The sequence below is a fragment of the Vulpes vulpes genome, chromosome 4, assembly GCF_048418805.1.
Source record: "Vulpes vulpes isolate BD-2025 chromosome 4, VulVul3, whole genome shotgun sequence".
Classification (NCBI taxonomy): domain Eukaryota; kingdom Metazoa; phylum Chordata; class Mammalia; order Carnivora; family Canidae; genus Vulpes; species Vulpes vulpes.
Window position 1 is genome coordinate 67,981,045 of NC_132783.1, and position 286,216 is coordinate 68,267,260.

The 286,216-nt window shown below is 44.4% G+C and overlaps 3 protein-coding genes, 3 long non-coding RNA genes, 1 other non-coding gene and 2 pseudogenes across 9 annotated transcripts; 4 read left to right on the top strand and 5 right to left on the bottom strand.

Moving 5' to 3' along the window:
* Positions 1 to 812: 812 nt before the first annotated feature.
* CAPN9 (calpain 9) lies at positions 813 to 40,784 on the bottom strand. The gene is made up of 20 exons (XM_026008784.2): positions 40,252 to 40,784; positions 34,993 to 35,062; positions 32,459 to 32,577; positions 30,438 to 30,571; positions 25,447 to 25,615; positions 24,402 to 24,485; positions 21,877 to 21,962; positions 19,793 to 19,870; positions 18,329 to 18,489; positions 17,194 to 17,351; positions 16,843 to 17,051; positions 13,801 to 13,837; positions 12,704 to 12,784; positions 10,760 to 10,817; positions 9,233 to 9,297; positions 8,665 to 8,733; positions 8,290 to 8,368; positions 6,486 to 6,602; positions 3,364 to 3,428; positions 813 to 1,298 (listed from the first exon to the last, which is right to left on the bottom strand). Exons 1-20 carry the CDS (start codon positions 40,744 to 40,746, stop codon positions 1,272 to 1,274), a joined length of 2,361 nt encoding a protein of 786 aa, XP_025864569.2. The 5' UTR covers positions 40,747 to 40,784; the 3' UTR covers positions 813 to 1,271.
* A 13,504-nt stretch (positions 40,785 to 54,288) lies between these two features.
* Positions 54,289 to 69,552, bottom strand: LOC112927332 (uncharacterized). Its single transcript, XR_003236502.2, has 5 exons — positions 69,275 to 69,552; positions 67,539 to 67,665; positions 59,115 to 59,203; positions 58,601 to 58,810; positions 54,289 to 57,518 (listed from the first exon to the last, which is right to left on the bottom strand). It is a non-coding gene; the product is annotated as an uncharacterized lncRNA (long non-coding RNA).
* On the top strand, positions 68,830 to 81,754 carry AGT (angiotensinogen). Of its 2 annotated transcripts, XM_072756005.1 has the most exons (6): positions 68,965 to 69,080; positions 73,036 to 73,229; positions 73,932 to 74,790; positions 78,229 to 78,496; positions 80,091 to 80,235; positions 81,006 to 81,754. In XM_072756005.1, the coding sequence occupies exons 3-6, from the start codon at positions 73,962 to 73,964 to the stop codon at positions 81,195 to 81,197; spliced, it is 1,434 nt and encodes a 477-aa protein (XP_072612106.1). In that variant the 5' UTR covers positions 68,965 to 69,080; positions 73,036 to 73,229; positions 73,932 to 73,961; the 3' UTR covers positions 81,198 to 81,754. The 2 variants fall into 2 exon arrangements, with proteins under 2 accessions (XP_025864464.1, XP_072612106.1); XM_026008679.2 differs by lacking the exon at positions 73,036 to 73,229 and having other exon boundaries at positions 68,830 to 69,080.
* A 7,249-nt stretch (positions 81,755 to 89,003) lies between these two features.
* LOC140598612 (uncharacterized) lies at positions 89,004 to 94,114 on the top strand. Its single transcript, XR_012001081.1, has 2 exons — positions 89,004 to 89,388; positions 89,784 to 94,114. It is a non-coding gene; the product is annotated as an uncharacterized lncRNA (long non-coding RNA).
* Positions 90,099 to 140,619, bottom strand: COG2 (component of oligomeric golgi complex 2). Of its 2 annotated transcripts, none has more exons than XM_026008675.2 (18): positions 140,385 to 140,619; positions 123,069 to 123,230; positions 121,270 to 121,335; positions 118,672 to 118,752; positions 116,691 to 116,794; positions 113,893 to 114,001; positions 113,150 to 113,329; positions 111,316 to 111,440; positions 107,193 to 107,319; positions 105,113 to 105,252; positions 100,573 to 100,634; positions 98,722 to 98,873; positions 96,858 to 97,055; positions 95,906 to 95,978; positions 95,473 to 95,615; positions 93,783 to 93,922; positions 92,319 to 92,502; positions 90,099 to 90,791 (listed from the first exon to the last, which is right to left on the bottom strand). In XM_026008675.2, the coding sequence occupies exons 1-18, from the start codon at positions 140,454 to 140,456 to the stop codon at positions 90,696 to 90,698; spliced, it is 2,214 nt and encodes a 737-aa protein (XP_025864460.2). In that variant the 5' UTR covers positions 140,457 to 140,619; the 3' UTR covers positions 90,099 to 90,695. The 2 variants fall into 2 exon arrangements, with proteins under 2 accessions (XP_025864460.2, XP_025864463.2); XM_026008678.2 differs by having other exon boundaries at positions 95,473 to 95,612; positions 140,385 to 140,609.
* LOC112927320 (rRNA-processing protein FCF1 homolog pseudogene) lies at positions 132,827 to 134,786 on the top strand (annotated as a pseudogene).
* Positions 140,620 to 142,582: 1,963 nt separating the features above from the next.
* On the top strand, positions 142,583 to 143,715 carry LOC112927419 (glyceraldehyde-3-phosphate dehydrogenase pseudogene; annotated as a pseudogene).
* A 3,198-nt stretch (positions 143,716 to 146,913) lies between these two features.
* On the bottom strand, positions 146,914 to 183,317 carry LOC112927418 (uncharacterized). Its single transcript, XR_003236528.2, has 4 exons — positions 183,188 to 183,317; positions 164,705 to 164,830; positions 149,563 to 153,674; positions 146,914 to 149,415 (listed from the first exon to the last, which is right to left on the bottom strand). It is a non-coding gene; the product is annotated as an uncharacterized lncRNA (long non-coding RNA).
* A 59,637-nt stretch (positions 183,318 to 242,954) lies between these two features.
* LOC112927422 (U6 spliceosomal RNA) lies at positions 242,955 to 243,061 on the bottom strand. Its single transcript, XR_003236529.1, has one exon. It is a non-coding gene; the product is annotated as a U6 spliceosomal RNA (small nuclear RNA).
* Between the last annotated feature and the right edge of the window lie 43,155 nt (positions 243,062 to 286,216).

Below are 286,216 nucleotides of genomic sequence, written 5' to 3' on the forward strand. Positions count from 1 at the left end.
TGGGCGATTAGAGAAGGTAGGTAGTGGACTGTGGCCCTGTGGCGATTAGAGAAGGTAGATAGTGGACTGGAGTGTGAAAGTCCCATAGAGGAGGTGATTGGGTGTTGGCTCTGGATTGGTTGGTTTGTATATGAAAGGCACACTTGCAGGCAAGTTGTTTGCTATCTCTGGGAATTGATTAGCCCTGGGAGGGGGAATCCCTCCAAGATCAGCAAGGCCTCAACATGTCAAATATCAAATACAGAAACTAGAAAAAACTGTTATTTCATATTGCTCCTATCACATGCCTCCATTGCTGGATGAGCTCAAGGAAGGGTTGAGAAGTGAGAGGAGACCATATTGCCTTGGCATGTTTAGCAAGGAGACAGGAATCTGATGAAGCATCACTTCTAACTTGATCTTCATCCCAACTATTGTCCCCTCTTCCCTCTCTGTACATCCCTCCATTCCACCTCCCCTGCCACAAGTATATAAATAAGAAAATGAGACCTAGCATTTACTGAGGCAATATTGTGTTATTTCCCATTATTCCAATTTGGTGGGCTAAATAAGGCTTCTTTCCTGCTCTGTTCTTCTTCATCATGGTAGAAATGAATGCAATCCAGACTGATCCAAATCTGGACTCCTGAAAAGAAATAACATTGCCCCTGGATCTTCTGACTCAAAAGCTTTAGACACAAAGAATGGATTGGACAGAGACTGACTACTTAGTTACCACCTCTTGGAAGAGGAAATAGGGATTTTCATATTGTTCCACTCTTACAAGTAATCATCCAGAATTCCCTGAGGTTTTCCCCCAATAAGGAAACATCTAGGATGAGGAAAGTGTTTAATTATGATGTCATACCTTTACATTTCATCTCAGGCTCCAATACATTAATAAAAACATTGTCCTGTATAGGATGTTTGAGTATAATGACTGACACTCCACACCCCAAGCCATAGTTCTGTGCACTGATTTACACTTTTGACAATTGGTATTGGAAAGAGATGGTGAAGGCAGGGGGAGAAATTGCTAGAAATGCCTAAATCTGAAGGTAAGGCAATGGTGGTGGCATCAGCCCATATTAGGACAGTGCTTGTACAAAGAAGTAGAATAAAATCAGAGATCCTAGCTGAGTCCATTTCACTCTTCCAAGATTAAAGTGATGGGGCAGGGGGATGAGAAGGTTGGATAATGGGAGGAGAGCTCTACACCAAGAAACATTCTGAAGTTCATGGCCCAAGAGCCAAGACTCAGCTGGACAGACTGTATCCTTGCCAGGGGAGCCTCAGATGTTCATTGTCAAGTTGATGAACTAGAAACAAAAAGAAAAAAAAAAGAGAGAAAGTGAAGAGTTGGTTATTCCTCTACTCCCCTACCAGCCCTGGTTTGTTTATGTCACAGCAGTTCTGCATCCAATCATATTGCCTATAAATATGGACTTCTCCTTCAACATGAAATATTTTAAAAAATGATTCCAAGCATTTTCAGTTTTCCGGAGGCCCTGAGCTCTTTCTGAGTTAGCTCAAATCAAGTGCAGATGGTGAGAAAGAGAGTGAGAGAGAGAGAAATGTGCTTTCTTCCTGGCAAAGCAGACAGCATTCCTGAGGCACCTCAGGCAGGACAGTACTGGACTCATGGGGGAATTTAAAAAATATCAATGCTTGGGCCCCACCCTGAGAGATTTGGACTTAATTGGTCTGGCTTATAGCCAGGCCATTGGGGTTTTTCTTTTTTTTCCATTGGGGTTTTTAAATCTCCTGAGGTGATCCTAATGTTCAGCCAGAGTTGAGGATGATGGGCTTGAAGGGAGAGAGAGGGAGAAGACTCAAAGTTTTGTCCAGTTTTGTAACTCACAGTTCTCCATGTTTTAGAGATGGACAACTGTGAGTTACAGTGTATCCAGGGATCTGAGATACACATATGAGAACATTGGTGATGAGCCCACACAGTAAATGGCCAAATTACATGATATTTTTAGAAACCAAACTTTTGGTATAAGATTAAGGCCTTGAACTCTCTGCAGATGGGGAAACTGAGGCACCGAGCAGGTGAATTGACCAAAACCAAGGCACAGAGGGGAGGTTCCATCCCATTTACTGCACACCTATCAGCCTCTTTATCTTGATGGTCAATAAAGTGGAACCCAAATCCCAAGTTGTTACTGAATTTGGAAATGAGCCAGGGTTTGCAGTGTGAAAGTAGAAGACAGTGGGGTGGGGGAAGAGCTCAGAGATGACAGGAAGGAGACATGGGCTGCCAGCTTTGCAACCCTTCTGTCTGAGGAAAAGCAGAGCTGGACAGGAAGTCATGGAGCAAGAATGGGAAAAAAATGGGCAATAGAAATTCTGGGAACCAGCAAAGGGAGGTGTTCCGTAGTTTCCTCCCTGCCTTTGGTCAGGAGAATGTCTAGCCAGCAATCTCAGACTTTAGTATGTGTAGGAATCATTGGGGATCCTCCTAAAACAAGATGGGATTTAGCAGGTCTGGATGGGGCCTGGTACTCTGCATTTTGTTCTTTTGCATGATTTTTTATTGTATTTATTTTATTGACTTAACTGCCATATAACACTGTACAAGTGTGAGGTGTACAATGTGCTGATTTGATACATTTATATATTTCAACGTGATTGACTAACACCTCTTTCAGGTCACATGATTATCATTTCTTTTTGTGGCAAGAATAATTAAGATGTAGTTTTTTAGCAACTCTGAAGTTTATAACAGTATTGTGGACAGAGTGCACTATGTGGCACTCTGCATTTCTAACAGTTCCCCTAGGTGACACCCAGGCCACTAGTCCACACACCACACTCTGGGCAATGAGGAGAGGACGGTCCACACCTGGGACGCCTCTTCTAAGCCTCTGAAACTCGGATCCTTGTGCTCCCCTTCATCACATTTGCTGTGGTTAGCCTTGTAACTGGCAAAAGTTGTATCTTTCTCACGATTTTTGAGGTGTTTGCACACGTGCGCATACACACATGTACGTGCATGTGCAGGCCCCCCTCCCCCGAGGATCACAAGACCCACATGATAACATGAGCAAGGGGGGTGCACAAATAGGGAGCGAGAAGACAGGCAGGCTAAGGAACCCATATGGCAAAAGAAAGAGAAGAAGAAGGCAGGTTTTGCTTGCTCACTCTGTTCCAGGTGATTAAGCGCCTTATGCCTCAGTTTCCACTTCTGCCAAATGGGGACTCTGTTAACCCTAAGCTCATAGGAGTATCGTAATGATTGCATTGGCTGCTGACTGACTAGTACCTAAAAAATATTAGCAGTTTCATTGTTGTTACTACGCCCATGGCTAAGGGTGACCTTCACGTGCATTCAGCAAGTATTCACAGAGCAGGGCTCTGCATAGCCTGGCTGGATCGTACCTCATTTATGTTCAGATGAATGAGCTCCTCATTCTTGTCCTTCGTACTGAGAGCCTGGAACACCCCTAATAGGAGAGACACAAGAAAGGCATCATTGTGGGGACGGTTCCTTCAACAGGTTTCTTTCTTTCCCAGTGACCTCGGGGCCTGCTGGGCAGCCCATGGAGGAGCTGCTCCATCTGGTGGTAAGCAAGGATCTTCTAGAATGGCCGGCCTAGACTCAGGCTGACTACACGGGATTTTCTGTCGCTTGGTGGAGGTTCTTGAATTCCTGGGATGGCAGACCTGGTGGCCTTAGCATTGGGTGGCACGTGCTGTCATCTACAATACGCCAGTCAGCCAGCCAGATCCTAGACCCCAAACATTCCCTCTATGTTAACTTTTCAGGGAACTACAGAGCCCTTCTTTTCCACAGGGCTTCTCCCCAGAGAAAAAGCACATGTGCATAAAATTTTTCATGAGTCTTGAAAGCTGTTCAATCTCTACGAGTCCCTGATGAGCACTGTAGGTGCCCATACACGTAGGTGGAGCTGGGGGAGGACAGGAGCTGGCTGGACACCACAGCTGACGCACTGAATAACCTGAAAGTTACTTTCCTCTCTGGACCTCGGTCTCCCCATTTAGTTAAAGTGGCCAAGCCAGGCAATCCTGACTTCCCCTAAGAGTTACACAGGAGTTTTTTTTGTTTGTTTGTTTTTGTTTTGTTTTGTTTTCTTTTTAGGATTTTTAATTTATTTATTTGATGGAGAGAGAGCACACGTAAGAGAGCACAAGTAGATGGAGCGACAGGCAGAGGGGGAAGGAGAAGCAGAGCCCAGCTTGGGGCTCGATCCCAGAGGACCCGGGGTCATGACCTGAGCCAAAGGCAGATGCTTAACCCACTGAGCCACCCAGGCACCCCAGGAGCTTTAAAAATATAACGAAAAAGAGGAAGTGGCTGCCATAGAGCAAAAGAGACAGAACCCAACAGCCAAGTGCAGCAACTAGATCCCAAGACGAGCAAGCAAACGTGGAGAGATGGCCTGGGGATGTTCAGCGTGGACCAGGTCTTAGATGATGTTGAGGGCTTACGAGAATGTTGTTGGGGGTGCAGACGGCATGAGGGCTGGGTTGGATAACAAGCTTGCCTGTTAGAGATATTTGCAAAGGAAAAGACTGGATTTCTGAGCTTTGTTACCAAATAATTCAGAAAAAAGTACTTGTTAGAAGAACATACAAAAGATTAGCAGGATGATAATTGTTGAGCCCGATGTAAGGTGCTGGAACTATTGGGGGGACTTTTATAAACATCAGTGCTGCTTGCCACCCCCTACCCTCTAACGGACTGGCCTCCTGTCCAGCCTGGTCATCACAAAACATCTTTGACTCCCCTTCCCCTATTTTGCCCACCCCCCACCCAAGGTCATCGAAATTTTTTTAAGCTACCCTAAGGGGTTGTAATAAGTGGCAAGGTTTGGGAACACTGGTGTGGGGCACACGGGGACTAATTGTTATTCCTTATACTTAGTTGTATGATTAAAAATTTCAAGAATCGGGACACCTGGGTGGCTCAGCAGTTGAGTGTCAGCCTTTGGCTCAGGGCATGATTCCAGGATCTGGGATCGAGTCCCACATCGGGTTCCTACACAGAACCTGCTTCTCCCTCTGCCTGTGTCTCTGCTTCTCTCTCTGTATGTCTCTCATGGATAAATGAATAAAATATTTTTAAAAAATCAAGAATCAAAAGTTTAGATAATCCTGGGATAAAGCCCTAGCCTTGGTATTTTAAAATGTTCTCCAGGTGGTGAATGGAACATGAAGATCCTGGAGTAGGATGGTGTTAAGACTAAAGTGACTTTTCCTTTATATTCCTTGAATATAAGAACTAGTTTGTAAGAACTAGCTGAGAGCCCCCTGCCTGGAAGGATCAGGCTGAGGGGAATTAGAAAGGACAGGGACAGTTGAGAGCAGAGAAGCCAGCAAATCTCATTATTTCTAGGTCAGTTTTGACCACTGTGTCAAACTTAGAAAGTCCCTACCTTTCACGAGGGCCTTTCTAAAATGCACCTATTACTAGCTCATGGTGACCACCTAGAGAAAGCCCAGCCTCCTGGCTTGGCTGTATAAGGCCTTTTGCACCACTTGCCTCTCTCAAATCATCATGATTACCCAATACATATGCCTCACATGTCCACGAAGTGTGACCCTCCTGGTGATTACAGGCTCAACAGGTAATCACACATGTTCTAAGTGTCACAAAAGTAGAGGGAGCTCTGGCACCAGAGATCCAAGGAGCATGGACTCTGCCTTGGCTTAGCAAGTGCCTTGGGGTCACTTTGCAAACATCCTTTAGAAGATCCCAGACAGGATGAGTCCATCATTTGTGAGGCCCCGTGCAAGATGGAAATGTGGGATCCCTTCTTAAAAAGTGATTAAAATTCAAGATGGTGACACCAAAGTGTTAAACCAAGCATGGGCCTCCTCAGGGGTGCAGGGCCTGGGCATTGACATATTTTGCTCCCCGCCCCCCACACCCAACCATGGCAGCCATCCTGGATGGTGCTGGGTTCCAGGCCCCTAGATGTGCTTCACTGAGCTTCCACTCTGTGACAGTGTGACAACAAACTACAAATTCTAAGGACCCCCCTACACATAATGTGTCTTTTCTTGATAACTGGGTCAGCCCCTAGGGCTTACAGAACACAAAGGTAGGGTGGAGGGAGGGGGAGAGAGAGGGAGGGAGAAGTTGGGGGGAAAGAGGCTTTTTGGATTCTATGTGCTATGATGGATTTGACCCCAAATGGGACCTTTCCTCAGATGTGAGGTGGGAGTACCCCCTCCACCTGGTCCTCCTGCAAGGACCCTGGAATGTGCCCGCAGAGAATGACTCTTAGCAAGCGGAGTGGCCAGCGGAAGTGTGCTGGGCTCTAACCCAGAGTGGTGGATGAGAAGACTCCTAAGGACTGCAGGCAAAGACTCCCCCCGCCCCAACCACACACACAGCACAGAGGTCACAGGGCGGCTCCCTGGCCTATTCTCCCAGGATTTCTGGCCGGCTGTCTCTCACCCGCTCCTGGGAGGGAACTGAGAGGACAGGGACCCTCCCCCAGGGCCCAGGAGACACAGCCCCACCAGATACTCACGGCTGGCATTCTCCAGCCGGACCAGGCAGTTGAGGAAGTCATCGAAGGTCAGCTGGAGACCCTCGTCCGCGTACCTGAGGACAATCAGCTGCAGGAGGTGACAGCCCAGCTGGAAGCCTGTGGGGAAGGGATATGAGACACGGCCTGTCCAGGCCAGGCCCCACGGGGCACACCCGGTCAGTGCTCTGTCAGCAGAGTGTGGGTTCCCGGGCACAGTGGGGGCCACTGTCCCCAGCATGGATGCAGCATGGCAGCGTGTGTCGATGTTAGGGGGGCTGCTGGTGGACTCGTGATGTCATGCTCTTGGTTTTGACATTCACTTACCCATGGTATCTTGCTGACTTTTCAGGAAGCCTCACTTGGGAAGAACTTAACACTGAAGGGTGTCTGAGCTCCATCCCCCCCTTCCCCTGCCTCCATTTCTGGAGAGCATTTTAACCCAAAGATGTTGAGGGTTCTAGAAATCGTGTTTCTAGAATGGATGCTGCTGCCTACAGTGGGTGACACATGGTGCAGGGTCCCCTTCACACACCCAGGCTGAGCCAGGGGTGGTTTGCTTCTCTTCTTTGGGATTTGAGTCCTGTGGGTTGGTTGAGGGCTTTAGACAGGTAAAGTCACTTTAGATCCAATATTTAAGGCTTCGATGTCTAACTACATCCCAGGGAATGGCCTCCCTTTGGCTTCAGTCTACGTGCTCACATTCCAGGGAATGTTCAGCATACTGCATAGAAGTCTCCTGGGTCTGTCCTGTTCCTCAGTTCCATCCCAGACAGAGAGGAGGCCAGTCAGGCACAGAGGGCAGTGTCTGGAGCCAGCCAGTAGCCAGTTGCGGCCAATGTCCCAAATCCTGGCATCTGCTCTCCATGGGGCTGGAGGAGGGGAGAATGGGGCACCCCTACTGCCCATGTCAGGCTAGTGAAGACCCAAACACACCCTCCTCTCTGCAGGGCTCCCTTTGCTCTCTGCTCCGTCCTCCTCTCCTGGATATAGGACCCAAGATGGTCCGGATTTTAGACATTCTTTATCAGACCATGAAGCTGACAATGTATCCTGATGTTTGGCTCACCTGGGAGGGAAGCAGATTATAAACTCTGGCAGGGTCCGGGGGGCCCGAGGTGTTTTGTGAGACACACCATACAGCTTGGCAGGGGCTGGGGCAGTGGCCTCAAAACCACGACTGTGTGCAAAAGACCGCAGAGCCCCAGAGACTCAGGTGGCCAAGGTAGTGACTGCCAGGGGGTTAGAGACACCACCTGGATCCCATCCTTCGTGTACAGAGCTGATAGGAACCATGACTGAATCATCTGGTTTGGATTCAGTCTGATGGTGACAAAGCCAGGGACAGAGCTGCAGGTGGCAGAGGAGCTCAAATCAAGGGATTTGAACCCAAATCATAGGATCAGGCTGCCCTTCCTCATCCATGATAATCATCACCTGAAAGCAGCAATTAGAGGTTTGGACACACTGGGCCTGCCACCAAAGGGTCACATGTGCTTCTGCTTGGCCAGAAAACGTGGCCAGAGGCTGGAGAGGGGGTTGGGCTACATTCACCCTTAGTGGATACATTTTAAAGCTTCCTGCCAATATTGCACAGTGGGTTAAAACATGGGCCTTGGTGTGAGTGGGTCCCGAGCCTGAGGCCTGGCTCTGGCACCCACAGGGCTGTGTCCTTAAGAAGCATGAACTGCATGGTTCACCGAGGTCAAGGACTGGCCAGCTTCCAGGGCCTGAGAAGCAAGTGGCTGCCCACAGACAGTACCTGGCTTGTAAGCAGCCCACGCCGGACATTCAGGCTGTGCTTTACCTGCGGCTTTCAGGGCAGTCCGCAGCTCGTAGGAGGACATGGTGCCAGACTTGTCCATATCAAACTGATGGAAAAGGTTCTGTGGGAAGGAGAGGGCGTTGAGAACAGGGGGAGGGCAGCCGAAGGCGTCATCCGTGGCAGTAACTGCACGGCGCCAGCACAGGACGAGAGGCCTCATAGGGCCTGGCTGCATTAGGCCTTTTGCTTTCCTTCTCATTTTGGAGGCAAGCATTGTGGCACTTTCATAAGCATGAGAAGGGAACCAGGGAATTCCATCATGAATCCTTCCCTCCTGCCCTTTCCCTCGGCCACTTAGTATCCCCTCCTGCTCTCGGCTTGTGCGATCCCCAGAGGCCATGGTGCTGGGTCTCGTACTGTCCACTTCTTCAGCTTGTCCCAGAACACTTTGAACTCCTTGAACTCCAGCTTCCCATTGCCACTGGTCTATGCCGAGCGCGTCAAGGAAGGAAGGAAGGAAGGAAGGAAGGAAGGAAGGAAGGAAAGAAGATGAGCAGGGTTTCAAACCAAGGTGCCTCACTTTAGGCTTGGGAGGGTAACAGGCTGGCCTTGGGGACTTGTAACATGGATTCAAGGCTTCTAGGGAGGGCGGCTTAATCATCAAACCACGCACCTCTGAAGAGGGGAAAAGGCAAGAGTGAGGTGGGGATGGCACCAGAAGGTTGCAGAAAGCGCATGATAAAAACACACTTTATTCCCTTAGCTGGGACCCCAAAGTGGCAACAAGACCCCCAAGTCCCTTCAAAAGTATTCCCCCCCACTGGACAGTCTGTGCCTCTTGATTCTGTTCCAGTTCTAGGGGCTCCTTGGTCTTTGGATATTCTCTGGGAAAAAGGCTATCCTGCCAGTTAAGGGTGTCACATCCTAGGAGGGTCTGCACAACAGGAGAACACAGCTCTTTCTGCCCACGGATTTGGAAGGATACATCCATTAGAGAAATGATGTTTTTACAGGAAATCAGGCTTAGCTTCTTGAATTTGAGGTCCTTTTCTGAAATCACACAGGAAAGCAGAATTCATCTGGATACGTGATAAGATAAACCTATTCCCGGCTGCTGAGAGTCCAAGGGTATGGTCAGATCTGGAGCTGGTGAGGGGGAGACAGGCTCACTCTCAGGATGCTGGTGAGACAAGAAACTGACATGGCCTTTTGGGAGGAAAATTTGCAAAATATAAAAAAATGCCTTAAAAAATGGGAATATCTCTCCATTAATTTATCCTAGTTTTAAGAATCCCAAGCAAAGAATTACAAATTAATTAAGATCTTTATCATTTGATTATTTATAATGGCAGAAATTCAGAAATGACATAAATGACCAATGGAAGGGTAGGAGCAGCAAAGGTTATATGTATGGGATAGACTGTGACACAGTCCTTAAGAACCATGTTTTTGAAGCACATTTAATGACCTGGGGAAATGATCATAAAACATCAGTTTAAAAGGCAGGATTTGAAATTACTGAAGAAATTTGAGCATTCACAAATGCTCATAAAAGAGTCACTTTGGAAAAGAGTCGGACAGTTCCTTGAAACAGAAAGTATAGAGTTACCATGTAATGCAGCAAATGTCTTAGGACACCCAAGAGAGGTGTCCACACAAATAACTCGTTCACGAACATTCACAGCAGCATTATTCATAACAGCCAGAAAGTGGCAATAAATTGTATGTCATCTGTGAGGAATGGAGAAACAAAAGCTAGTATATTCCTACAGTGCAGTATTATCAAGCCAATAAAAGGATTAAATTAGTCCTGGCAAATACTACACCGTGGATAAAGCTTGAAGAGGTCCTGCTCAGTCAAAGAAACCAGTGGAAAAAGACCACCTACTACATGGGTCTTTCTATGGGAAAAGTCCAGGATAGGCAAGTCTGTAGGGACAGGAAGTAGATTAGCGGGTGTCAGGGGCTGGGGGAGGTGGGGTCTGACTGCTCCTGGGTACAGTTTTTGGAGTGACAGATTCTAAAATTGGTTGTGGTGATGGTTATACAATGTTACGAACACACTAAAACCCGTGATGAGTGAATTGTATAGTATGTGAATTATATCTCAAAGCTGTTAGGTTAACAAATAAAATTGTATCTATAATTTAAGGACCATTATTAGGTGTGTGTTCATATATACACACTGAGAGACACACATACATGAAGTCACACACGCACATCTTAACAGTGGTTATTTCTGAGTGGTTAGATTATTGGTTTTTGTCTTTGTCTTCGGGCTTCTCTGCATTTTTGTGGACTTTTCTACCATTATTGGCATCAGATTTGTAATCAGGAAATAAGCAATGAAAGCTATTTTTAAAGTCTACCTAAAGTCAGCCCTGGAGAGCAGGAGCCTTGGGATGCTGGAGGAGACCCAGTGGCGTGAAGTCACAGGTCACACGGCCCCTCCATTGGAACCCTGGGGTCTCCCATGGGTGAGTGGGTGGGTGGGGGTGGTAAGAGCACTTACTCTTTTGCAGCACAGCATTTAAAATATATTCTAGTTCCTCCGCTGTCACCTCCATATCCTGTTGAAGGGGAGACAATTGCTTTTTACAGCCCTTAGAGCCTTCTTTGTTACTTGCTTCCAGTTCTGAGCTTGATTTGACTCAAGTCACAAGCCCGGCCCTCGAGGACCCGGCTGCCAGGCCCAGGTGCCCATCTCCTGTGACTTCAGTCTGCTTAACTTCTCAAGGACTCACATGCCCAGCCCAGAAAGGATGGAAAAACTGGGCCAGGCGAGGCAAGCTTCCCCACTCCCTGAGCTAAGCTCCCTACATGGCGCTTATGTTAGAGGGCCTTCATGTCTGGGTCTCCAGGCCCCTCCATGCAGAACAGCCCAGAGAGTATTAAAAATATCCCCACTGGGGACTCACTCCAGGGACCATTTCAATCAAGAGATTGGGAGGATGTCCCATGGATTATTTTCAAAACCTCTAGGGTGAATTCAGAACCACTGATCTGAGGCCATCCACCAAGTCCACTAGATCTCAGCACCCACGGCCCTTAGAAGCTTATCAGAAATGTGGCGCTCCCCGCCCTGCCCCAGACCTCCTGGAGAGGAAATATGCATTTTTCCAGGATGCTCAGGAAAGTTTTATGTGCATGACTATTTGAGCAGCACGGACCGAGGGCTCCTTTGCATCCAGGGTTTTGATCTACTGGTGCGAAACAGTCTCCTGTGAAGTTATTTCCACATGTGCCCACCCAGGTGCCACCCCTGAAGCTTCTGAGGCTTGGGGGATGGGGTTGGGGTGTTCATCCCTAGAGGAGAAATTACAGATGCAGCCCCAGCCCCCATGGACCAGAGCAGGCCTGACAGAGGCAGAGCCACTTGCCCAAGTCATGGGGCCAATCCGAAGAAGAGCAGGACTGGAACCAGTGAGCTCACTCTACAGGTCATTAATAATGTTTGAAAGAATCTCCTGCAATATTCCTTCGCCTCTTTTCCAAACCCGGATCTTCATGTCGGGGAACTTCTGTCACTCTTCAGCTGTGAGGAGGCCCTCACCCTGGCCTGGCCTCTAGCCGGCGCCCAAAGCTGGAAGTTCACCATTCCTGCCCCACCTGCCCGCTCTGTCCTGCTGTCTGCCCTGCAAAGAGCAGATGGCCACCTTGCCTGCTGTGGCTTATACAAAGTCACACAAATCCCCATTTTTTTGCACCCGGACTGCTGTGCCCAAGTCTCCCTCCCCTCCTGTTTCTTACACCACCTGAAATCCCACCACCTTCTGCCCCCAGGTGCAGGCAGCACACCTCTTTTACAATTCAGGAGCCCTGAATGGAGTCATCAGCACCTGCCACTAAAGGATTAATCAGGCTGCGAGGGAGCATGGGTAGGGCAGTTTCTCCTGGGGCAAGAGATACCCAGGGCTCCCAAGAGTGACCAGGGCCCCCAACAAACAAGCTGACAACCGAGCAGGCAAGAACGGGGTGGGGGCGAAGGGCAGGAGGTGAGAGACAGATTCTCTCCTTCCCCTGTGGCTGGCTCTGGCCACAGCGGCCAAACCTGGCCCAAAATCACATTTGCAATTTCATGGTGATGTCCTCCAACAATGCCACCTTCCACCAGAGCAGAGAGAACATTCTAAAGGCAATGGTTTGTGGGCAGAGTTCAATGAGCCATCTCTGCACAGCTCTCTCTAGCTGTCTGCAGAAAGCCCCCAGGGCCTGGCTTTGGGTGCCCCTGCCCCACCGATGGTGGCAAACTGGCATGCGGGGGCGGTGGACGAGGCAGTCTGCAGAGCCTCCCAAATGGCCGGGCCTGGTCTCCCATCGGATTTAGCTTCACCAGCTCCACCAGGCCTCTGGGAAGTGTGGCCCACAAACACCCTACTGCATCCCCGGGGCAGAGGAAACCCGCGCCCCAGCACTGCAGGGGTCAAGGCCAAGCGCAGCTTGCGGCCATCCCTACCTCCCCAGCGATTTGGTCAAACAGGGCCCGGAACTGCAGTTCCTCCTCCGTCTCCTGGCCGGCTGGAGTGGGCTTCGGAAGCTGAAAAGCAACCAGAGGAACTTGCATTGGACCCACAGAAGAGAAACTTGGCATTTGCTTTCCCCAAGAAATAGCAAGAAAAAAGAGGCCTGCAGCGGAGATGGCGCATCCTGCGGGAGAGGCTGGGACCTCACTCCGCCAGGAGGGCCCTGCTCTGGCCGCTGCCTGGAGCGTTAGGCTCACTTGGGCAGGCTCTTTAGATGGAGTATTTGGAAGGACCAAGTAGGGGCTTCTGCAGATCACAGCGCTAAGGGAGGCAGAGTCCTGACTTAGCAGGGGCCCAGCCAGGGTGCTCGGCGCTGCCGGCACCTCCTCTGTCTGACCCTCGCCACTCTCAACTGTAATTCCTTGCTGAACCATGTGTCTTGACAGATGGTGAAATCTTTGAGGGCAGGAGTCTGTCTCTGGCAGGCAGCCCTGGGTCTAGCACATGGAGAGAGCTCAGCAAACGCTTGGGGTGTTGTGGTTTCATCTTGTGCAGATTGGTGCTGCCTTTGGAAGTGTCAGACTGTCCCAGTTACACCTCCGCACCTCTTGAAAGTCTTCCAGCCCTTGGACGAGTGTAAGACCCGCCCCACTGCTCCCTTATCAGCACACATATTGTAGGGAAGAAGTCGGTGCTCCGCCAAGTCCAGTGCAAGAGAACCTACTAGCCACTCTCATTTTCTTCCTGCTGATTTTTCTTAGACTACATGCATTTTAAAGACACCCCATCCCCTTCAGATGCAGCAGCCACCTCTCTGGGAACAGAGCCAGTTGGTGGCACAGAAGAAAACAAAAGCTCTAAACAAAGCTTTCCTCAGAGCACCTCGCTCTCCCCTACACTGGGTCCTGGTGGGATGTGAGAGACTTAGAGGTACGAGACTTGGCCTCCAGGAGGCTGGAATCAAGACCTACCTGATTGCAGATAAGCCATTCCCTGAACCTCAAAGTTCTGTAGGACGCTGTGACTGAGGAGGCTTTCAGGACAGTCACAGAATCCCACCCTCCAGGGTAACATGTGAAGGAAGGCTCACCTCTGGAAGGTCAATGTCCACATCTCCATCCATGTCCCTGGAGGGCAGAAAACAGGCTGGCTCTCTTGGGGATTAACTTCCTCCTCGGATCTGCAGTCCTCACGGGACCAGAGGTATTGGAAGTTTCTGGCCCATTGAAGCCCTTCTTTTTCCGTGATGTTTACATTCCACCGGGCCTTGCAGACCCCTGCACTGACCTCCCTCCATCTCCCCTATCCTCAGACCCCGCCCAGCATGAAAAGAAGACGGAGGAAGTGTAGCCGCCAGCCAAGGAGAACTCGTAAGTTCTGGACTTCCAGAAGTAAAAGAAACTGAACCAGCTGCCACCCACTGTTTCCTGGATGCCCTTTACAAGGGATATATATGAAGTGTGACGTAGGATAGCAGAGCCCCAGAGGGCCCACCAGCCCAGCAGATTCACCACATACTCCCCATGAGCTCTACATCCCCGAAGGAAATTCAGTTCCTTGGATACGGTCATCCTGTCTACTGAGGGTGTATTATTTCTGGGGGAATTGAAAAAGATTATAGAGCAAGTTAAGTCAGAACTTAAAATTCTCCCCAAAGCTCCAGCCTTTTTCCCTGGTGCCTCCCTGAAGGTGTGTGTCCCTGTTCCCACTGTGGGTGTTGGGAGTCGTGGCAGGCTCTGTGTGTGCTCATGTCTGGGGTAAAGAGCACAAACAATGGAAATGTTCATTTTCCTGTTCATATATTTAGGGGAACCTACAGTGTTCAGGAAGTGGTAATTTATTGAGAGGAGAAACAGGCTTCTGCTTTTGGTAATGCTAAAACATTTGGAAGACTCCAATCTTACAGAGTAAACATGAAGCACTCCCTGAGAAAAAAACACTAAAAATTCAAAGGGAATACCAACAAGCAAACGTTAAGATGGAATGGGGCTAGTTCGCCCCTTCTTCCTCATCCCCTGGGCATGCACAGCAGAACACTTCCAGAGGTTTTTTTTCTATCATTGTTTAGGATCTTCTCATGAGGATGAAGCTGATGGAAATAGAGCTTCGTGTGGTTCTTCAGTCACTGAGCTACAGAGTTGGTGCTTATGCTCCAGATCACAGCAGATTAAAGGACCGTGTGTGTATGGACTTAGCTTTGCCAAGTGTAAGCATCAACGGAGCCCCAGGACTCTGACTGCACCCCGATACTGGGACGGGGAACACGAACTGTGTGAGAGCCTCAGCCTGGCTTCCTCCTCTTGTCCTTGCCACCCACAGGAGCTGCCAATCTGTGTGCCTCTCGTATGGGTGCTTTTGTGTGAACAGATCCTGGGAAATTCATCCTCAGCTTGTACCAGTGTCTCAGAGAAGATCAGAGAAAAAGCCTCCAGCAGAGTTTTTAACAATTAAAGATCATAGTGCTTCTATTTAGCTGAGGAGAAGGAACTATGCTTTTTGTCATGAGCTTGGGAAACCCAGCCAGACTGGACAAATGGGAGCATCCTCAGTGTCTACCACCAATCCAATCCTATCCCACTAGACCAAAGATAAAACCGGAGGCCACGAAGTCACAACTGGCTCCTTCTTTTATGGAAGGCTGGTCCTCAGTTGGGGATGGATCCAGCTCAAATGCAGAATGAGCTGGTTTTGCCATTCTCTGTGCTCTCTAGAATGTCTCTACTGGGAAAACAAGTGAATGCGTGTATCTTCAACCATTTTTTTTCCTCTGCCCCAGAGAACGGATGGCAAAAAGGCAGTAGTGGGAAGTTTTTCATAGAAGTATCTAACACAAAATAATTCTGCTAAGGCACTGCAAAGGGAAAGTGGTAGAATGTGGGGCAGATAAAACAGAAGGCAGCCTGTGTAGTGTAAGCACCCAACAGTCTGCTTTTTGGATTGTATGTAAGTGCCTGACATTAGGTTTCTGACTGTCAAGGCATCCAGTTCAAAGACATCCATCTCAAATAAACACTGCCAGCTATATAGCTAGATACAAAGCGCAGCCACCCTACCATCAAGTTCCCTCTTTTTTTTTTTTTTAGAAAGCTCTAGTAGAGCATTTGATCCACTGCTTACTTTTCCTTCAAATACTTTGGTTCCTGCTTTTATGTTTGAAGTTCACCAATAGTGAACCTGTGAAACCCTAGGCCCCTGCCCTCGACCCCAATAAAAGCAGAACTCTAGGCCTGTGAGCACACACACTCTCTTTCTCAGAATCTCATCAGGATTTCTGTGTGGCCTTAGGTATGCTGTGTACTCTCCAGAACCTGTAAGTAATAAACCTTGTCTTTCCAAAGTTCCTTGAGTTGGGCACCTGGGTGGCGCAGCAGTTGAGCATCTGCCTTTGGCTCAGGGTGTGATCCAAGGTCGTGGGACTGAGTCCCGTATCGAGCTCCCTGAAGGGAGCCTACTTCTCCCTCTGCCTGTGTCTTTGCCTCTCTCTGTCTCTCATGAATAAATAAATAAATTTTTTTAAAAAGTTCCTTGGATTATTGCTGAGATGCATCTTGTAATCCTAAAAAGATCCACAAGGGTCAGTCTGGCTTCAGCATTGGCTCCAGTTGGGGAAATGTCTCTGGAGGCTCACCACAGGCAGTACAGGCGCAGGTGAGTGCCCTTAGGCATTCCTAGCCGGTGGCATTGCTGTCCATAAGCTGAGGCCAACCCCAAACAACCTGGCAACATTTATTTAAACTAAAGCTAAAGAACAGGTCATTCTGGAAACTTGAAACAGTCCCCCCTTCACTGTGCTCAAAAATAAGTCTCACACTTCTAAATGTGGGTCCCACTCCAGAGGTTTCTTGAGAATAGGGTCTGGAAAATGAAGGGCTCCACCCAAGAGGGTCTGGTGAGACTGATTCTGGGAGTGGTTGGAGAGAGTAATTTTTCAATGGCTTTTTCCGGGGAGGGAATGAGCAGAACCAAAATGGAAACATATCCCGCTTTGCAAATGGGTTAAGAAACTCTCCTGCCTGATTTCTTAGGTGGATCATAGAGAAGGGAAGAGAGGGGTCATAGCTCCAATGGTCCCCTGTGACTTCCCAGGGACTGAGCCTCTAAATGAAGAGGAATTCTTGAACCTGTTACTCACCGGGTGATGGCTTTCTTCTCTGAAAAGATCCTCAGGCAGAAATCAGCTTCCTGATGGGGCTCAAAAGTGCTGGGAATCAGGATGTACTCCCCGGGCGGCAGCTTGAAGCGGTCGGAGACTTCTCTCAGGTTGATGAACGTTTTGCTTCTGGCCTGGGAAGCATGGTACCTGAAGAAGTCTTTGTTCAGGTGCTCGTCTTTGCTGGGGCTCTGCAATGGGAATGTTCTATAAGGAGGGCCGTTGGTCTTGGGTATTTGGACACAGGTGGGGAACTGGCCATTGAGTCTTGGGCATGTGGACGCTCACCACTGGAGGTGGCAGGCTCCAAAGAGCGGCTTGGGTTCTACCCACCTGGTAAATGGCATAACCAATGGTCAGCATGTCAGCTCCAAACCTCTTGAGTTTCCTTCGATCTTTCTGCATCAGGGCCACGAGGAAAGTGCAGTCCTCTTGCCCCTCATCTTTCTCAGTCAGGGACAATTTTATTTGTGGATTGGTCCAGAAGGTGTCTGCCATTTGAAAGAAGTGAATTATTTCATCTTTCTTTGAAAAACAAAACAAAACACAAAGGACATGCATATGCATCACACACACACACACACACACGCACACACACACACACACACACACTCTATCCACCTCCACCACATCCTCCCAAACCCAAGAAAGTCAATCATTTCTTCTCTCCCTGTTCTGATGACCCTTGTGCCCTACTTCTTGTAACCCCAGTGAGAAGGCCAAGTGTTCCCCTTTAATCTCCCCCTTCTCTTGAGCCATTTCCCACTCAGCTTTTTAAAGACAATCTTCCAGATCTGTGGTTTGTTCCATATTATTTTTCCCACGTGGTATTTCAGAGCAGAGTATGGTGCCCTCATGGCTGGGCAAATTGAACAGAACCACTCCACACTCAGCTCCAAGGGTAAATGCTGACTGGTTCACCCTAGCTCCTCTTGCTGTGGACAGTTGGAACAAGGCCAACCAGCCCGCAGCAGACACTAGGCTATATGGGTTTAAGGAATTCTCAGGGAGAGGGAAGTTGAGGACTTCCATTGGGTGACCCCAGGACATCTCGCTATGCACACAAATGAGGACTTACGAAGCCCTGGGTGCTGCTGGCAGCCCAACCGTGACTATAAGAGGACAGAGGAGAGAATTACAGACAAATGGGCTGACCACACTATGCCTGAAGCGCACCCTACTTCTCTTCTGAGCTTTCCAGTCATGCAAGGAAAAAATCCTTTTTATTGCTAAACTCATGTGAGTTATGTTTTCTATTACTTGTCATGGAAAATAGCCTGAATGGCTAAACAAGAGTTTCCCTGAGCAATTCTTATCCGACTTGCTGCAACATCTCTGTAGCCCTCACCAGCCATCCTGGAAATCCTACTCATTCCATACTTCTAGCGTCCTGGCCTTGACCCCCTGATGTACCCCAGGCTGGACTGGACACTTGGCAATGACAGAGAGTGACAGGCAGTCTACCAACCCAGGAAATTGCGGCAGCCCCCGGCTGTGGAGCCCCGCACCCAGCTTCCTTGATGGACGGTCACCTCCCACTTGTGGAGGGCATCCTCCTCCAGGGCATCAGGAGTGAGGTTGCAGATTTCTACTTTGTCAAAGTGGGCCTTGAAGTCCCTAAATGCCATCCTGCAACAAAGTGGGGAGACACCAGACATGGGAGGTGATAGTGATGCCATAATCCGTTTGTTCGCTTAATCATCTAACCAGCCAGTGGTGAGTGCCTGTGCCCGCTCCCAAGGAGGGGGAGAACTCAATAGAAAACACACTGACAAAACTAAGGAGAACCCACGTTCAGGGACTGCAGCCCACCCTTTGCATCTAGAGTGGGATGTAAGCAAGGGTGTGCAGGTCAAGGCTCTCCGGAAGTGGGAGTATCTCCTCTGATTTGTCCTGTCTTTCCTCTTCTGCTGGTTTCCCACACATGGCTGTGTGACCCCAGTGGTTGGTGGAGCCACACAGAGGAAGGGGCTTGGGTCCCAGAATTACTGCATGGAGAGAGCCGTCCATGGAATAGGGATGTTCTCTTGGACTGTCACAATGAATGAGAAATAAACTTTATTGCATTTGAGTCTTTATCCGTGTTAAGTCTGTTTGTTACAGCAGCTGGTGTTACCCTAAGTCATTGGTGTATGGAGCCACCATGACCGAATTCTAAAACATGTGCTATCAGCTTAGCACTGGGGCAGGTTTCAAGGAAATCCTGGAGCTGGAAAATAGGTATCCATGTTACACATGGCAATATATTTGTTAAAATTGTAAAAATATGGAGGACAGAGGCTGTGCTCCAGGGGAAGAGGATGGAAAAAGCTAGAATATTAGTGAGTGCTGGTTTTTGCTTGTTGTGTTTAATAAGGCATAGAAGAAAAAAGTGAGCTCAGATGAGAACTGACTGGTTTGCTCAGCAGGGAAGAAAGCCGGACATCAGAAATGTGTGGTCTTGCAGAATTGGAAGAGCCAACTGTCTTCTGGACCGCACAGGAAGAAAAAAGATCAAAAAAAGCTTCCAGAGACGAAGGCTCATTAAAAGCTTACAGTTAAGCAAAGAGATTCCGCCCTGTAGAGATTTTAGAAATTCTATTAGGAATGTTTCCTAATAAACTTAGTTCTATATTTTTGGATGATTTCAAGGTCGCTGCCTTCAGGGGTCCTTGTCATGAAGTTGGACTTCAAATTCACCATGCAAACTGGGAGGATGGGTCTTCAGAGGAGGGCTGCTGGGCTGCAGACCCAGGCTCAGCCCCATGTTCATTACACATTCTCTGCCAACCTGGGTGCCCCCTATGGGGCTTGAGACAAATGTATTTGGTTTACCAAAGAAATCAAACAAATATAGACAGACAGGAAGCAAGCAAGCAAGCTAAGGGCTACAGGGCACGCTCACACCTGTTATGTAGTTAATACAGAAAGGAAAATGAGATGAGCACCGTACCAGAACTCCCCGTCATCCAGAGCCGTGTGACACAGGCGCTTCTGCTCAGCTGGGCCAACGGAACGCCACTCGGAGGAGCTAGGAGTGAGCAGAGTCAGCTCAGATGACACTGGCCTTGGCCAACAGGGGTGTCCCCTCCTGAGGAGCCAGGGTAGCGGCCAGGTGGGGAATGATCCCGGCCATGCCCACTCCCCGGGCCCCAGAAACTTCCCAAGGGACCTAGAGGCTGGTTGGAAAGGCCACATCCAAGGGCAGCTGATGTAAAAGGTCCTCGGGGTCATTTGATGCCCCTCCCTAGTAGGACCATCACAGGATGTTGAACACCAGCAAGGCAGCAGACCCTTCCAACTGGAAGCCAGAAGTGGACTGAAATGTGTGCCCTGGAGCATCTCCTGATCCTCTTCACTTGTTCTGAAAACTGATAATAATATCTTATGTTTGCTTGGGCTTGACACTTGACCCCCAGGTGAACTCGTTAGGAAGCCACAAGGGTACCGTGTCTCTGTGACCCCTGTAGCCACCTCCACACAGTTTACGCTGAGTCACCACCGACGTGGCCACCTCATCCACACCCTGCGGATCTTGACCCAGGAAGGACCAGGGGAAGCCCCTCTCCATGCCCCGCGCCAGGGTCAGAGCAGCAGAACCGAAAGCTGTCACCTTCCAAGTGGCTCACAGTCAGTCCATAACAGGCCTGCAGAGCCAAGAGCACTTTCAGCACTTCCCTCGTAATGGGCGGGGGTGGGGGGGTGGAGGTGGTGTGAGGATGGGGATCAGGATAGGGACACGCCCTCCGGCACCCCTGAGGCTGAGTGGGAGCCCGAGGCAAGCTCGCTTCCAGCCTTGACCCCAGGAAATGCACTTTCCTTATTTCTCCCTCTTGTCTTTTTTCCCAGGAGAAGGAAACAGTGGCCCTCACCCGTCTGCACGCTGTATTCTCTAAATTGAAGGACACTACAAGTCTGTATGATACAAAGCAATCTCAGTAATTCTGATTTCAACATTTCTGTTCTTCCCATTGCTGCCAGGAGAGGGAGGCCGATCTCTTCCCTCCTGCGATGTTGTCTGGAGTGAATCCATCTCTGCCAAAGCCCCTGGGCTCTGAGAAGGCGAAGTCAAATGGGGGTGGAAGGTGGCAGGTCAAGAGCAGTGAGGGGACGACGAGCACCCCCAGGGGTGTGTGGTGCCCCCTCAGACTAGAGTAAGGTTAACAGAGACACAGACACACTGATGATGGGTGACATGGTGGCTTTGTTGTGATCTGAGGACAAACACACCTCAAGTTCCTTTACTCAGGCTCTAGACTGGCTCTAGGTACCCCAGAGTCCTGCAAGCTGTGAGCAGGCAGGGGTGGGACAGCAGGACCCCAAAATCCCAGAGTCCTGGCTGAGGGAGGAGGCAGCGTGGGGGCAGGTCCTGCCCAGTGCATCTGAACATCCCCTGATCCTAGCCACCTGGGATACGTCCCAAGGGATGAGGAGTGGACACACAGCTGCAAGGGGGACCTTTCTTTACAACTGGGAGGCCAAATAAATAACCCTGGTTGACTGTTCTGTAATGGATGGATTTCCTGTTCCATTTCCTGTCTCTCCACCCAGCCACCGAGCCTCTGGACAGTGTGACCAGGGACTTACCAGAAAGAATCCTATAGTGACCTGCTTGGCAATATTTCAGGGATTCTCACACCTCAAATACTCATGGCCACTTCCACCTACCCCCAACACACACACACCCGTGCGCGCGCGCGCACACACACACACACACACACACTGCACTGGAGCTACTCATCACTGGAAAGAAAGCCTTTCACCAATCACAGGGATCTGAGAGTTCCCCATAGGAGGAGATACATCCCCGGACATAAATATAATAATTGGAAAGGTTAAAAGCTGTTATAAGGGTGTTCAATGTTGACTGCACGGTGGGCCCGAGGGCTGCAGAGGGAGGAAGGCCACCCAGCAGCAGGACCATCCCCTGAACGAGAGCGAGGAGGGAACTACAGACAATGTGTTCCTTCTTCACATGCCCCCAGAAGCCAGCCTCTGTCCCCTGTGCCCCAGGAAGGCAAGGAGGCGGGGACGCACCTGTCACTCCAGGACCCGTTCCACTCAACCTGGCCCCAAGGGTTCCGGACTCGGATGAGCTCCATTTTCTGGCCTCGGAAGTTTACCTAGAGGGAAAAAACAGGAGGGCAACGTGGAAAGATGCATTCATGCGTGAGCTCCAGGACACTTCATCTTTAGCCCTGACTGGCTTTACTAAAAGCCTCTTGATGACAACACGCTAAAGGCATGTCAAAACTCATCAATTCTTTTTTTTAAAGATTTTTAAAATTTTTTATTTATTCATGAGGGACACACAGAGAGAGGCAGAGACATAGGCAGAGGGAGAAGCAGTCTCCCTGTCGGGAGCCCAATATGGGACTCGATCCCAGGACCCTGAGATCACGACCTGAGCCAAAGGCAGACACTAAACCACGGAGTCACCCAGGAGTCCCAAAACTCATCAGTTTTTAACTAGCCCTTGGAATTTTCTAATTCCTGGTGAGCACAGTGGCTAACATTAACAATGATGTTATATTGTTAATCACCCCAGAATGGATATGCTGAATCTGAGAAATAAAGTAGAATTATAAATAATAAGAAATTGTTCCATGTGAATCTTCAGATGAGTGAATTTTCTTCCTGGACTGGAATCTCCCTAGAGGCAGGGGCCAAGTCTATTTTATCATTGTATACTCAACACTGAGCACAGTGAGAGGTAAAGAATAGTTTGTCCCAAGTGCCCATAAGTGAGTTTTCTTCCTCCTTAATATATTACTCACAAATGAATGAAAAGTATACAGGCACATGCTGGAAATTTAAACAACAATAAACAAAAACCACTTCCAAGTCATCTGAATCAGTCTTTCCTCCTTTCCAGGTGTCAGGTAAGGATTTCTGCTGTCCATATGGAGAACCCTTGAGCCAGTACAGAAGGATGATTCAGTCATGCCCCTCATGCTCTGCCCCAGACCAGAAGGGGCCAGTACATTTCAGAAAGATTTTGGAGGAAAGTGAGTGGAAGTAAAAGACTTTTATTCATCAACTAAGCAGAAATTTTAGCTCAAAACACTTTATCCTCATGCATTGGGCTCAAATTATATTTTTGATGTGTAAAAATTTAGTTAGTATAACTAACCTCTCCAGAGTCCAGGATGCAGCTTGCAGCTCATCATTTAAGATGTTCATTAAGTGAAATGTACAGATGGAGAGAAAGGAAAAGCAATTGAACAGATGTGAAGGAAGTTTCTATTACTGGAAATAATATTTGAAAGATGTAACATTAAAAAATCCCATGCCTACTAGGGCGCCTGGGTGGCTCAGCCGGTGAAGCATCTGCCTTCAGCTCAGGTCATGATCCTGGGGTCCTGGGATGGAGCCCTGCATCATTGCGGGGGGTCCCTGTTTGATGGGGAATCTGCTTCTCCCTCTCCCTCTGCCTACCCCCCTGCCCCCACTCATGTTTTCTTCTTGCTCACTCACTCTCTCTCAAATAAATAAATAAATAAATAAATAAATAAATATTTTTTAAAAAGTCACATGCCTACTCAAGTGGGTGACTGACAAGGCATTATGGGCAAGGAAGGAGGTGGAAAGAGTCTATGCAAATAGTTCAGTTCTAAAGAATCCCATTGCATCAGCCACCCTAAATGCTCTGCTCACAATTCCCTGGTGAGGAGGCACAACAGGCTTCCTTCTAGCACCCGTTACTCCCCACTCCTCTGGACTGTGTTACTCAAAATGTGAGCAGCCACAAGACAGACCAGATGTACCTATGTCCTCTACAAACTGTGTTTGAGACTTGTGTCAACTTGGCTTGGCCACTGGCACCCAGATACTTGGTTATACACTATTTTGAGTGTGTCTGTGAGGGTGTTTCTGGATGAGATTAGCATTTGGATCGGGAGACCAAATAAAGCTAAAGCAGATGGCCCTCCCCCGTGTGGCTGGGCCTCATCCGATCAGCTGAAGGTCTGAATAGAACTCGAAAAGGTAGAGAAAGAATTCACTCTCTGTGTCTGGCTACCGAGCTGGGACTTTGGTCCTCTTCTGCTCTTAGACTGGGACTTGTACCATTGGTTCTCCTGGTTCTCAGGCTTTTGGCCTAGAACACCACCGCCAGATTTCCTGGGCTTACAGTTTACAGATGGCAGATCATAGGACTTCTCAGCCTCCATAATCATGTGAGCCAATTCCTCATTATCCATCCATCTACCAGTCATCTATTTATCTACCATCTATTGATAGCTCATTGGTTCTGTTTTTTAGAGAACTCTGATTACCCCAGGACTGTTGAAGAATTAGGGGGGAAAAAAAAGGAAAGAAAAGAAAAAAACAAAGCCTAGGCTCTCACAGCAGCTAAACAAGGTTGGTACTGTGGTGGAATCACATGTTTCTCTCTCTGTCTCCCGTTTTGCTCTTTTGGATTCCAGCCTGCCTCCTTTAGATGAGACCTTCTCTAACATGTCTGAAGATATGGTTTAAATTATGATGCACTAAATAAGTATAAGAGACTAGAGATGCTGAGTCTACTCCTGTACCCCATCCACGGGGTTCACATCGCCTACCTGGTCAATTCCTGTCACACTGTAGGCATGGCCCTTAATGAGACCGAAAGGCGTCCGGGCTTCAGATTCTGCTGCATTTCTGGCCTAAAATGTGAAAAAAAAAGGAGCGATGGACTCACTAGGTAAGTCAAGTCTTCCCTACCTGCCCAGACCCAGCTCTGTGCCTGGCCAGGCCCCTTCTGCTCCCCCAGGTGAGAATCATGTGCTTGAAGCATCTAAAGACACCCTTAAGCTGATTAGTGACATACAGCAATTCCCAGTCTCTTCCAGGGTGAGGAGACCCTCATTCCCAGCTCAGACTCCAACGAAAAGTTTACCTTTTTGCCCCCAAACAGGGTAAGTTGACCCCACTCCCCATCATGTAGGACAGCACAAGAGAGAAGTATGATCCCGTACACCAAAGAGAGCATAGGAAGCATTTAACGGTATCACATACAACTCTACGTCACAGATTTGAATGGATAATTTAGTAGCAAAGAATATATTCCCAAAATTAATCCAAGAGAAAACAGAACTCTCAAATAGGTTCTAAGAACTAAGTGAGGTAAGATTATATATATGTGTATGTTTCTATGCATAAAAACGTTAGAGAAATACTGTTAGATTCCTATCTACCGATATGAATGTTTTTAACAATATACGAAATAGAAAAAAAAAAAAAACCCAAAGTTTTGGAAAGGTACAGAGTAAGACTCCATGTAGGAAAATCAAACCCGTCTTCTCCCAGGTGGTGTGTATATGTGTATGCCTGTTTGCACGAGTAAGGAGGGGGTGTGAAGGATGCACGCTGGGTGTCACAGGGCTGGGACCTGGGGAGGGATACCAAAATATGCCTTTATAGATCCAAGGATTGTACTGTCTGATTCAGTGAGTATGCCCTAACTTTATAATTTAAAAAACATTAAATTAAAAATTTTGTTCTAATGAAAATAAATAAACATCGACACCACCGCAGTCACCTGAAAGTCATGCTCCTCCTGGAGCCGGGCCAGGACACCTGCTGAGGACAGCAAGAGGCATGTGAACAGGCAAGTGAACGACTTACATCAATGGAGCAGCCCACCAGAGAGCCCCTCTTCAAGGCCTTCTCTAGAATCTCGTAGAAGTTCTCTGGAGCCTCTTTAGTTGCGAAGGTCTCTGCTACACCCCCCGTGAAGTCTTCCATGGCCTCGATGGTGCTGCCCCCCTTCAGAGCTTCATAGCTACCGTTCAGCCTGTCGGGGCGGCAAGGAAGCACGGACGCCGCTGCAGGGAACAAGGAGGGCCACCAGGTGGCGCCCCTTGGCCAGAGATTTTCTAACTTTTTATTATTATTATTATTATTATTATTATTATTATTATTATTAGAGTACCAACATATATATAGCATAACACCCAGCGCTCATCAACTCTAAGCAGCGTCTCTCCTGGAGGTGCCCTGGGTTGGGTGGTGTGGAAGATGGGGAGCAGGGAGACGCCTGGCTTGGAGCTCCCAGGACCCTGGGCTCTCTCTGGGATAGCCAGTGCCGCGTGGTGGAAACAGCCTGGACCCTGGTCCCTGACTGGCCACAGCTCCAAGTGCCAGATCCACAACTTATAAACTGAGGGCTCTGAGGACAACTCACTTACCCAGTGCTTCAGTTTCTGAATTTGCAAGATGAGGGTGATGGGTGTATGCTCCCTCCCAGGATTACTGTGAGGTGTTTTTTGTTTGTTTGTTTGCTTGTTTGTTTGTTTGTTTTAAGATTTTATTGATTGATTGATAAGAAACACAGACAGAGGCAGAGACACAGGAAGAGGGAGAAGCAGGCTCCCTATAGGGATCCCGATATGGGACTCGATCCCAGGACCCCAGGATCACACCCTGAGCCAAAGGCAGACACTCAAACTCTGAGCCACCCAGATGCCCCTGCTGTGGTTCTGTCTCTGTTTCTCTTTTTCCCTTTCTCCCTCTTTCTCGCACGGAATAGGGAACAGGGCTTGACCGTGAGGGTGTTAGTTATCCATAGACTGAGACAAGGTTGAGTATCTTTCTCTTCCTTTCTGGACAACTCCCAACCATTTTTTCCCTCATCGTTGTCTTTTTTCTTAATATGAGTTGTTTATACATATATAAGCGGTATGCTTGAATTTCAAAATAAACTTTTCTGTTTAGAACAGTTTATAGGATTTATAGAAAAGTTTGTAAATAGTACAGGTTCCCATATACCCCTCACCCAATTCCCCCAGTGTTAACATCTTTCATCCATGTGGTACACTAGTTATAGTGACGGAGCCCAACCATTGTTATTATTAAAGTCCCTACTTTCTTCTTATTTCCTTAGCTTTTACCTAAGATGCTCTGTTCCAAGAACCCACCCAGCAAATCACATCACATTGAGTCCTCGTGTTTCCTTAGCCCCCTCTTGGCTATGGCAGTGTCTCAGATTTCCCTTGTTTTCCATAATCTTGGTGATTTTGAGGACTACTGTCGGGTGTTTTGTAGAATGGCACTCAACTGGGATCTGTCTGCTGTTTTTCTACTGATTAGACTGGGGTTATGGCTGTAGGGAAGGAAGACCGCAGAAGTAAAGTGTCCTTCTCATGATGTCGCATCCAGGGTCCATGCTGTCATCATGACTTATCGCTGTCAATGGTGCCTTGAGCACCAGGTCATGTCCGATAGGTTTCTCCCTTATAAAGTTACTCTCCCTCCCCCTGTCCACACTGTCCTCTTTGGCAGGACATCATTAGTGCAGCCCTCCCTTAAGGAGCAGGGGGTTTTCTCCACCTTAAATTACTTGCAGTTCTTCTATATGGAAGATTTACTCTTTTCCCCAATTTATGTATTCAGTCATTTATTTATATCAGTATGGACTCATGGATATTTACTTTGTACTTTGGTTTGTAAGCCAATGCCACTTTATTTATTTTATTGCTCAAACTGTTCCAGCTCTGGTTACTTTCAACCTCTTCAGCTGGCTCCTGTGTACCTTTGACATAACCCCATCAGTGTGTGTGTGTGTGTGTGTGTGTGTGTGTGTGTGTGTGTAAAACATTCTCTCGGGATCCCTGGGTGGCGCAGCGGTTTGGCGCCTGTCTTTGGCCCAGGGCGCGATCCTGGAGACCTGGGATCGAATCCCACATTGGGCTCCCGGTGCATGGAGCCTGCTTCTCCCTCTGCCTGTGTCTCTGCCTCTCTCTCTCTCTCTCTCTCTGTGTGTGTGTGTGTGACTATCATAAATAAATAAAATTAAAAAAAAATAAATAAAACATTCTCTCTCATGGTACATCTTGGTACTGCAAGATGTTCTAGGCTCATCTTGTGAACTTCCCACCCCAGTCCTAGAATCAACCTTAACTCCAAGGATCCCTGGTTCCTTTTATTGGAAAAATAGTATTAGAGACCAAGACCCGTGAAGTAGGGGTGCTCGTTGCTGTGGGGTTGCCATTCTTTCTAGGCCCTCTCTGTGGACACAGTGAGGAAATGATATGTGTACATTGACCTAGTACAAATACCTGTATCTCTATTAAACAAAACATGAATTCTGAAGTCTCCTACCCTAAGTAATGACCATAGGCATCATTCTAGCCTCCTTCACTTGCTTCTCTGTAACCTCCTTCCCAACAGTGAGAAACCTAGCTCCACCACCTGCCATCGATTCTCCTTAATTGTTCAACTCAGTATATACATATAATGGTATCAGAATTTTTGTCCTTGCCCCTGTGAGAAGCAACTTAATCAGCCTGAGTAGAATACTTGCATATGATTCCTTTTGATTTTAATCTTACAGACCCCATTCATGCCCACAGCTACTCAAGTCAGCTCCCCTTTCTCCTGCCCCTGCAGTGAGTTTGTTGCATAAATTTGCAATGCAGTTAGATGAAATGCATGATCAGAATTTCATCCTGGAATTCCTCATCCTTCTCGATGATTTTTAAATCTTCATGTATTGAGCTTCATTCTTTGTGCTGTAAGGTTTTATGGGTTTGATAGATGAGTGGTGTCATGTATTCACTATTACAGTGTCATATAGAATAGTTTCACTACCCTAAAAAAAGATTCCTTGTGTTCCACATATTCATCCTTAACTCTGTCCTTCCCTCCCCAAGAGCCTCTGGCAACCACTGATCTTTTTACTGTCTCCATAGTTTTGCCTTTTCCAGAATGTCATATAATTGGAATCATATAGTATGTAGGTAGCCTTTTCAGATTGGCTTCTTTCACCTAGCAATATGCATTTAAGATTCATCCGTTTCTTTTCATGACTTGATAGCTCATTTTTTAAATCACGAAATAGTTTTCCATTGCCTGGATGTACCACCATTTGTTTATCCATTCGTTTTGAAGGACATCCTGGTTACTTCCAGTTTTTGGCAATTATAAATAATGGCACAATACACATTTGTATGTGGGTCTCTGTGTAGACATAGTTTTTATCCAACTCATTTGAGTAAAAGTGACTTTTTACCAGACTCATTTACCAAGGAGTGGGATTGCTGAACTATTAGGTAAGACTATGTTTTGTAAGAAACTGCCAAAAGGGCTTTCAAAATGGCTGAACCATTTTGCATTCCTACCACGAATGAATGAGAGTTCCTGGTCATTGGAGCAAAGATGCTCTCCATCTTTGTCAGCAATTGATGCTATGTGCGGTGGTATTTTGCTATTGTTTTGATTTGTAATTTCCCAATGACAAATAATGCTGAGCATCTTTCCATGTGCTTATTTGCTATCTGTAGAACATTTTTGGTGAGGTGTATCCCAATCGTTTTTGGCCTCTTCTAATGACTAAAAATAAAGATCTTCTTTTTAGGAAACTTATTCTTCACTCTTTGGGTGAATACCCTTCATGTTCCACTGGATCCCACTGGCTGGGATCCCTGACCCAAGCCATTTCCACTGCTGCAGCGGGAGGATGTCCCTGGGCTGGGACATCCAACCGACAATGGAGCCATGGCCACCCAGCCCTGGAAAGGACAGGTGCTGGCCCTGGAGAGGATCTTGCTGAGGTCTCCTGGTGGGGGACTCACCATGAGGCAGAGCTGGGGCTGGGTTCCCTGGCTGTGCCTATGCCCCTTTGCCCACCTGGAACCTCTCAAGTGGCTCTGAGAGGGTGGACACAGATGAGCATGGCGGGGGGGGGGGGTTTGCACTGTACACCTTTGGTTCTTCTTTGATGGCTTTAATTCTGTCCTGCTGATTAGAAGATTAATTAAACCTCTGTTTACCTTCTCTTAATTTTGCCACTTGCCAGAGTTAGAAGCACAACTGTTCTTCTCAGCTCCCATCTCTGAAGACAGGGTTCCCATGGCTTAAAGATCCAGGATGGGAGCCCAAAAGGGACTCCCAGGGTAGCTCTAATGTCAGGTGAGTACAGAGCTCAGGCTACTGTGGCCTTTTGCTGACAAGCTGAGGGCCTACAAATCAAGAGTGCTGGATGGAACTAAGGTCATGTGATAGGTGATTAAAAATCACTGTCTGGATTCCGCATACCCTGAGCTTCCTCAGCTCATTAAATCCACAGAGACAGAAGTCAGCATGGTGGTTGCCAGGGACTGGGCACGGGGGGGATGGGGAGTGGGAGGTTAGTGGGTGCAGAGTTTCAGTTTTCCAAGTTCTAGAGGTAGATGCTGGTAAGGGTTGCACAGCAATGTGAATGCATGCAATGCCACTGAGCTATACACTTAAAAGTGATTAAAGTGGTAAAATTTACCAAACAGACCAGATGTTGGAGTCATGACAGTGCTTAGTGGGAAGTTGGGAGACCAAGTTCTCTTAACACATCTAGATTTTCCTCCATCTACCCTCCTACCTCTTTGGAAGGCCAGACACAGGAAGGACATGTGTTGCCACTACAACCAAGGATTGGCACAGCAAGGCCAGGCCAGTAAAACTGTCCAGGCTGCTCCTGACCACCCTCCAACCCTGGCCAAGCCCCAGGCCTATTGGCCCCATTGGGCTACACCTGTGAATCCGGAACTTCCAGGTCCCTACTCATTGAAGCTCTCTGAAAAGGCCCCAGGGGTGGAGACCTGCTTCGTGGACAGAGCCTGCCCATGCAAGGGGGCACTCACTTGGCGTAGGCTTTTTCCAGCAAGGCACTCCAGAACTCACTGTGGTCAGCGGAGTGGAGGAAAATCAAGCGGTCCCTGAAGGTGGGCAGCCGGTCATCGATGACCACATCCAACCATTCACTGTGCTGCCAGAACTGTAGGCCAGGATAGAGACGGAAATCATGGGGGTGAGTCACAGGGGAGGGCCAGCCCCATCTGTACATGTTTATCACTTGGCTCTTTCTCCCTTGGATCAAACTGCCCTTATGGTCCTGCAGAAACTCACACGTGGCTTCCGTGATAGGGCCACGTAGACTGTGTCCACTGAGCCACTGACTGAGCATCCATCCCACCAATGACATCCACTTGAAGACCCAGTGTAGACCCACCAAAGCCAGGGGCCAGTGGGACAGGGTGACATGTGGACACTGCCGGATGGGCAGAGTTAGTTCTTCTTTCTCACCAGGAGTGGGTGTAGTGTGGGGTTTGCTCTGCTGTTGCACAGCGCAGTTCTCTAGGTCCCCCTGTCAACCAGTTTCAGGGTGTCTCAGGTGTTCCTTCATCTTGAGTTGCCTCCTTGCCTGGGGGTGGAAACTCTAAGACTGATTTTTTTTTTTTTTTTGGTCACACATTTTTTTTTCCACACACAGAGAGAGGCTGTAATGAGGCAGGTGGTCACTGGTGCAGGTGTGCAGACCTGAGGTGTGTGTGCATATGTTCTTATGTGCTTACACACGTGTCCATGTACATGTGTGCATGCGTTCACATGCATGTAGGCATGTATTTGTGTATTGCGTGCCTACATGTATGAGTGTGCGCATGTATGTGCTTGTGTGTGTGTGTGTGTGTGTGTGTTCCTTCTGTTCCTTCTCATCCAGTTGGCCCAAGAGAGATGCTAAGGTAAGAAGAAAGAGGGAAGCAGAAGGGCCTTGGGAGCTGCTTATTTCCAACGTGGCTCGGGCACCCTGAGCGGCTCTATGTCAGTGATTCCACCCCAGTCAGACCAGGCCGCCCAGTGTCTGGCCCAGATTGTGTGTGTTTGAAGGAATACTCCCCTGGGCTCCCAGTGATGGGCCCTTAGGGGTGTGTTGGGAGGCAGCACAGTGTAGGACCTTACTACCACCTGCCCTAGCTGGATTCCCACTTGGGAGTTTCACCCTTCCAGCACAAGTCACTTCAGGCTTTCTTGGGGGCATTTGTGACTTCATGTTCCATGGAGGCACTGCCCGGGCCTCAGAGGTTCCTGAAGCAGGTGCAGATTTGGGGAGGGTGGCGGTACAGGGGACAGAAGTGCATGTCTGCCTCATGCTGCCTCCTTCATAGAACCCCTTTTAGTTCTGCGAACCCCACAAGATTGATGTCAGTCGTTTTTCCAGGCAGCATGTGAAGGCTGGGCGTGCAAGGAAATCTGCCCAAGGTCACCCGCATAGGTATGGGGCAGGGCGGGTGTCAGTGTGTGCTTGGACCCCGGGCAGGGACTGCGGAGGGAGGAGAGGACCGAGGCTGGGGCCGTGAGAAAACCATAAACCAACTCCCAGGCAGGCTGTGCCCGGAGTGTGGCTCTGCGGGGGGGCCCACCGGGGTGACGTGTGTCCTCCCGGGGCCCCCAGCGGGTGATGTCTCAGTGCTTCTGTCCGTTTCTACTTCTTACGCTTACTCATATCTCCAAATCTGTATTTCTTCAATAGAGAGGATGTCCCAGTTTATGAGAAATAATCCAGTTCCTGGGAGATAGAATCTTTCTGGGCCATTTCCTCTAAAAGCACCACCTATTCCAAAGACGAAAACCCATTAACGTGGACCTCCAGACTTGCCGAAGTAGTGCTTGAAGCCTTACCGCGTACTTTCCGAGAGGGCTCACCACGGGATGCCTGTGCTGTCCTAATGCACTCAGAGGCCATCCCTTGACACAACCTGGTTTGGGGTGCAGTTTTCACACATATAGAGTCAGATCTCTTCCAGGATTACCAAGCAGTTGAAGAGGCGCATGACGTCGTGCTGGGCCCCAAAGAGCTAACTCCACTGGCCGGGCTCCCTCTTACCTGGAAGTGGAATATCCCAGCATAACCAGGTCCAAAGCTTTGGTCCTGGGGAACGACTCTAGCCAGAGCTTTTTCATTAAGTGTGAGGGAGGCAATGGCAGCTAATAGCCAGCAGTCGCCTGCAAAACGAAAGCCATAAATCACCGTCTTCATCGCCAATTTACAGTGAATGGGAAAACGCTATGCCAGAAGGAGAGGTGGGGCGTTCCAGATGTGGCCACATCTTTTCTGCATTTCAGAAAATGGACAGAATGCCAACAAATGCCTCTGTCCTCCCCTTCTGCCTCCGTTCCTGGCTCTTCTATTGCCTGGTTTATCATGCACAGCTGTTGCCGTCCGGGCAATGTTATAGGATATGCTTACTTGGGTTTCAGACATATGCTCCATTATGCATCAGCTCTGTGCAGTTCCAGAGGCTTCCCTTCCAGAGGCCAAGGCTGCATACATTAGTACAGCAGGGCTGGGCAAGTAGGCATTTCATAGCTGCAGCCCAAGACATTGGGGGTCTTCAGAAATGGGGCACATGCCACTGATTCCTAACATATCAGCTGCTCTTGGGCAGCCTGGGGTCCGGCTATGGGGAGACGCTAATGAGAAGGGACACAGAATCTTTCAGAATCGTTTGTTCATCAAACTTCACTGAGTGCCTCCCCGGTGGAGGTCCCTGCTCTCAGCTCTGGGGTGGTCAGGGTGGGCCAGAGTCTGGTGGAGGGGCCCCTTGATGTGTGCCGACCTCCTCCCCATTCTTCTCCAAGTTATGGCTTTGCTCAATGTAGGAAAGTGTGTTTCTTTTCCTAGAGTGAAGCAGCTTATGTCTATTCAGCCAGGAATGCCCTGAAGGGGTGGGGGCATTTAGAAGCCAGTGCCATTCATACCATTTAAACCAAAGGAAAAAAACTCAACAACAAAGTGATATTGCTTTCTCTTTCTGCTGGGCCTGTGTGGATGCATGGTATTGGTCATATCAGCGCTATGCCCAGAGAGGGTACCTCTGAAGGTCAGTTCATCAGGCAGCTGGGCAGATAATAGCATACAGCGGCCCACTAGCAGGAAGGGCAGGTGATGGTGTTGGTGGTGTTCTAGCTCTTATTTTGGGAGGCAGGTTCACAGTTGTTCATTTCATGGTTATCCTCCATAGCCTATACATACAATACGTACAATTATGTACAATATTTAGAAGTAATAAAAGTACTACTAAGTGGAGCACCCGGGTGGATCAGTTGGTTAAGCAAGTCATAATCCTGGGGTCCTGGGATTGAGCCCCACATCGAGCTCCCTGCTCAGCGGGGAGTCTACCTCTCCCTCTCCATCTCCCTCTGCCTCTCCCCACTGCTTGTGCTCTCTCTTTCTCAAATAAATAAATAAAATCTTTTTTTAAAAAGTGTTACAAAATAATAGTTACAATCAACACCAACCAAGGTTAAATATGCAGTTGTAGTTCCAAATAGATGTTTGCACTTATGCTACAAACCAAAATTTTGAGACACACAGGAGCCTGTCCTATGCCTTTCTATTGAATAGCAAGGTAGGGTTAAGGAGGGGGCGGTGAGGGGAGGCAGAGAAAGAGTTTGGGGGGAGAGATGAGAGAGGAGATGAGGAAGGGGCAGGCAGAGTGTCCCAGAGAAGGCTTACCCCCAGCAAATGAAGACCAATCTGAAGGCAATTTTTTTTCAAAAGGTCAAAGGATGTGTAATTCTATCGTCTCTGCACAGTTGACCCTCTGTGTTTGGAGTAGCTGGTTGGTGAGCACTGAGGCTACAGCATGACCCACAGCAACCATTAGACCCTAATGGTAACTCAGCTATAGGCCAGGCCTCATAAGCTTGTGGCTCTACTGGTGATTTTTTTTCTTTTGATGTCTTTTTGTTTTCATAGATAGAATAAAGGTAACCCGGTTCAATTTTGGACTAAATCCTGAAATGCAAGACCCAATTTAATGGACTTGGGGGCACACTCAGGCAAATTTTAGGAAGGAGATTGTGAAGCTCCTGGGGGGATTCCCCAAAGTCTGAGCCCCTGGGGGGCATTATGGCCTAATGGTTAAGAGCAAGTTCAGATCCTGACTGCCTAGCTATCACTCCTGTGACTTAGGTTACTCAGCCTCACTCAACTTTCATTTCTCATCTGTAAAATCAGAAGGGTGACTGGGAAGATGACCCAGTGACCAAGTTAATGCATGAAAGTTATTAGCTGTGTCATGGTACAGGGAGCCAGACCAGCACCACTGGGTATCTCTATTCTCTGTGAACTTCTGAGCCTCACATAGCAGGCACATCCACCCCCAGGAGATCAAGAGTGTAAAGAGCCTGGGGTCCACTGGGATCCATCTGGGAGAGCAGACTGGCAGACTGGGAGAGGGGAGAGGAGGAAGTAGCGGGTGATAGCAGCAATATTCCCCCAAACCCTGTCATTGTGGGCTTCCAGAGGTCCCATCCTGCTCTTGCCATGGTGGCAGCTCAGAGGCCATATCCCGCTGGCCCCTAGGGGTGCCTTTCCAACCCCCCTCTCTCCATGCTCCATCCCCTCACACTTACCAAGCTCCCCCTGGCAGATATCTGTCCTGGTGGCCCCTCCAAGAATGAATTCTGGGTTTTTCACTATTTCCTGGAAGAACAAAGGCGTTACTGGCCAGTGTGATTGGAGCGGGCTCACAGTCTCTCTCCTTTCTGGGAGCAGAAGGCTTTCTTCTTGTATTTGATTCTGTTTCTGTGAAGCGATGCCACACACTCAGGCCATTCTCTGGCAGATGGCACCACCACCCCCTAGGGAGATCTTGCCTTCCGGGCAGCCCCTCAGTGCAGTCCTCTGGCCAAACAACTCCTGCCTGGCTGCAAAGGAGAACCATGAACTGAAAATTCTCATTGCCACCCAGGCCCTTGGGCTAGCAGTCAGGGCTGGGGGCAGGGGGACGGGGGCATAAGTTCTCTGTTTATGGGCATTTTTCCTTCTATGGGCTTCAAATTTCTCATCTTAAAATGAGGTAATACACACACCACAGACCAGTGCTTAGGATTAAATACAAACTTACCCTTACCCACCCAACTTCTTTTTTAAAATAAACATTGTGCATATATATACACATACATATATACCTATATATAGACACTATATCGTGAGATATAAGTGCACATATCTCTCATGTAACTTTACCTCAATGCATTACATATATTTTATTCTGTATTACACATAATTATATTATTATAGACCATAAACAAGTGAACGGACATATAAGTTCAGGAGTGGTAAGTACCAGGGTGGATAGTGATAGGGTGAGATGGAGGCTATTTTAGCTGGAGCAGTCAAGGAGGGCCTCTCAGGGAAGCACATAGTTGAGTAGAGAGTCATTTCCAGAGAGAAAAAACAACAAATCGTGAGACATAGAGGAAAGTTCTGGCACACGGTATCAATGCTCGGTCATTTTAATAGGATCTGGACTCAGGCTGAGTCAGGGATTCTTCTCAAATATTTCTCAAAACAGGACTGGAGGCAGAAGTCCTCACCAGTACCTGGGTGGATGCCACAAGCTCTGCCTTGAATGGTCTCCCTCAAGCTCCCCAGGACCCTACTTCTCTTCTGGTCTGTGTCAGCAGGGGGATGGGAGCCAATCTCCTGGCTGGCCCATGCAGACCCTCTCACACTGCTCTCCCCATCCTGTGAGTCCGGCTCCTCGGGGTGTTTGCAGGTGGCTCCGAGCCATGCCCCTGGGAAGGTGCAAACCGGGAAAATATGCTCTCCACAGGAGTCCTCCCTGATCAACAGAGGGGCTCTGGGCAGACCATCCAGCTTCTGAACCAGGCTTTGTTTCCATGTGTCATATGAAACATAGACCACCTTTCTCCATCTTGGACATTTAGGGATAGGTGCACAATGTGCATTGGAGCCCCTTCCCCGAAGAACACCCCAGTAGTTCCCACAATGCTCCCTACACAGCCAGCCCCTATCAGGGGAGCACTGTAGGGCTCTAGCCAGCAAAACTCCAACCCCAGGGCCCTCATCCCTATATGGACATAAAATGGACTCTGAAGGCTGGCAGATCCTGCTCGGTGGGCTATGACAGACGCTGGGCCTCCCAGGGGTCAGATGGGCTGTAGGCGAGGAGGCCCCTGGCTCCCCCTCACAGTCCTTCCCTCCCCCGCCTTCAGCTGGCCCATCCTGCCAACTGTGCCGGCAGATGCCACTGCCTCTCAGCTACATCTTGCAGTTAGTTGTTTCTGTCCAAGAGAGTTTTATCAAATTGCATCAAACTGGATGGATGGAGAAAAATACAAAAGGAGAAAACTCAGAAGCTCTCATGAAGTGAACAGGAATAAGCCATCCAGGTGAATTGGTGAGATCTGCGATGCATGGCTGATGCATGGGCCCATCCAGTGTTCCTGGGTGTCGGTGAATCCACGAGCCATCCCGGGGTTTCTGTGAATGTGCGAGCAGGAGGGGTGGCTGTGCTGCCCCGGGCCATGTGGCCTCATATGCTGACAGATGCAGGTCTCACATGTGGGGAGCCTGTGACTTGTGTAGGTGTGCATGTGTATGGTCCATGCATATGTCTCCCAGGTATACTGGTGAGAGCATTGCATTTGTGCCTGGGCATCTGTTGGGGGGGGCAGGGGGGCAGAGGTATGTGTGTTCTTGTGAAATGCTGTCTGGGGCCTTGAGGAAGAGGGTTACCCATTACAGTCATATGACAGGAAGACCAGAAGAGTCTGGACAAACCCGAAATGAACCCAGACTGAGACTGGGGTGGCTGGGGATGGAGGCAGGAGGTCCGAGGCCAGGCATCCTGGCATGCTAGCTCCTGGGTCTATTCTGTTCACTTTGTACAGCATCAGGGGCTCAGCCATGCTTGTAGACTTTTCTTTACCTAGTAATTACACTGAGGGGAGAAGAATCACATTTCTAACAGGTTTGAAGAGGCTGGGCCCTATAATTGACAGCTGTGTGCTACTCGAGGCCTTGAAGGCACGTGCCACTGTGGTCACTTGCCACTATGTACACAGGATACCAGAGGGCTGTCGGCCTTGACATCTGCAGCAAAGAGGTATCCCGGGTGAGAAATTAGGGAAGGAATTGCACAGAAGAAAGTGGATGGATGCAGGCAGACGGGGAGTGGGGGAGAAAAAGGTCGAAGGAAGCCCTTCTGAGCTGAAGAAGTCAGGCTTCGGGCCCAGGAAATCAGGCCCTTGGCTGGACTGCACCCCGGCTACTGTACCCCAGACCTGCTCCTCCCCACTCTGACACACGGCCCTTTCCAAGAGGCCCACTGCAGGTGATTTCACCTCTCCAGGCAGAGCCTTTCGCCCCACCCTGCTGCAGACCCCCAGGTGATCCCTCTCAATGCCCACCTTGCCCTGGGCTCCCTGGAGGGCCAGCCTGGCTGCCCGAGGCCCTCTGATGTCCCCCTGACTTTTCAGAGAACGGCTGCTCAGGTGCTCACTTCACACCCCGCCCCGCCCACAAGCACAGCTGTGTTTGACAAGAAGGTGGTGCTGGGGAGGGCACCCTGCCCCACGGTCCGGCCCCACTGGGCAGCTCTGCACTTGCTGTCTGAACACGCACCACCTAGGTGCCCAACACCAGTGCAAGCAGCACCCAAGCCACAAAGGCCTTCTGGAGGGACGCTGGCAACTCTTACCATCATCCCTCCCACCAGCCCACCCCCATACCAGGGACCCTGGACCTCGGTCCTCAAAGCTCCCCCCTCCCGACCCAGCCCCATGCTCCCGATTTCACAGAAGTCTGTAAGAGGTCTGCAAAACCCCCAGGCCCCGGACAGCAAACAGCTCGGTGTGTTCCTGGGGGGAGGACAGAAAGGACAGTGTCAGTTGCAGGCAAAGCGAGAGGCAGAGCAAATTCAGAGAATGAATCCCTAGGAAGGAGAGCAACAGTGGGCCCGAGTTAGGTAATAAAGAAATCGTTCTGCCCTTGGCTGAGGGTAGGGGACCCGAGTGGGTGGCAGCCCCACCCATCATTTGGGGCAACCCCGAGAGATCAGTGGTGACGAGGAGCACCTCCTAGAGCCGAGATGGGGAACTCTGGCATCCCTCGGAGGTCCCGGGGCCCCTGTTACCCTCCACCGGTGCCAACAAGGCATTCTCCACCCTGGCCTGTGTGCCTCGAGCTTTTATGTTGCAGAAATTCCAATTTTGGCAAAGAAGGTGACTTGTATGCAGCAGAGTTACATGTTAGGTCAGGAGGTGGCAGTGCAGACCCCAAGGGCAGGGCGCCTTCCTACCCCCGGGGATGCTGATGCGTCGGGTTACAATTCCAGTGGCGGCAACCGCAGTCACGGAGGCATATTTAAGGCTCTTTTCTGCATGCTCTACACATCCACGCAGTCATCCCTGCAACAGCCCTGCAAGGGGGGTGGCATTATGACCCCCTTTTGGGATGCGCAGCTCAGGCCCCCCAGCAGCGGGGATGGGCTGTTCCCTCTGGAGAGGGTGCGAGAAAGCTACCTCTTCTAAGATCCTGGCTTTCAGGGGTACCGTGTCTGGCAACTCAGCGGTGAGGGGCACAGACACGGGTGACCTGGTCTCCCCGACACAAGGCAACTGAGGGCCCCTTCTGGCTCCGGAGTGCCCCCTGTAACTGGAGGAGGCTTTCATGGGGCCACATCATAGCCCGGAGGCTCCTGCTCCCACTCCTGCTCCCTGTTTGTCCACAGGTATTGATCCTGAGAGCACCTGTGATCACCTGCTAAACATCCTGCAGGCACTATTTGTGTGGGGTCTGAAGAGGACATGTAGCCACCGTTGGTGGTGTCACTCGGAGGTGACACCCATAAGGGTAATCATGACAGCAGCTGCCATTTACTGCAGCCTCTTGCTGGATGTTGGATCTACATTGGTCATTACTGTTCCCACCTCACAGGTGAGAGGACTGAGGTTTGGAGAAGTTAAGTGGCAGGACCACAGTCTTGGGACAAGTCAGCAGTAGGGCGGGACCGGCACTCATGGCCTCCCCTTTGGTCCAGCCCTCTTTGCACTCTCCTTGTCCATAGCAACCTGTCCCCAGAGGAACCGCCCCCCAGGGCCAGTCCCCACCTAGAAGGAATGACAGCCCGCAGCCCTCGGGCGAAGGTCAAGGCCTGGCTAACCCAGCACAGCAAATATTGACTCCTTGTGTGAGGCACCAGCTGGCACCCCTGGAGCCCATCACCTGCAGACTGTTGGGGGTGGGGCAGTGGGGACCTTGGCCTCCCTCTGGGAAATGAGACGAGTGGTTTGGGCAGAGGAGCCCTGCTTCCTGAGGGTTCCATCCATCACATGCGCACTGAGCACTTGCTGCATGAATGTCCATCCACGGTGAGCATCCTGGGCTGCAGCCAGAAGCAAAGGGACAGTCCACATGCATCCCAGCGGCATCCACACTTGGACGAGACTGCCTCCCACCCAGCTCTGCATGTTTGCCTTGGGTTCCCGTAGAATGTGTCACCAGACACTTGTCTTGGATAAGCTTTGACTCCCACTCACCACTTACTGACAAGCCCCTCTCTAGCTCTGGGTCCCAGTCCCAGGCTCACCTTGGTGGGAGTCAGACAGCTGAGGGTGGGGTGTAGCCAGGCACCCTGAGCCCGGCCCCGGAGCATCCCTGGCCTGCTGGTGTTTGCCCCCTGTGGGGCATTCTCTGTGCAAACTGCACAGCATCTCAGATGCAGCATCTGCAAGCATCGGCTTGGCCGATGTGCCCGGCAGATGCGTCTGTGTACAACACCCCCCCCAGACCCTCCTCTCCTTGCTACCCCCTGCGGGGCTGCTGGGTCCACACCCCTGCCCACCACTTTCTCTTGCACTCACCCCTGGCCGTTTCCACATGAAGGGGATCTGGGGTCTCTCGCTATAGAAGAGAGAGGAGCTGTTGGCTGGGAAGTCTGGATCCTCAAACAGGATGCCCTTCTGCACACACTCCTGCCTCAGTTGCTCGAAGCTCTGGCCTGAGGAGTGGGTGATGCGAGAGTCCTTGGGAACCGGGTGCTTCTGGGGCCCTGGGGCCCGATAGAGGTAAGGCATGGCTGGTCCCCTGGTGGTAGCCCCTGGTCGGCAATAGGTGGGAAAAAGCAAGACGAGTGTGCTAGTCAGCTCAGAAAAACCTGGGCTCAGTGGCCCTTGGCCTCTTCCTGTTTGCCTGGGAACCTCCCTGTTAAGCCTGGAGTGAGGCACGCCCTGATGGCAAACTGTAGAGAGAGCTCTCTGCCCTCCCAGGGGCTCCTGCAGACCCAGGGGGAACACTGAGCCTGGGCCGATTCTGGGCAGAGGCAGCAAACTCTGCTTAATGCACTGGGGAGACCCCATGAGAGAGGATTGCTTTACAGGGAAAGAGAACAAGAAACCAAGTTGGCCCTGGAGGCGGCAGGCAGTGTTCGCTTTGCAGGAGGAGATGCACTGTGTGTTCTTGAATCACGTCTGAAGGCAGAGAGCTGCAGGGTTTTGTAGTTGGAAGGGAGCCTAGTGAGCCGTCGTGGCCCCTACGACATGACCAGAGCTTACCCCGCTCTCTGTCGGACTCCCTCATTCTGATTTAGAGCAGGGTCAGCAAACTTTTCCTGTAAAGAGCCAGCTAGTCAATCTTTTGGTTCTGTGGGCCATATGGTCTGTGTTGCAAATACTCAGTTTGGGGGGTTGAGCATGAAAGTAACTGTGGATACTATGTGATGAATCAGCATGGCTGTGTGCCAATAAAACTTTATTTACAAAAGCAGATGGGGGCCGGATGTCGTCCAGCCGGAATTTGGTGACTGACTCGATACAGGTGTGCTCACAGAGGGCATCAGCTCCTCCTCCCCGTACAGGTGCCTCCGTTCTCCAACCTTCCTGGCAGCAGGTGTCAGGAAAACATTTGCAAAAACAGATATCATATTAATACAATTCCATGTCCTGTAGACTCTACAAACAGCATTTCACATCTGAGCAGAAAGGAAGTTCAGGGGTTGGAGGCAGTTTAATAAAAATATTAGCCGCCGTGTGAAGCCCCTGGTCTTCTAAGGACTTTGCAACGATTTCTCTGCGCTTCTCCAACTGGTCGCAGTGGCTGCTGGAGTCGCAGGGCCTCGAGTTAGTGGGTGTAGTGAAAAGCCTATGACGTGAGTTTTTTGAGGACCTCTCAGTTTCCAGGAATGTCCACTTAATTCTACGCACTTTCCGTCGAGTGGGTCCTGCATATTGTTTTGCAGGGAATGTGTAGACATCATAGTTGGTGACATCTGGGCTGAGCTCCCAGTTTTGCCAGGAGTGACCTTGGGCAAACAGTCTGTGCCTATTTCCTCGCGTGAGTCAGGACAACAGGGTCTCCCAGGGCTGCGGGGGGATTATGGGATCAAAGCAGCTTGCGGATCCTGGCATATATGTAGGATCAGGAGCTGCAGGTTCATCCCAACCGTCCTGTCCTCTCTGTCTCCTGCCCCATCCCACAGACACAGGCTCTCACGAGCCTCCTTTGTTGTGTCTCTTTATCCGCACAATACGGGGTCAGGAATGATTCTGTGCTAGAAACGGTGTTGTTGCCCGAGTCCTGGGTCCCGCTGCCCTGCAGACAGCTCTATTTAGAAGTGATTAAGGACAAGAGCCAGGGAGACAGATGTGACAGCATGAGGGCCATCCATTTCTGGATCATTTCAAGGCAATGATCACCAGCCCAGGTTTCTGAGAGTTTCCCCTTCAGATGCCCCAGCAAGGGGGGAAAGGAAGCCTGAGGTGAGATTCAATGCTGTGGAGAGTCGTGAAGGGTCCCCTTCCTATTGGACCCTTCCCAAGCGCCATGAGGCTGTGTCCTTATTCCGTTCCCATAACAAACCCCTCTCTGGGCAGGAGTCTCTCCACCTGGTCTCTCCTAAATGGAATGGAAGAAGCAGTCCTTTCTTCTGGAAGCCTATTTTAGTGACTGGGAAATCATAGACAGCATTGCCATTAGTGACTCCTGCAAAACGCCTCCGAGTGAGAAACACACTGTCGGGGCTCACCTTGCACCCTGCTCCCCACGACCATGGTGCCAGCGTGGGAAACAGGACAGCAGCCAGTACCATGTCTGGGTGCTCCCGCCACCTGCTCGACCCTCCCAGCCCTGTCCCAAGGGACGTGTCATGCAGGCCTCAGTGCCCCAGACTTAGGGCTGCATTAGAGCCCCCCGAGCCCGCACCCAGCTCAACCTGACCCTGAGGACAAGGTACAGGCCCCCTGGCTGGGTGATCTTCCAACCAATGTGCCAAGAAATCAGATATTGTTCTTGAGCCTCTTGGTTTAATTTTCTAAATCTTCACTTCTTCTCAGGGTAGAAACTGGCTGGAGGAATGTCATCCACATCTGGAGCTCTGGAGGCCCTGCACACCTCCTCCATGCAGCCCCTCACTCACCCTAGGAAATGCTCCGGACACCTCGGAAGGGAAGGTCTGTGGGTTTGCTCATGGGAATGGGGGTGCATTTCTTGTAATAAAGTCTGCTTGTCACCAGCCTAGAGAGAGACCTGGGTGGCTTCGAGTTCTGTGAGCCTCAGGGGGCCCATTTATCATTTGAGCTGTATTTCCTTCCTCTTGACAGAACAATCTGCTGAAGTGAATTCTAAATTAATTGGTCCTTACCAGGGCCTCGAAGGGCCTACTAGTCCTTTCCCTCCACACCCTTGGTCTGTGCTGAACATGCTTTTTTTTTTTCCTTTCTCCATGGGAAGCCCAGGTGTGTTTGTGTGCGGGGCAGAGGGATGCAAGGATCATGCCTGGGACGGCCTGTGATGCGTGGGGGCAAAACTCAGGAACCCACGGTCTGACCCCTTCCCTAGCTGCAGCCACTTTGTCCTAGGACTCGAGTGGACTTGGACGCTATAGCGGGGCAGACTGACTCATCCATCACCAGGTCTTGCCAAGCACGCAAAACAGAGCTGATCCCGGGAAAGGGATGGTTCTGTTTTCCGTGCCCCGCTCAGCGGTGGTGGATGCTGTTTGTGGAGAATGGGTGGAGGAAGATCCCAGAGGGCAGGGGAGCCAGGGCGCCTGCCCAGGTGTCCAGGTGCACGGGACCACGGCTTAGGCCAGGTGTGGTAGGAGAGCAGACGAGAAGGGACAGAGTCTCTTCGCAGATTACTGTCAGAGCCTCCTCGTGGGGTGCTAGGATGGGGCTGTCTGGTACAAGGACGGTTGAAGGACAGACCTGGAAGTTCAAAACTTTGCTAGGTTGGGATGAAAATGCTCTTCTTGCTGCTGCTGGGAGGATAGAGTGTTAACTATTACAGCTTTTTTGGAGAGCAGTTTATTATAAATCTATCAAAATTACAAACTCTCAGATGCTCAGACCACCCCACCCCCACCCCAGAGCCAGCTGTTTCCTCCTAGCAGCTTCTCCTATAGATAAACCTGCACCCCTGAAAAGTGAAAGATGTGCAGGCTTATTCATTTCACTGCAGCATTATTCACTTTAGAAAAAGGTTGAGAAGCACTCAGGGCCCACTATTAGAGGCCAGGATCAAAAATGAGGGCCCAGCCAACCATGCAACAGGACACGGTGCAGCTGCAGACTGGAACGGGGAGACTCCGCCGTGACACCGATGTTTGAGTGAAAGGTCCACGTGCAGCGTGGCGTGCTGCACCACGGCGTGGAGTCCGCCACCATTTGTGGAGAAAGGGGGAAGAGGGTATGTATTTCTAGCTGCATAAGAAGCTCTTGGAAAATGCATGAGGCATTAACAAGAGGGTCCCCTCTCCTGGGGATAGACTGAAAAAGCAGAGGCTAAGATGTCAGGGAGACTTGTCTAGCTGCCTTTTTATAGCTCTTTAATACTTGTAGCCTTTTGCACGTAGTTGGTTGAATTTTTAAGTTTGAGATGCCCAGGAGATGGCCAAAGTGGATTGGCTGTCAAGTGGGCAGCTGGACAGCGAGCAGGGATGCAGAAGTGGAGGCCCTGGCCCGTGAATGCCCCCATCCCCCTCCCTGGTAGCTCCCTGCAGCTACCAGTCCCTCTGGCTGCAGGAGCCTGGGGTGCTCCCTCCCCTCAGCATAGAGTACTCTCCACTTCCCCCTCTCAGCTCTCCTCACAACTCCCCTCATCCTTGAGTCCTGTGCCCCAGCATGTGACACCCACAGTGAGTGTGAAGGGGCTTCTGCAGTCAGTGCTGGAGGGGGGTGAGGGGGTCCCACATGTGCAGAAATGGAATTCCCTCTCTTCTGGTGCCTTCACTCCCCCCCGCCCCCAGGCCTCAGGACATCAAACTGCATGAGCACACAGTTATCCTGCTCCTTTGCAGGGCTTTCTAGCACAGGGAGCTTGCAGCCAGTCACTGGCTTAGTGACTCTTTCAGGCCAAAGCAGAGTCCTCTTGAGGTAAGCACTGTCTCCAGTGTCTCTGCCCCTGTCTCCTTTTCGGGGACAGGGAGATGGGCCTCCATGGTGCCAGAACCAAGCCAGATGTCCCCAAGTCTTCTGGCCTCCGGTGGATCTGTCCTCCTCCCCTGACCTCAGAGGGCTTTCTTTCTAAGGTGGGAGTGACCCTTGTGCCACCAGAGACTCTTAAAAGTCTAGCTTGAAGTTCAAAGCCCAGCAGTGATGTCTTTGTTCTAGAGGGGCTCTGTCCTCTGTCCCTGCATCTCACCCCCCAAGAAGTCCATGTGCTTGCAAAGGAGGTTCAAGAGTGGTGCTCATGAGTGCCACCCCATTTCCTGGAAGGCAGGAGCTAGTGTTATTGAGCTAGTCTTTGAACGCTGTGGGCTCTGCTTTGCATCGAGCCCCCCTGCACAGCTCTTGGAATTGTGAATCTCTGGGCCATCGATCGACAATGTTTCCAAACCATCATGATGAGGACGGGACTCATCAAGCATACCGAGTATATGGAATTTTTAAAAAGGTAAAAGCAACCACACCGACCACCATTGACTTGAATACAACTCAACCTCTACCTAGTTTCCACAACTTCTAGAAGGTCCTTAAGCTGTTGATCTCTGATGGGCACAGATGGGGAAATTAAATTGATAACCTTGTTACAAAGTTGGCGTAATAGAGGAAATTGGCACGGAAATAAGCACCCAAGAAACGATAGTTGTCGTGATCGCCGCCTACATGGTGCTTACTGTTGTCTGTTCCCGTGTGTTCCTTCTGGAACACCAGAACGTCAATTTGAGAACGTGAAAGGTGCTTTGCTGTGTAATCTCTTTTCTTGTAATAAGATTGATCCCCAACCCGCCCCCCAAAAAAAGCCCAGGTCCCCGGTGAGACTCTCACTTCCTCCCCAAAGATGAGTCCTCCCCAGAACAGCCCCCATTCCACACCCCTCTTCCCCAGTGGGGCGTCGGCCTCCCATTGGTAGGGATGAGCCTCCCGTCAGCATCACATCACGGGGCAGGAGGTCATCCTCAGGCACTCATTCCCAGACACCCTGCCCAGTTTCTGACTGCGGAGAGGTTCCAGCTTGGAGACACACACTCATCAGCGACCTAATGGATTCTCCGTTTCCCAGAACTGCTCAAGCTGCCTTAGGCTTCCTTCAGCTGCAGGCTTGCTTTCTGGCTCAACTGTGGAATATAGTTTCCTCCAAGGCCTTGTTACCCCATAAGCACTAGGCTTCCTGCTATGGCCCTAGGTGACACTGTTAAAATTGCCTTTCCATCTCTGAGAGGTTTCACTCTAAAATTTCAGTGTGGGGGCACCTGGGTGACTCAGGCAATTAAGCATCCAACTCTTGGTTTTGGTTCAGGTTGTGATCTCCGGGTCATGAGATCAAGCCCCATGTAGGGCTCCATGCTCAGCATGGAGTCTGCCTAGGACTCTCTTTCCCTCTCTCTCTGCCCCTCCTCCCTGCTCTCTCTCTCTCTCTCAAATAAATAAATAAATAAATAAATATCTTAAAAGAAAAATAAAATAGGGGCAACTGGGTGGTTCAGATGGTTGAGCATCTGCCTTCAGCTTGGGTCATGATCTGCGATCCTGGAATCAGGCCCCCAAGCTCCCTGCTCTGCTTCTCCCTCTCCCTCTGACTCCTCCCTCTTCTAGTGCTCTCTCCCCCTCCTCCACACTGTCAATAAATAAATAAATAAAATCTTAAAATAAAATAAATAAAATAAAATAAAATGTCAGTGTGAAAGAAAGACTAATGTCCCTGGCTTCCTTCTGCTGACCCTGTGGCACCTCTTCTGTCCCTACAGTCTGAGCTCATTCCAAGAGGACAGCTTTCAAGGCCTCCCATAGGGGCTGCAAGTTGATGCCATGCACAGATCTTGGGATGCCTTGAACCCCAGGCACAGCAGAATGGAAATTTACTCTCTGTGGTTTAGTGTGCAAACATTCTAACTTGACTTTTTAAAAACTATACATCTTGTCTCCTCTTGCTCTGGAGCCCCCATTCCCAACCAGTAGTAAAAATGCAATTTAAATTTTGCTGTATGACACCCTCTTTCATTTTAAATAGTCTTTTGCTCTATAAAGGAAAAGTCACTTCAGAATTCAAACACCCTCAGAGTTTCTTCCCACTCGATGGTCTTCCTCTCCCTTCTCTCCAAAAGTGAGTAACAGCTGGAACAGAGGGATCTGACTTATCCAGGGCATCGGGGCAGGAGCCTCTGGGGGCCTCCGGGACTTCACCTCTTTTCTGACTGTTTGCTGCTGGAGGCTCACAACTAGTATAGCCTGTGTTTCCATTTCTTATCATGGACGATGCTTTGCAATTCCCTGGGGACCGAGCATGGCTCCAACATTTCCCCCTGTCAGGAGCCCCTCCGCCTGGGTCTCTATGAGCCCCTCCATCTCTGGCCTCGGTTCCCTTCCCTGGCCGGGCTCTCGGCACTGCAGCCTCCACTGTGCACCTCCTGCCCGCTCAGGGCAATGCCTTGATGGCAAAAGTGACTCTTGATTCTCAGCCATTGCCTCCCCGACAGAGGGGATTGTCACGTTCGCACTGTACGGCATCATTTGAACACCCTTCTTCCAACCAGAGTTTCCATTTCATAAATCCCATTTCCCAGGGGTGGGAGCGGACCCGATTCCCAGGTCTTCCTGGCTTCCTGGGCTGCGTGACTCAGGCTCTGCTCCTCAGATGCCCCTGTGCGAGACTGATTCAGAGCGAGAGGTGGAAAAGCAGGAGAGAAGGAATTTGTTTGGTTGTGGGTGCAAGGCGGTGATGGGGACAGTCGGGTCTTTGTGGCCTGTGTGGCAAGCTTTTGTTTTTTTTTGTTTTTTTTTTATTTTATTTTATTTATTTTTTTTTAAATTAATTTTTATTGGTGTTCAATTTACCAACATACAGAAAAACACCCAGTGCTCATCCCGTCAAGTGTCCACCTCAGTGCCCGTCACCCATTCCCCTCCAACACCCGCCCTCCTCCCCCCTTCCACCACCCCTAGTTCGTTTCCCAGAGTTAGGAGTCTTTATGTTCTGTCTCCCTTCCTGATATTTCCCAACATTTCTTCTCCCTTCCTTTATATTCCCTTTCACTATTATTTATATTCCCCAAATGAATGAGAACATACACTGCTGTCCACTCGTCAGCATCTTGTGTGAGACTCCAACATGTGGGCTCAAGGAACAAATTCTCCAGCAGCCAGCGACTGTGAAGATGGCATTTCCCCAAAGCAGCCTCAGGATGGCGATGAGCATCACTGCTGGCTGTTCTTCATGAGCCTGGGTCTCTGGCTCCCTAGAAACTGTTACCTCCCTATACCCTTTAGTAAATGTTCTGCCCTAAGTAGGAACTGTTGCTTGGGACTAAGAATCCTGGGCCCTGTGGGCACCCTTGGCTTATTTCCATGTGACAGTCAGGTCCTGGAACCTGGGTGGGCTCACGTGCTTCCCTCTATCTGCTCTTTCAGATGCACGCAGAACCGGGTGCACGGCACACTGTTCTCAGAGTCTCCCATAAACATCTGGAGGTTTTCCACTGCTCTCTCTCTACAGGTTTAACCAAGAGGAGTGTTGGGGTGGGGCAGGCAATGACTTCAGACGTGAGAGCTCCAGTCTCACCTTCAGCTTCTCCCACCCCCGCTTCCCCGGCCTGGGCCTCTGAACACTTGGGGACTTCTGCTCTCGTCCTGAGAACCCCTCTGGCAACGCACCCACGAGCCCTGGCCAGTGTTCTGCTGAGAGAGGGTCCAGTCATCCCAGCAGTCCAGAGCATCCCAGCTCTGTGGTCTCCTTCCGAGCCAGCTCAGGTGCAAACATCAGAGCCCACCCAGAACCGGACACCCCAGCTGAGCCTCATGTAAAATGCCAAGTACAGACTCCTGAAAAACACATATTCTTTAAAATCCTTAAGTTGGAGGTGGTTTGTTTACGTAGCAAAAGCTAACTGATACACCTCCCATGAAACAATAACTATCATGGAATTAATGGGACAACCATTATGAGGCAGCTAGGAATTGAGTATGACTGGGAGTAAAAATATACTGGTTTGGGATTTAGTGTCAAAAAAAAATCATCAAAATCAAATTAAATTTGGTCTGAACTCCCAGTCTTCAGAACTGATAGAAAAAGATCACTTCAGTTAGCTTAGGGGGAGGTTCTGCTTAGGCTTGTAAAACCCCTGCACAGGGAGACCCAGGAGGGCAAGGAGGTTCTTATAAGTCAGTCACTGCCTTTCTGGGGCCTCCTGGCTTGGATGAAAAGCAGCGTGCAAGAGCTAGAGATGCTCCCCACTGCCCCGGCATTAGTCCCATTGGCTCTGTGAGGGTGCACATTGTCCTGCCCTTCTTTCCCCTGCGTACGATCGCCTCTCCCAGCTATTAATCCACCCCCGATCCTCCTTTGGATCACCCAGAGGAAATACTGATTGGGGTGAGTCTGGGAGACTCCCTCTCTCCTTTCCAGAGATGCTATGGGGGTTCTACTCTAGGTCTGAAGGTTCCTTCCAGCCTAAGTCTAACCACCATGTCTGGTACCTTCTGAAATACCAGAGGAATTACCCCGAAGGTCCAGGCAAAACACTTAACTGTCCTGGACCATCCCAAATCCAGAAGGCTTCACAATTACACAGCCTGTCCCAGGGTCCCGGGGGGAGTCCAGCCTAGCTTTGAGGTGAGCCAGTGGAGACACTATGACATCAAGCAAGCCCCCTGGACCTTGATTTTGTTTTGAGCCCACACCTAGGGAGACTGGAGTAAGGGAGGCCCGAAGCTCCAAGGATGGGACTTTGCCAACAAGTCATGGGGCTCTGGGCGTGAATACTGCAGAGCAGGGTTTGTCCTGAAGCATCTTCCATCACGTAGGAGGAAGGACAGTCACCAATAGTTTGTGAAGTTTTTCCATAGTGGAAAGAGATGAAATAAAAACAAAACCTTTCATTGTAGAGATTTTTATATTCTCCACCATGCTGCTGGGTTTATTGAACTAATTAATATAATTTAAAATATCTCATTTGAGCTCTCTCCTACATCAGATGTCCAACTGCATATTTAATCATTGATATAGATTTTATTTCATTCCCATCTTTTTGGTGGTAAAGGTTTATCTTCAGCATCTCTTCATGTGTCTCATCTTTTGTCACTTCTCATTTCATCTTTTTGACACATCAGATTCTCATAAATTGTGTTCTCCCACGATGGGGAGCAAACACATGCTATGTTCGCTCTGATGAATGGCTCAGGAAAAGAACTATTTGTCTCCTTTGAGCTAATGGCTTTCATAAAATCTCATAGAAATCCTTATGCTCCAACTTTCAAAGGGATTTATTAGCTTAGGCTCCCATGAAAAGATAATTTATAAAGTCACCGTCAGTCCTAGCTGTGAGGACATAAAGGAACATAATAATCGCTTATTTTGGGTAAGACTTTTTTCATTCGAGTACTATGATATGAACTATTACAGTCACAAGTTCGACTACTATGACTGATATATAAATATAATTTCCTGTTTAATTTAGGTAATTAAAAACTGTGTGAGCTGATGGGGATGTAGCCACTTTGGAAAATAGTCTAGTAGTTCCTCAAATGATTAAACATAGTTATCATATGACCCAGCAATCCCATTCCTAGGCATATTCCCTCTCCCCCCCAAAAATGAAAATATATGTCCACACAAAACCTTGTTCATGAGTGTGTATAGCAACATTATTCATAACACCCAAAGGTAGAAATAATGCCTATCAAATAATGAATGGATAAACAAAAAAATGGTATCTCCATGCTGTGGAATGTGAGCGCGTCATAACAAGGAATGAAGCATGCACGCTACAACACGGAAGAACCGTGAAAACATTATGCCAAGTGAAAGAAGCCAGTCACAGAAATCCATGTATTATATGCTATAGACTGAATGTCTGTCCCTGTCGCCCCAATTCATATGTTGAAACCTAACCCCCAGTGAGATGTCATTTAGTGGAGAAGCCCTGGGAGGTAGAGCACTCATGAGTGGGATTGTTGCCCTAGTCAAGGGGTTCAAGAAAGCTTCCTTGTCCCCTTCACCACTGGGGACACAGGGAAAAGACAGCCATCCATGAACCAGGAAATGGGTTCTTACCAGACACCAGATCTGGCAGTGCTTTGGTCGTGGGACTTCCCAGCTTCCAGAACTGTGAAAAATAAATGTTTGTTGTTTAAGCCCCCCAATCCTTTTTTGTATATTTTTTATTGGAGTTCAATTTGCCAACATATAGCATAACACCCAGTGCTCATCCCATCAAGCGCCCCCCTCAGTGCCCATCACCCAGTCACCCCACTCCCCACCCACTTCCCCTTCCACTACCCCTTGTTCGTTTCCCAGAGTTAGGAGTCTCTCATGTTCTGTCTCCCTCTCTGATATTTTCACTCATTTTCTCTCCTTTCCCCTTTATTCCCTTTCACTATTTTTTATATTCCCTGAATGAATGAGATCATATAATATTTGTCCTTCTCCGATCGACTTACTTCACTCAGCTTAATACCCTCCAGCTCCATCCAAGTCGAAGCAAATGGTGGGTATTTGTCGTTTCTAATGGCTGAGGAATATTCCATTGTATACATAAACCACATCTTTATCCATTCATCTGTCGATGGACACCGAGGTTCCTTCCACAGTTTGGCTATTGTGGACATTGCTGCTATAAACATTGGGGTGCAGTTTCCTGCTGTTTCACTGCATCTGTATCTTTGGGGTAAATCCCCAGCAGTGCAATTGCTGGGTCGTAGGGCAGGTCTATTTTTAACTCTTTGAGGAACCTCCACACAGTTTTCCAGAGTGGCTGCACCAGTTCACATTCCCACCAACAGTGCAAGCGGGTTCCCCTTTCTTCACATCCTCGCCAACATTTGTTGTTTCCCATCTTGTTAATTTTCCCCATTCTCACTGCTGTGAGGAGGTATCTCATCGTGGTTTTGATTTGTATCTCCCTGATGGCCAGTGATGCGGAGCATTTTCTCATGTTAAGACCCCCAATCTGTGGCATTTTGTTATAGCAACCCAAAAGGACTAAGATATTCTACGATTCCATTCACGTGAGAGTCCAGAATAGGAAAATCTGCAGAGACAGCAAATAGATTAATGGTTGCCAGGGGCTCGGGGAGTGTGGGGGGATGGAGTAGAAGTGGGGTGATAGTTACAGGATCCAGGGTTTCTCTGATGTGATGAAAACATGCTGAAACTGACGGTGGTGATGGTTGCACATACCTGTGAAGATACTAAGTATTATTGACTCATATACTTCAAACAGCTGAATTGTGTACTATGTGAATTATATCTCAATAGATTGCTTATTAAAGAAGACGTGTGTGAGTGCTGTGCTTAATTATGCCCCTGACAAGATTTCATAAAGTTATGTGCTGCAAATGTGATTTAGGTTTTAATACTAGTAATAGTACTAATAATAATCGCCGCGTATGGCTCTTGGCCATGCCCTGCATGCGGTGTTCTGTGCAGATGGCCCCTTATGTGTCAGTGCTCTCTTCAACTTGTGCAGATCAATCTGTATAAATTGGCTAGAAGGCATTTATCAAAATTGCTGGGGAAACCCAGAAAAGGGACCATGGACAGGAAAGCTAAGAACCAGGCATGGAGATAAGCAGGAACTGGGGGAGATCCATGAGCTGCAAACAAGGGAGCGCCTGGGTGGCTCAATCAATTGAATGTCTGCCTTTGGCTTGGGTTGTGATCCCGTGGTCCTGGGATCGAGCCCCAAATTGGGCTTCCTGCTTAGCAAGGAGCCTACTTCTCCCTCCCCTCTGTTGCTCTCCTCTGCTCATGCTCTCTCTCTGTATCTATATCTCTCTCAAATAAATAAAATCTTAAAAAAAAAAAAAAAGAGCTGTGAACAGGAACATTCTGGAAGCAGGGTCAGAAGCTGGGGTGACCGGAGCCAACTGTCCCCATTGTCTGCACCTCTGTGCTCCAGACTCCACCCCAGCCGGCTGCCCCTGAGCCCAAGTTGGGCAGAGCTTCCAACTGACCCCTTCCAGATTCTACCCCAGAATCACAGGGGTCCAGGTGCCAAAAACTGACCGATGCCCACTGCAGTCTCCAGGGACACTTCCGGTTTGTCCAGGGTGAACCTCGTGGCCCCATCAGGAAACAGAGTTTCCTGATTTTACAATTTGGCCCCTAAGTGCTGCTCGAAAAATTATATTAGGCAGTATAGCAGCATGTGGCTGAGTCAGGAAAAATAAATGTGGAGTGGAGAAAATATTTAATTAAACCCCAAACACCCGAGTAACATATTTCTTCCTTGCCCAGCCCCCATTTGCAATTCAGATCAGTGTTCGTGCTCCAGATGTTGTGAAGATCCTGGGGAAATGAAAATGTTTGAAATAATTTTTCTGATCAAGACCAAAATGAGAAGAAGTCAATCAAGTTAGAAACAACAACAACCACTGTGCATTAAACCTTTATATGTAAAGAATGAATCTGTTTCAGGAGCTTGGAAGCAGAGCTGCGTATTACTGCTACTGAGTATTACTGAACAACACATTTTCTCAGCCACACCAACAGGTGAGAGATACGCCCAATCTTTGGGTTTAGGGTATCATCTTTGAGTTTTGATACTCTTTTCCAAACTCCCCTAAATGTACATGAGACATTTTTCTTTTAAATAGTAAAGTCAGGGATCCCTGGGTGGCGCAGCGGTTTGGCGCCTGCCTTTGGCCCAGGGCGCAATCCTGGAGACCCGGGATCGAATCCCACGTCAGGCTCCCGGTGCATGGAGCCTGCTTCTCCCTCTGCCTGTGTCTCTGGCTCTCTCTCTCTCACTGTGTGCCTATCATAAATAAAAAAATAAAATTAAAAAAAAAATAGTAAAGTCAGCATCCTGGGAAGAAATAGGCTGTGCACCCACCGAGGCAACTGAGAAGACTTTCATCAATGAACTGTTTACTGGGATGTGGGCAGGAGAACACAAGAGCCTGAGCAGTTTCCTGGGGCTTAGAGAGACAGGACATCTTTAGAACCTCCACGTTGGGGAGGGTGCAGGTAGGGGGCAGTTCCAGGATGGGGGCGTGTAGTCCCTGGTGAGGCTCCTATTTGAAGCAGGAGCTGCAGGAGTGGTGGGCAGATAAATAATGGTCACCCCCCACACCCACCCCCACTCGCAGGAACCAGCTGGAAGCCCCACCAAGGCTGCTCTGTGAACCATTCATGTCAAAGAGCCTCCGTGGAACAGGGCAGGGAGGTGAGGGCAGGAGGGAGCCTTCAGCGACTCTTTGCAGGGGTCCTGGCGGCCAGCAGTGCTGTTGGCATTGCTCTCCCACAAGAGGGCAGGAGGCTCCCAAACACCAAGGACAGCCCTGACAGCAGCTTCCTGAGCCAAGGAGCCATCTGATTATTTATCCACCTTTTCCTCCAGACTGCCTCTGGCTCTGGTCTTTTGTTAAGAAGATGGGCACAGCCAATGACTTATGGAATTTACTAGTTAAATTCTTCCCTAGAGACTTCTTGTGGTAAAATAAAATGTAACATAAAAGTTACAACCGTTTTTAAAAAAAGATTTTATTTATTTATTCATGAGAGACAGAGAGAGAGAGACAGAGAGGCAGAGACACAGGCAGAGGGAGAAGCAGGCTCCATGCAGGGAGTCCGATGTGAGACTCGATCCTGGGACTCCAGGATCATGCCCTGGGCCGAAGGCAGATGCTTAACTGCTGAGCCACCTGGGCTGCCCAAAAGTTACAATCTTAACCATTTCTAAGTGACCTATTTCACTCAGCATGTCTTCAGGGTCATCCATGTTGCAGCGTAGGCCAGAATTCCCTTCCTTTTTAAAACAGAGTAGTATTCTATTGTACACACATACGGCTTTGCTTGGCTTATCTGTTCACCCATCAGTGGGTTCCTGGATTGCCCCACCTTCTGGTTATTGTGAACAAAGCACAGGGGATTTAAGTGAAACATAATGCAAACTCACTCTGCAAATTCCAGTTTGTGCCTATGACCCCACTTGGGAGAGGATCGTCTACTCAAGAGGAATAGAAAATGCAGGTGCTGCATGCAAAAGAATGCACGAGAAGCTTCAACAGGCCTGGGTTCTGCTCCTTTTGGTATCAGAGAAGTGAAATCCAAGCTGCTGCCTGAGCTCTCCCTCTCACCTTACAGATGGGGGTGGTGGTTCCTGGATGACAGCAGCACATGTCTCCAGAACATGGTGTCCCAGTAGAAGAGATAAAAGAAAAGGCCTAGGGGTGGCCCAGTGATCGGCCAGCCGAGATGAAGACTCCAGCCCTCATCACAGTGGCTGTCAGTTGAACCAGATGCACCAGCAGGCAGAATCTGGGGAGAAGCCATTGTGGAAATACAATCAGATGAGTTCACCCCACCCCAACTGCACTGGCAAGTTTTCCAGAGGAAAAGTCAATCCTTCAAATGCTTCCTACTTTTACCGGATAAGCAAAGATGCCATTATGGCATGCATGGGTTTATTACATTGTAGCACATGAAACAGCTTTTCGGGTGTTGGTGAAGACAAACAATCTAGTAAGAAAAACTGTCTTATGACCAAAGGTCCTGGCTAGGCGTCCTGATGGTATTTGTCACAGGTACTTGCTTTCGCAAGCTTTAGCCTTTAGTTTTTTTGTTTGTTGGGGCACCTGGATGACTCAGTCTGTCAAGTGTTAAGACTCTTGATCTCAGCTCAGACAATGATCTCAGGATCCTGAGTTCAACCCCACTTTGGGCTCCATGCTGGGCTTGAAGCCTACTTTAAAAAAATGGTAGATTTTTGTTTGTTTGTTTATTTGTTCAAAACCTGGTGAACATGTAAAAGTGTGCTTGGAAACATCTAGTGAAGAGCTGAGTTTAATAGCTGATAGAAATATTCTATCATTTCAATTGGAAGGAATTTTCACAAAAAGGGGGCTGAATTCAAGCTCATAATACAGAATTCAATACATACACCATGTAGTTTCATATGATGAGCACTGGCAAAAGGAAGGTAAAGAGGAGTCATGGGATAAAGGGTGGGGCAGGGTGATTCTCTAAGGTGCTCACAGCGTCCTCTGAAAGGCAAAGTTTCAACTGATCAATGAGAAATGAGCCACTGCTCACAGATCAAGGAAGAAATCATGCTGGGTAGTGGTTTCTGCATTTGGGAACAGGAATGAGGTCAGAGTGGCCAGAGCCCAGAGGATAAGGAGGACCATGTACTAGCGCTTACAGAGGAAGGCTGTGGTCAATTGTGCAAATGGCTACATGTGGCAAGGGTTTGGATTTGTCACTAAATACAATGGGCCACCTTTGGAGAGTCTTGCTCTTAGAGGGAATGTGATATGATTTACTCTGAAGAAAGACCACAACAGATGGAAGGGAGCAGAGGGGGTGGGAAGCAGGGAGTCTAGTAAGACTGACTGTGGGACATCTGGGGGAGCCATGCATGCAGGAGACAAGCAGTTATGGGGCCCTGTTGGGAACATTTAATTAAAAACAGAGTCTTCTCCCAACCCAGCAATTCTCTCCACAACACAGTAGGGAAAGAACACACTTTTATGAGTGAATAAGCATTAAACTGAATCCACAAAAAGATGGCAAGCAGATACCACCATTACACACAGATTCTCAAGACAGATGACAACTAGTTCTCAAGTCAGAGGACATGATGGCACTCCTGGTCACACAGAGTTCATCTAACTTTATCTAGTGATTGGAGTGATAATCTGTGTTAGTCAATTGGTCTTATCCAAAGGAAAGACACACTTTTCACATCTTTAGGACAGGTGGTAGTTTTGCAACATGGAGCCAGACCCCAATGCAGCTTACGCTCCTACTTATGGCACACAGGGATGGGAGTATAAGGGAGCTGTGGCCCTTCCTGTTTATATTTCAAAAAGAAGAGAATTGTATTGACAATGCCAAGTTTTCTAATGGTAAGTGCTCTGAGAAAATGAATGGGGGAAGGAAGAGCCCCTCCCCCATTCTAAACAAGGAGGATGGAGTCTCTTATTTAATTTGAGTTTGTCCTTACAGGGCCCTCTGTGTGTAGGAAATACTGCCCAGGAGCACAGGGGAGCTGTGCTGAAGACTAGTTGGGCACCATCAGGCTCTTGCTGGCTGTGGATGAAAGTCCAGGGAGAGATGGAAAGCAGAGGCCAAAGGGCAGTGTGGGAAACTGGCGAGGTAGAGGGTGGCCATAGCACAGAGGATAGAAACCTTAGGCTCTGGGTCAGGTGGAGGGTCAGGTTACCTCTACATTTGTGTTTGCTGTCAGCCCAGCAAAGTTAGCTCTTTCCCCAACCACCTGGCTGGAAACCACATTCCCAGCAGTTCTTTCATGATTGACCGCGCACTGCATGCCAAACACTCATATACGTTAACTCATGAAATGCTCATCACAACCCTTGAGACAGGAATTTTTCTCCAAGGCTTGCAGAGAATATAAAAATGCGCCCGCTATGTCCCTGACCTTAATTAAAAAGTATATGACACAAGAACAAGAATAATGGCTCTGCCCAAAGAGCTATGTTGCATATGATATGTTCTACCTATTTACCACATGCCCTGTTATGGAGACGGGAAGTGAAGTAGCAGGTGTGAAGTCTTAGAAAGGAGACCTGTACATCATAAGTGCTTTGGTGGCGGCAGCATCTTCTAACTGTTGCTGTGATCTCACTGGTGACATCTTCATGTGCATGAATAGTACCTCTTCAGGATGGCAGAAGGCCCTGGAAGGCTGGAGAACTTCCTGTGTTGTGCCTCCAAGTGCTAGGTCAGGACCCTATACAGAATACGTGCTCAGGAATTATTCACAAAAGATGAGGATTATCAGTCCCTCAGAAGTGGATACAACTTGCCATTTTCCCCTTGAGCATGGTGTCTTTCCGGAGGATAGAACCTTAGCAGAATTTTGTTACACCCTCCTGAACTATTTACTTAAGTTTTCTATTACTTCCTGAGCCTATATTGAATATTTGAATTTTGCTAGAGAATTGCCATTGTCACGTAGATTTTCATACTTCATGGCATAAAGCTGTATATATTATTCTCTCTCAATTTCCTGATCTCCATTGTAATTGTAGCCTGTTTCTATCTCCTTAGCACAAGGGATCACTAATGTCTGAAAAAAAAAAAGGGGGGGGATAACTAATGTCTGGAGCAGGGAGTTGAAGACAGTTGTATTTTTCCTCTTCCTGGAATCTTTAGGAGGAGAGATCACCCTCTTTGGGCATCAGGGTCATACGTGAGCACCACTGGTGTGATTTTAGGGCTCTCTAACACCTACCAGGGTGCCAGTTTCACGGGACCTTGTCAGAAGGTCCCACCATTCATCATCTGCAATGCAACCTTGACTCCAGAAAGTCAAGGGAGGACTTCCAGATCCCTTCCCCAAATTCCTTACTCCTCACTTGGATAGCCAAGGAAACATTTTGAGATCTAAGGGAATGGCATGAGATGGAAAAACAAGGATTGGAGAGACACAGTAGCTGGGTTCCCTCAGTAAGGCTCTGTCGAAGAACATACACAGACTGAATTCTTCGCTGAATTATGGAGGAGGGGTATTTGGACAGGACATTAGAAGAGATTCACACACCCATCAGATTCCCTACTGTTGACAAAGTAATGTAAGTGGTCCATCCAGCCCAATGTTTCTGTTTGTTTTTAAATATTGTAAGTGCAAACCAAATAGAGCCCTCTTCCACCATTGTTCATAGTGTAACATCTTAGGCCAAGCCCTTATGTCCACAAGTGTGACCACTTGCCATGGAACCATTTATAAGGCAGCTGGTCCCTCTGTCAGTAAGATGGGCAAAGCAATGGTTGTGGTGCTTCTCTTTACACCAAAGTTCAGACAGGACGTACCTTTTAGCTTTCTCCACAACAGTTGAAGGAAGCCCCAGCGGTGACCCAGGAATCCTGGCCTCTGCACAGGGCTGGCTTGACTGGCATTTTGCTGACACTCCTACCGTGCCTGGCCTCCCCACGTCACTCTGACTTCTCCACTCCTTCCTGTTTGTGGCAGGAAGGCACTTACTCATATTTCTCTTCCCAAATTTCTTTGCAATATTTTCCCTGGAAGAAAACCCGATCATTACATAAATACTATCTCTGGAATTTTGTTTTTGCAAGAAATACATCTCAGGCCCAGAAGGACAGTATCACAAGTATGGTGCTTCAGTGGGAAAAGGCTGACAACATTTTCCCATTGGATAGTCATTCCTTATCTAAACTTATTAAATGGTGAGCAGTACTGTCCTCTGTAGACTTTTCCCAACTACACGAGTGCCAAAGCAAACACCTGGAGTCCAGCCACCTTGCTGTAGTAGTATAAGTGCAAGATGGTCTGAGGAGAGAAAATAGATTTGGAAAATAGTACCTTTCGTATCTGCTTTCATGATGTCTCCCTCTACTGACACAGAAACAGCACCGGGCCTGTCCATGGCCATCTCCCAACCAGGGAGACACCTACAAAACAAATTAAGGACCTCTGAGAAGGTGCTGTCTTAAACAAGAATACTGAATTCAAATTTGTGTGACTACTGATGAATTTTCATTGGAAATGTATTTTCTGGAATAAAATCCATCCAGCCAATCTAATTCACTAATCAATTTATATTATACAGAGTAGTGAAATCATTTTTATTTTTCTAAAGTTAATAAAACATTTTCCATTCTTATTTCTCAAAAGTGATTTTCATCAGGATAAAGCCTTTTCCATTTAAAATTTACTGTGAAGTGCTGATTAATTAATTAGCTTTTGTCCTCATCAAATTTTCTTGATTATATCGTCTGCCGCCAAGAGTTTTCTTTTACAGCCAGACCCAAAGTTTCCTTTTGTTTTTCTCCCCGTTCCCTTTGGTTAAGTCCAATGTCTCATGCTTAAAGTTTGCAGATCTGAATTTTTCCAGCAATATATTTTTTTAAATCAATTTTCTGTTGGTGACAAAGTTTGTAATGTGCAATACTAGCTATCATCTAGATAGGTTATATAAGTTATATCTACCTGTCCTTTTCATTGTGAAGAGGATAAAATGTTATCTAACTTTTTTTGGCATCAGTTTGTTCAGAATTTTCTGGATAGTCATCTCTTTATGCAGGATAAAAATAATAAAGTTATACATGAAATAGGCACTATAAACAGATGTTTCCAAAGCTAACTTTTATTCATTACAGTTTTTAAAAAGATTTTATTTATTTATTTAAGAGATACACAGAGAGAAGCAGAGACACAGAACAAGGGAGAAGCAGGCTCTCTGCGGGGAGCCTGATGCGGGACTCAATCCCAGGACCTCAAGATCATGACCTGAGCCAAAGACAGATGCTCAACTACTGAGCCACCCAGGTGTTCCTTTATTTATTATGTTTTAAAGAACTAGAGAGGGAGAGAAAGAGAATCTCAAAAAGACTCCCTGCTGAGCGAGGAGCCCAAGACAGGACTCGATTTCACAACCCTGAGATCATGATCGAGCCAACATCAAGAGTCAACCACTTAACTGACTGAGCCACCCAGGTGGCCCTCAAAGCTAAATTTTTAATAGACGGATGCCATACAAAAGATCTATTACCTTTGTCAGTGGCAATCTGAATTAACAGAATAGATTAGGGTTCAGCAAGCTTTTTGTGCAAAGGGCCAGGTAATAGATATTTTAGGATCATATCTTCTCTGTTGCACTCAACTCTGCTGTTATAGCCTGAAAGTAGCCAAAGACTGTATGTAAGCTAATGAGCACGATTGTGTTCAATTAAAACTTTATTGTATATATATTTATTGAAATATAATTAAGATATAATGTTACATTAGTTTCAGGGGTACAACACATTTATTTAGCAATTCTGTACACTACTCGATCCTCCCCACAGCAAGTGGGGGCCACCATCTGTCACCATACAATGTTATTACAATATGATTGATTGCATTCCCTATGCTATACTTTTGATCTCCATGACTTATTTGATTTATAACTGGAAGGTTGTACCTCTTAATCTCCTTTATCTATTTCTCCACTCCCCCACCCATCTTCCCTCTGGCAACCGCCAGTTTGTTCTCTGTATTTAAGAGCCTGTTTTTTATTTTTTATTTTTTTACAATCCACATATGAGTGAAATCACATGGTATTTGTCTTTATCTGACTTATTTCACTTAGCATAACACCCTGTAGGGCCATCCATGTTGGCTCAAATGGCACGATCTCATTTCTTGTTTATGACTGTGTAATATTCCATGGTGTGTGTGTTCCACATCTATATCTATTCATCTATTAATGAACACTTGAGTTCCTTCCATATCTGGGCTATTGGAAACTATGTTGTGGTAAACAGGGATGAATATATCTTTTTGAAAGAATGTTTTCCTTATCTCCTATTAAATACCCACTAGTGGAATTGCTACGTCATATGGTAGCTCTATTTTTAATTTTTTGAGGAATATCCATACTGCTTTCCAGTATGGATGGCTGCACGAATTGACATTCCCACCAACAGTGCACGAGGCATCTCTTTTCTCCGCATGCTGGCCAACACTTTTTATTTTTTGTCTTTTTGATTCTAGCCATTCTGACTGGCGTGAGGTGATACCTCATTGTCCTCCAATAAACCTTTATTTATAGAGTTATGGTCCAGATTTGACCTGTGTGCCATAGCTTGCCAATTCCTGGAATAGATGAATGCTATTCTATTATTTGTTTACTTGCCAAGGTTAACCATCGACTACTCTGGATAGAGAGGTCTTGGAATGCACATTACAAATGGTTTCTCTTCACCCAGCCTCTCAGGATCATAGCTGTTATTAAAAGTCCTGCACGTTGGCCATGTGTGTGTCAGCAGGGTGGTACCCAGTATTCTTAGAGGAGCTCATCACCCGTGGACTTATATCGAGAACCATAAAAGGTTCTGTGGAGGGACAAAGGGAAGGTATTCACATTCCCATCTTATTGAAAATGGAGGCAGAATGATCCTTCAGACCCTAGACACAGGGTTAATTATGGATGGAGCATATTATATGATAAAATATGAACTAATCACAAAGGCATGACACTAACATTGCTATTCATTCAAGGTTTAGAGTTTTCATGAACCTCATCTGGGCATAGTAGATTAAGTTCTGAATTTTACTGAGGAATTGTTACACTTTATACTTAGATTATTTCCTTGAATACAGAAACAATGATGCAAAAAAAAAAAAAACAATGATGCTTGTGAGTGTAGCATTACATACAGAATTGTCTAATCACTATGTTGTACACCTGAAACTAATGTAATACTGTGTGTCAACTGTACTTAGAAAAGAAAAGCCAAAGATCCAACTAAAACAAATGTAAAAGGGAAATCTATTACAAAGAGGCTAAAATTTGATAGGAAATTTACTGTACTCAATGGAATTGAATTTTTTAAGGATTATATTTATTTATTTTGGGGGAGGAGGGACAGAGGGAGAAGGAGAGAGAGTCCTAAGCAGACTCTGCACTGAGCACAGAGCCTAACGAGACTGAGATCAGGACCTGAGCCGAAACCAAGAGTCGGATGGTCTTTTGGTCTCTCGGTGGGAATAAACGTTATGGTATTAGGGATGTTTTCAGCTGTGCATAACTACCTACAAATGCTACTAATTGTGCTCAAATGAGCAGAGGTCCAGAGACAGGCAGTTGTTGATGCTAGCTGGGCAGCTCTATGTGCCAATCAAAATCACAGATTTTCTCTATCACTCCACTCTATCATTCTTAGTTTGTTGGCCTTTGGTCCTTATGTTTGTTGTCTCATGGTTGCAAGATGGCTGCTCTGTCTGCAGGCATTACATGTTCGAGGGAGGAGGAAGGAGCAGAAGAGTCTAAGCCACTTACTCTGCTAATACAAGGAAAGCAAAGACTCCCAATGGCCCTCAAATTTATGTTTATGTCTCACTGGCCAGAATCATCTTACTTGACCATTAATGGTTACAGAGGAGGCTAAGAAAGTGAATATTTACTTTTCTCAATTTCTATGTGGATGTGGACAAAGGAAAAAGATATAAGGGGAGAGGAGAAGTCAGCATCTATCAGCATTTGATATAAAGTTTATTACTACCTTTTACAATAACCTGGAACTGGATTAGCTAATTGTATCACCTAATATTGAAATTGATAGAAACAAATAATCCACGTTTATTTATATAACTATAATTTGGTGACCAAGAAGAACCGTCTGTATGGCTATAATTTCTGAAATATGCTCCAACCACAAAATTTCCCAGAACAGTGTTATCACAAATCACCATCCCCTCCAACCCATGTTAAATCAGCAGCCACACCCCTATCAGGCAAAGACTGCACACAGAAGTGCGATGTCTTAGAGGGCTCATGGAGGGGAGGCAGATACCTCCTGCTGAGATGTGGGTGCTGGGACTACTTTGTTTTATTTACCAGTAGCCTAGGGATCCCTGGGTGGCGCAGCGGTTTGGCGCCTGCCTTTGGCCCAGGGCGCGATCCTGGAGACCCGGGATCGAATCCCACGTGGGGCTCCTGGTGCATGGAGCCTGCTTCTCCCTCTGCCTGTGTCTCTGCCTCTCTCTCTCTCTCTCTCTGTGACTATCATAAAAAAAAAAAATTTACCAGTAGTCTAAAGCCCTTGTGAGCTAAGAACACTGACTTTGTATTTGAGCACTCTTTATTGGAAGGAGACGTACTTCTCCCTAATGAATGCATTTTACAAACAGAGCCCCAAGAGCTGTTCCGGGTTTCCTGGCACTGATGAGCAGGGATGAGGACTCAAGTGGTGAGCGTGTCCTGGTCGTAAAAAGAAAAACTCAGATTCAGGACAGGGAGCTCCTCCCTGCTCCCTGGTTCCAGTAAATGATGTGTTTTGTAGTCATGTGTCCTGGACCAGGCATGTTCATGGGACAATAGCTCTGATGCAGACAGCAACAAGCCAGTCCCCTGTGAAATAATTAGTTTTGTCCTGGAAGTAAAAATAGAAACCCAGTTCCTGTGTTTATCCCTCATTCATTCTACCTGGTTGAGAGTCTGATTGCATCACACACAACAAATAAAGCATCTCCCAATTTTCCAGTCTGGCTGTGTTTTGCTTTAGAGTAGGAGTTTGTGTGTGTTTGTCCCATGGCTGGCTGGTTGGTCAGGAGAAGGGAAAGCAAGTGCTTTAGATTAGACCAAGCCTCATCTCAGTGACCGCAGAGTGGATTTGACCTCCTGAGAGCATCAGCCTGTGGAGCACCCTCAACCAATACGTCACTGTGGTCCAGCGCTGCCTACTATCCATGGCTGGGTTCTCGGACCCAATTCTGAGGGATGGCTTACTCAATTTCCACGGCCAGTAGTTGCTGTTCATTCAACAGCCTTCATTTAGCTGCAGATATACTGTCCCCAGCTTCCACTGATGAAGCGAACACAAGAAATGGTAGCTATTGGAAAGAAAATTGTCCTAAATCTGAACCGGGTCAAAAGTCTGTGGCCTGTTTGAGTGGCTGCTTCTTCTGGGAATAATTTACGGTCTCGATCAAACGCTCTAGCAATTTTCTGATTTATTTTAATGAGCTTAAAAGCCTGGCGTTGAAAACCCACCCAGCTGATAGTCAGCCTTGGGAGCTGATTAACGGCCTTTAACCAATATCGCAAAAAAAAAGTCGAAGCAGACATCCTTTACTGTGTCCGACTTAATGATTGCTTCCTTATTTTGTCCCCAATAACATGTCATTACCGAGACAGAAATGTCTGCTTAGAAACCTCTCCCTACATTGTAATGAGTTTGAAATGAACTTTGACATGTGTTGTAATCCCTGAGAAGCTGCTTTCAAATATACTAAAAGCTGTAATTGTGTCATAGGGACTCTCGGGGCTGAAAAAATTGAGAGAGGGAGGGAATCGTTCAAGGGCATTCACGGGCATGGTCTGCAGAATCTAAGGGACCCATGTGAGATTCAGTGATTTTTTTAAATGAAGATTTAGAACAGTGGTTAGAGAAGACGTACTTATGTCCCTGCTGTCTAATCACTGAAGGTAAGACTCTTTCTGTTCTTTATTGTCAAATGTGCCATTCCTGGGTAATTTCCTATCTGCCACAGCAAATAAATATACTGTGGCTCCTCTGGCCTGTTCATGTAGAGGGTACACACCTTCCTGTCTCTGCAGCTCCCTAACACAGTGTCATCACTCCCGAAGCTGTGTCCTCCTCAGAGGTGCCATTTGGGAATGCTGGCTTCCAAGGACTCACCAAGGTTGCCCTGTCCTTTGTGGACGACAGCCACAGATGCGAGTCTTACTGTCAGAGGTCTAAATCAGAATTCTTTTTCTGGTCATATTAAATTTACTGTTTGGAATTTTTAGGGCATAAACAGAGTAAAACATCTTGCCATCATACCTTCCCCTGAACTCCATAGGCTGTGCAGGCTGGGTGCACTCCTAGAGTATAATCTCTTCCAATGTTATCCTGCCTTCGGCACCCAACACAAGCTGGGACGACAGGTTGATGAGCCATGATTCAAGGGAAAGCAGGGGGTGGGGTATTCACTGTCAAAGAATGCCCCTCCTTCATCTGGCATGGCCGAAGACCACCCCAGAGAGCACAATGTCACTGCATTGATTTGAGGCAGGAGAGAGCTTCCATCAGAAGGACCAGTTAGCAAATGCAATACGGATTTTGAAAGTCCTTGGGAGGGACAGGACACTACCCCTGGAGGACTGCCTGGCACAGAGCCCGTGGAGGGTGTGGGGTGAGCGTTCTGGGGGCCAGAGGCAGGGGGTCCACTGGAAGAAGGATGCCTGCTGTCATCCACACCCTGAGGTACTGGAGAGCAGAAAAGATACATGGGACACAGGTGGATGAGACAGATGCACAGGCCCACACATGGCTCGAGCCCAAGGGTTTGGCAGTGGCTCTTGGTAGCTCAGAGCTCTGAAGCCCCCCAAAGAGGACATCAGTACCATTCTGGCAGCCCAAGCTCAGGCGATCCTGCTATTTATTATCAGAGAGAGAAACCTTGTGCCAGCCAGCAAGAGTGATCTGATAGGTGGACTGCCTCCTAAAACTACGATGCCCCACAGGCAAGAGTCCTAGAGCTACTCAGACATCTGGTCACCCCCTGATACAACATGGGGAATGTGTAGAAGGTGAGGAAGTGTCTTAGTGGGGAGAAACAGGAACCAGGGACCACACAGGTCATGGTCCTGCCACTCTACCTGTCCCAAGCACCAGATAACTTAAAAAATTTAAAAGAAGGTGCTCCAGGGCATAGTTTGCAGGATCTAAGGATGGTACCATTGGGAAGCTCCTTCCAGTTCTGTGGTCCCATGATTCATCTCTTCAGGCCTTGGTTTACCCACTGTTTGGGGCCGTTTTGAGATAATACAGTAAAATCTAGTTTTATACATATTTGGGGTTCAGGACCCCTCCCCCAAACTTCACTAGTTTAAGAAAAATGTTCACTAGTTTAAGAAAATGCAGTACAGTTTGTCTAGATAGCAGATGTCCTCCTGCCCCTTAATACTGTCATTTTTGTGAAATATTTGCTGCCCTTTGGACAGTGGAACTAATACTCATGACCAGAAATTGACCTTCAATTTTTGGTGCACAGAAGGCTTTTGATAACTGTCGGACAAATGCGTAAATGTGGTAGGAAAAGAAGAGGTGTTGGTATTAACACTTTCTTTCTGGGTGACATTTAGCAAATCACTGGATGTCTTGGGGCATCAGTTTTCTCTCCCTGGATGGTGGCAGGTGTGCTAAAATTTGTACTGTGGACATCTAAGAAGATTTACACACCTGGCATGTAGCAGCATGTCATAAAGAAAACTACAGGCCCAAAATGGTGTCACTTAGGCTAAATCAGCAAACCAAGACTTAATATCTAACCAACTGCAGTTTCAACCTCCCAAGAATGTGACCTTTCACCAGACGACATAGAATCTTCCGGTCAATACTAGGAAATCTACTGATAGACCTTTCTGCTCCCTTTAGGAGGCAACACTGCTTGACCAATGCACTCTTTGTCTTGCAATTTTTTTTTTTTAATTTTTTGTCTTGCAATTAAATTCCTTTACTCATTGTTTACATGCCCTCTCTCTCTGCCTTTATTTAGTTATTTTTATTTTTTTATTTTTTGATCTCTCTGCCTTTAAAAACTTTTGTTTTGCTCAGTGGAACTCCTCTGTACTTGCTAGATGGAGTACTGCCCAATTCATGCGTTTAATAAAGCCAATCAGATCTTCACATTTACTTGGTAGAATTTTTATTTTTAACAAGCTGCTTAATAAATATGAAGTCTTTCATCCTTCAACTTAGGAGTGGAGAATATAGTTTTCCAGCTGCCCCAAACTCCCACCCCTTCCTGACCACATTTCATGAAAGAGGAGTTCATTGTTCAACCTTCCATTGGCTTCTCAAACCATTTCAGTCAGACCCCCTCCCTCATCCTTCCCCAAGGCCACTCTCCAACTACCTTGGAACTTCTACTGGCCTCCTCTTGGTCTTTGATGAGCAATAAAGAGTTGGTAAATGATTCATCAAAATGCTCTGGGTGGAGATATCTCAGCACCTATGATCTGAAGCCATTCTGACATGCTATCCAAAGGACCTCCTTCAGGCCCTAGCTCCTCACTTCTCAGACCTCTTCCCCTGACTTCTGGAACATGAACCCCTATGTCTTGCAGAGGGTGGTGTTCCAGGAAAAAATATCTCCACCTATAGGCCTTGAAATCCACCATGATGCTTGGCCCCTCACATCTGTGTTTCCAGCCTAGACTTCTGTCCTGAGGGTGGGAATGTTCTCCCCAAGTATTCCCTGCTGGGATCCAATAAACTCTCAAAAGAAACCTACCTGAGATCAAACTCTTCCTGTTGCTTCCCCAAAGCTCTTGTGCTTCCACGGTCCCTCTCTTGGCTATTGGTTTCAGCCTTCTCTCAGGGGCCAGAGCTTGGAAATTTGATGCCCGGCATACTGACACCTGTCACAATTAGAGGACATTTGCAAAAGCAGAAGTCAGACTTCATGGCATTCCCTCCCTCTAACATCTTCGATCCCTCCCTCCTGTGGCATCGACTTTGACCCCGAGCTGGTGTTCAGGTTCTAACCAGTGTCCCTTATTTCCACATCACATGTCCCATGCCCCAGATCTGGGGTGGCAAGTGGGTTTTGTCTTGTGCATTGGCTCAGATCCTGGAGGATTTGGCCTAAAGCCCTGTGTCCAGGGAACACTCAGGAAAGATGAGATGCCCTCATCGTCCACAGAGGCAAGCAAGGGAACGGTGGCAATTTCCTGTTGTCCCTGCTTTTCCTTGTGGTACTTTAGGTGTGCTGGTGTCCCCTACATAAGCTCCACACTTTCCCACTCCTTTGTTACTATCCTATAAACCCTTTAAGGTTCCTTTTTCAGGGATGCTTGGGTGGCTCAGTGGTTAAGCGTCTGTCTTCGGCTCAGGGCATTGATCCTGGAGACCTGGGATCGAGTCCCAGGTCAGGTCCCTGCATGGAGCCTGCTTCTCCCTCTTCCTGTGTCTGTGCTTCTCTCTGTGTGTCTCTCACGAATAAATAAATAAAATCTTAAAAAAAATATTCCTTCTTTAGCTTCTAAATCCAAATTATTTACCATTCAGGGTTTGACTAAAGTGAGAGTTCTTCCTGAAACCTTCCCCAGGTTTAACGGACTGTTCCTTCCCATGATCCGAAAGCATCTTGCCAGTGCCTTTCCATCCATCGGTACCGCTGCTGGGGTACCCCCACGTGGGGGCTACAGTTCCCCAGCTAAATCACAAGTCCCCAGAAGGTGCTTCTGCTTGGTAGCGTGTTTCTCGCCTGTCAGAGGGCCTCCCAGGGAGCAGGTGCCTAAAAGTTGTTTGGACAACCACTGAGCTGCTCAACTGTGGGGTCAGAAGTCACCCCGGCTGCCCCCGTGGCTCCTTCCCTGCCCCGTGGGGCCTCACGCACATTCTTGGGGACTCTCAGAAGCACACCTCGAGAGGGCTCTGTCAGAAGGCTTGGTGGCTGGCCTCGGCTTGTCACAGCTCAGGGCAGAGATGCGCCTACACACACTTACGGGGCGCTCCGGCTCGGAGACCTGGCCGGGGCAGGGGAGCTGCGGTCAATGTGTAACTCGATGGCCCAGCAGCTCATTCTGCTCAGCACAGAAAGTGTGCATCGATCACCCTGACTTCCTGGAAGGAGTCCCAGCCTGAGAGTAGCTCTGGCGCCTGTACCCCCCACCCCCATGGTCGGGCCAAGTGATGTCACCTCCCGCCTCCCCAGCTTGGGCACAGAACGGTCTGGGAACGGCTCCACCCCCACCCCTCTGATATAAATAGGGCCTCAGTGGCTAGCCGGCCAGGGAAGAGGCTACTCTTGTTTGGGGGACTCAAGCAGCAGGTAAGCTGGGAGCCCCTCACCATGCACACCCCTCCCCCTCTCTCAGGGCAACGGAGCTACCTGCTGGAAGCCAGAAGCTGGGGGTCAGTGGTGACCTGCGCTGCAGGGGGATCATGCGGAAGCTGCCTCTCCCTGCCTCACACTGGCTGCCCTCCCACGGGCTGTCCTCCCCCTCCGCCCACCCCAGGTCTTACCAGGAGAACTGCCTCTCCCCGGCAGCCGGGCAGGGTAGCCGGTCCTCCTGCTGCCTCCGAGCAGGGCTGGGGCCTGGGGGGCTGGCCAGGGAGCAGAGCCACGGCGGCCTAGAGTCCACTGGGTCTCTTCTAGCCAGAAGGACCTGCCAGGCTTGTGGTGCAGGTGCTGGGAGGGGGCTGGGGGAGCAGGCTCAGGTAGCCCGGGGTTGCATCCGGTCCCCATAGGCTCCGGGGAGGAGTGGTCTGCCTCTGCCTCCCTGCACCTCCCCTGAGGCAGTGCTGCCTCTGGTCCTGGGCTCATGGTTTGGGTCTGTGCCCTTGACTCATCGCTTTGTATCCCAGCCTTGGTTTGCTCCTCCGTAACATGGGACAAGTAGCCGTGCCTGGCCTCCCTTGCTCCTGAACTATGGTGTAAATTAATATAATGTGTAAGTGCTTTCTAAACTTTAGGAGAAACTAAAAAGACAGGTTCTTATTATTTTGTTCAAGAGTCACCATAGATTGGTGAAGTGTGTGGACTATGGCATCAGGAGGTCTGATTCGAGTCCTAGTTCTGTCTCTCACTTAGCTATGTGACCTTAAGTAAGTCATGGAACCTCTCTGTTCCTCTGCAAAACAGCATTAATTAATCAATTTAAAGATTTTTCTTTCTTTATTTATTTGAGAGAGAGAGGGAGAGAAAATGAGAGAGAGAGAGCAGCTGGGAAGGGGGTGAAGGAGAAGCAGACTCCCCACTGAGCAGGGAGCCTGATGTGGGGCTCAATCCCAGGACCCTGGGATCATGACCTGAGCCAAAGGCAGACTCTTAACCGACTGAGCTATCCAGGCATCCCTAATTAATCCACTTGACAATTATTTATCAAATACCTACTATGTTCTAGGAACACTTTTAGAAATGTGGTATATATATCAGCAAACAAAACAGAGCAAGGACTCCACTCTCATGGGGTTTGCATTCACGTGGGAAGAGACAGGCAATAAACACTAAACATAAATAAATAATTAAGAATTAATTATTTATAAGGTCATAGGGTGGTCAGTGCTGTGGTGAAAAGACATAAAGTAGGACAAGTGAGGGACACCTGGGTGGCTCAACAGTTGAGTGTCTGCCTTCAGTTCAGGCTGTGATCCTGGGGTGCTGGGATCAAGTCCCACATCAGGCTCCCTGCAGGAAGCCTGCTTCTCCCTCTGCCTGTGTCTCTGCCTCTCTCTCTGTGTGTCTCTCATGAATAAATAAATAAAATATATTTTTTTAAATGTGGGACAAGTGGGTTCAGGGTGTCAGGCGTGGTGGGGGGGTTCAGTTGTTGTGTGAAATGTGATGTCATGGAAGCTTTAGCAGGGTGTGTTGAGTGGTCTATGGAAAGCACTAGAACACTTCTGGCAATGACAGGCATTATTACAAGTGTCGGCTGCCAATCTCACAATATCATTAAACTACAAACCATGAACCATGAGGACTAGGGTTACCTAGAATTGGGGAGTTGGAGAGGGAGACTGAGGAGGGGTTATGGAGGAGGGCAGATGCATGGGTGCCCGGAGCCACCCTTTATTCCTAGCCACCAGCTGGGTGCTGACTCAGGACCAGCCGGGGCAGCAGCCAGTGATCCCAGTTGACAGCCTCTGCCCCGACAATGGTCCCTGAAACTGCTTCACCCAAGTTGGAGCCTGTGCTGTGTGGCAGTGGCAAAGTGGGGGTGGGAGAGCCGTCCTTACCTGCATGGCCCAAACCTGGGACTGGGTACTGTTACTGCAAGATTTCTCCAGCCCTCAGCTTCCACGAGTTTCCCCCTGATAACTCAGCGTGCTTTGGCTTTTTACATGAGGCACGAGCTGTCAACTGAGGCCTGTCTAGGATAGGATGGAGACTTTTCTGTCCCACTTCTGTATGTTATGTGGCTTCTCATGAGAACAGTGGATTGAGTCAAAAGCATGGGGAGGAGGGTAAAGCAGTGGCTGAGGTCAGAAGTCCAAGGTCCATTTGATGACCAGAGCAGAACAAATCACACAATGCTTTTAAGTTGAGAGCAGGTGCAGGTTGCCAGACCGAGGAGAGGAGTGCAAAGTGCCAGTATAAGGGGCTAACTGGGTATGCATAGGCGTGCAGGAAGGACGTGAGTGTCAGGGTGACCTTGAGTTAGTGGAGACACACTTCAGTTCCAGGGATGCCTGGCCCTCCCTGGGAGGGCAGAGGGATAAGTGAGGATGAGGCTGGGAGCTCTAAGAAGTTAAGTTGGTAATACAGTCCACCTCTTCACCAGAAATGAGATATCATAGAAACAATCAGAACCGTATGGACCCATACAATGGACATGGATCCTCCTCAAATGCAAAGAGCCAGACAGTAGAAGAAGTTAGCAGAGCCAGCCAAGAACCTTGTCTTCCAGGATCTCAGGCTACTCTGTGTGCTGTTGGTGAAGGTGAGGCTGGAGCAGAATCACAGGGCTCTAGAGGAGAGTGCTGGAGATCCTCCTGCCAACCCGGGAAACCCAGTCAAGGGCAGAGGATTATTCTACCCCATGGCTGCGCATCAGAGTCACCCAGGAAGTTTTTTTTTTTTTTTAATCTATACCTGGCCCCAGTGCAGACCAACGCCGTCAGGCTATTGGTGAGAGGTGCTGGCAGGGCTGGTGTCGACCTGCATGAGGGGGTCCACCTTGCAGGAATAGTTGTTGGCTGGTTTGGGGTGCTGAGACAGGTAGAAACACTGGGGCTTCAGGCTGAGCCTCTGGTGCTCAACACCAGCTGCCTGTTAGGGCCACCGGGAGGCTGAAAAACCCATTCCCAGGCCACACCCCAGGGCCATTTGAACTGGCATCTCTGGGGGGAGAGACAGACTTCCACAGTCTCTAAGTGAGAGTCCAGTGGGAACCAGGGCTGGGGCTGACCCGTGAGAATAAACAACTCAACTGCATCTCCGTTACACACTTGCTGCGGAAGCTGGGGACTTTACGTCACGCCTTAGCACTCCCCTTTCCGTGTCTGCAAAGAGGTGAAACACTCCCTCCCTTGCATGAATAGCTTGAGGACTAGATTGGGTCATCTCTGCACAGGGGCTTCTGCGAACTGGCACATACTACACAATTATAATATCTCTATTCTTAAGTTATGCACCTTGTCTGGGAAACGAGGTGTACGTGTCCTCGGTTGATACTACATGGTTCGATCTTTCTTGCCAGGCCAATTTATGACATAGGAAAAACCTCTGTGTGCATTAGTTCTGTATTCCACGCTGGTTTACCACCTACCCCGGGGCTAGGAGGCCTCCTGAAGACTCGGAGTCTGGTCCACATTTGGCTTTCTAGGGGAAAACTTACAGCCAGAGGCAGACGAATGCATGAGTTTGCTCAGGCTGCCATGTCAAAGTCCCACAGACTGGTCACTGCAGCCGCAGGAATCTGTTATCTCATGATTCAGGAGGCGGCAAATACTAATGTGCTCATTTTGGGATAACTCTCATATCACACATAGGAAACAAGTCCAACAGGGCGCCTGGATGGCTCCGTGGTTGAGCGTCTGCCTTTGGCTCAGGTCGTGATTCCAGTGTCCTGGGATCGAGTCCCACATCAGGCTCCTCGTGGGGAGCCTGCTTCTCCCTCTGCCTGTGTCTCTGCCTCTCTCTCTGTGTCTCTCATGAATAAATAAATAAAATCTTAAAAAAAAATGGATACAAATCCAAGATTAATGTGTTGGCAGGGTTGGCTTCTTCTGAGGTCTCTCTCCTTGGCTAATAGATGGCCTTCTTCTCCCTGTCTTTCCAGGATCTTCTATCTGTGTGTGTCTGTATCCTAATCTCCTGTCTCAGATGGACATCAATCAGATTGGATTAGGGCCCACCCCAATGACCTCATTTAACCTAACTGACCTCTTTAAAGACTATCTCCCAGTATAATACATTTTGAGGTAGTGGGATTGGGACGTCAACATATGAAGTTAAAAACTTTAAGGCAACAAGGTAAACATTTTTTTATTTTAAAATTAAACTTCCTTTAAAAATAACTTTAAATGTTTCCATATTACTCTCTTTTTAAAGATTTTATTTATTTATTTGGGAGAGATAATGTGAACACAAGAGCCGGGGAGAGGCAGAGGGAGGGGAAGAAGCAGACTCCTCACTGAGCAGGGAGCCCGACATGGGGCTTGATCCCAGGACCCTGGGGTCACAACCTGACCCAAAAGCAGGCTGCTCCCCATATTCCTCTTTATTAAACATATAATATCACTGATTAACATAATGTAAAAATAATGTCAGCCACTCATATTCTTGACGAGATGTGCTTATAATATTTTATGAAAACATTTATGTACGTTTTTACTTGACTTAATGAACAACTTCATATTTCTGTGTAAAATCTACAAATGTCTTAATATCAAGACATTCCCACCATTATAAAAATTAGACAAGTCAAAACCAACCCCAAAAGTAGCCCTATGACGGCACAGCTGGGTCATGACAGCATGACAGCGTGTTGTGCACCTGGATCATAGAGTTAGTTTCTCAGAGCTTCGAATCTATTGCTTCTCTTCACAGTGTGTAGACTTGGATAGATTCCTCCTGGAATAAAGGATCACAGGGAATATTGGAACAATTAAAAGTCTGACCAGAGGGCACTTACTCACTTAGTAATCTGTCACCCTTCACACAATGATATTTCAGGGCACACGGAAGCGAGCGCCCCTGTCAGAGATGGCTCCTGCTGGGGTGAGCCTGGCGGTCACCGTCCTCTGTCTCCTGGCCGGGGCTGGCCTGGCCGCTGGTGACCGGGTGTATATACACCCCTTCCACCTCCTCGTCTATAGCAAGAGCAGCTGTGAGCAGCTGGAGAAATCCAACACGGAGATGCCCAAGGACCTGACCTTCCTGCCAGTCCCGATTCAGGCCAAGACATCCCCTGTGGATGAGGAGGCCCTTCGAGAAGAGCTGGTGCTGGTCTCTGAGAGGCTGGAGGGGGAAGACAAGATGAGGGCCACGAAGGTGGCGATGATGCTGAACTTCTTGGGCTTCCACATGTATAGGATGCTGAGCGAGTCTCAGAACGCAGCCAGTGGGACCATCCTGTCCCCAACGACGCTCTTTGGCACCCTGGCCTCTTTCTACTTGGGCGCACTGGACCCCACGGCCAGCAGACTGCAGGCGTTCCTAGGCGTCCCCGGGGAGGATCAGGGCTGCACCTCCCGGCTGGATGGCCACAAGGTCCTCTCTGCCCTGCAGACTATCCAGAGCCTTCTGGTGGCCCAGGGTGGGGCTAGTGGCCAGTCCACGCCGCTCCTGTCCACGGTGGTGGGCCTGTTCACAGCCCCTGGCCTGCGCCTGAAGCAGCCGTTTGTGCGGGCCCTGGCTCCCTTTGCCCCCATCACCTTCCCGCGCTCTCTGGACTTGTCCATGGACCCAGATCTTGCTGCTGAGAAGATCAACAGGTTCATGCAGGCAGTGACAGGGTGGAGAATGGACAGACCCATGTCAGGAATCAGCCCAGACAGCACCCTACTTTTCAACACCTACGTCCACTTCCAAGGTAAGGCAAACCTTGTGGGTGGGCTCTGCCCCTGGGCTGGCGCCAGAGGGTGACAGCTCTCTGTGTCTGTGGACTTCATGTCCAGGATTCAGCTCAGCAGGGCCGGGCCTTGGAGATGGGCAGGGTGACGAACGTGAGGAGGCACCTGGGAGCCACTCTCAGGGAGCTGGGAGTAGCTGCCCAGTGGGCTCCTTGGTTGAGTAGCTGCCTATCTACCTGCTGCCCCACTATGGGCAACTATTACAGCACATCCTTGTACTTTTATCATTTAATCCCCTTGCGATGTGATGAAGAGATGTCACTGCCTCTAGAGAAAAGAACACAGTGACTTCCTCCAGATGGCACAGCCACAGAGGGGCCCTGGGACCCAAACCCACATTTTCGGCCCTGTGGCCCAGTACCATGCTCAGGAGGGAGGGGTTCTTGTCTGTGCAAAAACAACTAGTTTGTTGGTTTACACCACTTTCATGTGGGGAGGGGTTGTTACCACCACCACCCCTAAATCCCTACAAAGATAGTTTGCTCATTCAACAAATAATTGTTGAAGATTTATTAAGTGCAAGCCCCTGAGCTCGGTGTCTAGGAGGGGAGATAGATCCCACAGGCAAATGTCCCCCGCTACAGAGCTGCAGATTAAGGCACCTACGAAGTGCCTAGGAAGGTCCTCCGAGGCTCCGAGCACTTGGAGGAGGGAGAGTCACTGGGGAGAGGACAGAGGCCCAGGGGAGGTCAGGGGAGCAGAAGAAGAAATGTGTGAGCAAAGGCTGGTGAGTTCAGGGCCAGGAACCAGAGCAAGGGCAGCTCTGTTTGGCCAGAGCTCAGAGTGAACGTGGAAGGCAGAGCCTGGAAAGATGGGTTCGGGCCAGATTTTGGAATGTGATTTTAGGAAGGTTGGCGGGTGTTGGAGCAGGCAAAGTGTTCTGTTCAGAGGTCATCCGGGCGGCCGGGGCTGTGTGCATTGGAGGCAGGGAGGGTCTCGGGAAGGTTACGCAACGGGCAAACTGTCCTGGGAACACGTGCTGAGGTAGTGGCTCTGCAAACTGATGGGTGGGCTGGGGAGGGTGCATTTGAGAGCCAAGTGAGCAAGCAGCTCAAGGATGAAACCAGAGACAGAGCATAACTATTTTCTTACTCCGGAAACATCCTGGACGTCTGTAAACCGCAAAGGGAAGGACTTCAGGCCCGTTTAGGGGGCAGGAGGAAGATGATAGACCAGGACTGCTCAGGTCCCAGGGCTGACGGGTCATAGGAGCAGAGTCCAGCACAGGGACCATCCAGCTGAGGGGAGCCCCACCCCACGGAGGGCAGAAGGGACTCGTGGGCTCAGCCTGCCATTCCTAAGAAGCCCCAGGCGCAGAGCTCATTGAGAAAGTCGTGCCCCCAAAAGGCAAAGCTAGAGAGCCACGGGTGTCAGAGATGGGGTCTCATTCCGGAAGAGCTCCTGTCCACGAGTTCTCATGATGCAGCTGGACAAGAGACTTAGAGACAAGGAAACCACGCTCAGGACTCAGATGCTCGCCCAGCCCCACCAGGTCCCACCCTCTGATCTTGCTCCCTGACCTTCCTATGCCTGTTTCCATCAAACAGGGATGCACAGCCCCTCCCTGCCCACCACAGTGTGCCCACAGAGGAAGCAGCAGGATGTTTTGGGGGATCTAGGCCCCCCTTTGGTGATGATGTTCTATTGCCATGACCTCAGCAGACAGCTGGATGCTCCTGACCTGTGAAGACGCGGGGACTGGGAGCCCCTGAGCTGTAGGGTGCCCTTTGCCCAGGCCTTGCTGTCATCCGGAGCTGCTGCTGGCCCTGGCAGGTTCCACACCAGTTGACTTAACCTTGAGAGATTTACTTAACCTCTGGATGAGGATGGTGCAGCTGAGCAGACAGGACAGGGCAGCCACCTCTGTTTCAGATTCTCACATCTTTCTGTTTAGTCCTCCCTTCCCCTAAATTGACAAGTCCTCGACCAGGCCTGGTGGGCCAGCACAGAGGGCCCCTCGGGGAGTCTGGGAGGAGGGATGCTGCAGCTCCTTACTCCCCGCGGCCTCTGAGTATCAAGGAGCAAGAGGACGCTGGGTTCCCCAGTTCCTTCTCAGGGGAGCCAGGCCCTGGGAAGGCAGCCCAATCAGCCACCTCCCCCAGGCACCCGTCCTTCCAGCCTCCACACCCCCAACCACCTTGGAGACGTCTGCTCCAGGAAAACGAAGCCCTCGCTCTTTCACCTGCCTCTACTCAGACTCCCAACTGGCCGGCACCCAGGGGCTGCTCTGTGACAGACTCACCATCACCTCATTCACCCAGAAAGAGCCCCAACATGGGTGATGAGGCTCCTAAGACAACTGAGAAGAACGCAGGGAAGGGGCTGTGCTAGTGGCTGCAGTCATGGAGAGATCCCCGGGGACAGGGTCTTCAGCAGGTGTCCACCCCTCATCCTGTGACAGTTGAACCAGGTGGCCACTCTGCTCCGCCACTGCCAGGCACCAGACAGGCTGGCCCCGCACTCCCCTGCAAGGCCCAGTGTGAGCTGGCATAGAGCACTGTGCTCAGAGCCACTGGTCGCACCAGGTCGAGCGTCTATCCCTGGCAGCACGGGGGCCTGAGACATGGAGCCTGGACGTGTGTGCCCAGGTCTGCATCCTACGACTTGAGAAAGGGAGACTCACAGCTGGCAGTGTTTGCAGATTGAAAAGAGAATGTGCTCCGAGCACACGTAGGGCCGAGGAGCTACTCTGGATTATACTGTGATGGTGGACATGTCATTGCACATTTGTCCAGACCCACAGGACGTACAGCACCGAGAGTGAGCTCTAACGTCACCCATGGACTCTGGGTGACAATGACGTGTCTGCACAGGTTCGTCAGTGTAACAGGTGCCCCACTCCTTGGGAGTGTCGACAGTGTGGGAGGCTGTGCGTGTGTGGGGGTGCTGGGTACATGGGAAAGCTCTAATACCTTCCTCTCAATTTTGCTGTGAATCTAACTTCTTTAAAAAAATTAAGTCTATTTAAAAAAGAAGAAAGTGAGCACGCAGACCACGGCTTTGGGCCAGGCCAGATCTGGGGTGCGTTTACAGGGATAGTTCATCATGGCCTAAGTTCCCTATGCTCTCTGGTTTCCCTTGCGGGCCTTTCGGTGACAGGTGTAAAGTCCCAGTGTGGCACCTGCTGTGTGAAATGGCTTCGACACTGGCAGCTGGTGTCTCCGTAGTGAACTCAAGTGGTTGGATTTTGCAGGAGGAAGACGTGGCTGGCCCTCAGGGGTCCTGGAGCTGCTGAAGCGCTGGGGCGGCAGACTGTCCAGCGGCCTGGGGGTGTGCTAGGAGGGCGGGGGGCACAGGCTAGGCCTCCGGGGTCTGGGGGGCGTCCCCAGCCCTGAGGCCAACCCGCCTGCCCCTGCCTCAGCCAACTCTTCCTTCTTGTCTCCTCTCTGGCTCTCTAGGAAAGCTAAAGGGGCTCTCCCCACTGGCGGGGCTGCGGGAGTTCTGGGTGGACAACACCACCTCGGTGTCTGTCCCCATGCTCTCGGGTACAGGCACCTTCCAACACTGGAGCGACCCCCAGAGCAACCTCTCCATGACCCGGGTGCCCCTCGGCAAGAGCACCTGCCTGCTGCTGGTGCGGCCCCTCAGCACCTGGGGCCTGCAGACGGTGGAGGCCCTCACCTTCCAGCACAACTTCCCGACTTGGGTGAAGAACCTGTCTCCCCGGTATGGCTCCCTGGAAACATCCTGGCACCCCCCTTGGCTGGTGCCCTCCTGGAGAGTGGGGGCCTGGGCCCAACCTTCTGCCCAGGGTGGGAAGGGGTGTGGGGTGAGCCCGGGCCCGGGACAGGTTGGGGCCAGGGGGGTCCCTGTTGTTCTGGAGCAGAAGGCCTGTGTGACCCCGGTCCTGCAGCATCCCTCCCTCCATCCATTGACCTAGCTCTCGATCTATTGTCTCCTCCTGGGAGTAGAAGAGGTAAAGGGGGGGGGGGCGTGCTCTCCTCAGGCTTGGACTCACCCACTGGTTTTGGAGGCCTGCATTTCTGTCCACCCTGAGAGGGGGACTTTTTCAATGCCATCATCCCCTGTACCCCCCACCCAATCAGCTGCATTCCAAGAGCTACTTTGGGGCCTGGCTTCCCAGAAGGGTTTGGACCCCCCTGAGAGCTGAGGGCGGGGCTTTCTCTAGGAGCTGTCCTGGACCCCAGAATTCCTCGGCTTGCTCCTCTTTCCTACCGTGGCAGGAAGAAAGCCATCCCCCTCCACTGGGGCACTACACTTGACCTGCACCCCTGGCCCAGAGCAGTGGGGTCCAGAAATCTGCTCTGAGACAGGCACTTAGGAGTACATTGGCCTCCTGAGGGCAACTCTCCTTTTTAAATCATTTTTTGTTGTGGTGGTGAACACGGAACATAACATTTACCATGTGAACCATCTGTAAGTGCACAGTTCAGTGGCATGAAGCACATCCACACTGCTGTGCGTCCCTCACCACCATCCATCTCCAGAATGTTTTCATCATCCCAAATAGAAACTGTGTCCCCATGAAACACTGATGTCCCATTCCCTCGCCCTCAGTCCCTGGCTGCCACCATTCTACTTCTAGTCTCTACAAATTTGTCTATTCCAGGACCTCAGATGAATGAACTCATAGAGTATTTGTCCTTTTGTGATGGGCTTATTTCATTCAGCATGATATCCTCAGGGTTCATCCGTGCGGTAGCACGTGTCAGGATCTCCTTCCCCTTATGGCTAATATTCCATTACGTGGACAGACCATGTTTTGCTTATCTATTCATCTGTCAGTGGACACTGGGGTCACTTCCACCTTCTATTGGTGAATGATGCTACTATGGACATGGCTACACTGTCAACTCTTGTAAGGCTTGGTCTTACGGGACCAACTGGGAAGGTCAACTGAGTTGATATAAGCAACATGCTGGGCACTAAGGTTGACAGGACATTCCTCCCATTGCTCGCCCCCTCCACGGGGATTTCTATGTCAAGAACACCACTGAAAGGTGGCTAGTAAGACATGATGCATTATTTCAGAGAATAGCATTTTTAAATTATCCAGGTCATACAGCTCAATGCAGCCAACTTAAAACCAGAATAGAATGAAGAACAGCCAGTTGGAACACCCAGAGAGCACTGCTTTAAATATACATCCTTCTCACAGTACTTCCAAGGCCATGAAAGTTTATTTGTTGTATTTGTTACCGGACAAACCTTTTCTGAGACAGCCTAGCTGGGTGAGGGGGCCCCAGGGCCTCACAGCAGAAGCTACCGGGACCTTCCTAAGTGTGTCTCATCCCTGCAGGGCCATTCGCCTGACCATGCCCCAGCTGACACTGCGAGGCTCCTACGACCTTCAGGACCTGCTTGCTCAAGCCAAGCTGCCCACTCTGCTGGGTGCTGAAGCGAACCTGGGAAAAATCAGTGATGACAATGTCAGAGTTGGAAAGGTACCATGCGGGCAGTGATGTGTGGGCCTGCGTGGATTCCGTGTGTTCCGAGCGTGGGAGGTGTAGGCGGGAGGGGCACAAAGGGAGCTTCTAGGAGGCAGGCAGGAGAAGAGGGGAGGAGAGCATGCTAGGTCAGTGTGCACCCAGGGTGGGAAAGAACTGACTGGAACCTTCCAGACCTTTCCAGGGACAGATGGAGAGCAATATACCCCTCCCCGCAGTGTGTTCTATGGCTCTGCCCAGCCTGGCCTAGCCTCAGGGTCCTTTCCAGATACTACAGCAGGGTCATGACTTGTGCCAAGAGAGTAAGTGCCCCTAGACCCAGTGCCAGCCCTGCCAGAGAGCTGCCCACTCAGAAAGCCTCAGCAGTAGGCAGACTGTCCCTGGGACACGTGGACTGATGCACCTCTGCACCCGGGCAGCCTGGATGCCCTGGGCAGAGGAGTGGCCACACACAGTTCTGGCCTGGAGATCACTGTTGGGGGCATGAGGCCTCTTGCCAAATTAGCGGGATGACCCAAGCACTGGCAGATGCAGCTGAGGCGCTGGGAGTTCTTCCCTGGACAGTGAGGTGGAAGGTGGAGACCGGTGGGTTTGAGGGACTCTCTGGGGAGGAGCTGTCATGTGAGTTGTGCCAAGGGAGAGTCGTCTACACCAAGCGGCATGCACGTCGTGGGCAGGCTGCAGAAACAGCCTCCAGCTGTCCTGTGCCCTCCCTCCCTGGGCCCCGAGGGCCTTCGGGAGCCATCCCAGTGCTTGCTGCTTTGCAGGTGCTGAACAGCATCCTTCTGGAACTACAAGCAGACCAGGAGGAGCAGCCCACGGAGTCTGCCCCGCAGCCGGATGGGCCCGAGGTCTTGGAGGTGACCCTGAACCACCCGTTCCTGTTTGCCATTTATGAGCAAGAGTCCACCGCCCTCCACCTGCTGGGCCGTGTGGCCAACCCGCTGAGCGGGGTGTGAGGCCTGGCCTGCCCCCGGGACGCAGCTGTCACCGTGAGCAAGGGCAGCAGCCCACAGCAACGCTGATTCGTCACCAGTCGTCTACTTTGCCTTCCAGTGAGTCAGCGTGGAGCGGGAAAGAAGCCGTTTCTCCTTAGCAAGTGTGGCGCTGTGTATAATGAGCAGCAGAACCTGCAGGCAGAAAGACCTCCCGGGTTCTCACGGTTATCTTGGGCCACGTGGGGGAGCCAAGAACCGGAGGTCAGCACAGGGAAAAGTCTGAACAGACCAACTGGTTCGTGAAACCAAAAATTGTTTTTTATCAGAGAACAGAAACTGAGTTTTACCATTTCACGGTTTTCATGGCCTTGGGTGTATATCCGGCGAGGGCCTGTGAGCGGACGGCCCGCTGTCCCCACCACGCCTTAGCTTTGGTTGCTTTCCCGGTCTTCTTTCCCAGGATACTGTCATCTTTGAAAAACACATTGTGTCTGAATTTATGTTAGAATGTAATACCATGGCTGATTATCCTTTGTGTTATTAATAAATGTCTTGCAACAATAAACAAAAACGAAAAATTCTTGGGGCACCTGGGTGGCTCAGTCGGTTGAGAGTCGGCCTGAGGCTCAGGTCATGATCCTGGGGTCCTGGGATCAAACCCAGAGTCTGGCTCCCTGCTCAGCGGGAAGTCTGCTTCTTCCTCTCCCTCTACCCCTCCCCATTGCTCATGCTTATTCTAATAAATAAAATCTTAAAAAAAGGAAAGAAAAGAATCCTTTCACTTAGCAGCAAAATAAAAACATACACATGCAGGTCCATTCTAGGGCTTTGAGCCATATATTGGGTGAAATTCCCATGTGGGCTGGTACTTAGCCATCATTTGGAGAAGCTTTATGTGATGCTTTCTCCTGGACACTTCTATCTCTAAATGGCAGGTGGGTGCGTGGTGGAGGCCCCATCCTCCCCACCCCCCCATACACACACACACACACACTTGCAGCTGGCAAGGATCCAGGAGGACAGGCACTTCCTCCTTTCCAGGGACACAGGGTCAGACCACTGCTTCCATTGCGCCCAGGTAGTGGAAGATAAAGAAATCCTCTCTGTCGAGTGCCTCTGCCTGCTGTCCTCTGGGGGGATTAGACCCCCACCATCTAAACTCAGGCAGAGAGTGAGGAGGAGGTGGACGCCCGGCAGCCTCACACCGTTGACAGTGAAGATGTTTCCTGATGTACACACAGCACTTTCTCTCACTCCCTCCGGAGATGCTGAGATAACCAGGCAGGCCCACTGGCGAGGAGGCGCACAGCAGCCAGAGAAGCATCCAGGGGTGAGAGTGGGGATGACCGTTCCAAAGTTGAACCAGTTCTTTGCTATGCGGTCTCAGTGGTGTGAGCAAAAGCATCTGTGTCCTGTTTGCATGACGACTGTGCTGCCCACTTGTGCCCAGGCCTTGCCTGTCCGTCTGCTGGGCACTGTCCAGAGGGGACTGAGAGTGCTGTGAGGACGAGAGGCAGGCCTGCTCCTCAGTGTCCCCCTCATGTTCCCAAGCACCTGGCTAGTGTGGAACACACCTCCCTGCTCTCATGTCAGGGGGATAGCTGGGCCAGGCACAGGAGAGGCAGCATGGCGGTGTTCAGGAGTTGGGTTCCCAACACTGACAAGCAGAGCAGGAAGCCCACATCCAACACTTACTGCGACCTGGGGCAGGTGACTTCCCCTGCCTGGGCTTCCCCGCACTTCTGCGTAAAGTGAGAAATACCTGAACAAACAAATGAATAAAACCACCGCCATGTCAATGGCAGTCAGTCCACAAAAAAGTCATGACCTCTACCTTGTCTGGAGTCCTGTTCCATAAACACACAGCAGGAGAAGGATCCCTCCCAGAGCCTCCAGAGGGAGCGCTGCCTGGCCAACACTTTGATTTTGGCTGGTGAGATCCATCTTTGACTTCTGGCCTCAGAACTGAAAGAGAATCAATTTGTGTTGTTGTAAGCCACTACACTTATGGTAACACATTACAGCAGCAGAAGGAAACACAAGCCAGCCTTGGCGTGCACTCAAGCGTGTGTCCTAAGGGCACCACTGGGGGACCTTCAAGGCTGCTCCCTCCACATTCCAGGCTCCCCTTTGGGATGGTCTTCAAGGAGGAGTGCTCCCCCTATCCATTAAAGAGGACCACTGACCATACAGGGACCGGCTGGCACCTGGGGAGCAGAGGTGAAATGTCCCAGGGAAAGCTCTGGGAAGGGCCTCAGGTTTGCAAACCCTTTGGGGTCCAGGCAGCACCCATCCCTGTCTTTAAAGCTGCAGGTGAAGCATTTTGCTGGGAATCATTTCAGTTCCTGGCAACCTCTACCCTCTTTCCTCAGATCAGGCTCTGCTTGGTCTGGCCGCAGGGGGAGGCCCCAGATACATGTCACACAGATATGGATGGATGCTTGGAAGTTCTAATGTATTCAGCTGGCTGCCTCCCTCCAGCCAGTGAATGAGCTGGAGCAAGGGGTGCATATTCCCCACAAACCCCTACACCTCGCAGGATGTCGGCCTGAGTGGTGTCAAATCCCGGGAAGATAAGTACAACACAGCACCTGTGCTTTACTTGGTCACTTTGAAGAGACAGCAATCCAGATGTCCTGAGCCCTCCCCGCCACGTGGTAATGAACTGTGGGTGCTGATGAGGGTCCCCCTCTTCGGGGATGGCAGGGAGTCTGTTCCCCCAGCAGCCCCGACCCTGCTGGCCTGGCCCTGGTTTCACTTGGGTAGTTTACCTTCTACCACGCTCTGCACCCCTGGATCCCTTTTCCCTCAGAGGCCCAGTGTGGGGCAGAAGCTGGCTCCCAAACCCTGTCTGGTTTGGGCTTTTGGGAACGGCTACTAGATGCCAAGTCTCTGGGGAGAAGTGGAAGTTTAGGAAGCAGCGTGTTAGAGATGCAGAGCCTTGGGCCCCACCCAGGCCCCACAGTCAGCATCTGCCTTTTCCCAGGGGGCCCGAAAATGCACACTGGACTTTAGGGTTAGGGCCAGCACGGAAGCCCCCCTCCCAGCACAGGCTTCTGGAAGAGCCAGGGGGCCACGACCAGCAGCGCCACCTCTTGGATTCCCATCCTTGGGTGGAGGACACATCTTCGATCAGAACTCTGTGACAGCTTCTGTAATTCCTAAATCAACTGCAGACGAGAAGTGGTCCATATATATGTGCACAATGGGTTCAGAGCTATTCCTGAGACCCTCCGGCTCGTCCTTCCCCACATAGGACAGATGTTTGGGAGGTGCTGACCGAGTGCCAGCAGGGAGCCTGAGGCACCACCACTGACGTCATCCTGACTTGTGAACCGTGGTCTTGAGGTCTCCCACAGTGATGTGAGACAGCCTTGCAACCAGGGGATGAGAACTTTGGTGTCCTTCGCCAGTTGTCCAGAAAGCAACTGGCAGCGGACTAGTGCACGTCTCCCACTGAGCAGGCTGCTGGGCCTCAGCGGGCAGTTGCTAGGAGTACGATGTTGCTAACCGACCCGCTGCTGCTCTGTGTCCTCCAGCTCTTTCATAAATGGCAAGTGGGTCAGGATGTTACCAGGATACAAAATACGAACATTTCCCAGATTACTCAACACAAATATATTAATTCTGGAGGTCTGTTCCTCTTAAACCATTCTTCACTAACTTCTAAGTCTTCTTGGAGTTGCCAAGTGCTTCTCCCATAGACAAGGGCATGACTCAGCAGCTCAGATCACCTCCAGCCTGGGCATGTGTGGGACCCACAGTGATTCAGGTGCTGGGGGTACTTCCCGTGGCCCACTGAGGAAACACCGCAGATCCCAAGTCTTTACTGAGTTTAGAAAACTCAATGATTTTTGTTTGCTATTCACTTGGCAGCCAGCCCCAACCTGAACAGACATGAGGCCACGTTACATGATCCTATGTTACACAAGTTTGTGGAAGTGTGAAGAGTCCTCCATTTGCTGCAGAAAGATGTTTGATTACGAGGTGCTGTTCCGGAACCCCCAGGTGACCACATGGTACCCAGGACAGAAACCATGTTACCTTTCTAAAGTCTGAAAAATTCTGGTCTCTGAAACATGTCCTGAAGGTTTTGGACAGATTTTGGATTTGAATATTACCCCATGTGATTTTTTTTTCTAGCAGAATTTATTTTTTTTACAGCAGTTTTAGGCTTACAGCAAAATTGAGCAGAAAGTACAGTTTCCATAATACTAATAGATGAGAGTTTTGATGCCATAAAAGTCCTGTGCCCCACCTATTCATCCCCCACAACTCTTGGCACCACTGATCCTTTTACTATCTCCATAGTTTTGCCTTTTCCAGAATGTTGTACAGTTAGGATCCTTCAGTATGCTGTCTTTTCAGATTGGCTTCTTTCTCTTAGCATAGCAATATGCATTTAAGACTCCGTATCTTTTCATCACTCGATAGCTCATTTCTCTTCAGCACCCAATGACATTCCATTGTCTGGATGGGCCACCATTTCATATATCCATTCACATACTGAAGGCCAATTTGGTTGCTTCCAATTTCTTTTTTTTTTTTTTTTTTTTGTAATTATGAAATAAAAGCTTCTGTAAACATCTATGTGCAGGCTTTTGTGTGGACACTGGTTTGGCATGTGATTTTGTTAACGACTTTATTTATTTGAAAGAGACACAGAGAGAGCACCAGCAGGGGGAGGGGCAGAGGCAGAGGCAGAGGGAAAGAGAGAAGACAATTCCATGCTGAGCAGGGAGCCCGACGTGGAACTCATTCTCAGGACCCGGGGATCACAACCTGAGTCAGGCAGATGCTCAACCACTGAGCCACCCAGGCGCCCCCATGTGATTTTTAAAGCTGCAGAATGAGCAGATGTTCAGGGCACCTGTGAGAGATCTCAAGCACAATGAGCTGAACGGCAGTGGCCCATCACTTCGGTGGGGCGGGGCCCATAGCCTACCCCCGAGCATGCAGGTTACTCCACACTTCTGTTGAGTTACCTTACAAGCTACCCTCTGAGGCTTGTTTTTAATTAAGCTTTGCTAAGTGGGTGGGACCAGTCTGTGGTTTAGGCTAACCTGGTGCCCCTCCCGAGGCCACTTCCTTCTGAGGATCTCCCCTGTGGCCCATGAGGGCCCTTCCGTTCTGGCCGGTGGGAACACACACCATTCCCAGCCCCTCGAGCTCTGAGGATCGTTCTACTTACTCCTCTCTGGGGACCCACACCAGCGGCTCCTCAGCACCCTGCTCCTCTCCACTCGCTGCCCCCCAAGGTCTGGCCTCCTCAGCACCCTCAACGCCAATCTCTCTCCAGCCAGTCACCAGGCTCTGGGTGTTCCTATGCGGGGGCCTGAGGGCCACCCACACGGGGCTGTTTCCCTTCTCTCCGGGATCCTCCACTACTGTGGTCCTGTGTCCACACCCCGGCCTTGTTCAGCTGTTCATGGTGGGAGAGTGACTCAGGTCCTTGTTATGGCCTCCAGCTGGGTCGTTCACCCATCGAAACACCACCTCAGCGATGACTAACACCCTCTAGTTCCATGGTAATGAGAGCTGAGACAAGATGAGAATCCCGAATGTTCTGAGACTTGGCGGGAGAGTGAGTGCTAAGGCTCAGCGGGACACGGCCGTGCCCGGAGCTGCGGGAAGGGAGCCTGTGACCAACACGACGCCCGGCCACCAGTTCAGGGAGGCGCCTAGCGCCTGGAACGTTGGCACAGGTCAGTGCTGGCGTCTCCTTCGGAGCTGCTGACCCAGGGTGAGGGAAGGGGGAGGAGTGGGCAGACAGGGAGAGGCCTGCTCTCTCCCACAGCGAGGAGCCCTGGTCCAGGATGGCTAGCAGCCGGCGGGAGGAGGGGGGGAGGTCTCTCTTGGGTATTAGGATCCCAGTACCTAGAAAATAAATGGGGCCTTCAGAGAAGAAACCACCCACGGACCTGGCTTAAGAAGCTACCATTCGGGGATCCCTGGGTGGCACAGCGGTTTAGCACCTTTGGCCCAGGGCGCGATCCTGGAGACCCGGGATCGAGTCCCACGTCGGGCTCCCGGTGCATGGAGCCTGCTTCTCCCTCTGCCTATGTCTCTGCCTCTCTCTCTCTCTCTGACTATCATAAATAAATAAAAATTAAAAAAAAAAAAAAAGAAGCTACCATTCACTCAACGTCTGCCATGCACCACATCTTGAGTCCAGGAACATGAACCTGAGCGGGAAGGTCTCCACAATCTCAGTGGTAGGGTCACAATCTGCCCACTATTGTACCACCAGGGCTGCTGCTGGCCTGAAGGCACCTGAGGTCCTGAGGTCCTGGAGTCCTGCCTGCTGTAGCTCACCAGGAGAGGCCTGAGGACATGGGGGCAGCATTTTCCACAGGCACCTTTGTGGCTGAGCGGTTCTCATACGGCAACTCCACATAGTAGGTCCAGGGAGCTGCAGAGAATTACTAGTAAAGACTCCCAGCAGATCAAGGTGTATATCTAAAGCAGCTGCAAAATCTACTTTCCTCTCTTCTTCCTGGACACAAAGCTAGACCAATTTCCAGTCCCTGTGTGGCTGAGCTCCAGACACTGGAGTGTGTGAAGTGTGGTGTCCTCTTCCCGGCAGGGCCACAACCACTCCCCGGCGTGGCTCTTCATGTGCTTTTCCTTTGGCTGCAGCAGAGGGCGAGGAGACTGAATGGTGGCCCCCAAAATGATATGCCCACATCCGAACCCCCCAGAACCTGTGCATGGAGACCTTACTTGGCTAAAGGACCTTTGCAAACACAACAAAGTTAGGGATCTCATGATGAGATCCTCCGGGATTGAGCAGGTCCTAAATCCAATGACAGTGTTCTTGTAAAAGACTAGAGAGCAGACACAGAAGACAGACGGCCACATGAAGGTGGAGGCAGAGATGGACTCGTGCCAATGTGAGCCAAGGGACATCTGGAAACATGTGAGGTGGCAAAGAGCCCTCAGAGGACGCATGGCCCCATCGACACGCTCATTTGGACATCTACCTCCAGAATTCTGAGCAAACAGAATTCTGTCGTTTTGAGCCACCACATTTGTGGTAACGTGTTACAACAGCCATAGGGAACCCACACAGGAAGGCACCCTCTGAACGCGGAAGTCGTAGGATGGAGATGGCAGCTTGCAGGCAGCCTGGGTCCCCAAGTGACTGTGTGGAGCACCCACTCGCGCACTGCCTCCTGGCGCCACATTACTCTTGGGCTGAGATGGCTTTTGATTCTTATATTCTAAAGTAAAAAATCATTATAGTTTTACTATAAAAATGTATTGCTTCATCTCTAACTTTGTTCAATTATGATTCTTCAAGGCAAAGCTAACAAAACACACATTAAATGAAGGAGATGGCCTGGGGAAGCCAGGATTAAGTGTTGTAGAACCTTTTGTTTTTTTTATTAAAGATTGTTTCTTCAGTCTAGAAATAGGGTTCAGGGCCCCACGTGTGTAGCTTTGCGGAAACAAGCCCAGAACACAGTGTTACTGAGCCCAGGCCAAGCCTGGGGCCCCGACCCTGGACTATCAGCCTCCCTGTACCGATGTTCTTACTACGGAGGGAGAACTACCTGTTGGCAAGCAAACTGGACTTGGAACAATCTTGCCTGGATTTAAATTTGGCTTGTTAGTTATCTAACTTTTTAATTTCTATTTCCTCATCTGCATAATGGGGATAACGTGGAGTTGGAAGGACTAATACACTGTATCCCTGCCAACCTCCTTTGTGGGGACAAAGGAGAAAGGCAAAGCAGTCCGGGACCAGGCTGGAGGGAGGTGCTCAGCCACGTGGCTATCCAGCAGACCGTCAGCCTGGTAGGGCTGTGTCTCCGCTCCCGCAACACCCCACTGGGCATGGTGGGAGGTCAGCACTGCCCACAAGGGCCTGTTGACACTCGGAGGCTAGTGTAGGGGAGGCCACCGTGGCGGCTCACAGATTCCGCTGAGCTGCAGGCTCACCTGCTGGATCTCTTTGGCTCCCTTGGGTGCGAGCAGCTTCAAGGAAGCACAACTTCCACAGGCGCCCCCGTCCTGAACTTGGCATCTAGAGGAAGCAAGAGACAAAGGTGGGTGCCAGTTTATCTCCCCTGGTTCCAGGTCGGCCTTGCTCTCTCTCACTTCACACCTGGCTTTCCTTCCCGACCGCTCCTTGCTGCCTCAAGGCCCAGCACCATGCAGAGGCAACAGCCCACAAAGACAAGACAGCTGAGCCGGCTCCCGTGGCCAGGTGAGTTCCGACCCTGATGTTGAGTCCTTTCTGCTCTCTCACCCATGGGGCTGGGTCTGACCAGGCTGCCAACATGGTCTGCTTAGAGACCAATCCAGTCGGGGCAGGGCGCTCCCTGCTGAGGCCAGGCACGCGCGCTCTCCACAGGGCGCAGGCACAGGCCCTGAACAGAGGGGAAGCCACACTGCCCATGGGCTGGAAGACATGTGGCCAGGAGCTCCTGCTGCTGTTCTTGTCGCTTCTACTGGGGTTCCTCCTGTGCTCCCTATTTCTGCAGCTCTGCTTCATCACTGCACTTAAAAAAAAAAAATTGCTGCTAGCTCCCAGATCTTCTTAATTGTCTATTGCTTAATTCTTAATTGTCTATTGCTTATCCCATTCCTTTCTCTCTCCAGAGCTGATCTTTGAACAGAGGAGACGCTGAGCTGTAACGAAACACAAGCAGAGGAAGCGCGCCTGCCTCTGTGGGGTCGGTCAGCAGCAGTCCACCTCGTTCTCCTACCTCTTCCCAAAATTCCTGCAGTTGTTACCTCCTGACACACATGGGTCTGTGGCCTTGTCACCTCCCACACCTGCAGGAGGTTTTCCCAGGCAGGCCCCACCACAAGCGGTGCAGGAGGCAGGTGCCCTCAAGGAGACACACCTCACAGGGCACCTGGGAGGAGCACCATTTAACCTGCACTGGATCCACAAATAAAAATTGCACACACTTTTGGCAGACACTTTTTTTATTCAGGAAATACATCTTCCCTACTGGTTCCAGCCGCTGCCAGGAATGATGATGTGATGGGAAGCACTCTCACTGAACACCCAGTAGGAGAACAGAGGAGCAGCATTGCTTCCTGCCTTTTAGAGTGTCACCTCACACAGCAGGGCCCAGCAGAGGAGGGGCTGAGGGGAGCGAGCCACCTGTTGTGGTCACCCCTGCAGGCAGGTGCTTCCCATGGCAGGGCCAGTGGGCCAACTTTCCATAGTCAGACATCTTATTTCCTCTAATCGTATTTTAGAAATCGGCTCTTCCACGCTAAGATTTACAATAAAAATAAAATAATTTGCTCTGTAAACTATAGTAGAAAGTTAAGTGTCTTAAAAACTATCTTCCATACAACGGAAAAAGGCTTCTGTGTTCTGTTCTGGGTGAAAGGAGACCCAGGTGTGCGGAGAGAAGCCGCATTGGCATGTTGCTGGAGACATGTGGAAGCACTTCTTGGCCTCAGAGGCTTGGAAAGAGGACGGAGCCACCTTCTTCCCTTCGGGCTTGCCGTCCAGCTTTCCTCTCCCTGTGGGCTCTTCCAAGATGCTCACGGCTATTCTGCAGTTGCCTGGTCCTTGGCGGCGGTGACCAGCTCTGCCAGGGCTGGGAAGCTCTTTATGTCCTTTGTTGCCAGGCCCATCTTTTGTATCTGCAAAGGCCACGAAAGTGAATAAAAGCACTGTGGTCTCAGCTGAATACGAACAAAAGGCCCTTACGAAGGACACAAGAATAACTACCACCCCCACCCTCCAAGAAATCAGAAAAAGGCAGCTCCCCAAAGAATGGCAGAGTATTTTTTCCCTTCACAGCAAAGGATTTACTCATTATAAAGCTTCACTTTTTTGGGTTAAAGTTAGCATTCTATGAAGCCAGCATGTTCATTTATCTAAGTCCATCAAATCAGGCTTACCCAGGGTAAGAGCCTCTTTTGTGGACTGGAAAAGAAAATTCACACAAAAAGAATAATAAAGTAAACTATTTGTTAAGCAGAGAGTTTTTCCAAAAAGCAATGGCCTGAGCTTTTACTTTCTTCACTTGCCATCAACAACCTTTTCTCAGAATCTGATGAATTGCGGACGCTGTGGCAGAGAACCAGAGTGAATTACTGAGGCAACCGAGTTGTGGCATATCATGTTCCCACTGTTGTTAACAACGGCAACAAACCACACACACACACACAGGAAAATCTACACCAAGTACTTCACATCTGTGGGCATGTTGCTGCTCATCTGGGGACCAGGACCACAGGGTACCATTTCTTTTCATCCCCCTGCTTCCACCCACCCCACCTATGTCTGGTTTCTTTGTTTCTCATTTTGCTGTAGCAAGCTGTCTTGTTTGTAAAAGACTGTAAGTTTCCCTTGTGAAATAAAGAAATGGAGCAATGGATTCCTGCCGGGATGTATCTGTAAATTCACCTCAAAGCAGCAAATGTGGATCTCCCGTGACAACCCTGATATGCAAGTCCTCAGTGAGCTAGAAAACCAAGCATCTCCTGAGGGAGCTTTTAGGATCTCACTTCTTTTCCTCTAGCAAAGGAATTTCCTGGAGGACCCATGCCATACAACGAATGTGAACAGCTTAGAAAGCCAGCTTCTCAAGAGCAACAAGTTTCACAGTCCTTAAGCAAGTCACCTCTGTATGAGCAGAGACCCTGTCCAGAACCTATACTTGCCTCCTAAGTGGCACTATATTCAGGAACGTTCATCTACCTGCCATGACTCTAAAACCTGAGAAAACCCAGCCAGGGAAGCAAAGAAGTCAGGCTCAGACAACTCCTTAAGGGCTGCAGTGAGAAACCCATGAGCTAATGCATTTCTAGTTATTCTAACCGCCTGATTATGTCTCAGACACTTTCCGGTCAGTGGACAAAAAAGACACCATCTTCTGTGAGCCCATACTCCAGCGGGCTTTGTGAACATGAGGGCCCGTGAGCCAAGCAGATGTCAGCTGCACCAAAGACCAGTTCATCAGACCTCAACTGTCAATTTACAGTGTTGGGTACACACCCATATCTCTTTCAAGTCTGGGGCTCTGAACCTTCTTCCAGCTCTGGGAGTGGACGCCCCCCCACCCCGCTCAGCAGCACGTGTGGGCTCAGAACAGCCACCAGGAGACGGCTGGGCCCGCAGAACTTGCGTCAGACACACGGGGCTGATGATGGCTCAGGGCTTACCTGCTCTCCCAAGTACTCCACATCTAAGGCCAACTGCAGCCTGATTTTGTCATCATCACTCATGCCACCACCACTAGGACCGACGGGATTGGTGGGAGTGCTTTTTCTGGCTTGTTTCAGCCTTTTCAGGCTCTCCTCCATTTTCCTCACCGAGCTCAAAACGTCTGACACAGTTTCGTAGTACCTGGAGCATAAGACACACCCACTGGTAAGACGGAGGCATCTGTGTGCATCCCCAAACAGATGAACTGGCTTTGTGGACCAAAGCAAGAGATTTTTAAGACAAAAATTCATTTCCAATTAAAAAATCAGCCATGGTACATTTATCAATGTTTCTTAAGACTGAAAAAAACCCAGAGTCTTGACTCTCTACCACTGCATTCCCTCAGAACTGAAGAAATATGTATATGGATTCTCTGTACAATTTTACTCCCAAACACTAAGAGGAAATCATGGGCCAAACTGTCTTTCCTACTTGAAGGGTGAGCAGCTGGAGCTCATTCCCCAAGTGCAAGCAACAGATTCATTTAGAGTCAGTCCTAGGAATGGCTCATCTTTTAAAGAATGGAAGCATTTCAAAATTTTAAATAAAACTAATTTCCTTCACAATAATCTTAATAAAATTTGCAAATTATAAATGAGTTGCATTTCAAAACTTAGTTTACAAGCTGGTTACTTGGCACTTTGAATATATTTGCCTGCAAAAACAACACTATAACTCATGGTTATGTTCTAAATTAACCCACAAATGTCACTTAATTCAGAAACAATTGAAATAAATCAAATACTATTGCAAAATAATTATACAAAATTCCATAATAAAACTGAATAATATACTCGGACATAACTCAATGCTGGCATTTGGAGAAGAGTTGATTAAATGAGAAATAAGGAGACATTCAAACACGGAGATGCTGAAGACCTCCTTATGTTTTCAAGGGTTGCAGGGTTTTAGGCACTGAACATTTATCCATTGTAATGATACTTCAGAAAATATGTTTTCTTTTCCTAGACTGCAGTGGCCTCACCAGTAGGAGTCTTTCATTATCTGGAGTGATCCGACCCATTTTAGACTGACACAGCTGAGGAGAGAAAGAATCCTCAAGGAAAAACGATGCCTGGACTTGCAGTAAGAGGCCTGCATGAAGTGTATAATGGACAGCAAAACCCAGGCCTGCCCAGGGTAGTGCAGGACCTGTGTGAGACCCAGGGAAGTTCGGAGGTGGTTTAGGTGGAGGCAGGTGGCCCAAAGCGCTCTGGGTGCAGGAGGAGTGAAGCGAGCACAGCTTAGCCATCAACACAGACAGAAGTATTAAGCACCTGTACCTGACTCACCCAGTGACACACTGACTTGATGTGCTCACCACCCCGTCAACATGCAATCAATCCCCTGGTGGCCTCAGTGGTCTCTGACTCAGGGATCTTCTAAGAAAGTCCGGAATAGCCTACTTCTAAGGTACTCACTTATGAGTGCTCTCAGAAAGTGCGCCTTCTAGCCACTGCTGAATTATTGCCTGTTTGAGCTTATCCTTGTGCCCACTCTGAAGTTGGTAAAACGGCTTCAGAGCACTGTCCACATAAGAGGAGGCTGTTGTTGGCACCTCCTGGAATAATGATGGTAGAGGTTAAAAAAACATATAAAGAAAAAAAAAAGGAGAATAAGTTACTCAAAACTTCAAAGAGATGCTAGTGATGTATCAGTTTTGAGACATGTACAAACGTCATTCCCTCCCCAGAATAACACTAATGTCTACAGAAAAATACCTGGAGAACAGGAGGGAGCCAAGAAGAGTAAAGCAAGGGGAAATCATATTTAGAGCAGAGCCAGAAAGAGGAAGAGAGAGAAAGAGGGAACAAGCACCTAAGTGTGTACACAGAGGAGGAGGGTTGTGCTTGACTTGGTGCATTTCCAACGAGCTCCCACCAGGTGGACTGACCGACCAGCAAGGATCTAGGGCAAGTAATTGGACTTTTCTTAGTTTAAGTTTCTTCGTCTGCAAACAAGGACACTGGCATTCACTTTATAGAACAAATGAGAGTATCTGACCCCCAAGCATCTGGTAAATATATTAACATCATATTGAACAGACAGGGAAAGCTGGTGGCTTAGTAAAAGAATATTAACGAATTTGGGAATATAAAGTAGGTCTCTCTCTCCCACTTTGACATGGGAGTTTCAGGTCAGATCAGAAAGGGAAAATCGGGTGACAAAGTACTCTTGCTGGAAGTGGTAAGCCTATTGCACATGCAGATTTTAAAAGGAAAAAAGGAGTAGCCACAAAGGAGACTTGCTGAAGCTCAGTTCAGCCCTCAAGTGCCTCCAGGACACCGAGTCAGACAGGCAGAGGAACATAAACAGGGAAGATGCCAACGTTGAGGCTGCCCTAAAACAGGGACGTTTGCAGGAACTCCAGAGAGACTCCAGAAAAGCACAATGTCCTGGGAATTTTCACAGTTCTTGGAAATAATTTTAGTAGTAAAGTGCCTAACATCCAACACTACAATTGAGGAAAAAAAGAAAATTCGATGGAAAATTAAATGACATGTGGCAAGAAGGAAATGAGCATAGAGATGCCTGAAACTGAGAGCTCAGGAGAGGAAACTAAACCACTGGTCAAAATGAAGTCCCCAAATCACCATTCTATAAGATGTGACAACAGGAGAATTCGACCTTGAACATCAGTGTGCATGCACACTTTTTTGAAGTCTTATAAATGCTTTTCATACTCTTAATGTAGCTTTTCAAATCTTATCAAGTTAAAGAACAGGAGAAGGTAGGTACGTGCTAGGGCACTATGAAGGGAACAAGGTAAATTCCATTTTTTTCAAATATAAGCTACAAAAACCAAGAGAGTATAAAGGAGTTAAAAATATTTTATTAAAATGCTTTCTTCTGAAATTACTATCTTTCCCTAAGGCCAAAGGAATCCAAACAAGTCAGTTACTGTCTGAGTCCAATTCCGAAAGCAGCTGACCATCCACCCAGGGGGGTCCCCTTCTCAAATATTCTCTGGATGAGGCTGAGCAGGTCTGCCTCTGGGCAGCGCTGCCCCTGGGCACCCATCTCTGTATCTTAATCTGCCACTACCCCCTTGGTGGCTCTCCTACTATGTATTTCCCCACTTCAAAATTATTTTCAGGGAGTGGTGCTGACCTTATTGGTCCTTCGGTAAAGCCTGGGAACCTCCAGGGCACTTTTCAGGTAACTGAAACAAGACTCACTTAAGTCTTGGATGATCCTGTTACTTAAGGCAGGAACACAGGCGGACAGAGACGTCTGAGAGTCCTCCAGGGCTGCTGTTGAGACATATAGATTCAATTTAACCACTTACTCAGGCCCAGATGTGAATCTTATTTTAGACAGCATCATAGTAGTTAGTGTACAACAGTAAGTCAAATCAAATCAAATCATGAGAATTAAACAAAATATCTCATTTAGAGAAGTTAAAATCACAGAACAGAATACAGATACAACCAAGAATTTACAACTAGAGAAGAAAATGGCATATACATCCTACAGTCTCTAAAGTTTTATTTAAAATTATTTCTTAATCAAAGATTTGCTGAGTCTAAAGATTCATTTTTACCTGAGATAGAAGAAAAATTCTTAAAGCCAATCATTTCAAGTTTTGGCTTGATTGTTTCCAAGAGTTCTGGAAGCTGAAATAAATATGCACTTTATATATTCAGTTACTTCTTATAAATCAAAGGAAGAGGCAATTCTATTTGCATCTATAAACTCTAAAATATTGTTAATGAATGCTGAAACTAGACTCAGGACTTTCTGTCATTTTCATCAGAAGAAAATAAAACTCTTTACACTTTCATGATCATAGAATCCAACAACACAGGAAAAGCAGTCCACAGCTATAAGCAGACCCAGGGAATTAGCAGAAGCATTTTCTATTCTGTGGGTCACCCCAGTACCAAAAACAGCTTACAAGGAAGATCAGATTTTGCTCAAAATATATTATTTGTTCAAGCGCCACAAAATATTTAAACCGGAGGAAAGGAGAGTTATGTATCAGGGCACTCAAACACAAATTCAATCCACAAAGCCCTCTTCATTAATGATAAAGGCCCTCAATATGGACCCCTATCCAGGGAAAACAGAGGGGGAAGTTCTAACAGTTCAGCACTTTCAAAGTACAGCTGAAGATGAAATGTTACCAGGAAATAAGTGGTCAAGTGCGGGAGAAGCAATTAAACTCCAGCCCATTAGCAATCATGCCTGCACAGAGAAAATGGAGCTAATGGACAGATGGTGTGTGGCTCCCCCAGAGCTAATGACAGCGTCACTGAAAAGGAAGCAGAGGCCCCAGGGTCACACAGGACGAGACTAGACTGATAAGCAAGGAGGCAGAGAGCCCACCTGTAGGAGAGACACTTCGAAGGGCAGATGAACGTGTCTCCCCAGGTACCCCTGGGCCCCATGATGCTAAGCCCCGTGAAGCCAAATGGTGTCAGGTCTTTGCACATACGGCCTCCTGTGGGAGCACTGAAGCTAGCAGCTGGAATTCTGCCGGGACATGGGCCTACCTGCTCCTGAAGCTTGTCCAGGTCTGCTACCACATACACAAGTTGCGTACTGGAAATGGAGACCACAGGCTTTGTTTCCGAAGGGCCACTTCCTTGGTCTTCACCATTTCCTTGGGTGACGGAAGGGTCTTTGCTACCAGTTACCAAAGGTTTTTTAATATCCTTGGTACTTTCATTAGAGATGGGCCTGAGTAAAAGCTGAAAAACCATTTCAATGATTATTTTTCCACTAGCAACATCTCTGAGCTTTTATTTTTGTGGGTCAACAACTCACCTAAAGTGACAGCTATTCTACAAAGTATTCAGTACAAGTTCACCAGTGAAAGCACAACAAGGAGAAACAAGGTCAAACTACATACAACCTCACGTATGCTTATCCTTAAACCTGTGTCTAATTTCTGATAAAAAATAACAGGTAAAAATAAAATAGGTCCCTAAATAGAACGAAAATTAATTTCTGGAATATCACAGTTTTTAAAAAAATTCATTACCTCTATTAGCCAAATCATTTACCAAGTATGCTTAGTAAATTTATTACTATAATTAGTAAGGATAAAAAAATTAAAATCCAAACCTCATTATGCTCCAAATACTACAAACAAAAGTGACTCACATCATGTATTGTTATAAGGGAAAAACCAGAGAGAGATACTCTGGCATCAAGAAAAAAATGGAATAACAAATATTCGAAGCAAAGTAACTTATTAGTGACGTAAGAATTAAGAACACATGAAGCGGCCGACTTGGGCCTAACTGAAGAACCGCACCAAGGCCCGTTGTGTCCCTGGAACCGACTACACAGTGCTCTTCAGAAACAGCTTGAAGGATGGGTTGTCTGCTAAGACCCTTTTGAGCAGAGGAAGGCAAAAGAGAAATGGAAAACTAGCTTCCACAGAGCTTCCAGGATCTGCCAGGCACTTCTGTCAACAATTTGTTGGTCAACAAGTATCTCTTTACTCCTCACAACCACACAGAAAAGCTGCTTTCCCATTTTACAGATGAAGAATTTGGGACTCCTAGAGCTAATTGTCCCAACATCACAAAATATAAAAGTGGCAGAACCTGGGTTTGATTCTGACTGAAGCCTGTGCTCCTTCCATTAGAACATGCAGCAGGATGACGACATGCTTGTCGCCTACTCCAGCTGAGATGGCATTCCCTCCCAAGATGAGGCTTCTTCATGTTGTCCTTCCTGAGAGCTAACACACGCCTATCTTCATACTCCTCACATACACTTAACAGGCTGCTTATCTGTCTCACTGGAGACAGTCCAGGAGGCAGGGCCTCTCTGAGGCCGAGACACAGGTGCGGGGCCTGCTTGCGTGCTCAGTGCTGGCCTGTAGGAACACTTTATGGACAATGCCTTATCTTTACAGGTGTGTGCAAATCTAATACAATCAACTACTTGACAAAGATAAAAGTAGGCTGTTTTGAAATGAAGAGAAGGTTAATTAATTTTCCTATCTTTTAATCTCCATGATCACATGATTTTTTAAAACTTCCAAATACAATTAAAATGTGTGTATTTTTTATTCCTACTCACTTTCATTAAAATGAGCATCTTTGTTTTAATATGGAGGCACCTCAAAAATTCTGGCCTAGAGAAGGGAACCAGAGCTTGTCAGTGCGGCACCTTCCCATAAAAGGAAGCACTATGTGATAATTAACACCCGTAAAAGGCAATGGTGCCTAGACAAAAAAGGAAACAAACATGGCTGCAAACTTGAGAAAGGAGCCCACTCTTGTCCTCCAGATCAACCTCTCGTGACAACAGGGCCTTGTAAAATCTTAGCACACCTAGTGTTAAGGTGTCTGGAATTCCCAACAGCGTTGAATGCATAAAAGCTGCTGGGCCAGCCCTCACCTCACTGACAAACATGGAGTATCGAGCCAAAATCTGCAGCGTGAGCCTCCAGAGACGATGCGCCAGCGCTGGCAAGAACATCTCATCTGACCAGCACTTCTGCAGGCTGCTCCACGTCCGGTGAGAAGCCAAAAGGCAAAACGAACTGCCAGCTAGAGAGGAAAGAGGCATGTAAAGAATCACAGGCAATTCAAGGCTTAATTCTAATATTTTCAATGTGTAATTCCAGAGTGAAGAAGTGGCCATAATCCATGCTATCATATCTTTCATGACAATGAGTTTTCTACTTTTATACAATTCCCCTCCCCAGGTGTTTGAGAAATATAAAACATACACAGCATTCAAAATAATTTGTTAATGGGTATTTTATACCAAATCAATAAACACAATCAGGAGTGACAGTCACCTGCAAGGGTTTCAACTTTAGTTTTGAATGTGTCCTATTTTGTCTATTCTTGTGTTCCTCTACCTGAACACAATATTTATGTACAGGAAGTCCATTATATATGACCATGTTTTGCAAAGACAGATGGAAACAAACTTTGAGGCTAAAACAGTGCAGTCCAGGCGGACTTAGCCACACAGAAACGAACTGAAGTTTCAACAGAGCAGCCTAGAGACCGATGTAGCTACAGAAATAGACATACAGCATGTAAGAGGCCACCGGACATGAGATTAATGAGGCTATTAAGGAAAGCAAGCATGTCTGGAACCCACCAAAACCACTGTCACCTGCCCACTATCCCAGGATGGGGGCTGAGGACCCTGGAGGCCTGGGGCAGGAACCCCAGTTGTGAATCATCCCCCAGGAGGGAAGAGCCATCCTTTTTTTTTTTTTTAATAATAAATTTATTTTTTATTGGTGTTCAATTTGCCAACATACAGAAAAACACCCAGTGCTCATCCCGTCAAGTGACCCCCTCAGTGCCCTCACCCATTCACCCCCACCCCCGCTCTCCTCCCCTTCCACCAGCCCTAGTTCGTTTCCCAGAGTTAGGAGTCGTTATGTTCTGTCTCTCTTTCTGATATTTCCTACCCATTTCTTCTCCCTTCCTTCTATTCCCTTTCACTATTATTTATATTGGGAAGGGCCATCCTGATCCTTTACCTCAGCCTGGGAGGAAAGCAGATAGAAGCCAGTTTGCTATACAGAGAGCTGATCCCCCGGCGGGGGGCGGTGGGGGGGGAGATCCCCTTCACATGTTATTATATTCAGAAACAAAAATGAGGTCTGCTTCCTATGTTTTTAAAGCATTTTTAAAAATCTTAATTCCAGTGTAGTTAACACAATTAACACACTGTTGTGTTAGTTTCAGGTGTACAATATAGTGAATTCAACAATTCTGAACATTACTCAGTGCTCATCATGATACATGTCCTCTTAATCCTCACCACCTATTTCCCCCTCCCCCCACTGACCTCCCCTCTGGTGACCATCAGTTTGCTCTATATAGTTAAGAGTGTTTCTTGGTTTGTCTTTTTCTTCTCTTTGCTCGTTTTATTTCTTAAATTCCATATGTGAGTGAGATCATATGGTATCTGTTTTTCTCTGACTTATTTAGCATAATACTCTCTAGCTCTATTCATGTCCTTGAAATGGCAAGATTTCATTCTTTTTTTACAGCTGAAATAATCTCATTATTTTACTATGTTTATAAAGAAGTTCTATAAACAAAAAAAAAATTGATTTCTTTTAGCCTCTTTAAAAAAAAAAAAAAAGAGGTTGAGTTATGCCTTGAAGGTCTAACCTACTGCCTGACAGGACAAGGGGCATGTACCCTCAGAATGTGAAGGTCTAGGTGACTGGCTGAGCTTCACTCACTCTCTGAGGAATCACTTTCAGGAAGTTACCTGGAGCATCCTCCAGTACATCTGTAAGTGCTGCTTCTAAGGATCCTGCGATTTCTCTAAACCTGAAATAGAAACAAGAGCACAGATTACAGTTTATGCAGCTGCTAAATGCCTTTCCCTGCCCATTCTCCCACCTTCCTGAGGACCAGGATCACCTCCACCCGCTTGTCCCTCAGCCTGACACTCTTAACGATGCCCAACCAGCCCCAGAATGCCTATTCTCCCAAACGTCTTTTTTAACTAAACTAGGAATACATTTTTCTTGATTCAGCCACTATTACATAGGGCTTCTCTATTATTTCCAGCTGAGTGGAATCACAACTAACCCCACATGTTTCAAACTAAACAAGTTGCCCATGTAAGCCTCCATCAAGAAGCTGTGCCTGGCAAGTCCTAGCTGGCTGGACTCATGCCATCACCTCACAGCCAGAAGATGGTATTTATCTCCAATCCATTTCTATTTGCACAATCCCAGGAAAGGACACGTCCCCAAACTGAGGAACAGGAAGGCTGTATTCCGTGTCTTTGCAAACTAGAGAAAAGCCACTGCAAATAGCCCATTAACACTATAACAGCTTGCTGCTCACATGCTTCCTATTTCTACTGAGCCCCTCATGCTGTCCAGCACCTACCCAGCTGGCACTGCCACCCAACATCTGCATCACTGCTCTGTGGGTCAGTTTCTTGTGTTGGACTGCCAGGCATCACAACATCCCATCACAAACTTGTTTTAATAACTGATGTGGGCACATGTTTAGGACTTCGTGACACGAAAAGTGTATTTTTTAAATGAGCTGCTCATGTGGCAATCTATTTCCCAACTACGTACCTTCCCCCGTCGCATCTTTCCCAGCACACTCCTGTCACCAGCTAGTTCCTTTGCTAGCAACACATTCTGACATGCACTCAAGATAAATTTACCTAATTGAGCATTCTGGATTTTTATAGTGTATGTGTGCTTTTTAGAAGTGGTTCAGAGATGGAGCTTAAGGAAACTTTCTGAAGGGGGAAAAGAACAGTACATTAAAGAGCAGCAGCCATGCCTTCCACAAATGTGCAACACAGCACAAAGCCCAGGAGCCCAAGGCCGCCCTACACTGTTAGGGCTAGCCCAGTTCCCAGAGCTTCCTGTAGCCTACATAGACAGAAACTGCCTAAGGAAGCCCACAGAAGGCTCGCCTCCCCAAGCTGCTGGCGACAGGCACAGGGGGAACAAGGGAGAGGCAGAAAGGTGGGGTGAGAAGAGACCCTGGGAGGCTAACCGAGAATGGCAACAAGAGGGGTGGTGACCCTGTGCCAGTGAAGAGAAGGGGGAAGAGGTGCTCTGAAGATGGGAGAACACACCAGCCCCAGGTCTCAGCCTCAGGCCCCTCACACTACCACTTTTTCCAAAACCTATACAAACTACAGACAGTAAGCTCCAACAGGGAAAAGGCCTGAGAGCTAACCCGGCACTGTTGATGGCTGGGAAAACCTGGAAGCAAGCTACATGGCCCCAAGTAAGGAAATGGTTACAAAACGTGTGGCACATTCATCCTAGAATGTGGTATGAGAAGAAGTTGGCTTGAAGCTGCCCAGCAATAAGAACAAATATAAATAATTTAGTGGTAAGTAAAGACACAGGACACAAAATTATGTGTATGTTTACACTAACAATGAGAACACACACGTGAGAAGGTACCAGAACCAAAGGTGACAGGACCCCTGGTATCTCACTGCCTTCACACAGCCCTTTGCCTGTGTGACCAAGTGGGAAGACTCCTGACAGTGCCACTGCCCAGGTCACTTGACAGAGCCGTGCCTCCCCAGCCAGAAGCCCAGCACCAGCGCCTCATGCAGCTTTGCAGAGCAGTTAGCTGCCAGGATTGAAGTGATAGGTTACAGGTCATCTTGCAAAACAGCAAAAAGTGAGAGGTTAGTTTGGTGGAACCTGAGAAGCCATGCCGTGGTTTGCCCATGCACATGTGATGCCATTCTGCTCTCACCAGGGTATTTGTAACAAGGACAAACCCCAAATAAAACATCTCTAAATGCTTAAATTTGGGTTTGGGGAAGGTCTCTAAACATCTTCCTCCATGCATGCTACAGGTCTGCAAGCCTCCAAAAGTGCTCCTATAAAAATCAATACGGCAATGAAAATTTCCTTCTGCTCAGTGGTATATCAGAAATGTTGCAGGGCACATCTCTACTTTGCGCACACACACATACTTGAGGGCAAAGGGTAAGCACATCAATGCTGTTGACTCCACATCATTAAGGAGAAAATATGCTATGTTTGGCATGTACCAAACACAGTACGTACTGTGAACATTCTGGGAGTATATAATATTCTAATAAGATTTTAATTAAAGGACGTAAACCTTAACCTTTGGGATTTAAGAGACTAACACCTGCTTCTAGGTAGCCACTGACACACAATTTGACACCATTTTGTACACATTTGCATTCGTTTTCATCCTATGAGAAACTGAGTCCTAAAGCTACTTTCCAATATGCCTATAAAGAGGAGTGAAATGAAGACCCAGCAGGGTCTCAGGAACAGTGTGGGGGTACAAGTATGCTCCAGAAGGTGCTGGATGGGAGTGCTGCCCTTTTTCCTAAGACAGTGGGGATGTAGGCCTACAGTCAGACCAGAAGCATAAATCTGTTCTCAAGGGTGCAATATGAATATTTCTCCCTATAAATATGTCAAAGCATACCACCCCACTGGCTTTTAGCTTCCTTTACATGACCCTGAAGTGAATTCGGTAACAATACAACTCTGACCCTAGTCATGTTTGTGGAACTTTTTGTCATCCCTCAGAGTAAACAATTCAATACCTGGTAAAAATCAACAGAACTGTCCTACAAAGTATTACCTGAATTTATTTTTAAAATGGAAAAACAAACATTGAATACAAGTTCCACACTTCGTAACTCAAACGTCATTTTTGAAAATTTCACAAATTTTAAAACACTTTACAGACAAAAGTTAACCAATCCCTTGGAACGCTTAATGTTTCTGATGAAGGTACAAAATCTCCCAGGGAACTGGCTGACTTTCAACATACTTTAAGGCTCAGTTGCCAGCCCCATGAGAACCAGCCAAGGCGAGGCTGTGCTGTCACTGTGGGGCCTGGCTGGCCAAAACAGGCCCCTGGAGCTCCAGGAGGGCAGGCCCAGGAGGCAGGGTGACAGGGCAAGATCGCCAAGCATGGGGTCATGGGATTGGGGGGGGGGGGGGGCGGGTAACAAGAGGAGTCTGGAGGCAGCAGAGAGGCCTACATAGAGCATGATGGTACTGGGCACCTAAAGCATGCTAACTCTAAATATGAACTAAAATGCAGACATGTCTTCTCCACTGTGTCTTATACTGTGACATAATACTTCACTATTTTTAATTCTGCTCCTGAATCAAAAGGCTTCTTGCCCTGGCTTGATCTTGATTATCTTCTAAAAACTACTTCCAGTGCAGCCTGCGAATATCCTAGATGAACAAATCCTTAATTTCCTACTCAGAGACAAGCTACGTGGTGATATGACCTCGGGAAATTAAGCATAAAACACAGTATGGTATGAGAAAGGGCATCTCACTAACGTTCTGATAACTGTGATTTCATTATCAGAGGATGATTACATACACTCTCAATCATGGCAAGCAATTATAATCAAGGTACCTAATCCTTAATATATTTCCCTCTCTCTAATTCTCCCTCAGAACTCTAGGGAAAAGGACTGCATCATAACAAATCACTCAGTGATTTAAAGAAAAAGCCTGTGACTCTTTATGGATCATTCTATCTAAAACACTCTAGCTAATGTCATTCTATGAAGGAACTTACCTCATTCAAAGACTGTACAAAAATGCCTATTCTCATCTATTTTTCTAGTGGAACATACACTGCTAGGATTTTATCCTAAATTTCCCTGATAGTTTTTAGGAGCACTTATTTACATACATGATATCATCGTGACATCTGTTAGAAGCATCATCATTTTCCAGAACAGAGAGAACAAATGTCAGATTATAAAGGAAAGCCAAAAATAACTAGGATTCTCATAAACTGATTGATGGAACAAAATACAAAGAACACTTAAGGCTGTGCTTCTCCCCACTCTCTCTAAGGGAAATAACTGTCCAGGGAAGCCAACAACAGATGTGGGCTGGGTCCACTGTTTGACAGAGGGGTGTGCTGAGAAGGGGCAAAGGGAGAGTCTGCTACTCCAGAGCCCCTCCTGTCTACCTCTGCGTGATGGATAAGGGCATACAAGGTATGTATGTGGAGTTGGGGGACAGGGGATGGAGTTGGGGGCAGATGCAGCAGGGCCCAGAATCTACCTTAAATCCAAGGCTGGTATTCTCAGCCCCCTAATTATCAAATTCTTTCTTGTCATGCAAGCCAGAACTTTGGCAATCGAAACACTTCTTACACGTTTCCCCTTTACATTTTGCTTCCAAGAACAGTATAATGATCTCAAAGGAAGGGCTGTTAAGTGGGGCAACAGCCTGCCAGTATTCAAATTCCATTTCAGCAGGTAGGGGGAGGAATAAATTACTGACCTTATTTGAAAATAAACAGGTAAGTTCCACTTATTATTGAAGCTGTGATAGGCAGGATGTGCTCTTAATCTTCTAACACTGGCCTGTGATCCACACTGCCGTTCAAATGCTCTTACAAAATCCATACTTATGGTGTATTTCTAAAATAAGAACAAACAGGTGGAATTTTTATTGTAAGCCAACTAACCAGAGATGAGAACCTACTGGAAAAACTATCATCAAGATAAAGGAGGTGAACACTTTGACTCAGTTTCAGAGCTGACAGGGACCTGAAGAGAGCTTTCTTTGCAGGTCCTGACCTGAAGACCAGGTAATGCCCAAAATGGCTCAGTGACATGCTCAAGGTCTTACATGGGCAAGCCCACCTGGAAACCCAGTGCTCTGTGAATGACGGCTCTCGTATTCTAGCGCAACCCTAACCTAGTCCATTGGAATTGGAAGAGACCATAAATTAAGTATTGCTCCAACAGGAGTAGAAAATTTTTAAAAGGAAAGAATCATCCAGGTGAGCAATCACATCATTTCCGTAGACGAGACAGCATGGAAGTTGACAGGGGGTGCTCACGATGCCATAGAGAGCAGCAGCTGAATCCTACTTAGCATTCAGCACCTGTGCATGTGCTTACAACGGTCTTATTTAATTTAGCCCACAAAACTACCCTACTGGGTAATAACTGTTATTATCTTAAAAATGAAGTTTCCTCTTCTGTTTAAGCTCAGAGAAAATTTGCCCAAAGAAATAGAGGGCACAGAACCATGAGTGGTCAGCAGAGCAAAACCACAGATGTTGTAAATGCGCCTTCCTCTGCAGGTACTCTAGACCCCAAGCGCCCAGGCTCTAAGGAGAACATCTGTGGACTTTCCATATACTTCTTAATAAAGAGGACTCAATTCTGGCTTACCAAACCATTCACCTAAATATGCTGAAGTCTGTGCTTAGGCCAGAATTGTAGTGTACTCAGCACTACACATTTTTAATTTCTTTCAATTGGTCCGAGCAACACTTAAACAGAATCCCCTGAGTGTGGTCTAAATGTACGGAGTTGAGACAAAGGTATTATTCATCTGTCTGGGATCAAACTATATACACCTCTGCAGATGATGGGATGCTAAAGGAATACAAAACTATTTCTCTCTTCACAGGAAGCATGTTACAGTAATGCTGAAAGCCTTTTTTGAAAGAAACTGACAAATGCCATGTGTGCTGGAAATATACCTACCAACATTCAGTCCTGGTTTAGAATTCTAAAGTCAAAATTCTATGAGAAAGTGTCATTTCTGAGCTGAAACATCACCTAAGCCTAATGTGATCAGTACTATTCCCTAAAGCACAGCAAAACACAAAGGATCTTAAAACGCTCGTGCTTAAGACCACTATTTCATTCTGCTTATAGTATCTATTTTTAAAAGCCCTATTTAAAAAAATAAATAAATAAAAGCCCTATTTTAAAAATCGCAAAAATTGCTATAACACAAATTACTGAAAACAATACCAAGTGATCATATTGTTCAATATACTGCAGCATCACACAATTAGTTAAGAAAAGAGCTTAGTGGGATTTCTGGAAAAATAAAGCTCCAAATTTGTTGTCTTACCTGTTTTTGAAGTCTGCCAGGCCCCAGGCTCATCACACTTACTGTCTGCCTCTCTACACTTTAAAAACTAAATAGAATTTTACTATCCAGTCAATATGCTTAGTTTTCCTTAAAATTAATACAGTACATACAGATCTGCAAATCTAATTTTTCATGGAAAACTGTGACAAGACTGGTTTTTAAAGGTCTTTAGGATCTTTTTTAAAAAGTGAGAAAATAAGTAATTTTTTTAAAAGTGAGAAAAATAATGCACATATCTCATCATAATTGTTTAGACTGAATTTTACTATACATTCTCAAATTATTTATTCCCAAAAGTGCCAGAGACTATTACTTGGATGAAACAATTTTTAAGTAAATGCTCACTCACGAACCTAATTTTTATTTTTAATAAACCACTCAACCAAGACTGGGCAGAAAACATGATTAGACTCAAGCCTCTGGTTATTATCTTCAAGAATCAAGATGATGGAGGAAAAGGTACCTCATGAAATGCATCAGGATTCCCAGGATTAAAAAGAGAAGGCAACTTTTCTTCTAATCCTCGTACTATTTCTGGCCAGACAGAGTTCACCAAAAAATCATACCCAGGAACAGTATTGCCTTTTTCACTGTAAGACAAGAGGAAAATTTCAATCAGATACACTGTGCTCTTCTATTTAAAAAGGGTAAAATTCTATTTGTGGTGTTTTTACTAAAAGTTCCTCAGCCTAAAACTTATTTTGACCTTTAAAAAAAAACTCTCTTTGTCAATTAGCTTGTTCATAGCCTCACACTTCTATTTGACTCCTTGATCCCATTCTCTCCTTGAAGCTGATATGTCCTCTGTATCCTGACTCCTCTATTTATCACACAGGAGAGCAAGCTGGTATCAAGGTTAAGGCAAAACTACCACATCAAATTGCCTTGGCACGATTCCTCTCCTAATTAGGCCACCATACTTACACTCTATCTTGGAAAAGAAGTAGTTCAATAACACAAGAAAAGCAACCTTTGCACCCAATCTTAATATTACTAAGCCATAAAACATTGTAAATTATGTTAATTTATCAATTACTAAGAGCTTTGTGAAGATGATGCTATCTCTAAGATCACCTTCAGTTCTAAAATTCTAGTACTGCTCTGTGTAAAATTTTGATCATAAATCCTGATACAAAAAACTTGTTACATTAATGGTTTGTTGTGTGTCCATGCTTTATTTTGCATTTTTTTAGCAAAAGGCTGGACTTTGGATTTCTAATTCACAACTCAGATGAGAGGCAACACTGAGATAAAGCATCCACTCAGGAGCTCATCTTTAGATAGAGATGATAGGATACAGATCATAGGATCATCATACGGTTTAACATTTGTAAATCATTTAGGCTAGGGCTTGGCATACAGTAAGTGCTATGTTAGTGATGGTTACATACATTAAGTAAATAAGTAAGACAGATTCCTTAAGTTTCTCCTGAACTTAAAGACACATAAGTATCCTTGAGGCAAATGTCCCCTCAATTACAACCCATTCTGATTGTTGTATGTTGCATAATATGCTCTATTTTAAGATAATTTTCTTTAACAATGGTCAGCAATTCAATATACGTTACTTCAGCAAAACTGGGAGTTTTGTAGCCAAGTTGTGATAGCAAATTAAGATTTACTATGCTGTTTTTTTTTTTTTTTTTTTTAAGATTTTATTTATTTACTCATGAGGGACAGAGAGAGAAGCAGGTTCCATGCAGGGACCCCGATGTGGGACTCGATCCCGGGTCTCCAGGATCACGCCCTGGGCCGAAAGCGGGCACTAAACCGCTGAGCCACCCGGGCTGCCCAACTATGCTGGTATTAAGCAGAAAAATGCTTTTGTAATTTTCCTAGTTAGTGAAAATTATCAGGAAAGATAGGTTATCAAGGAAGCTATGCTTCACTGTTCAGAAAGGGATACCAAATAATCTTACTATAGTTCATTATTGGTAAGAAATCACTGGCTGGGAAGAGGGCTGGGGAAGGCAAAGAAGATGCCTGCTTCCCACACACCCATACTTTTACTCATACTAAGAACTAGCTCTATTAAGATATCTAGAGAAGGAAAGAATGAAATTAAGGATTTTAGAACTATAGAGGCACATAGTATAAGCAATATTAAATGACAAGATTTCCTCATCCCCCAGGTAAATACCTACTGAAAGCCCCAAAGAGAAAATTTACATCTGCAAGATTAACAGTTGAAACAGATGGCTAATGAGAAAAGTGAATCCTTATTCTTTGGAAGATAAATACTACATGCTGCTGGAGCTGCCAGATTCTAAAGGGCACATACAGAAAACAACAGAGGGAAAAAGAAGAGAATGGAGAGGGAAGCAGAGAGATTGTGGAAACCTAAAGGCAAGAGCTGAGCAAGGGAGACAGTCAGGGGTGGCCTAATGAGGGTGCTTCGGGCAAATGAAGATCTATTAAGGTACAACTTCGATTCCTGAAATTTCTGAAGCTTCTACATGAATTCTGTCACACTGAAATCTGTGGGAAAGAACTTCCAGAGCGCTGAAATCTGACATTTCAGAACTAAGACTAGCCTTGTCAAATCTAAGTGATGACTGATTGTTTACTAACTGTGGCTTCTTTAATTTTACATCATGACTTTTTTTTTTCAAAGATTTTATTTATTTATTTGAGAGCAAAAAAGCACAAGCAGGATGGGGAAAGGCAGAAGAAGAGGGAGAAGCACATTCCCCACTGAGCACAAAGCCTGCTGAGGGGCTCAATCTAGGAACCCTGAGATCATGACCTGAGCCAAAGGCAAACGCTCAACCGACTGAGCCACCCAGGTATCCTTACATCACATCATGACTTCTAAATTCTTAACTAAAATCCAAATCCAACTAAATCTTCAAGATTACTAAACAAATGTGGCAAAATTAGGCTTTCTCTAAAATTATGTAGTGGAAATAGGACACTTCAATGGTCACGTGGCACATTTATTACCCCAGACTTTCTTTCCAAAGAACAGAAATCCAAGACCAAATATATTGATTGCTTACTTCATAAAGATTAGGGACCTCATTTGCCTTTCTAATGCTGGAAACAGATTCATTCTTTCATTATACAAACACGGGGGGGGGGGGGGTTGCTATCTTCAAGATGCTGTGCCAAGTGAGAAAGGTGTGGGCAGTGCAGAAGGGGAGTACACGCTAAGTTTATGAAGATCAGTCTCAACACAGGTAAAGGGCAACATGTACTATAATCCAGAGCATGTAGATAATGCTGAACATCAAGATGAAGGATGGTCTCTTGAAAGAGGTGGTATCTAAGTGAAGCTTTGTATGGAGTGACAGGTCAACAGAAAGACAAAGGGGAAAGGAAGGGCAGGAGACAATGAGGGAAAACAGAAGCACAGAGTACAGATGTTCCTCAACTTATGATGGGAGTTAGTTCCCAATAAATCCATCGTAAGTTGGAAATCTCATAAGCTGAAAATGCATTTAATATTCCTAACCTATTGAATATCAGAGCCCAGCCCAGCCTACCTTAAATGTCCTCAGAACACTTACAGTATTGTACAGCTGGACAAAATCATCTAATGCAAAGCCTATTTCACAATAAATAGTTGAATATCTCATGTAATTTACTGAACACTGCACTGAAAATGAGAAACAGTATGGTTTAAGTGTGTTGTTGCTGACTCTTATGATTGGGTGGCTGCCTGGGAGCTGCACTCACTGCCCCTGTCCAGCATCACAGGAGAGGATCCAACTGCAGATCACCAGCCCGGGAAAAGATCCAAAGTCAAAGTTTGAAGTATGACTAGTTTCTAGTGAATGCATATCACTTTTGCACAAATGTAAAGTCAAAAACCTGTAAGTTGAATCAATGTCAAGTCAGGGATCTTCCATACAAGGTGTTTTAGGGAAGGGCAAGTACTACTGTTTGGCCAGAGACCAAAATGGTATGCGGCAAGTTCTACAGTGGAGAACCACTGGAACCAGAGCATCAAGGGCCTCACAGGCTGTGCCAGGAAGATTGGATGTTCCTCCATAAGCAACGAAAGGCCATGGAAGACTTAAAAAGGCAGCAGAGTTCCGGGCAGGTGGGACAGCCAAAGGCTGCAATGAAGAGGGACAGGTGGAGCCAGGGAGACTGAGTGGGGAGAGCCTACTCTTCTGGACAAGAGATGACAGAGGCCTGGACTGGGACGATGATGGCGAAAGGTAATGGGATATTTGTAACACAGAACTGGAAAGCTATGGAAATGAAATGAAAGAGGGAGGGAAAACTCAACACTTTAATCACAATCAGTATAAAACTTGTTGAATTAAAATCAAATTGCTATTTCTACACAGAATGATGACATCAGAATAATGGAAGGAAACTAATTTTGATTTCAAACCTGATTAAGGAGAAAGTGTAGAGAAAAGTAGAGCCTCTGGATTCAGAGAAATGTAACCTTCTAGGTTAGTGCCCACTATTCGTTTCCCTCCCTGTAAACCCAGGCTAGTGCCTCAGAGCACTGGTAACAAATAGGAAAGCACACACGTTCTCAGTTCAGAGAAGACAGCCAATGATCAGTGGCACACAACAGGTGGTCTTACTAAACTGAGCTAAGGTGTGAGCACAGCAGCTTACATCACCTTGAGATGGCTCCTCCTGTGACTTCTCGAAGAAGGCGGCAGTGGTGAGGAACGAACTCCAGGAGCTTATTATACATGATCTGAAGGCCATTTGGATGAGATTCAACAATCTGCTCTACGATCACCTATCAAAAGGAATAGCATTTTTTTTAAGCACCTAAAAAAGAAGTATGAACTACACACGAAAGAGAAAAGAACAAAGAAAACCTGAAGAACACATTTCCTCATTCGTCCTCCCCGCTGGACATACTTTCTAAACAGGAGTTAAGTAGTACACTAAAAACTAGTTCCTAGGATTAGGGGACATGGTTCTAACGCTGAGGGACCCAGGGTTCTAATCCAAAGGCTGGGTTACAGACATGGGCCTAAAGCTGAAACCCACACACACTTCATCTGCTTCCCTTCTGAGCTTAAAAGCCAAGTACCACATCCCCGGACAACAGCTTTGTACTGTCTTCACCCTGGCCTTGTTGTCTATCATCTCCAGATTAGGGGAAGCGTTGAGACCGAGAGTGATGGAAGAAAATACATTTTATTTTGCTTTATTATTTCATTTGTTGTGGTAAGGTTAAGTGTCAGGAGGTAAATGACAAGCATAGAAACTCTAAATGCAAATGTGGCCAGAGTTCGTTTAATATGCCACTGAAACTTAAAGTCCTTCCTTAATATAGCACATAGATTCAGTTCAGCAAAAAAAAAAAAAAAAAAAAGGCATAAATTAGTAACTAAAGTATTTTCACTTACTGATAAAGAATAACATGATCTTTTTCACCCCCCCAGAGATAGCTATGAAGTATAATAGGATACACACAGAGAATTGACAGATCATCTATTTTTAGTAATCCTAATAAAACTCAGAGGATTACTAAAATTAATCCTTCAATTTCACTTTTATCAATGGGATTCACATCCGTTTTAAAACTGGAAGGCTTTCATCCCGAAGTCACGGTGGGTAGAAACTTTGTACTTACTGGACAGAAAGCACACTCATGCTGGCAGGTGACTGGAAGAAAGTCCTCAAACACTGAGGACCAGCTTTATGACTTCTATCAGCTCCAACCAGATGAAACTGACACTTCCTAAGTTGGAAATGGTTGAGCGTCGGCAACCTCATACCCCAAAGCCTATACTCCGGCTGCTCAAAGACAGGATATACTTACCTCCTGCATTAACTATATCCTCTTAGGTGAACGATACTAAGCAGCCAAGTCTGGATTTAAGGTTCTACCCTGCTAACTTGCCGATAAAAGCCTTTCATCTTTGAATATTCCCTCCATCCCATCTTCCTGGCCTGGTAAACTCCATGGTGTTCAAGATGTAGGCCAAATCTATTCTGTGAAGACATCTTCCCTCAAGGGCTTTCCACACTCACAGGGCTGTCTTCCAATTCCTCCACAAGGCACGTGCAGTGTGGTCATCCACCTAACTGTTCTATTTCTCCCCTGGCCGGGCTAACATGCTCTTCAACAAGTTCACTGACGTGTAATCTACAGAACTTAAAACTGACCTGAAAATGTTCTGGTCCATACTTTCTTCCTAGGCAACACCCTCATCCCTACTAAATTATGATGATTCCTTACTCATCTTAATTAAGCTATGAGCGAGCTATGGCATAACTGAACTATAGCATCACTAGAAGATACCACAGAGTATACCTGACGCCTGGCATGCTGATAGTAATCCATGGGGACCAACCCTTTCTTACAACCGGTAGCGTAGTAACCATGAGAATCTTCACAGAAAGATCCCCGATCTATCCTTCATAGCCAGAGAAGAATCAAAATCAGAGTAGCTGTTCTATGAGTGTTTGTTGAACAACATGAGGTGCACAAACCTCATCCACGTACGGTTTCACTAGTACTTGGCCAACTAATGCCTCTGCATCCCGTGTCTTGTCAATTGTGGCATAGGTCCGTAAGCAGTGCCGAATTATATCAACATTGGAAGTTCGAAGACCTTCTAACAGCAGGCCTTCCAGAGACTGCTGTAACATGGCCGTGATGCCAGCTATACGCTGTGAGAAAAAAGAAAGCTCCAGGTAGGACAATTTCTAAAAATTCAAATACACATATCCCAAACCTCTTATTCTACTAGGATATATATAAGATTCAAATATTAGCATTTCCTGGAGAGTAACAACAAATCTCCTCTCCTCCCCACTATTTCTTTGTAAGTAAATCTTTGTTTTATGAAAGGAAAGTTTAGACAGAATGTTATAGAATGACAAAAAGTTATTTTCCTCGTAAGCTACAGAGTAAATCTGACAAAAGTGCGTTAAAACCCAGTCAAGGGCTTTGGATAAATGAACTCTGACTATATCATATAATATGCCCAGTTACATGAAATTCAGAATTAATTTTACTAGTTTAGTATGGAGAACTATGCTCGCATCTTTACACAAAATTTACATAGCACGCCGTGCTAGAAGCAGGGTCCCAAACAACAAAACTGTAGGAAAAAATTCAAAGCTAGTTTCAAAATCTCATAGAACAACAATTATCAGGGGCAATGCTAGGTTAAACCAAATCATCCAGTAAATTCGCAAACAGCAAACTGAAAATCTAAACCAAGACTTACCGGTCTTACTTTGTCCAGAAGAGGCATGCCTTTGCTCTGAACAGCATGAAACTGTAACTGGTTAAATTCTGTGGCAATTCTCTCCAAAATCTGTCCAGTCCAAAGTGGACTAGTAGAGACAATTAGAGAAATGTAATTCCCGAAGCTTAATTTCCCAAAGACCACATCACCCAGTGAGGCTTTAATGCCCCCTGTGCTGTAATTTTCTTTACAGTGTGTTCCCAGGGTCCCCATTACAAGGTGACAGCTATTGCACGTGCATCTTCGTGCCATCAATTTTTCCCAGCAAGCCATCTGTGGGGCAGGTTCCAGGCAACCGTGGGGGCAGGGGAGGTTGTTACCCAGAAGCCACTGACACTGCGTGGCCCTGGCCACAGGGCCAGACAAGCAGCAGGAGCTGGACTAGGTCAGCGCGGGTACAACTGTGTGCTTCTGCCACGTTCCTCAGGCTCTCCCATTCATGATTTACACTCCTTCCCTCTCTAGCCCTATCCTATCAGTCATACCTGAATCCTCCTCTTCTCCATCTGCCTCATTCTCCCTCCCTCTATAAGACCTCTACTACTTCAAAGTACCCAATACTGTTTCTTCAATCAAATAAAACTGGCCCTCTCTTAACAATAAATGAAATACTCAAAATAGCTTACTTTAAATTTACATTTACCAAATAGCAGAAAGAGCAATCTATGTGCTCTGGGTTCTAGTGAGAAAACACTCACTGTGAATCTGCCAAGTGTAATAAATGCACTCCCCATTCCCCATACCCCAAACACATTATAAAGTACCAACACCACTTAAAAAGAAGCTGCATTGTAAAAGAAGAAAACTGTAAAGGCCCCAAAGCACCTGCTGGGCTTTTCTGAGGCATTCTGCATCTGAGGAGCAGTCAGGTAGTGCAGGGAAAGCCCACATCATAAGGAAACACAAAATGTGTGAACACCAGCAGCAGTGTGCCTAGTCCTGTAGCATCTGAACTAGCGTGAAGGAAAGTAAATGCCCGGCACGAACAACTCTGAAGCTTAATTCCTAACTCTACTGACTAATCTTGTATGTATTTATTTATCCATTATATCAATGTTTCTTGGCTAAGCAAGTATGATATATTCACTATTCACCAACACTGCTCTGGCTTTCCTTACTCTTACAGCTCAGAGTTACGGTTCTAGAGTAAAGAAAAAATCCTCAAAGGTGATTCTGAGCAAGAAAGAGCATCATGTCTATTTATCAAAGACAAAATTGCAAGGGGATAGTATTACAGAAATAGAAATCACTGAGGTCTTTCGATCAAAAGAGCACAGCTGGACTGCGCAAAGATGGGAAGAAAGCTGGAAGGACTTGGCTGGTGGGGCTGTGAGAGCTGCCAAGGGCCACAGCAAAGCAGAGCAACTGGAGACACAGGCTCCACTGGACTGGCCAGAATGGACGCTCACCGCGTCTCTGCTAAGTGCAGATGAACAGGGGCAGAAGCACAAGCAATGGGCTGAACAAACAAATGTGCCAGGTACAGACCACGTATTTACATATCTTGATATTAAAAGAGGCAGAGACCTAGGACTCAAGAATTTCTTCCTTTGGGAAGTCTCTGTTCACAATGTACATAATCAGAGATTTGGAGCTTATGGGTCTCTCAAGTCCTTTCCAAATCTAAAACCTTAATTGCTAAAATTAAGAAATCCATATGTTGGAGCACCTGGGTGGCTCAGTTGGTTAAGCATCTGCCTTCAGCTCAGGTCACAATCCCCGAGTCCCAGGATCGAGCCATTGGACTCCCAACTCAGTGAGGTGTCTGCTTCTCCCTCCCTCTCTCTCTCAAATAAATAAATAAAATCTTTAAGAAAAAGAGAAAAAAAGAAATCTAACATGCCCTTACAGTATGACCAAGCCTCTGAACTACGGGTATATTCAATTTGGATTTGATTGGCTGGTTTTGCAGATTATCCAATATTACGGAAAAATGTTACAGTTATCCATGTGATTTTAAGAAAAACTTATGTTAGACCCATGTTGACACGTAGGAGCACCTGTGTATGCCAGGTATGGCTGAGAGTATCTCACGGGTTGAGATAACCCTGCAAGCAGAGTGAATTGTTAGCCTTACATTAGAGAGGACACAGAGCACCAGAGGATCTTGACTCGGGCTGCCCAGGTGGTACATGCAACACAAGCCTATGCTCTTCTCAGCATACCATGATGCATCCCACTAGTGTTGATATGATCTAACAACTCATTTTCTGAGTCACTCATCTGCCTGGCTGATTGAAAATTCACACCAGGAAGGAAATAAGACAGTCACAGTTCATCTTTTTCTGTTTCATAAGCTTTTTCTTTCCTGTTTATAACTTTCAACTAAATGTGTCTATTTTTTCCCTAATGATATAATGCTGGTGCAAAATACATCAATGGTTACACTCTGCGAAAGTCTAGAAAAAAAAAAAATCTAAGAACTACAAATGGTACACCTTGAAGATCAGTAAGGCTTTTGCTAATCCTCAGGGAAGGTGATTCCAAATACAAAAAATTTCCCCTGGAAGCACACAGTCTTTGACTTCCTGAAAGGTGACATGTTGGAATTGTGGCCTATAACTGCCAAGAGTTTATAGTGACGTATTATAAACTTTACCAGGTCATGTGCTCCACTCTCCTGGAGCTATATTCAGAAACATTACACCACAGACTTGGATTTTCTTCTTGTTCAGAAATGAATTCTAACTAAAAAAAAACAAAAAACAAAAAAACCCCAAAATTTAGACTGGATGTGAAGTACTAACTTATGTGCTATTTAGTAAAGAAATACTTACCTGCTTGCTTCTAGTGCAGATGTTTCTTTAGAATTTTGAGAATTTAAGATTTTTTCAATTTTTTCAACTGATCGAATAACTTGTATAAGCCTCAACACACACATCTAGAAAAATAAAAATTAAGCAAACGAAGAAAGTTATGACCTTTTGTCTTAATAATCTTTATTTTCCATGCTAAATGCAGGAAAATATAAAACCAAAAAGTCACCTTCAAATATACAGAGCAACCTACATTTTGAGTATTTCTACTAAACACAGAATTACCAAGAATGCAAATCTTAATTTTGACTTTCTAGAAGAACCATATTTCAATATTCTGTTGCAAGTTTATAGGAAAAAAAAAAACTTTTGCTTTTTCATATCCTGTATTCTTATTTCTTCTTTTTCCCATCCTGAACCTCTCTATGGGCACTTTATTTCCTTTTTTTTTTTTTTTGAAGATTTGCATGCTTGGGGGGAGGGTGGATCTCAAGCAGATCCCTAATGAGCATAGAACCTGACACAGGGCTTAATTTCACAACCATGAAATCATGACCTGAGCCAAAGCCAAGAGTCAGATGCTTAACCAACTGAGCTACTCAGGTACCGCTCTGTTTATTTTCTTATGGCCCTTTTTTCATGTTTTAATTTTAGTTTCTGATCATATTTATCCTATTATGCATGATAAACCTATATCTAAGTATCAATTCATTAAAGACATTTTACGCTACAAATATTATTAAAGAGGTTGAAGGATATTTTAAAAACTCTCATCCTTAAAAGAACAAAAAATACAAAGTGATCTATTCAACAAATAGTTACTGAACACCTCCAGGAGCTAGGCATTCTTCCAGACAGTGGGGACATGAGTAAATAAAACAAGAAAAATGCCCTGCTCGCATAAAGCTTATAATCTTGTCTGGGGGGCACCTGGATGGCTCAGCAGTTAAGTGCCTGCCTTCAGCCCAGGGTGTGATCCTGGAGTCCCGGGATCGAGACCCATATCGGGCTCCCTGCATAGGGCCTGCTTCTCCCTCTGCCTATGTCTCTGCCTCTCTCTCTGTATCTCTCATGAATAAATAAATAAAATCTTTAAAAAAAATCTAGTCTGGGAATGCACTATATGAATTATTTAGACAAAAGCTGAGAGGAAATCTAAAGGAAAATTAAACAGAAGGTCTCTAAAATAGGCTTCTTCCCCTTGATATTTTAAAATATATGCTAATAAATACACATAGAAAACACTGGATAGAGCAGCAGGCTAGAGTTAGAAGTCTGGAATCCCAATTCCCACTGTGCCCTTACATCATTATGATCATTAACAAAATCAGGGATGGGTTAATTGGATGATGGTCACTAAGGAGTACGTTTGTGGTGATGAGCACCAGGGGGTATACAGAAGTGCCAGCTCACTGTCCTACACACTAACAGAACAGTTAGTGCTAACTAACATGCTAACTAACTGAAATTTTAAAAATAAAATAAAAGCTAACACTGGAACAGAAAGAAAAAAATTAGAAAATAAAATTAAAACCCAGTACCACTGAAAAGTAAGGGAAGAACATGCAGAGGTATACTTGAAGAAGGGAAACAAAAGAAGAAATTAACATGGCAGGATGAGAGAGCAACATACTACTTTTTCTAAAAAAACAAACCTGCAACAGAATGCTGAATGCTGAATTTGTTTCAAGGCCACTTCTGCCCTAATCTCTAAAACAGACATATTTTCTTTACGGTTCACTGAAAATTTATGTGGCAGTTAAACTATTAAGTATTTCACTGACATTAGTTATTACTGTTTCTTGTTCTGGAAAAAGTGAGAGATCTTGAGACCATGTGGGTGCCTCTAAAATTCTTATTATTTCAAGCAGATAACATGACAATGCGTAATATGCACATGCACAAGAGTTTTGAAAAAAGTTGAACAGTACTGACAAGTAAAAAGAAATAAGAGGGGAGGGCTTTAACTGGCATGCTACATAAGAAAGCCACTGGAGGATACCTTTTTCTTCCTTATGTCCTCTTGTTTACACATCCGTTCATCTACTGCCTGGATTCCTTCACTGACAGATGACCTGAGACTCTTTAGAAGAATAATAAAGAAAATGTATTGTAGAAATTGTTTCACAAGATTATCAAGTTTATGCATTTAATTCAATTCCACAGAACTTAATGCCTGCACACCAGTATTATGTAGATATTAACAAAAATACGATATACCAGACACAATTGCTGTTGAGGGTACTAATGATTTGGGGGCAAAATGACAGAAAGCCAGGGTCTCACAGCCAGAAGAATAACAGTACTTACAGTGAAAGTCAGGGGGGTCTGGACAAAAAAATGGATAATCTGAAGCAAAGTACAGGAGAGTCTAGAAAATGGGTGAGGCTTGAATCCGACTCTGAAACCCTTTGTTGGCTAAAGTGGAGAGGGGATGTTTAGAAGACAAAGGTAAGATGTAAGTGTGTACATGCCTGGGGTCAGACAGGCACACAGCCATGTGCCCTGCAGGCTTCATTTCAGAGAGAAGTAGAAATTGGGGCAGCCCTGGTGGCTCAGTGGTTTAGTGCCAACTTCAGCCCAGGGCCTGATCCTGGAGACCCGAGATCAAGTCCCATGTCGGACTCCGTGCATGGAGCCTGCTTCTCCCTCTGTGTCTCTGCCTCTCTCTTTCTCTCTCTCTCTCTGTGTCTCTCATGAATAAATAAATAAAATCTTAAAAAAACAAAACAAAACAGAGAAGTAGAAATAAGAAGCGAGGGTCAATTTAGGAGGACTTCACTCAGATAAGGTCTTTAGATTCTGCATATTTTGGAGAACTAGACAATGGTTAGACACTGATGCACCAGGATGAAATGTTGTTTTGGAAATATAAGCAATCAAAACATAAAGAACAGAAGGCTAGAAAAAGGGAGAATGCATAGGTGGAGAAACATGTCCAGAAGCTAATGAACGAAAGCAAGTACAAGACAATGAGGAATCAGGGCCAAAACACAGGTTAATAGAAGCAAATAGAATAAAGTGGACAAATCACAAAAATTCTACAGAAAAGTGAATTAATTCACTCCATCAACATTATGAAATACTGTGCTCGTTTTGGCAGCACAGTGCTCGCTTTGGCAGCACATATACTAAAAACATTATGCAATACCTACTGGACATCAGCTACTCTGGTAGCCCATGAGGATACAATGATGAAGAAGAAACAGTCTTATCCCTCAATGATCTTAGAATCTCACAGAGTAGCTCCATGAATTGGGATCAGAAAGGTAGGTCAGGCCCATGGCTGAGTAGGACAAAAGTGGCTATAAAGATGGTTGGGGAAAAGGGAGAGGATACAGATACGGTACTGGTGGGGGTTGGGGGGGTGAGGCAGGATAAGAGCTTGGGTGAGTAGAGCAGCAGTCAGCAGAGCAAATCTGCCTTGAGGGAGGGGGTTTGAGAGGATAGTGGGAGGCCAAGGGAAGGCTGTGCTTGGGAAATACCACAGCCAAAAGGCTGGGGCAGGAAGAGGCACACAAAAAAGGAGTCAGGAGAACCATACAGTGGCTGGTGTGGAATCCAACAGAGGACTACAAAAATCACTCTTCCATCTCAAGGAAAAGTACCTTAACAAGACTTTATAAAATTCAAGCAAGACATAAACAATGAAAAGTATTGACTAGCTCAAGGCACAGCTCCAGACTTACCTCTTTCACGAATTCTCTCCTGCCTACCCCTCCCCTGGGCTTCTCAACACTGGTATTTGTTACTTCGCGTTTTTCTTGGCTCTAACCATGCACTGTGTCTTCCCTTAAATTATCTTCTACTTATATTCTCTCCTTAGGTTCCAGGCACCGTCTTAGGGGCTAGGTGCACGAGGCCATCCAAGCTAGAGGATACACACACAGGAATGATTGTGTCGTGCACCAAGTTTACAACAGTGCATCAAAACAGATGGAGGGTGGAAGTCGGGGCACCCAGCACAGATGGGGATGGGGGGTGGGGAGGACAGGGCAGCACAGTTCCTGTTGGAAGTGATACCAAAACTCCCCCTCCGCTGCTCACCCGGGTGGAGTTCCTATTCCCAATGGCTTAGAGGTGGGGAGTCCCATTCCCACAGTAGAGACTTTCTGAGCAAAACATTAAAATGTAATGTTTATTAGGTATACATTTCTATTATCCTTCAGTTACACTGGGCATTACAGAGCTTTTATAGACCAGTCTAGGATCCTAACCACATGTAAAAAAAGGGGGGGGGGGGGAGATACTAAAAAAATTACAAATCGTTAAAATACAAGTCATTCATAAGTTGGAAACCACTTACATAGGAGCTAAGTGGCATGAATAAGTTGAATTTGGAAATACACTTCCTCTCCCTTGACATTTTAAGGCTGTCTACCCTAAGAATCTGTCTTCTGCAAATCGAACATGTTTTTCAGGTTGTAATAGCACATGCAAAAATAGAAAATCATTTACAACTTTTCTGAAGGTGAATACTATAATCACGAACCATTAAAAACCACCACCACAAACTTAACAGATGAAAGGAATTCTTGGAGAAAGCAAACAAGAACAACATGCTTCACAGCAGATTGTTTTATATTATTTGGGAACTTACCAGAACTTCTTCTCGTAACTGTCCCAAGGGCACAGAAAGCTGATTAAGTGCTTTGTCCATCCCAACCTAAAGCCAAATCAGGTTGACACAAACACATCACACATCAGGAGTAATAGTGACCTATCTGTTTAATGATCAAAGCAGTACTAGCTTACATTATTTTTTTTGGTACGACCATATTTTGCTAAGTAGCTAAACAATAGAAATGTTATTTTGCCATTAGTGTTGCTCACAGAATATTAAAAAAATCTGTTGGATACATGAGACTATAAAAATAAGAAAAGTAGGGATCCCTGGGTGGCGCAGCGGTTTGGCGCCTGCCTTTGGCCCAGGGCGCGATCCTGGAGACCTGGGATCGAATCCCACGTCGGGCTCCCGGTGCATGGAGCCTGCTTCTCCCTCTGCCTGTGTCTCTGCCTCTCTCTCTCTCTCTGTGTGACTATCATAAATAAATAAAAATTTAAAAAATAAGAAGAAGAAGAAAAGTCACAATAAATGAAAGCTTCCTTACAAACAATTTGCCTTTGGAGGATACTGTAAATGAATGTAAAAAAATTTCACGGAAAGTGAACAGCTCTGTGTCTGTAATTTATGATACTCAGCCAGATGATGTGAAAGTCTGATGGGCTACATCTCTCCTAAACATTATTATAACCCTTGAGAAAAATCCAAATTAAATAGAACAGAAATAAAATTTTCTAAGTTTCTAATTCCATTGGAACATTTATCTTAGTGATATATTTCCCAAAAGCCAATATGCCTCATTAATTTTAATGCTTCTTGAAATTCCCATGGAGCTGCTATTTTCTGTACTTCTCTGGGCAAACATATTTAAAACAAAATGAGGGGCACCTGGGTGGCTCAGTTGGTTAACCGTCTGCCTTTGCCTCAGGTCATGATCCCAGGGTCCTGGGATCAAGCCTCATATTGGGCTCCCTGCTGAGTGGAAAGTCTCTTCTCCCTCTGCACCTCCCCTTGCTCATGCTCCCACTCTCTAATAAATAAATAATTTTTAAAAAATTAAAAATGAAACACCAGCAAAGAGTCTTCTCTGCCAGGTAATAAAACTCAACATTCCTTTTCTTCTTTTTCTTTTTAAAGATTTATTTATTCATGAGAGACACTGAAAGAGAGGCAGAGACACAGGCAGAGGGAGAAGCAGGCTCTCCAAGAGAAGCCTGAGTGGGACTCAATTCCAGGACTCCAGGATCACAATCTGAGCCAAAGGCACTCAACCACTGAGCCACCCAGGCACCCCTAAAACTCAACATTTCTAAATGGCTTTTACAAACAACTCATATGCTCATTACAAGTCATTCTTACGTTTTTATAAAACCAAGTCTTCTAAATATCAATATTGGCTAATGTTCCCTCAACCTAGCTCTAGCTAACACATATACCTGGAAGTAAAACATTTCCTTAAATCAAACATTAAACAGTTGATGTTTGCTTTTGCAAATCAGTCTAAACCAAGTAAGACTTCAGGGTAATCACTTAGCAACTAACAAAACAACCATTCCGATATTATAATCCTTTCTTTTTCACAACTAACAAATTCAAAAATTAATCAAGCTAGAGTAGCCTTAAATGAATAACAACTAACCACCCCCCCCCCGAAAAAAAAAGTTTAGTTCTTTTATTAAGGAGATTATTAATCTCAAATTTCTCTTGGGGGCGGGATGGGGGTATAAAATCAACTGAAAAGTTTCTAAAAAAATACTCCGATCTTTTAAGAATAAATATGAGTGAGAGAGAAACTGTGTCTCTGTGTATATAGGACCTGTGAATTTCAGGTTTACCAAGTTTGTTGAAAGGTTGACAAAATCTGCATAATCCTTGTTGATGAGCTCGACCATGGCTGTTTTAAGAAGTTTATAGTAGAGTTCCAGATCTCCTCTCAGTTCCTCCAGCTGGACACGCTTCCTACAGTCAGACACAAAATGATCGACATCGAAATCTTCCTGAAAAATCAAACCAGAAAGAAAAAAATGATTGCAATGATATCACATTTTACATATAAAAATAAAATCAGAGAAAGAGTAAGAGAGAAACATCATTCTATTTATTTAAGAGGGATATTGCGGCGGGGGGGTGGGGAGTACCTCTGGGTACACAGAGGCACCAGGGGGTCTGCTCACTGCATAAAGGTTCAGGAAAGGGGCCTCACCAAGAGCATTCTCTCCTGTTGCCCAAATTCTACAAGGCATTTAATTTTTTTTAGTTATACATTTCATAGAGGCTCTTCTCAAAATAGAAACAGCTTTTACTTAATTTAAAAGTAACAAATGATCAATGTGAAACTTTTAACCAACAAAGAAATAATTATATGAGAGAGAGTAAAAAATCACCCACTCTCTGATGCTCTATAGTTAAGCACTATTAATGTTTTTCTTCACGATTTAACATTGTGATTCAGATCCTTCCAGACTTTGTTTTGGTCTTTCTCTTTAAAATATACACGACTTTCTTTTTTTTTAATTGAGATATAATGGACACATGTTAGTTTTAGTTGTACAACATAATGATTCCATATTTCTATCTATTGTGAAACAATCACTGTGAGACTAGTTAACATCCATCACCACACATACATATTTTTTCCTTGTAATAAGAACTCTTAAGAGCTAACTTTAAAGAGTTAACTTTCAAATATACAATATACAGTATTATTTACTATACTTACCATGATGTACATTACATCCCCAGAACTTATTAACTGGAAGTTTATACCATTCGACCCCTTCATCCATTCCCTCCACACTCTCACCACCTATGGCAACCACCAATCTATAAACTGACTTCATTTTGTTTTGTTTTTTAGATTCCACATTTAAGAGAGATCATACAGTATTTGTCTTTCTCTGACTTATTTCACTTAGCATAATATCCTTAATTAAGGTCTACCCATGTTGTTGCAAATGGCAAGACTTCCTTCTTTCTTTGGCTGAGTAATATTCCACTGTATACACACACACCACATTTTTTTTCACATTTTCTTTATCCATTCATCCATCAGTGGACACAAGTTATTTCCAAGTCTTGGCTGTTGTAAATACTGTAATACTCACTACTGTGAGTATAACTCTTGCTAGCCACTGGAGCCAGGTGATTAGAGGTATCCCTTAGTAGCAACTGCAAAACTTGATGCATCATACAAGCATACAAGCTTCTTTCCAGGAGAAACCAGTGAACAGGAGCGAGACAGGGGGACGGTGCAAAGATGGAACCTGCTAGCTCCAACTTTGGAAAAAAATTCAGTAGGCCCCTAGATATGTGTTAAATTCAATGCCTACCCCTCGGGGCTTTAAGATAAGCAGATGAGCCTCTCTTACAGTAAGTCTCAACACTCACTCTTCAGTCAGCTGCTTCTTGGGGTGGGGAAGTCCACTCACGTGAAATGCTTTAAGAACTGTTTCTCAGTTTGCTATAGCCTTGTGAGTCTCAAAGATGCAAGACCTATTGGCTTTCAAAGTGCAGGTCTTAAAAGCTGGGGTGCCAGATGTGGGGTTCAAACCCTTTGCTCCTCAGGGAGAAGCTTGGGGTTGTGAGTACCCTCCCAATCATGGGTCACTATGCAGGGGTGGCAAGAATGAATCTCACTTCAACATAGTTTTTTTTTTTTTTTTCTTACTTAATGTGTAGGAATCACTCAGTTTTGAGTTTCTTCCAGAGGAAATTGTTTCATATGCAGCTGCAGATTCAGTGTATCCAAGAGAGGAGATAAGTTCAAGATCCTCCTACACCACCTTACTGAACTGAAACCCAGACCTTGTCTCTGTGTACACACACATACATATGTACACACACACACACACACACACACACAGCTTAATACTCATGCTTTTCTAAACTATTTCCCATCTAAAAATATAACTTCAATGTCTTTTCATACAACATACATATTTCCATTAGTATTTTATATGGACGTGGAGTGTTCCATTGAACAGATGTTCAGAATCTTTCCTAATCAATTTCAAAGTACTAGTCTCACAAGACTAGCTATGTTCTGTTTCCCCTTTATAACACACTGATGCCTCTGGTAGGCTAACCTGCTTAGAGGCAGCAAATCACTATCTACTTCACCTATGACTCTGCTACTCATTGAGCTGTTTAGTCATCAAGAATCAGATGTAATGATTCCCAAACTAGTTAAGGGTACTTACACTTACTTCATAACTATATAATTTTATAAAACATCATTTAAACCAACAAAATATGAGTGCAAAAAGATCACTGTTCTTATGAAAACTATGGCATGGGATGCCTGGGTGGCAGAGTGGCTGAGCGTCTGCCTTCAGCTCAGGGCATGATCCTGGGTCCTGGGATTGAGTCCCATATATAGCCTGCTTCTCCCTCTGCCTCTGCCTGTGTCTCTCATAAATAAATAAATAAAATATTTTTTAAAAAAGAAAACTATGACAGAAACTTTGAAAAGACTTGGTACAAAGAAATCAATACAAAAATGTTTGCTAAATTAAGTATGGGTGAGATGACCATGAACCAGGTAGTAAGAGGGTGATCACAGGATTCTCATTCAATTCAGTTAAAGAAACTGAAACTGAACTAAATGCAAAAACAAACAAACAAACAAAAAACAACAACAAAAAAAAAAACACAGAAATCTAATCAGCAGACCAGCTTTCAGAGAAAAGAGTCTGGTACTACATCAATGGAGAATAAATGTACACACATATATTTTCAAATAAAACATTAAGAACTATATGCACCATTCCTTGAGAGTATTTGTTTCAACTGATTTTCTTAGTTAATCAAACACCTCCCTTGGCAGTGTCAGAGTAGAGGACTTCATACCATTATTTCACAGCCATCTACTGAAAACCACCTGCTTTTTAAACTGCGGCCAGAATTAGCCTAGACTTTTGTCTCTTGAGACCACCTCAGATAACAGCTTACACCAGAGAAAACTATGGGAGGAAGACTCAGCTCCTAATCCTGGCCATGTTACTAACCGGCCATATGCTTTTAGGTGATCACTTTGCCTGCCTCGGTTACATATTCTTTGAAGCTCTGAAGTTCACATGGATGAAGTTCAGATCTGAACTTTATGATGGCATTCTAAATGGTGTAACTCAGGCCTACTGAACAAATGCTATTAGATGTTAGTTCTCAACACCATTTACATATTTGTTTTCAGGTAAACAAATATGTGCATAACACAAGACTAACTTGCAGCATCGCATCCTAATACAGGATTAGGCAGCTTTTGCTGTGACAACAAGCAAGCCCAAACTCACAGAGGCAGAATACAGACACACTTCACTCACCAGGAAGGTCCTACTTCATAATATAGTATAGTTAGCAAGCATTCAAAAAGAAAGAATTTACAACCCATACATTTATAGTCAATTGATTTTTCACAAGGATGCCAGAACCATTTAATGGAGAGAAAACGCAGCCTTTTCAAGTGCCTACTATTGGGACAAGTGAGTATCTACATGCAAAAGAATGAATTTGGAACACCAACCTCACACATGCACAAAAATTATAACTCAAGATGGAATAAAGATGTATTTATTTATTATTTATTTATTGATGAGAGACACAGAGAGAGAGAGAGCGAGAGAGAATGCAACAGAGACACAGGCAGAGGGAGAAACAGGCTCCACACAGGGAGCCTGATGTGGGACTCGATCCCAGGTCTCCAGGATCGGGCCCTGGGCTGAAGGCAGCGCTAAACCGCTGAGCCACCCGGGCTGCCCGGAATAAAGATTTGAATATAAGAGCAAAAACTATAATACTCTTGGAGAAAACAGGTGAAAATCTGTATGACTCTAGGTAATGCTTTCTTAGATATGATACAGAAAGCATTAAGAAATAATAAACTGAAAAAAAAATAATAAACTGAATTTGATCAAAATAAAAACTTTTGTTACCAAAAGACACTACTGAGAAAATGAAAAGACAACCCATAGAATCGTCTATATGACAAGGTCTAATAACCGGAATATGCAAAGAACTCTTACAACTCAACAATAAAAAGATAACCTAATTTAAAAACTAGCAAAATGGGCAGCCTGGGTGGCTCAGCGGTTTAGCGCCGCCTTCGGCCCAGGGCGTGATCCTGGAGACCCAGGATCAAGTCCCACATCAGGCTCCCTGCATGGAGCCTGCTCCTCCCTCGGCCTGTGTCTGTGCCTCTCTGTCTCTTTCTCTGTCACTCATGAATAAATAAATATTAAAAAAAAAAAAAAACTAGCAAAAGACTTTTGAATAGACATTTCTCCAAAGAAGATACACAGATAGTCAATAGCACATGTACAGATGTTCAATATCATTAGTCATTGGGGAAATGGGAATCAAAACCACACTGAGATACCACTTCACATACACTAGGATGGCTACAAGAAAATAAGAAAAAAAAAAAGGAGATAAGTGTTGACAAGAAGTCAGAGAAGCTGGAACCCTCCTAGATGGCTGGTGAGAATGTAAAATGGTGCAGCTAAGGTGGAAAACAGCTTGCCAATTCCTCAAAAAGTTACACATATAATTACCCAGCAATTCTACAAGGTGTATACTTGATAGAACTGATGACAGATGTTGACACCACAACCCGTACATGAATGTTCACAGCAGCATTTGCTCATAACAGTCAAAAAGTATACAGAATCCAATGTCCATCAATTGATGAATGAAGACTTGAAATGTGGAGAGCCTCTAATACAGTCATAAAAAGGAATAAAGTACTGTTACGTGCCACAACAGGAGTGAACTCTGAAAACATTCTAATCTAAGGTTAAAGAAAGCCAGACACAAAAGGTCACATATTGTATAATTTCATTTATATGAGATGTTCCAGAGTAGGCAAATTCATAAAAACAGAAAGTAGATTAGTGATTGCCAGAGAATAAGAGGGAGGCAAACTGGAACTAACAGGTCTCTTTTTCAGGTGATGGAAGTGTTCTGGAATTAGACAATGGTGACACATGCGCCACACAGTAAATACACTAAAAACCACCGAAGAATACACTTTAAAATGATAAATGTTATGCTTAGAGAATTATGTCTCAATGAAAAATGGAACAAATATCAACAAGTAAATGTTCAGATACATTAAAAAACTGAATGTAACACTAATCAAAGAACACTAAGGTAGGTATATGATTTCCAAACAAAGCAGATTTCAGAGCAAGGAAAATTATCAGGCATAAAGAGGAGCATTACCTAATGATAAAGAAATCAATTCACCAAGAAAATACAATAATCCTTACTGTATATGTGCCTAATCAACAAAGGTGAGGCAAAACCTAACAGAACTGTAGGGGGAAATAAATAAATCCATTATTACAGCTGGTGACTTCAAAACTTCTCCATCAGTAATGGACAGGTCTAAGAATAGGGGAATATGATCCATATAATCAGTCAAGATATAGATCACTCAATATCACCATCAATTTACATACAATGGACATTGATAGACAAACTTCATTCAGTAATAGTGGAATACACATTCCTCTCATGCTCTTATGGAACATTCATCAAGACAGAATAATTCTGGGGACGCCTGAGTGGCTTAGCAGCTGAGCATCTGTCTTCCACTCAGGGCTTGATCCCAGAGTCCGGGATCAAGTCCTGCATTGGGCTCCCAGCAGGGAGCCTGCTTCTCCCTCTGCCTATGTCTCTGCCTTTCGTGGAGAAATAAATAAAATCTTAAAAAAAAAAAAAAAAAAAAAGGAATAATTCTGGGCAACAAAACAACAAATGGTGGGTGGGGATGGGTAACTGGGTGATGGGTACTGAGGAGGGCACTTGTTGGAATGAGCACTGGCTGTTATATCCAACTGATGAATCACTAAATTCTACCCCTGAAACTGATAATACACTATATACTAAATAAATTGAATTAAAAAAAAATTTTAAAGCTAACTGCTTTTGTATATACCAGCAACATATAAGTGGAACTTGAAATTGTAAGTACAACTCCATTTACATTAACAGACCAAAAAGAAAATTAAATACTTAGGTACAAATCTAACAAAATACACAAAGACCTATATGAGGTAAAATACAAAATTCTGATGAAATATAGCAAGGAATGGAAGATCCAAAATGGAGAGACAGTCCATAATCTTGGATAGGGAGACTCAATACTGTTAAGAGGTTGGTTCTTCCCAAATTTACCTACAGATTCAATACAATCCCAATCAAAATGTCAGGAAGTTATCTTGTGGATATCAACAAATTGAGGGCAGCCCAGGTGGCTCAGCGGTTTAGCGCCACCTTTGGCCCAGGGCCTGATCCTGGAGACCCGGGGTCAAGTCCCATGTCGGGCTCCCAGCATGGAGCCTGCCTCTCCCTCTGCCTGTGTCTCTGCCTTTCTCACTCTCTCTGTCTCTCATGAATGAATGAATGAATGAATAAATAAATGCCAAATTGATTCTAAAGTTTTTTTTTTTTAAAGATTTTATTTACCCATTCATGAGAACACACAGAGAGGAGAGAGGGAAGCAGAGACACAGGCAGAGGGAGAAGCAGGCTCCATGCAGGGAGCCCGGCGCGGGACTCAATCCCGGGACTCCAGGATCACACCCTGGGCTGCAGGCAGCGCCAAACTGCTGAGCCACCAGGGCTGCCCCGATTCTAAAGTTTGTATGGAAAAGCAAGAGTCCTAGAATAGCCAACACAATATTGAAAGGAAAAAGAAAAAGGAAATTGAGGATTGCCATCACCCAATCTCAAGACTTACTATTAAAGCTATAGTGATTAAGACAGAATAGTGCTGGCAAGAGACAAATAAGTCAATGGAACAGAGAGAGAGCCCAGAAATAGATCCACACAAATATACAAAGGCAATTCAATGGATAAAGGAGAGTCTTCAACAAATGGTACTGAATAATGGGACATCGACATGCAAAAAAAAAAAAAGGAATAAAGACATAAGTTTTTTACATCTTCCGCAAAAAATTAAGTTAAAATGGCTCAAAGACCTAAATGTAAAATGCAAAATTTCTAAAAGATAACACAGGAGAAAATGTAGGGGCCCTTGGATTTGGCAATGACTTTCCAGATACAAAACTAAAAGCATGATCTATAAAAGAAAAAAACTGATGAGACAGACTTTCTTAAAATTAACTTCTTTTCTGCAAAAGACATTGTTAAGAGAATGAAAAGACAAGTCACAGAATTGAGGAGCTATCTGCAAAACACATCCATGGTAAAGGATTTTACCAAAACCAAAAGATATGGGCAGCCCAGCCCAGTTGGCTCACCGGTTTAGTGCCGCCTTCAGCCCAAAAGATATGGGCAGCCCAGCCCAGTTGGCTCACCGGTTTAGTGCCGCCTTCAGCCCAAGGCCTGATCCTGGAGACCTGGAATCGAGTCCCACGTCAAGCTCCCTTCATGGAGCCTACTTCTCCCTCTGTCTGTGTCTCTGCCTCTCTCTCTCTCTGTCTCTCATGAATAAATAAATAAAATCTTTAAAAAAAAAATAAAACCAAAAGATATAAAGATGTCTTAATAACAATAAGACGTCAAACAACCTTATTTAAAAATGAGAAAAGGTGCAGCTTTTGGGGATGCCTGGGTGGCTCAGCAGTTGAGCATCTGCCTTTGGCTCGGGCGTGATCCCCAAGACCCAGAATCGAGTCCCACATCGGGCTCCCTGCATTGAGCCTGCTTTGCCGTCTGCCTGTGTCTCTGCCTCTCTCTGTATGTCTCTCATGAATAAATAAAATCTTTTAAAGAATAGAAAAAATAAAAATAAAAATGAGAAAAGATCTAAAAAGATGTTTAACATTGTATGTCATTAGGGAAATGCAAATTTAAACAAGGTACTATTACATATTATTAGAATGTCAAAAATCCAAAACACCGACCACCTCAAATGCTAGCAAGGATGTGGAGCAACAGGAACTCTTCATTCATTGTTGGTCAGAATGCAAAACTGTAGACATTTTGTAAGACAGTTTGGCAGTTTCTCACAGAGCTAAATACACTCTCACCATAAGATCCAGTAACTGTACTCCTCTTTTTTACCAAAAAGAGTTGAAAACTTATGTCCATATAAAAATCTTGCAGATTTTTTTTAAAGATTTATTTATTCATGAGAGAGAGAGAGAGAGAGAGGCAGAGACACAGGAGGAGGGAGAAGCAGGCTCCATGCAGGGAGCCCAACGCAGGACCTGAACCGGGGCTCCAGGATCGTGCCCTGGGCCAAAAGGCAGGTGCCAAACCGCTGAGCCACCCAGGGAATCCCCCACACAGATGTTTATAGCAGCTTTATTCCTAAGTACCAAGACTTGGAAGCAATCCAAGTTTTCTTCTGTAGGTGACTAGATACATTGTGCCACATCTACACAATAATGTATTATTCAGGAATTTTAAAAAATGAATTACTAAGCCACAAGACCTGGAAGAACCTTAAAAGAATATTGCTAAGTGAAAGACCAGTCTGGAAAGCTAAATACTATATGATTCCAACTATATGGCATTCTGGAAAAGGCAAAAATCTACCAGCATTTTTATTTTTATTTTTATTTATTTTTAATGTCATCTCTATACCCAAAGGGGGCCTGGAAGTCATGACCCTGAACTCAAGAGTCAGATGCCTCCAAAAAGGTAAAACTTACACTGTAAAAAGACTGGGGTTGCAGGAGTGAGGGTGGAAGGTGCAACAGAGAAGAAATGAACAGGTGACGTACAGGGATTTTCAAGGCAGTGAAACTGCTGTAAGATACTGTGATAGATAAATAACATTATACATCTGTCAAAATCCACAGAACTATAGACAGAAGAGAGAACCCTAATGTAAATCATGGACTTCAGTTAAAGTTTATCTACTTTAATAACCAGCTACATTCAGGGATGGCAAAGAATAACACAAAATAATTTTGGAATTAATCATTTAAAACTTGCCAAAGACTCAAATACTAGTATTCTTACCACTATAAAAATTACACAGAACTTTGGAAAGACCAAAATTCTCTAAGCTGCCAAGAAGTAAAACACTCCCCCCACCCAAATACAAGGAATTATAAAATCACCACCTGCCATCTCCACACAGAACCAGAATCCCCCGACACCAACATTCTGTATTTGAGAGGTACTAAGAGAGCACATGAAATTTATGATCTCTACCCTAAAACACATTCCATTTCATTGAGACAAAAAACCAAAATAGTTAAGCCTACACACTAAATAGGGGTTGAAAGACATAAGAAGTCAGTGTGAGCTTGTGTGTATGTATTTCCAACCATTCTTGAAAACCAATGGACAACAGAGATGAAGAAATGCCCCTGTAATATCCCACAAATATTAAATATGTACCATGTAACTTAGGCTCTGCTCTAAGACCTGGGGACACAGCCATGATAAAGAAATACAAGGTCTCTGCTCTTAAGGAGCATATATGCTAATGCAGAAATGAAAAAATAAACATGAAAACAAACATATTAATGAAGAGTGAGCAAAGCTAAAAAGAAAACAGGACACTGTAAAGATGAGTGACAAAGGGTTTGTACTTTAATGTGGATGACCAAGAAAGACACTTATAGAACAATGACATCTGAGTTGAGATCCAAATGACACAAAGGAGCTAGCCATGGGAAGAGTGCCCCTGCTTAAGGAACAGCAGGTGCATAAAAATGTCCCTGGAGCTCTTCCCTCCCATCCCTGCCCTCAAATCTCTCACCCAGATAGGGGACAGGCAGGTGACATAGTCTCTCAAAACTCAAATTGTGTCTCTCAAACTCATTCTAAATCTTTATTCAGGGCAGCCCGTGTGGCTCAGCAGTTTAGTGCTGCCTTCAGCCCAGGATGTGATCCTGGGGACCCGGGGTCGAGTCCCACATCGGGCTCCCTGCATGGAGCCCGTTTCTCCCTCTGCCTGTGTCTCTGCCTCATTCTCTCTCTCTCTTTCATAAATAAATAGAATCTTTAAAAAAAAAAAAAAAAGATTTAAATCTTTATTCAGTGATTAAATTACTCAAGCTTCAGAAACTAAAAATAAACACGAACGAGTTCTTTCCACCCATTTACAGATTATCTTTAAAGTATCATGAAATAGTAAGACTTAAATTCTAAGGAACTTCTAACATTTTAACCAATTTTATATCTAACTTCTTTCTTTTATATATACACACACACACACACACACAGACACACCTGTTTGACATATTTACAAAAAGGCAAAGAAAACCTATATTCTGTAAATTTATTCATCCAACAAATATTTGAGTACCTCTGTTCCAGTTGATTTCTTCTCTTTTTCTCTCCTTTCCCCTCAATTTAACACCAATCATAATCCATACAGGGTTTTAATTTACTTTTCCAACTTATTTTCTTGAGCTGTTTAGTACAGTTATCTGGTTAAAGTTCTAAGGACTGGTTGCATATTAGAATCACCTGAGGAACTTTTAAAAAAAAACCCAAGGGGCACCTGGCTCGTTCAGTGGGTGGAGTGTGCAGCTCTTGATCTCGGGGTTATGAGTTCAAGTCCCACACTGGGTGTAGAGATTACTTAAAAATGAAATCTTAAAAAAAAAAAAAGGAAAAGAAAAAGCCCAAATCCCAGTTTGTGATTAATTTGTTTAAATATTTAAAGAAATGTGATGCTAAATGCTATAAGACTAGTTAAATAACCAAAAGATGTATTTACATAATGCTTTTCTCTTAAATTTTGAACAAAGAAAAATTACTAATAATCAGTAACTCGGTAGGCCAGAAGTGCAACATTTTATTCAACTGATAAGTTTTATAAGATTACAATAAGTGAATTAGAAAAGAAAAGAGAAACAAGAGTGTGGCATGAACATGGGGAAGCAAAAAAAAGTAGAAAGACTTTAACCATGAAGCAAATGTTTAGCTCCAAGATCAGAGGCTTAAATAGGACAGATTACAATCTACAAAGAAAGAAAAGATCCCAGTGTACTCAAGGAAAGAAAGTCCCCAACACCCTTCCTCCTTCTTCCAATATAAACACACTCTGGGCCACCTTGCCATATCCTGGTTACACTGACTTTATCAACTTTCCCATTAAAGCCAGACTTGACCTGGTAACAGTCAATGATGGGCTGTCTGTATGCCAAGTTATACACAGGATTTGTATAACTGTGTAAGGGCTGAAACTGAGAAACTGGGGTAAAAGTATTGAGAGGCCCTAAGGATTGCCAAGGATCCAAGATTCGACTGATTACCATGGACACACAAAGGGTCCTATGAAGATGACTGCTTAGTACAGAGAGCCATTAGGCATCAGCTGACCTTAAACACAGGATCCAGAAGATCCCTGGAGTTCCCAGCATGTACACTTCTAACCATAGGTACAATACTGAGCAGATGCCAGATGATTACAGAGCACCTTGGTTCTAATTCTTAAAAGATAAAGCTCCTCAACCTTCCTTTAACAACTTTTTCTGTTGCCAGTTCATATAGCAATACTCTGTCGCATGAATTATCCTTTACCGATTTGCTCTGAGTGGAGTATGGTTAAATACTCACTTTTTCATGTTGTTTTGAAACTACTATTCTGTATCACTTTAAATTTTGTTGCATCTTTTTATAAATCAGATGATTCCTTACATAAAAAAAAAAAATCAAAAAAAAATCAGAAGCAAGGACAATAAAAAACACGTCTTTTTGCCAGAACCTCTTCTTACCAAGTGCCAATTAAATAAACTTTATTTGATATTACATCTCTACCACCAATACTTTCGTATTTCACATAATAAAATTTCTCTATAAAATGAGATATAGCCTATATTCCATATTAGGCTTATTCAAATTTTATGATGATGATGTCCATCTCAAACTGATGCGGAAGAGAATAGAATCTTGTCATCAAGCTCAGAACCTACAAGGTAAGCACTCAGCTCCAGTGACACAAAGGGTGCTCCTACAAGCGGGGGGGGGGGGGGGGGGGGGGGGGTGCAGGAGGGGCCACTGGGAAACAGTGGCTGACCAGCTTGCACGCTGCTGTCTGTGATTTGTAATTCTTCCCTCTTCCTTCTCTGTCAGCTGCTATCTCTTGATGCCATCAACAAAGTCCACATCAAACAGGTCAGCTTTTCTCTCTGATCCTGTTTATTATACCTAAGCTACCGGCCAAGAGTCCAAATCACCAGCTCTATTGGACTTTCTTCTCAAGTAAAAGGCAGCCTGGGCACCTGGCTGGCTCAGTGGTTAAGCGTCTGCTTTCAGTTCAGGTCATGATCTCAGGGTCCTGGAATCGAGCCCACATTGGGCTTTCTGCTCAATGGAGGAGTCTGCTCTCCCTCTGCCTCTGCCCCTTCCCCCCTCCTCGTGCTCAATCTCTCTCTTGCTCTCTATCTCAAATAAATAAACAAAATCTTTAAAAATAAATAAGTAAAGAAAGAAAGAAGTGACCCTACTGATAAAAAGCAGGCGCTCTGGCATACAGACTTTGTACCAGCTTTTGGGCTATTCTTAATATTCTTATTATCCCACTTCCCAAAGTTCCCACCAGTAGCCTCTAGAAAGGAACATGTTACAGCATGATTTCCCAGGACTGATGCATGGGGGTCAGGACATGAGGCCTGTGATTTGCCCCAACTGGCTGTGTGACTTTAGGGGAAGTCATGACACCCCAGACTCCTTACCTGCAAACCAGAAAAACCGACCACTGTCTTTTTTTCACAGGAGCATAAAATGTCAAGAGCTGGAAGAGACTGCAAAGATCATGTAGATAAGCACTGCCTCATTATACTAATGAGGAAACTGAAGCCCAGAGGCGAGTGATTTGCCCCAAGCCACACACAAGCAGACAGCAGAGCTGAAAGTGGACCCACATCTCTGGGTCACAGCTACTCAACCAGCACAAAGAGATCTGAGCAGCTGGTCATTTTTCCCTTTTCCATGTTGTCAGTTAGAATGCATATTCCTTGAGAACAGAGACACCCTAGACACACTTCCTACAGTGCAGACCACGGACCGGAAAAAGACAAGGACAGGTGCAAGGAGACTGGGTCAGAAGCCTCTATGGCATGATGGTGAGAGAGCACTGTGAAGTACAAAAAGAGATGGAGAGAAGTAGATGGATATGAGAGGTATGCAGGATGTGAAATCCACAGGACTTGGTAACAGACTAGATTTTGGAAAGGTGAGAGAGGAGTTGACTCCTGAGTTTTCCAACTCCCAACTAGATGGTTGGTGGAGCATTTACTGAGATAGGCAATAGGATAAGAAAGCTGGTTTCCAGGGGAGGAGGAGCTCACAAATTCAGTTTTCAACATGATGAGATTGAGGGACCACAAACATATCCAAATCAGCAAGTTCAGTATATAAGATTGGTGCTCAGGAGGCATTTAGGCCAGAGACAGGAATCTGCCTCAGCTGCCTATAGGTGGTCACTGAAGCTGCATGAAGGGTCATCCAGGGAAAGGAGAGGATGTGTGACTGAGCCCATAACCAGCCATTTAATGGCTACTAGGAGAAGAATGATTATGCACAAAAGACAGACCACAGAGGTATGACAAAAATGAGAAAGCAGTGCAGGGGGATCCCTGGGTGGCTCAGCGTTTTAGCACCTGCTTTCAACCCAGGGTGTGATCCTGAAGACCTGGGATCGAGTCCAACATCAGGCTCCCTGCATGAAGCCTGCTTCTGTCAATGCCTGTGTCTCTGCCTCTCTCTCTGTGTCTCTCATGAATAAATAAATAAAATCTTAAAAAATAAAAAATAAATAAATAAATAAAATAAAGAAAGCAGTGCAGGACATTTGGTTTGGTGCCAGGTCCAGTAAGGAGACAAAAAAAGGTCTGCTGAACTGATTTACACCTGGCTAACTTGGTAAGAACTTTATTTAGAGGAACAATGAAGCCTTAAAAGTGAAAGGTGGAAAAAAAAGTGAAAGGTGAGAAAGTAAAGACAACCCTTGAGCCCTGGCTGTGATGAGCAAGAGTGACAGGGCAATACCTAGAGGTGGGAGGGTCCAGTGGAAGAGCCTAAAATAGGAGCATGTGTAGAAGAAGCGCAGGAGAGAGGATCCTAACAGGGTCCAGGGAAGGCAAGACGGCATGGCTGCCAAGCAAGGGTGAAATCTTAGCCTGAGGAGGGAGGAGAGCCCCTTCACATAACAGGCAAGGAGCAGAAGGTGAAGGGTACAAATACAAGAATGGGACTGTGATTGGCAAGATGAAGGAGCTCCCTTTTTTTTTTTTTAAGATTTTATTTATTTATTCATAGAGACACACACAGAGAGAGAGAGGCAGAGACACAGGCAGAGGGAGAAGCAGGCTCCATGCAGGGAGCCCGACATGGGACTCGAGCCCGGGTCCCCAGGATCACACCCCGGGCTGCAGGTGGCACCAAACCGCTGCGCCACCGGGGATGCCCAGGAGCTCCCATTTGATGTCTGCTATTTTTTCTGTAAAACTGGAGATGAGTCACATGTTGAGATTTAAGGGAAAGGCTATGATGTCAACAGCACACCCATGTAAATGGGTCTAATTTATCTCTATTATGCCACTTTCTCTCCCCTACCAAGTCACTACCAATACCTTATGTGCTATTCACCTATAGTTGGCTGTCAATCCTAAGGATTTTTGTATTTTTAAGCTGACAAAGTATGATGTTGCCTCCACCTCTGCACCAGGTGACTCTCCCCACCTGCCACTCCTGCATTGTGATCACCTACGTCTTTCACATACCTTTCCTCTCCTCTGTATTTCTCATTAGATCTCATAAAAACCACCGAAATAACTTGTTAATTAGTCTTCTGCCAACAGTCAGCTCCAGTGCAACAGATACGACCATGCAACTTCTTGCTTTAAACCTGACTGTACATCCACAATGAATCAACATCAACACAAATCCGTCACTGCAGTCTCCCCAAGGTACAATTGGCAGCCCCAGCCCATCTACTTTTCTACCTCCCCCGTCTCATTCCTGGGCACTCTTCCAGGCTCCAGCCACTGTGGACTAAGGGGAGATTCTGGGCACAAACGTTCTTCCTACCACCAGCTCAAGAACCAAAACTGTATCTCCATCTATCTTTGTGCCATCATGTCTGGATCGCTGGCTGGCACCCAGTAGGTGATCAATGAATGCCTGTTTACTGAATGAGCAACTACCATTGCCCTACCAGGTCCACATCACATTGGGTGGACTAACGACACATTTCTCAGCAACGACTGGATTTAAATAATCTCAACTCTCCCAGTGAAAACATATTCTCTAACTTTCCCTCAGGTACAAAACCTCTCCAGTTACAAAACGTGTTAAATCAGACATATATGTAGACGTATAACCCCAACCGCAAGCTCTTCACTCATTGCTTCTGCCATGGAACTGCCAAGTTATAAAATGTCTCTCTGAAGGAAACACAAATTGCAAATGACCTTTATCTCTGGGCCTCACCTAGACAATCAACAACGTTTTACACAGCACAGCTGTTCTACGTACTTTCCTTCATCACATGAAGAGGTCACGTTCATTAGCACCACAAATTATCTGGCACATTCAAAAGCTTAAGAGCCATGAAAGAACAGGGAGTTGCTGGCATTCGAGCCAGGTTCCGGGTCTGCTCTCTCCCTACCTCTAAGTCCTGCTTTAGAACTTCTATTTTGAGATCTCTATTTTCTGAAGCTGCTTTGGCCAAAGGCATTCCGTCAGCTCAGAGTGAGAGAGATGGCGGGGCTAGTCAGGCTGAGGGAATGCCGGTGTCAGGCTCCAAGGAAGCTGAAGAAGTCGAAAGACGGACAAGCCAGAGATTTCTGTGCTCTGAGATTCAGGTCTGTGTGTGTGCCTCTTCTTCTTCCAGTGACCTCTCCCTGTCATGTACCTTTAGTTAACAAAGGGTTTCTGGATCAGTGAAGTCACGCTCTGCCCTCTTGCAAACATCCCATTCAAGTTACACCTGTCATTACAGTGGCTTACTGGAAACACCCCTGTGTAAGAACAAGGGTCCAGCACTCCTCGGTCCAGACAGTCCTACATGTTAAAAATGACACGGCCACACTGCAGAGGATCCAGATATAAACACTTCTTAAAGCCGGAGTCTGAGAGATGTGATCTGAATGCAAATACCAAAAAGGGACTAGTTGGTTAGCTCAAAAAAAGAAAAAAAAACGTATTATGACTTGAAGCCATCAAAAAATAAGAAATTTAAACTCCTTTCAAAACTTTTAGGTGCCTATAGAGCCGAGCTTTTAACTTTCTCACATGAGACTAGCTACTAAGTGGTGTCAAAAATCCCAATTGTTGGGATCCCTGGGTAGCTCAGTGGTTTGGAGCCTCCCTTCCACCCAGGGCGGGATCCTGGAGACCCAGGATCGAGTCCCATGTCGGGCTCCCTGCATGGAGCCTGTGTCTCTGCCCACCCCCCTCTCTCTCTGTGTGTGTCTCATGAATAAATAAATAAAATCTTTTAAAAAAATCCCAATCGTTAAACATAGATTTTTTTCTTGATAGTTTAAGTACAAGACCCAGAAGAATACACATAATAAGTAAACCAGAGTTCCTCCTAGCTCTGATTCAAATCTTGGACATTTTCAAGACTGAGCCTGGTGAACCTTTATTGCCAGTAAAATGTTCTCAGTTTGTATTTCCATTCTGTAAATTTATGTGCTACGATTATCGGCAGACCAGCCTCGAGTTCCCCTTAACCAAGGGAAGCAGGGCACCGTCAGAAAAGGGGCTTGGTTTGCTTCGCAGCACCGCAACAGAATCAATGAGTAAGGACCGCGGCCGTTTAAACCTCTCATTTCAGGGCCTCGAGACGAAAAGTCAGGCAAAAACTTTTGACTACGTGCCCTTCTCACCCGACCCGATGCCCGGGTAGGTATACGCTGGCTGAGCTTCTGGGCGCCAGGCGCGGTCAGGCCGTCAGGCCAGGGGCCGGCGGTCCGACCCTAACGCAGTCGGGCCCCAGCGGGGACTTTTACGTTCAGCTCAAAACCACTCGCCCTGAACTTTCAGGCCTTTTCGCTGCAAGTGCACGATCTCACACAAGCGCCTGCTCCGGGCTGCGCCTACAAACCTGAGGCCAAGAGACCCACTGCGAAGCGCAGCGAGGTCCCCGCCGAGGGCCGGTCCGGGCGGGTGCGCCCAGGGAGCGCTCGGAGAAGCCCGAGGGAGGCCCGGGGGGCCAGCGAGGGCAGGCCACCCACGCCCGGCCCGGGGAGCCGCGCCCCGGCGCGCACCTTCATGAACTCGTCCTTGTCGAAGCACAGCGTGTCCGGCCCCTTGGGCAGGTTCATCCTACTTCTGTCCATCCCGCCGGCCGCCGCCTCTCAGCGCAGACCGTCGAGCCAGGAGAAGAGGCGGGAGGCTGCGCTCGCTGCCGCGGCGGCCGCGGCCACCGCCAGCTTCCACGGCCCGGCAGGCGCCGCTTCCGCCAACATGGCGGCGCCCGCGCCGCGGCCAATGAGCGGGGACGCCGCGGGCCCGCCCCCGCCTCCGCCGCCGCCGCCGCCAAGAGGGGCGCTCCCGCCGACGCCGCTGAGCCGGCGCGCGGTGCTGCCACCGCGAGGCGGAGGGCGGCACTACGGCCTCGCGCGCCGTCCGGCCGGGCCGCCCAGGAGCCCGCGGGGCCCGAGGGGAGCCGGGGAGGGGACGCTCAGGGGATGCTCAGGGGCGCCCCCCTCGGCCCCACCGTTTCCACTGGAAAATCGGCCCGCGGGGCTGTTCCCCTGTCTCCTCCCCGACACTGCCCCGCGGGAAGCAGAGCCGTGGCGGGACGCTGGCCCTCCGGCTCGGAGGCCGGTGTCCCGGGTCCGCACGGCGCCGCGTCGCCCCTCGGGCCGCCGGGCCCTCGCCACCCGCCCAGCGCCGCCGACGGCTGTTCTCATCGAGGCCGGGGACGCGCACGTGCGGGTTTGTGGGCAGCCTCGGAGCGAGCGCCCCCCGCCCCCGGCGCTCCCTCCTCCCCCATCCATCCCAAATTTATTTTTGAGATTTTCTTTCTTCTTCCATTGCTCTCGGTCCCGCTGCCCTCCCCTTCCGTGTCAATGCCGTGGTCGAATGATGATTCATTTCTCTTTCCTCTCCTTTGACTCTGACATCTCAGCCCACGAAGCCCCCTGCACGCCTCCCTTCCTGCAGCCCCGGGCCGCTGCTCCCGGTGCTGTGTTCCCCTGGAGGTAGCATGAGCCCTTAGTAGTCCTTACAGAGGGATGGAGCAGAGGAAGACAATACCTTATAACTAGAGTCTTGTATTCGAGTCACTCCAAACCGGAAAGTGGTCACTTTTTAAAAAAAATGTCCATATAGAATCCGAAACAATATATTCCCTAGCAGTGGGCCTGGCAAGGTTTGTTGAAGAAAATATTACCAGCCGATACCCAGAGAATAAGGTAGATGAGAGGAGAGCTGGAATCTTAGCTGGAAAATCAGAATAAATTGCCAGGGGAGCAATTATGAAAAGTGCACTCTATGTCCCTGTCATGTTGGTTTGGGTATAGGATTGAAAGCCTCATTATTTGGTCTTCGTTTGCTCTTATTATGAAATTTTTTTCAAACATACACAAGAGTATGTAAGGATCCCTGCTCTTCCGTGTATGTACCCATCACTCTGCTTCACCAATCCTGTTTCATGTGCCCTCCTCCTACCATGCCCCCTGCAGCACCACCCTATATAGTTTAGGGGGGGAACATCTGGAATACATTTCAAAGTAAAAAATCCCAAACACCACATCATTCTCTGCTCCCCAAATACCTTGGTTTACACATCAAAGAAGAAGGAGAAGAGGAAGAAGAGGAGGGGAAGAAGAAGGAGTATAAGGAAGAGAAGGAGAAAAGATGAAGAAGAAAAGAGATTTCCTCACAAACCCACAAAGCCACCTAACAAAATCAATAAACCCTCAGACTGGCTCTGAGAGGCATGACTTTTAGCCCAAGGCCACGCGGTTAATAAGTGACAAGTGCAAACCCAGGCAGCGCAAACTGCAAAGCCCACACTCATCCAAAGCGCCAGGAGAGGAGGCGAGGATGCTGGGCAGACCAAACAAAGCTTTCTGGGAAGCCCTGCCTGCCCTACAAGTCTGGAGTTGAACTGTTTCTTACCTTCATTGTAATTCCCTTCTGAAATTATTGCTAGGCCTTTCGTAAAGACATGAGCCTAAACTTGTGCAGCCTGGTGTGCTAATCTGGCGGATGTTGAGGGATTAGGGGCCAATGAAGAATGAAGATTCCTGCTGCCTGCTCTTCTAAGAGTCAGTAGGGAACAACCAAGACCCCCTACAGTGGGCTGCTGCCTGGAGCACCAGGCACCGGCAGTGGTGCCCTTAACCAAAGCCAGGAGCAACAGGAAAGATCCCATATGCTAATAGAACATCCTGGAGAGGCTCTCTGCTCCTCCCGGTTCGACAGACAGCCGCATCTTCTGGTGCAGTGCCAGCCGTGTCCCTGAGACACGATGGCAAAGGTCGGCGTCAACGGATCTGGCCGTATGGGGTGCCTGGTCACCAGGGCTGCTTTTAACTCTGGCAAAGTGGATATTGTCACCATCAATGACCCCTTCATTGATCTCAACTACATGGTGTACATGTTCCAGTATGACTCTATCCACGGCAAATTCCACAGCATGGTCAAGGCTGAGAATGGGAAACTTGTCATCCACAGGAAGCCCATCTCCATCTTCCAGGAGCGAGATCCCGCCAACATCAAATGGGATGATGCTGGTTCTGAGTATGTTGTGGAGTCCACTGGGGTCTTCACCACCATCGAGAAGGCTGGGGCTCACTTGAAGGGCAGGGCCAAGAGGGTCATCATCTCTGCTCCTTCTGCTGATGCCCTCATGTTTGTGATGGGCGTGAACCGCGAGAAGTATGACAACTCCCTCAAGATTGTCAGCAATGCCTCCTGCACCACCAACTGCTTGGCTCCTCTAGCCAAAGTCATCCATGACCACTTCGGCATCGTGGAGGGCCTCATGACCACCGTCCATGCCATCACTGCCACCCAGAAGACCATGGACGGCCCCTCTGGGAAGCTGTGGCGTGACGGCTGAGGGGCTGCCCAGAACATCATCCTGCTTCCACTGGAGCTGCCAAGGCTGTGGGCAAGGTCATCCCTGTGCTGAATGGGAAGCTCACTGGCATGGCCTTCTGTGTCCCCACCCCCAACGTGTCAGTTGTGGATCTGACCTGCCGCCTGGAGAAAGCTGCCAAATATGACGACATCAAGAAGGTAGTGAAGCAGGCATCGGAGGGCGCCCTCAAGGGCATCCTGGGCAACACTGAGGACTCCTATGACTTCAATAGTGACACCCACTCTTCCACATTCAATGCCAGGGCTGGCATTGCCCTCAATGACCACTTTGTCAAGCTCATTTCCTGGTATGACAATGAATTCAGCTACAGCAACCGGGTGGTGGACCTCATGGTCCACATGGCCTCCAAGGAGTAAGAGCCTCCTGGACCACCAGCCCCAGCAAGAACAAGAGGAAGAGAGGCCCTCAGCTGCTGGGGAGTCCCTGCCCCAACTTAATCCCCCAACACACTGAGAATTTCCTGACCTCCAATTTACATCCCAGACCCCGAGGAAGGGGAGGGGCTTGGGGAGCCCTACCTTGTCATCTACCATCAATAAAGTATACTGTACCCCCCCCCCCCAAAAAAAAGAACACCCTGGAGAGGACAAAGGAAAGACAATAAAGTGAAACCTGCCTAGAAGACACTGCCCCCAATTTCCACTCTGATATTCAGTTGGTACACACCATTTCAGCCACACAAAGTTAGGGGCTATACTCTGGCCAGAGCCTGCTATGTGTCCCCCCTGCTGCCCTGACCCCTTCCAAGCTTCAGGATCCAGACATTAGAAAGGTAACACATGGCTGAGCAGGGGTCCTCTGGCCACCTTTAGATTGGTTACTTGTCTCGCTGTTAAATATTTGTCTAGTGTTAAATGTTTGACTATGGTCTTTGGTGATAACACCTATTTCATAGGAAATAGGAGCTGGAATCCAGGAAACAGGAGCAGGAAGATTCCATTTGAAGGTAGATATGAAGCTTCTTATCCATGCCAGACATAATTGGTGGTCAGTATACCCTAATTTCTCCTCTCTTCTCTGATCTGTACTTTCCTTAAGAGGGATGAAAATTTAAGTTGACATGTTTTATCTTCAAGTCTCTTTCTATATTCCCTAATTTGTCTTTCTTGCCTTCATTTCACCCTAAAGCTTATGCCCACTACTTCCTTTCTAAGTAAATATTAACCCCCTTTGACTTTCTCTGGAAAATTCTCAGTTCCCTCTTTTCACTGGCACTGTGACAGGTCCTCATTTCTCCTTCCCACTCTTCTCTATTTATAGTTTTCACATTTTTGGTAGGTTTGCTACAGAACACTCAAAAATTGCAAAGAGAAATATTGTGCTCGGGAAATTTGTACGGGCATTTTCTCCAATATCATCCTTATGTTCTTCTGAGCCTCTCCTGAACTGTTGGACTAAAGCAGCCAACTCTTCCACCAGCAACCAGAGTCGTCCTTGTTCACTACTGTGGGAACAGAGGGTTTCCATTTTGAACTAAAGGCTGAGCATATAGTCTGGTGGTCTTCATTGCCAGGAAAGCAGGTGCAGGGTGGGCGGGGCATGGAGACAGGCATGGGGGAGGGGGGAGGCCTCCATGTGACTGGGAAAGCTCACAATGAGCCAACAGGGCCATTTCAACATCTTCTGTATTTTAGCTATACCTTGTTTCATTCCAGAGTGGATTTGAGGTCATTTGGTTTGATTCTTAAATGTTTCCCATTCTGGGGCACCTGGGTGGCTCAGTGGTTGAGCATCTGCCTTTGGCTCAGGGCATGATCCCAGGGTCCTGGGATCGAGTCCCGCATCAAGCTCCCCCGCAGGGAGCCTGCTTCTCCGTCTGCCTATGTCTCTGCCTCTCTGTGTGTGTCTCATGAATAAATAAATAAATAAATAAAACCTTTGGGATGCCTGGCTCGCTCAGTGGTGGAGCATCTGCCTTCTGCCCAGGTTGTGGTCCTGGAGTCCCGGCATGGAGTCCATGGAGTCCAGCATCGGGCTCCCCACAGGGAGCCTGCTTCTCTCTCTGCCTGTGTCTCTCATGAATAAATAAATAAAATCTTTTTAAAAAATTTTCATTCCAACAGAAAACAGATTAATCCGAGGGTCTCCCAAATTCTGCTTCATCTCTCTAATCAATTAGTATCCCAAATCAGGTATGATAGTACCAGAACATTCTTCCATGTGTATTTTATAACAGACTGACATTTTACCAGGTTTTTTTCAAACTAATAGGAATGGGATAACCTTTTCTTAAGTATTACAGGGAAAATCATGAAAGACTCTGAAATGAACCTAAGAGATCATAGTGTCTTCAAAGGGAAAACAGGTGTTGTCTCATGTACCCTTCTGGGCTAACTGATCCTATGGGATTTTCTGTGCCTTTCTAGTCTTTGAGCTGCTTTGAAATTCTATAGATCGTACATGATTGATATGGATGCAAATAATCTTGCTTATGGACATGCAAATGAATTTTATCCACTGAAAGGACAGTTGACCCTCTCTTTCCTTTGGTAGAAGCCAGTTCAGCACCCATTTGCATTCTATTTGCATATCTATTTGCATCTGTCAAAGCAAATTCATTTAAGTATTATTGATTATATACATGTCTGCATTTGAGATTCTCGCTTGAAGTGGTGGTTACATCTCAGGGTGGTTTGCATCCTATGAAAGGATTCTGGTAAATGAAAAGGGCAGAGAAATCAAATCAGAGTGAGTTTTAGAATTACCTTTTGTGTGGCCTGCGCTATGCCAGTGGGGAGAATGAATGAAGCTCAAGCCCCAGGATCTGGCCCTGAGGAGCCCCAATAATCTGTGTAGACATTGTCATACCTGACAAATGTACATTACTTTTTCCCGTCAGTGTTTCTCAGGGTTCAGTTAACCAACCTTTCTCTTCCATGCTACCCTCTCCTGTAGTGATATCAACTGTGCCCTTGGCTTCAGTTCCCATTTACGATAGAACACTTCTCCCATTGTATCACCACCATCTGTTTCTTTCCTCCCCACCAGACTCATGTAACCAACCACTTACTTGTGCTATTTCACTCTGATGTCCTATACACCTATACCCTCATTTCCCCTGAGCCTCAAAACTCAGAATGCTCAAAACTTGATTTATTATCTTTTCTGGAAGGCTTGCTTATCCTGCTTCATTTTGCTTCTTTAAAAATGGCTCTACCAATGCCAGGTGCATATACCAGAAATCCAGGAATCAATCATATGACTGAGCCTACCTGTTGTACTTTAAAACCCTTGCCCACAAACCTCCATGGATACTCAACACTGACTTCAAACTCCCTTGTCTCTCCAGTGGGTTTGCTTTGCCTCTAATGATGACTAATTTCACACCTTCAAGACTTGCCTCAACAACCCCAGCCTCTCCTTTTCTGAACAATGTCCTTTCACTCTCAGCTCATGTCCTAGTGCCACACTTCGGAGGGGGGTGGGGGTGGGAATAAAAGCCACTTATGCAGAAATTCCCTTTTCTTACCACCTTTAAATCACATTTATACCTGCATTTGTATCCATTTTTATTCGTTTTTAAACATTCACTCAACAAATATTTAGTAAGTACCTACTATGTGCTACACATTGCCCTGAGTGTTTGTAAACTTGTGGTGAACAACACAGAAAAGTCCCTGGCATCCTGGACTTTAGATGGTAATTGGAGAAATGTACAAGAAACAGAGAAAAGAAAAATGTGAGCTGAAGACAGAGCAGGTTTATTGAGAAGAGCAGAGAGAGACTATTCCAGGGGAACATGTGCCCACTGGCTATAATTCACCCAGTGGGGCCTCCCTCCTATGTTTGGGATTTATTCCCTCCAGCCTTTGCCAGGATTCCACTCCCAGTGTTAACATCAAGGTCTCCTTTCCAATGGATCCTTCCAATCAGCATATAAATAACCTTTGTCTCAAAATAAAAGACTTCCTTTGACTTTACATCTTCCTATAGCCGCCTCTATATTTCTTTCCCCATCTCATTCCTAGCATAACTTACAAAATATTTGTCTATACCTGTGGGTACACTATTAGGGTACCATGTCCCCAAGGATACCTGAAAAATCTTCAAAGAATCCACATGTGCAGATCATTTTAAGGAAGTCCATTTTCAGATCCAAACACCATCTATACTCTGTAGTATAAATGATATGCCCAAGAATGGGTCTGATATCATGATACTCTTCTCACTTCCTCCCAAATCTTATTAGCGTATGACTTGGGCTGATACCAAACTTGAAATTATTGGTTTTGTTTCAAGTAACATCCTTCAGTGGGTAATCTTGGGGCTCCACCACTAGGGCTTCTTCTCCTTGTTAAGGTTGAAGGTTAGCATTGGAAAGAGGGTATTTGGGTTGATGTTGAAGCTCTAAAATCAGAAAAACAACCAGTTTGGGTTAGTGACACGGATTCCTCTATATTTAAGTTAAATTATATTTTTTTAGAAACATAATAGGGAAAAACACAAGTAAGCATTTTAATGATGTCGTTTCATTCCAGTGTAGTTTGGTAAGTAAAATAACAGAAAACTAAGTTGTTCTTCCTTTAAAAAATCAAATTGTAGCAGGAAAATTGTATTCCAATGAAGTCAATCCTTTCCTGTTTCATTTTTTTAACGTTTAATATTTTCAATGTCTAGTTAATAAAATATACATAAACTGCAATGAAACATTTATGATTAAAAATTTCAGATGTCAACTTACAAATGTGCAAGGTGCATGAATTCTTGTAGGGGGTTTGTGCATCATACACTCCTAGTATTAGAAAACATGGACATACACTTGGCATTTCTAGGTTCTCATTTCTCTATTGCACTCTTAGTCACGTGGTTTCTCTTCCTACCATTCTGGACCTATACCCTCAGCTTGCTTCTCTGACTCCTCTCTGCACCTTAAGGAGCTTGATTCTGGGTTTTCTGTTCTCCCTCCATCAGGGTTTCACAACTTGGCACTATTGACACTTTGTCTGGATCATTCTCAGCTATGGGGCCTGTCATGTGCACTGCAGGATGTTTATAAGTATCTCTGGTCTCTAGCCACCAGATGCCACCAGGGTGGCCAGTAGCCACCCCTGACCCAGTTGTGACCACCAAAAAAGCGTCTGGATATTGTTCAATCTGCCCTGGGAGCAAAGCTCCTTGCCTCCCAGCCCCAGTTTGAGAACCACTGCTCTAGATGATTCCATCTGGCATCACTGATTTAAGTACTTTGTATAAGCTGAAGGCTCTGAAGTTAGCATCTTTAATCCTCACCTGACATTGGAGCTGAGACTCGTGTGCCCGACTGCCTGCAGCATTTCTCCAGGAATATGTAACAGGAGTCTTATTTTCACCATGATTTCTAACCTGCTCCCTCCTCAACCTGCTCCTGTCCCAGTCTCCCCGTCTTAGTAAATGGCATCCCCACCTACCACCTAAAGCCTCAGTCCCTGGGATGGGTTCATCTTATCTCATATTTAATCCAACAGCAAAGCCAACTGATTTTACCTCTAAAACAGAAGTCAGACCTGATCACTGCTCTTCATATCCACTGCTCCCATTTGAACTCAGACCTTGAAATTTTTTTGCATTTCAGATACTGCAAATAGACTTTGGTCTCATGACTACACCTATGTAGATATTTTATAAAATCGCTGAAGATCACTAATCACTACCACATTGCCAAATCTAATGAGTAATTCTCAGATCTCAAATGACTCAATCCATCAGTCCCAAATGACACAGAAGTCCCTTCACTTCTCTTAAAATATTCTATTTTACTCATTGAGATTTTGGCTCTCTCTTCCTTTTCCACATTTGTCACTGATTGCTCCTTTCTCTGTTGGGTTCTCTTGAACTTCCTGACCTTTAAACATCAGTGTGCTCCTGGACTCAGAACTTCAGGCTGAATTTTCTGTGTTAAAAACAAAATTCAACTGAGCAAATTTTTAAAAACCTCTTGGCTTTATTCAGTGATTGATGAAATCGGCGGCACCTGATCTAACAGACTGAAAGGATCTCTGAGGAGTTGTACAAAATAAAAGACTTTTATAGGCAGAAGGAGGAAGGAGCAAACAAGTCACATTAATAATAATAAAAAAAGCAGGTTGGTTATCGCAAGGTGACTTTCCTTCAGGGGGTGGTGGGGGTCCATCAGGTAGATGACCTAAGGAGTGCTGATCAGGTGATGACTGAATGACTGGTTTCAGATTCCATTTCTGGGAGAGCTGAAATCATAAGTAAGTCTCGGTTCAGTGACATGGGGCTTAGCATAAGCAACTCTATTTTGTGTCTGTTATCTTGTTTTTAACAGTTACTTTATAACAAATAATAGCAATTTTAGTAGCTTTAAACAACTTAGTTTATTATCTTACCATTTCTGTCTGTCAGGAGGCCAGGTACAGCTTAATGGGGTCCTCCACTTGGGATCTCACTCAAAGGACAAGAGAAGGTGTCATCTGTATTCTCACCTACAGGCTCCACCAGGGAAGAATCTGCTTCCAAACCCACTCAGGTTGTTGGCAGAACTCATTTCCTTACACCTGTATCGTTTGATGGGAGGTCAGGAGGAGAGTCTTCTGGCTGTTAACTAGAGACCATCCTCAGCTCCCAAAGGCTACCTGCAGTCCCCCGTTGTATGACTGCCTCCACAGGTGGTTCAAAACATGGCTCTTTGCTTCTTCAGGGCCAGCAGGAAAGCCTCTCATTCCAATCAGTAAAAACAGTCTTATTTAATAACTTGTGATCATAATAATGACATCCCCTTACCTTGCCAAATTCTACAAGCAAGTCCCAGGTCCCATCCAAACTCTCGTCCACACTCAAAGGATAAACACAAGGGGACAGGTATCACGAAGCTGCCTTAGATGCTGTTGAACACACCTCTAACCACACTCACTGCATAGATAAGTCCACCTTTTCTCAGGGCCTGAAATATCACCTATATCCTAATGATGTTCATATTTATGTCTCCAGCCTGGACCTCATCCCTCAACTCTGAACTCATGTATTCAGTTGCCTGCCTGACATTTCAATGTGGATTCAACCACCATCTCAAATGTAACGGCTCCAAAACCAAACACCTGTTTCCCATCAAACTTGATTCTCTCGTAGTCTTTCCCATTTTAGCAAATGGCAACTTCATCGTTCCAGTGCCTCAGGCCAAAAAATCATAAAATCATCCCAACTCACCTTTTCCACATACTCCACACTTAATGTATCTACAAATCCTGTGTGTTTCACCTTCAAAATACACCCAGAATCTCACCACTTCTCCCCACCCCCACATTTACCACTCTGGTCCTGGCCAACACCACCTCTCACCTACATCGGTGGTCCTCACGCAGGAGAGTTTTGTGCACCTGCCCCCCAGGGGACTTTGACAGTCTCTGGAGACACTTTTGGTTGTCACAACTAGGGGAAAGGGTGCTACTGGCACCTAGTGGTCAGAGGCCAGGAGTCCTGGTAAATATCCTGTAGTGCAGGGGACAGCCCCCACAACAAGAATTTATGTGGCCCAAAATGTCATGAAATCTCAATCTATATTAATGCGAGTGGCCTCCTAACAGGTCTCCTGCCTCCAATCTTGCCCCCCCCCACCATAAGTCTATTCTTCACATAGTAGCTTGAGTGATTCTTTTCTAATCTAAGTCAAGTCAAGCCTCTTCAAAACCATCCAACGGCTTCTCGTCTAGCACAAAGTTAAAGGCAAATCTTTAAAGGATACCTGGGTGGCTCAGCGGTTGAGTGTCTGCCTTTGGCTCAGGGCATGATCCTGTAGTCCCGGGATCGAGTCCTGCATTGGGCTCCTGCAAAGAACCTGCTTCTCCCTCTGCCTATGTCTCTGCCCCTCTCTCTGTGTCTCTCATGAATAAATAAATCAATTTAAAAAAAAAAAAAGACAAATCTTTACAATGGTCTTTGAGGCCTTACGTGATCTGAGCCTACCACCTTCCTTACCTATCACCTACCACTTGCCCTCTTGCTCATTTTTTATCCAGCACTATTGGTCACAGTCACAGTGTAATTCTTGAAACACACCAGATGTGCTCCCACCTTGAGCTTGCTGTTTGCTTTGTTTGGAATACTCTTCTCCAAATAGCACGGTTGCTTATTCCTTAATTTCCTCCAGGTCTTTGCTCAAATGAGGGAGACTTTCCTGACACAATCTTCTATAAAGTACCAACCTACTCCCTTAAACCCCCACCCTCCACGTCCCCTTATGTAGCTTTACTTTTCTTTCTACCCATGTTGACATGTGACATATATGTATATTTATTTGCTTATTTTTTCACTCGACCACTAAAATGGAAGCTCCATGGGGGCAGTAAATTTATTTTGTCTGTTGTTAACTATTCTAAGATTTAGAACAGTACCTGACACATAGTAGGTGTTCCATAAATATTGCAGAATGGTTTGTTTCTATTTTTGCCTTCATTCTGCTCACTCTCTACACAGCAGCCAAAATGATCTTTTAGAAATCCAAAAGGAATACCACCACCACCCACAACCCACCACAAGACCCTTCAATGGCTTTTCATTGTGCTCACGCCTCAGTTGACAGTCTTCAGACCAGGCCAGATGAAGATTTCAGAGTTCTTGAAGCACCTGGGTAGCTCAGATGGTTAAACAACTGCCTTTGGCTCAGGTTGTGATCTCCTGATCCTGGCATTGAGTTCCAGGGGCTCCTGGCTCAGTGGGGAGTCTGCTTCTCTCTTTCTCTCTGCCTCCCCCCACCCCCCACACCCGTGCTCTCTCTCTCTCTGTCTCAAATGAATAAATAAAAATCTTTTTTTAAAAAAAGATTTCAGAGTTCTTAATCACTGAGAAGATTACAGTATCATCACCACTAGGGATAATTTTAAAGTTTTTAAATATTAGATCCCAAAATAAGTGTGTTAAAAGCCTAATTAATGATTTTGGATTTCACAAATTCAGATTTCACAAAGTCTCACTAATCTTTCACCTTGTGTATGTTTAATCTTTCCACTGCCCCCTTTTCTGCTTCAGGCACTAACTATACACTGCCAGAATTACTGTAATGGCCTTCCAATTTGTCTTCCCATCCCCAGCCCTATGCCTCTCTCCTTCCCCTCCCCACATCAATTCATCTTCTAAATTTATTTCAAGGAGCACCTGGGTGGCTCAGTGGTTGAGTGTCTGTCTTTGGCTCAGGTAGTGATCCTGGGGTCCTAGGGATCGAGTCCCACATCGGGTTCCCCATGGAGAGCCTGCTTCTCCCTCTGCCTGTGTCTCTCTGTCTCTCTTTATGTCCTTAAGAATAAATAAATGATATCTTTAAAAAGTAAAAAAATTTATTTCAAAATCATCACTCTAAAATGCACATCTCATTATATCCTTCTCCTACTGAAAATTAGTCAGTATCTCCTAAACATGTCCGAATTTCCTTGGTGTAGGATTTCTGAAGACCCTTTGGTTAAATGTGACAGCAACCCAAAGAAAACTGGTTTGAACAAAAGGGAAAAAGGAAACAAATAAAGCAAAACAAAAAAAGGGAATTTTCAGGTTCATGTAGGGAAGAATACTGTGGTAGTTCATAAAATCAAAAGAGCTGCAGAGCTAGCAGAGTCAAGAGGTAGGGACTGGAAAGCAGAATACTTTTCTCTTTGCCCATGTCTCATGATTACTTGTCTCCATGTGGCTACTTTCTTTATGGATAGTCTCTTCAAATGTCAGGGAAGATGGCCACTGCCAGCTCCTGAATCCCATCTAGCAAGGCCAGCAACTTCACTAAAAAGAGAATGTCTCCTTCCTGCCATTTACACATCAATCCCAGGGAGGCTGCAATTGGTCCTATTTGTGTCAGAGGGACCAATCACTGAATGTTCATATGTGTGGTTCCCCACCAGACTGCATAAAGCATGGAAGAAATTACCCTCAGGCAATGGGCATTCTGTCCCTAGAAGAGAGAGGTGAGAAAGCACAGTGGTCAGCCACAACACATGGCCAACAGCTTCCACCATTTGCTAAACATGGCACCTAAAGACCTTGCAGATCTGGCACCTAATGACCTCTTCAACTCCACTTTTATCTGTTCCTTCCTAGTGTTCTGTGCTCTAATCACAGTGAACTACTGTGAATTCTTGGATGGTTTTGGCTCTCACATACCTGCAGGTAGCCATACCTAATGCTCTCTGTGCCTAAAACACTATTTGCTGGCTTGTTATATGAAAGAAATACCTTTGGACATTCTTCATACATCATACACCTCATACAACACCTCCTCCACGAAGTCTTTGTTTTGACTTCTGGGTTTTACTATTATTTAGGGATAGTAAGGCCAACAGACCAGGAGACCACTGCCATTGAAAAGATAGTTGGTTACTCACAGATCCCAGAAGTAAGGGGGCCAGCCAAGCCACCAAGGTAGGGTTGAGGAGGACACAGGGAAGCACCAGGGTCTGTCAGGATAGCACTGAAGGTCTGTCAGGATAGGACTGAGAAACAAGAGCCTTTATTGTGGTTCCTGCAGGAAGGAATGGGGGAAGCAGGGACAGCAGTTTAGGACTGGCTCACTTGAATACTTCAGCAGGTGCTGGGGCCTAGGGGCTGTCTCTGGTTGTCTGGTACCTGGCCCGGGGTGGTTAAGGGTGATGAGTTCTACAGAGGAGGTGGTCAGGGATCCAGACTCTGCATTAATTGCTTTGCATTTAAAAAGCACACTCCCAGGTGAGTTGTTTACTCTCTCTAGGAATTGACCAACCCTGGAGGGGCAGTCCTTCTAGGGTCAGCAAGGCCCCAATTATCAAAGCATCAGAATATAGAAAATAAAAGAGGGCAGCCCAGGTGGCTCAGCAGTCTAGCGCCGCCTTCAGCCCAGGGTGTGATCCTGGGGACCCAGGATGGAGTCCCATGTCGGGCTCCCTGCATGGAGCCTGCTTCTCCCTCTGCCTGTGTCTCTGCCTCTCTCTCTCCCTGTGTCTCTTGTGAATAAATAAATAAAATCTAAAAAAAAAAAAAAAAGAAAAGATATGATTACTCATCGTCCCTGATATTTTTCAGTCTATCCCCCAAGCCAGGTTTATGTGTGCCTTCTTTATAATCCCACAATAGCTTGTGTATATTTGTCATTGCAAGGTGGCAGAGCCAACAATGGTATCCCAAGCAATAGCTCCAGCAATCTTCGACCTTCAAAGATTGATTGATTTATTCATAAAGACACACACACAGAGAGAGAGGCAGAGACACAGGCAGAGGGAGAAGCAGCCACCATGCAGAGAGCCTGACGTGGGACTCAATCCAGGGTCTCCAGGATCACGCCCTAGGCTGTAGGCAGCGCTAAACCGCTGAGCCACCGGGGCTGCCCAATCTTTGACCTTCACATTCCTTCTTGGGAAGTAAGTGAGAACTTTAAGCCATTTTAATTTTGATTTAATGGATATGTGACCTCATTTTATGCTGAGAGCCTGTAAGATTGCACACACAGTCTTTACTCACGTGTCTTAAAAAATATTTTTATTCATATTTTTTATTAAAATGATGACAACAACACTCTAGGTTTAGTATATTCTGAATTTCAATGCAGTACAGGCCACCACCATCTACTTATGCAGTCACTATTCATTTATCCTCATTCAGACTAATGAATACATTTTTTTCTCTGCATTATTATGCATATATTTGACCTTCCAAATACTCAGTTAATTAGGAAATTTTAAACTCTGAACTGCTCTTTTAAAAAATTCAGGCCTGTGAATATCCATGCATATAAAATCGGAACTGTATGCATGAATACATAACTACCCCTCACATTGCTGGTTATATAGTGCCTTCTTATCTTTATATGATGTCTGTGTGTGAATTAGGAAAAGAAGCTCCTTCCTTTGGGCAGATGCAGCTCTGTGTTGTGCAAGCTGCTTGAGGAGCAAAGTACAGGTTGGTTTTCAGCCAAAAGTATCTTCTTTTGAACTACTCTGTAAAACCATAGGCAAAGATGCTAAATGGGCACTTGCTTTGCTCCAATGGGCATAGCTCGATGCATGTTCTTTCCTGAGATTTTAATGTCCTCGAGGGGATATGATAGCCGTTATACAACAGCAAGTGAGAGCTAACATATCACGGTGTAAATTTCAACTGCTTTAATAAAATGTTCTTGTTTATATTTAGGAACGTGAACATGTATTTAACGTTTTTAGTGATTCAACTTTGAAGCAAAGCTCTTTATCATCTTTTCTTTGAGCCTTTAGGTTAATTAAAGAGTGCCCTGAGATTTCAAGACAAATTGTCATGAGTCAGCATTTATCTACAATTACTTATCTCTATAATCAAATTCTTCTCAAGAAACAAACTACAAGTAATCATACAATAAAACACAGATATAGTTTGGAAGCTGACTCAAATTGTCAACCACAACTGCTAATTACACATTTTCCATCAAGTCAGGTGATTGACTATATGAAGGTAAATATTATAGATTTGCAGTTGTGAAATAAATATATAGTAATAAAATATACTTTTGTTGCTTTTTACATTAATGGATTTTGGTTAATTTTTTCCCATTTTTTTTTTTTACAACAAAATAATTTATTTAGGTTCTGCTATGGACTGACTGTGCCCCTCCTCAAAATTCATATTTTGGAACTCTAATCCTCAATGTAATGACATTTACAGATAGGGCCTTTGGGAGGTTATTAGGGTCATGAGGGTGAGGCTCTAATAATGGGATTAGTGCCCTTGTGGGAAGAGACAGGAGAGAGTCAAATTCCTCTTTCTCTGATCTTTACCATTAGTGCAAATTATATTCCATACTATGGACATATCATAGTTCATTTATCCATTCACCTACTGAAAGGCATATTTTCTTTTCCAAATTTTGGCAATTATGAATAAAGCTGCTATAAATACTTTTGTGCAGGTTCTTGTATGGACATATGTCTTCAGCTCGTTTGGGCAAATACTAAGAAGCATGATTGTTGGACCTCATGATAAAAGTATGTTTAGTTTTGTAGGAAACTGCAAAATCACCTTTTTTAAAAAATATTTTATTTATTTATTCATGAGAGACAAAGAAAGAGAGGCAGAGACATAGGTAGAGGGAGAAGCAGGAGCCTGATATGGGACTCAATCCCAGGACTCCGGGATCATGACCTGAGCGGAAGGCAGATTCTCAACCACTGAGCTACCTAGGTGTCCCAGAAACTGCAAAATCACCTTTCAAAGTGACTGTACCATTTTACATTCTCACCAACAATGAATGAGGGTCCCTGTTGCTCCACAGTCTTGCCAGAATTGGTGTTATATGGGGTGGCGGGGTGAGGGTGGGGAGAGCCAGAGAGCACAAGCAGGGGGAACAGGCAAAGGGGGAGAAGCAGCCTCCCTGCTGAAGACAAAGCAAATATGGCAAAACCATGACTAGGACATATGTCCCTAACTGCCATCTGATTATTCTTTCTTATATTTTCTTCTATAAATGTTTTCTTGGTTCTTCTTTCTCACAAGATGATAAGATACAATCATGAGTGCCAGGATTCCCCCCTAAATTCCTCTAGCTGTTTCAAATTCTGCCCAATAGATTTCAAGGTGACAGAGACCTAAGCAAGCTTAGTACTTCTATTACTTTAATAAAAACTTTTTACAAAGTATTTCCTCGAGTTAAAATTGACATTGGCATACTGATGTGTGAATCTAAAGATATTATTTCTGAACCCTTACTTATTCAACCAACATTTTATTGGAATCTGCTTCAATAAATATTTAATATTCCATATGAATACCAATTATTAAATAACAAAATGTTGATATATGTATTAATACATAATACATAATTATAAAAGAATATACAGTATTAATATAAAATATGATATACAAAATATAATATATGAAATATGACCATATTATTATATCAATAAATAAAATGCAATAAATAAATAAACAGGGACTCCTGGGTGGCTTAGTCAGTTAGGCATCTGCCTTCGGCTTGGATCATGATCTCAAGGTCCTGGAGTGGAGCCCCATGTCAAGCTCCCTGCTTCTTCCTCCCCCTTTGCTTGTTCTCCCAGCTTGTGCTCTCTGTCTCTCCCTCTTTTTGTCATATAAATAAACAAAATATTTTTAAAATAAAATAAAAAATAAATGGGCAGGTACTGTACAAGACACAAGAGATAAGCAGTAGCAGAGAGGAAGTTCTCCCGGGCCTTCTGGCATTATATATTTTTTCCAATGATATTAAAGAAAGCTATTTTATGAATTAGTGGGTTAAAATAACTGACTTGCATGTAAGCCTCTCCTAAAAATATTCCTAATCAGTCATTTATTTTAAACACAGTACATTTGACTCAAAATAATAAAAAACATAAAGTATAATTCTAGCATATACACAAAATAAAATTAAATAGAATGACAGGTGTTTACAGAAATTTATTGGGAAATTGGGTACTTGAGAGAAAGCAAGTACAAGGGAAAGACACTGAGGATATTTGTTGGTGTTTGGTAGTTTTTGTGTCCATTCAAGGACTTTGGTTCTCCGTATTACTCTGCTCCCTGGACTTTCAAAAAGGAGAGACTGGGAATGAACTGGGTGGATTACAGGGGTGCATGAAAGGATGCTGGACTTCATCAGTGATTCAGGATGCAGGATCAGAGGTGCAGACGTTTTCAGTGTGGCAGAGCTAGGGGAAGAGGAGTTGGTTTAACATATCTGGGATAAGACATTTGGGAGATACTGGCAAGAATTGGTTTCCGAAGATGGAAACATCAATTTACATTTTAATTCCTTAAAAAGAAACCAAAAAGTTAAGCAAGTATCCACCCATCCTTTGACAGTGAGAGTATAACCCGACATTTGCATCTAAGTAGAGCTCCCACTCCACCTTCTTTGGCAAAGGGACCCACGTCTGTCCACCTTTCCCTGTGATCACTGAGGATTGCTGGGCTGTGTGGGGAAATGGGCAGAAGCAGAACACCGACTCCCAAAGCAAAGGGAACAACTTTGCTTGTTCTAAGATTGACACCAAGTAATGGAGATTATCTTTTTCAAAAATAAGGTCAATATAACCTCAGTTGGGCCCAAAATTCATTTCCATGTGGACTTCAGTCCATATAGCAGAGCCATAAGTGTCAGGAAGGACTGCAGTGCCACTGAAACTAAAGAGGTCATGCACCATCTGAGTCTCAAAGTTGAGTTGTTTTGAATCCCCAGCTAGAGAAAGCTTCTTCTTATTAACCTTCTAGGAACCAGACCTCACAGGCTCCATGTTAGTGTATTTTTCCTAGTGTGTTGACTTTATTTAACTTTATTAACTTTCTTTAATATCATTGGAAAAAATATATGATGTCAGAAGGGCAGGGACAACTTCTTCTTTGCTACTGCTTATCTCTTGTGTCCTGTGTACAGTACCTGCCCATTTATTTTTTATTTAATTCTTTCCTTGAGTGTCTTCCCATCATTAAAGTTGACTCAAGAAGTTTAGTGTTTGGGTGGAGGAAGATACGGGGCACAGAGTTGTCTGGACAGAAGAGGCTGAGGTGACCTCCTGGCTCCACACAGCCTGCGTGGCGTGCAAATGACCCAGAGTCCCCCCAGCTCCTGCCGGGGAGCAGAGAAAAGCCCAAGAGGAATGGGGCTGGGATGAGAGGGTCGCAGTATGCAGGGACTTCACAATAGGAGCCAGCCTCCAGTAGTGGGAGCACACGAGACCTGCCCAGGGCCAGCCACAAGCCACATCCTGCATCAAAGACCTTCAGTACCACAGGACGCAGCGCGAATCCAAGGGCTTTGTCTCCAGTCCCAACCCACACTACACGCAGACCCAGGGCAGGGAGGAGGGTAAACCTTTACCTGAAAAAGACTGCGTGGTGCAACTGAGTGTTTAACTGCACCTAGTGGGGAAGCTGCATTGTGAATGCACTCTACTTAACAGAAGATGCTGAGATACTGAAAGTCCTCCCACTTACTCTCCCTACAAGGCGGAGCTCCATGAGCAAGAATGGACAAGACAATAAAGAAGCCATATTTTCTTTTTCACACTGATGGTAGCATGCACTCTATCCATCCACCAAGGGGGCAAATCCAAAAAATGTGCCAGAGTAACTCTGATAATCAAGCCCCCAAACTGGAGTAGGGCAATAAGGCCATGAGAGAAAAATCACCATAGGATAAGGCAAGGAAGCAGATTTGGTTCTGGTCATGTGGCAACTGTGGCAACTGACACGGAAGAGCTCTGTCTGCCATCCTAGGGGTCTGTGTCCCAGGAAAGGGCTGTGTGAAATGAATTGGAAGGTCTGTGTCAGGAAGAGCAGCCTAAGTGTCCATCACCAGATGAACAGACACACAAAATGTGGTAAATCCACACAGTGGAAGATTATTCAGCCTTACAAAGGAAGGAACATGGATGATGTGCCCGGTGGCTCATGCTGGCTCTTGGCTGGGACCTCAGCCAGAGCTAGACTGAAACCCTGCATGGTCCCATCAGTTTGGGGTTTCCTGCTGTCTGCCCCCACAAAGGACAAGTGTCCAATGTCAGAGGATGAGGGACAGGAAGTCTCAGTTATTTCCTACATTAAGAGTTGCTTTGGAAACTTCCTGAAAACCCACCATGTCATCCTGGTAAGACCCCCTGCCATGTGGCTATAAAGGAATATCTATGACATTTATCCTATGACCCATGTTTTACTTTGTAGAATGCCAAACATTCAGCAAGCTCATGAGTGGTCTATTTATCTGCAAGCCTGGGTTGCTGTTTCTTGCCTTTAAAAACCAAGTACTATAATTGCTACCATAGACTGGTACGGCCTTTTATAGTTTTCAAAGCATTTATGAGTTCTCCTCCTATTATGTAGCTTCTGAAAAGCAATGTGTATCAGTCAATGTTCTAACTAGCTTGAGCAGAAAAGGACTATTAAATCTTATCAGGGGACTTGAAGAACCCCCCAGAGGGTATGGGGCTGTAGCACCACAGGACTGCCAGGGGACATACTGCACTGAATCCCTAACAGTGGGTCCTAGATGGAACCATGGCCACGGCTGCTCAGAGAACTCCAATCATTTGCCTCCATTCTTAGTGCTTGGTGCTTGCTTCTTCTCCCACCAAAGCCTCATGTGCGTGCATCTGATCAGCAGACAATAGGTCACATCTTTATATATTTGCAAGGTAGAATGAGAAAGTACTTTTCTGGCTTCTCTTTTGGGGTAGAAAGGTAAAACAGGAAAATTCCTCAAAGATAGGAAGAGTGTCCAAAGGATGCTGGCAGTTGAAAATTATGATAAACATGACTAAGTATTACTGACCACCATAAGTGGGGTTTTCACATCTTGAAATAGTTATTATTGTGTTTTGGGTGATTATGGAGAATTATTTACTGTAGTCACAAGAGATCTGATAAGAGGGCACCTTTTAGATTTCTCTAACCAATAATGTCCGCATGCCGATCCTATGAAAAAGTTCTCTGAAAGAGCTGGTCAACTTTGATTGCAATACAATTTCTCGGTTGATTCTTTTCATCTCATTTGAAGCAGAGCTCAAAACTCTGTTCTCAGTGGGTGGCTGCATAATTGTTTTAATTCATTTGTTAAACGTAATTGTCTCTCCTCACTTCTGTCCTCTTCCTTTGATTTGTGCTCTGCAACAGGGTCCCTAATGGATGTGATTAGAGCTTCCCACAGTGTGCGGTGTGTGAGGGATGGAGTGTTAACATCGTTAAGCTGGGGACACGTCTTCATTTCATGTTTCAGACTTAGGCTGTCCCTTCTGACACCTGGGGGCTAAGTTAACAAGAGAGTTCTTTGATGGCTTTATGCGAGCTATTTCTGCTTGTCACATGCTAAAGGGGAGCTGGAGAACTGGGAGGAAGATAGAAGGCACAGAACAGGTGGGGTACCTTGTGTTAAATGACCATCCCCTCACCCCCGCCACCAACCCAGTAATTATCTGTGTGCATTTAAACAGAGACATCCCAGGACAGATCAGAGACAGGTCCTCGGCAAGAAGTCAGAACATATTCTTAGGAAGAGTAGTTATGCTAGTGATCCCTTCTGAATCTTAGATTCAAGACCAAAATAGAACTTCTCACTTCTTGTGCCCTGAATTGAAAACTGGTGCCAAGGGAATAGTCTACCTGGCCCAATGCACCCTTGTTTACCCTAAGGATATGAAGATTTTGCCCTGCACTTTATTTCAGAAGTTTTGGTTTTAGCCTTCATGTTTAAGTCTATGATCCATTCTTAGTTAATTTTTGGATATGGTGTGAGGTAAGGGTGAGTATTTGTTTTCCCATACATATGTCCAATGATAGAAATGCTTTCCAGCCAGTCCCCGAGAAGAATAAGCCTGGGTCTTTCCCAGTGTGTTCCTGGCGATGGTCCAGCACAGCCAGCTTTTCTTCTGAGCAGGCAAGTAACTGAAAGAAAATCCTCAAATTTAACGATCTTCTCTACTGGGTTTCTAATGTTTCTTTTTTTTTTTTTTTTTTTAAAGATTTTACTTATTTATTCATGAGAGACACAAAGACACAAGCAGAGGGAGAAGCAGGCTCCGTGTGGGAGCCTGATGTGGGACTTGATCCTGAGACTCCAGGATCATGCCGAGCCGAAAGCAGACACTTAACTGCTGAGACACCCAGGTGTACCTCTAATCAGTTTCAGCTGAAGTCCATACATTTTATCTGCTCCCCCTTTTCAGCCAGCTTTCTATAGGTCACCTCAAGTCACCTGTTTAAATTAAACCTGCAAAAAATGACAAGATTACAAACTAAACCGCTTATGAGAGTGTCATTAAGTACCATCTTTTATTCTTAACCCCAGGACTGGAGAAAACTCCTATTCTTGTGAGTAGAAATAGAGTGAGCACCCCTTTCCCATCCTATGCAGTAGTGTGCATAGAAACCTTGTCCAAGTAAATCTTAGAATTTAGGTGTTATAGAAAACAGAACAATCATCAGTTTGATGAACCATTGGAAATGGGGACCTTCACAGCTTTGGCTTATAACAGTGGCTTGTACATTCTTGGGTAGCTGTGTGTTATTGATGGATATCAGATTAGAGTTTCACCTGAGGAGCAGAGGCTTGTTGTAGCTGTTTTAGGTAGAGTCCAGAGATTCTGTATTTTAAAAAAGGCCTCTAAATGCATACAGCAACATTTATTGCACACTGAGATATCAACACTGAAAACTCAGCAAGTCTACAAGGTACAGAAGCATAAGCACCAATGAATAGATGGCAACAGGAGCTACAGGAATATTGAGGAGAGAGAAGACTGTGATGCTTTTGGGTGGTCAGGGAAAGCTTCTAGAGGATTCAGTACCTGCTGTGATCATTGAGTCATGAAGAAGGGACGTCAGAAAGGGTAGTGTGGTGAGCAAGGGCACAGAAGAGGAGCTGAGCCCATATGGCAGGTGGCAACTAGACTGGCAGGTGGGGCCACGAGAAACTGTGGTCAAGGCAAGCAGCCAGAAGCCAGGAAGCCTCCTTAAAGCCTGAACGCACATATATCATATTTCCCAGAATAGCATATCCTCAAGTGATGATTATAAGACATATGATTATTTTACATACTGCTAACTGGGAACTTTGCCTATTAAACCATGCTACACCTTTGATTGTAAGATGTATCAGAATTTCAAAGATGTTAGAATGTGTGGGGATAAAAGTGTAAGTCCGTGTGATTGCCAGCTTCCGCGCCTCTCCCCCTCCCAGTTTCTCCCCTCACCATTAGCTCTTGTGGACACTCAGGTAGCCCTGTAGATACCCATGTGGCAAGGAACGGAAGCCCTCTACACCTGTCACCTGCATAGCCTGCCAAGTGAGTGGACGTGTCCATGAGACAGCTGCAGCCCAGTTGACAGTTTGATGACAACCTCATGAGACACTCCGAAGCAGAAACACCCAGATAGGCTGCTTCCAGATGCCCGACCCTCAGAAACCGTGTGAGATCACAACTACTAAATATGTATTGTTTTAAGCTGCTAAGTTTGGGAGTAATTTATTACATAGCCATAGGTGAGCGATTCTACACTCAGAATCAATGAAAGCCATATACCACATGCGTACTCGGTTAATGTCAGTCTAACGTGCAGAAACAGGTATGCCCACCTGAGTCAGTTTAGACCCTGCAATGCCTCAGAACAGGTAGAGAGATTAAAGAGAGGTAATCATGGGGGACTCAGGTGGTGGATCACATAGTCATGAATGAGGATGGTTTACAGAAGTAAGACTGGGAGGTTCCAAGCGAAGTATAAGTGCCTTCCAAGCTGAGACAGCTGTCTGCCTCTGTCCTGGAACATTCTATCTACGCAAGTAGAAGCCAACTCCAGAACAAAGTCCCACCGTATTTCATAGAAAGAATTAAGTGGAATACCTCTACAAAGTAAGCTCGAGGATGGGTGTGGATCCAGACATTTCCAGGATGCTAAAATTTTCAAATTTCAGAATGTTATAAGCCAGTGATAGATCCTGGAGGACCCTGACAGGTAGACTAAGGTATTTTGACGTCATTGTGCAAGCCGAAGGCAGCCGTGGTGATTTGGAGCATGAGAGCTGGGTGATAATAACAGTCTTTAGGAAGATGAAACCGATCATGGCGTGCACTGTGAACTTGAGTTGGAGAAGCTATAAAAGCTGTGGCTATTTCCAGCATGAGGATGTCAGTTTAGACTTAGCAGAATCCTTGTTTTCTTATCCCTCAGGCCACCTGCCAGGCTCAGCATCAAAGTGAGCCTGACTTCTCTGTTCCCGGTGCCTTGCTAGCACCTCACCCTAACTAGAAATTTCTCTTCCCATGACCACTTACTCCCTCATAAAAGCCCTTCCATAGGATGCTTCTAGCAGCTGAAGTCCATCAAGGCAAGCATGCTGAGCCCAGGGCCAAAGATGGATTGGGTACTGGGAGAGGCTAGGGTGGGTGCCAAATCCTTGCAGAGGGAGAATGGGCCAGCCTCCCCTGGGGTATGGAAGGAGCTTCAGAAGAGTCAAACAGCTGATTCTAGAGGAGGATCTGCAAGAACAATGGCTTCCCACAGATGTTTTAATGTGCTGGAGGGATCTTCAACATACTCTGATTCAGCTCACAGTTTTGCTAATAAGGCACTGAGCCTAGACTCATACACACAAGCTGTGGAAAAGTCTCGGCTCCTGGTCTGCAGTCCCCCAGGCTGGTCTTGTAGCACCTGCAGACCCTATCTGCCTCCATAAAGGAAGAAAACCCAGTGAGTACCTACACTGAAGGTGAGCATCCATGAAGGGGGATGACAGCACATGGTTCCTTAGAAAGCAAACTCCCCCTGTGATGTATTTGCTGATATTTTTTATGAGTACAAGAGTAGAACTTGATGCTGGTGCCTTCCACTTTCACCTTGACAAAAATCATTTTTATATATGGGTGAAGGAGAAAAGAATTCACATCTAAGTTCACTTTCTGTGACTCTACTTAGTGGGAAGTTAGCAGGTAAACTCTACATATTTTCCTAAGTCTGATTTAAGAATGTCAAAAGATTAATGTGATTTATTCAAGATTATCTTATACTTCTATAATTAGTCCTTGCTAGTATAGATTTATTTCCCCTTACCTGGGAATGCCACAATCCTAAACAAGGGGAGGAAATCCCCCCACTCCAATTTTGTCATGTCCCTTTTCACGTCTTTTCTCTCTTCCTGAGAAAGTCACACAGTTGACCTGTAGCACTTCATACTACCTAGGATGAAAGCAAAAGTCATAATACGTGTTAGTCACACAATATGATTGAAATACCTGTTTACAAAATTAATAGCAGCTTTATTTATCAACCTGTGCATTTTATTAAGCATCATTTTTTTTCTCTATGTTTCATGCAAACAAGCCCTATAGGGTTCTCTTTCTGGCAATATGGCAATCCAATTACCCAAATCGTCCTTCTTGCTGAAAATAAATATAAAGGTTGAAATTCAAAGGCTTCTTCAAAAAGCTGATGAGCTGGCAAGAAATCAAGACATACACAGGGAAAAATCCAAGGGAACATGGCAACAGAGGGAAATAGCAGAGCCAACTCTCAGCCTGGGGCATTTGCCAACCTTGGTGACCCTGAGATCCAGTTTTCATGGCTTTGTGGAGCCTAGGAGACAGAGACACAGCACGAGACGGTCAACATGGCACATCCCAAAAGACCTTCCTACAAAGCTGGGACCCCAGAAAACCACACCCTCAGTGTTAGCTTGATCTGGAAATACACCCAATTCTCCCCTCACCACACTACAGCAATACAAGAAAGTCACCCAGCTCCTTGGTGTAGAGCAGAGGCAGAAACCATACCCATGTGAAGTTGTAGCCACAAGCTAGACTTTACACACACTTGCAGCACAGATTCATACTGCCTTGGGTAAAACAACAGCAAGATATGTGTGTGTGTGTGTGTGTGTGTGTGTATATATATATATATATAACGTAGAGGGACACCACACACTAATGGTCCCCTAGGCATCTGGCAAAATAACTGCAACTTCTCTACAGAGAGCTCTGCTTTAATTCCAGATAAATTAGGAATACTTTTTTTTTTTATTTAAATTTTCGGTAGTTAACATACAGTACAATGCTGGTTTCTGGAGTAAAATTCCATGATTCATCACTTATATACAACACGTAGTGCTCATCACAAGTGCCCTCCTTAATACCCAGGGAGGTAGTGACATGACTGCCCAGCAGTTCACAGTTAATAGCAGAAAGTGGGTGCCAAGACCCACTGCCCTCTACTGGCTTCCCAGGTCCTATGCCTGAGAACAATGTAGCACCTTGGTGCCACCCTTCTTCCTGTGACACAGGGGATGCTTAGACCATCCTGTCATTCCTGAGGACTCTGCCCTCTATGCCACCTGAGCACATTTAATCCAGGCACATCCCCCACGGTAGCGAACTTAAAAGTTCAGATTGTGCCTCTAATACTTCATGGTAGCCTCCAGAAGCTGGCTCCCTCCCTACTGCCATATCCACAGCTATGCCTCCCCCCAAGTGAACTTCTGCACCGCCTACCTTCTGAAAGGTGGTTGCATTTCTACTCATAGACTTGTAATTTTTGTTCTCTCCGACCTCTGATTGACTTCTTGGGTGTTCAGAATAATTTGACAATTATCTAGCTGTGTTAAGGGACAAGATGAGCTCAGGGTCATCCTACTCCTCTGTCATCCTACCTCCCCCCTCCAAAATCAGGAATTCTTAATCCTCAAAAAACTTTCTCAAATACATTTCCAAGTAGAACAAGCAGCTCACAGAAATATATCATAAATGTTCAAGGAAACAAGGTAGAATGATTGAGAACCATTACAGACAACAGACAATAGAAACAGACCTGCAAAGATCTCAGATACTGTAATTATCGGACACAGAATTAAAATAACGGTGTTTTCTATGTTAAAAAAGAAACAAACTTCAATTGGCAAGAATATTTGAAAAAGAATGAAGTAGAATGTCTAGAAAGAAATGTTGTAACAGAAATAAATATCTGGGGATCCCTGGGTGGCGCAGTGGCTTGGCGCCTGCCTTTGGCTTGGAGCGCGATCCTGGAGACCCGGGGTGGAATCCCACGTCGGGCTCCCGGTGCATGGAGCCTGCTTCTCTCTCTGCCTGTGTCTCTGCCTCTCTCTCTCTCTGTGACTATCATGGATAAATAAGAATTTTTTTTGTTTTTTTTTTTTTGAATTTTTTAAAAAAAGAAATAAATATCTATTTTTATAAATATTTTAGTTTATTTTATTTTACTTTTATTTTTTAAGATTTTATTTTATTTATTTGACAGAGAGATAGAGCCAGAGGGAGAAGGAGAAGCAGGCTCCCCACTGAGCAAGGAGACCAATACAGGGCTTAATACATTAGACATGACTAAAGAGAGAATTGGCAAAAGGAGTACGGATCTTAAGAACTTACTAAACGTCCCATAGAAAGGGGAAGAGATGGGGCAGTTGAAAGAAAAGTTATGAAGCAAGAAATGTAAAGTGAGAAAGTCTAACAGGTTTAACAAGATATTCAGAAGAAAAAAAAAGATAAGACAGGAGATGAGGCACAGGCACTATTTAATGATGTAATGGCTAAAATTTTTCAGGACACAAATCCACATACAAAAGTCCAACAAATACCTAGCATAATGGAACTGTAGAAAACCAGTGACAGGGAGGAGATCTTAAAAGGAATCAGAGAGAAGACAGAGGGTACCTTCAAAGGAGCAACCTTTAGCTTAATAATCTCAATAGCAACTGTAGAAGTCAGACAAAAACAAAATACTTCCAATGTGCTGAGAGAAGATAACCAGTGCACGTGCACAGACACACACCTCTAGTCAAAGTATATTTCAAAGGTGAAGGCTAAATAAAGCCATTTTTAGGCTAATAAAAACTGAGCTTGCCACTAGCAGACATCAGGGAGTTGGGTTTTTTTAAAGATTTATTTTTTTATTTGAGAGAGAGAGCATGCGAACAGGGGGAGAGGCAGAGGGAGAGGGAAAGAGAGTATCTTGAGCAGATTCCCCACTGAGCACAAAGCCCAACACAGAGCTCAATCCCATGACCATGAGATCATGACCTGAGCTGAAATTAAGAATTGGACACAACGACTAAGCCATCTAGGTGCCCCAGACATTGAAGAGTTTAGGGAAATTTAAAAGGATATTCTCTAAGTAGGAGAAAGGTGATACTAGATGCAAAGAATAAAAAGAAAAGGAAGTGATAATTACATGGGAAGATGTATTTTTAAATGGCTATATAAAACAACAACAGTAATGTTTTGTAGGTCTAAAAATGACACAGAATTAAAATATATAAAAACAGCATAATAAACAGGTTCAATTTGTTGACAAGTGGGGTTTAAATATTCTTAAATCCTTGAAATGATTGGAAGGAGGTAAAAATATTTATTAACTCCAGGCTTTGATAAATTAAATAAGCATTAGTAAAAACAACACAAGAATAAAAAGAATGTGTTGCTTCTGTAATCATAGGAAACTTAGAGGAAAAATTATTAGAAAAAACAAAGTGAAGGGCACCTGGCTGGCTCAGTTAGTAGATCATGCAATTCTTGATACTGGGGTTGTGAGCTCAAGCCCCATGTTGGATATGGAAATCACTTAAAAATAAAATCTTTAAAAAGTTAGTCCAAAAGAAAGAAAAAGGGACAGAAAAGAAATAGAAAAGAGTGAAACTAGAGGGGAAAGTATAGAATAAGACAGTGGCTATAAGTGCAATGATTTAAGTCCAAATATATAAATAATTACAATAAATTAAAAGACAAAGATTGGGGTGCCTGAGTGGCTCAGTTAAGCATCTGACTCTTGATTTTGGCTCAGGTCATAATGCAGAGCCCTGGGATGCAGCCCCATGTTGGCCTCTGTGTTCAGAGGAGAGTCTGCTTGAGATTCTCTCTTCCTCACGCTCTGCCCCCACACCACTCACACATTTGTGCGCACGTTCTCTCTCTCTCTCTCTCTCTCTCTCTCTCGTGAGTAAATCTTTTAAAAAAGACAAAGATCATGTAGAAGTTAAAAAGTAATTTATCTACATGGCTGTTAGATCCTTGATGTTTTGATTCTAAAATAGAAATAGAAATACAAAGAGCCAGGGCATCTGGGTGACTTCAGTGGCTGACTCTTGATTTTGGCTCAGGTCATGATTCCAGGGTTGTGAGACGAGCACCGTGTAGAACTCTGCATCCCACATAGGATTCCGTACTTCGTGTGGGCCCCATGCTCATCACAGAGTCTGCTTGAGATTCTTTCTCACCCTTTCCCTCTGCCCTTCCCCCTCCCAACACAAGGATATGTGCTCTTTCTCTAAATAAATAAATAAAATATTTTTTAAAAAAGTACAAAGTCAGTAGTAGTGAAGACATTCTTTAAAAGGGTGAACCTTATGATAAGGTTCTAATACTTAGGACAGCATGGCATTGGTTCAGGTGTAAAGGCATAGACAGGCCATTGGAATGTGATAGAATCCCAAAAACAGATGTATTTCATAGGCAATGCTACTGACATGTTAGGTAGCATCGGGGATAGAACCAGCGTTTCAAAATATAGCATGAGTAAAATTGGTTCTCTATAGGGAAAAGACCAAACTCACACCAAAATACACCCTGTAACTCCAAGAGGATTCAAGTGAAAGGCAAAATCTATAAAATGTTTCAAAAACAATATAGAAAAATATCTTTATGACTTGAAGAAAGACAAAAACAACAATTTAAAATTAATTTTTTTTTCAAATCAAAGACTCAGACTAAAAAGACAGACAACCGGGCAGCCTGGGTGGCTCAGCAGTTTAGTGCTGCCTTCAGCCCAGGGTGTGATCCTAGAGTCCTGGGATCGAGTCCCATGTTGGGCTCCCTGCATGGAGCCTGCTTCTCCCTCTGCCTGTGCCTCTGCCTCTCTCTGTGTCTCTCATGAATAAATAAATAAAATATTTTAAAAAAGACAGACAACCTTGGAGAACATATTTGCTATACATGTAGTCAACAAATAACTAGTATATGGAAAATATGTATATTATTGACTATTTTATATCTTCTGAAAAATGTCTAAACAAGTCCCTTGCCCATTTTTTTAAAGATTTTATTTACTTATTCATGAGAGACACAGAGAGAGAGAGGCAGAGATGCAGGCAGAGGGAGAAGCAGGCTCCACACAGGGAGCCCTACGTGGGACTCCATCCCAGGTCTCCAGGATTAGGCCCAGGGCTGAAGGCAGCACTACACCGCTGAGCCACCAGGGTTGCCCTCCCTTGCCCATTTTTATTTTTATTTTAAAGATTTTATTTATTTATTCATGAGTATACACAGAGAGGAGAGAGAGAGGCAGAGACACAGGCAGAGGGAGAAGCAGGCTTCACGCAGGGAGCCTGATGTGGGACTCGATCCAGGATCTCCAGGATCACATCCCGGGCTGCAGGCGGTGCTAAACCGCTGAGCCACCGGGGCTGCCCCCTTGCCCATTTTTAAATTGGGTTATTTGTATTACTGTTCTTACTGAGCTGAAGGAATTCCTTATATATGCTGAATATTAATCCCTTATCAGACATATGACTTGCAAATATTTGACAGATTTTTTTTTAGTAAGAAACAAAAACCAAAATGCTTTGAAATGTAGTAGCATTCAACTAAATTCCTTCACTCAAATTGTTTCCATTGAAAGCCTAATGTATTTAAGAAAGAAAGAGAGGAAGAAAGAAAGAAAGAAAGAAAGAAAGAAAGAAAGAAAGAAAGAAAGAAAGAAAGAAAGTCCAGACACCAAAAAAAAACTGGATTTCTCTCTCCTAGAGCATCATTTCTAGATTTTTCTCCATCTTTTTATCAATTAAGATTCCCACCCAAGCAAAAGTTTCCATAACGCTAATTTATCTTCCTGACCTACTATACTGGAATTAGAGAAAATGATAATAAGAAAGATAGTACAACAACAGGAATACCTACGGTTTAGGGAACACATACAATTTGTCCATTCACCAGCTTAGCCCCCAAACCTATGAGGCACAGGTATTGTTATCCTCATTTCACAGGCAAGAAAAATAAGGGTCTGAGGGGAACCTGGGTGGTTCAGCAGTTGAGAGTCTGACTTTGGCTCAGGGCATGGTCCTGGGGTCCTGGGATCGAGTCCCACATCAGGCTCACCCAAGGGAGACTGCTTCTCCTTCTGCCTATGTCTCTGCCTCTCTCCGTGTATCTCTCATGAACAAATAAATAAAACCTTTAAAAATAAAAAAGAAAGAAAATGAAAAAGAAAGCTCTGAAATGATGTCTTGTCCAAGGTCATGAGGCTGTAGGCAGAGAAGCCAAAATTCCGTCTTGATTCCAATGCTTGTGTTCTCAAGTACTGGGCAGTACTATCATCCTCGTGCCCGGAGAGAGGAAAATCCTACTGAACCTCTAAGAAGGTCTCTCTGTTGGTCCACCTGCTGGAGAAGGTACCTATCCTGACCTATGATCGCACAGCCAATAATAATGGCCAAACGAAAGAGATAGAGCTCTACCCTTTACATCCATTATCTTGTTCAATCTTTGGAATGTTCTTATGAGAGCATAATACTATATCTTTTCACTGATGAGGAAACTAAGGTTTGGCTGAGTTAGATCATTAGCTGACAAGGGCAAGGGAGATGTGTGCCATGCTAAGAGGCAGAGGACTGCATGGGTTGAGACTGGGGGCCTGGTTCTTTCCAGTTATCTCCTTCAAAGGAACAAACCTTTCTACCTGGCCCTGCTGTAACTTTGTCTGCAGATTCAAAGCAGGAAGGAGGGCACACGCCCAGTCATTCATATCTAACATTAATGTAGGGAGGGCCCAATGTTGCACCAGTATCCTTTCCCCCAGGCTTTGGGTTCTCTGCCAATCCTGGGACAGGCCTCTCCAGGAACAGATGGTGGGATTCTTAGATGCTTCCACTTGAGCAGAGCTGTGATAGGCACATCAACATGGAGGCCAGGCGCGGACCCTGAGATAGGCTAATTTCTTGCCAAGACACTGAGCTAATTGGCACCAGATGGTCAGCTGTTGTTCCAAGAAGGGAAGGGCATCCCTTTTCAGAATGCCTGGCTGTAGCATAAGGTTAGGGTCAGCCTGGGGAAGATTGGAGGGACAACATAGCTGGCTTCCATTTCATTTCTATTATGACTTCCTGCAAAACCCAGGAATGAGTTTTGGCAAGCACTAGAAAACTGAAGCCCACCAGGAGGGATTGGAGGATGAAGAGTAGGATCATGATGATTATGGCAGAGAATTCTTGGTCACTCTCTTGAATTCTTAACTTGACCTATAAATGTTATCTTTAAAACTCTATTTCAATATCTTTAATATTAACTTTTCAATAACTTTAATATTAACTTTTTTTTTAGTTGCTATGGTGTTTATTTGTATGTTTACTTCCTATTCTTTGCTTTCTGCATTCTAAAGTAGGACAGTCCACGTGGAATTGTAACTTTCAAAGACCTGATAGCCACTGACGAGCTGGTTAACCCTGGACAAGTCACTTTTGCTCTGTCCACTCCAGTCCCTCACTCCCACCCATTTTCTTCCTCCAAACTATAACATGCAGTAACTAATATCTTCAAAACACAAGTCTTTGAAGATTATGATGCTGCATTTGAGAAAACATGAAGCCTATAAGGGCTACCAAACATACCTAAAAGTTGTTAATTTCTTAGAGTGGTTTATGAGTTAAAACTAAATATTTAGCTTTCTCTCTAACCCACACATCTTCAGTTCACAGAAAAGTCCTCAGACAAAATCATTTGAAATGCCATTCTGGCATTGCTTCCAAAGCTTCCAGTGTCACCCAGATCAGGAGTGGGTTAAGCTGTATTTAAAGAATCAGATACGTGATCTTGAGAAACAGTTTATGACAGTTCATATTAAGATATAAAGTACTCTCATGTCCTTTCATTTACAAATGTAATGATCTCAGGGTCAAATCTGAAGCACCTGTAGTTCTATGAAGCTCTTGCGTAGTCTTAGGTGAAAAGCATGCCATAAATAACATTACTACATAGGCAAATTATATAATTGCACAAGATTTAAAAGATATAGATCATGCTTTGTAATGAAAATCATGATGACGCAGAACTGTGCCTGGGGAAGGCTCTAATGCAGGAACACTGCTGGGGTCTCAGGACAATGAATTTGTCTGCCAGCCTCCTTCTCAATCCTGGCACCTCTGGTGCATTGATATGAACACCCAGATTGTCCATTTCTTTCCTTGCACCAATGTTAGAATTCAAGAATAGTGACAACATTCTCCCTATATTTAAACAGATGCTTTGAAACCAAATGATCCTAGTTTCCAATTTTATTAAGAATTAAAATCCTTGTGCTCGCTTCGGCAGCACATATACTAGAAAAAATAATTAAAATCCTTGTGAGTAATTAAGGAGTTCTTCTATTAAAACACATGGTGCGGGATGCCTCACTGGCTCAGTCAGAGGGGCGTGAGACTCTTGATCTCCAGGTCATGTGTTTGAGCTCCATGTTGGGTATAGAGATGACTTAAATAAATAAGTAAACTTTAAAAAATTGTTAGGTTTTTAAAAATAAATAAATAAAAATAAAAAATATGGTGTGATGTAAATATATGATGTCCATTTTAATAGCTTTTGTATTATTATTTGCCTAGCAGCTGGTTAATCAGATCAAGAGTGATTTAAACTGAAAATGAGGGGCACCTGGGTGGCTCAGTGGTTGAGCGTCTGTTCGGCTCAGGGAGTGATCCCAGAGTCCTGGGATCAAGTCCAATATCAGGCTCCCCACAGGGAGCCTGCTTCTCCCTTTGCCTATGTCTCTGCCTCTCTCTGTGTCTCTCATGAATAAATAAATAAAATCTTTAAAAAATAATAAACTGTATATGAGTAAGGGAGGAGGAAACACTGACACAGAATTATCATGGAAAATAGCAGTTAAGGAAATGAGTATCTGGTGATTCACATGAGAAAACAGTAAGGCAGGGAGTTAGAGGTAAGGCTTATGACCTCAGATGTTTATTACACAGATTATGCAGAGTAAATAAGGTAAATTGAGTAATAACACCAAGTGGTAAAGCTATCACAGAGATTTGGAAGATACTGTTTAAGTTGGAACCTAGAGATGCAGCTTGTTCTAGGCAGAAGCAGTTGAACAACAACATGGATTTCCACGTGGAGAAATCAGACCTGGAAGTAGGATCTCAGGGGAGCATAGGGATAAGGATTGAAAAAAAGAAATTACAAAAGCCTGTGTTCTACAGCACCTGATCAGGGAGAGGAAATAGGTAATAAAGTTCTAATGCAAATATGTTGTGGTCAAGGATCCTTTAGCAGAAGCTCCAAGATCCACAAAGCTCCGAATAGCTCGTTTGTCAGCAAAACTTGACCTGACATGAAGCTATTTATATTCTTTTGTTGGTGGTGGTGCTTGTTTTAGTCACTTTAGTTAAACAAAATACACACACATCAGAGAAGAAATTAGGAAACAGAGAGAAGAGTAGAAAATGAAAACTATCCAGTTATTTAAAAAAAACTATCAGTGTTTTAGTGTAACTCCTGCCACACTTTTGGTTTCCTACCTACCTCCATGTCTACCTACTTACTTGCCTACCATCCATTATCTTTAACACCTACCATGTAAATCTAGCTATACAAACATAGCTCTTTTTACAAAGGCTAGGTTATACTATACATATTATTCTATAAACTTCTTTCCTTTCCATTAAGTAGCAGATCACAAACAACATTTTGTAGAATTAACCTTATGCTTCCCATTGTATTAAAGTGGCTACACTTGCAGGAATGTACCCTCTTTATTAATTAATTACAACTTAATGCATTTAATTTTTTCAGACTTTTCATCATCAAAAGCAACCCTGTGATCATCATGCTAGTAACTAAATCTTTGCAAATAATTTAAGTGATGTCCTTACCATAAACCTTCAAATGTGAGATTATAAATCAAGAGATATTTTGATAAGTATTTGATACAGTTGTCAAATAACTCTTTAAAAATTCTGTATCAGTATATAATCATCTCACCAAGATGTTGGTATACCACCAACATATTAAAATGCTCATTTTCTAACAATCTCTCAACATTGAGTAGCAAAGTTAAGAATCTTTGCCAAATTTTAGGTGGAAATGGTGTTTACTTAATTTAATTTTAATATCTTTGATTACTAGTTGTGATGGTTAATTTTATGTGTCAACTTGACCTGCCACAGGATGCACAGGTTAAACATTATTCCTCGGCTAGTCTGTGGTGGTATTTCTGGGTGAGGTAACATTTGACCTTGTGGGTTCAATAAAATAGTTTGCCCTCCCCAGTGTGGGTGGGCATGATTCAGTGGGTGGGCATGATTCAGTCCACTGAAAGTCTAAACAGAAAAAAAGGTGTAGGAAGGAGGAATTCACCTCTTTTTTCCTGTCTCACTGCTTGAGCTGGAACATCTCAACTCACTTTCTCCAGCTCTTGGACAGGGACTTAAACCACCGATTCTGGTTCTCAGGCCTTTGGACTCAGATCAAATTATGCCACCAGCTTTCCAGGGTCTCCAACTTGCAGACGGCAGATGGTGGGACTATTCAACCTCTCATGGACCAATGTATGTGTGTGTCTGTCTGTGTGTGTGTGTGTGTATACAACATATATAAAACATATATATATACCTATGTGTGTGTATATACATATACATATATGTTTTTTATATGTTGTATATATACATATATATGTACACACACACATACTCATATACATGCATATTGATTCTGTTTCTTTGAAGAATCCTAATACACCAGTGATGTTGAGCATTTTTCCATGAATTAATCAGCCAGTTGTGTTTTTTTTTGTTGAGGCAAAACACACATAAATAAAAGTATACAAATCGAAAGTACAGCTCGGTGAATTATCACAGAGCCAACACATGCTGCAACCAGACCGAGGTCAAGAATCAGAATTCCCAGCACCTCAAACACTTCTTTTTGGCATGGTCCTTACCTTTCTCCTCAAAGGAGAGGGTGCAATTTCTGAATCAGTTAGCTATTGCCAGCAATCACTAATGTCATGGATGTGTGGCTTTGCTAATTTCAGCTGGGTTCATTAATGTATCTGGGGATCAGCTGATCTGGACTGGGCTTAGCTGGGCCACTATCCCAACATCTAACATCATAATTAAGCTTCACTTCTTTTAGTACTTTACATAGATGGACTCACACAATAGGTATTCTTCTATGTCTCGCTGATTTCATTCAATATTATTTTTTGAAGTTTGTCTGGTGGTATGTTTCATAACAGCTTGCAAGAGCTGATGATTGTTCATTTTTTAGGAATTTTTTTTAATTTTTAGGAATTTTGAAAGTCAGTTGTCAAACATAACATAAAAATTAATTGATAAAAACCCATAATTAAATGAATTAGATTAAAAACAAAGGTAATAAATATTCAAAACTCATTGCTTCCTAATTATTCAATTACATTTTGCTTTTACCTATGCTCTTTATCTATCCATGAGGTTATTTATATCAATTGTAACAGCATGGAATAAGTATTATAAAAAGGAGCAGTATTGTGTGTTTCTTCCCAATCTTGTGTTCAACAGTGTCACATTGGTAGCTTGAAATTGGCCACAGTGGGAGTATTTACACCATGGAAATTAGCTAATGCTTTAAATTAGGGCTTTATTTTACTGTTCTGTTAATTCTCTAGACTTAAGAAAGTGATGGAGAAAATGTTAATTAAGAATGCAGGGCAGGGATCCCTGGGTGGCGCAGTGGTTTGGTGCTTGCCTTTGGCCCAGGGCGCGATCCTGGAGACCCGGGATCGAATCCCACATCAGGCTCCCGGTGCATGGAGCCTGCTTCTCCCTCTGCCTGTGTCTCTGCCCCCCTCTCTCTCTCTCTGTGACTATCATAAATAAATAAAAATTAAAAAAAATTAAAAAAAAAAAAAAAAAAAAAAAGAATGCAGGGCAGCCCGGGTAGCTCAGCGGTTTAGCGCCGCCTTCAGCCCAGGGTGTGATGCTGGAGACTGGGATGGAGTCCGACGTCGGGCTCCCTGTTTGGAACCTGTTTCGTCTCTGCCTCTCTCTCTCTGTGTCTCTCATGAATAATAATAATAATAATAATAAAAGAATGCAGATTAACCTTAAAATTGTGTTGTGTCTGTAGCCAATTATATTGTGAGAAACAAATAAAAACAAATATTCTTCCAGTATTCAAAATGATTATCCAATTTAGTACAGAAGTTGCTCCTCCCTTATTGACAAGTGAGAGGTCTTGATATAAATCTTCATTTTCTTTTGTCTTATTCTTTAACATAAGTAAAATGATCAAGTAATATGCATGTCAGAGCTACATTTACTTGTCAATTGCATCCACAGGCTGGCTACAGATACAAGAGTTCAGCAAGAATCAACAAAATTGAGAATCAATTGGCAATGTGAAATTTCCATTAAGGAGTATTACAGATTTTATTATTTGTAGATTGTGTCCTATCCAAGATTGTGTCCTTATAGCAGTAAATTTATGACAAGTATATGTATATATAGATATAGATAGATAGATAGACAGAGATATAGAGAGATTTTCTTTCCCCAGAGAGACAGTTGTTAAACATTTAGCAGCCCCCCTGGATTCATCTATATTACATATTGTTTTGTATGGTAGTAGCTCATTTATTTCCACTTTCTGTATGGTGTTCCATTGAATGATTATACCACCATGTATTTATCCATTCTACTGTTGATTGATGTTTGGATGATTTCCAGATTTAGATTGAAGAAATAACGCTCTTGAAAATTCTTGTGAATGTATTCTGGTACACATATGTACTCATTTCTTTTGATGTTCTATTAGTTGTTTTTTTGCTTATATAACAAATTATCTCAAATTTAGTCCCTTAAAACAACATAAATTCATAATGTTACAGTTCTGGAGATCAGAAGCCCAAAGCAGGTCTCATTGGGCTAAAATCAAGGTTTCGTTAGCAATGCATTGCTTCTGGAAAGTCCAGTGGACAGTCTCTTAGCCTTTTGCTCTTTCTAGAGACTACCCACATTCCTTGACCTTTCAGCCATCACTCGGGTAGGTGCCTACTTCCATTGTCACACCTCTTGTTCGGAATCTGACTTCCTGCTTCTCCCTTGTAAGGACCCAAGTGTCATATTAAGCCTTCTTCAATAATCCAGGGAGACCCCTCCATCTCATGATCCTCAATTAATTTTTTAAAGACTTTATTTATTTATTCATGAGAGACACAGAGAGAGAGGAAGACACATAAGCAGAGGGAGAAACAGGCTCCCTGCAGGGAGCCCCGTGCTGGGACTCCATCCCAGGAACCTGGGATCATGGCCTGAGCCAAAGGCAGATGCTCAACCACCGAGCCACTCAGGTACTCCTATAAACCTTAATTTAAACACATGTGCAAAATCCCTGTTGCCAAGTAAAGTAACCTAATCACAGGTAGCAAGGATTAGGATGTGCACATCTTTGTGGGTCCCATTATTCTGCTTGACATAGAAACGTTCTAAAAGTGGAATCAAAAATAAAATAAAATAAAAGTGGAATCACTGAGCCTCAAAATATGCATATATTCAGTTTCAGAAAATACTATCATGTAGTTTCCCCAAGTTGTCCCAATTTACCCTCAAGAACAATATCTGAGTATTTCTATTAATCCGCATTTTTGCTTGATAGGCTCAGTCCTCTTCTTTTGGGTCATTTCAGTGGATTAGTATTAGAATCTCATTGTAATTTCAACTTGCATTTTCCTGATGACTAAAGCAGATTTTTATAGGCTTATTGACTATTTGAATATCCTCTATTGTGAAGTGTGTGGTTGAGTCCACCCTCTATTCATTTTTATTTATTTTTTCTTTTTTGTCTCAAATATTCAAATACTTTTTATATAAAAGTACTTATATAAAATATTAAATGCTTTTTATATAAAAATGTAACTAATCACTCTTTTTCTCATTTCTTTTTTTAACTCAAATACAATTAACATATGGAGTGATGTTTGGTTCAGGGGTACAATATAGCGATTCAACAATTCTATATTTGGTGCTCATGACAATACGTCACTCTTAATCCTCTTCACCTATTTCACCCATCCCCTTACCCACCTATTCTTTTAGATGTATCCGAATTTTTTTAAATCTGTATTCTTGAATCAAGACTTCTATCATTCTGATTATTAAAATATTTTCTCCCACTCTGTGTCTTTCATTTTTTATTCCTTTTATCATGTTATTTAATGAACAGAAGTTTCCATTTTAATATAATATACTTTATCAATCTTTTTCTTCATGGTTAATGTTTTCTGGATTGTTTAAGAAATTTTTTTGCCTACTTTGCCTACTCAGTGTCTTGAAGTTGTTCTCCTGCATTGTCTTCCAGAAGTCGTACTGTTTTACTTGTCACATTTATATCTACAATCTGTACAGAATAGATTTTTGTGTGTGGTGTGGGGTTTTTTCTACCACGTAGATACGCAATTCACTTAACGTTATCGAAAAAAAATTCTTTGCCTTCATTCTTGCATTATTGTATGTACACTTATTTTTAATTCAGTACTGGACATTGAGCATAAAAATTCTGATGTATAATTTGAGGCTTTGAAGGATTTTATCCATTTCCAGAGAGGATTAGCTTTTATTCTGCAGACAGGTTAGAGTAGATGATCTGAATCCAATCAAGGGTTGAACTGATTGGAAGCTAGACCTTCAATCTTGGGGAAGTAGGTTTATTTCCAGGTTTCCCCTCCTTCCAAGGTATAGCCCCTTGGGGTCCCAACTGCAAGCCTTGGGGTTTGTCAGGGCCTCCCCTCTTTGGCAGGTCATAATATTTGTCTCTCCTGCCCCATGGAAGTGCTGAAAGCTCTGCTCAGTTTCCCAGCCTTTTAGTCGTTTTTTCTTTTAGCTCCCCAGCCTCCTAGGTGCAACTTTAGAACCTACTAAGGATTCCAGAAGAAAAGTGTGGCCTGATATCAGCTCACTCAAAATGAAACTGTAGCCCACCAGTCAAAGCAGAGGTTTAGGGGCACCTTAGTGGCTCAGTGGTTGAGCATCTGCCTTTGGTTCTGGACATGATCCTGGGGTCCGAGGATTGAGTTCCACATTAGGCTCCTTGCAGGGAGCCGGCTTCTTCTGCCTATGTCTCTGCCTCTCTCCCTGTATCTCTCATGAATAAATAAATAAAATCTTAAAAAAAAAGCAGAGGTTTATGGTGATCAGTTGATAATTGGAGTCTAACAGTGAGCTCACTCTGTGGCTATTCCCCTGGTTGCTGAATATTTGGCAACAAGGGACATTTTGATTGGAAATCCTAAGTAGAAACCCCCAGAATTTCCTCTCCTTGCCACAATAGTAAGCCAGAAGCAATACTATACCCCCGGTGGAATTGCAGAGATTAATACTATCATCAAAGACTTGAAAGAGGAGTGCTAGCTATCACACCACCAGTTAACTCACCTATTTGACCTGTGCAGAAGCTACGTAGATGCTGGAGAGTGATTGGGGATCATCCTAAACTAAATTAAATGGTAAGACTTCAAATGTGTCGTGTAACATCTTTACTGGAGCAAATCAACAGAGCACCTGGCACTTCATCTGCCACTATTGGGCCAATGGTGTAACTTCCCAGCGCTGTCCCAGGGCCAATCAGTTGCCCGGCTCTCTGCCAGAATATAGTTTTGCAGGGATCCTGGTCATCTTGGGCAGCATCCCACTGGTCCACCACACTGACAATAATATGCTGATTGGCTGAAGTGCTGGATCCCAATGAGCAGGGTAAACTTGGCCTCTGCACAAAAGAGGCACATAGGACTCTGTCTGGAAGCCAGGGGGATTCACTGAGTCATTCTTAGGATTGCATGGCCAATAGTAAAGCTTAATGGAAGATGATGTAGCAACAACAAATGCAGAACAACTAGGGACTCAGGCCCTTGAAGAATGAAGACTTGGATCACAATACCTGGTAAAGGACCCTGAGCAGCTGAGGCTCTAGCTGGGAGGGCAAGAGAAATATGAACTGGGCAGTGAAAGAAGATAGCCAAAGACACCATGACCCTTTGACCACTTATAGAAATGAGTTCTGTAGAAGCTTTGTGTATTTTTCCTGTACTTGTTATATGCCTATGTTTTCTGGCATATACCAGCCATTTTCTTTTCCTGTATCCTTCCTATTTTAGTTATTTTTAAGATTTATTTATTTATGTTAGAGAAAGAGAGAGACCCCAGGCACATGTATGCGCCCATGCAAAAGAGAGAGAGAGAGAGGAGAGGGAGACCATCTTCAAACTGACTCCTCACTGAGTATGGAGCTGCATGCACCAAAGGATCCTGACCCTGAGGTCATGACCTGCACCAAAACCAAGAGTCAGATGCTTAACTGACTGAGCCACCCAGTTGTGCCTCCCATTTTAATTTTTATACAAGTTGTTGGAAATTAGCTTTACCATTTAGGTAACAGAATATTCCATGGAATGATAATTAAATCTGAAGATTAATTAATACAGCCAGTGACAGCTACAATAACTCTTGGGACTCTGTGTCTTCTCATTTGGGGGAAAGATGAGAACTTCTCTGGCAAAGAGGAACATATCTCTCTATGTAGAAATATTGAATGGTTTTGGTTTTATGTGAAAGTCTCATGGGCACGCAAGGGTGGGTGAGGAAGCTGAGCAGCACCAGGGTTAGGCTGCCAGGTAGCCATTCGCAGCCTCTCAGCTCCACATTCACCCTTCAGTGCCTGCTCTGCTATAATGGACACAACTCTTGAAGCTTTCTTCTTTTCACTGTGAACATGGGGATATGCTTTGTCAGTAGAGGGCACTGGAGGAAAGCTTTTCTTCCTGGTTCCAGCTGATGTGTTTTGCTTTTGCTGGCTCCTGCTGCACTGCCCTTCCAGATGTTTGTGTGAAAACATCAGTGGTGCTCTGCCCCAGCCACATGTGCAGAACTTGAGCCCCTTAGAGACTTTGCTATTCTGGTTGGGGCCCAGGCACCATCTCTCTGGCCCTCCTGACACACAGACTGTACTTCAGGCCTCCAGGCTGCAGGGGGCCCCCAAGTCCTTCTGTGTACTCACCTCCATCCTTGGCTCACTTGCACCCAGAGGGCGGTTTCCTGCTTGCCTGGTGAGATGTGGGCTAGCTCTGACCCAGCAGCCCAGCCGACTTCTCTGCCATGGGCAGAGGTGGGTGCTGCTACCACACCTTCTCCCATGAGGAGATCTCTTTCCAAGTTTGCCCCACCTGGGGGGCTCCCCCTCAGCCCTAGGGCACACTCTTTCATTTTCTTTACATCATTGTAGTTATTCTCCTGGAGTAGTTTAATAATTCTTTATATTAAGCTTCCTGATTTTTCATTACTAGGTGGTTTCTGTTTTCTGATTGGTCCCAAACTGATGTGCAGGGCAATAATGAAGGGAAGCCCCAAAATGTCAGCAGGCAGCTGGCCTAGCCATCAATCAGTTCAAACTGGAACAGGAAGCCACAGGGCTCTGGAGGGGACGCGGCTAGAACTGATAGATTTCCTCACCACATGGAAAATTGAATCGAAAGGCTGTTGGGGGCATGAGAAAAAAATATCTACACGTATATAGAATCATAAGACTATTCTAATTGATTTGATCATGTGGAAAACTATTGTGGGGCTGTGGGAAAAGCAAGAACTGGCTATAGGTACATCAAAGCCTTAGAGAAAATGAAAATCATGTATTTGTTAAATCAAGAATTAACAATTAATTATAAAGGAAAGGAAATAACAATCATAACATGCTACTTGCATGTGGAGTTTACAATATTTATGAAGTAATAATTCTAATGATTCCATCAAAATTGTGATAAACCTGTGGTTGAAAGTGAGGGGGTAGGAAGCAAAGGTGGTGATAAAGTGATGTAAGATGCCAAATCTTCGATCTAATATAAAAAACAACACCTATGATTGATGAAAGAAATTTCAGTCTAAGCATAAAAAGTAGAAACATAAAGCTAAGCATTAGAGAAAACTGGTAAGAGGGGATACTAATCATAGGCAAAGAATACTTACAGCACCTATAATATTTTTTGTAACGAACAATTCAGCATTACTTGACATTTTAACTATGTGCATGTATTACACAAACTTATTTCAGAGAAAAGCTAAGAAAGTTCTTGGGTCGGAAGACAGTGAAGAGGAGGCAATCTTACGAGTTTGAAAGGTCCTCAAATATAATTCAAAAAATACATTTTCAGTTGATCTTGGAAGAAAGGGGATGGTATGGAAAGAAGAAGCACACATGCCCAGAAAGCATAGCATAGAGCCAATGGTTCTAAGGACAGCATGCGAACGATGGCAACTTGGCTAGTACCATGCACGAAGGGAAGAAAACAGTCCAGATACATGAGAAAAAGAGCAGGACACAGAAGGTCACAGAGAGTGAGAGCTGTTGAGGGAAAGAAAAGGCGGGGCAAGCTCAAGGGACTTTTAAAGCTTGCTCTGTTTAACAACTCAGGCATTGTAAGATCAATTTTTCAACCGAGAGCTGCCACTCAGGAGCACATATGCAGGGAGATCATAGAAAACATGAAATGAAGACCACACAGAACGCTACTCACCCCGGTGTAAGAGAGAACCCGGCCAAGGGCCTTCTGCTGTGGAAAGGTCGAGTCTATGTGACTAAAACTGTAATGTGCAGATCCCCCCGAGAGCTTGTTAAAATGCAGTTTGTATTCAGAAAGTCTGGGATGGAGCTTGAAATCCTGAATTTCTAACAAGTTCCCCAGTGGTGCTACTCTTTGAATATCAAGAGTCTAAAGTGATGCCAAGTTGGCCTTGCAACCAATCACTCAGACAAACAAAGCACAATGCATCAATCAACTGGGAAGGTCCAGAGTCTGGGAAACACACACATTCACATCACACGGGGCTGGTTCTGTCCAGGTGCCGCCAGGAAGATCAGTCTGTATGCACTCCGGTTCTCAAGGACCCAGTCTTGTCAGAGGAGGAGGCACCTGAGAGAGAGCTGAGAAACTCCATCAGGAGTCTTTAAGAATTCCTTCACATCAGGGAAAGAGAGGCGTGGGGAGAGCGCCACAGCTGAGAAAACCACCAGCTCAAGAACCAGTCACTTGGAAGATTCTCCTCTTCCTCAGTGGCATTGCTGGACCTGTAAGTCTGGAAAATTTGACAATTTTTCAAGACATGCTTATGGACTGTGTAAAGAAATATGGATTATATGCTATTTATAATTAAGTGGAGGAGTCGCTGGTTTAATAACCATACCCAAGTGTATTGATTAATTGGCTGATGTCAACTTAAAGGGACGTTTTAAAGGAGCTGTGGGCAGCTCTTTCATGTTCAGCAGCATTAGTTGTGATTGGTGTGAAATGGGATGTAAGAGGTATACATACAGTAGGACTCTTCTCCAAGTGACAGAAAACCAAGTCAAACAGGCTTAAGCAAAAAAGGACTGTATTATATGTATTGGCTCATTATGTATTTATTGGCTCATTGTATGTATTGACATTATATATTGTATTGGCACATTAATTTTTCCTATTTTTTTATTATGGTGAAATATACATAATGTAAAATTTACTATCTTACCCACTTCTCTTTTTTGAAGATTTATTTATATGAGAGAACGAGTGTGTGAAAGAGAGAGCCGGGGGAGGGGCAGAAGGAGAGAAAGAATCTTGAGCAGTTTCCCTGCTGAGCATGGAGCCCAATACGGGACTCCATCTCACAACCCTGAGATCATGACCTGAGCGGAAACCAAGAATTGGACGCTCAACCAACTGAGACACCCAGGCGCCCCTTAGCCATTTCAAAGTGTATATATCAAGGGTATTTAAGCCATTCATAATGTGCAATCATCACCAACCATCCATCTCTGGAACTCCTTTCATCTTGTAAAACTGAAACTCCATACTCATTAAACAATAGCTCCCTATTCCTTCCTCTCTCGCAAGACCCTGGAAACCACCATTTTACTTTCTGTCTTTATGATTTTGACTACTTCTAAACATCTCAGATAAGTGTACACATTCTTTTGTGACTGGCGCATGTCTCTCCACATAATGGCCTCAAGGCTCATTCATGCTGTAGCATGTGTCAGGATTTCCTCCCTTCTCAAGACTGGACAAGATCCCATTTTATATAAATATATACAGTCCACATTTGGCTTACCCATTCGTCCATCAACAGACACTTGGGTTGCTTCTAGTAGAGTACGTAGTTAGGTAGACATGAACTGGAGGGTAAAGTGGTGAAATATAGGTGACACATTTGAAGCCCAAGAGCTCAGCATCCTGACTTTCTGGCTTTTAACACCCTAGCCTATGGCTTCCAACACCCTGCACTAAACAGACCAAAAGCAACAGGTGCAGAACATGCTCACGCCTCTTCAACCCCTCTCACAGGGTGACTCATTGCTTATTATAATATATTTACATGTGGTTTCAACCCTGCCCCCCCAACCCTCCCCAGGTGACAAGATGGCCATTGTCAGTTACAGCAAGAACCTTGTAGGACCAAAAGCTCCCCTCCCAACCAGTGGGAGGAGCCCTTTAGAGGATTGGAAATAAGCCTCAGTGGGAGATGGCCCTAGCTATGACCCACAACCTATGCAAACATAAAAAGAAAATGCACCCCTCACTCCTGGGCGGTCACCACCTCTGGACCTGCCCATTCTCCCACCTTGAGAGTGCACTATCCCCAGTAAACTGCTCTGTCCTCGCTACCTTCCCCCTGGCTGTCTTAATTCCAGCAGAGATCCTCACATGTACCTTTCCAGGGGAATCCAAGGAGAAAAACCTCCATTCGCACAACACAGACTCTCCTACCAGCTACACCTCTTCCACTTTTGCCTGTTGTGAATAAGGCTGCTGTGAACGTGGGTGTACAAATACCTCTTTGAGACCCTGTTTTCAATTCTTTTGGGTATATACTCAGAAGTAGAATTGCTGGATCATATGATATTTCTTTTTTTTCTTTTTTTTCTCTTTTTTTTAATATGGCCTCTGTGTACCTAGTGGCTAAGCCCAGTGGAATCTAATAATGTGATAACTCTGGAAATCAGATTCTCTTCCTTCTCCAGAGTTTTCTGGCTTTTCTATTGTTCTTACATATTGTTTTTGATGTCTCTTTTATTGATGTTTCTTTTATCATTGTGGGCTGTCTCTCTGCTGAGGATCAGACTGAAATGTAAACTTAGGGTCTTCTGAGATCTTCTCCAAGCCTTTCCCTGGGCATGCACAGGCACTTTCTAATTTTTCCCATATATGTAATCGTTTCTCAAGGTTCTAGTCTTTAACGTCTGGCTCCCAAAAGGAGAAATAGAGAAAAATGAAGGTGGGGATGAGTTAGGAATGGAACCAGCATTTTAAATCTCTAGAAGTCACTTTAGCAGGATTTGGGGTGAGGTGGGAGAGTCGCTTGTGGCACAAATCCCTGATACTTGGGAGTACTGGGTCTTTTTTGTCTGCGTGGCTGGGGGCAGGCTGCTCCAGAAACACATGCACAACTGCCTGCTGCGGATGGAGATGGGGGATGGGTAGACTACTGTGCTAAGAGCTGCAATTGACTGAAATTAACAGCAATTTACCATCCAGTCTTCCCTGAAAGTTGCAAGCTTTCAATAGACTGCACAGTTCCAAAATAGTTGTATCTGGCAGATTCCGCTAGTGCAATTGTCTCTATGGGGAGACAGATGTCTGGTGCTTTGTACTCCAACATCTCCCCAGTCTCCTTCCTCCTTCCTATTTGCTTTATTTATTATTGTTGTTATTATTTCATCATAATAAGTGTACTCTTTAATCCCCATCACCTTATTTCACCCGTCCCCTGCCCTCCTATAACCATCAGTTTATTATAATTAAAAGTCTGCTTCTTGCTTTGTCTCTCTCTCTTTTTTTCCTTTGCTCATTTGTTTTGTTTTTTTAAATTCCACATATGAGGGGCACCTGGGTGGCTCAGTGGTTGAGCTCTGGCTTTGGCTCAGATTGTGATCCCTGGGTCCTAGAATAGAGTCCTACATCAGGCTCCCCAAAAGGAGCCTGCTTCTTCCTCTGCCTATGCCTTTGTGTGTGTGTGTGTGTCTTTTATGAATAAATAAAATCTTTAAAAAAATTCCGCATGAGTGAAATCATACATTTGTCTTCCTCTGACTTATTTTGCTTAGCATTATACACTGTGTTGTTACAAATGGCAAGATTTCATTCTTTTTATGGCTGAATAATATTCCATTATATATATATGTGTGTATGTGTATTTAATACACACACTGTTTATATATATATATATATATATATATGCCACTTCTTTATCCATTCATTAATTAGTGGGCTGTTTCTATAGATTGCCTATTGTAAATAATGTTGCGATAAACATGAGGTGCGTGTATCCCTTTGAATTAGTGTTTCTGTGTTTTGGGGGTAAATACTCAGGAGTGCAATTACTGAGTGGTATTTTTAACTTTTAAAGGAGCCTGCACGCTGTTTTCCAAAATGACTGCACCAGTTTGCATTCCCACCAACAGAGCAAGAGGGTTCCTTTTTCTCCACATCTTCGCCAACACTTGTTATTTCTTATGGTTTTTATTTTAGCCATTCTGGTGCTGTGAGGTGATACTTGGTTTATTAATTTGAAAGACCAGAGCTAAGGTAGGGTCTAGACAGCTCGAAAACTCTAACTGGTTCTCAAATTGGCCCTGGCTCTCAGCAAATTAACAGAGAGCACAGAGTGGATGATTTGGGTGTTGCAAAAGAAGAATATAGTATAGGTATAGTCAGGGTATAAAATGAAGAGAAATCAGATCCACCTGGCAAGAAGGTCAGGAAAAACTTTTTTCTATGAAAAAGTCATGGAAGAGTCTTGGTTGAGTCTTGAAACATGGATATATGGTCTTTAAGAATTCAGAGGGCCCCAGTGTAGGAAGAACTACATCGTGATGAAATAAAAATGTCTGAGTTCAAACCCTGGTTCTATGTTGGGTGCTGCAACCTTAAGCTAATTACACTTCACCGTTCTTAGTCTTTGTTGTCTCATCCATAAAATGGGTGTCATGGCTGGATTGTTAGCAATGGCTAAAATTTATCGAGGGCATATAATATGCCGGCTATCATGTGGATACCTTCAAACATGCATTTCTTTTACCTATGACATAGATATTCCTACTACCCCTATTTTTAGATGAAGAAACTGAGATTCCAGAAGGAAATTTTCTCTGTCATAGAAAGAGAGGGTAGGGCAGCCCCGGTGGCACAGCAGTTTAGCGCCGCCTGCAGCCCAGGGTGTGATCCTGGAGACCCTGGATCGAGTCCCACGTCAGGCTCTCTGTATGATGCCTGCTTCTCCCTCTGCCTGTGTCTCTGCCTCTCTCTCTCTCTGTCTCTATGAATAAATAAATAAAATATTTTTTAAAAAAAACTTTAAAAAAAAAAAAGAAAGAGGGTAGACCAAGGTTTAAATTTGGACAGAGGTGAGCCCCATGCCTTTAACCTTCTAGTCCTCTGGTGTTCTAGGACATATTTGTAAAACACTTAGCAGGATGTCTGACACATAGTAAACACTCAATAAGTGCTAGTTGTTGCTAGTGTTGCTTTTGTGGTTGCTATTATTCTGGTTGGATGTGATCTTGAAACATATTCTCTGCTCCAGCCAGCTCAGCCTTCTTATCTTGATAGTGGCCTGGCTGACCACAGTGCCCTACCTTATACCATATCATAATCTACCATCACACAGGATTTTGAGACAGGTATTTTCCTCCATGCTTGTCATATAAAATTCACCTCCACTTCTTCCTCAACATTTCTTAAACTCTCCTGACAAGGTCAGATGACACCAAGGCAAAAAGATGCAAATCCAGCAGAAAAGCTTTTTCTTTTTTAAGATTTATTTATTTATTTATTCATGAGAGACACAGAGAGAGAGGCAGAGACATAGGCAGAGGGAGAAGCAGGATCCCTGTGGGGAGACTGATGTGGGACTCGATCCCAGGACCCCAGGACCACAACCTGAGCCAAAGGCAGACGCTCAACTGCTGAGCCACCCAGGCATCCCACAGCAGAAAACCTTTTTCCAAGGAATCTGTTTGTTTTAAAAATCACATAGGATTACTTTTCAGTGGTCAGATTTCTCATAAATACTGTGGTTTGGGGCACTTTCTTTGGGGCAAGAAGTTAATGCTCACAAAATGGGCACCTTGTTTCCGGTCCAAGGCACTGCTTCACCTTAAGAGTGTTTTTCCAGCTCAGCACCAGATGCTCCATGGCCCACTTTTATGCCCTTCCTTTTCTTTACACTTCCATGAGGATATCTGGGCATTTGCACTCTGGGAATTGTTATTCATAGCTCTAATGTGGCCAATTGTTTCTCTGTCCAGAGATTTGAAATCTACAAAGCATCCAAAACTTAAATGTTCATCCTCTGAGAAGCAACTGTCTCCTGTATAACCTTATATAAGTCCTGTGATCCCGGGCAGCCCTGGTGGCTCAGCGGTTTAGTGCAGCCTACAGCTCAGGGTGTGAACCCAGGATCGAGTCCTATATGGGGCTGCCTCCTCTCTCTCTCTCTCTGTATGTCATGAATAAATAAATAAAATCTTAAAAAAAAATAAGTCCTGTGAGAAGACCCAGGCTTAAAGTTGACCTGCTTTCTACTCTGGAGAAGAAGAGGTTACGATGGCTTTTGTAAGATTTGGAATCCCACCTTTAAGATGGGTCATGAATCCTCTGGATGATCCCCAAAGCCATCTGGGGTGGTGACTCTCAACTCTTTCTGCTCATTTGAATTCACCTTGCGAGATTATAAAAGTTCCCAGTGCCCAAGCTAATCACATGAATCCTTGGGGTTTGAGTTCAGGCATCCGTACTTTTTAAATTCCTTACACAATTTCAATGTGCAATGAAGACCAAACCTCTCTTACCCTACAGCACGCTTCTTAAACTTAGATGTGCCTGTAATTCACCAGGCGATCTTGTGAAAATGCAGGCTTTGATTCGATAGGTCTAGGATGAGGCTTTTCCAACAAATTCCAGGTGATGCTGATGGTGCTGGTCAGTAGGCCATGCTATGTACAGCAAAGCCCTAGGGAATATAGTTCTGTCTGCAGAAATTCAGACCGAAGTTCTTTAGGGCATGAAGAACAAACATACACCCCAAGAGGACTGCTATTGATGGGTTATTAATTCCATCAATGCTTATTAGAATCACCTTTGGAGATTAGAAAAAATGGTTTCCATCCTGGAGATTCTGATTTATTGGTCTGAGCTAAGACTTTATATCTACATTTAAAAAATACTCCTTGGGTGATCATGGAACACGGTTATACCAACAACCATGGACAAAAATAACCGCTACTCCATGAGTTTATTCTTTCAGAGAATTATGGGGGTGATGGGTTCAAGCTGTGGATTTTTGCAAACAAGGTTTTAGGGTCTTGACTTGGGATGCCAGGACTGTCTGCCTGAAATCTATATTTATCCATGGGCACATATGAAATAAGTTCAGGGGACCAAAGCAGCTGGAAATCTTGGCACAATGTTAAGAAACCAACCGTAACTTCCATCCAAAAAGGTAAGGTGGTTGTAGAATCCAAGATTAACCAGCAGACTAGCTGCATCTCTGTGTCCCTCTGTCTGTCTCTCTCACACACACACACAAACATACACATACACACCCCTAGACATAACCTTAATTTCCTTTCAGCCTGTGATTATTTTTCAACTTAACATTGATAGTGTTCCTATGAGACAGTAACTTATCTCCAAAGAAAATAATGACAGATGGAAATGAAGACAGATAACATACCCAGAGAGATTTGCATTCTCTAAGATCAGGAGAATGATGGGTTTCCACTGTGGCCACACAGGTGGCGGAAGCGTGTCCCCATCCTGACTTGCCTACAGCCCCATTTCCAGTCTCTCTCACAGGGACCAAATCTGCATCTTAAGTGCATGAAATTAATTGAATTTATCTTTATTCATGTGATAAATTTTTAAACTTGCAAATTAAAAATCATCATTTCCCAGTGAAACTCAAGTTAAATAAGAAGCCCTTACTCGTTTTCAGAATTCTGATATTTTAGAATTTGTGGGCTATTTTTTTTTAACTGACAGTAATCCCAAAATAGCCACTCATGTTCTAAACAGAGCAGGTATTCATAGATGCATATTAGGGAAGATGACTGCAGTTATGTTTCTAGGGCACAATGGTAAGTGTTGGAAACGTCCTCAGCCCAAAGAAAGACACAGAACCTTGAGAGAACAAAAAAGAAATGTGTTTCTCTCTTGTATTGTCTACATAGTATAGGGCACCATCACTCACCCGGTTACCAAAGCCAGACAGCCAAAAATCAGGATATTTGCTGAATGAATCCCTGATTTTCTCCATTCATACCACATGTACTGAATCACTGAGGTCAACTGATTCGACCACAAAATACTGCTCCAATTCACCCTCTGTTATATTTCTGACCCTACCTCTTCACATCAGGCTCTTTTCTCCCTCTTTCTCTAAGACAACAGCAGTAGCCATTCTTGAGCATTGTCTGTATATCAAGCACTGTGCTTGGTGCAGAGCATACAAAGAAAAATAAGACATGGCTTTGTGCCTTCAAAAATGAATTCTAGAGGGGAAATGAGAAAAGTACTCAAAAACATTGCTCAAGTATTTAATATGTGCCAGGTACCAAGTTAGATACCAGGGTAGGTGTGGGGAGAGGTAGGGAACAAATAAGACAACATTTGTCTCCTCTTTTTGCTTCAGAACAATAAACCCTCCTTCCGAAAGCAAGCAAACAAACCCCAAAAAGGCAACTTCAACTAGCTTGGGCTCCCAGATTCCTGAAAAAGTTTCAGCAAGCAAACAACAGGAAGGACAGGTTGTACCTGAGCCTCAAGAATGCAAATACCCACAACATGATTTTCTACCTCCTTTCTCTATATGTTGGCTTCGTTTCCTCCACATAGCAGCCTGATTCTCTAGGGTTTCATCTTTTAGATACCTCTACCAGAAATCATCCTCTTTACATGACCCAGTTGGGGCCTTGAGTATATCCAACTGGCCCAGCTTGCCCTGAGTGCCCACCCTGGACAAGTGGACTGTGACCCAGGGGCACAGGAGCATGGCAGTTCCCAGACAGCCACAGATATGGCTGGGGGGAGGGTGACTAGCTTCCAGGAGGAGAGGGGCAGGACTTAGTGGACACAGGTATCTGCCACACTGAGGAATCAGAGGACGTGCCGTGTGGTGCGTACAGTGATTGGGTATTACAGGATTGGTCACAGTGGGTATTACTGTACCAGTAATCCCAGTGGTATTACAGTGGGTATTGGTTACCAGGGGTAACCAATAAAGCACAAAAGCCCAGGGTGGTGAGGTCTGAGCCAAGGCAGTAATTGCAGGAAGAAAAGATGGTGGTGGAAAAGATTCCAAATAAGAACACTTGGTGTACCTGGGTGCTCAATCAGTTGAGCGTGTGACTCAGGTCATGATCTCAGGGTTCTGGGATTAAGCCTTGCATCAGGCTCTGCTCAGTGGGGAGTCTGCATGAGGATTCTTTCCTTCTCACTCTGCCCCTCCTCTCTCTCTCTCTTTCTCAAAAGAAAATAAATAGATCTAAACACACACACACACACACACACACACACACACACACACACACCTGCTGGTTTGTTTGCTGTGAGGCCAGACAACTGGGTGGCTGGAGGGGACCAGGAGCTGACCATTAAATGAAACCATTAAATGAAAGAATTATGGGGGATTGAGAAGTGATAAGGTCATTTGGGCAACCGAGCTGACATTTCTACAAAATATCCATGTGAAAACTGAGGGACACTTGGGCTCTGAATATAAGGACCTGGAATCATCAAAGCCATCATCTTCAGATACTAGAAGGATGATAAAATTAGCAAGAAGGCAGAGGAAACAGTGAAGAGCTATCACCAGTTAGCCCAGCGTTGGGAGAACCCAGATCTAATTTCAGTACAAAACCCTATAAAACTGCCTCCTCGTTATTACTTTTCACAGAAAGCAGAACTCTGACATTTTAGTGGCTAATAAGCATTCCTAGAGTTCTCCTTGAACCCTCTATTCAATAAAGTAGGTAATTCAATTGGAAAAAAAAATGTACTTTTATGAGGCTTAGTGAAGTTCTTTTTATTTTGGATGAAAAAAGAATCCAGCCCTAAGCCAGAATCTAGGCTGAAAGAGGCAACTTCCAGGCTCCACTGGAGCCCAGGAACTGTGGGGCAGGGGCCTGGGGGGGTGACGATGTTATCTGCAGTGGAGGACACAATAACCCGAGGTCCAGCTAAGACCCTCTCCGGAGCGGAGCAGCAGTGAGGGGCTGTGGGGACCCAATCAAAGGAGGATTTAAGGAAAACAGGTGGAGGTGTAGGAATGTGGGAGGGACAGGGTGTGTTGGTGACATTTCTTTTGTGCTCCCCTAAGACTGTGTGGCACTGCTTAGAAATGGAAATAAGCTGAGCTGACTGATATTAATCAGTACTGTACAAACCCCGGGTTCCCAAGGGCCTCTCCATGTAGTTAACCATTTGCCCCAGGAAACTGGGAGACCTCGGGGATTTCCTCGAGAAATCTAGTAGGCTTCAGTATGAGGGGAATGGTTGATGTTTCAGAGGTTAGATCCCAAAGGGCAGATCTTGGTTCTCTCACATGGAAGGTCTTCTCACAGGACCCAAGGTTGACCAGAAACTAGCCTCAGGCTGAGGGACAAGTTTCCTGTCTTCATACCCACAACTTTGTCCGTGGTCCCCTTGAAGCAGGGTGTAGAGTTGCTCACCAGTGCCACGTCTCAGTCAAAACACCCATCAGGTGGGGTGTAGCTAGCACTATTTGGTGGTCAGTTTTCTCAGCATTCTCCTGGATGTAAGATTCCTATTTTCCAGACTGATGGGTTGCATGCTGTCGCCATAAAGCAACGTGACAACTTGTCGTGGGCAAGATTGGCATGTTAAACAACCCACAGTGACAGGATGGCTGCACTCAGACACCAGGCAAACGTTTTGCTCATCACTGAGGCCCTGGGGTGCTGCTCTGAGAAGGTTCCCTCTCCTGGGGACAGCAGGGAGCAGCAGCCCTGCCCATCCACGTGCTGGTTACCAAGGGCTTCTCATAAGTCAGGAGTGAAGACCTGGCATCAGGGTCCTGGGAGGGGCCTTAGAGTGTTCCTACATATATGGTTGTGCAAATGGAAGAATCGAGAGGGGGGGCCTTGCGTGATTTCTATTGGGAACTTAAGTCCACTGCAGAAAAAGGATGAAATGCTTCAGAGGAAGATTCTCCCCCTCCCTTCACCTCTCAAATATCGGTGTGCAGACGGTGAGGGAGCTGGAAGGGGGCTCGTTTTCCAAGGTGGAGAAGTCCAGGTGCCACAGAGAGAGCCTCAAGGGTGCAGTCAGAGAGAGCGGTGGCCTCAGCTGAAGGCCAGTGGGCAAGGGCCAGACACTCCTGAGCCTTGACAGAGGCCCTGGCACCCAGCGGTTGTGGAGATTCACCAGTGCGTCAGTGACCCAGAAAACCAAGAGACACATGGGCCCTCGGGGAGGACAGTGTCAGGCATGTTACCCCTTGGGGCCTGAGGGCCATGTCCCCTTCCTCTCCTCAGCCATCACTCTCTGCCAGGGGGAGGGTTGGGCGTGGAGGGCACACTGGCGGGCCAAGCTAGGATTCACTCATTTAATAAACTGTGGCCAAGGATATGCCAAGGAGCATGCCAGGCAGTGGGAAGTCGTGGTAGCCATTCCCGTAGAATTTACATGTCAATGGGAATATTCGCTTCCAAAACCAAGAAAAATAAGCACATTAAATAATCACGAATCGCAGTAGGTTGTGAAGGAAATAAATAGGGTGTGGAGTGGAGAATGATGGGGGTTGTCTCTTAGACATCTCCAAAGAGTTGTAGAGAGAGACTGAGAAGGAGCACAGTGTGCAAGGGTGGGGGGGGGCAGCAGCAAGTTCGAGTCCAGAGGGAGAATAGGGCCTTTGGTGAGTTCGGGGAGCAGAGGGCAGTAATAATGTGTAGGGAACAGGGTGAGAGTTGGATGGGGTGTCTGGGTGGCTCAGTGGTTAAGCATCTGACTCTTGATCTCAGCTCGGGTCTTGATTTCAGAGTTGCGACTTCGAGCCCCACATGGGGCTCCATGTTGGGCGTGGAGCCTACTTATAAAAAAAAAAAAAAAAGATAAAGCTGGTTAGATAGAGGCCGGGTCATGCAGGACCTTAGAGCCAGGGTAAGAAGTTTGAATTTCATCGTAAGGGCAATGGGATGCTATTGAAGAGTGTCAGACTGTAGAGAAACATGTCACTTCCTCTTGCTTCCTTATGGTGAACGAAACAAAGTAAAAAAACAAAACAAAACCTAGGGAGACTATAGAGCTGGTGTACAAACAGCTTCATATTTATATTTCAATGGCACAAGAGACTGCTCACTTTCTCTGGTCCCTATTTTATTCTTTGCCCTGGTGGCTCTCAATCCTGGCTGATTAGAATTACCTGGTGGACCTTTGAAAAAATTACTGATTTTTTAAAAAGCGATCCTATTTATTTGTCAGAAAGAGAGAAAGAGAGAGGGAACACAAGCGGGGCGGGGGGGACAGAGAGAGAGAGGGAGAAGCAGGCTCCCCCCTGAGCAGGCTTAATCCTTGAGATCATGACCTGAGCCAAAGGCAGACACTTAACTGACTGAGCCTCCCTGAAAAATTACTGGTTTTGCTCACTCTTTACCAATTAAGTCAGAATCCCAATCACAGTTGACCAGTAAATGACAAACTAGAATAAAACATTGTTAAGTTAGGTAACACAAAGGTTTAGAATCAAGAACTAGAAGAGTACATTCTCGGGGCACCTGGGTGGCTCAGTCAGTCAAGCATCCAACTCTTGATTTCCACTCAGGTCATGATCTCAGGGTCGTGAGGTCTAGGCCCATGTCAGGCTCCACACTCGGCATGGAGTCTGCCTGAGTTCCTCTCTTTCTCTGCCTCTCCCAGTCACGCTCTCTCTCTCTTTCTCAAATAAATACATAAATCTTTTTTTAAAAGTGCATTCTCTTTAGAATCAATAAGAATAGGGATTTAAAAAACGAATAAAGACAGGAGATCACATAAAGAAGAAATAGACCCGGCCACTAAGCTTCAAGAGGCATACAACTTCTCCAGCAATTAGGGAAATGCAAACCAAAATTGTAACGAGATGCCGTCTTTCACCCACAAGATGGATTTTTGAAAAGGAAATGACTGGTCACAATTGGTAAGGAGGCATGGGAACCGGTATGCTTAGATTCTGTGGAAGCATAAAGTGGTTCAGCATTTTTAAAGAGTTGGCAGTATTTATTTTATTATAGAGAGCATATTCCACAATCTAATCATCTAGCAATTCCACTCTGAGTTTCTCTTCTACAGAAATACGTGTGTGCGCATAAAGATACATGTACAGTGTGGCATTGATGGTGAGCTTTTTTTTTTTTGAAGGAAATTGACAGCTCCATTAAGAGAGAAATGGCTGAATGAATTATGGGATAAAAACCCCATTTTGTTTAAAAAAAGAGATGTTGATGTAAATATAGTGGCAAAGAAATATGTCTCGTATATTCTTCAGTGAAAAAAGCAAGCTGGAGAATATAATATACAGTAGGACCCATTTATGTGATCCCATTATATTTGTGTGTCAGTCCCATTATTTTGTGCATTATTCTTCGTTCCCCCCCCACACCCTGCCCCCACCTCAAAGTACTTTGATCCCTGGTGATTTCTTGCGTTAGCGATTTTTGCAGGCAGAAAACACAAGTTGTGAGAGGTCAATAAGCTCACAGAAGACAGTACGCTAGGGCATGCCTTTTAAGGTGAGACAGGAGGAGAAGGAATGCCTGGGTGACTCGGTGGTTGAGTGCCTGTGATCCCAGGGTCCTGCGATCGAGTCCCACATCAGGTTCCCCACAGGGATCCCGCTTCTCCCTCTGCCTATGTCTCTGCCTCTCTCTCTGTGTCTCTCATGAATAGATAGATGGAATCTTTAAAAAAAAAAGAAAAAAAGAAAAAAAGCAAGCGCACGCATGAGATTTCCTGCCATCTGAAAGGAAGTGGAAGGTAAGGGTTTAGATCCAGAGGAAACCGGATATTGCCCCAGGGACAGCAAATGTCAGCAAGGACAGAGCCCCATGGGGACCCCATGGAGCTGGACCCAAGGAGTGGGTACCTTAGTCTGCCAAAGATGACAGTGCTCCTGCCTCAAATGAGGCTCAGAATCAGCAGAGCCACTGGATTTGAAAGGACCCTGGGCTCACACAGCAGATGATTAGCTGGCACAGGACCCTGGGATCTTGGTGTCATTCTAGGGGTGAGGAAGCCCCGGTGATGGGGGGTGGGAGGTTTGGATTCAGATTTAATTTGATTAAAAAATAATAAAGGAGGGGCACCTCTGTGGCTCTGCCTTTGGCTCAGGTCATGATCTGGGGTCCTGAGATTGAGTCCCACAGCCGACTCCCCGTGGGAGGCCTGCTTTTCCCTCTGCCTACATCTCTGCCTCTCTGTGTCTCTCATGAATAAATAAATAAAATCTTTTTAAAAAATAAAGGAATTAAACATTTCAAGTGACATCTGACTTGGGAGAAGGAGGTCTCCACATTTCCAAGTACCTGGAGGAAAGACTAGAGGGGTCTGTGTTCACAGCTGATAGTGGTTATCCCGGGGAGAGGAGAGAAATTGCTTCAAGAGGGAGGCAGAGACTTTTAGTTTTACTATCACATCTCTCTGTTGTTTGAATTTTTGACATTGAACATCTATTACTTTGGTGATTTTTTTTTTTTATGATTGAAAAAGCTTTCCAGTTCTGCATGATCCCAAGCTAACCTGCCTTGCCATGCACATGCTCCTGATCCTGTCTCTTGGGGCCCTGACTCCTGATTCATTTCAGCTCTTCTCTGGTCACCCATATGTCTCTCCGGGAGGTCTGGTCCTCTTTCCTCCGCTGCTGTCTGTGTCTGCTTCTGCCACAACAGCACCAAATGCAGCCACAGCCAACCCTCTGCATCTGCCAGCCCCGGGCAGGTCCACTCCCTGCTACAGAAAGCTCCAGACTTGTTTTGACAACCTCTCTTTCCCTAGGTCTAGTCAGATTGGTTAACAGCTGCTTTCTCCTGCTTTGGGGAAAACATCATCTGCACGGGAGCTTCTGGAAAGTGATGGTGGGAAAAATGCAGGATGTGAAGCTTTGATAGCAGGACACTTATAACCTGAAATCAGGGCCCTGTGGTGGGGGGTCTTTTGGCTCCCAGGCTCAGAGGGGATCACAGGTATCACTGGTTGGGGTGGACAGCACGGGACCCGAGGCTTGGGTACCAAGGAGGCATTCTGAAGTCAACTATGCATGAAAGAAGCAGCCTACTTACCTCCTCGCCAAATACCAGGTCGCTTCGAACAGCATAGCCGATGCATTGCCTGATGCTGTGCCACGCGGAGGGAGGGCGGAGGGTGGCCTGACCCTGCGCACCTGCCTTTCACTTAAAAATGTTTGTTGGGGGTACCCTGGATGGCTCAGCGGTTTAGTGCAGCCTTTAGCCCGGGGTGTGATCCTGGAGACACGGGATCGAGTCCCATGTCGGGCTCCTTGCATGGAGCCTGCTTCTCCCTCTGCCTGTGTCTCTGCATCTCTCTCTCTCTAATAAATAAAATAAAATATTTTTTAAAGAGTGTTTGTTGGGGGAGATCCCTTCCCAGCTTCTCCTGGTGAATCCTTGCTTTCTGGGGATATTCAGCCTGTCATGTTGGCATCTGAGTCCTTGTAGCAAATGTCCAGAATTACGTACACCCCACATTACCAAACAAGGGGAAGGTCAGCAATGTTTGCCAAGGGAGCATCGGTGACTGGGGAGGTGAGACTGATAGGACTGTAGCTCAGTTAAGTCTGGAACAGTTTGTTTCTGATGGGGCCACTCCCAGGAGCATCAGACAGCTGTGTGTGTGGCCTCTGCCTCCTAGAAGAGGTATAACTTCCAGATAGTTCTTCATCTCTCCTTTCCTCAGTGTTCTCAGCCTCCTGAGATAGGTGTGCTTCTGGTGTGTCTGAGGATTAATGAAGAACAAAGAGCCCCCTGATACATAGCTGGTATTCCTACACACATCATGTCCCTCCTGTCAGCGTCTGGGAGAAGGTCCTTCAAACTGTTGGTTATGTCTTCCCTTGTAAGACCCGTAGACATACACAAAACCGACAGGGAAGCTCCGAGAAAAGGCAAGCTTTCCCCTCATGCTTTTAAGGGACAAGATTACATAAATATGAAGACATTCAGCACCGCTCACCACTGCTGGGTTTGGCCACAGCGTCCTCTGCCTGGTTGCAGGGAGACACCTAACTATTGTTGGGGTGCCATGTTTTCCCACTTCGTGTCTTTGCGGAGTTTCTATGTCTTCGGTTGTAGTAATTAAACAAGAAAGCACCAACTGTTTCCTTCAAATTCCTGATTAACTGAAGGGAACTCACCACCCATCTTTTTTCATATTGTTTCATCATGGTAAATATATAGATCATAAAATTATCCAATTTAACCCTTTATGTGTACTTTTAGTGGCACAATTACATTTACAGTTACCACCATCCATCTCCAGAACTTCTTTTCCCGGAACTGTAATTATGTACCAACTAAAAACCATCTCTCTTTCCCCCTCTCAGCCCCTGGCAACCACCATTCTACTTTGTGTCTCTGTGAATTGACTCCTCTTGGAACCTCATGCAAGTGGAATCATGCAGTGGTTTCCCTATCGTGACTGACTTATTTCACTTAGATTCCTATCCTCCAGGGTCATCCGTATCGTACCACATGTCAGAATTTTCTTCATCCATTTTTGCATGGAGAAAGTCATTCTCTGTGAGGTTGTTCATGCTGTTCCTCAGCATTAGCTCTGTTCCCTGGAGCGGTCAGGGAAGAGGCGTGGAGAAGGAGTGTGACTGGTCCACACATGGCCGCACATCTGTTTTCCAGTTGTGAAATGGTTACCTTGGCAACGAATCACTTCTCTCATGTTTTAAGGTTGTAAGCAGATGCCCAAACTACAAGAGCAAAAGATTATGAAGGCAGAGTATACATTTATAGAAGGGAATATTGAATTAATTTTTTAAAAACATACACACACACAAGGCGATTGTGACATGGTTCGTACACCTCATACTGAACCCAAGAAATATGTTTGAGCGCGCTACCACCTGCCAGGCACTGCGCTAGGTCATGGGATTCGATGGTGAGCAGAATCAGATGCAGGATACAGGGAGCCTGTGGTCAACAGGGGATGCACATGGACCCGCTAATTACACACGCAGCCGAACTCTCAGAGGGAAAAGACCGTGTTTTCACAAAAGCATAGATCAAAGGTACCTGACCTAGACTTCGAGGCTGAAAAGGTTTCCCTGAGGAATTAACATGGAAACAGAGACCAGAAATATGAGTAGGATTTGTACCGGCAGTTTGGGAAGGGGAAGGGCAGCCTGACGCAGGTGAGCATGTGTGCACTTGGTGACCAGAGAACACTCCTCTACTTCTTAGATCAGTCTGACAATTCCAAGTCTTCCAGGGACAAAGGCCATGTTACCTTGTCCTTCGCAGGTGGAGACCAACACAGGGATAACACTTTGCTGGAAAAATATCTTCTTGAGGTTTGCAGTATAGTCTGTCCTTCCTCTGGTTCCGTGTGTTTCAGAGGAGGGTCTCTGGGCTGGTTTGAGTCATGGCAGTGACCTGAGGGCACGGTGCTAGGCCAGAGCCTAGATCCAGGGTGGTCAATCGGGGAGGCATGGGACTGGTCAGGAGGTCCCTGGGGACATGGAGAAGAGGGTCCAGTTCTAGAGGAAGCCCAGAACCACGAAGTCAGAACACAGTCTGGGGCTTAACCACTGGCTGGAGGTCTAGGGGTGGATGGTGGGGGAACTTGAACAGAACTAGAAAGTCAAAGTGAAAACCACTCACCCTATAGACTGGCTGGGCCTGGGGGGACACAGGTGCCCTGGCCTGGCAATATTCTTCTCAGCAGTGAGATTCGGCTCACTCCTGTGCAAAAGTGCATGCAGCCACTCTGGGTGACCTAGGACTGGAGGGGGCTTATCTATGACTTTCAGGATTCAGAGGCCACCTGAAAAGCAAGGAAGTGTGATGGAAGGGAAGGGACGGCACATAACTTCACAGCTCTCCGGGGCTTTTTAGAGGAAGACAGTCTGTGCTGGCGAGAAGACGACGTTGTGCTCAGAGGCCTTCGAGACTAAGTAAGTGGAAAGGCCTTTAGATGGAAGGTTTGTCAATGATCCACTAGAAGGACTTACGGAACTCGGAAAAGCTGTAAGAGGCATGAATATGATTTATCCCAGTGAAAAAACATAGGTTAAAACCAGAAAGGGAAAAGGTGTGAGGGGATGAAGTCCAGGAGAACTCGGGCTCGAGCTTCCAGGCGTGCTCTGCCGCTGAGCTGTGCAGACAGCAGCTACTTCCCCCAGTGAGGCTGTGTGTCTGCCTGTTTAGGGCACTGATGGACAGGGACACTCCCCTAAGCCTCGGCGTGCAGGGTTTTTATTGGGAGTGGGTCACAAAAGTGTGAAACACCCATATGACTGACCTTGGTTCTCAGATTCCAGCTACTCCAGGATTCAAACTTGGCGTCACCAAGGTCCCCACCACAAATCATGCGGTTACCATGGACTATCTGGTGTGGCCAAAGCTCCAGGTATATCAAAGTATGCTTACTGGGCACATATTCAAAAGGCTTAGAGCCCATCTCTCGGGAGCCCCTCAAGGGCTAGTTTCTTTAGAATGTATGAGGTTTGAACACCCCAAACCTGCTGAGTTATTTACTACATAGCATGAAAGGCTTATCAAGAGGTTTAAGAGAAACCTCCATCAGAGAAGGAAGAAATATGCCCTGGACAATTATCACCTCTTTCAAAAATTTGCTTTGCCTCATCCTTGAATCTTGGCTCTTCCGTGCCTCCAAAATGCCAATCATAACTTCCATGTGACTTTTCTGGGTCCCCCTCACCTCCCATGCTGTCCCCATGTCTGGAATTGGGCCATGTTGGGGTGGGGCAAGGAGGCATCAAATCAGTGATGATCAGGTATTTTATGCCCCACTTAGAAGTCACTATGAAACTAGCCTGGCTCTGCAATGTTGCATGTAGGAATCTGTGGGATGCGTCCAGGGTTCATTCCAGCATTTGCCATACACAGCTCACAGATGGTGTGTGCGGGATATTTTATCCCCCACTCCGTAATCACTGTGAAGCTAGTATACTCACTGTCTGGCCACCTCTCCCAACATTCCCTCCCATCTCCCTCCCTTCCACCCCCCAACCCCCTGTGCCAAATAATGCTTATTTTAGCATTGAGACAGAATCCTTCATTAAGTTACAGGCCTCAGCATTTTACCAGACTGCTTCTACTTGCAACTTCTTAAAGGCAACCAACCAAAGAGACAAATTATTTTCCTGGCGAATATTTTAAATACATTTGAACAAAACAAAATGGGTTTTAGAATAAAAAGTAATTTTACCAAAAGGGAAAGTAATTATACCCACAAACTTCCCCACCATGTATCTCATCATCACAGGAAGCCACTTTGCAGTGAGGTCATTTTCAGTAACAAAAAAGCCCATGCCTTTGCAGGTTGACCTTATCCTTTCTCTTAGGTGGCGCTTTCTAGAGATGCAGTGCCATAATTCACACAAACTACTGCAGTTACAGGAGTTTCAGGGCTAAGCCCTTTTGGTATTTATCAAATCGTTTTACCTTTTCCGTCTACAAGTGGAGCCACAGGTCAGTGCTAAGTGGAGATGATATTTAGCAGGGGCACACTAGGAGAGCATGCTGGTCAGTGTCGGTAGGCTCGGTTACTGCTCATGCCTGCCGATTGTTAAATACTTTGAATGTCACATCAAGTTCCACGTGGGAAGTGTGAGTACGGGGGGCCCTGAGTCATACCCTATTCAGTGGAGCATATTAAAAATGGATAACACGATTTCCTTCACCAAAAGTTAACAGAACAAAAGGCTTAACTCTGGGCGCCATCAGCAGATCCCAGAACAGTAACAATTCCAAGTGCCTCATAGAGTTAATCTTAGTATTTATGATGGCCTACTTATTTCAGTTTTGTTTTAGAAACTTGGTTCACCACTCATAAAAATGTACAGATCCACAGTATATATTGTGTGATGAGGATGCAAACTTCCACCAAGGCACATTGCTAATCAGGGTTTTTAGGTTGTAAAGGGCAAGAGGCTGTAGGTGTCTTCCCCTCTGTGAAGTGAATCATTCCCTATACCAGCATTTCCCAAGCCCATACCCTGCAGGATGACAGGTAAACTGAAAAGAAAATTGACATTCAAAAGTCTTTGGAATAGAGAACCTGGCGCCACTGCTAGTTCACATGTGCCCATGCCCCAGACCTTGACTCTGCTGCTACTCTGCACACACCTCTGCCCCAGACCCCAACATCAGCGAGGATCTCCTTGGCTGTGACTACCCCTTGCAGCGGAAAAGGGGAGCAGGAAGTTCCCAGCAACCCTTGCTACCACTGTGGACCCCCACAGCCTTGGCCACTAAGGACCCCTGCAGGCCACTGAGGACCGGGATGCTGCGCTCAACTGATGGAGCTACCCGAAGTCTACACTGCTGAACTCCCCTGTGGCAGAAGCCACCACTGCTCCCCCACTGAGCTGGACCAAATGGGCCTAACAGGCATATACAGAATGTTCCACCCAACAGCAGAAGAATGAACATTCTCCTGAAGCACACATGGATCATTCTTTAGGACAGATCACAGGGTTGATCTCAAAACAAGTCTTGACAAACTTAAGAAGATCTACATCATTCCAAGCACGTTTTTGGACCACAGTGGAATGAAACCAGAAGGCAAATGGGAAAATTCACAAATACATGGAAACTAAATTACACACTTTGGAAAAATCATTGGGTCAAAGAGGAAACCAAAAGGGAATTGAAAAGTACCTTGAGACAAATGAAAATGAGAACACATGCACCAAAACTTAGGATATATGATGGGGGGTTCTCACCCCCCAACACACACACAAACATTCCCTAATCAAGATACATGAACATATCTACATTCCTATTCTCTCTCCCCAATCCCAAGCAACTTCTGATCTGCTTTGTATCACTATATTTTAGTTTGCATTTTACATAAATGTGATATGTATTCTTTTTTGTTTTTTTGATCTGGCTTCTTGGGAAATCACATCTTAACCATCTCTTCATCCCCAGGGCTGAGCGCTGTCACCTATTAGTGAGTCAACAGATATTTCAGAGTGCCTACTGTGTGCTAGGCTTTGGCCACACAATTCTAGGCACATAATAGTGTCCAATAAATGCTTGATGACTGATTCTGTGAATCTGGGTATCCTAGACTCTTTTTTTCACTGACATATATTTCACATATCATAAATTAACCTTTTTAAAGTGTGCAATTCAGTGGTTTTTAGTTTATAAACATGTGCAACCATCACTGCTAACAAATTCCAGAACATTTCCTCAACTACCCCACCCCCCACAAAAAAAACCCTCAAATCCATCTGAAGTCATTCCCCATCGCTCCCATTCCTCAGTGCCTGGCAACCACTAATTTGCTTTCTATGTAGATGTGCTTCTTCCGGACATTTTCCATAAATGACATTATTACAGTAACTGGTCCTTTGTGAGTGCTCCTTTCACTTGGCATAATGTTTCCCAAAGGTTCATTCATGTTGCTGCCTCTGTCTGGACTTCCTTCCTTTTTATGGCAGACCTTTACCCCATTTCTGTTTACCCATTTATCAGCTGATGGGCATTTGGGTTATTTTGACTTGTTGGCAATTATGAATAATGACATTATAAACATTCAAGTATAAGTTTTTGTGTGGATATCTGTTTTCAATTCTTGGATGTACACCTAGAAGTGGAATTCCTGGGTCATAGGTTAGTTCTATGTTTAATTTTTTGAGGAAATGACTGGTTCCCAAAGTGGCTGCATCATATTATGTTCCCACTAACAATGTTAGAGGGTCCTAATTTCTCCGTGTAACAATTGTTATTCTCTGTGTTTTATCTTGTAGCCATCCTAGTGGGTATGAAGAGGTCTCTCACTCTGTTTTTGATTTACATCTTTCTAATAATGACTAATGATGCTGAGTTTGGTTTCATTTGCTTATTGGTAACACAGACTCATTAATTCATTCATATACTTGAGTCCCAGCTGTCACTTCTGTGTGATCTTAGAAAGGTTTCTTAGCTGTCCTGAGCTCAATTTTGTTATCTATGGAGTGAGAATCATAATCTGTCATGGCCTTGTTGAAAAGAACAGAGCTAATATATGTAAGGCTCTTGGCACAAAGTGAGAACTAATGAAGATGGAACAAACATTCATCATTACGATGACTAAGTTGTACTGGGACTAAGTTACCCAGCATTTGAGCTGGGTCTGGAAGGGAAGTAGTATTTTACTAGGTAGAAGTGGGAAGAAAGGAGATTCAACTAGGGTGACTATGAAAAAAGGGAGAAAGTCACCTACAGTGGAATATGTGCAAGGAGTTCAAGCAATGCATCTGCCTGGGGGGGACCAAGGAAGGATGGGGGCTCAGACATGGAGGGCAACAGGAGCAGGACAAGAAGGTGTACCTCATTTGGTTACAACAAGTGCTGTGCTGTGGTTATGTGGGCATGTGGGAGAGACAATATTGCCACCTGCTCGGTACCATGGATGTCTTGTGAGCATTGGCATTGCTTGGATAGTCCTGATTACTCCTACTTCCTGATGTCTCCACACTGGCTCATCTAGGCCAATGCTTCAGAATATGTGTTTAATTGATATTTCAGAGAAGCCAGAGTTTCCTACAGGGTCACAGGCAGAAAGTCCTCACACGTCCTCCCTCAGGTCAGAAGAGCTTTTTAGGAGCCTCCACCAACTCCCTGGCAAGAGGAGACCAGTGAGAAGCAGCTCGAGGATTTAACCAAGGATGCCCTGCAGAGGGCAATCTTCTGGCTGGCCCCGGTTGGACATGTGTTTGACAGATACTAACCCCTTCTACGTCCTTTACTTGTTTTCCTCCTCTCAGGGACCTGACTCATCAAATCCTGCTGGAAGGATCTGGTGTAAGACTTCAGTATGAATTTAAGCCAGTAAGCCCCTCTTATTTCTAGATGTATCTTCACCCCAAGCAATTCTTTCAATCGCATCTGAGTGGTACTTACCCCATGGGTGTAACCCTCTGTGATCTGAATGTGTGGCTTTCCCAGACCCTGATGAAAACAGCTATGGAAGACCAGCAATAAATGGGATGACCAGAAGCTGTGGTTTCCCCTCTTCCCTGGCTAGTTCCCAAACAGCCAGATTCACCAGCCCCGGTTGCTGGTGTGTGCCCGTGGGGACAAGAGCATAAACTTAGGAGACAGATGCAGCAGATTCCCGTGTGACCTCTAAGTGTCACCACGGATGCTCCCGAAGTTTTGTTTGGAAATTTACACGGAGGACGGACCCCACACGTTACACGAGCGAGGAGCAGCTTCACGGCCGAGCTCACTCCTGCGCCCACTAACGGTTTTCTGATTTTAAACAGGCCTCGAGCGGGACCAGTACACGTGGCTGCCCTGCCCCAAGGTACAGAATGGAAGCCTTGACCGGAGTCCACGTCTTCGGGGAATCCAGTATCTTTTCCCGCATAGGTGGCGGGAGCTCTGTGAAAATAGAAGATAGGACACAGACGTGCCCTGGAGAAGGTTGTCGGTGGCACAACACCTGGCACATTTCCCTTGTAGGCTTGAGGAGACAGGGGCTGGCTTTGTGTCCCCCCTCTGCCCCCGAGGAAGGCCATCCCTGGACCTCCCTGAAGAAGGAGGCGGAAGGGAGCCTGCCCTCCATGGAAGGGGTTGACTTGCCCTCAGGGCCTGGCCAAACCCCAGTGCCCAGGGGGCATTGCTCCTCCCCTCCTGGGGGAGGTCCCCTCAGGTTGGCAGTATGCCTCTCCGAAAACCAGTTGGTTGGGTCTCAAATCACAAAGGAGACATGGTGAGGGCAGACATTTATGTCCTGGTAGGAACAGGGGCTTGGCAATATGGGAAGGGGGGACCACTGCTGAGGTGCCTTATTCCAAGCCGGCGTCCCTGATCCCTGGGCCCCCATGATTCTGGGCACAAGGTCAAAAATTTCTCACGTTCTGTTTATCTTTGCCGAGACGGACTCACTCACTGTGTGCGGAATGCTCAGAAACACACCCCCGGGTGAACCACCTAATGGGTAAGGGCTCCTTTTGAAAGAGGCCAAGGTGAAGGCATGGTCCGGAAGGGACGGCGCTGAGCCCGCGTGCCCACGGGCCGGCCCTGCTCAGATCGGAGCTTCGGACAGCAGCTGCGGCCGCAGCGGACACACCTCCAGGCCCCCCGTGCCCGTGCAGGTCCCTTATGCTGGGAGGCCCTGCAAGCACCAGAGCCCTGGGATCCCCCATGAAGGTCCCCCAGGGAGTTCTGGCCCTCTCCCCCATCCCCCTCCCTTTCAGGAGCTGGGCCTCAGATGCCCTCTTCCGTCCCCATGCCCCGCGCCCGCTGCCAGCCAAGTCAGGCTTCCCAGCACACCTGGCCCTCCTCACCCTCATTCTGCTGTATTATTTATCCAAAGTGGCGAGGACTATTTATAGCTCCTCTGAGAGGCAGCAGCCACTCAATTCCCGGGAAAGTGGAACATTGAGACATTAAAGGGTATTTTCAAAAGAGAAAAACATCCTCTCCCGGACTCCTGAGGTTGCTATCCCCATGCCTCCTCCAAAAATAGGCCTCCCGGCTCCTCTGCTGCCAGTTCTTTCCTCTGAGTTTCGAGCTGCTCTGCCAGCACCATGCCAAAAGCGAGAAATCTGTGAGCCACTTTGCTGCTCTTCCAAAATGGTCAGTTCCAATGTTCTAGCTCTCCTCCAAACCCAGAAAATCCCAGCATTCTTCCCTGAGTAGATACCCATCTGATGAAATGGTTGGAGCCAAGAAAAATAACTAAGTGGCAAATGGCCTTCCCACTGCAAGGAGCCAGGCATTTTGGAGGCTCTGCTCTCCGTAGGAGCACAGACCCATTTTATTTATTTATTTTTTTAAATGGGTATCACTCTTATAACCATCTTTATCACATGAATGCTAAATCTTTCTCTATATGCATTACAAAATGGCTATCATATCCAGCCCCCAAAATAACACTCTTCTCAACATAGCAAGTAGCAAAACCCATTTTAAATATCACCTCTGTAATGTTTTCAGCCTTCTGGGAAGAAGCCCAGACACAATGATTTGCCGAAAGTCTCACAGATTTGTGTGATGCTAAATCAGAACCCCGTGAGTCCAGACGGGTTCTCAGGCAAGAGCTAAGGAGCACAGCCAGCTTGGGGCTGGTAGGGGCAAGCCGGGGGCCAGTGCCGAGTTTAGAGATGGGGGGTCTAACTGGAGATTGTGGGGCAATATGTTCCAGAAGCCCAAGGGTGCTTACTGCACATGCGTCGCATTGCTGGGTACACGAGGTGATCTAGTCTCTGGGCCTGACACATGGCAAGCATGTACCATGGCATCAGAGAGGAGCAAACAGAAGCATTAGAAAGCCAGGAGACTGTCCAAGGCTACACAGTCCCAGGACCAGAGCCCGGACCCCCGAGTCACAGCCTGGGCTTTATTTTTCACAACTGGTTGATTGATCGATTGATTGAGGTACCAAGCATCTCCTGTAAGTGGCAAAAACAAGGCAAGTGGTCAAAGTTCCCAGGTATCAGTGAGAAGTAAGAAATGGAAGTAATAAGAAAAATTATATAAAGAGCAAGAACCAAGAAGGGCCTTGGCAACCCAGGCAACATTTTGTATCAGCGTGGGAGCTCTGAGATCTTTCCTATCACGGAGGAAGTCGGTCCCCAGGCTGGCTAATCTGAGGCCTGCAGGGAGGCGGAAGGGAACGCTCCTAACTGCAGAGAAAAGGAAGGAGTCACTTCTGTCAGGCAGCTCCAGGCACAGGGCCCCTGACAGAAGAGGAGCATCACAAAGCCCTTGCCCTCAAAGAGCTAATAAGCTAGAGAAGCCACACAACACAAACCACGAAACCGTGAGAGAATAATGCAAAATAGAACCTTCCAGTGAAATATGATACAGACCTCATGGCCCCGAGCAGCCAGAGAGGAGGATTGATCATTGTATTTGGCTTCACAAAGACAATAAGGCTGTGCTAGACTCGTATTAGACAGGACCTCTTCACTGCGACTATCAGAGCCTCCACTCAAACAGCTTAAGTACTAAGGGGGCAGTTTTTAGAAGGGTAGGGTAGTATCTTACCGACTTGTTATATAAATGAACCAAATATGGTGTCTACCTATTGGCCGGTAGGTTCTTTCTTCACCACAGGCTGAGATTCATTAGCTCAAAGTCCATTGGCACCAAACTCAAATTTTTACACAGCTAATTACCTTTAAAATGGTCCAAACAAATGCATTTTTTGCCACTTCAAGGCTGCTTGCCCTGCATTCCCCATGAAAGTTCATCCTGTATCTGTTGGTCACTGGTCAGATAGAACCTGTGGTTCTAACGCCCCAAGTCACTAAGGCCCCTTGGAGCTCACTGACCCAAAGACTATCTGTGGAGCTACTAAGTGCCACTGTCTAGACAGGATGGCCTCTTCTTTGATCCTCCTGTCCCCCATAAGTTCCCTTGCCCTTCGGGATAGTGCCCCTTTATTGCAACTCTGGATGGTCTCATGCAGGAAGGGACTTTCCGTCTCATGCCACTCTCTCTGGCAAAGCACCACTCATAAAGCTTGTGGGTTACTGTCTCTCCTGGTCATACCATTTGTCTTGATCGGCTCTAAATCCTTCAAATCCCCTACAAAACTCAAAAGAAAACTAAACAACTAAATCCAAGAAAGGAAGGAACCAGGACATCTAGGATACTCCCAATAGTGACTTCAATTAAGATTCTTCTATCTGTCTTGCCTTCATTCTCATTTATTGAAAACTAGCTTTCCCCACAAGTGGGAGACAACAACTTCCCCTCTAGGCTCTCTGGGGGGGTCAGGATACTATGACTTTGCTCATGCTAGGGCCCTGTTTGACTGGAGTTGGGGGAGAAATCCCTTCAAAGAAGGTGACTGACTGCTTGCCATACTTTAGATTCCCTACAACTAGATCCTGAGATGGGAAGCTGTGTGCAGGTTTACTGGAGAATGCTCTTGGGACACACCTGTAAGGAAGAAAAGAAGGCAGGATGTGCCAATGGGAGAAGCTAACCTGTAGTGTGGTTGTATCTGAGGCCTCAGCTGATCCCCAGGGATCTCTGGAGCTGACCGTTATCCCCAGCTGAGACAAGAGGGTTAGGCCCATGTCCTCCTTTCAGCCAGTTATTGTTCTGGACCATTTCCCTAGGAGTGGTATATCCTTGGGTGAGGCAGATCTCTGAAGTCGAGAGTAGTTCTCAGTGAAGGACACAGCTGTGAGTCGTCAGCAGTTGATAGTCCTAGACACTGGGGAATGGGCACTTTGTCACTAAACAGGGCATTGGGGCAGTGCACGACAGCACTCAGGACTCTACACCCCTTGTACTGCTCAGATCTACTTGCTTCTTTTAAGTTGGTCCCATGTGGGAACAGCTGCTCTAGAATTTTGGTTGGTCTGGTTTTGAGGGAAATTTACATAAGATGGTTGTGGGTTGCTCTTGAGGTTGTAACTAATAGTCTTGATAGCATCATCCCCTCCTCCCCAGCCCATTCTAGATTCAACTCATCTTTGGCTGAGGCCTTTTGGGTTGACCCCGACCTTTATTTCTGAGGGTTGTGAGACCCTGGTTACCATGACCTTCTCAGACCATCATTGTTGATGTTCATTTACCACTAAAACTGGACACAATATCACCAGCAGACTCCCTGTAGATCACTCAAGACACTAAATGTATTTTTCCCTGCTCTCTTGTGCAAGTCCTACCCCTTCCTGATGGTGAGATCAATAATCCCTGCAGAGATGGTGACCCTTTTCCTTGCTCTCACACCCTGAAGTAATGGAGATGGGAGCCCCAAACTCCCAAAGTGAGCCATTGAGAGTATTGGTAAGTGTGGCCACTCCTACTCAGCCTCATGGGACACATCAGCATGTAATGGTGATTGATTGAGGCTGTATATTCTCCCCGGAGAATGACAACCCATCCTCACAGGGGATCATCTACAAAAACCATCTTTGAGAGGCATGCTCTCTCAGACTGTCAGCTGCTACGGGGCGCAGTATATAACAGGACACGTGGGTTATTTGTGACTACTTGACCTTACTTCCTTTTCTATAAAGTAAGTCCGTTGGTCTGCAATAATGTTGATAGAATTCTTTGTAGACAGATGAAATAAATACTTTACAAGTCCTCAGGTCATGGCCAAGGCCTATGGACAGGACAGACAAACTCATATTGAGAATGTGTGTTGTTCCAGTCAAATCAACTGTACCAAGTGAACAGTGTTCTCTTCAAGGGATAATGCCATGTCAGAGCTTAGTGCAGATCTATTGCTGGCAGGCTGGACATGTGGCAGCAGTGGCAGCTAAGTGAGAATTGGTGAGAGGAAGCTCTTGCTCTTGGGCCCATATATGACCTCCATCTCTGCCATGGAGCTACTCTGTTCATATATCACTTATACCAGCTCTGGAGTGGTTGACACGAACTTGTTGAGTCATTCCGTCTAGCTTGTTGTTCAAAGCCTCTTCCACAGTGGACACTATTTGGTGGGCATTAAGGTGTGATATTCTTTTGTCATTCTTTCCAGATCTCCTTGTCCCTGCCTTTCCAATCCTTCTCCTTCCAAGCCCTCACTAAGCAGCTGGACCACTCATGATTGCTCATGGATCTTTGCATATTCTTACCTTGGGCCTCTTCTTTTCCCATAATTGGGTGACCAGCTATGCTGCCTGGATCTCTACCTGTCAGAGAATTTTCCTTCCCCGCCATTTCAGGGCTGCTCCCAAAGAGTGCAGCTGCCATCTGTTTTTGATAAACTGACAAAAGCTGAGCCATCCACGAACCAAGGTTGGCCCTTTCCTTTCCCCTGATCATAAGGGAACCTCCCAAACAGCTATTACTATGAGGTAGAGGAAAGCCAATGCAAAAGTGATGGATACCAGGTGATATGGACCACCTGTTCACACAGTCTACTTGTACCTTCTGACCCTATTGTGCTTAATCCAGATGTATAATTTCCACCCTTTGATGGATTGCTGCTGGGTCACTTGACCTAATGACTTGATGAGACTACAGAATCCAGTTCAGGATGGGCAGCTGTGGCCATGTGGTTACTTGATTTCCATGACCAGATGTTCCATTTGCCAAGATCCAGTCTTGGACAAGATCCAAGTCTTGTCTCTTTGTTCCTCAAATGGTATAACATTCTCTGCTACATGGGGCATAGCCTTGTTCCAGAATCTTCAAAGTCTACTTTATAATTCTCCTACTAAAGACTAGCATAAACCCCTCAAAGCTACCATTCCCACTGTGAATAACTTTAGCATCTGGGTCTTCTGAATCACATGGTCCACAGAGCAGAGCTACATTCACCATTGCCTGGACCTGCTGCTGAGCCCGTTTCTGCCTTGGGCTCACTCAAATCCCATGGCCTGCCATATCGCCCTGTAAATGTGTCAAACTGTAGAGTTTTCTCAAGTGTGGTATATGCTGCCAAAAGAATACCAAAAGGCCTACCAGGCATTGTACTTCATTAATAGTGGGAGGTATGAGATGCAATAAATCATCCTTTACTTTGGAGGGCACCTATAGGTGGGAGGGGACTGAATCTCCACATAATTCTTCTCCCACTCTTTGGAATGAATGTGCTACTGAGTCCTCCCCTGCCTCCTCTCCTCATCTGGTCTAATTAACATTATGCCATCAATATAGTGGACTAATGAGATATTTCATGGAATATCCAGACTTAACTTCCATTAAGTCCAGATCCCTTTGGACTGCATCTGACAGAGACTAAGGAAGTTAACACAATGCTGGGGCAAGACCAGACATGTGAACTGTTATCTACCCCATGTGAAGGTGAGCCATTTCTGATCCTTTGCCTTAATAGGGATGGATGAGAACTGACTCATCAGGTCAATGGCCACATACTACATGCTGGAGGTTAATCTAACAAAGATACTGCAGTCAACATGGTAGCTGTACTTGGTGTGGCTACTTGGTTAGGCTTGTGGTTATTCACTGTTGCTAGGCATGATCCACTGATTTTTCTGGAGGCCAGACTGGTGAATTATAGCATTACACAACCATCACGCCTGCATTCATTACATTTTTAAAGTTTGCACTATTCTCTGGCATTCTCCATGGAGTGGATCATTGTTTTTTACTTCCTATCTTGACATAGGGTGGGAGTCATTTACAGTTTCTTGGTCTTTCCTACATTATAACCTTTTATCTTGGGTTTTGTCACCTACCAAGGTCCCCAAATATCAGTGTCAATCTAAACCCTGTGACCAACATCCTTAAGAGGACTGGGAACTCTCTTTTCCCTCAATGCACAATCACTTCAGTAAATGGCAGTAGATCCCATTGGGGAAAATCTGCTATCGTGGTCAATTTCACGTATCACTTGTTGAGGCCATGGTGCTCAGGTGTTTGGTCAACCACCAGTCTAAATACTGTGAAGGTATTTTTAAGACATGATTAACATTTAATTCAGTAGACTCTGAGTAAAGTAGATTCTCTCTATAATGTGAGTGGGCCTCATCCAATCAGTTGAAGACTAAGATTGAGAACTAAGACCGGTTTTCCCGAAGAAGAAATTCACCTTAAGATTGCTATTTCAACTTGTTCCTAAATCCTCAGGCTGCTTGCCTGCCCTCTGGATTTCAGACTTGCCAGCCACCACAACTGCATGAGTGAATTCCTTAAAATCTCTCCCTCTCTTTCTCTCCTCCCAAATGAAGATAGCAGGATGGGCAGAGGGAGAAGTCACCTACCCTGAAGTTGCAACTGATACCTTAGGAGATCCTTTAAGGAATTCTGAGTCAGCCAGTCATTGGCTGCAGGGTATCCCTGGGAGGAAACAGAACTCTGGGGGGAGCTCTTCCCTGTACCTGGGAGAGATGCAGCTGTGAGCTGTCAGCAGCTGACATTCCCAGACTCTCAGAGATAAATGGACGAGCCCTGAAGTGGGGATCTGGGGTGGAAAGCACAGTATCCCCCATACTACTGTTCCATGAAAGGGTGCTTGGCATAGAAAACAAATAGACATCCACTCTAACCCAAAGAAGTGGATACAATCTGTCTAGGTGTAGCAGATGGTGAGGTCATTTCAGCTGGGAAAAGGCCTGGACATGGGAATGAGCATGGAATATTCTGATGTGCAAGTAACCCAGTGAGTAGAAAGAGCAGGGAAAAACCAAAAGTCAGTTTAGGGTATCCGTAATAAGAGAAAAGGCATCATTTTGTCAGCCTCCGATTGGGAAAATTTTCCTCATATCTAGGTTGTTATGAAGATCCAGGGAAATTGTAACTTATGAAACCAAAGGAATAAAAAGAATAAAGCAAGGGGAGCCTGGGTGGCTCAGTAAGTCAAGCGTCTGAGTCTTGATTTTGGTTCAGGTTATGGTCTCAAGGCCGTGGAATCAGGCCCTACATCAGGCTCTGCCCTCAGTGTGGAGCCTGCTTAAGATTCTCTCTCTCCTTCTCCCTCTGCCCCTCCTCCCACCTCTTTTAAAAAAAAAAGTGGGGGGGGGGGGGGACTAAAACAAGGATTGCAAATTGAAATGTCTACAGGAGCTGGCCAGGCAACATAAATAAGTAAAGCAGGATGAATTTTATTCTTTCAACACAGACACACACGTATAAACTATGCCCCACCTTTGCTAGCCCATATAAAGGCTTTGAGCAAAGGAGAACATGACTGCTTCTCTGGGCTGTCACAGCCCAGTGCCAGGGGCATGGCTCACAAGCAAGCCGAGCAGGGGCTGTTTCAGCTGTTTCACACCTGCTGTGCAGGGCAGACGCCACAATTGTTAGGCAGCCCCGCTAAGGTGTCCTGTTCCATTTTTCTTCAAACAAGTGGCCTTTTCTACCTTTTATTTCAGGAAGAACAGCAGACACAGCAGGTAGACACCAGGGACATTGAGCCTCAGCGCCAGGGTGACAACAGGGAATGCTAAGGACTGAGGTAAAGTGGCAACATCATGCTCCACTGTGCCCTGCAGGATGTGGGTTTTGTGTGGCCACATCCCGTAGTTTGTGACAATGTCAAGAATCTGGATTCTCTTTTCTTCTTGTGAAATCTCCTGCTTTCTCATTGCTTGCCAAGTTGTTTAAAAAGAAAAAAAGAGTGGTTCAGTCCAAGCATAACATCACTGCTGGCTGCTGTTTCCCATCTGCAGACCATCCATTTGCAACTCGTCAGTTCAATAATCACGACCAGCACCACCCCCCAGCTACATTCGGGGACATGCTCAGAGAAAGAGTGGGGAGTTTGTGGAGCTGCTCTTGGTAAGAGCATCCTCTTGGTTTAAATTGGAGCTGGAAGTGTTTTCCTCAGTTCAAAGCCAAGTAAGTGAGAAAAAAAGTCAAAAAAGATAAAGATGCTGCAGAACAAAGTGTTCAGGGCGGAGATACTGAGAGCGGAGTGCATCAGTATCAGAGGAAAGCACTTTCCTGGAAACTGCTAAATGGGTGGCAGGCCTCCTGTTGAGTCCATCGAAGCAAAGCAAAACCTTCTGGGGAATAAAATGATGAGCACTTCTTTACTTTTGAAAATCTGAACCCCACACCCGAGAGGCCTCAATGATTATTAGTAAGGGCTCTCCAATTAGGGGGACCCACTGACAACCTATCCCATTTTCTGCTATCAAAATGAGAATTGGAAACCAGCACATTGTCTTCTCTCTGGATGGGGAAGGGGCGTGCATCCATCAGCCTAGGACTCAAAGGCCAGTGTCCTGGAAATGCATTAATCAGAGTTCTTTATTGCAACCAACAGAAAACAAGTCTGGCTACTTTAAGTGAAAAGAGGATTTATTGGAAATATGATAGAGGAGCATGGAGTCCACCCGGGGGCCAGAGGGTAAGGGAAAAGAGCCAAGATAAAGAAAGCCCTGGGGCCGGGCACCCAGAAACCCCACTAAGCTTATGACTGGAGCATCCAGATTGCTATTTAAAGTAAGATTCCTTATAAACAGTGCATAGTTTTTAAAAAAATACAAAACCTGAAGTTGATCCAATCTTTATGTTTTTAAATTGAACTATCTAGTGTTTTTATATTTAATATAATTGCTGATATGTTTGGGATTAAACTTATTACAAATTTTGTTTCACTTTTTAATAATTCTTTTCCTCTATTCTCTTACCTTCTTTTTCTTCCAGCTTTCTAATTTTTATGAATGTACCAAGTATAATATGAGGTCTATGGTTATTTTACTTCACATTTCTCTAGTTATTATGTTCTGAGCATCCTTAATATGATTCTTGGTCTTTCAGATTTCCTTCAATGAACTGCCTCCTCACATTTTTTTTAAGATTTATTTATTTCAGGGAGAGAAGGAGAGGGTGTGAGTGGGGGGTGCAGAGAATGAGAGAGAATCTCAAGCAGACTCCTCCACTGAGCATAGAGCCCAACATGGGGCTCGATGTCCTGACCCTGAGATCATGACCTGAGCTTAAAATCGAGAGTCAAACACTTAACTGACTGAGCCATCCAGGCACCTCCTGCTTGTTCACATTCTTTGCTGAACTTTCAACCAGGCTCTTTCTTTTTCCTTGCTCATTTGCCAGAGCCCCTGGTTTAAGGTGGGCATCCATCCCTTGTTGGTTCTAAATATTGCATGTATCTTCTCCTAATCTGCTAATTTTGTCCATGGTATCCTTTGTTGACTAGGAATTGTTTTTTGGAGGAGTAATCATATCCACCTATCTTTTCTGCTTTCCACCTTTCTTAGTATTAGACCACTAATATTGTCTTCCATTAAGTTGGTACATAGGGGAGTCCTTCTTTATAATATTAACTGGAGCCCAGGGTTTTTTCCCATATCAATAGTGAGTTAGTCTGTCCTTTTCTGACTGGTCTGTAATAGTTTTCTTGAAATATGAAGTTCACAAAGATCTGTCCCTGAGTGCTGCCTTCTGCACCATTGATCTATTGTTTTTGCTGCAGGCCAGCAACAGACTGCAGCTCTTATCATGGCTTTTTAGGGGACATTAATATCTAGCAATATCTAGGGAGGCAAGTCTCCCTTATTTTCTTATTCAAAATCAGCTGTGCTATTCATGGTCCTTTCTTCCTCCGTGTAAATTTTAGAATAAGTTTAGTGAATCTGAAAAAAAATTGTCCTAAACTTTGAGTTAGAGTTGCAACCAATTTACTGATTTGGGGAATAGGATTGAGCTCTCATGTATTCACAAGAGCCTAGGATATCTTTCTGTGTATTCATGTAATCTTTTCCATCCTTTTTTTTTTTTTTTAAGATTTTATTTATTTATTCATGAGAGACACAGAGAGAGGCAGAGACATAGGCAGAGGAAGAAGCAGTCTCCCTAAGGAGAGCCTGAGGCAAGACTCAATCCCAGGACCCTGGGATCATGACCTGAGCCAAAGGCAGACCTTCAACCACTGAGCCACCTGGGTGCCCTTCCACTTTTATTATAGTTTCAAGGTTTTCTCTATAGCAGTTTTGCCAGTTCCTTGTTACGTTAATTACCAGGTAGTTTATATTTGCTGTTCATGGTTCTTGATTTGTATTATATTTCTTAACTTCTTTTTAACCAAGTACTTTTATAATCCATTGATTCTCATTTAATAGCATATTGGGTATACATTCTTTTACTATTTTTTAATGGTTATCATAAATTAATACACACCCTTAACTTATTAAAGTCTACCATAAATTATTAATCTGCCCCTTCCTCGAGTGCAAGGACCTTAAGATATTTGAGCTACATTTATCCCTCTTTTGCTTTTCGTGCTATTGTTATTGAGTATTTTGTTTCTTAAATCCCACAAGATATTATTATTGTTAGAATTAGTGTTCATATTTATTTATATACATTCTTTTTCCATTGTTAACCTCTACCTGGGACCATTTGCTTCCTGCCCAGTCTCCCTGTAGTATATCCTTCAGTGTGGGTCAGTAGCTGACAAATTCTCTCAGTACCTGTATAGATGTGAATGTGTGCTTAAAATGTCTTTATTTCACCTTTATTTTTTAAGGCTAACTTCTCTGGGCATAGGCTTCTAGCTTGGCAGTGTTTGCTTTCAGTGATTTGAGAATAACACTGTCTTCTACTTCCATTGATATGTGGTTAAAAAAAAAAAAGCTGTTGGTCTTACTATTGCTTTTTTCAAGAAAATCTTTTTTTTTTTTTTTTTTTTTTTACGTGCTTTAAGACTTTTTTCTTTTTTTTTCCCCTAGCAATTTCAGCAGTAAGATTTGCCTATGCCTGGCTTTCTTTGTATTCATCCTGCTTGGGATACACAGAGCTTAGTAACTCTGAGATCTGACATTATTCATTAGTTTGAAAAACCCTTGGTCATTATCTCTTCAAATATTTTTTGTAGATCCATTCCCTCCTCTTCTTCAGTGACTGAATTTATGTATAATTTATGTGAACCATAAGACTTTTGTGTTATTTCTTGTATTTTTAAAATCCACCTGTTTAGAGGCACCTGGGTGGCACAGTCAGTTAAGCATTGGACTCTTGGTTTTGAGTCAGGTTGTGATCTTAGTATCATGAGATCAAGTTCTGCATCAGGCTCTGAGCTCAGTGCAGACTCTCTCTTTCTCTCCCTCTGCCCCTCCTCACGTGCTCTCTCTCTCTCTCTCTCCCTAAAATAAATAAATAAATCTTAAAAAAATAAAACCCACTTGTCTTTTCATATTCCTATCTGATTACTTTCTTCTGATTTGACTTCCAATTCACTATTTCTCTTTTCAGTTTTGTTTAATCTGCTGTTAAGCTTATTCCTGACTCCTTAATTTTAGTTATCATGATTTTTACTGATAAATTTTCCATTTTATTCTTGTAGCTTACATTTCTTTGGACTAAATTTTCCATGTTGTTTTTAAACATTTTGAATATATAAATCATAGTTAAAATCTAATTCTAATCATTTTAATATCTGGATTGCCCATGAGAATATTTCTATTATGTGATTTTTTTTCTCTTGGTTTTTGGTCTAGTGTACTTTTGAATGCCTAGTTATATTTTTTTGAAGACTTTAATTTATTTGAGAGAGAGAGAGAGAGAGAGAGAATGAGCAAGGGGAGGGGTAGGGGAGAAGCAGATTTCCCACCTAGCAGGGAGTCAGATGTGGGGCTTGATCCCAGGACCCTGGGATCATGACCTGAGCCGAAGGCAGATGCTTAACCAACTGAGCCACCCAGGCACCCCAAGGTCATTTTTAATTGAATGTCCGCATTTTATATGACAAATGTTTTGTGGCTCAATATATTATATTCCATTTACTTGTGTTTGGGGTAAGCAGTTGCATGAGGGGCAGATGACTTTAAAATGACTTGGGACTGAACTGATCTGAAGTTGAATTTTAGCACTTTGGAGAGCTGGTCTATTTCTGATTCACTCCTACTTCAGGCTATCATGTGAAAGTTTGGGGTGTTTGCTGGGATCTCTCTTTCTTGGTGGTTATTAAACATCAACTTTTGTCCCCAACCTCATGTATATGACAAAAGTTCTGCCCTGCTTTCCAGGCTCTAAGTCACTGCTTTCACTTTTGGAATAATTAATTGCCTCAATGGAAGGTGCAGCACTAAAAAGGGCTCATCTTTCTGGATTTCCTTTCTCTCTGGAATTTTGACTCCTCAAGTCCTCACTATTTCAATATTTCTAACATCGGCAAACCAACATTTCTTTTTTTCTTAAGATTTTTTATTTATTTATTCATAGAGACACACACACACACACAGAGAGAGAGAGAGAGAGAGAGAGAGAGAGAGAGAGAGGCAGAGACACAGGCAGAGGGAGAAGCAGGCTCCATGCAGAGAGCCTGACGTTAGGACTCGATCCAGGGTCTCCAGGATCACACCCTAGGCTTCAAGGCGGCACTAAACCGCTGCACCACCAAGGCTGCCCCAAACATTTTCTTTCTAGCTTTTTTGGTCTTTCTCAGTAAGGAAGTAGGTTTGAAACAAACTACTCATTCACATTCATTTATGTATCATATATCAGGTAGAGATGTACAACATAATCCTTATTGTGGGTCTTCATCAAGACAAACTGAAACAAAAAAACAAAAAACAAAAACAAAAACAAAGACAAACTGAAACACACTGTTTTAAGCCACACTCTACTGTAGGCTCTGTGCTTTATAGTCAGTATGATACACAAGAAAAACACACTGGCTTTGGAATAAAAGACTAGGGTTTATATCCTGTCTCTGTCTTTACCGAGTTGTGTTAAATAGGCAAGACCACTTACGCTTCACCCTCTGTCTGATTATCTGCAAACTGAAGAATTTGGGTAAAACGTTCTGTGATGTCCTTACCATTGTTTTTCTCTCACCTTCTCTAATTCAAAAATTGCTTAGACTTCTGTTTCTCACTTTTCCCACCTGCACATAGAAGTAATGGAAATAATAATAGCACACAAAGATGCATATTTCTCACATTTTGATGCCTCTGTAGTCAGTGTGCCTTACAGTTGACAGCATCTTATAAATACTGCCAGTTGGTCGTGACTCAGTGGTCATGACCTGTGAATGTGGAAACTTGGTCATAGCCACACACAGTCATCACTTTGCTTAACTGGGTCCATCGCCAGTACTACCATATTGAATTTAGTTGCCACTTAAAAACTCCTCAGAAAGATAACAATCTGTTTTAGGATTGCAATGAAAAGTCATCATGAATGGAGAAAGACCCAGAAAAGAGCACTGGAGCATAAAACATAGTGTATGCAGCAGTTGGCTGAATCAAATTAAGCTACACGTATGTTTCTCAGAATCTCTAGCCCTGTGAGGTTTCAGGTTAGAAATGACCAAAAGAGGAATCTGCAAGACATTTAAGAGATGGAAATGAGGGACATTTGGGTGGCTCAGTGGGTTAAGCATCTGCCTTTGGCTCAGATCATGATCCTAGGACCCTGGGCTTGAGCTCCATACCAGGGCTCCCTCCCTGCTCAACAAGGAGTCTGCTTCTCCCTCCCCCTGCTAGTGTGTATGTGCTATCTCTCTCTATCTCAAGTAAATATATAAAATATTTTTTTTTAAAAAAGGGTGGAAATGAAGCAACTGCCATTACTGTCAGACGGCCCTTGTGGTCAGATGCAGTGAAAGGGCCTACAAATTCCAGCTCTTTCTTTGTTTTCTCAGCTCCATTCATTTTTATCCCTGCTGCTGACCTTGCTGACCAACAATGGCCTCAGTCCACCACCAGACACTTAGTTGCAGAAGCAGTGAGTATGCAGAAGTGATAGCTTCTTGCAGATGTCTTCACAAGCTCCTATCTGGGGTGACCTAGAAGCTTTGACTTGTCCCTCTGTGCCAGCATGTCAGGTGGGCTGGCTGCTGAATCCTCTCTATGATACATTATGGACTCTTACTTCCTAATGTCTTCCAGAACCATACATGGTTGTATTCCATGCAACTTACTGGCTCTATTCTTGTGACTGAACCCTGACTCCTACTATGTAGCAATCCCATCATTGCATTAGTGTTCAAAATTCTTTATTGTCTTGCAAAGCAATAACCAAGTGCTTTACAGATTCTAAGAAATGAAGATGACTATGGTAGATAGAGCTATTTACATTTTGTACTGAGATTCATGCAAAATCTTTGCCTTTCACCCATGAAGCAATACATGGAAAGTGGGAGACATTACCAAATCCTTTTGAGTAGATGAAAGATATGAGCAGTGAGAGGCTGCCATGACCCATGTTGTATCTCATGGTTCAACCTTCAAGGTAGTGACTATGGTAGTTAGAGACGGCCAAGTCCTTTGTCCTTGTGTGTGCATGCTGCTTCATTAAGAAGGGAGTCTAGGGCACCTGGGTGGCTCAGTCTGTTAAGCGTCTGACTCTTGATTTCAGCTCAGATCATGATTTCAAGGTTGTGGGATCAAGACCCATAACAGGCTCCGCACTGAGCATGGATCCTGCTTGAGATCATCTCTCCCTCTGCCTCCTCCCCGCCCCCCCACCAAAAAAAAAAATAAGAGAAAGAGAGAGCAGTCTAATTTCTCTTCTCTTGAATCTGGGCTTGACCAACAGAAGGCAGCAGAAATGTTCTGGGATTTCTAAGGCTACATTATAAGAAGTCTACTCTTCCTGGATGTTTCCAAACACTCTCAGGACACTCCTGTAAATAGCCACCATGCTGTGACAATGTCCAAGTCATACTTGGAGGCCATTTGCTGTGCTCCAGCCAATGGTTCAGCTGATCTCCCTGTCAACAGCCCACATCAACCTCCAGGCATGTGAGGGAGCCATCTTGGATGTCTACCAAATGTCTGATGGCTGCAGCCCCAGTTAAACCCTTACCCCAGCTACACCACGTGAGAGACCCTGAGGGAGAGCCACTTAGAGGAGTCTAGTCAACCCACAGAACTGTGAGTTATCATCAAACAGGGATTGGATTAAGTCACTAACTTTTGTGATAATTTGCTTATTTGCTTTGCAGCAATTGATATGCAGAACACTGTCAAAGTTTAATTGGCATTTTTTCCTTTTTTTTAATACTAAAAATTATACGTGTTTAAAATTTTTGGCATCTCACATTTGATGACACGCAGTATTGATTTTCTCACGTATTTCACAGGGTTGCTTTGAGAATCCAATATTTTTACTAAGCTGGATCATAGTGTAGCTGTTTGTGTAGTTCTGTGGAATTCCTGTTGCTCCACATCCTCGCCAGCATCTGCTATCGTCAGTTCTTGGGATTGGGCACCAATTCCAAACACAGAACTACTTTCAAAAGACCTTTCTGTTCCTTGACCCTTCCAAAATGCACACACACCACAGATATTGATGTGTGCATTGGATGTGGAATGCAGGTTATTCTGAGGCTGTGGGAGCGCTCAGAACAGTGGCACCAGCTTCACAGGGGCCAACTACCAGGCAGAAATTCCTGTTTGCAGGGATCTCTATCCACACTAAGCCATCCCTCAAGTAGGAAACAAAGACAGTGATTTAATGTTTCCCAAACCCCAGTGGCTGACCCCATTGAGGAGTTTCTTTATGTGGAGCCACTTCTACTTCTTAGAAGAGTGTGCTGATGTTGTGACCTCAGGGATAGCCATCAGCTAAGAGGACTACTTCACTACCATCCTGCAGAGCCACAAATTCATTTGTAAACACTGGAGTGGTTTATCACAATATGTGGAACTAAGATGCCTGAAGGGGAAAGACAAGCTTTTCCTTTGCTCTGGCTTCTCCCTCCTGTGAATCAAGTTCTCAAATGTTGACCACATCTAATGTGAGTCACTTGCTTGCCCTTCTCACTGGTTATCCTGTAAAGGACTTGAAATTAGGATACAAATTATATTAGTTGACTCAATTCGTCAAAAGATTTTGGTGGTGAGGAAAATGCACCAATTTTGCTTCATTTTTTTGAATCAAGTCACATTACAGGAAGCGTCTTTTGTAAGACGCCAAAGCCTATTTTTTAATCGCCCCACCCCCACCTGCTTTGAGCTGCCAGGGAAAAGTGTTCTCCTGCCATTTCACGATTATTCTCTTCCCCCTCCTGACTCCCCCGGGGAGGCTGCCTGGCTGGGTCTGTCTCCAGCTGCTACTCAGCTTGGCACAACTCAGCCAGCGCAGTACAGGCAGCTAGAGGTCAGCAGAGGAAGGGTGAGGGGACGTGGGCCATGGTGGTGGTGGAGGGGGTGGTGTCCAAACCTAGGTGGCCAGGGTGGGCTGGGAATGTGGGAATATAGTCATCTTGTCCATGCTGTTCCTGCCCACAGCCAGGCTCGCTGAGCACCAGCTCCCTGTGAAGCACATTTTAGGTCTTGGAAGGAGAGATTAAACATAAACTCACACACACACAACACACACAAACACACACACATAATATTAGTTTGCCCATGCTGCCATAACACGGTACTACAGACCAGGTGACTTAAACAACATTTATTTCCTCTTTGTTCTGGAGGCCAGAAGTCTAAGATTAAGGTATCAGCAGGGTTGGCTTCTCCTGAGGTCTTCATTCTTGGCTTGCAAATGGCTGCCTTCTCCCTGTGTTTTCATACTGTCTTCCCTCTGCACATAAGTGTGTCCTAATCTCCTCTTCTTATAAGGATACCAGCCATGCTGGATTAGGGTCCACCTTCATGACTTCATTTTAACTTTATTACCGCTTTAAAGAACCTATCTCCAAATACAACCACATTCTGAAGCACTGAGGGTTAGAGATTTGTCATATGAATTTTGGGGGAACACAATTCAGCTCATATCACATTCATGTACATATAGACACACACATGCACAGAGTTTCTTTCTTCAAGGATGGTGATATTACTGAGTCCATGCAAGGAAATATAAATTTTGAACTGTAGTCTAAGTCTATCTGTGGCACTACTCTAGACATTGTACCAAAGGGTCACAAAATTGTTCCTAACTTCAGTTAACTTAAAAGCTGAACCTGGCTCTCGTTTTCGAGCAACTATTTTTCATTTTTCTGCACTTGTGATCCTGAGACTGTTGGAATGGAGCAGGGTAGCTGTGTAGCTGTGTTGACTGGGTAACTCTCAAAATGAGGCCTGGGACCATTTGCCTTGGGATCACCAAAGTTGCTTGTTAAAAATGCTTTCATTTTTACAGCAATAAAAGTGAACAAAGTATTGCCATACTTAGCAATAACTGACGAATCTCTCCAGCATAATGTTGAGCAAAAAAAAAACAGTCACACAATAATGCATTCTGTATGATTCCATTTTTAGTTGATATTTTTAAAGCAGTGCGTAACTAATCTATGATATTGAAGGGTATGGATATAACTGTGACGAAGGTCAAGCAGGTTCATGGTGGTAACAGTTTACTTGGATTGTCGTTACATGACAACTTCTCAAAACATATACTTCTGACTTGTGTGCTTTCCTTTGTGCATGTTTTTCTTGAGTTTTAGAAAGTTATATAAGAAAATAACTCAGGGGCACCTGAGAGGCTCAACTGGTTAAGCATCTGACTCTTGATTTCGGCTCAGGTCATGATCTCAGGGCTGTGAGACTGAGCCCCAGATTCTGGGCAAGGAGCCTACTCAAGATTCTCTCTTCCTCTGCCTCTCCCCGTTCCTCCTCCTCATGCATGCATGCTCTCTCCCTCTCTTGTTCTCTATCTCTATCTAAAAAGAAAAGAAGATAAAAGAAAGAGAAAGAAAATATCTCCAACATTTTCCATTTGACTTTCCAAGCCACCATTTCTTTTACTTTGAATCTTATTATCATCATGCCATGGGTAAATCACTTCTCTTTTCCTTCAGTAAGTTGAAAACTCCTGAAATTTCAAAAAAAAAAAAAAAAAAGTTTCATTAAGGACTATGACATGCCAAACAAATATCAGCAAAGAAAATTTAGAAGGGAAAAAAAACTCAGGTTTATTTAGAATGATATGGCTTTTAGCACAGTTTAGGGGTCTCCTGCCCATTCATTTACTCTGCCTGGGGAGGGAAGAGAAGGGGAAAAGAGAGAGAGAGCACGCGAAGACAAAGAAGAGGAGAGGGATGGAGGGAGAAGAAGTAGGAAGGAAGAAAACACAACCTTTGGTGAATTCTTCCATAAAGAGGAAGAGCCTCCTGTCATGATACAACAGTGCAACACCTCACCAAGTTTATCCAAGCTGGATTTCAGAGGATAATTCACTTTGGGGGTATACCCCTTTGTCTTGTGAGTCTCTAAAATTCCTGTTTTCCTTTAAACTTGGCCAAATCTTGCATTTTGCAGACCCCTCCTGGAGAACAGATGGCAGAGCACAGGGCTCTGAAGGGTGGCTCCTGGGGGAGCAGCCCAGGTGGGGTGAGGGCCCAGGTCACATAGCTCTTATCACCTCTCCCGACCTGGGATTCTGCAGTCTTGGGGACACAGGCGTGGGAAGGTCAAGTGTGACATTTTCCTATCTCCCCCAAACAACCTGTATTTATCACCATTAGGAATGTTCTAAGTTCTATGTCATTGAACTGAATGAAAGTACTAAAAATGTGTATGGACCCATGAAAGAAATTGAAGATGGCACAAAGAAATCAGAAGATATTCTATGCTGATGGACTGAAAGAACAAATATTGTTAAAACGTCTATATTACCCAAAGCAATCTACACATTTAATGCAATCCCTGTCAAAATACCAACAGCATTTTTCACAGGGCTAGAACAAGCAATTCTAAAAATCTAAAATTTGTATAGAACCACTTCTATACAGAGAAGACCTGGAATGGCCAAAGCAATCTTGAAAAAGCAAAGCAAAACTGGAGGCATCACAATTCTGGACTTCAAGTTATAGTATAAAGCTGTAGTGATCAAAACAGTATGGCAGTGGCACAAAAATAAACACACAGATCAATAGAACAGAATAGAAAACCCAGAAATAAGCCCACAACTGGTCAATTGGTCAATTATATGGTCAATTAATCCTTGACAAAGCAGGAAAGAATATCCAGTGCAGAAAAGACAGCCTGTTCAACAAATGGTGTTGAAAAAACTGGACAGCAACATGTAAAAGCATGAAACTGGACCACTTTCTGACACTAAACCCAAAAATAAATTCAAAAGGAAATAAAGACCAAAATGTGAGGCCTAAAACCATAAGAATCCTAGAAGAGAGCACAGGCAGTAACCTCTGTGACACTGACCATAGCAACTCTTTTCTAGATATGTCCCCTGAGGCAAGGGAAACAAAAGCAAAAATAAACTATTGGGATTTAATCAAAATAAAAAGCTTCTGCACGGGAAAGGAAACAATCAACAAAAACCAAAGGCAACCTACAGAATGGGAGATTTTTGCAAAGGACACATTTTATAAGGAACTTATAAAACTCAACACTCAAAAAATAAATAATCCAACTAAAAAATGGCCAGAAGACAAAAAAGAGATATTTCTCCAAAGAAGACATCCAGATGGCCAACAGACACACGAAAAGATGCTCATCATCACTTATCATCAGGGAAATGTAAATCAAAACCTCAATGAGCTATCACAACTCTTAGAATGGTTAGAACCAACAAAACCAATAAATGGTTAAAATAAAAAGAAACAAGTGTTGGCGAGGATGTGGAGAAAATGGAATCCTCGTACACTGTTGATGGGAATGCAAACTGGTGCAGCCACTGTGGAAAACAGCATAGAGTTTCCTCAAAAAGTTAAAAATAGAACTACAGTAGGATCCAGCAATCACACTACTGAGTATTTACCCAAAGAAAACAAAAACACTAAATCAAAGGGATACATGGCACCCGTATGTTTATAGCAACATTATCCATAATAGCCAAGACATGGAAGCAGCCTGAGCATCCATCAATTGATGAATGGATAAGGAAGATGTGGTATATGTGCACATGTATATGAATGTTATTCAGCCATAAAAAATGAAATCTTTTTGCAACAACATGCATATTATGAGGAGAACAAAGGCAAGAGAAAAGTAGCCAAAATGAAATCTGACGGCTTGCAGCCCAGTGATAGATACCTGAACATGCAGAGCATAATCTTCCTCAAGGAACTCATGGATGCCTTAGTGATGATGTTTTGCCAAAAACTAAGAGTAACTTTATCTTAACAACAACTAGTCCCTCAAGATCCTGAAAGCCTTCCTTTCAAATTCCTTAGAGACTTATGTCATCCCTAACCCCAACTAATTAAAAAGTATATAATCAGTCACTCCTCATAATCCCAGTGCAACAATTTCTGCCCATGGGTCCTGTCCCCGTGCAATAATAAAATCACCTTTTTGCACCATAAAATGTCTCAAGAATTCTTTCTTGACCATTGGGCTCAATGGTCCTGAGTCAGATGGAGCTGTGGAGTATTACACTAAGTGAAAGAAGTCAGTCAGAGAAAGACAAATACCGTATGATTTCACTCATCTATGGAATTTAAGAAACAAGAAAAACAAGAGAAAGAGAGAAACAAACCAAGAAACAGACCTTAACTACAGAGAACACACTGATGGTTTCTGGAGTGGAGGTTGGGGGGAAGTGGGGGGCAGGGGAAGTCTAATTAATAGATTTTTTTCTCGTATGAGTCATGCTTTCTGATGTTTAGACATGATCCCTCACTGATTCCCAAGTCCAGAAGTTTTTCTCCTTATCTTCTAAAAGTTCTATAATTACATGTTTTTCATTGAACCTATTTAAAATTAATTTTTGTGCAAAGTGAGGATTAGGTTGAGGGTGTTATATTTGGGGCTTATGGTTATCCAATTGCTCTAATATCATTTGTTAAAAAGTGATCTTTCCTCCGTTGTACTTCTTTTGAATCTTTGTCAGATTAGTTCCCTTACCTGTGTGGATCTATTTTTGACTTCTCTATTTTGTTCCATTAGTCTATCTGCCTATCCCTCCACCAACACCACTGAGTAACTATAACTGGCTGTACAGTAGTCCTTAATATTCAGTAGTGTAATTCTACTTTATTCTTTCTAAAAAATTTCTTCAGCTCTAGAGACATGATATTTTTCTCCATTTATTTAGCTCTTCCTTTATTTCTTCTATTAGTATTGTGTGGGTTTGTTTGTTTTTTTAAGATTTTATCTCTTTATTCATGAGAGACACACAGAGAGAGGCAGAGATATAGGCAGAAGGAGAAGCAGGCTCTCTGCGGGGAGGCTGATGCGGGGCTTGATCACAGGACCCCAGGATCATAACCTGAGCCAAAGGCAGATGCTCAATCATTAAGCCACCCAGGCTTCTTTATTGTGTGGTTTTGGCATAAACTGTAGGCATAGTTCCTTAGATTTACACCTAAGTCAACTTTTTGAGAAGTTGTAAATGATATTGAAAATGTAATTTTAATGAATCACAGTTTCATTGCAAGTATGTAAAAATACCACTGATTTTTATATAATTATCTTAGATCCTGTTGCCTTGCTAAACTCAATATTTTTAAAAGATTTTTTAAGGAAATTCTTTGGAATGATTTAAGTAGACCATCATATCACCTGCACTTATGACAGGCTTATTCCTTCCTTTCCAATATGTATGCTTGTCTTTTCATTCCTTATTATTTTAACTAGAACTTTTGGCATTATTTTGATTAGCAGTGTTGAGAGCAAACACTCATTTTATATCTGACTATCAGAGGAATGCATTCAGTATTTCCTTTCCTTTTCTTTTCTTTTCTTTTTAATCCAGATTGAGAGAGAGAGAGAGGCAGAGACACAGGCAGAGGGAGAAGCAGGCTCCATGCAGGGAGCCTGACGTGGGACTCAATCCCGGGTCTCCAGGATCACAGCCTGGGCTGCAGGCGGCGCTAGACCGCTGAGCCACCTGGGCTGCCCCGCATTCAGTATTTCAACATCGATGTTAGTTGTAGGTATTTGTTATTGAAGAAATTAACTTTCCTCTTAATTAGTACCTTGAATAACTACATTGATTATTCATGGAAGACAAAAGTGCTTCTTAATTATATTCATTTCCTTTTTCTTTTTCAGAGAAGCCACACTTTTGACTCTGATAATTTTGTTTTTAAATTTTTATTATCAAAGTATAGTTAATATACAATGTTATATTAGTTTCAGGTATATAGCATAGTGATTCAACAATTCTATACATCATTCAGTGCTCAGCATGATAAACGTAGGCCCCATCTGTCATCCTACAATGCTATTATAACATTGAATCTACTCCCCGTGCTGTACTTAAATCTATCTTTACATAAGTGGCTTTTTTTCCCTAACCTTTGGGGACATACTTAGAAAGCTATTCCTCATCTTAAATTTGTTCTATAATTCATCTAAATGAGTTGTTACATAATTTTTAAAAAGCATTTCTGTGACCTAGGGGATAGTATACTAAGTGAAATAAGACAGACACAGAAAGACAATTACCATATGATTTCACTTACACGTAGAATCTAGAAAATCAGAACAAATGAACAAACCAGAAATGGAAGTGATCTCATAAAGACAGAGCACAAATGGGATGGCCAAGGAGGAAGGGGCGGAGGATGGGTAAAATAAACGAAAGGTATTAAGAGGCACAAACTTTCAGTTATAAAATGATAAGTCGCGGGTTTAAAAAGAACAGTATAAGGAATATAGCCAGTAATATTGTAATCACATGGTATGGTGACAGATGGTAACCACACTCATCACGATGAGCACTGAGTCATGCACAAAACCACTACTTTGCACACCTGAAACTAATATAGTATTGTATGTCACCTATAGTTCAATTTTTAAACAGTGGATTTCCGATTAAAAAACAAAGTACTACTCTTTCAGGATTATTTTTATTAAATGATGGGGAGATCAGTCATCTTCACCCATTCCCTGCAGCCCCTCCCCCAAACAAGTCTTGTCAGAGGAGAGGACACTGGGGAGGGGTGAATGCCAAGGTTGTCTGTTGCGATTATTACTAAGATTTTTTAATGCGCTCCACATAGTATCTCTGACCCTTAGCATTCCTTGTGTTAAAAAAAAAAAAGCCTTGGATAATGTAATGTTTAGGGCACTTCTAGCTTTAAAATTCCATAAGTTACATTCAGATTCTAGTTTAAAGAATATAAAATCTGTTGCAGCCACTGATTAATTCACTTACACACAAAATGATGAAACCCACACAAAATATGCCTTAGCTGGAGTTTGAAATCTTACTAACAATAACAAAAAATGTGTTTTATATTCTGTAATGGCCATTTAATTAAAATGGTTGCATGAAAGTGTCCTGCCTCTGTCTATTGTGCTTCCAAAGAGCAGTCACCAAATGACAGCTAGAGGCCCTGGAGAGCGCACCTAGGCGATGCCACACAGCAATAGGTACAGTGGCCGAGCTGTGACTTCATCCTGGACATGCTCTTTCTCTCATTTCCCCTCTGCCAACATTCTCTAGGATGCCTCCATACCCTCTCTAAAAAAATGTTCTAGGGATCCCTGGGTGGCGCAGCGGTTTGGCGCCTGCCTTTGGCCCAGGGCGCGATCCTGGAGACCCGGGATCGAATCCCACGTCAGGCTCCCGGTGCATGGAGCCTGCTTCGCCCTCTGCCTGTGTCTCTGCCTCTCTTTCTCTCTGTGACTATCATAAATAAATAAAAAATTAAAAAAAAAAAGAAATAAATACATCTTTAAAAAATAAAAATAAAAATAAAAAATAAAAAAATGTTCTATACTCCCACCCATATTAACGTTGTCTTTTATTTTTTGTTTTCTGATGCCTTGACACCTGGGGTCCTGCTGACCCTGGAAGGACTGTCCCCACAGAGGCTAATCGATCCCCAGAGATAGTAAACAACTAGCCTGAGAGCAAGTGTTTCACATACAGCCAACCCATCCAGAGGCTACACCCCCAGCCACCTTCTCCAAAGGGATCTCACTGTCCCTCTGCCCTAATCATCCAGGGCCAGGTACCGGGGCACCAGGTAAAGCCAGCCTGTTGGCCTTCCAATACCTAGAGAATAATAAAATTCACATGAAAACACCCCACTTCCTTCCTATTCCCTGAAGGGCCTACATGGGATGGATGCCAAAGGCACGCTCTGTCTCCACATCCATGAAAGATTTTTGACGCTGACCTCTACACTTGCCATGGTGTTGGCTGGGTCTGCCTAGGCATCGAACTCAGTCCTTAGTGGCTGTGCATGAGCTCCATGGATCTCATCCTGGATTGCAGCTGTCCGTTCTGCATCCACAGGAAGACCAGAGCCCTTTCTCAAGCCTTGAGTAGGATTTTGCCTGCACATTATTTATTAAATGGAACAATGAGGCAATGCCTTCACCCACCTTCCTCCCTCTGCACTTGGCCTGGGGGGTGTGCAGGTCTGGTCCTTCTATCGGAGCAGCTAATCCCTGCCCAGCCCCTCTCACAGGCTCACAAGGTGCCTCCTTGCAGGTCCCACCGTATGCTCTGTGGCCAGGCAAACAGCACCCAGCACCCAACAAGGTGAGGTGAGGAGGCCACACAGGTGATCAGCTTCCCCATGCATCTTGAGACCTTCAGGTTGCCAGCAGGACTGAGAACTTGACTTGACAGGACATCTGGGAGTCAAAATCCCTCACAGAAACTCAAAGCACCAAGCACAGATCCTAGAAACATGGGCTGCTTGACACCCTACAGTTGAAGGACTTGCTCACCGTTTCCATGGCCAAAGGAACTCACACCCACTCCAAGCCTCAAGACAATCTCTGCTCCTGCCTGTTGAGGGTGGGGGTGGGGGGGTTGGGGGGGGGTGGTCAGTGCACTGAGTTACTAAAATTCCAGCATAATGTGTACAGCCCTTTACAGTCTGCAGATTTTTCCTATACCCTGTCTCATTTCATCCATAGAAACAACTAGAAAACAATCATGCTGCAATACAGCAATGGTTGATGACACTACTATAAAAGTTAAGTCTTCTGATGAGTTCGGCAAAATATTGAGGAAGAGAAAGACTTTTTTTAGTTTTGTTTATATGTAAGTTTTTTTTTGTTTATATATAAGTTTATATATAAGTTCCTTTGTTTATGGGATCCCTGGGTGGCGCAGAGGTTTGGCGCCTGCCTTTGGCCCAGGGCGCGATCCTGGAGACCCGGGATCGAATCCCACGTCGGGCTCCCGGTGCATGGAGCCTGCTTCTCCCTCTGCCTGTGTCTCTGCCTCTCTCTCTTTCTCTCTGTGACTATCATAAATAAATAAAAATTAAAAAAAAAAAAAAGTTCCTTTGTTTATATATAAGTTCAATTTGCCAACATATAGTATAACACCCAGTGCTCATTCCATCAAGTGCCTTCCTCAGTGCCCGTCACCCAGTTACCCCAACCCCCCACCCACCTCCCTTCTGCAACCCTTTGTTTCCCAGAGTTAGGAGTTTCTCATGGTTTGTCTCCCTAATTTTTCTCAGTTCCCCTCTTTTCACTTATAATCCTTTTCACTATTTCTTATAATCCTCATATGAGTGGAACCATATGATGATTGTCCTTCTCCGATTGACTTATTTTACTCAGCATAATACCCTCTAGTTCCACCCACGTCGAAGCAAATGGTGGGTATTTGTCCTTTCTGAAGGCTGAGTAATATTCCACTGTATACATAGACCACATCTTCTTTATCCATTCATCTGTCGATGGACACCGAGGCTCCTTCCACAGATTGGCTATTGTGGACATTGCTGCTATAAGTATTAGGGTGCAGGTGTCCTGCCATTTCACTGCATCTGTATCTTTGGGGTAAATCCCCAGCAGTGCAATTGCTGGGTCGTAGGGTAGCTCTATTTTTAACTCTTTGAGGAATCTCCACACAGTTTTCCAGAGTGGCTGCACCAGTTTGCATTCCCACCAACAGTGCAAGAGGGTTCCCCTTTCTCCACATCCTCTCTAACATTTGTTGTTTCCCGTCTTGTTAATTCTCGCCATTCTCACTGGTGTGAGGTGGGATCTCATTGTGGTTTTGATTTGTATTTCCCTGATGGCAAGTGATGCGGAGCATTCTCTCATGTGCTTGTTAGCCATGTCTATGTCTTCTTTGGAGAAATTTCTGTTCATGTCTTCTCCCCATTTCATGATTGGATTGTTTGTTTCTTGGGTATTGAGTTTGATAAGTTCTTTATAGATCTTGGATACTAGCCCTTTATCTGATATGTCATTTGCAAATATCTTCTCCCATTCTGTAGGTTGTCTTTTAGTTTTGTTGGCTGTTTCTTTTGCTGTGCGGAAGCTTTTTATCTCGATGAAGTCCCAACAGTTCATTTTTGCTTTTGTTTCCCTCGCCTTCATAGATGTATCTTGCAAGAAGTTACTGTGCCCAAGTTCAAAAAGGTTGCTTCTCTAGGATTTTGATGGATCTTTGTCTCACATTTAGATCTTTCATCCATTTTGAGTTTATCTTTGTGTATGGTGAAAGAGTGGTCTAGTTTCATCCTTCTGCACGTGGCTGTCCAATTTTCCCAACACCATTTACTGAAGAGATTGTTCTTTTTCCAGTGGATATTCTTTCCTGCTTTGTCGAATATTAGTTGACCATAGAGTTGACTGGTTCAACACTCGTAAAACAATCAACAACAACAACAACAACAACAACAAAACAATCAACATGATAGATCACATCAACAAGAGAAAAAACAAGAACTATATGATCCTCTCAATAGATGCAAAGAAGGCATTTGACAAAATACAGCATCCATTCCTGATTAAAACTTTATTTAGTTTTTAAAAAAACAATTCATGTGGGGGCTCCTGGGTGGCACAGTTGGTTCAGCGTCTGACCCTTGATCTAACCTCAGGTCTTGATCTCAGGATTGTGAGTTCAAGCCCCGCATTGGACTCCATGCTGGGTATGGACCCTACTTAAAAAAGAATCAATTCAAGATACAAAGGTGACTTTCCTCCTGTGTACCCCAAATTTTCTCAAGATCAAAAGAGTTCTTTAATAATGATGACTATTGTTTATATTTGCATAATGATTTATAGTTTACAAGTATTTCCAAGTATATTTCTTAATTAGTTCTTGTCAAAAAATAAAAAATAAATAAAACCTAACAAAAGATTTGTGTTTTATCCCAGTATTATAAATGAGGAAATTGAGGCTCAGGGAGTCGACATTCTCCAGCTGAGCGTTCACTATGTTTAATTAAAGCAGCTGCTATAAAGTGTTGAAATGAAAAAGCAAGCTCATGTATGGCCTCATTACAAAGTTCCACTTTGGCTTCCTGTTCTTCATCACTCCTCTGACTCCGGTGAATTCTGTTCCTGGGACCCTTCTCCACTGCAGTGGACCAAGCACAATCTTGGGACACTCTGTCTGAAAAGATGGAGACAGGACCCGGATGGGAGGGGGCTCAGGAGAAGTGGTGCCCCAGGAAGCAGGGATGCGGCTCAGGCAGCAGGGGTACCATACAAAGCATTCCCTTGCTGAAGTGCAGATCTTTGGGGGAAACCACACAGACAACACACAAAACAAACCCAAGCTTCCAATAAAGCTGAGTGAGAAAAAAAGTCTAGTCTTGCTCCATGGGGGTGTGCTTAGAGTATTATGTTGTTTCCCCTGGCTAAGGGCTTGGATCCAGAGAAACTCAAATATTTGTTCATGATTGTTCCATGCACTCTCCCATGGCCAGCATCGTGCTGAAGATTCAAGAGTGAACACACCCTGCAGTCACTGTGAGTGGGGGTGACAGACCCCATGGTGACCCCCCCCCCCCCAGGGAAGACACACGCCTCCCTTGATCCTCCTGCGCCCCAAGGGGAGTGGCCCACCAGGGTAGGAGCAAAGGGAAAGGCTCAGAACTTTCACTCCCTGGAGGTTCACTCTCCTTTTCCTCCCCAGAACTGCTCAGTTCAGCATTGGGAAAGATTTTGTGCTTTGGCTTATTCTAGTGGACCGTGGCATCACACGTTGAGAGCATTTCAATAGGTGGGTGGGCCTTCAGGTGTTTGGCCCTTAGCGTTTGCTCTCTCCACGCCATGGGCCAGGTCCATTCCCCTCCACACCTTTGGCTACACCAGAACCTGGGTTCTTAGAGAAACTGAGGCCAGGCTGAACCGGAGGATAAAAATCAATCCCACGTTCACATTCCCGCATGCCCCGAACCCTGCCCCGGGGAGAAGGGAACCTATAATTGGGGATTTTTTTTTTAACAAGGCTGTTTTCACACATCACACACAGCCTGAGACCATGTGGGAAAGGTGGTTAGAACCTGGAGAAATTACCCAGCCAGGGCTGCTGAGTCTGCCAGCCCTCCCTCGCCACCAGCCCTGGGAGAGCAGCTGAGCCTTAGGAAGCGACATTGCTCTAAATAGACAGAAAATTTCACACATAAGCTCGGCAGATTTTCAAAAGAAGAAGTAATAAAGTACTTGTGATAGCAAGTAGCCTTCCTTGGATTATTTCTCAAAACCCAGTGGATTTAACCCCCTGTGGCTTCCGGGCTACACTAGTAAACTCATAACCAATGCCATCATTCTACCCTTAAGAGGCTGCTGACCATCTCTGCCATTGGTAAGGTTAGAAAAATACTCTGAGGGGTTGTTGAGGGCTTTAGCGACCCCTGGTTCAATTTAAGTGTAAATGATTAGAGCAATTGTATGGGAGCAATTGTATGGTGGGAGCTATGCTAGTTCGTTGGGACGGCCACAACCAGGTACCAGAGCCCCGGCTAGAACAACAGGGTGTCATTGTCTCCCGCATCTGGAGGCCGAAGTCTAAGACCAAGGTGTCGGTTCCTTCTGAGGTCTCTCTCCGTGGCTTGTCAATGGCTGTCTTCTTCTCACATGGTTTCCTATGTGTGTCTGTGTCCTCAACCCCTCTTCTTAGAGGGACACCGATTGTGTTCGACTAGGGCCCACCCTAATGACCCCATTTTCACTTAATCACCTCTTTCACAACCTTATGTCCAAATACGGTCACATTCAGAGGTGCTGGGAATTAGAACGTCAGCATATATACCTGGGGAAGGGCCATATGTTGGCCCTTATCACCAACCATAAGCTATGCTTCACATGAAAGGAACAATTTATGTGTTTCTCCTTCCAAACATACGCAGGCCCACATAGAATTCTGTGGTTCTCCTTCAACAACATTCTTTGGTATTATCATGAGTGTCATTTGTACCTGCAAGGACTTCAAGTTTATCTTTGGAACTTACTGGACTTTTTTTTAAATCTATAAAAGTGGTAGACCATAACATACTCTTAGGCTTTGGGCTTTTCCAATTCCTCAAACTTAAATACAAGGCAAGAGCAGAGCCCCACAAATGGGCGTGCAGTCTGACGGGAAGGGAAAGCACAAGGCTTGCAGTTGCCAGGCCCGATGCCCGCAGGGCTCCGCCAAGTGTTACTGTGCAAGCTTGGGCAACTGGGCTGACCTTCCTAAGAGTTGGCTCCCCTCTTCAAAATCGCCCTACCCAATGAGGTCTGTAGGACAATCTAATGAGATATTGTAAAGCAATTAAAGCCTAAGGGGTGAGAGTAACATCTTTTTAAATTGAATTTTTCTGTGATTCTTCAAAGTACTGCCAAAATTCCCTCCAGCTCCAAAAATGCTAAGCCCAGCTGTCCAGCTACTGCCCAGGGAGTCTTACCTTGAGACCTGCCCCAGCTGCTACTGCTCCTAGCCAGTCCTCCCAAAACATAAGGTTGTCAAACACCAGTGCTTGATGCTACTGATGCTGTGAGTCAGGGAGGCCACAGGACACAGCAGGGATGACTAGTCTCTGTTCTCTGACGTCCAGGCCACAGCTGGGGAGACTTTGTGGCTGCAAATGGAAATATCCACAGATGTCTTCTCTTACTGAAAGTTTCCCTGCTGGAAACTTCCCACACATCTGGTCCCTAGACTGTGTAGACTACAAAGTTTGGGTCAATGGGGCCTGTTGACATAGGTACCTAGGCATGGACTCCCCATGGGGCCTGGGCTTCCAAAAGCCAGTGTCCCAGTGAAGGAAGTGGAAACAGCCTCGCTCCTCATCATTCAGCCACTCCTGTCACTCTATAGGTTACAAAAATAGTCGCCAACCACTCAAATTCAGGAGAAGGGGACATAGATCTGAAGTGTCCATGAAGGGAGTATTTGCAGCAATATGTAATAAGCCCCCACAAGATTCTTGGCCAGAAGGAGGGAGACAGGGACCAGGCAGCCTGGAGAGGAAAACTGCCCTCTTCTGGCTTGGGGTAGAGGTGAGGAGAACAATCAGCCATCAGTGACTTTTGCCCTACTTTAATGGAAACTAAAGCATTATTTTATTTCCTTCCAAAGATATACAGGGTCCTCTGCCATTCTGGGCCTCAGTTTCTCCATCGGCAAAATGAAGAGATTAAAATGAATGATCTTAAGACTATTTTTACTTTAAAAATCTAAGAGTCAAAAAAAAAAACAAAAATAAAAAAATAAAAATCTAAGAGTCTATCATGACTCCACCCCTGCAATCTGCCCAATGAACATCTCTACCAAACTGTTCTTCAAGACTAGCTGAACTAGAGAAGCAGCATGGGGCCAGCTACTCACACCTCCTCTGGGATTCCTTTCAGCGCCACATACCCCAGGGTCCCCTTCTAGAGCTCCTCCCCTTACCACAGCTTCTTGCAGTTCAATCACAGCTAGATCTCCATGTCTATATGGCCTCTGTGCTTCTCTGAGGTTCTCCACACAACCCCTGGCCCAGATGAAAGGCTCCCTCTTCTCTGGTCTTCCAGGACCAGCCCTCCTGGAAAGTGTCTAACAGAGCTTTTGTGACAAAGAGGAGAGGGATGTAAAGGCACATTCCCCTACCTCCCAGGCATGTGAGCTACCTGGCGTCGGGAAGGACCATCACTAGGACCCCGCCCCCGCAACTTGTTCCTCCTAGACTTCGCTGGTGGTACCAACCACTGAGGTGCACACCCGAGGAAGTGGAAGGCTTTGGTTAAAAAGCACCTGGGGAAATACATTTTCTTTTATGCCTAGGTGACACATAAAGTACGTTAAATAACATACCATATTTTATTATTTGATTTGAACATTGTTATTTTATTGGTCAGTGTCATAATCTCAAAAGCAAGATTCTAAGATACCATTCTAGCTGACTCTTTCTGAGAAGGAGATTCCAGAAAATTATTCACTTTGGCATGTTTTCCCACAGAAGCGGCACCACCTGTGAGCAACTACTGCCTACTTCACGAAGGCAACAAGTACAAAACTTTGAGGTCCATTATAAGTACTGTCATTTACAGGCCATTTCCCCCAGTAGGTAGGTTTGGAGGAGGCGGGAGGGTCAAGCACCATGACTTACACAGCTTTTCACTCCCCTCTTCCTTTGCTTTCAGTGATCCTCCCACCCCACCATTAGCATCGTATTTATAGAAGGAGAGAGACAAATGTGTATTGGGTGATGCTGTGGCACCTCCTCCTCAGTGACTTGTGTCCCTTGTCACTCTACACTTCCTCTCCTTCTTTGAGGCTTACCCAGCCCAGCCTCCTGCCCTCTTGCTCTCAGGATGAAAACACCAACCACAATTCCTAGGACCTGGGCTCTCAGCAGCAGCGAGATGAGGCAGAGAGAAGCATGTGTATGTCCCCACCACCTCGCAGCATCCTTCACCCTGTCTTGGTTTTCCTTCACTCTGCTGGCCGCTCCTGTTTACACAGGATAACACAGCCAAACAGTGTTTGGCACGATCCCAACACAATCACCATAATTCCTCCAGCTCCCAATATGGATCAGCGTTGCTTGATTAAACACATCCGTTTAAAGTAAAAGCCTCATTAATATCCAGGGTTGTAAGCCCATTTCACTTGGATAACTGCTTGCCTTATTATTTGATTTGATTTATTCCTCTGCCCAGCTGCCATCCTAAGTCTCCTCTCCACTTAATTTAGCATCCAAAGTAGATGTGTCTGTCTCGCCGGACATTCAGTCTAGAGGAGCACCAAGACTGGAGGCCCTCCCAGTCTTGTTTTTGCCATCTTTCAAAAGTCTCTCCTTTCTCTCCGGAGTGGAGGATATCCAGGACATCTTAACCCCGGAAAGAGGAGGAAAATGAAACCAGGCACAATAGAACAAATAGAGGCTCGTTTCCTACATGGGCCATGAGGGATTGTCTTCAATGCATGGAACTCAAGTTAAGTCTGTGCTGGTCCTGGCTTCCTCCAGGGACCTTCACTGACACTTCATGGGATTGTTGGGACAGTCTTCCCACAGAGAGATGGGGATGGGGATGGCGGCTCTCTAGTCCCATCCATGCCATTGAAATCATCTCTGCAAGGTCACAGCTCACACCTGTCATCTCGGCTGGATTCTGTCCACCTCCCCCTGGATGTCTCCCAGTCTTGAACTTCTTTGGAGAACAGCCCCGTGCTAGACACTCTCCTGATTGACTTTCTCCATGTAATTCCGGGTTCCACAGTTTTCCAGATAAGAACACAGTGGGGGGAAAAGTCACTCCCACGCTGCCCCTCTGCTAGTCCCTGGACCAGTAACTCTCAAAATTATGGAGTGGTGGAGACAGAGTGCTATCTCCTGCTAGCCGGTTCTGATTCACCTCCCCTGAAGGTTTCTTCCTCCCCTCCAATCTCTTAAAGGCCCATTCCAGGGAGAACCAGACATGTCCTTTCAGATGTGTTGAGAATGTTTGGGAAGATTTTGCAGGTGGTGGGGGGTATAGTGTGGAAGGGCCTATCTTCCCCCTTCCCCTGAACTCTGAGATGTATTGGGGGAAATGTGTAGGAAACTAATGTCCATACATCTCAATTCTTCTGATACAGATCATGGGCACTAAAAGTCAACTTTCCACAAGAAACGGTGCCTCTCCTCCATATCTTTGAAATACGAAAAATTTATGTGACATGGAACTGAGGACAGATAGCAAACTAAGGTGGCCCAAAAAATTGTAGGGATGATAAGTGGGTTTCAGTGGGTGGTGGGAGCTGCTGAGAGTTTATACTGATTATCAGTCATCACTATGATTTGTGGAGGATTTCATTTTACAAAAGGAATTAGAGATGATTTGAGATTACTGCAAGATAAATTCACATTACCTTACTTGACTTCAAAACACGTCATGAGTGGGAGGGAAGGAATGGAGTGATGGCTTGCACCTGTAGTCCCTGCCCCATGCTAAGTAGACTGTCCCCCGAAAGGCACCCAGGATGGGGCTAATGATGATGCATCATCACAGAGCTTTCTTTCTTCACACAATTTTTTTGCTGTTTCATCAAAATCGAAGTGCATCCATTGAACCTCATCACGTGTGAAGACTCCATCCATCAGGTATGACAGAGCAGGGAAAACGATGGTGAGATGTGCTAGTGGGGTATTTTCTGAAAGCTGCCTTCTGACCTGCAGTTGGGGAGAGGGGCTAGCCTTGGAGCCAGGTGGAGAGAAAGATGGTGGTGTGCCACCTACCCTCACTTGCATGAACAGGTTGAAAACTAAAACAAAAGGAAGGCCCCTTCATCTCCTCACAGAACAGCCTCTGAAAAACACTGACAAGCTGCCAAAGTTATTTTCCAGTGGTGAGGTGGAAAGAAACGCTGTGTTTGGGATGGAAATGAGTAAGGGAGGCTGAGACATAGCCCTGTGCTCTGCCAGAGATGATCCTGTGTATTTTCCACGAGGTTGCGAGACCTCTAAACTCTAAGCTATGTCTTGTTGATGTTTCACAAAAGATTTAGGTCAATTGTCCATGCTACTAAATGAAGCTGGATGCTGATGGAAGTTGTGGGAAAGCTAAAGCCCCAAAGCTACTCTCGCTGCTCCCAAAACTATATGGTTCCAAAGCCTGAAGGCAATTTGGGGTTCTTCTCTTACTGCCACCATGATACGTCTTTCATTTGGCAAACATGCACTTTATTTTTTTTTTTTAAGTTTTTATTTAAATTCCAGTTAGTTAACAGAGAGTGTACTGTTAGTTTCAGGTGTGTAATACAGTGATTGGACACTTCCATACATCACCCGGTGCTCACCATGACAAGTGCATTCCTTAATCCCCGTCACCTATTTCCTCCATCCCTCCCCCACCTCCCCTCTGGTGACCATCGATTTGTTCTCTATAGTTGAGTCTAGACACACATGTACTTTAAATGTACTGTGCCCAAGAAACCATGCTAAGCTTTAGCTGAGTGCCAGGAAGATTTCAGATTTTGCCCCATAGGAAGTATGATCCCAATGGGCTGACAGCAAACCTATGCACCTGTCAGATTACCCTCTGCCTACAACCTTTCCACCCCTTGGCACTTGCAGTGGCTACCAGTGTATCCCATCTGTTCCAACACTTGCCTTTGGTCCTGAACAGGGCTTCCTGGACTGACCTCCATCATGTAACCAGCAGGAATTCTTCATTAATGACCCAGCATTGTCTAGCATCATTGTTGCTATGGTGATAGTCACTTATGAATATATTAGGAGAAAAATAGCCACATTCTAGCAGGTGTACAGTCCTGGTATGGCATACAGCCCTGGCTTATAAAGTTCTCTAATTTTCCCCAAGACTTCTCTTTTCCCCAAGACTTAAATTAGGAACCGATATGTAACTGCTAAGAACACGATTTCCCTAGCAACAGGAGAAATGCTATTCCCTCCTGTTGGGGAGGCTAAAAATAACATTGCATGTACCACTGTAACCAGCTGGAATCTACGAATCATCTCCTGTAACATCCCTCTGGTCATAGCAGATGCCTAACTCCCTGTCTCATCCAGCATCAAGGTGACCTTTCTAAGGCACAAATGTCATTCCTGCATAGAATCCTTCAGGCTTCCCTTTTGACAAGCGAGGGGAAAGGTCATAGTCAGCTTGATCCTTGTGAGCAGGGCAGAGCTCTCTTCCCCTTCCCCAGCACACCAATGTTCTAGGCATAAGCAATCACTCAAGATTCTCTGAACAGACCGTATGTCTGCCTGCCTGGCTGCCTGCCCTCTCTCCATCCCTCCTCCCTCCCTCCCTTCTTTTTGATATAATTAACATACAATAAAATAAAAAACATCCTAAGGGATCAGTTGAACGAGTTTTGACAGCTGTATCTGCAGGGTGAGATACTGAACATTTTCAGTGCTCTAGAAAGTTTCCCCATATCCTTTTCCAGTTGATCCACCATCCCCCTACCTAGAGGCAACCATTTTCTGAACTTCACTGCCGCAAATTAGTTTTGTCTATTCTGGAACTTCATAAATGGAATCATATAGACAATATTATTTTGTGCATTCCATTGTGTGCATATGCCACAATTGGTTTTATTAGTTTCAGAGGTAGAATTTAGAGACTCATCAGTTGTATACAACACCCAGTGCTCATTGCATCTCGTGCCCTCCCTGATGCCCATCACCCAGCTACCCCATCCCCCACCACCTCCCCTCCAGTGACCCGCAGTTCGTTTCCTAGAGTTCAGTGTCTCTTATGATTTGCCTCCCTCTGCTTTCATCTTATTTTATTTTTCCTTCCCTTCCCCTACATTCATTTGTTTTGTTTCTTAAATTCCACATATGAGTGAAATCATATAGTATTTCTCTTTTTCTGACTTATTTCTCTTAGCACAATACCCTCTCTTTCCACCCATGTCATTGCAAATGGCAAGATTTCATTCTTTTTTTTTCTTTAAAGATTTTATTTATTTATTCATGAAACACAGAGAGAAAGAGAGAGAGAGGCAGAGACACAGGCAGAGGGAGCAGGCCCCATGCAGGGAGCCCCACATGGGACCCAATCCTGGGTCTCCAGGATCAGGCCCTGGGCTGAAGGCGGCGCTAAACTGCTGAGCCACCCGGGCTGCCCGATTTCATTCTTTTTGATGGCTGAGTAATATTCCTCTATGTATGCATGTGTGTGTGTACACATTTTCTTTATCAAAAAAATATGGAATGCTTCACAAATTTGCACATCATCCTTGTACTGGGGCCATGCTAATCTTCTCTATATCATTCCAATCTTAGTATATCTGCTGCTGAAGTGAGCACTATGCCACTATTTTAAAATCTACTTTTCTGTTGATGGACCTTTGAGCTGCTTTCAGTTTGAGATTATTATGAAGAAGGCTCTTAAGAATATTTTCATGCAAAAAAAAAGAATATTTTTATGCTAGTCTTTTGGTGAACAATCATTTATTTCTCTTGGGCAAATGCCTAGAATTGGAACTGCAGGGCCATGGAGTAGCTGTATGGTCATCTTTACTAGAGCCTGCCAGATGGTTCTCCAAACTGCATGTGTCTTTTGACTCTTCTATCTACATCCCCGCTGACATTTGTTTTTTTTTTTTTTTTTTATTTTACTGTTCTGGGTAGGTGTGTCATAGTGTCTTATTGTGGTTTTAACTTGCATTTTTCTAACAATTAATGATGTGAGTATATTTTCATGTACTTACTGGCCCCTTGCATATTGTCTTTTGTGAAGTGGCTGTCCAAGTATTTTGTCCATTAAAAAATTGATTGTTTATTTTCTTATTAATTTATTAATACTATGTTCTGGATGTAAGTATTTATCAGATATATGTTCTGCAAATAGTTTTTCCCTATCTGTGCTTTGCTCATTTTCTTAACGGTAACATTGATGACCAAAAACTTTTAATTTTGATGAAGTCCAATTTATCAGTTATTTTTGTCATGATTTGTCCTTTTTGTGTCTTGTTTCAACAATCTGTATCTAAGTGAAAGTTGCAAAGAATTTCTCTTATATTTTCTTCTAGAAGATTTATAATTTTTTTTTCATACAGGCTTTTGATTCATCTCAAGTTACTTTATTTGTGCTGTGAGACAGGAGTTGACATTACTCTTTTTCCCCAATGAAAATATTCAGTATTTCTAGCACTATTTGTTGAAAGATTTTCCTGTCACCATTGAATTATTTTGGCACCCTTATCTAAAAATAAGTTGACTGCAAAAGTAGGGGTCTATTTCTTGTCTTCTATTGACCTATGCTTTTACCCCTACACAATACCACATTGACTTGATTATTGTGTTTATAGAAAATCTTGGAATCATGTAATGTAAGTTCTTTAACACTTTTCTACATCAAGATAATTTTGGCACTTTTAGGTGCTCTGAATTTCCATAAAAGCTTTAGAATTAGATTTTCTATTTCTTCCCCCAAAAACTTGCTGTTAATTTTGGTAGGCATTCCTTTGGAACTATTAGATTAATTTAAAGCAGATAAACATTTTAAGACATTGATCCTTCTAATCCATGAATATTGTGTATTTCTCCACGTGTTTATATCTTCTTTAATTCCTCTCAAGGGGATCCCTGGGTGGCGTAGTGGTTTGGCGCCTGCCTTTGGCCCAGGGCGTGATCCTGGAGACCCCGGATCGAATCCCACATCGGGCTCCTGGTGCATGGAGCTTGCTTCTCCCTCTGCCTGTGTCTCTGCCTCTCTCTCTCTCTCTCTGTGACTATCATAAATAAAAATTAAAAAAAATAAATATTAATTCCTCTCAAAAATGCTTACAGTTTCCAGTGCAAAATTCTTTTTAAAAATATTTTATTTAAATTCAATTTGCCAACATATAGTATAACATCCAGTGCTCATGTCATCATGTGCCCTCTTTAGTGGCAGGGTAAAATTTGTGCACATCTTTCATAATTTAATGAAATTTATTGAATATATAGGAGTGAATTTACACTCTTAGATATTTGACTTTTTAATGCTATTGTAAAGAGTATTGTTTTATTGTTCAATAAAATAAAATCATTTATTACTTCACCTGCGTACTTTGGTATGTGCAGTTCCAGACATAGGGCATGGCTTTAGGTACCTGTCACCCCTCATTCTGAGCATCACTCTCTGTAGGAAGCCCCTCTCTCTTTTCCTGGCCTGATTTAGTAATCTCATTTCTGTGTTATGATAAAAGTCTGTGTGGGTTCTATAATGAAACCCACAGTGCAAAGATCCTGTCATATTCAACTATGTGTTTATTGCCTGTCTCCTAACTAGACTTGGAGAGCAGCAACTGTGTCTCTAGTCTCTGTTAACAATATTGAGTGAAACAATCAGCATATAGACTCACAAGTCAAACAAGGACATCTTAAAGTCGTAAAGAATTTCAGCTGTCATCAAGTGCAATTCTCTGCATGAATCTCCATTTTATCATTGCATGTCCAGAATGCAGCCAACCTGTCTAGTTTGGGCTATGGCCAGATATAATGCCCTTTATGCTGTTCTTTGTGTCCATTAAAAGTAGACCTGTGGAAGAGGCTTCCATTGGAATTGAAGAACATTCTGGATTTCCTGCTTGAATACTAAAGATCTTGTGCCACGTCTACTTGAATAATATTTTCTCCCCTTTGTTTTTTGGTTTTAGGCATAGTTAAAACATTCTAATTCCTTCCCTCTTAAGCATATTCATTTGGTACCATTTTATGTTTTAGAAAGTTTATCTTTACATTTTCCCAATTAGTACATAATAATTACCTGATTGTTGGTATTCATGCCAATTCTAGGCAGTATTACACAGTGAGAAATTGTAGCTGCTTGAAACTTTTTGTTCTGCCCCTCATTAGGTGTGTAATTTTGTCTCTACATGTATAAGGAGAACTGTATGATTGTGTTCATTGTACAAATTTATTATGTTGATGGAAATGTGGTTGTTCATCTCTAGGAAACTGGAAAGGTATAGTGTATAAAATGCCTTTTATGATGTATCACACAACAATTAGAAATGGTGAACCACGGATGCCTAGGTGGCTCAGAGGTTGAGTGTCTGCCTTTGGCTCAGGGTGTGATCCTGGAGTCCCGGGATCGAATCCCTCATCTGGCTCCGTGCAGGGAGCTTGCTTCTTCCTCTGTCTGTGTTTCTCTCTCTCTCTCTCTCTCTCTCTCTCTCTCTCTCTCTGTGTGTCTCTCATGAATAAATAAATAAAATCTTAAAAAAAAAAAAAGAAGTGGTGAACCAGATGTATACATAACAATATAGATGGATCTTAAGAACTATGCCATTGGGTTCAGAAAAAGAAATATGTAACACAAAAACATTTATGTAAATTAAAAACTCATCAAACATCAATAAAAATGCATCAAACAACAAACCTCATTTTTGAAAAATATATTGAAACAAATATACACCAGAATTCTTTCCGAGGTAGAAGGGTGCATTTTAAGAGTGGGGAATAAGGGATAAAAGTGAACCAAGGAAGCATCCAGCAGACCGCTAGTGATAATATGCTGTGAAATGAGGAACTTGAGAAATTCAAGCTTCTGATTATAAGATCTGAAAGAAGAGAATTAATAAGGTAAAAGATTTTGAGAGGATTAAATGAAGTAATTCATGAAAAACTCTTAGCAAGTGCCTAGCACATAGTAAATATTGACTAATCCCATTAAACTAATATTAGTAGACTAATATGTGCTTTAAAAGCACTGTTTATGGGGAAAGGGACCTTCATTTTGCTCATTCTGGCATCTCTAGCCCCAGAACAGTGCCTGGCTCATTATAGGTGCTTGAATGAATACCAGGCATTGAGATACAATGATGAGCAAAAGCAATATTGTTTCTGCCCTGATGGAGCTAACAATTTGGAAGAGAGACAAATATCAATAAAAATTTATATAAATAAATACAAAATCGCAACCGTTTCTAAGTGCAAGTGCTCATGGTTCTATCAGAGTCCATAATGGGAACATTTAAACTGGTCAGAGATATCAGAAAAAGCTTCCTTAAGCAAGTGACCTATGAGTCATTGTGAGTAAGAATTAACTAGATAAAAAGAGGATGATCATTCCAGACAGGATATACAGCATGTGCAATGTCCCTGTGGCAGAGGAGAGCTTGGCAAATACAGGAGCCTGAAAGGCAGGGTGAAGGGACCCAGCAGGGCAGTGAGGCTGGAGAGGGGGGAGGGCTAGACCATGCAAGGCCTCACCAACCATGTCAAGGGACTTGTCTTTATCTTCTGAGCAGTGAAAAGTTGATGAAAGGCTTTAAGAGTAGAGGCACACAAACACAATCAGATATTCTTTTTTATTTTGTTTGTTTGTTTGTTTGTTTATTTTTAGAAGTAGGGAGGGGCAGAGGGAGAGGAAATCTTAAGCAGGCTCCACACCCAGCAGGGAGCCTGACACGAGGCTTGATCTCAGGACCCTGAGATAATAACCTGAGCCAAAATCAGGAGTCAGATGCTTAACCAAATGAGCTCCCCAGGGGCCCCTTCTTTTGTAGAAGATCATTCAGGCAACAGTTTTTAGTGTATGTGGCACTGGGCTAGTAGTGACGGGATAGAGAGAAGTGAGTGGATAGCAAATATTGGCTGGAATTATTATCATGTCTGAACCATTGATATAAAACCATCTTCAGGGAATCCCTGGGTGGCTCAGCGGTTTAGCGTTGCCTTCAGCCCAGGGTGTGATCCTGGAGACCCGGGATTGAGTCCACACATGGAGCCTGCTTCTCCCTCTGCCTGTGTCTCTGCCTCTCTCTCTCTCTGTCTTTCATGATTAAATGAATTTAAAAATCTTTAAAAAAAAAAAAAAAAAAGACCATCTTCAATATAGTTGGTTCCTAGATATTAAGAAAAGTCTGAATCTATCTGAAATAATTTTGGTGCTCATAGGAGGGACTTATGGATTATAAGATGCCCAAGGCTCACAATGAGATGACATCTCTAAACAAACTGGGGGCAAAGGCCATTCCTCCATCTCTCCTCATACTGTCGCTCTACTTGACAACTGGAAGGATTTGGGCTCTATAAATGTTTTACTCCAAATGTATACATTCAGACTAGTTGGTGATGGCCCTGGCCTCATTGATATGCAAATTCAACACATTTATCAACTAACCTTGAAGCCTGGTGCTGCCAACAGTCCTCTGCCTGCCCATTTCCTGGACCATACTGGTCCAGCCTACACACTTGCCTGCCTGGAGGAAAGAGAACACATGTTCTGCAATCTGTTTGTCACTCACCTACAGAGCCACACCAAGGGACACACTAAGTCAACACACTCCTACAACCATCCCCACACACCCTGGCTATCCCTACCCTGAAGCAGGGCCACAGCTAGCCTCTGGAACAAAGCTCAACTCGAAACTCTCAAAAATTAAGTTGAGTACATAAACTTGTGTTCTCAGTTTCCTTTCTAAGGTAGCTCACCCACCCTAACTTACCCTCAAATTGCATCCCATGCAAAAAGCTGTCGCTGTGAAGCAAGTCACTGCCTCTCACCTTCCAACCACTCCATAAATTTTAGTTCCTTCTTTGCACACTTATGCAGGGGAGCCCCTCACAACTTGCCGCATGATGATTCAGTATTCATTTCTCATGGGAGGCATCTTATGATCCCTTCAGATTCTAAGAATCAAAAATACAGGGGCGCCTGGGTGGCTCAGTCAGTTAAATGTCCAACCCTTGACTTCAGCTCAGGTCTTGATCTCAGGGTTGTGAATTCAAGATCCTCTTTAAAAAGCATTCCAGTGAATGCTGGTAAGCATATAGAAAATATCAGTACCTGGGAGAGGGGTCACCTGAATGCTGAATTGTCCATCAGATACTTCTTTTTCTTCTGCTAAGTATCAACTTAGCAGATGGGGTTCCTCCAGTATGTAATCCAACTTGCACACTCATGCATTCATACCCTGCAACCCCCCAGGGAGTTGCCTTGGTCATTCACTGACTATAGCAGTCATTTAATGTATCACTTGACAAATTTCCTAAGTACATACTGTACACAAAGCCGCCTTTGTGGACACAAATTTCTGCAGGAAGGAAGAGCATATGCTTGAAAGCACAAGCATTAGGAGACCCATATTTCTGCATAGTGTCTTCAAATGCAGAGAGAAACATGTTCTTACATGTTCTTACATGTGTAGGACAAGTGTCAGCCAGAGCTGCCCTCAGAGCTGCCCTTCAGTTCATTCACCTGGACTCTGAAGTCCATTAGCCATGCAGTCAGGGAGCAAGTTCTCGGCCAAGCCAAATTAGTGGTGTAGCCTGGCCTGAGATGCCAGGGGGATGCAAGCAGCTCCTGTCCCACTGATATCCACATCTCATGCTCCTACATTACTCTCCATTGTATTCCATATTTGTCAATTTAAAGATGTTTAAAGTTCATCGCAGTACACTTCACAGTCAAAAGGCAGAGAAACCCAAATGTCCATCAACATATCAATGGATAAACAAACGTGGTCTATCCATACAATGGAATATTATTCAATCTTAAAAAGGAAGGAATTTCTTTGGGAGCCTGGGTGGCTCAGTCAGTTAAGCATTCAACTCTTTTTTTTTTTTTTTAAGATTTTTTTAAATTTTTATTTATTTATGATAGTCACAGAGAGAGAGAGAGAGAGAGAGAGGCAGGGACATAGGCAGATGGAGAAGCAGGCTCCATGCACCGGGAGCCCGACGTGGGATTCGATCCCGGGTCTCCAGGATCGCGCCCTGGGCCAAAGGCAGGCGCTAAACCGCTGCACCACCCAGGGATCCCAACATTCAACTCTTGATTTTGGCTCAGATCATGAGCTCAAGGTGGTGCGATCAAGCACTGTGTTGGGCTTTGCACCCAGCAAGGAGTTTGCCTGGGATTCTCTCTCCCTCTGCCCCTCCCCCTCCTCATGCTCTTTCTCTGAATAAATAAAATCTTTTTTTTTTTTTTTAAAGGGAACGTAATTCTGACAAATGCTACAACATGAACTTTGAGGACATCATGCTACATGAAATAAGCCAGTCCAAGTACTGAATAATCTCACATAGATGAGGTCCCTAGAATAGTCAGATTCCTAGATACAGAAAGCAGAATGCTGGGGGCCAAGGGGCAGTAGAAAGGGGGAAGGGGGAGTTAGTGTTTAATGGGCACAGAATTTCAGTTTTGCAAGATGAAAAAGTTCTGGAGCTAGTTGATGGTGATGGTTGCAAAATGGTGTGTATGTACTCTATGTCTCTGAACTGTATACTTAAAAATGGTTAATTTGATAAATTTCATGTAATGTATAGTTAACTACCATTCTTAAGTAAAAAGAGATGTTTAAGGGGGTAAATAACAGCAGATGAGGTCAGTAGGAGTAATATGTTTACTGACCAAAAATATTTGGTCAGACTGTGGAAGGTCATCTACCTGGCTGATCCAAGCAAGCCAGCCTCTGCAGAAAAGGAGCAGTTGTGGAGGGAACTAGTGTTCTGGCCACCTGCCCCATCACCACCTACGCACACCATCTGGTATTCCAGGTGTAGACAGAGCTTGATTATTAACCCAGGCCAGGACTAGATGGATGGGTGCATAAAGGATGGGGCATGTTGGAAAGATCAAGAACTATTGAAGTTTCATAGTTGTCCAATAGGAAAGATGGTGGAAAGAACCTCAGGTATCAACAATTCATCACTAAATACTCCACTGGATGCAAATTCCAAGCCACTTGCTGGGGTGAACCTTCAGAACGCTCTCATTAAAGATGAGGTGAAGTGATTTTTCCCCAAGCTACACAGATTGATGGAAGGGGCCCCCTCCCCTCCTGACTCTAGTGCTCTTTCGATTCTTTCATGAAATAAACCCACATTCTGAAGGAGGATCAGCCCCTCTATAATCCTTATTATGGGGGACAGACACCCTCAAATCCACCCCAGAGTCTCTGCAATGGCCACAGTTACCTTTCCCTTCCAGCCTCCCCTAAATTTCAGCTGGCCAGGAAGGTTTTAGGCTGCCCCTGCTCCAGTGAACCTCATCCGTGGACTGTGTATCAAGTCTGTCCTTCTGCTAAGTGGTTGGGCTCCGCTGGACAATGTTTGGGGAATATGCAGACCTGTTCCTTTGCACAGCACATCCTCAGTGAGGCCCCTTGATTGTCCGCAGTGACAGCTCCAAATGCTGTTCCCCTCTCCTTAAGCTCCTGAGACACCCACACCTCACCCATCCAGACTCTGCCTCTAACTTGTCCCTGACTTCATCCAGAAAGTTGAAGCCAACAGATCTAAATTTGCTCTTTCTCCATCCTGCCCCACCCCCTCATCCCCTGCAGGTCAGACTACAAGGGTCCTTCCTCCTGCCCAAGACCTTTCTTTTCCCAGAGGATTAGATTCCCTTTTGCCTACCTCCAGTGGGTTCTCCATCCATAAATTTTTTTCCTCTTCATGTCCTTAGGTGCAGTCACTGGATCCTTTGTCTCAGGTTAAAGCTTTCTCCAAAGATGTACCCTCTTGATCCTCCAGATCCTCACCTCCCATTCGCACCTCTGGTCCCTCAGCAAGCTACATATCGTTTAGATCCAAGAACTGTGCATAGGTGTATCTTTATTTTGTATAAATAAATAAATAAATAAATAAATAAATAAATAAATAAATAAATAAATTATTTTGTCTTTTGGCACCATTTGACTTTGCTGACCCCTCTATTCTTATGGAAATCCTCTCCTTCCTGCTTCCTACTGCTTTGACTATTGCTTCTTGGTGTCCTCGGTTTCCTTTTTCTCCACTTGCCTTTTAAACATTAGTGTTTAAAGGGAGGTGGTCGGTTTGGTCCACTCTCCTCCTCCTTCTCTTGGGCATTTAGATTCATTTGTTTGCTCTCAACCCCTCATCTAAATTTGAATTCAGCTCTGACCTTTCCCTCAAGCTTTAGACCAGCCTACTGAGCTGCCTTCTGGGCATCTCCACCCGAGAGTCTCAGACCACCTCACAGGAAGCCTGTCTGAAAAGGGACTCATCCATCACCTGCTCCTCCACAAGACGCTGCTCCTTCCACATTCTGATGTCAGTTCTGCCTGCTTGCCAAGGTCACAAAGCTGATGCTCCCTGGGGCCTTTTCCCTCCACACGTTCTATCAATTACCGGATCCTGCTGAACATTCCTCATCCTTTATGCACAACTGCTCAAATTCAGCCCTTATCTCCTCTTGCCTGGATGCTGACAGTGGTCTCTCAACTGGTCATCCTGCCTTCAGCCCAGTCTCCTTCATCTTCATCTCAGTGAAGCTGACACAGAGCTCTACCTAACACATAAATATGTCCCTGTTGCTACCTGGATTCTAGCCCCCCCTTTTTTCCCCCAATTTTATTTATCTATTTATTTATTATTGACTAGGCATGTGAGTGGGGGGAGGGGAAAGGGAGAGAGAGGATCTCAAACAGACTCCACATTGAGTGCAGAGCCCAACGTAGGCCTAAATCTCATGACTCTGAGATCATGACCTGAGCCAAAATGAAGAGTTGGTTGCTCAACCAACTGAGTCAACCACACCCCAAACCTATTTTTAGTGATTTCTTATCATCTACATAATAACATTCAAGCTCTGTAGCTTAGCATATAAAGACTTTCATAAACAGCTTTTATGTTTCAGTTATATCAAACCATTGCTTAGTATATTATACCACTTTATTATAGAATTATTAAAGGATACATTTTCAAGTGGATAAGCAGGATTCTCATACCAATATAAAATGAACACATGTCAAAGAGTTTATTTTGTTCACTATTTAATCTGAGAAACAGTCAGAGGGTACAATTGATTATAAGGAAAATCCCAGGAACAGACAAATATGGAGACAATAAGGAATACTAATATGAATTTGTTTAACAGATGCAAACCTGTGTTTTGTGTGTGTGTCTGTGTGTGTGTGTGTGTGTGTGTGTGTGGCAGTAAGGAAATCCATTGTCCTTCCATTGGGAAAAACTCATTTTCATGTCAACAGTCATTTGCATGGAAATCATTGCAGTATATGAACTAGCACCCCACAGTTCCTCCCTAATATTAACATCTTACATTAGGATGGTACATTTGTTTCAATTAATGGGCCAGCATGGATCTCCTGGTATTAACAAAAGTCCATTCTTTATTCAGATTTCCTTAGTTTTTATCTAACATCCTTTTTCTATTAGAAGAATCTGGTATACGTGTCACACTTAGTCACCAGGTCACCTTAGGCTCCCCTTGGCTGTGGCTGTGACAGTTTCTCAGACTTTGTCTTTGATTAATTAGACAGTTTTGAGGACCGGTCAGATGTATTGTAGGATGCACATCTACTGGAATTTGTGTGATTTTTTTTCTTTTCTTTATTTGTTCATGAGAGACACAGAGAGAGAGTCAGAGACACAGGCAGAGGGAAAAACAGGCTCCATGCAGGGAGCCCAACATGGGACTCAATCCCAGTCTCCAGGATCACACCCTGGCTGAAGGCAGCACTAAACCGCTGAGCCACCCAGGCTGCCCTGTGTGATGTTTTTCTTATGACTAGAGTTCTAGGCTCTTAGGAGGAAGACCACAGAAGTAAAGTACCTTTCTCATTACATTATATCATGAATCAATGCTGGCAATATGACTCACTCCTTTGATGTTGACCTTAATCAACTGCCTTAGGTAGTACCTGCCAGATTTTTCTACTGTAAAGCTGCTCTTTTTTTCCTTCTTCCATACTTTGCTCTTTGGAAGGATCTCACAATGTGCAGCTCTCACTTAAGGAGTGGGAAGTTATACTAGTCCTCCTGTAGGGTAAAATAACTACATAACTCACTTGAAGTTATTCTGCATAGAAGATTTATCAAAGATTTGTCCCTTCTTTCTTATTTATCAACTTACTCATCCTTTATAAATATCAATGTGTTGTCATTTGTTAATTGTTGTTTCCAGCACTTTCTTATTTTCTGACACTACAGACTTCTCCAGGCTCATCCTGTTTATTTCCTGCCCCAGTCCTAGAATCAGCCATTCTATTCTATTATTCTATTCTATTCTATTCTACTCTATTTCCTTTGATTGGAACCCAAGGTCTGGATACTAGGTGCACTCACTGATACTGTGGTGTCATTGCTTCTAACTTTTTTTTTTTAGCATATAATAGAAAACTTAGCATTTATTCATTAAAGCATACAGGAAATCTATGTATTTTAAATAATCCTACAAGTAATAGATTCTCTGTGTCCTGAATCTAACTAGAATTGGTGCAATTTGTCCATCTCCTTGTGGTTCTCTAGATACATCTAAGGATGGTACTAAATATTCAGGGAAGCTGGGTGTTCTAGAGTTCTATCCATTCAGACTAACGGCAAAAGCCATCACCCCCCACAACCAGTAACCTTTAGACCTCTCGTGTCTACTCTCTTAACCCCATCCTTTAGCTTCTTTGATTGTGATCAGCATTTTGTTTTTCACTGTCCACTGGCAAAGGAATATATGTGACATATGTGTGTATATTGACTGATATCTATATCTGTATCTCAATATATGGATCTCACATACACACACATATAAAAATGCGTAGAGCTCTCTATAAAGATATGGCTATATATATCATTTATTTATCTTATCATATATCATGAGATATATATATATATATATATATGAATATATATCTAGGCTCCACCCCTTCCTAGTATGTAACTTTCCATTCCAACAGTGAGAAGCCTAGCTCCCATTATCTGCCATCCACTCACTTAGTTGTTTGATTCTAGTATACATGTATAGTGGTATCAGAAATGTTAACCTGTACCCCTATGGAAAATAACTTTTTCAACTAGAGTATGGTGTATACATGCTGTTCCCTCTGCTGTTATCTTACAGATTCCATCCATTTGCAAAGTTTTCAAAGATCAGCACCTTTTCCCCAATCCCTTCAAGTACCCTTATTTCACACATTTGTAATACAGTGATCATTTGCATTCTTTCCTGGAATCCACCAAGCCACTAAATGGTTTTTTAGTGTGCATGCAATAAGGTTCACCGAGGTATAAAGTTCTATGAGTTTTGACAAATGTCATGTATCTACCATTATAGTATTATACAGAAATAGTTTCCCTGCCCTACAAATCCCCTGTGCTTCACCTATTCATCCCTCCCTACCTTAAACCCTAGCAACCACTGATCCTTTTACTGTCTCCCTAGTTTCACCTTTTTCAGTATGTCATATAATTGAAATCACATACAGATCTTTCTTGGCTTATGATGGGTTATGTCCCAACACACCCATTGTTATTTGAAAATACTGTAAGTTGAAAAGGCAATTATACACTATTGTATGAAACATCACAGCTCAGTCTAGCTTAACTTAAACATGTTCAGAACATTTACATCAGCCTATAGTTGGGAAAAATCATCTAACACAAAGCTTATTTTGTAATAAAGTGTTGAATATCTACAGTATTCATCAAATACTGTACTGAAAGTAAAAAGCCAAATGGTTATATGGGTATAGAATTGTTTAAGTGTGTCGCTTATTGATCCTCATGATTACCTGGCTGCCTGGGTCTACAGATGCTGAGACTGTCCAGGACCATGAGAGAGGATCCTACTGAATATCATTAGCTTCAGAAAAAATCCAAATTCAAAACTTCAAGTAGGAGGACATCTGGGGGGCTCAGTAGTTGAGCATCTGCCTTTGGCTCAGGTCGTGATCCTGGGGTCCTGGGATTGAGTCTCACATCAGGCTCCCCTCAGAGAGCCTCCTTCTCCCTATACCTATGTCTCTACCTCTCTCTGTGTCTTCATGAATAAGTAAATAAATAAAATATTTAGAAAAAAATCTTCAAGTATGGTTTCTACTGAACACACATCGCTTTCATACCATTGTAAAGTTAAAGAATCATAAGTTGAACCATAGTACAACAGAGAGACCCTCTGTAATACAGGCACATTTCAGGGATATTGTGGGTTCAGTCCCAGACCATCACAATAAAGCAAATATCACAATTGAGGCAAATAAACTTTTGGTTTCCCAGTACAGATAAAAGTTATGTTTAACTATATTGTAGTCTATTAAGTGTGAAATGGCATTATGTCTAAAAAAAAAAAAAAAACAATGTGCACCTACCTTAATTTAAAAATACTTTATCACAGGGGTGCCTGGGTGGTTTAGTCAGATAAGCATCAGACTCTTGGTTTCTGCTCAGGTCATGATCTCAAGATCATGAGATCAAGCCCCATGTTGAGATCTGTGCTTAGTGGGAGTCTGTTTGAGATTCCATCTCCCTCTTCCTCTGTCCCTCCTGCTTATGCTCTCTCTCTAAAATAAATAAATAAATCTTAAAAAAATACTTTATTGCTGAAAAACTAACCATCACCTGAGCTTTTGGGGAGTTGTAATCTTTTTCCTGCTGGAGGGTTTTGCCTCGATGTTGATGGATGCTGACTATCAGCGTAGTGGCTGCTGAGGGTCGGGGTGGCTGTGGTCATTTCTTAAAATAAGACAACAATCAGGTTTGCCACATAGCTTGACCCTTCCTTTCATGAACAATTTCTCTGTAGCATGTGATGCTGTTTGATAGCATTTTACCCATAGGAGAACTTCTTTCAAAATTGGAGTCAATCCTCTCAACCCTGCTGCTGCTTTATTGACCAAGCTTATGTAATATTCTAAATCCTTTGTTGTCATTTCAACAAACTTCACAGCATATTCCCCAGGAGTAGATTTCATCTCAAGAAGCCACTTTCTTTGCTTATCCATAAGAAGCAACTCTTCATCCATTAAAGTTTGATCATGAAATTGCAGCCATTCAGCCACATCTAATTCCAGTTCTCTTGCTGTTTCCACCACATCTGCAGTGACTTCCTCCACTGAAGCCTTGAACCCCTCAAGTCCTCATGAGAATTGGAATCAACTTCTTCCAAACTCTCGCTAATGTTGATGTTTTCACCTCTCCTCATGAGTCATGAATGTTCTTAATGGCATCTAGAATGGTGAAGACTTTCCAGAGTTTTTCTTTTCTTTTCTTTTCTTTTTTTTTTTTTAATCTACGATAGTCACAGAGAGAGAGAGAGAGAGAGGCAGAGACACAGGCAGAGGGAGAAGCAGGCTCCATGCACTGGGAGCCCGACGTGGGATTCAATCCCGGGTCTCCAGGATCGCGCCCTGGGCCAAAGGCAGGCGCCAAACCGCTGCACCACCCAGGGATCCCCAGAGGTTTTCAATTTACTTTGCCCAGATACATCAGAGTAATCACTATTTATGGCAGCTATGGCCTTCTGAAATGTATTTTTTGAATAAAAAAACTTGAAAGTCAAAATGACCACTTGATCCATGGGTTGCAAAATGAATGCTGTGTCAATGGGCATGAAAACAACATTAATCCTGCTGTACATCTCCAACAGAGCTCTTGGGTTACCAGGCACATTGTCAATAACTAGTAAGGTTTTGAAAGGAATCTTTTTTTCCAAGCAATAGTTCTCAACAGTGAGCTTAAAATCCTCAGTAAACAATGTGGTAAACAGATGTACTGTCATCCAGGCTTTGTTGTTCCATTTATAGAGCACAGGCAGAGTAGTTTTGGGATAATTCTTAAGGGCTTTTGGATTTTCAGAATAATAAATGAGCTTTGGCTTCAACTTCAATTCACTGGCTGCATTAGCTCCCAACAAGAGAATCAGCCTATCTTTTGAAGCTTTGAAGCCAAGCATCGACTTCTCTCTAGCTATGTAAGTCTTAGGCATCTTCTTCCAATATAAGGCTGTTTTGTCCACACTGAAAATCTGTTGTTGGTGTAGCCACGTTCATGCATGATCTCAGCTAAATCTTGTGGATAGCTTGTGTAGCCTCTACATCAGTACTTGCTGCTTCACCTTGTACTTTTATGTTATGAAGATGGCTTATATTTTCCTTAAACCTCATCAATTAACCTCTGTTGGCTTCAAGTTTTTCTTCTACAGCTTCCTCACCTCTCTAAGCCTTCACAGAATTAAAGAGAGATAGGGCCTTTCTCTGGATTAGGCTTTGGTTTAAGGGAACATTGTGGCCAGTTTGATCTTCTATCTAGATCAGTAGAATTGTCTCTGTGTCAGCAATAAGGCTGTTTCGCTTTCTTATCACTTGTGTGCTCACTGGAGTAGCACTTTGAATTTCCTTCAAGAACCTCTTTGCATTGACAACTTGACTAAGGGTTTGGTGCAAGAGGCCTAGGTTCTGGTCTATCTCAGCCTTGGATGTGCCTTCCTCACTAAACTTAATCATTTTGAGCTTTTGATTTAATGTGAGAGATGTGTGACTCTTCCTTTCACTTGAACACTTAGAAGCCATCGTAAGGATATTCATTGGCCTGATGTCAATTTTGTGTCTCAGAGGGAGAGAGGGAACAGCCAGTTGGTGCAACAGTCAGAACACATATAACATTTGTCAGTTAAGTTCGCCCTCTCACGGGGGCTTGGTTGAGGTATGCCTGTACACAGTCCTTTCAGACTGACTTCTTTCAGCTAGTAATATGCATTAAAGTTCTCTCTGTGTCTTTTCATGGCTTTTCTGTGTCTTTTCATGGCTTTTCATTTCTTTTTATCTTTGAATAATACTCCATTGCCTAGAAATAACACAGTTTGTTTATTTGTCTTAAAGGACATCTTGGTTGCTTCCAGTTTTTAGTGCTTACACATAAAGATGCTAGAAACATTCATGTACAGGTTTTTGTAGGACATAAGTTGTCAACTCAGTTGGGTAAATTGGCAGTGGGATTGGTGGGTTGCATGGTAAAAATACGGTTAGCTTTGTAAAAACTACCAAAGTGTCTCCCCAAGTAGCTTTACCGAATTTTGCCTTACCCACTACAGACAGCAATGTATGGGAGTTCCTCATTCTCCCTAGAATTTGGTACCATCGCTTTTCTGGATTTTTAGCTATCCTACTCAGTGTGTAGTGGTATCTCATTGTTGTTTGAATTTGCAGTATCCTAACAACAAATGATGCTGAGAATCTTTCCATATGCTTTTTTTTGCCATCTGTGTATCTTCTTTGGTGAAGGGTCTGTCCACATCTTTTTTTTCTTTCATAATTGCGATTTTGTTGGTTGTTCCAGAGATCAATACACAGGCGTCATGAATAATTCGTACACAATTCTCAACGCATGTACCAAAAATACAAGAAGCCATGTTGTTTTTTTTCTAAACATTCTAGTGAAATTCCAGCTTAACATTTTCAGGCAAGTTTTTCCTAAGAAGATACTAGGTAACAGTATCTTCAGAGGTTGATAAGCTGTTACATTGCCAGTCTCAGTAATTCACATTTCACTGCCATGTATCCTCCATACTCCAAATTTCAATCTTTCACAGCACAGTAACAAAGTTATTAGGAAAACTGGACTTCCATGACTAAAGGTCTTAAAGAATGCACACAGTCTGAGAGGCAAGGAAAAACCACAATCATCAGACAGCAGTTTCCCTGAAGAAGTAATTCTCCTGAAAACAGCATGGGAATAGAAGAGTAATTTCAAAAGTTCAAGAATTGATGTGCTGTTTCAGGTCAGCAGTGGCTTCCACAGCCTGCCAGCAGCCCTGGGGATGACAGTCTTCCACTGTTCCCTTCCTCTCTCCCTCTAAGGTGAATCACTTCACCTCCATCGCTTTTCCTGCTTCTGCTGCTGTCTATAGTGGGCTTTTCATGTCTATCTCACATTCAGAAGCCTTGAGAGAGGATGTGATGGATTCAGTTAGTGCCCATCATTCAAGCTGGATCGAGTCATCTGATACGCCTGATCTCATAGGTCACAGGCTAGCTTATACGCTTCCTGCCTTTGGGAAAGGCATCATCCACCCCACCCCACCCCACCACCATCCCAGTCTAATTACCTGTAATAAGGTATTGGGGTCACATATATCAGGCAGGGAGACATAAGGTAGGGGTCCCCTGACCCTTGGGAAAGCGGGGTGCACAGTACTTATACAGGCTAATTCAGATTTTTCTTGGGCAAAGTTGCTCATAGAGTTTTCCCCAGTGGCAGCCTCTTCTCATCATCCCTGCTGACAAATGTCCATCCCTCCCGAACACATGAACATTAGAATTAAGGGTGCCCCAAAGGAGAAGGCCACCTGAATTGGAATGAGCTTCTGTCCCCTGCCATAAAGGCAACAGTCCATCCCAGAATTCAATACCCCAACTGAGCAAAGACATTTGTGCTGTTCCCCTTCCACTCTTGGTCAGGATGGAACATGGACACTGTAACTGGCAAAAGCATTTGTCAACAAAGTCAAGAGTAAAAGAGGAGGAGGGGCTTACTGTGGACCCATTCATTCTATGCATGGGATATAGATATAGATGTAGATATAGATATAGATATAGATATAGATATAGATATAGATATATAGATGTAGATATAGATATATATGCTTTCTGTTTATTTTTTTATATGCTTTCTGTTTAATGATAGTCTCATGACATTTGTATAGGCTTTATTTTCACATGCATTCAACCTTAGAATATAACATGATGTAGATATCATTATGTCCATTGTGTAGAAGAGTAAACTAACAAGAAGAAAAATTAAGTAATTTGTGCAAGCTGTCACAGCTGGTAGGTTAAACCAAAATTTAAATCACCATGTTATGGAAGGTCCCAGGGAAAAGTGGTGCTATTATGCCCTCCTAAAGCTATTTCTAACGATTGATGTTTTTGGTTTGGGTTTTGGTTGTTTGTGGTGTGTGTGTGTGTCTCACAAATGATCTCTGACAAGTGTATGATGTGAGATATAATCTGTATGTGGATGTGAGTACCGAGAATGACATAGGATGCAATTGCATCTTTGGTATCTTATTTAAATAGCTCGTGTTTCCCAAAAAGGAGCTGTGGCATTATCCCTAAAGCAAATGCCATTTTCCATGAATTGTAGCTAGTTTTGTGCCTCTAAGAAGCCTTCAGAAATATTCCCCAGCTTCCTCTAGTCTCTCGAACAAGACACTGTCTACAGAATAATTAATATGTCCCCTTTTCTTTCTCCACCTGTGGTCATGAGGAACATACCTTCCTGGGGTCTGAAGCAAGGTACTTATCAAAGGGGAGAAAAAAAAATTATGTTAGCCAAGTTTGCTCCTGGGATGTTTCCCCTTTTTCTTTTTGTGTATTTTCAAACTCACTTCAGTCTTGGGCCAAAATATTTTGTTGCTCTTGTAGCCCAGATCTTTCTAATTTCCACTTGAGGGCTTGTGCTTCACAGTAAAAATCACAGGGGCAATTGTAATTAAAGTGCAGTCACATCTGCATTTCAAATGAACTCAATCCATTTTGGTTCTCATAATATTGGGGGATGAATAAATCATGCTCTCGAAGTTGTGAATGGCTGCAAAACTGAGTCTCAGGAGAGAGAGAGAAACTGTAAGCTTCCAAATGCTCTGAGCTATTCTGGGCAGCTAAGGTGTTGCTTTGAGGACTTATTATAAACCTGGATACTATTCTCTCTGGAACATTTTGAATGGTCTTGAAAAGTTCATCATTGACCTAGAGGAGTTGTATCAGGTTATCTTAACCTTCACGCAGGAGCGATTCACTCTTTCCTCACTTAGAAAAATACATTCTTCGCTGTGACAGGCAACGTGCCAGAAATGCCACCTTTGGTGATTTATTAGAAATTGGTAATTTATTGTTTTGATTTTCATCTAAAAGACCTGTCATGGAGGAAAGATGGAACATGAGTAGTTTTCTATGGGCCATTATAGGATTGTTTGTGTTTAGTTGATGGGTCACCAAAGTTTCTGTCAAAACCAAAAGCCAAACTTCTGTTTCTGGCAGTATGCCAGTTTGGGCACCTTGTCCAACCCTTTAGATTGAAATGACTATATTACATTGTTCCTCTTAAATGCATTGTTGGATGGCACCTAAGTAAGAAATCCACAGAGACTCAGGCAGCCCAGGTGGCTCAGCAGTTTAGCAGCACCTTCAGCCTAGGGCCTGATCCTGGAGACCCAGGATCAAGTCCCACATTGGGCTCTCTGCATGGAGCCTGCTTCTCCCTCTGCCTGTGCCTCTGCCTCTCTCCCTCTCTGTGTCTCTCATAAATAAATAAATAAATAAATAAATAAATAAATAAATAAATAAAATCTTAAAAAAAGAAAAGAAATCCACAGAGACTCAAAGCAAAGCAAAATCACAAACCTTAGGAGTTAAGCAGATGGAGATCTAGCTTTCATTTAGAGGATTTCTGTTAAACAATGGAAAACTTGAGCTTCTGCTTTAATAAGTAAGTAGGTATGAGAGGCCAGATTAAAATCTTAGAGCCTGGATCCCTGGGTGGCGCAGCGGTTTGGCGCCTGCCTTTGGCCCAGGGCGCGATCCTGGAGACCCGGGATCGAATCCCATATCGGGCTCCCAGTGCATGGAGCCTGCTTCTCCCTCCACCTGTGTCTCTGCCTCTCTCTCTCTCTCTCTCTCTGTGACTATCATAAAAAAATAAAATAAAATAAAATCTTAGAGACCACCTCAAGTAAGGAAGCTGAGGCAAAATATCTACATAAGGCTGGAAATCCAAAGGGTTACTATAATATTTAATGTTAGGTGAACCAGAAAGAAACCCTAATTGCAGATGATTAAAGTAAGGAAATTACCTGTCTAGACTTAATGCTGGGGAAAAGAAAAATCTTTGCCCTCAGAATACATAGCCACAGATAAAATATTGTACAAGTTTTCAGACTAAATTCAGATGACCTCTTAGCTTCTCAAAACCACCAATAAATGATTTTATTTAAAGTAGTCCCAGGTTGGCAGCACCTCCACACTACTGTGAAAAGCAAATGTGAATCGTCTTTGAAAGAATTCAGCATTAGCCCAGGACTCAAAGAATTCCCAGAGATAACAGTCCAAGAAAATAAGTTGCTCATGGCAAAAATCACAAAACCCATGAGGAAATAAAGCAGTATGTGTGACAACCAGCATAGCCAACAGACAAAAAAAAAAAATCCTCAAAGAGATATGAGCTAGAAACAGTAGATCACACAAAATGACTATGAAGGTATTTTTTAAAAGAACGATTAAAATTAAAAAGCAATAAGTGAAATGAAAATTCAGTGAATGGATTAGCCAGCAGATTAGAGATGGCTAAAGAGAAATTCAGTGAACTTGAAGATAGGTCAAAAACATGTTTTAGAATGTAGCTTAGTGACACAAGGAAAACAAAACATGAAAAAGGAGAAAGGAAATGGAGAGGCTATCGTGACAGGGTGTAACATATGTCTAACAGATTGTCAGCATGAGGTTAAGGAAGGTAGATCATATTTTAAGAATGTATCCAGAATAGTAGAAGGACACCAATTTTCAGATCCAAGGAATCAGGTGAATTCCAAAGTGCTAGCAGGTGGAAGACCTATTATAACAAGAAAAGAAATTCATGAATGTGTCAGTAAATCTAATGTACATTTATAATACAAAAGGTTTCAATAATATTAGACTTATGGGTCAAAAAGTAATGTAGTATTAAAATTCTAGACTGCAAAAAATGCACATTGGAAGGGTACTGGTCATTAAAGTTTTTGAAAGTCCTTGTGTATTTCAAGAGGAGGTTAAAGATGCTTTTTACTTTTAGTCTTTATAAGCAACATACATGTACTTGAAGATCTAGGGTAGTTTTCATAATACTAGAAACTACTCTAAAAATGTAGAAATGGAGAAAAACCATGAGAGACTCTTAAGTATAGGAAACAAACTAAGGGTTGCTGGAGGGGAGGTGGGTAGGGAGATGGGGTAACTGGGTAATGGGCATTAAGGAGGGCATGTGTTGTGATGAGCACTGGGTGTTATATGCAACTTATAAATTATTGAACACTAAAAAATAAAGAAAAAGATAAAGAAGATGTGATATATAAAAAATTAAACATTTTTTAAAAGTAGAAATGGAAAAAAAATAAAAGTAGAAATGTAAAAGGCTATTTACTGCAGTGCTATGTATAATAGCAAAAAGCTGAAAACAACACATATATTCATCAGTAGGTGACTGGTTGAATAAATTATGATATATCCATGTGGGGGGGGGGGCGGTTCTATGAAAAGAATGAAAATATAATTTCCAAACAAAGTACACAGAAAAAATAAAATGAGTGGGGAGAAAACTCTCAATCATTCCAAAAGAAGGCAGAAAAAGGAGGAAAATATAAAAAGAAAAAGTGGACAAATGTAAGCATATAATATTATAGTAGTGACTAGAAATCTGGCACATCAGTAACTATAATAAATTTAAAATGACTAACCTCTATAGTTAGAAGTAGCGAGTGTAAGTCAGAGTTAAAATAATCCCATGCAAGGCTGATTACAAGAGATGTACCTGAAGATATTATCTCAAGTGATTAAAAGTCAATGAATGGGAAAATACATACCAGCTGAATATTAACCCCCTAAAAGCTGACATGAAGAATTCAAAGAAAATACATTTCCCTGGAGATTCACTAGAGATAAAGATAATGAGGAAAAGTTCAATACATAAGAATGAATGTGGGGATGCCTGAGTGGCTCAGTGGGTTTAGCATCTGACTCTTGGTTTCAGCTCAGGTCATGATCTCATGGGTTGTGAGATCAAGCCCCACATTGAGATCTGAATTGAGCAGGGAATCTGCTTAAATATTCTCTCCCTCCGCCTCTCCTTCACTTGCTTTCTCTTTTGCTCTGTCTCTCTCAAATTAATAAATCTTTTAAAAAAGAAAAAGAGGGCAGCCCGGGTGGCTCAGCAGTTTGGCACCGTCTTCTGCCCAGGGCCTGATCTTGGAGACCCGGGATCGAGTCCCACATCAGGCTCTCTGCATGGAGCCTGCTTCTCCCTCTGCCTCTGTCTCTGCCTCTCTCTCTCTCTCATGCATAAATAAATAAAATCTTTTTTAAAAAAATAAAAAAGAAGAAGAATTAATATGCAGGAAATTCATATTTAATTTCAAAATGCATAAATCAAAAATTGACCATTGAAAGAAGAAATATAAAACTTCATGGTAATAGTGGGAGATTTTAATATATCTCTCTGTAAGATAATCATAGTAAACAAGCTATAATTGATAAATCAAGCAAACCAAATATTAATAAGTATGTAACAATATACAACATCATTCTTCAAATTGAGAGAAAACACATTCTTTTCAGGCACATATGGGATGGCCATGAAAACTGACCATCTTCTAGGTCACAAAGCTTCCCACATCAAATTTAGAATTCAGGATTGGCATCACATATGTATTGGACCACAATGCAATTATGCTAGAGCATATACACAACAGCAACTACAATACCTGGAGAAAAATCGTACATCTAGACATTAAAAATAGACTTTTAAACTGCTCATTGGTCCAAAAAGAATTATAATGGAAGTGGGAAAATAGTTGGATGTAATAAAAATATTAGGTATCAAACTTATAGGACAGCCAAAACAGTACTCTATTAGACTAGGTATTAACATTACTTTTGCAATAATGATGTGGTTCAACAACTTCACTTCAAAAACACAGTAGAATTAAATCAGAGATATTAGGAGGATAGAGTGATGAAGTAGATGGTAATTATAAAGGAAACAAAGTTGCTTTAGAAAGAGAATATCAACTAAATCAAAAGTTGGTTCTTTGAAAAAGTTAAATGAATAGAAAACTTTTGTTGAAATTTATTAAGAAAAAGAGAGGACAGGGGCGCCTGTGTAGCACAGCAGTCTGAGCATCAGACTCTTGATTTCAGCGCAGGTCGTGATCTCTGGGTCACGAGATCGAGCCTCACATCAGGCTCTGTGCTCAGTGTGGAGCCTGCTTGTAATTCTATCTCTCCCTCTGCCCCTCCCTCCACCTGTCCTCTCTTTAAAATAAATAAATAAATAAATAAATAAATAAATAAATAAATAAATAAATAAATCTTAAAAAGAAAAAAAAAAGAGGACAAAGGCCCCAGCAATTCTACTGGAAGAGTAAACAAGAATACATGCCTGCTGAGACAAAATGGGTAAGAATATATGATACACATCTTTATGCGAATACATTATAACAATTAATGGATTGGACAAATTCCTTTTAAGTGCAGTTGATCAAGAGGACTTAGAAAAGAGGAATAGTCTTAAAACGACTAAGGAGACTGAATCAGTAGTTTAAAAATATTGTCTCAAAGAAATATTGAGTCCCAATTGGCTTTACCACCAGTTTTACCAAACATTCAGGAACAAATAAGTGCTATAACTTCCAGATAATATTTTTTTTAAAAAAGGATAATATCTCCAATTCACTTTTTGAAGTTAGCATGACTATGATATCAAAAACCCGATAAGATCAATAAAAAGTAAAATTGTAGGTCAATCTCACTTGTGAGTGTAAATGCAAAAAACCTCTGCAGAACAATGAAAGCCAGCAATACATAAATGATTAATGCATCATGACCAAGAAGGTCTAGCCCTGGGATTGGAAGGCAAATTAAGACCACAATGAGATATCACTTTACACCTGTCAGAATGGCTACAATAAAAAACACAAGAAACAACAAATGTTGGCAAAGATCAGGGTTAGAAAGAAATCCTCATGCACTGTTAGTGGGAATGAAACTTGTGCAGCCACTGTGGAAGACAGTATGGAGGTTCCTCAAAAAGTTAAAAATAGAATCATCATATAAGATAGTATTCCCACTACTGGGTATTTACCCAAAGAAAATAATAGTACTAATTGGAAAAGATATATGCACCTTTATGTTTATTGCAGCATTATTTACAATAGGCAAGATACAGAAGCAACCCAAGTGTCCATTGATGGATGAATGGATAAAGACGATGTAGTACGTATACAGTATGGAATATTACTCAGCCATAAAAAGAAAGAGCTCTGCAATGACATGGATGGATTTAGAGGGTATAATGATAAGTGAATTAAGTCAGATACATAAAGACAAATACCACATAATTTCACTTATATGTGTAATTTAAGAAACAAAACAAATGAACAAAGAAAAAAAGGAGACAAACAAACAGCAGGCTCTTAAAAAAAGAGAACAAACTGGTGGTTTCCAGAGGGGAGTGGGTATATGTGAAATAGATGAAGGGAATTAAGAGTACACTAAACCATGATGAGCAGAGAGTAACATATAGAATTGTTGAATCACTACATTGTACAACTGAAACTAATATAATATTGTATATTTATTTTACTTGAATTTTTTAAAAGGCTGGTTTAACATCAGGAAAGTGATTTATGAAATTCATCACAATAATATGTGATGATTGTCTTGGTAGATGCAGAAAGAACATTTGATAAAATTTCACTTCTAATCATGACAAAATCTCCTAGCAAACTGTAATGAGGAAGGAACTTCCACAACCTAATGTAGGGCATAAAAAATATATAACAAAGATTATACCTAATGGGTATAACTTCTGAGTTGACTCAGAAGCCACTTGAAGAGATTCCCAGGGGCCAAAGTTTAGGACAGTTTGAACGTTACAAAAAATAATAATAGCTATGGATGTAAACACATCACAATAGGTAAGCCCAGGAGTTATCCATGATAAAAAAAAAATGAAGATAATAAAAATTTCTTAATTGGAGGGGATCCCTGGGTGGCTCAGTGGTTTAGCGCCTGCCTTTGGCCCAGGGTGCAATCCTGGAGTCCCGGGATCGAGTCCCACGTCAGGCTTCTGGCATGGAGCCTGCTTCTCCCTCCTCCTGTGTCTGTGCCTCTCTCTCTCTCTATGTCTATCATGAATAAATAAATTTCTTTTAAAAATCTGTTTCTTAAAAAAAAAAATTCTTAATTGGAGGTGCCTGAGTGGCTTGGTGGGTTAAGCAGCTGACTTGTGATTTAGGCTCAGTTCATGATCTCACAGTCATGAGATCAAGACCCATGTGGCCTTCTGTGCTCAGTGGAGAATCTTCTTGAGATTCTCTCTCCTTCTCCCTTGCCCCTCCCCCACTCACATGTGTTTCTTTCTCTTAAATAAATAAATAAACCTTTATTAAAAATCTCTTAATAATTGCCTTTAAAGATAGTAGGATACCAGCTTCTTAGTTTGAAAAGTAATAAGTAGGGGCATCTGGATGGTTCAGTCTGTCGAGCATCTGCCTTCAGCTCAGGTCCCAGGGTCCTGGAACCGAGCCTCAATAGGGCTCTCCACTCAGCAAGGGGTCTGCCCTTCCCCCTGCACCTCTCTCTGCCCCTGTTCACCATACTCCCTCTCAAATAATTAAATAAATAATTTTTTAAAGTAATGAATAATGAAAAAGTATCAAGAATTTACATCATCTTGAAAAAAAAAAAGAATTTACATCATCTCTTTTGTATGGACTGTTCCTCAGAGCAACCAAATAGTTGATGAGAAAAACTTTCCCCCTGGGATGCCTGGGTGGCTCAGCAATTGAACGTCTACCTTTGGCTCAGGGCATGATCCTGGGCTCTGGGATTGAGTCCCACATCAGGCTCCCTGCGAGGAGCCTGCTTCTCCCTCTGCCTATGTTTCTGTCTCTCTCTGTATGTCTCTCATGAATAAATAAAAATCTTTTTTAAGAAAAGATACTTTCCCTTTATCACTGCTGATGAATGAAATAATAGTAAAATTAGAATATCATATCTTTGGAACCTGTGATGATCATCGGTGGTTGTGAACATCACATAAAGGCAGGTAAGTTAGACACTGTGTCTCATGATGGAAGTGTTCTACTCTTGAGTTCCTCCTCCCACCTTGCCCAAGAATCAAAGGTGAATCAGAGTAGGCTGGTAGAGCTATCAATTTATAGGAAACACAGGGGGAAGAACAGACTGTTAGCACAGAGATGCAATTAGCAAAATCCCAAATGTGGCAAATCCTAAAGGCCAAGTGCTCTAGTTTTTTTCAAGAAATAAAACTGCAAGAAAGTGGGGAGGAGAAAAAGAGGGTGAGCATCAGCAGCCCCCTGAATCCATCATGTCCCGGATTTCTTCTCTCTGTTCCATTCTCCTGAGAGTGAGAGCTGCTGAGTCATGGTCAAGAGATGGCTGCCAAACCTGCAAATACAGTGTCCATGAAGAGGGAGAAAGAATTCTGGAGAGCCTTTCTTTGATTTGAGAAGGGCAGCCCTTTTCAGGGACTTCCAATCTTGACTCAAGCACAATTAGGTCTCCAAGAACCCCCAGCTACAGGGGAGTTAAGAGACATGACTGGCCTTAACGAGGCACAGCGTCTCAAAGAAAAGTGGGGTTAGGCTAGTTAGGAAGAGATGGGGAGTAGAGACTGAGCAGCAGGTGGCTACTTGTCTCTAGCACAGACAGATTTGTGTTGTCCTGGAGACACTGCTTTGTCTGATGAGATTAGAGAAATGACTGGGGCCCAGATCACTGCTCATGGCTTGGAACAGAGGGACATTTCTGACTTGTGAGGCGTGTTCTTATTCATGCTGTATTCCAACCAAGGTAGCTAACCAGCCAGTGTACCATGCAATGATGTACGCAGTTGCCAACAGGGCTCCTCTCTTCTCTCAATCCTGACTTCTTTGCTCAAATGCCATTAACAAAAGGAATTGCCTTAAAAATTCTACAAGTTGGGGATCCCTGGGTGGCTCAGCGGTTTGGCACCCGCCTTTGGCCCAGGGCGTGATCCTGGAGTCCCGGGATGGAGTCCCGCATCGGGCTCCCGGCATGGAGCCTGCTTCTCCCTCCTCCTGTGTCTCTGCTTCTCTCTCTCTCTGTGTGTCTATCATGAATAAATAAATAAATAAATAAATAAATAAATAAATAAATAAATCTATCTTTAAAAATATATTCTACAAGTTTTGGGGTGCCTGGGTGGCTCAGTGGCTAAGCATCTGCCCTCTGCTCAGGTAATGATCTGGAGTCCTGGAATCAAGCCCTGCATTGGGCTCCCTGTTCAGCAGGGAGTCTGCTTCTCCCTCTGCCCCTCCCCCTGTTTTGTCTTTCTCTCAAATAAATGAATAAAATCTTAAAAAAAAAAAAAAAAAAACAACTTTACAAGCTTTATTTGCTCCTTCCTAGACATTGTTATCCATTATAGCCTATATTTGGGTGCCCTCTTCATTTTTTAGATATGTCATATAAAAGAAGAATTAGATCATTTTTCTTTTGACAGAACTATTTTCCCTCTACTTCAATAGAATACTGAGAATGATATAAAATCCTGTTATTGATACCATCGAGTCTTAGAATCTATAAGTATTACTAGTCACATACCTATGCCAGAGAATTACGCCACAGCCAGGAAAGTGCCTTCTTCCTGTCTCTCCCTGTCTTCTTTCTATTCAGAGAAGGAAAGAGAATTTAAAAAAAATTAACAGACTGTAATTTTTAGGCATGTTATGGTTTGCATTGTGTCCCCCCAAAAGATCCATATCTGTAAATGTGATCTTATTTGGAAAAAAAATTAAGATAAGGTCATTAGGGTGGGCCCTAAGCCAATGTGACCCTTATGAAAAGGGGAACTTATGAAAGGGGAACTTTGGGCCTAAACAGCACATGGGCAGAGAGAAGATAATAGGCAACAAAGATGTGATGTTGGAGGCAGATTGGTACTGGCGCAGCTATAAGCCAAGAACCCGAGAACCGCTAGCTTTCCAGCAGGACCTCCCAGAAGCTAGGAAGAGACAAGGAAGGAGCCCACCCAGTCTTAGGGGGAGCATGGCCCTACGAACACCTTCATTTTGGACTTCCAGGCTCCAGAATTGTGACACAATAAATTTCTGTTGTTTTAAGTCACCCAGTTTGTAGTCCTCGGTTACAGCTGCCCTAATTAATATATAGGACAATTTTTGGTTTACAGAAAAATGGATCAGAAAGCGGAAGATTCTCATATAGTCCCTCATAACATGCCCTCCCCCAACAAGATTTCCCCTATTACTAACCTCTTGTGTGGTATATTTATCACAATTGATGAGCCAATATTGATACATTATTATGAATTGAAATCCACAGGTTACATTAAGGTTTCACTTGCTCTGTAGTACCTGGTATGGTTTTTGTTTAGACGTAAGTTTTCAGCTTAACTGGGTAAATACCAAGGAGCACAATTGCTCCATCATATGGTAAGAGTATGTTTCATTTTGTGAAAACTGCCAAACCATCTTCCAAAGTGGTTGTACTGTTTTGAATTCCTACCGGTAGTGAATGAGAAATTATGTTGATCCTCATCCTTGCCAGAATTCGGTGATGTAGGTATGTGGCGGTATGTCATTGCCATTTTAATTTGCAATTCCCTGAGGACATATGAGTGAAGCATCTTTTCACATGCATATTTGCCATCACTGTGAAGCTCAGATCTTTTGAAGTTCAGATCTTCTGCTTATTTTTAAGTTGGGTTGTTTGTTTTCTTGTTGTTGAGTTTGTGTTTTGGATACCATGCCTTTTCAGATATGTGTTTTGCAAATATTTTCCCCTACTCTGTAGCTTGTCTTTCATTTGTTAAACAGTGTCTTTCACAGAGCAGAAGCTTTTAATTTTAATGAAGTACAACTTACCAATTTTTTCTTTCACGGTGTTTTTTGATCTAAAAAGCCATTGCCCGAGCCCTCGGTCAACTAGATTTTCTCCTGTTATCTTTTGTGAGTTATATAGTTTTGCATTTTGCACTTAGGTCCAAGATCCATCTTGAGTTAATTTCTGTGAAAAATGTGAGATTTGTGTCTACTTTCATTCACTTGCATAGACAAGTCCAGCTGTTCCAGAAGTATTTGTTAAAAAAGATTATCATTTCTCCAATGGATTGTCTTTGTTCCTTTGTCAAAGATGAGTTGACTATGTGTGGGTCTATTTTATAAAAAGCCCACAGATGGTGGGTCTCATCCAAGGGTCTAGTCATCTATTCTTTTGCCAGAACTACACTGTCTTGATTGCTGTAGCTTCTTTTAAGTCTTAAAGTCAAATAGCATCAGTCCTCCAACTTTGTTCAGTATTGTGTTGGCTATTATGGATCTCTGCCTTCTCGTAGCAATTTGAAACTTTAGAGTTGGTCAATATCCACAAAATAACTTGCTGGGATTGTGATTGGGATTGTAGTGAATGGATTGATTAATTTGGGAAGAACTGACATCTTTAGACTGTTGAGTCTTCCAATCCATATACATGGAGTCTCTCTCCATTGATTTAATTCTTGTTTCATTTCTTTCATCAGAGCTTTGTAGTTGTCCTTACATAGATCCTGTACATATTTTGTTAGATTTACACCTAAATTGTGTGTGGGGGGGGCAAGGAAAGAGGATTTTTTAAAAATATTTTATTTATTTATTTATTTATTTATTTGAGAGAGACACAGAGACAGAGATAGCGAGAGAGAGCATGAGCAGGAAGGAGAGGGAGAAGTAGGCTCAGCACTGAGCAGGGAGCACGATGTGGCTCCCTGGATCTGGCACCATGACCCGAGCTGAAGGCAGATGCCCAACTGACTGAGCCACCCAGGTGCCCCAGAAAAGAGGATTTTTAAAAGGTATTTTAAAAGAGAAAATAAAATTAGAAACCTTGGCAGTTACAGAGAAGTAAAGTAAAAGAAGAACAATTAAGCTGCAATTCAAGGCATAATTCCAAATGCAAAATACCAAAGGAACAGTATATAGTTTGCTAAAAGGCATAAAGAAAACCCTGAAGACTTCTTTAGTGAAATAAACATGTAAAAAAACAAGCTAAGAGCCTGAAAACACAGTCCAGAGATGAAGCCAGCTTTCTGCAAGTCAGAGAAAATTCACCTTAGCTAGCAAGTCTCCTTAGCAACCCCCTGCCCCCTACCGTGCCCTGAAGTTCATCCCTGCAAGGCAAGGAGAAGAGAGAGAAAGTCATGAGCAGGGCCACAAAAACCTCCCAAAGCTCTCTTCCACTGGTCAGAAAACCAAGTCAAGCCTTTGAGACATCACCTTTTCTGAGAAAGCACAGGCTTTCAGATAGACTATGGGGAAATGCCAATCCCTATCCAAAATTAGACATCTCATCTCACACAGGAGGATAATGAGGACTTAGAGAGATATCATTTGTCAAATGTTGTTTGTCAAGCACAACTGCTGGAAAATTTTCCCCTGAAAAAGAAGGAGTCTTTGTTGATAACAAGCTTGGTGACAGAGATTGGACTCTGAGAGCAGGGCTTTCAGAAAGCAAGAAAACAAAGGAGACAATTGAACTGCTTTCTGGAGAAATGAACAGGAATTCTAGGGTGTGAGGAATGCTGAGAACAGAGGGGAGAAGAGAAATTGGGAGAAAATCACCCGAGGATGACTGAGCAGAATGGTTCAGTGTCTAAAGGACTAGCCTCCAGTGTGGAATATCCAATTTCATGGTGCAGGGGGCCAGTTCAAGGACTTTTAGGGAGCTACCATATAGATTGACTCCTTCCTCATCCTCCCATCCATCCATTATGTCTGCTCTACTTCATTGCTTTCTGTGAAATGAAGATGTTGGGGGGAATCGAGGAAAGCAGGCTGGATTCCACACAGGCTCAGCACAGAGAAGAGAAAGAAACAAGCTCTGGGGGGAGAACACAAGTGATATCAAAGCAGCAATTCAAAGGCTGATATGACCACCAGAAGACAAAGTTCAGGGAATACACAGACATCTTGGAGAGAAATAGGACATGACGATCAAATGCTCAACTAGGCTGCACAACAAAGAAAAAGGTCTCCTCTTTAAAAATGGTGACAACCAACTTTAATCAACTGTTTCTTCCATTTCAGTTTTTGTGTCCAAACAATTTACAAGCATTATCTCCTTTGACCTTATAATCCTATGAGGTTAGGACTCTTCTCATTGCCTTTATCCGCAAATAAGGAAATTGAGACTTAGAGAAAGTAAAAACTTGCCCAAGGGCACTCAGCAAGTGACCAAACTAGGAGTTGAGCCCCCACTGCCCAATTCCAGAGCCCAAAGCTCACCTATGATGGTTTAAAGCTGTTCCTTTGGTTCACAAACAAGAATGACTCACATCTAAGAGGTCTTATGATTCACTGGAACCCTTCTTGCCAAGGTCACCAAACTACCTTCTGGCTGCAAAATCCAATGAGCTGACTTCTGGGTCACAAAAGAAACAGAATCTAGTTTTTGCTCTTTTTATTTTTTTTCAATGACAATCACTAATGTGAATCTTGCCCAAGCTAGATGCTTCTTCCTCCCTCCTTGGAACTTTATTTTTCTCTACAGCACTCATCCATATTTGACATTTTATATTTCACTGCTTTGTCCATTGTGTTCTCCACAACTAGCTGTCCCAACAGCAGAGGCTTTTGTCCATTTTATTAGTACTCAGTCAATATTTGTTCAATGGGCCTTAGTATTTACTAAGACTACAACATTCTGGACATGTGTTGGCAGTTCTTTGAAAAGTTAAACAAGCATCTACCCTATGTCCTGGCAATTCTACTCCTAGGCATTTACCTAAAAGAAGTGAAAATATATGTCCCTGTCCCTCCCCCACTGAAGTCCTATGTAAGACTGTTCATAATAAATAAGTCAGACAGAGAAAAACAAATGCCATAGGATTTCAGTTGTATGTGGACTCTAAAAACAAAACAAACCAACAAATGAACACAAACAGACTCCTAAATACAGAGAACAGAGTGGTGGTTGCCAGGGAGAGGTAGGTGAGGGAATGGGAGGAATAAAGAAGATTAAGAGATACAAACTTTGACTTATATAATAAATAAATAAGTCACAGAGATGAAAAGTACAGCGTAGGGAATATAGTCAATAATACTGTAATGTTGTGTAGTGACAGATGGTGACTACACTTGCCACGATGAGCACTGAGTAATGTAGAGGGTTGTCAAACCACTCTGCTGTACACTTGAAACTAATATAAAGTTGTATGTTAATTATACTTCAGTAAAAAAATTTTTTAATTAGGGAAAAAAAGTGTTCAGAAGAACCTTATTCCTAACAACCAACCCAGATGTCAATCAACAAAAGAATGGATAAGCAATGGTACCTTCTTTAAATGAACTAGCTAGCACTCAGCAATGGAGAACAACAAACCACTGATATAAAAAGCAATATGATGTGGGGCGCTTGGGTGGCTCAGTAGGTTAACATCTGCCTTGGGCTTAGGTCACGATCCTGGGGTCCTGGGACTAAGCCCCAAGTTGGTGGGGGAGGGTCCCTGCTCAGTGGGGAGCTTGCTTCTCCCTCTCTCTCTTTGCTCCTCCCCCCCCCCCCCCCCCCCGCTTGTGCTCTCCCCGCTTGTGCTCTCTCTGTCTCTCTGCCAAATAAATAAATAAAATCTTAAAAAAAACCAGTATGCATGAATCTCAAACACATATGTTATATGAAAGATGTCAGACACAAAAGACACAGAAAGATCATGGAATATATTATTTCATTTTATATGACTTTACTTTTTTTTTTAAGATTTTATTTATTTGACAGAGAGAGAGAGAGAACTCGCAGGAGGAGCAGCAGGCAGAGGGCCAGGGAGAAGCAGGCTCTCCGCTGAGCAGGGAGCGGGACGTGGGGCTCTATCCCAGGACCCTGAGATCATGACCGAGCCGAAAGCAGATGCTTAACCGACTCAGCCACCCAGGCGCCCCATTTTATATGACTTTGAGGAACAGGCACAGCTAATCTCTGGTAGTAAATGTTAGAGCAGCGGTTACCTGGGGAGTGAGTTCTGGCATTGACCTGCAGGGGTTGGAGGGAGCTTTCTGGACTTACAGAGCGTTGTTCTCAATTTAGTTCTGGGCAGTGGTTACAGAAATGTAAACAAGTGTCAAAATGTATCAAATGGATCACTTAAAATGCATATGTACATGCTATGGGTGTAAATTATGCCTCAACTTTTAAAAAAACTTGTTTTTAAAAGGTTAGTCAAGGACACCTGCGTGGCTCAGCAATTGAGCATCTGCCTTTGGCTCTGGGCATGATCCCGCTGTCCCGGAATCGAATCCCACATGGGGCTCCCTGCAGGGAGCTTGCTTCTCCCTTTGCCTGGGTCTCTACCTCTCTCTGCGGGTCTCTCATGAATACATAAATAAAAAAAATTTTTTTAAGTTGGAGAATTGGTTTTTTTCTTCCTCTTGAAAAGCAAGGGGATCTGATGAAATAGACTCCCATTTACTAGCTGGGAGATTTCTTTGCCTCTGTTCACTCACAGGAAGAATGCAACACTTGCCGGATGGAATTTTTGTCAAGATTAAGCAAGACAAGGTATATATAGTATGCTCAGCATCTTATTAACTGGCACAAAATAAGTGCTCCAAATATGTTAATCCTCTGTCTTGCTTTTAAAAATAAAAGATGATTTTATAGCCTGATTGCTTTGCTCCAACTAATTCAAGATTCCGGCTATCTTTTTTGCCCACTGACAATTTTCTGAGCATGCCTCTGTTCTTTAGAAATTGGAAAATTCAGTCCATAAGACCACAAGTGCTTTTGACCTTGACACAATGCAAAACTGGGTCAAATTGAATCAATCTAGATAATGGTGAGGTTAAATGCCATTTCTGAAGTGTATTCCCTAAACTTCAGATCTTTATATTTTTTTAAGGCAGTGAAATGATAGAAGGGGCTTATTGACAAAAGCCTTTAACAACTGTCATTTTGATTCTCAAAGTAAATGTCTGCTAAAGGTCATGAATTTGGTTGGTGCTGTCATCTTATTATCATGGAAAATAAAAGCGATTATTGCTTGATTTTGCATTATTGACCTGTGTAATGATTTCTGTCACTGTGAAGTCGTGATCCAGGGATCCTGCATGATCGTCACATCTCTGATGCGGCTCCCTTCCTCTGTTTCCCTGAGGGGCACCATGACAGCCAGGTTAGCAGGATGTCAGTTCTAAGTCAGGCGGTGAGAATGGGCCCCTCTGCCCTGCAGGAACTGCAATGACAGCCGTGGGCAGCAGGCAGACCCAAGGACTTTAAACCCATGTCTGAGAACCTGCAGAATCTATGAGGTGGGAGGACCTGTGACAGCTCAGAATCTGGTGGCCCCCAGGCTGACTGGAGGTGTCCTGATAACCTGGCTTCTATGGACACATAGAAGTGTCAGGTGACAGGTCCACCCTCCAAGCCCTTGACCATCCTTGCACCTGGAAATCCCTGTCCACCGCCCTGAGGGTGACCATTCACCTGGAACAGTGCATTGTCTGCTTTCTTTTCTTTTCTTTTTTTTATAAACTTTTTTTTTAAAAGATTTTATTTATTTATTCATGAGAGACACAGAGAGAGGTAGAGACACAGGCAGAAGGAGAAGCAGGCTCCATGCAGGGAGCCTGATGTGGGACTCAATCCTGGGACTCCGGGATCATGACCCTAGCCGAAGACAGACGCTCAACCTCTGAGCCCTGTCTGCTTTATTTTCTTTCCACGATTACACTTGACCAGAGGTCGGGCACAGTTGCTCACATCCAGAACCAGCAAGAAACAGCTAATGGTAAACTCTACCCCTTCCCAGTATTGACTGCTGGTGTCCCTTGCTACCCAAATCAGCAGTCCCAGGACACTTGGCCAGCCAGAGTCTCAAGGTCTGTCTTCTACCTTCGGGTTTTCCTTGTAGACTGGCATCATGGGGCTTTACTGGAATAAGGAGTTAGAAATGTGGGACCCTCCTTTCTTCTCATCCCAGCAGTGCCACATGGGGTATTTTACGGATTAAGATGAATATTACGAAGCCTCTGTGGCCCTGGGCAAGTTTTTCTTTCTAAGTCTGATTTCTTTTTCTCTAAAGTGGGGATGCCACCTCACAGGGTTGTCCTGGGGATTGAATGAAGAAAGAATATAGCTCCTGGCTCACTGCCTTCAGAGTAAGTGCTCAACAGATGGCAGCTATTGCTGAGTGTAATTAATTTCATAACAACATCCTAAAGCCTTGCTCTCTCCTGCTCATCATCCCAAGTTAGCATTTTCTCCAGGCTTCACTACTGCATTGGGTCTCTCCATCATGTGGCTTCGCCCAAGTTGTTTTGCTGGGACACTTCTGCACCTGCTGTATTAGAGAATCTCACCTTTTCTTAGGTTTCCTCTCCCTTCCAAAGAGATGAGAAAAATGGGTCCGAGAAGGTAAGATGCCTAAGAAAATTCTTCTGAAATCCTGAAAAGTCTTTATTTTCTCCTCTGGCTCAGTATCCCCTCATAAGCAGGAAATACAGAACCACTTAGGACCCATCAGATAAACAGAGATGGAACCAACAGATTAACAGTAGTGAACTCCCTTGATGTCATCTTACAAAAATGTTCCAAGATGATACACGCAAGGCGTTTCATGGTCTTCCACTTTTGCTCATTGTTTTCTTATTCCTTAAGCAGAATGAGCGCCACAGAATGACGACCTCTTCTTGCTGGAAGACTCCATAAAGATCTGGTCTGTGGTGTCCTAACTGAGGGCCAAGGAAGGCCTTCAAAGCAGGGGCTGTGACTCTGAAACCGCACCTGATTTTTATGGATATGCATGTTTTTGGGGAGAGGTCCACCGTTCGCATGGCTTCTCAAGGATTCAGTGTCCCAACCTCCTGATTTTACATATGAAGAAGCTAAGGCCGGGGATCCCTGGGTGGCTCAGCGGTTTGGTGCCTGCCTTTGGCCCAGGGCACGATCTTGGGGTCCCGGGATCGAGTCCCATGTCAGGCTCCCAGCATGGAGCCTGCTTCTCCCTCTGCCTGTGTCTCTGCCTCTCTCTCTCTCTCTCTCTCTCTCTCTCTCTCTCTCCCTATGTCTATCATGAGTGAATAAAAAAAAAAAAAAAAAAAAAAGAAGCTAAGGCCAGGGCACCTGGGTGGCTCAGTGGTGAAGTGTCTGCCTTTGGCTCCGGTCGTGACCCCGGGGTCCTGGGATGGAGTCCCGCATCGGTATCCCTGCATGGAGCCTGCTTCTCCCTCTGCCTATGTCTCTGCCTCTCTCTGTGACTCTCATGAATGTATAGATAAAATTTAAAAAAAAAAAAAAAAAGCTAAGGCCTGTAGAGAACACGTGGGGTTTTTTTCAAACTAATTTAAACGTGATTGTGACTAAAAGAAGACTACTGTTAAGAAGAGCTGTGGGACAACTGTATCTTTGTAGCCCATCTGTCAGACCACCTCTCTCAAAATCTAGCAGGCTTACCTAGAATTTCTAAAGCCTCCTGGCTACCCATATACTGTGCTCTACCCTGCAGAGAGGGTTGCAGATTTATCAACAAACCAGCAGCAGCAATAACAACAAAAGAATGCCTCGTTAAATTTGAATCTCACATAAACCACAAATAACGTTCTAGTATAAGTAGGTCCCATCTGAAATCCGCTTTTGACCAAGCAGCCCTCTATGGAGATGACAAAGCCAGGTAGGCTGTGGCTCTGACCTATAGCACATTTTAGGAATGTTCTTGTTTAATTGCTATGTAAGAATAGGGTCATCTGGGAGCAGAGACCAGGGCCCCCAAATTGGCTGAAAGGTCCGGAAGGAGCCCAAGGAAAGCACATAAATCCGTGACCCAGCAGTAAGTAGTATTTCCTAGGTTAAGCCTACTCAGTTTAGCCCACTTAGTGAGGGAAGCCTCTCTAAACTGAGGAAGGCTGAAACTAGGAGTCAGAAACAGTCCCCTCCTGACCTAAAAGCTGTAAAGAGGTACGGCAAGGGTTCCCTCTCTCCTGTGAAGCGAAGCTGGCAGGGCTCACCCAGGACACAAGGCTAGTAGGGACTCCTATACCACCCTGCAGGGAATGAAAAGAACGTCCCTTCCATAAGTAAAAAGCCAGAATTACTAAATTACTGTTTTTCAATAATCATAATTAACAAAATAACGTCAATCTGTAGAAATTTTTGCAAATCTAATTAATTTAAAAATTATAGGAAATGGAAAACTAAACCACAAATAATTTAGAAACTCAAAGTCACTAGCCTATAAAATAACCACACCTCAACACTTGACGTTCATGGCGATGTTGCCACAATAGTTCTATGGCTTAGCTGTCCCAATATCTTGCTTTCTGTAAAAATCATTGCTAGATTTGACTGCCTTACTTGTGGTATTTTAGGCCTTACATCTTTGAAAATAAGCTTGAATTCTGAGGAACTACATTGGCAATGTTAAATATACCCTGAGAGCTACAGAAGTATGCAGAAAGGCATCTGATAAGCTACAGTTGCAAATACATTAAAAGATACTAACAGATGACACACTGGAGTTCAGAAAGTAGCCTGAGGCTTTTAGCTCCTCATATGTTGATGTTATACCATCTATTTCTTTTATAAATTATACCATAAAGTACTACTACATGTTCATTATAATTCTCAGATACATGGCATCTAAATCACTGAGAAGGTCATGATGCTGAGTATCTAAACCTGTCTTTTTATTATTTTAGAAAAAGAAGGAGAGCATGCATGCGTGAGTGGAATAGGAGCGGAGGGAAAGGCCCAAGTAGACTCTGCTGAGTGTGGAGCCCCAGCTGGGGCACAGTCTCATGACCCTGAGATCATGATCTGCGCCAAAATCAAGGGTCAGACACTTATTCAACTGAGCCACTCAGGTGCCCCTAAACCTGCCTTTAAAAAATGATGCTTTTGTAAGAAATATTTTAAAAAGAAATTTTTGAATGAATTTTGTATTAGAGTTGGATGATCATGTGATTCAGAGACAAAATGGGTTTTCATTATCCTTTCTCTTATATTTTGTACATGAGAGAAATTGGCATCAATGTAAGAGATTGCAATTTGTTTAGCACCAATAATATCTATTTTATAAATATTGCCTCTCTTTTTCTTCAAAAAACTTCTGAATCCCTTCAATGCTTTTGGAATCATTATGTACACTGAATTTTGGTTCCTATAATTCTTTGCTAATAATATTAATTTTACTTAATATGCTATGGCAAATTAGCCCTGAGCAAATAAATATAAAAGTGGATTTTTATTAAGCTTTATTTTCATTCAAATGTAGTTAACATATAGTGTTATATTGGTTCCAAGTATGCAGTATAGTGATTCAGTAATTCCATATATTACTCAGTGCTCATCAAGATGAGTGTCTTCTTAATCGCCTCCATCTATTTCAGTCTCCCCGCCCCCCTCCACCTGCCCACACTGCCCTGTCTGGTAACTGCCAGATTGTTTCTATATGTTAGAGTCTGGGTTTTGTTTTTTTTTGTGTTTTTTGTTAGGAAGATTGTCTCTTTTTTATTTTCCCACCTTTTATTTATTATTTTGTTTTTAAAATTCCACATATGAATGAAATCATATTGTATTTGTCTTTCTCTGACTGACATATTTCACTTAGCATTATACTCTCTAGCTCTATCCATATTGCTGCAAATGGCAAGATTTCATTGTTTTTATGGCTGAATAATATTCCATTATATATATATACACACACACACACACACACACACACACACACATACACATACCCCACATCTTCTTTATCCATTCATCAGTCTATGGACACTTCGGCTGTTTCTATAGTTTGGCAATTGTAAATAATGCTGCAATAAACATATGGGTGCATGTATCCCTTCCAATTAATGTTTGCGTTCTTTCGGTAAATACCCAATACGGCAATCACTGGATTGGTAGGCTAGTTCTATTAATTTTTGAGGAACTTTCATACTGTTTTCTATAGTGGCTGTACCAGTTTGCATCCCCACCAACAGTGTATAAGGGTTCCTTTTTCTCCGTATTCTCACCAATATTTGTTGTTTCTTGGGTTTTTAATTTTAGCCATTCTGACAGATGTGAGTGATATTCATTGTGCTTTTGATTTGCATTTCCCAGGTAATGGGAATGTGACATTGAGTACTTTTCTCATGTGCCTGTTGGCCATCTGTATGTCTTCTTTGGAAGAATGTCTGTTTATGTCTTCTGCCTATTTTTAATTGGATTATTTGTGATTTTTGGATACCGAGTTGTATCAGTTCTTTAATATTTTGGATACTAACCCTTTATCAGATAGGTCATTTGCAAATATCTTCTCCCATTCAGTAGATTGTCTTTCAGTTTTGTTGATCATTCCCTTTGTTGTGCAGAGCTCTTTAATTTGATATAATCCAAATAATTTATTTTTGCTTTTGTTTTCCTTGCCTCAGGAGACATATGTAGGAAAATGTTGTTACAGCCAATGTCAGAGACATTAGTATCTGTGCTCTCTTCTAAGAGCACAGATCTTTCAGGTTTCTGGGCTCACATTTAGGTCTTTAATCCATTTTGAGTTTATTTTTGTGTATGGTATGTAGCTGTCCAATTTTCCCAATACCTTTTGTTGAAGAGACTGTCTTTTCCCCATTGCATATTCTTACCTCCATTGTTGAAGATTGATTGACCATATAATCATGAGTTTATTTCTGGGCTCTCTATTCTATTCCATTGATCTATGTGTCTATTTTTTACCAGGACCTCACTATTTCGATTAGTATAGCTTTGTAATATAACCTGAAGTCTGGGGTTGTGATGTCTCCAGCTTTGTTTTTCTTTTTCAAAATGGCTTTGGCTATTCAGGGTCCTTTGTGGTTCCATACAAATTTAGGATGGTTTTAGTTCTGTGAAAAATGCTGTTGGTATTTTGATAGGGGTGGTGCTAAATCTGTGTATTGATTTGGGTAGAATGGAAATTAAAACTGTATTTGTTCTTCCATGAGCATGGAATGTTTTTCCATTTGTTTGTGTTGCCTAAAAGTGGATTTTTAAAAAAAAGTAAACCTTTGGCTGAAATCTAGAATTTATATCTTTACTAAACATTAAGAATTTCTAAAATAAAATTAATTGACTTTTCATAGCATGAGGATAATAACTCAACCTTTCCATTGTATATCGAATAATATTTCAGATTTATGTTTGATAAATATGTTTTCATTACATTCCAACATTTCACTGAAGTTGAAAGTACTTGCATATTTTTTGGATAGTATACAAAATTCCCATAGTTCAAAGGACTTTTTTCTGCATCATTTCTCACCAAATTTGAAGAATGTGCAGAACCTCACATGAAGTGTCAGCGCCTAAGTAGAGTGAAAAGATTGTTCCTCTGTCACTTCAGCCTGGCATGGAGCCTCTGACCAGAGCAACGTGAGGAGAGTAGCCCCATGAGGTGGAGAAGCAGCCTAGTGTTGGGAGTAGAGCCTGCATGGGATAAAGAGAGAATCCTCACAGAGGGAGCAGGAGGAGTCTGAGCAGGAGGGTGTCCACATGAGCAGGGGCAGTGCAGCACAGAGAATCTGAATCTGAACCAATGTGAGGTGAAGTAGGCATTTGGTAGGGGATATGCAAATTAGGGTACACACAGGAGAACTGATCAAATTGTGTAAGTATATTAAGGATAATAGGAGCCAGGTTTCTTTTTATTATTATTTTAAAGATTTTTATTTATTTATTCATAGAGACACACAGAGAGAGAGAGAGAAAGGCAGAGACACAGGCAGAGGGAGAAGCAGGCACCATGCAGAGAGCCTGACATGGACTCGATCCCAGGTCTCCAGGATCACGCCCTGGGCTGCAGGCGGCACTAAACTGCTGCGCCACTGGGGCTGCCCAGGAGCCAGGTTTCTTACATTTGGAGTAAGTTACACATTTGGAAGGGAGAAAAGAGCTAGAATTAGACCTATATATTGCATTGGGATTTAAAGTAATTGTATGAACTCAAGTCCAAAATATATAGAAGTAAATGCAGAAGGAAATGTATGTATGTATACTCACAAACACATGTGTGTGAACATACACATATATATACATTTAATACTGTTCACTAGCTTGCTTGGAAACAATGACATCTCAATGGCAATGAGCACACCTAGGGTTCAGATCTTGGCTTCTAAATTCCCTTTCTCAACCCAAAAGACTCCACCCCAAAATTACTAGAACTCATACAGGAATTCAGCAAAGTGGCAGGATATACAATCAAAGCACAGAAATCAGTTGCATTTCTGTACACTGAGACAGAAGAAACAGAAATTAAGGAGTCAATCCCATTTACAATTATACCCAAACCATAAGATACCTAGAAATAAACCTAACCAAAGAGGCAAAGGATCTGTACTCATAAAACTATAGCACATTCATGAAAGAAATTGAAGAAGGCACAAAGATATGGAAAAATGTTCTACACTCATGTATTAGAAGAGCAAATATTGTTAAAATGTCTATGCTATCTAGAATAATCCCTATCAAAATATCATCAACTTATTTCACAGAGCTGGACAAGATAATCCTAAAATTTGTATGGAAGCAGAAAAGATCCCAAATAGCCAAATGAATGTTGAAAAAGAAAACCAAAGCTGGTGGCATCACAATTCCAGACTTCAAGCTCTATTACAAAGCTGTAATCATCAAGACAGTGTGGTACTGACACAAAAACAGACAGATCAATGGAACAGAATAGAGAACCCAGAAGTGGACCCTCAACTCTATGTTCAAGTAATCTTTGACAAAGCAGGAAAGAATATCCAATGGAAAAAAGAGTCTCTTCAACAAACGGTGTTGGGAAATTGAACAGCCACATGGAGAAGAATGAAACTAGACCATTTCCTCATGCCATACACAAAAATAGACTCAAAATGGATGAAAGCACTAAATGTGAGACAGGAATCTATCAAAAACCTAAAGGAGAACACAGACCGCAACCTCTGTGACCTCAGCTGCAGCAACTTCTTGCTAGACACATCTCCAAAGGCAAGGAAAACAAAAGCAAAAATGAACTATTGGGAATTCATCAAGATAAGCTTTTGCACAGCAAAAGAAAGAGTCGACAAAACCAAAAGACAATCCACAGAATGGGAGAAGATATTTGCAAATGACATATAAGACAAGGGGTTAGTTCCCAAAATCTATAAAGAACTTGTCAAACTTAATACCTAAGGAAATAATTCAATCGAGAAATGAGCAGAAGATATTTCTCCAAAGAAGACATACAAATGGCCAATAGACACATGAAAAAATATTCAATGTGACTCAGCATCAGGGAAATACAAATCAAAATCACAATGAGATACCACCTCACACCAGTTAGAATGGCTAAAATTAACAAGTCAGGAAACAACAGATGTTGGCAGGGATGTGGAGAAAGGGGAACCTTCTTGCACTGTTGGTGAGAATGCAAGCTGATGCAGCCACTTTGGAAAACAGTTTGAAGGTTCCTCAAAAAGTTGAAAATAGAGCTACTCTATGATTCAGCAATTGCATTCCTGGGTATATACCCCAAAGATACAAATATAGTGATCTGAAGGGGTGCTTGCACCCCAATGTTTATAGTAGCAATGTCCACAATAGCTAAACTATAGAAAGAGCCCAGATGTCTATTGACAGATAAATGGATAAAGAAGACATGTCTGTCAAGACACATAACCTTTATGAGTACAGATCATATATATATACATATACACACACACACACACACACACACACACACACAATGGAATATTACTCCGCCATCAAAAAAATGAGATCTTGCCATTTGCAACAATGTGAATGAAACTAGAGGATATTATGCTAAGTGAAATAAGTTAATCAGAGAAATACAATTATCATATGATCTCACTTATATGTGGAATTTAAGAAACAAAACAGAAGATGATAGAGGAAGAGAGGAAAAAACAAAACAAGATGAAATTAGAGGGAGACAAATCATAAGAGACTCTCAATCATAGGAAACAAACTAAGGGTCACTGGAGGTGAGAGGGATGGGGTAATTGAGTGATGGACACTACAGAGGGTATGTGATTATATAAGACTGATGAATCATTGATCTCTGCCTCTGAAACCAATAATATGTAATACATTAATTAATTGAATTTAAATAAAAATAAATAAATTTCCTTTTCCACTTAAAAGAACCAGAAGTTAACTGATCCTAGGGCTGGGGAGGCAAAGTACAAGATAAACTCAGAACACCTTGTTGTGTTGAAGTACTCAAAGAATGAGGAGTATCGTCAAAAGGAAACAGAAGTCATTTTAAAGGGGCCCCTACTCATCAGACTGGAAACAATATAATCATCAGAATAAATAATGATGGCAACAGATTATAATTCATTAAAAAAGAGGAAAACATATATCCATACAAATATTAAAAATAAATAATAAATAAAAAGTTTGATGAGGAATGGTATATTTAAATAGTGTTAAAATATCACCCCCACTAAACACTTCTGAATTTTGAAAGAGAAATGTATAACTTCACAGTGAAGACTGGAACAGTCTACCTTACCAGGTGATCAAAATTACCAACATCAGTGATGGGACAAACAAAAATCCTATGCCACCTAGGATGCAATGAAAAGAACACAGAGTCACTTCTGTGTTATTTCTGTCAAGACACATAACCTGGATCGAATCATGAGGAAATGTCAGACAAACCAAAACTGAGGGACACTCCAGAACATAACTGGCCTGTAATTTTCAAAAGTATCAAGTTTATGAAGGTCAAGAAATAACTGAAAAATTGTTTCAGACTAAAGGAGACTAAGACCAATGAATACATGCAGGCATATTGGGACAATTGCCAGAAGATGAAGGAGATCTGTGGATGAAATGATAGATATCCATGTAAATTTCCTGATTTTGATGCTTGCAATGCGTTTTTGTGGGAGAATATTCTCATTTGTAGGAAATCCACACCAAAGTATGCAGGAGTGATGGAGGATTCAGATTATCACTGAACTCTCAAATGATTTAGGAAAAGAAGCTCCTCATC

Excerpts from the sequence above, each read along its gene's own strand:
- AGT (XM_026008679.2), top strand. The coding sequence starts at position 73,962 with ATGGCTCCTGCTGGGGTGAGCCTGGCGGTCACCGTCCTCTGTCTCCTG. Across the intron at positions 74,791-78,228 it reads CACCTACGTCCACTTCCAAG|GAAAGCTAAAGGGGCTCTCC; the intron begins GTAAGGCAAACC and ends CTGGCTCTCTAG. Across the intron at positions 78,497-80,090 it reads GTGAAGAACCTGTCTCCCCG|GGCCATTCGCCTGACCATGC; the intron begins GTATGGCTCCCT and ends TCATCCCTGCAG.
- COG2 (XM_026008675.2), bottom strand. The coding sequence starts at position 140,456 with ATGGACAGAAGTAGGATGAACCTGCCCAAGGGGCCGGACACGCTGTGC. Across the intron at positions 113,330-113,892 it reads TTCTGGACAAAGTAAGACCG|CGTATAGCTGGCATCACGGC; the intron begins GTAAGTCTTGGT and ends TTTTTCTCACAG. Across the intron at positions 105,253-107,192 it reads ATCCTGATGCATTTCATGAG|AAATACACCATAAGTATGGA; the intron begins GTACCTTTTCCT and ends TTCTTATTTTAG.
- CAPN9 (XM_026008784.2), bottom strand. The coding sequence starts at position 40,746 with ATGGGGTCTCCCCAGTGCATTAAGCAGAGTTTGCTGCCTCTGCCCAGA. Across the intron at positions 32,578-34,992 it reads TATCTGCCAGGGGGAGCTTG|GCGACTGCTGGCTATTAGCT; the intron begins GTAAGTGTGAGG and ends TTCGTTTTGCAG. Across the intron at positions 3,429-6,485 it reads CCGGCTGGAGAATGCCAGCC|GGGTGTTCCAGGCTCTCAGT; the intron begins GTGAGTATCTGG and ends CTCTCCTATTAG.